Genomic DNA, 287,227 nt, shown 5'->3' with positions numbered 1-287,227 from the left:
TCGCCTCTCATATGATGGGTCTTCAGATATTTAATGATAGTGGACCAGGTCATACATCACAGTAAACTTTTCACAAAAACATTGTGCTGTCACAATTAGAAAACTGCTAACTGATTGTAAAGTTTTGCACCTTGGCATGGGTAACAGCATGGCAATGTACATCACGGAAGCTCCTGTTGAGCTCTAGCATTTCCTAGCTGGTATCAGGATTCACACAGAGCATCAGTCATCATCTTAAACATTGAGAAATTGACTCATTACTCCAGGTGACATTTGACCAAAGCAGAACGGAACAGGTACTGTTACTCCCCCTGGTCTGGACAATAGATTTCTCTTAATCACATCTAAAATAGCTCTGGCTTCTTTTTGTTGCAGCCTGTCACTCTTGGCTTTTTGGATTCAGTCAACTTTTGAGTTCCACGAAACCTTGTCACTCCAGATGCAAAGAGGCATCTGATCAGTGGGTGGGAGAGAGGATGCAGCTGAACAAGATGGAAAAGCCAGCTCCTGTAGTTTCAAATAGCTGTGATGCAGCCCATTCTGGGTGTTACACTGTAATTTAAGGCGCTTGACAACAGAAGCTGTCAGACTGGGACATGTTGCATATTAACCTTGCCTCCGCATAGCAATAACAGCAAGATTGATGCTGTGAATCTATGACTATGGCTGGCAGAGGTTTGTCTAGCTGAAATGGCCTAGATAACACTTCCACAATCTAATCCTCCCCAGAGCAATGGCCCATTTTATAGATGGTGGATATGGGGGTCGTACTATGAGTGTATGTGGAAATCGTACATTTTCCAAACAGCTGAAAAGGTGGGATTGCAGAGGGTTAATTGGAGGTATTCCTGCCAAATTGGGACAGTTGGAGGGGATGCTTTGCAAAGGTGTATTACAGTAGTTTGGATTACTGCGGTTGTATAGGTGAGGGGGGCTCTTGGGATGTCTTTCTGGCCTAAGCTCTGCTGCTTCAAGCCAAGAGATGATAAATTGGTGGTCCTTTAAAAAGAACTAATTACCAGTCCAAGGGGACTGAACAGCAATGTGAGCATTGCCATGAAAAATGGATGGAGCTGTCGTTCCACAACTTACCCCAGGACAGAAGGGGGAAGCAGGAAAAATACAATGATTTGTTTTCTTCAGATCTCCTTTGCTGTTGGAAGCAGCCTAGGAAAAGAAGAAAGAGAAGATGTCAAAAGGCCTGATTATCCCTGAAGACTATTTCGTCCAAAGTAGGGCAGCCAGTTCAGGATCTTCCTGAGACTTGTGATATTTGAGCAGAGTGCAAGATCTTAGGACCAGCTGTCATGGTGTTTCTCCGTGTCCTGTAGATGGTGGTACACATCTTCCAATTTTGCTGGACTCAGTTCAAGGGAAAAGGAAAAGCTAGACACACATTGCCAGCTCTATTCGGACTAGAGCAACTTCCTCTGGTTTCCAAGGCAACTTTCTCCAGGTTGTGTGTGTCTGTGTGTTTACTTAGTTCACGTCTACACTGACCACTTAATAGGGGCCATTCTGCTTTGGACTGGCCTCGGATTGACCATGAAAGTTCCCATATGCTCTGAGCCAAATCTGACGATTGGAATGAGTGGCCCTTGTGGGAAAGCTTGGAGGGAGAGCAGGAGGAGGCAACAGGAGGAGGAAACTGTGGAGCCCCTCAATATGCTACGTGGAATCCCAAGGGCTCTGCAGAGCTCAGTTAAAGAACCACTGAACTAGACCAACTGCAAAGTAAATATAACATCTAACTGCTGCAGCATATCAATTATATTTCACGTGTATTAACAGATGGAAGTTAGAGTGCCTGCTAGTTTGTGAGAACAGCCAAGAACACTTGCTCAGGACAGATAAGGGGATAGGAATACCCTTAGGAAGATGGAGCTGAAAAGAGACAGTGCCAAGCTCAGGTTCTCAGGGAAGACAGTGTTTCAACCATAATGTAATGTTTTGACAAAAGGCCCAATTGCCGTAGAGGCCGGGAAATTGTACTGGTGTTGTTAGCCAATGCAAATTTGCCCACACAATTTTTGAAATGCAGCACTTTTATAAAGTTGAGGGCTTAGTGACAAAACTTTAGTCCTGGCAATGCTTTACTAACTTGTCCAGTAAAGTTATCCTTTTGTTCTAAAGTGGGACCGTGTTTTGAGAAACAGATTAGGCTCTTACCTGACTCAAGAAGGGGTTAGAGTATGACTGCACAACCTGCGGCCCTCGAGCGTTTGGGACTCCAACTCCCAGAAGCTCTTGCCAGCTTTTCCAATGGTAAGGAATTCTAGGAGTAGAAGTTCAAAACACCTGGAAGGTCACAGGTTGGACTGGCCTGGGCTAGAGCATCTACCTCCTTGTTGATCACACAACTGAGTGCCTCATTCTGATCAACCTCCTTCCCTGTGCAGGTGTGGGGACAGTGTGCATGTTGAGGATGGATCAAGCTGAAATGTCAAGAAATGGCTTTTCACAGAATTCTAGAGGTAAAAGAGAACACAAGAGCCATACAGCCAAACCCCAGGACATACAGAAATATATAATTTTTCACATTCTTTTGTAGCAGCTGAGCCCAAACTTTAGAAATGATAGGAACAGAATGCCTACATAGCCTTGAGGGACTGCAGAAATGAATCTGGTGGACCGTACTGGGCTCACTGTTATCTTCAAGGGTCACAGATTCTCAAAAGGCCTGTATCAAGGTGTTCCTAAATGATATCTTCCGGAAATGCATGATCCACTACACTGTATAATACATTGTAATCGCTCTACCTGAAAGTTACACCATTGCTGTTCGTTCCAAACTACAGAATCCCAGCCAACGGAACAACAGACAAGCTGCCTGATTTATTGAGTCTGCATAGAGTGTTCTGTCAAGAGTGTCAGAAATTCCCCTGTGATCTATTACTCACCCAGCGGCACTCAGACACTTTTAACTGATGTAACAGAAACATATCGACAGTGGCACTCCGCCCGTAATTATGTGTTCTATGCCATGGTGACAGAACTGGTCTTGGCGAGCTGATGTGCAAACACACACTAGCACATTGGCATAGAAGAATAAATCTTCATTGATCTTGTTTTCAATGCAAGTTCTGCATAGCAATATGGGCTGTCGTCCCCACCTCAACCTCAACTATCCTTTTGTGCCAACATGTTCAGTCTGGTGGAGCCCAGAAACCTATATTTAAGCAGGGAAGTTACTTATACAGTCATGGCAAGATCCTATAGTGAGGCTGTGTAATCTAAAGGGTACAAAGTTTCTTGGATGAAACCAATTATCTAGATCCATTTCAATTTGGTTTCAGGCCTGGCTATGGAACAGAGACGGCATTTGTCACCTTGGTGGATGATCTACAAGAGAACTAGACAAGGGAAGTGTGTCCCTTTTGGTTCTTCTGGACCTCTCAGCGGCTTTCGATATCATCAACCATGATATCCTGAGCCAGCTTGTTGGGATGGGGCTTGGGGGCACTGCTTTGAGTGGCTCCGGTCCTTCGTGGAGGGCTGAACTCAGATGGCAGTGCTGGGGGATTCCTGTTCGACAACCTGGTCAGTGGCCTGTGGGGTCCTCAGGGTTCAATCCTGCCTCCCATGCTGTTTAATATTTACATGAAACCACTGGGAGAGATTGTTCGGAGTTTTGGTTCAGTGTCAAATTAATTCAGGTGACACCTAGCACTATTACTCCTTTCCACCCAATGCCAAAGATGCCATTCTGGCCTTGAACCGGTGTTTGTCATCAGTGATGGACTGGATGAGGGCTAACAAGTTGAACTTATATCCAGACAAGACAGAGGTACTCCTGGTCAGTTGTAAGGTGGGTCAAGGTGCGGGGTTACAGCCTGTGTTGGTTGGGGTCGCATTCCCCTGAAGACACTTTAGGAGTACTAACTTCCAAAATATGAAGGAAATACTGATACTGAGTGAATGACAGTCAACTACTTTGCCTTAGATTGGCTATTTTCATTGTCCTCTAGCCTTGGCGGGTCAGCCTGGCGCTGTCAGATGTTATAGCAATTGGCAACCTTGAATTTTTAAACATGTTTAAATTTTTTAGTGAACCTTCGGGAGCTCGTTAAACTGAGGTTTATGTTTTTATGGGTGAAATAATTTTCATGTTTTTATGGTTAGATATAATTTATGTAACTGTTTGTGTGATTTTAGGTTTTATTTATGATTGCTTGTTGGATGTCGATTGGTGTTGGGAGTGGGTGGGTTCTTAATTGTATCCTTGTCTGCTTTTGTGGTGAGGCAATGAATGTTCACCTCCCCCCCCCCCCCCTGTGTGTTGTAATCTGCCCTGAGTCCCCTTGGGGAGATAGTGAGGAATATAAATAAAGTTTTATTATTTATTATTATTTACATTGCTTTATTTATACATTTATATAAAAGCACCTGTTATTTTAAGATGCACGCCATTTCTAGGGATGTTTATATGAGGAAAAAGAGTGTCTTTGAAGAAATACAGTATTTTCATTGGCTCAGGACTCCTCCAAAAGGACATGGGATGCCCTTAAGTTTCGCTGACAGTCAACCATCCAGACACAAAAGCAACCTGAAGATCTTTGAGAGGTACACAATCTTAAAGAGGAGAAAATGATGCAGGAGAAAAAAAATAAGCCAGTCATTCTCATTATCATTTGCCCTCTCAGGACAGCGACTGCACAGATGGTTAAGCTGTGTGGCATTGCTATTTGCAAGAGCTGATCTCTCTGCAGGCAAGTCAAGCATGGCATCAACTTCTTCAAAATGGGCCCTTGTGTTGCCTTTTAAATGCCTCTAGCTTGACAAACTCCCAAAGCTGGAAGAGATAACCCAAGGCTTGCAAGTGGGACTATTTAGCCAGAGCCTGAAACAGCTGGCCACTCAAAAAGACTGTCGCTTGGAGCTGGGAAATTGGGCAGACCGAAATGCTGCAGTTACCAGCCGGTCCATGGAGAGGACAGTTCAACTGAGAAGAGCAACTTTCCCCTCCAATCCAATTTTCATTCTTAACTAGAGCTTGGAAAGTTATTTTCAAAAAGCAATTAGTTGCGGTTATTATTCCAAGGTAATAAATGTAATTGAAGATTGCTAACCCTTTTTTGTCTGAACCGGGGGTTGGACTAGATGGCCAATGAGGCTCCTTCCAACTCTGTGATTCTACTTTTTCTTAAGTATTTAATCCCCCCTCCACATATTTCATTTTCCATCAGTAAAACTGATAAAAGCAATCCGCACACATCTGCTTTCTCTAAACTACTGACTTATGGTATAAAATACCATTCCCCTTGCCCCCTTTCTACATGCCTCGGTGTCCACATTTGTGGTGCATAGCTCAGAATGAGCCAGCATTTCAACCGTGTCATCCTCCACCATCACCCTTTATACCAGAGGTCCTCAAACAAAGGCCTGAAGGCCGGATACAACCCTCCAAGGTCATTTACCCAGCCCTCGCTCAGGGTCAACCTAAGTCTGAAACAACTTGAAAACACACAACAACAACAACAACAACAACAACAACAACAACCCTATCTCATCAGCCAAAAGCAGGCCCACACTTCCCATTGAAATACTAATAAGTTTATATTTGTTAAAATTGTTCTTTATTTTAATTATTATATTGTTTTTAAGTGTGTTTTGCACTACAAATAAGATATGTGCTGTGTGCCCTCCAACTGTTTGAGGGACTGTGACCTGGCCCTCTGTTTAAAAAGTCCGAGGACCCCTGCTTTAGACTAACCACACCATGTAACTGAAATTTTACAAATGACTTTAACATTGCAAAAATAACAATAATTTCCTTTAGTGAATGTGGAAAAACCACAAAAATTTTAAAAAGCACTAACCTGAGAGGACACTACCCCTTCTTTCCATAGAGTAAGTGATCAAGGTGAATAATGATAGAAGTATAGATAAATAACACAACTTTGATTAAAAACACCAGGCAAAAAGAAGCTGACTTAGAACACACCCAGTTAAGTAAGACTATAATAGCAGAACAGCTTACATGCCATTGGAAAGACTACAGAGAGGAACGAACACAAAGTTCCATCGCTTCTGCTGAAAAGATTGTGCCATCTTTGTTTCAAGGATAGCACTGCAATAACAGTTATGGGGTCCCACCATAATGACAATTCGGCCATGTAATCAAATCTCGGTGTAAAGGAGCATCTGTCTTCTAGCCATCTTCATCTCAATCTATATGAAAGCCAATCTCTTTATTGTGGTCTCCATCACTGGTCCCACATGTCAGGTGAGGTTCTGCTCTCCTGGAAACTATTGTGCTGTTGTACTTTCCATTCAATAAAGAGGCTCTCAGAGCTAGAGGTGGTATGGCCTTTGAGGGACACTTCTTGGTGCCTGTTTTGGCAATTGTTGGTGGAAGAGGCATGCTTCTGGTGTCTTTTGTCTCCACAGAGTCTGAATATGATCTGGACAAGTTGGAGAAGAAGCTGTTTTGGGCTGTAATGGTGGCTACAGCTCGGAGCATGATTTGGTTTCTGCCTGAGATGGGGTGAAGGGTCAGCACTGACCGGGATTTGAAGTTCTCTTCTGGGGAAATGTCGCCTCTCAGTCTTCCACCTTGGGGAAGCCCATGGTGACTTCTCTTCAGTTGGTCAAGTATGTTCTTCTCATGTTCTTCTAGAGGACTCAGGTTTGAGATCTGGATAAAGTGGTGGTTTTCAAGGTTCTAGAGGTTCTCACAGAGACTGTTCAGCTCCTCCATTACTTCCTTCTTCATGGACTCGATTCTGGCTGTTACTTCTCCCTTCAGTGCTGAGATCTCCACCAGCAATGCCTTTGCCACCTCCATGGGGAGTCCTTCAGAGCACCTGGTGGGATTCTTCCACAGCCCACAGGCTGTTCCAAACCCATCTCCATGTTAGCAATTCTTTTTCCCCTCACTTTCCATGATGGACAACTTTGTCGACCAGCTGACCTTTTGGACCTTAATCCTCTTCCTGGATGGAGAACTGTGCCTGAAAATGACTTTATAACTCTGACAGACCATCTTTATTCAAACTTTCACATTTGGAGGTGTCTGGAAACTTTGTGGAAGGAGGATTTTCCTTCTTGCCTTCCTCAATCTTTTCTTCCCCTCTCCATACATCTGAAAATACAGAGTCCGTCTCCTTCATTGCCTTCTCCACCTTCCTCTTTCTTTTCTGGGCAGCAGATGTGTCATCTTCCCTTTGCAGCCTCTCCATTGCCATGTGAAGGAGGCGCACATGGTTCCAGGACTAGGGGGTCTCTGAAGACATCTTGGACACAGAAGTGATGTATCGGCTCTCTGCTTGTACAGAACATTCAAGCATTTCTGTTGATCTCTGAGTTATCTCAGCAAGCAACAGAACAGAGTCAGGGAATCACCCAGAGAGGCTGAGGAGAGACTAGAGATGTGGAGAGAAATGACTGCTATAGTTTTTTATTTATTATTTATTTACAGCATTTATATTCCGCCTTTCTCACTCCGCAGGGGACTCGGGGCGGATTACACTGTACACATATATGGCAAACATTCAATGACAATTTTAACATACAACATATACAGACATACATAGAGGCAATTTAACTTTTTCTGGCCGCCAGGGGAGCTGTCGCTTTCATTGTCCACCTGTGACACTGATTAAGTACTTCCACATTCCCTGCATGCTTTTTTGCTGGAGTGCTTTGCTGGAGTCTTTTTTATGGCTTCATAAATTAGTTAATTTAGCCTACCCACACTTTAAGGTGGTAGCTATTTTTCCTACTTGACAGATGCAACTGTCTTTCGGGTTGCAAAGGTCGACAACAGGCTACACAATTGGTTGGAAACCCACTCCAACCCGGGCTGGCTTCAAACTCATGACCTTTTGGTCAGAGTGATCTTAATGCAGCTGACACTCAGCCAGCTATGACACAATCCCGGTGCTGCCAGCCTGTAGCCATGATGAGGTCTCCAGAGATGTCCCTTCTGGGGATGAAGATTTTCTAGCCATCTAGTGAAAAGTAAAAGCACAGAAGAAAATGTTGTATGGAATGCTGATAACCTTTAGCCCTGTGAAGCAAGTTCAAAGTAAACATCAAAAACAGAGGAGATAATGGTCAACTTTTCCTTGTACCCCTATGTTCTCACTTTCTTTCCCCATTTCTTCTTACAAGATGCTTAAGCTAGTTTATGAAGATGTTTTTCCACTAGTCTATGCTTACAATGAGTGAGATGACATCTTCTGACAAGATCGACCAGGGCCTAGGCAGATGATGCCATCAGTGTGTGGGCATATCTACAGGGGCAACAAAATCTGGGAGTGGTCCAAAACTCCAGAGCATTCCTGACTTTCCCTAATGTAGGACACAACCATGTTAAACAGATGTGCTTTGCATTGGGGGCAAAATTGCTCTGTGTGTCATGGAAACATGGAACCAATTCTCACCCACTGCAGGGTATCGTGCAAGTATAGATGTACCCTGAGCCTACCTGTGAGGAATAACTTATGTATGCATGTATTGATTTTATATGCTGCCTTTTCCCCAATGTGGGGTCTAAGGGGACTCAAAACTAAAACAAGGATTAAAAACACAATCGAAAATCATGGCCGAGATCCTTCATTGCATTCATAACCAAAAAAGTCCTCAAGCACAGTATTTTCTGCCATAAAAACAGTAATTTATTTTTGCAGAAAATTCAATTTCTGTGCATAAATGCTTTCTGCTACACAGAAAATGCAGTTTTCTGAGCAAAATATCTAAATGTTGCATAGAATAGGGCCTATAATATGACTACTCTTTGAAAACTGTAGTTTTCAACTACTTTCTTGCAGTGGGAAGAAAATGGAGTTGCCAAATCCTTTGAGAATAAAGATTTATGGCATAATTCGTGTAATCTGTGTCTTTGGCACTAGACATGAGCTTGCATGGTGAAGTTGTTAGATAACTGGATGAATATTTCGGTGAGGGCTGGAAATGGTTGCTGGGTTACAGGTCCCATCAGGCATAGCTGGCTTAACCAATGATGGAGGATTATGGGATAAGCTGTCCAAGAACATATGGAAGGTCATACAATTCCCATGCCTGATTTTTGAGAGCCATGTCAATGTTCTTGTTCAACCAAGACTGTGGGGTAGTCAAGTTCATAGAGCCACAGCTAGGCTAGCAATGGATCAGCAAAGAGAAAATACAATTTCTTGCCAAAGGCTTTATTTAAAAAGTGCTGCCGTCTCCATTCTCTTTTATATTACGGATGTATCATTTTATATTACATTGGGATTTTTTGCCTTGCTGGATGAAATTGCAGATGATCGTGGCTCTCTCTTATTTTATGTAGGTCCTCTCCTGGGTGCTCGGCTCATGCACGGAGCAATTATAAGCAAATAGCCTCCTGTACCCTTTGTGCAATGTTATGAGCCACAGTTCAAAATGTATGAAATGATGCAGCAAGAAGAAAGCTCCCAAAGGCCACATTTCAAATATAAATTGGCAAGAAGTTTTGCAAGGAAAGCTCTCCTCCTTAGCCTCCACCTCCCCATCAATGCCTCAGTTGCTATTGATCTGCAGAGGCCATGGGTATGTGGAGGTAAGCCTCCCCTGAGGTCTTACATCAGGGTCATGTGGTGTAAATTTCTACATGTAGAGTTGTTTAGTCATTATGCAATGCAACTCTTAAGTTCAATGGCAGCACCACACAATGAATGGAAGATCCACACTTGCCATTGCATACATGCTGTCACCGGATGCTCTGCTCTGTTTTGATGCGCTTGAATGGAATGCTACCATTTTGTATTGGACCCAAATATTGAACCGTTTCCAAAGGGGGGACTTGTTGTTGTGTGCCAGATCACAGGGTTTTGTTGATTGGATCACAGGGTTTTCTTGGCAAGATTTGCTCAGAGCAGGGTTGCCTTTACCTTACATGTAAGTCAAACACTTACAGCAGTGGTTCCCAACCAGTGGTCCAGAAGAACTAAAATATGGTCCATGAAACACATTTTAAACCTTTATTCAACGTCATTGATTCTAATGCACTGAAAGGCATCCTCTCACTTTTCTCCTCCTCCCTACCGGCTGAGCCAATGGGAACAGCTCACAATCTCTTGTCCCCACACCCTCTCAAGCAGAGCACACTCCCTCGCTCGCCCTGCCTGGGCGGGGGTGTCACCATGGGCAGCAAGATGGCGGCTGCCAGTAAGATTGTTCAGGTAAGACCTTCAGCTTGTGAGCTTTGATGTGACAAAGAGGTGGACCTGGTCTAGGCTTGATACTGACAACAGGCTTGAATGTTGGCTATTCAGCAGAGGGACTTTGAGACTTTACCTGCATCAGAAACTGCTGGTTGAAGATGCTGGGATAGAAATCTTTGGGTATTTGCAGCAAGACCCCAAGGCCCCAGCTCTCCCCTAACCATGCAGCAAGGAGAGGGGAAGCTTCTACTCTGTCATTCCCTGGTTGGCCTTGCTCTTCAGCCTTGCTCTTCAGCTTCATTGCTTTCTTGGTGGGTTATTTATGGTGAGCCCATCTCAACCTGGTTCTAATTAAAATATTTCTCTCTAATGAAATAAGCATGCCCTAATAAGTAGTAAACAACACAGCCTGTCGGGATCACTGGTTTTCATCCAGGGTTGCCAGCTTGAAGAAAGCATGGAGCTCCTGTACCTTTCAGATTCTTGATCTGGAAAATATACCATTTGGAAGAAACTTCATCAGTAGGAACTCTAGACCATCCCTCATTCATCCTCACAAATGCCCTCCAGGTGTTTTGGGCTTCAGCTTTCAGAATTTCTGACCATTGGACAAGGTGGCAAGGGCTTCTAGGAGTTGGAGTCTCAAACATCTGGAAGGCCACAGGTTGCACAGGCTTCCTCTATAGTTTGTGTGGAGGTATTTTGCAATACATTGCTGCCTTTCAGTTCACTCCCAGCTTTTGTCAGGTTTCTTTCAGCATTTGCTGTATTTCTATTGGAGAGATGTTTTATTGTAACAGGGTTTTCTTAGACCACACAGAAGCTTTGCTGATACCAAAACATTTATTGTTCAGACTAAAAAATGTAACTGTAAGGACCAGCGTATATAAAGCTTGTACGCTAATTGTACCCAGGGTCATAAAACACACATATCCTCTGATCCCCAGGCCTTTGCTTCCTTTCCCACAAAACCACGAGCAAATGACCTTTATTGCATGCTAATAAAACTTTCCAGTTCCTGCCCATAGCCCAGTGCTCATCTGTCAATGTCCATTTGTCCTGCATGCCATGCAGACTACACATGGGATGACATAACCAAATAACTTATGGTTATCACCGTTTTTTAAAAAAGTATTCTCCTGGGTCTAAAGTGGTCCAGGAGAGCACTCAAAAACATGGTAAAGGACCTTATCACATTGGGAAATACTCTGTTTGCATTAGTATGCATCTTGTATCTTTATAGGACTGGGTGCATATTGATCCCACCACACCTGATCCTGTGATAGCACCCATTCGGACATGATCAAAGTGTCTCAGAAACAGAATATTTCTCAACGTGATAAGGTCCAAAATGGCATGTTGTAAGCATGGCTGCCATTCTGCATTACAGTTACAAATTTGTGGGGCTGTGGTTAGTACAGCAGGTTAAACTGCCAGCAAAATAAACATTTTTTGGCTGGAAGGTTGGCAGTGGGGTGATAGAGAGGAATATAAATAAATAATTTATTATTATTATTATTATTATTATTATTATTATTATCATCATCATCATCATCTAGGTAAATGCCACTGCTGCCCACCTTAAGAGCCAGTAGCAGAGGAAGTCAGTTCAGCTGAAAGGAGAAAGATGTTTCTAGCTCCTTCCCACCAGCCAGCTAACAGAAACAGGACCCCAGCCAACTTTCCCACTTGATGGCAATAAGGGGCTGGAGATGTCATCTTTTTTGTTCTCTAATTGGCAGCTGTACAGACTTCCTTTGCCTAACGCAGCTGCTGGCTCTTAAGGTGGGCTTATGGGTCGAGCCAGGAGAAGTTACTTTAGCCAGTCTAGACTACTGGCAAATGTTGTTGTTCTTAAATAAAAAACTTCTGAAGTAGGCAATTGCGTACATCCAAAAAACCTAAATGTAAAAAAATAAAATAAAGGAAAACATAGTAAGATATTCCAGCTCTTCACTGATCCATACATCGCTGGCACTGTTGGCGTCGGGAAGGGGAAAAGAGAAATGAATAGAAACAACAAGCAAGAGTAGACTCCAGGGAATATGTAGCGATGATGCTTCTTTTCATATTTATGCATTGGCTTGCTGTTCCAAAATCAAAATATATGTGCCTCATTGAGCAATGCATAAATGCATACTAATAAGGTCAGGTCTCCATTCATCCATCTCTATATCCTGCTATCCCTGTAGTTTATCTTTAACAAGCCCTGGGTTTCAACCTCACAGCTTGGCTCTCTTCCTCCCCATACATCTGACACCAGAGACCTAAGCTTTCTAAATCTGCTCCCTACCGCCCTTCCTCTTTTGCAAATTGCCAGTAAAGAACTCATTAATTTAGGAAAGGGTGGGGTTTTTTGCCTGCTCCTTTTCAATATTTTACAGCCATTAAGTGTAGATTCATGGCACTAAGGGGCGCATTTGGAAGCTATCTATTATGGCATGAAGATCCCTGACAGCCAATTTGTTTGGCTTTTTAAAAAAAAATAGAGAGAGAGATAAGAAAGCAAGCCAAAAGTCAAAAAATGAGGCTGTTTTTTTCCTTTTTTCTTTCTTGAAGTTCAGTGGAGGTTTTGCTAACGCCTGGAAGGTCTAAAGATGATTGATCCTCTAGTTAGATGGCCTTTTGCTTTTGTGGCTACAGAAACTTTTTTCCACCCAGTTTGAGTTGACCCAGTTCTCAAATGCTTTCTGAAAGGCCAACGAAGAGGGAATGGCAGTGGTGGCTGGTGACATATAGTTCAGACTGGTCTAAATGAGAAAGTTCTTGTTCTGATCTAAGTGGTAAGGGGAGCTCTTGAAGTCTCTTTGTTCGAAATTAACAGCCATCTCATGTTTGCTTTCTTCCCAACAAGCAAGAAGAAGAAGAAGAAGAAGAAGAAGAAGAAGAAGAAGAAGAAGAAGAAGAAGAAGAAGAGGAAGAAGGCTTGTGCAGTTCATATGGAGGGCGATCCATTGTTGCTATCCAAATTTCTTTGGGTACTCAGATCCGTTTTGGGGAGCCTCTCGAAAATCAGGTAATAGAAAAATCTGTTTTCAGCTAGGCAGTCGGAAGATCCAGGAAGATCTGGCCAATTGGTGGCAATGGGGAGCTTACAAGGCTATCCTTTCCATTCTTGGGATCATTTCCTTTCTTCCCTTCAAGGGAGCCTGGGTGTGAGGAACAGGGTTAAGGAAACATCCTTCCTGGGAGTCTTTCCCTTCTTCCCTTCAAGGGAGCCTGGGTTTGAGGAACGGGGTTAAGGAAGCACCCTTCCTGGGCCCATTTCCCTCTTTTTCCCTTCAAGGGAGCCTGGGTTTGAGGAACGGGGTTAAGGAAGCACCCTTCCTGGGCCCATTTCCCTCTTTTTCCCTTCAAGGGAGCCTGGGATTGAGGAACGGGGTTAAGGATGAACCCTTGCTGGGTCCCTTTCCTTTCTTCCTTTCAAGGGAGACTGGATTTGAGGAACGGAGTTAAGGAAGCACCTTTCCTGGGACGCTTTCCTTTCTTCCCTTCAAGGGAACCTGGATTTGAGGAACGGGGTTAAGGATGAACCCTTGCTAGGCCCCTTTCCTTTCTTCCTTTCAAGGGAGATTGGATTTGAGGAACGGAGTTAAGGAAGCATCCTTCCTGGGACCCTTTCCTTTCTTTCATTCAAGGGAGCCTGGGTTTGAGGAATGGGGTCAAGGAAACAGCCTTCCTGGGCTTCTTTACTTTCTTCCTTTCAAGGGAGCCTGGGTTTGAGGAATGGGATTAAGGAAGCATGCATTGCGTACTTCTGAATAGAAGGGAAGAAGCCACGTCTGGCAGTCACGCGAGCTGTTTCAGCTGAAAAAAACATGGCGGCTGAGCCCTTACCATTACGGCTAGCCAAACAAGCTGAACAAGCTGGATTGGTTGAAGAGAACTGACCAAATGGAGTCCATGCGCAAGCCTACTTAATATTATTATTAACAGCAAAATGCTTCAGATTCCTCCTTTTCTTGTGAGTCTTCCTTTAAAAAGAGTTGTTCTCATATGTTGGAGTAGCATCTGTGTTGGTAGTAGGGAGGCGGGTGGGGTGCAATTCACCCTTTTTCTTTTGGATGGTTCAGGGTATGCAAACTATGTTTCATGCCCCAAATTATTTCAAATATTGTGTATCAAATAACCTCCAGATGCAAAATATCCATGAATTTTAGACTCAAGTCCCATCTCCAAGGCATCTCATTACATGGTATTCCAAAAACTGAAAAAATCTGAAATCCAAAACACTTTTGGTCCCAAGCATTTTGAATAACGGAAACTCAATTGTACTATGCTTATTGAGACTTGAACATTCATGGATTTTGGTACCCATGGAATGGTGTCCTGGAACTTAACCCCAATGGAACCAAGGGCTCACTGTATGTGGAAAAAGGCGGACCTTTCCAAAATACACTTACCTTTCATCAGATTTAAGTCATTGTGATTTGTCATCAAATGTTGTCATGATTTTGGGACACATAACCAAGGCCTATATCTGCCATGGGTAACTTGGCATGTTGGGGTGAGGTTGACTCAATTGGTTAGAAGCGGAGTGTCTATAGACCAGCCTTCATCCCTTGGACTCTTTTCCCAGTGCAAACATTCACCATGGTAACCCAGCTCAAAGGCAACAAAGGAAGAGAACCCATAGAAGAAGAATAAAAACACCAGGAGAGCCCTGCTGGATTAGGTCAAAGGTTAATATAGTCCAGTATCCTTTTTCCCACAGTAGTTGGCCAGATGTTTCTGGAAAGCTCGCAAGCAAGGTTCAAAGGGGATAGTTCTCCCTACACCAACCAGCACTGAGTAGCTTATTATATCTGCACGTAAAGGTCAGTGTTCTTTGCTCGTTCAGCTCGCTCTTGGCTTATTTCCTGCACAGCATTTCCAAATGGGCATAGGCAATAATTTTTCAAGACAAAAATGGAAAATCTTTAGCTTCCTCCAAAAGTTTTCCAAAAGACCACACATCACTTTATCTGCAAACAGTGTTAGTATGTTGCCCACTTCATTGGTTGCCTTGGGCATCTTTTTATTCACTGTATTTGTGTGTGTGTGTGGGGGGGGGGGGGGGGGGAGGTGGCATTCAGTACAGGTTGAACGCCCTTTATCCAAAATGCTCAGGCGTGCTTTAGATTTTGGATTATTGTGCCTTTTGGAATATCTGGATCTACATATACATCCATCTTGAGATATCTCTGAGGATGAAACACAAAAATCATGGATGTTTTATATACATCTTATATCCATAGCTTGAAGATAGTTGATACACACGATCTATACACATAATAAAAGTGAAAATATGTACGTGTGTATGTGGCTAGAGTGTCCACTTACACAAACCAGCTCTTGCCTCCACAAACAACTATAGCTCCTGCTACTCAGGAGACATCAATGGCCCTCCCTCTAATGACACTGCAGCAAGCACCATGAACATGTACCAGAGCCCTGCCAAAGTCCTCCACAAACACCATACTGCCCACCACCCAAGTCAAGGTTTTCATTTGGGGACAATTTCATCCTAGATTTTATGTGTTTCCTCCACCACAGACATCCCAGTGTTTCTTACGCTCTCCATTGGTGTGGAATTTGCATGACCCCTACCCACTAGGCCTGGGTAACAACGGAAAAATTTGTTTCTAAAATCGATTTGTATTTGGGGGGTTTTTTTGTTTCGATATTTAAAATAATTACAAAATTTTCCTTTAAAAAAGTTCGATATTTACGAAATTTCGTAAATGGTAAAAAATTAACGAATCGATTTCCGAAACAATAACGAATCGATTCATTAATGGCGGACGCGACCGCGAAATACGCTAAAAAACCTCCAAAACCTTCTGAAGCTTCCCTCTCCCTCTGTTGTTGACTGTTGGTGTGATATTATAATTTTTTTTCACTAATTAAACCATAAAACTGGCCCAGACATGCGGAAATAATAACGAAACGACCTCAAAACAATAACGAAACGAATACAATATCGAAATACGAAGCATTTACAAAACGTTTTTGAAAATTCGTTTTTTTAAATAATTGTTCCAGAATGGTTCGTTATCGTTTTGTAATTGAAAAAATTAATGAATTATTAACGAATTACGAATTAACGAAACGAAACCGCCCAGCCCTACTACCCACTGCCTCTCCCTTAACCCTTTCCTATTCTTTTCTATGGTACACAGCAAACAGAGGAATTGATCAGCAACTGGACATCAGCTTGGGGAGAATTCACCATGATTTAAAGGAGTTGTAGGTCCTGGGATGTATAATTTGCCTGCAATATAAGAGCACTCTGAACTCCACCAGTGATGGACCTGGAACTAACTTGGCACACAGAACCCCCATGAACAACAAAAAAAAAATACTGAAGGTCTTTCGAGGGACAGGAGTTATAGTTCACTGACATCTAGAACACACTATGAACTCAAACAATGATGGATCTGGAGCAAGCTTGGCATGCATACCTGATATGCCCAAATTTGAATACTGGTGTGGTTTTGAGGGGAATTGGCCTGAACCTTTTGGAGTTGTGGGTACTGGGATTTTAAAGTTTCACCTGCAATCAATGAACTCCACCAAAGATGGAATTGCAACAAACTTGTCACACAGAGTCCCCAGGACCAGCAAAAAATACTGGAGGTCTTTCGGGGAAATTAATTTTGATTTGGGAGAGTTTTAGTTCACCTACATCCAGAGAGCACTGTGAACCCAAACACCGATGGATTTGGACCAAACTTGGCACACCTACCTGATATGCAGAAATTTGATTACTGGAGAGGTTTGGGGGGGGGGGGTGACCTTCCTTTCTGGAAGTTGTAGTTAACTCGCAAGCAGAGAAACTCTGACCTCCACTCATGATGGACCTGGACCAAACTTGGCACACAGAACCCCCATAACTAGCTCAACCTACTGGAGGGGTTTGAGGGGACTGACTCACCATAGTGGGAGTTGTAGTTTACCCTACATTGAACCCCACCAATGATACATCTAGAGCAAACTTGTCCAACATCACAAACTTTAAATACTGATGGAGTTTTTCGGGGTTAACTTGGCATGATGTGAGTTGTAGTTCACCCACAACCTTATTCGTTTTGTACAATTAAAAATAGACTTTTTCAAATAACCCAGGCAACACTGAGTACCCAAGCTAGTTTTTAATAAATGTGTGCATGAAAGCAAAGGGGTCCCTATCTCAGTTACCCATTTTTGACAAATTTTGCTCTGTATTCAGTAAGATTACATATATGTCCCCTGGTAGCCCACCTTAAGACCCAGCAGCCTGATTGGATGAAGGTGAGTTGCTAACAGGAATGTAAGCAGCATAATATTTCCTTTCTTCCCACCAGAAAATGAAACTCTGCCAATAAGAAGCTAGTTATTGCTTGGTAGCCAAACAAACTTCTCCCATGGCTCTTCAGGTGGGTTTGTGAGGCATGGCTAGGAGACAGTTACTATGTATGTTTCTTAGTTACTTTAGTAACGTACTAAAACAACAAAATCATAATAACCCATTATCATCATTGCAACAGAAAATGATTTTGTCTCCTATATTTCTTTTGAATTTTTCTTCCCCAGGGTTTACATTTCTCTGAAGCCAATCAGATTTATCCTTGTGATGACAAAGCCAATTCAAAGGAAGCACAACATTTTCTGCTTTTGCGTTGATGGAAGAATATTTTTTTGCTTTCCCCCCATAGTGACTTATTCAATTTGCTACTCCGTTTCTTTGAATGATCACTGAGAAATGGTGTTGTGAGTTGTACAAGGTATGTTTTGCCGTTTTGGTTCCATCCTGCCCATGCTGGTTTCTGAGGCACCTGCTCCCCACCCCCCAGCCACTCCACCCTGGCGCTGGGCCATGAATTTTCTCTTGAGGTTAAAGTTGATAATTACCCACCTCCAGATTACCTTAAAGGCCATGTTGACAGATTTTGTAGAAATGAGAATGCGGTAAGAGAAGGGCATTTTCATGCTTGATCTTTCCTTAATTATTTCATTAAGACAAGAATGGCTATTTCTACATTTTACCCAACTTAATTGTTCATGTTGTAAAAGATGTGATTACATAAAGGACCTTATAATGACAGGGAGACCTGGACCGACCTTCAAGAAAACCAGCGCTTGACTGTTCTTTGCACTGTGACTGAGCAGAAACCAAGGATTCCCCACTAAAGGTTCTTGGAGGAGAAGGACACCGATGTCCTCTTGAGGAGAAGGTTGGAACGAATATAACACAAGTACCATTCAATGTTTCTTCAGCCTTGCTGAGTAATACATTATCCAATCCCTGTATTCCATGGGGAATATGTTCCAAGATCCCGCCAAGAAACCTTTTTCTGTTCTTAAGGGTTTCTCCATTCCTCATCACTATGATAGGTTAGTTTACAGAGACCAGAGACCATTTTATCTCTCTCTCCCACTGAAGGCCAAATTTGCTCTTCCATTGTTAAATTGTAATATCGTGAATTGTGATGTTGTGAATTGTGATATCAAACTGCCTCTGTTCTTCAATCTAGTGCAGTGGTTCCCAACCTTTTGTGACCAGGGATCACTTGACCAGGGACCACTCTCCAACATTACAGTGTTTCCTCACTTATTGCGGGTGTTCCGTTTCAGGATCACCCACGATAAGTGAAAATCCATGAAGTAGGGACACTATATTAATTGTAATATTTACACATTATTTTAGCATATGTATAAGAAGCGTGCATGTGCAGTCTGGCCCTCATGCTTCCTTACCTGCCTCTGGAGTCATGCAGGCAGCAGCAGGCCAGGGAGGCAAGTTTTCCCTGCTGTGCCTCAGGCCGCTGCTCTGCCGGGGTCCATGGAGGCCAGGGAGGCAGGCCTTCCCTGCCGCACCTCAGGCCTCCACTCTCCTGGGGGTCCATGGAGGCCAGGGAGGCAGGCTTTCCCTGCTGCTCCTCAGGCCGCCACTCTGCCGGGGTTTGCAGAGGCCAGTGAGGCACGCACAAATGCTCCAAGATGCGGAAGGGCAAGCGGAGCTGGCGAAGGGAGTTCTGGCTCGCACACTAGCCTCCCTTTCAGAGGCCCATTGTAATGTAAATATTTGATATTAATATTTATAAAAAATCCACACAACAGCGAGTCTGTGTAAAGTGAACCACGAAGTAGCGAGGGAACACTGTAGTACCAATCAGTTTTTTATCAACTTTAGATTTGGTTTGATTATTTGGGGCGCTGATTCAGAAAAATAGCATTGGATAGACCACATCAGCTCTAGTTTCTGTACAGAACTATACCATCCAGTAGTTGCCATCTGCTCACCCACAGAAAACCATATTTAATAAGCCTCGGGACTATAAAAGGGTTTCACAAGACCAGTCACTCTCGTTGCAACATGTAGTAACGGTGAGGCTGCAGACCATATTTTAATTCTTGCAGACCACTGGTGGTTCACGGACCACAGGTTGGAAACCACTGATATAGAGCAAGCCTTTGTTAGTTGGTGATGTGTTTCTTGTACAAGCCTTAACGTATTATAGTTTTAGTTCAGTCTAATCTAGTTCAGTGTTAGGTTTAGCTACACATTTGAAATACAGCAATTTAGATCAACTGCGGATAGTGAGATCTGGGCCGCAGATAATGAAACCCGAAGCGCAGGTACCAGTACCGGTAGCAGGCCATCCATGGATCCGTGTGTCTGGTGAATAAAAAAAGTTACAACCTAATATTTATCCATCAATAAATTTTACCAAGTTGAAGAAGAAGCCACTGAGGTATTTTATTCAAGTCAGCTGAAGTGGATGCCAGCTCGCAGTAGTCTGCCAAGTAGCTGAGATGCCATGCAGTACAAAACATGCTCTCTCTTTTCTTCCGTTGATTGTTCTGTAGCGCGTAGATTTCTGGTATTAAAAATAAATAAATTTGAAATGTTAAAGACGAAGAAAAGCATCAGAGGAGAAAGTGCATGGTAAGAGTTGGGCTTAGTAGAAACCATGATGTGGAGGTCACAAAGCTTTCCTTCAAACTAAATTTCCATGCTTCTTTGGGGGAGGCCGAACCACTGGTAGCTAACTTGGTTGAACTCTTGCCTCTATGGATATCCCACAGAGTAGCAGCTGCTCCTATTACCTCCTATCATGGAGCCTGAGAAAGCTGAGAAATAACAAACAGTTCCTTCCAAAGGAGGAGGAAGGGGAAAGAAAAGAACAGAAAAAGAGGAAAAAGCTGAGGAGCAAATTAGTGGAAGGAAAAAAAAACGCCCAAAGGTGGGCCAAAGGCTAAGTAGCAAAGGGACCTTGCGAGCAGACGGGACAATTAAAGAGAAAATTGCTCAAATGTAATTTCGTTGAGATGAGGGCTAAGGTATAACTCCAGGCCTGAGGGCACTTTGAGAAGTTGGCTTATTTGGTATGCAAATGGTTGCCCTTTCAAGAAAAGGCAAGGAACACCCCCCCCCCCCAATCACATTTCAGTTCAAGGATAGAGAAAATATAGGTTGGGCTCAATCCATGGATTTTGGAGGGATTGTCAGTTGCTTGCCAAGGTTTCCTGACCAATGTTGGTTTTGGGAGTGAAGGACAAGATGGAATCTCATAGGGTTGCCAGCATTCATAAAGTCATCCCACCTTGAGCCCTAATCCCAGTTTTGGGGAAAAGTCAGGGTAGAAATCAAAACTGTTACAATTTCCGATCAAAAGAACAATTCAATGTAGATTGTAATCTGAGCTTTCAAGGAGCATTCTCAGGGGTTGAATTTATTTTGGAAGTAGAGTTCAATGCTTGGGAAGGGTCCTATTAAGTCTGGACTAAAAACTGGAGTAGATTGACTATTGTGATGACTTGGAAGCTCCCAGCAGTGTTTCTGCCAAGCATGTAGAAGATTTGCAGGGAATGTCTTGCTCACTCGCACAGTCTCCTTTCTGTGTCCTGTCAAGCTTGGTAGCTAAATATTTGGTAAAGGGAAGAAAAAGCAAGGGTTGGAGTTGAGGTGTTTCAATATCTCATGGCTGTTGCATTTTCTAAGAGATAATTTTCACATTTTCACTGAGGCGAGAGAAGAAATTCCAACCTTTGTTCTAGCAGATGGCTCCGGGGAGTTGATCTTTGGCCTTTTCATATATAACTCAGGTATGATTTATTGGTTTATAAGCAACCAGGACAGGTTGTCCCAGTGGGCTGATAGCTTCTCAGGAAGCTAATGAAGCGTCCATTGACCTCTAGAGACCCCGCTTATGAAGCCAGCAGAATAGATCTTCAATGCATTATGACCCCTGTATCTGTGGAGCAAACGTTTCTGCATTCACCACATTTAGGAAAACTTGCAGATAATAGTAAATCATGATGAAGGAACAATGCTTGGCAGAAGCATACCATAGAATCATGCCAGAGAGCTTACAAAATGCCTAGAGATGACAAGTCTATAGAAGCACACTTGAGGACCCAGGAAATTTATACATATGACACCAACCAAGTTTTTGCTATGTCCTTCAGTGCAACTTGATCATCAACTTCTGGCAGAAGTTTATCATAGAATCACACTTGAGGACCTAGGAAATGTCTAGAGGGGACATCATTCTAGGTATTGCTGTGTCTTCCAGTGTGCTTCAGTGGTCAACTTCAAGTACAAGCATATCATAGAAGCATGCTGGAGGACATATTTGGTCAGATGTGGATCAATACAAGTAGTGGTCCAATTGATACTGGGGAAATACTGTATGTTGACTCCAATGCCTTCATAAGAAGCACCTGAAATGAGATTCCTCCTTTCTTCCAAGTACAAGCATATCATAGAAGCATGCTAGAGGACATATTTGGTCAGATGTGGATCAATGCAAGTAGTGGTCCCATGGATACTGGGGACATACTGTATGTTGACCCCAATGCATTTATAAGATGCACCTGAAATGAGATTCCCCCTTTCTTCCAATATGGACCCAATTTAGGGTTGAGAGTTAGGTTAGTTATGAAACTCACCACGATCCCTCTATTGAGCAAGGCTGTATCTACACTGCCAAAAGGATAGCAGTTTGACATCACATTCACTGCCATGGCTTATTGCTATGGAATTCTAGGATGTGTAGTTTGGTGAGAGGTTTACCCTTCTCTGTTGAATTGCTCAGGTGTCTCAACAAACTACCAATGCATGCATTCTTTAGGACAGAGCCAATGTGGTGAAAGTAGTGTTGAACGGCTATAATTTGGCCATGTGGACAATCTCTTCAGCAGGCTTTGATCCCCAGAGAAACTTTCCCTAAAATGTCACAACATCAATATACACCATTATTATGACAGTTTATTAATTAAGACCATGTCTAGGGGACAATTGAATAAAGCTGTTGAACTGTTGGTAATGAGACCCCCAGGGAGAGACAAGCCTGATCCTATATCTTCAGCAGTGTGACAGCAACTGCAGCGGTCTCTTGCACTAATTGATGTCTCCGTAGAATAAATGAGTTCCCAAATTGAAAAAGTGGAATGAGAGAGAATGAATGCAGACTACCCCAAATCATATTGGGGGGAGGTGGAGGATACGAAACTGGGGAAACCCTTTTCATGTGTGGCACAGCACAAAAATGTTTCAGTGTCATTTTGGTATCACCCTTTCTTGAGGAATCACTTGGTGCAATCTGCACCCCCTGCACCTTTGCATGTCCAGCACCACCCGCACCCTTTGCACCCCTTGTATCCCTGTACTTCCCACTCCCCACTCCCCTGCAGCTCCTGCAACCCCTCATCTCCAGTACCTCCTGCATTCCTTGCACCCTGACTCCCACACATGCACCCTACATCCCTTCACCCTTTAAACCAGGGGTTTTCAAACTTTTTAAACAGAGGGCCAGGTCGCAGTCCCTCAAACTGTTGGAGGGATGGATTATAATTTGGGAAAAAAATATGAATCCCTATGCGCACTGTACATATCTTATTTGTAATTCAAAAAACACTTAAAAACAATACAATAATTAAAATGAAGAACAATTTTAACAAATATAAACTTATTAGTATTTCAATGGGAAGTGTGGGCCTGCTTTTAGCTGATGAGATAGAATTGTTGTTGTTGTTGTGTGCTTTCAGGTCATTTCAGACTTAAGTTGAACCTGAGCGAGGGCCAGGTAAATGACCTTGGAGGGCCATATCCGGCCCCCGGGCCTTAGTTTGGGGACCCCTGCTTTAAACCGCCTGCACCTCCTGCAACCGCACACCTCTGGCACCTCCTGCACCCTCTGGAACCCCACACTTCCTACTCCAGCCAGGCCCATAGCCATGATTTCCTTTTGGGGGGGGGGGGGCTGATTTTTTTTCAGGGGGGGGTTTGGGGGGGCTGAGTTTCGGGGGGGGGGGCTGAGTCTGAGTGAAAGAAGGTCTAGCCTAGCAAACCTTTTGTATCATTACCCCAATACCCCCATGCATATGGGATATATTGAGTATGGTGATCAGATCATGATATGAATAAACATAACAGTTTAAATAATGCACCAGTAAGGCCTTTTCGCGAACCCATGAGAATTTTGCGGGGGGGGGGGGGGGCTGAAGCCCCTCAAGGCCCCCCCCCCCCCCCCAGCTACATGCCTGACTCCAGCCTCTCCAGCACCTCACCCATCCCTAATAACACGCTCACAAACTCCCTGCCCCTTCTGGAGCCTGCACCACTGTTCCAGCACTTCCAGCACGTGGTTATATCCCCTGCAACCCTTGCACCTCCCACACCTCCCGATTCCCATCACACCTCCCGAACTCCTTGCACCCTTTGCTCCCCTACACCTCTAGCACCATCCTCACTCCCCTAGTGATGCCACTCTTTACACTCCTACACAACATAGTCATTCAACATAAGGGTTCTATGGCAAAATGAAGGCAAAGTCTGCCCATTCAAATTTACACTACATAACCCCAATGTCTGATCTCAACCATCTGAGCCTCGTATTTCAGTGCAGTTTTAATAATTGTTAAAATGCCACTTGAGCAGAAAACCTTTATGAAAAGATGGTTTAGAATTCATCCTGCATCGCTGCTTAGGATCTTCCTTGCCTTCGTTAACCCAGACAAGCCTATGAATATATATATATATATCCACCATTTCCCACCCAGGCCCTCTCTGATTCATTATAAAAGGCCCATGGCTAAGAAAAGAAATCAGATATTCCCATAGATTCATCTTCAATTAATTGTGCCTATCCAAAGAAAACAGAGCACTTTGGAGTAGATCGCGCAGCCATGTATTATTCATTGATTAGTCATTCGGAAAATTGTCATTTCAAAACCCCCATCGAGCAAACCTTTTAATCAATAATTAGTGAGGTTTCCTCCTCCTGAAGCGAAACAGAAAGTTAAAAGAGCTGGAATCAAACTTGAGTATGTTCCTGCAATTGCGCCGAGAAACGAGGAGCAAAAGGACCAGACAGAAGACATCCAGGCTTAATTGTTATTCAGCTCCAATGCTCACTTGGCAAATATGGGGACGTTACTTTCTCCTAGATAAGGGATAAACAATTTTGTGGGATTCAGGGTCAATTTCCACCTCCAGACTTCAACCCAAATACCTTCATTTGACTCTGCTGCCCTTCTTAAAATGGTGACCAGAAATGATGTTGCATTACATCCTGTTGCCATTTTGAGAAGGACGGCAGAGGAAAGGCAATGGCATTTGAGGATTAAGTATTGGGATTCCTGCCCACATGTATCCTAGCCTGACCTGTCTATTTTGGATGAGAATTATATTTTCTGATCATTTTATGAGCACCCTCTTCCCCTCCATATCTCATATATAACCCTTTACTGTTCTGCTGGCTCAGCAAATGGAGAGAATATTGTATTTTTTAAAAAGAGTTATTGATTGATTCGATTTGATTTATATGCAACCTTTCACCCAAGAATGGGCTTTCTTTTTTCCTCAAAAGCATCACAGAAGCCGGGAAGCCGAGCAGATGAACGGTGCAGTCCAGTAATGCATTATTCACCTGAGGTTTCCCACTAAATTATCACCCCTGGCTCTGGCGATCAATAATGAGTGGGACACTTGCTTAAAACGAGGTAGTACTCCTTAGGACATGGGGCTGGGATCACCATCATTTCACAATCTTGTTTCATGGATTTGCCCTGAGTTGAAGATCCCCCTGCAATTAATGAAAGCAGAACTGGTTGAGATCCCTACTAGAAAAGGACAAAGAAACAGAGTTCTGTTTAGGGAGGGATGAAATTTAGTTTGAGTGGATTTTGGAGAAGAACAGGCCCAAATGTGCTGATGTCATCACCTACGGTCACCATTTTAAGAAGGACTTTAGAGGACAATTGGTAGAATCATTGAATCATAAGATTGGAAGAGACCACACCCAGTCTAACTCTCAAGGTATTTGCTGTGTGTGATGGTCTCACTCTAGAACTGGCAGAAGCTCCAGGTCTTTCCAAGGGTTCAGCACTGACCCACACTATTGTTATAGCACAGGTTGTATTGATGGGAAATGATGGAGCAGATGGCACACAACACAGACATATACCAGCTCTTTTGCTGATGTGGACCCCCCTCTGCAGTTATGAGAACCGAGCCCCCCTCTAATTCTACCTAGATGTATCCCTTGGCTGATGATCAAATTCAAATCCCCATTCAGGATACACGGGAAGTCTGTGGTTTAGTCCTCCCAGAACCAAGGCCAATGGAAGATGCAGAAGCAAACACACAGAACCAAAGGGTACAGTTGTGACCCAGCTCCCCCCCCCCCACCCCAATCGCTTTGAGAACTGACAAGTCGGTGTCCAACAGAGATTCACTGCCCTCCCCTCAAAGTTGGTTCTCAGCTTTCATATCTTTTCCCAGCCTCAAACTACAAAAGGAATGTGAAAAGTCTCCTACAAGGTCATCAAGACAATTTAATGCCTTTGTGCCATTGTTTGGCCATGATGTTCAGGACTGACGTGATTGTGGCATGGGAGCGAAGTCCATCTGGACAGAGGGTCATAGAATCCTAGAGTTGGAAGAAACCCAAGGACATCCAATCCAACCCCCTTTCTGCCAGGGAGGAAGGCATAATTCAAGCCCACCCAACAAACAGCCTTCTAGTTTTTGTTTAAAGAGCTCCAGAGAAGGAGACTCCACTGGACTCCAAAGCAGCATATTCCACTGTATTGTCGAAGGCTTTCATGGCCGGAATCACTCAGTTCTTGTGGGTTTTTTCGGGCTATATGGCCATGTTCTAGAGGCATTTCTCCTGACGTTTCGCCTGCATCTATGGCAGGCATCCTCAGAGGTCTGCTGGAGCTGGGAAAAAAAGGGGGTTTATATATCTGTGGACTGACCAGGGTGAGACAAAAGGCTTTTGTAAGTTGGGCTAGGTGTGGATCTTTTCAACTGACCACCTTGATTAGCATACAATGGGCTGACTGTGCCTGGAGCAAACTCTTAATGAAAGGTGCTTAGATGTCCCTGCCTGTTTTTCTCTCTGCTGTTTTAATTTTAGAATTTTTTAATACTGGTAGCCAGATTTTGTTCATTTTCATGGTTTCTTCCTTTCTGTTGAAATTGTCCACATGTTTGTGGATTTCAATGGCTTCTCTGTGTAGTCTGACATGGTGGTTGTGAGAGTGGTCCAGCATTTTTGTGTTCTCAAATAAAATGCTGTGTCCAGGTTGGTTCATCAGGTGCTCTGCTATGGCTGATTTCTCTGGTTGGAGTAGTCTGCAGTGCCTTTCATGTTCCTGGATTCTTGTTTGGGCGCTGCGTTTGGTGGTCCCTATGTAGACTTGTCCACAGCTGCATGGTATACGGTAGACTCCTGCAGAGGTGAGAGGATCCCTCTTGTCCTTTGCTGAACGGAGCATTTGTTGGATTTTCTTGGTGGGTTTGTAGATTGTTTGTATGTTGTGTTTCCTCATCAGCTTTCCTATGCGATCAGTGGTTCCCTTGATGTATGGCAGGAACACTTTTCCTCTGGGTGGATCTTCATCTTTACTCTTGTGGCTTGTTCTTGGTCTTTCAGCTCTTCCGATGTCTGAGGTGGAATATCCATTGGCCTGGAGAGCCCAGTTGAGGTGGTTCAGTTCATCTTGGAGGAGGTGGGGTTCACAGATTCTTTTTGCACGGTCTGCCAAGGCTTTAATGGTGCTTCTTTTTTGACTTGGGTGATGGTTGGAGTTTTTATGTAGATATCTATCTGTGTGTGTGGGTTTTCTGTAAACGGTGTGACCCAATTGTTGATCTGGTTTACGGATGACTAGGACATCTAGAAAAGGCAATCTTCCTTCCTTTTCTTTTTCCATAGTGAACTGGATTTTAGGGTGGATGCTGTTAAGATGTTCCAGGAACCTGTTGAGTTCTTCCTCTCCGTGGCTCCAAATGGTGAAAGTGTCATCCACATATCTGAACCATATCGTGGGCTTTTTGGTTGCTGTTTCAAGAGCTTGTTTTTCAAATTGTTCCATGTAGAAGTTAGCTATGACTGGGCTGAGAGGGCTCCCCATAGCTACTCCATCTTTCTGTTCGTAGAATTCATTGTCCCACTGAAAATAGCTGGTGGTGAGGCAATGGTGAAACAGCGCCGTGATGTCTTCTGGGAACCTCTGGTTGATGAGTGCCATGGTGTCTGCAACTGGGACCATGGTAAATAGAGACACCACATCGAAGCTGATCAGTATGTCATTTGTATTTAGCTTGAGATTGCTGATTTTTTCAATGAAGTGGGCTGAGTCCTTGATGTAGTGTGTTGTGAGCCCAATGTGGCTTTGTAACTGTGCAGCAAGAAATTTGGCTAAGTCATATGTGGGGGACCCAATGGCACTCACGATTGGTCTGAGTGGGGTGGAGTCCTTATGGATTTTGGGGAGTCCATAAAGCCTGGGTGGAAGGGCTTCCGATTTACATAGCTGCTGTCGTATGTCGAAGTTGACTGAGGAGTTTTTAATTAGAGTGTTGGTTTTTCTGGTTATTTTGGAAGTTGGGTCTTGCTTAAGTTAAGCATATTCCACTGTTAGACAGCTCTTACCATCAAGCAGTTCTTCCTAATGTTTAGGTGGAATCTTTTCCCTTGCAATTTGAATCCATGGCTCCCTTGGGTCCTGGTTTCTTGAGCAGCAGAAAACAAGCTTGCTCCCTCAATGTGACATCCTTTCCAATATTTAAACACGGCTATCATGTTCACTTTCATTCTTTTTTTTCTCCAAGCTGAACATATTCAGCTCCCTAAACCATTCCTCATTGAACTTGGCTTCCAGACCTTTGACCCTTTTGGTGTCACTTCTCTGGACACCTTCCATCTTGTCCATCTCCTTCTTGAATTGCTTTGTCCAGAACTGGACACAGTCTTGTTCCAGGTGAGGTCTGACCAAACCAGAAGAGAGTGGACTATAATTTCCCTAGATCTAGACACTATACTCCTATTGATATAGTCTGGAACCACATTGGCATTTTAGCTGTTGCAATGCACTGTTCAGCTTGTGGTTTACCAAGGAACTCATCAAATGCAGGGTTTACAGCCATCATACAACGCAAAACTACTTTTGCTGGTCACCTATGGGACTCCATCTGTAAACTATTTCAAAAGTGTTTAGAAATCGAGGATAATAGAGTCAGGGAGCAATCGTCTTAATAGCTCCCAAAGCTGTTGAAGGTGCTTAATTTAATATGTAACCAGATCTGTCAGATTATCCCATGTTAGATTGCTTTAGTGGCATTAAAGAGTGGGTGTTCCAGTGAGCGGTCTCCACATAAGCATCAATGCTCCTTTTCTCCCCAGTAATTCTCTTGCATGACTCTTTTACTGTACATTTAATAATTTAATTTATTCATCAGGAATTGCACAATTTCAATATATTACTACTTTGCTGTAGCTGTATTTCTCCCCTTTTTAGACCTAGGTTTTGGATTTCTGCAGTTCTGCGGTTTCCCTGTTTTAATTTTTTAAAAAAGAAAGAAAGCAGTATGGGTCAGGACTACACATGGCACTGTGATAACTCAGAATACAGAGGAATAGTGTAGAAATGGACAGAAGTACATCATGTGTGATGGGGGTGAATATAGTCCCCATTTTTCTTATTAATGGAACAGAATGAAAGGCTAGGGTAAGAAGACCATTTCCCCAACTTCCCACCCCTCTCATGGGATGAGGTCCTAAGACTCCTAGATACCATTCAGCTGAGCCAAATGGAACCTGATCCTGCTGTCTAAACTGCCTGTGAATACTACAAAATAGACTCCAACTGCCTAACACTGGACAAAGTAAGGTTAGAAACAAAACACCTAGGGAATTCATGGAGCTAGTGCTAGATTTGATGTGAGCCAAAGACCCCAAAACCCATCTGCCTGGCAACAGAAGCTGAACTCATAACAGTTTTGAGTTTTTGTCTGGGGGATCTTCAGAAGGGATTCGGCCCATGGCCCTCAAGCAATTGCTTACCCTGATTGAAAGCAAACTGACCCCGATTCTTTGTCATGCCACAACAGAATATTTTTGGCCTTGCCAGATGAAAGTGGTAGTTTTCGATTCTCTATTGAAACCCAGCCGTGCTGCTTGGGTGCTTTTGCAGTCGTGAACGGGCCGGGAGATGGCAGAAGAGGCCAAGAGATGCCAGCTAGAATGCATTGTCAAAGACATAGCCCTGTTTTCACCTGAAGCATAAAAAGGAAGGCAAAGGGAAAAGGAAAGAAGACTGCACCACTGAGAGATGAACACTTTTTTTTCGCAGAAGGTTTTGGGGCTCTCAACCCGCTTCTTCAGATGCACTTCTCAACTCGGTACTACCTCCAAAGAAGTTGGTAAAACTAGTTAAGGTGCATCTACTTTGTTGACTTCATGCAGTTTCATGTCACTTGAACAGCCATAGCTCAATGAGATGTAATCCCAGGAAATGTAGTTTGACAAGTCTTTCCCCTTCTCTGCCCAAGAGTGTGGATGACTGACCAAACTACAAACCCCAGGATTCCTTAGCAGAACAGTTCAAAGGATATCAAAGTGTATCATGGCTACAGTGTACATGTACTCTTGGAAAAAATAACTTCTGCCATTCAATATTAGGGACTTGATCTTTAAAAGATACTTCCACATTTCTTTCCCTCTCTTTCCCTTTTTAAATCAAAATGTGTAGGAAGTTTTTTGGTCATTTATTTAGACAAAGGAGGAGAAGTAAGGGACCTAAAGACCCTAAAGGCACCAAATCCCATTGGATGTTGAAAGGCACACTAGAGTTGTGTGCGGAATTCGTTTCTCCCATTTCATTCGTTTCTTTTGGGGTTTTTTGGTTTCTTTGGGAGCACAGAACAGGAACATCCCTCCTGGTACGAAAATCCAGTTGACACAAAAGGAGGAAGAAGCAGCTCCCGGCTCCTGGCCTGCTTTTTTGGCATCACACAGTAAGAGGTTTTTGGATGCAGGCACTGGCAGGTGCAGGCGCTCTCTGGGCATGCACACCCACACACCAGCACACATTCTCGTTCCAAGGAGAGTGCATGTGTGGCGTGCAGGAGTGCCCACACCTGCCAGTGCCTGCAGCCAAGGGCCTCTTACTCTAGAGTAAGAGACTCTTGGTTGCAGGCACTAATGGCATGGGTGCTGAGGGTCTGCATGCCACACACACACACTCTTTTCAAGGACAGTGCATGAGTGGCATGCAGGAGCACCCATGCCTGCCAGTGCCTGCAGCCGAGGGCCTCTTACTCTAGAGTAAGAGATGCTTGGTTGCAGGCACTGGCGGCATGGGTGCTGAGGGTCTGCATGCCACACACACACACTCTTTTCAAGGAGAGTGCATGTGTGGTGTGCAGGAGCACCCATGCCTGCCAGTGCCTGCAGCCGAAGACCTCTTACTCTAGAGTAAGAGACGCTTGGTTGCATGCACTGGCGGCATGGGTGCTGAGGGTCTGCATGCCACACACACACACTCTTTTCAAGGAGAGTGCATGTGTGGTGTGCAGGAGCACCCACGCCTGCCAGTGCCTGCCAGTGCCTGCAGCCGAGCACGTCTTACTCTAGAGTAAGAGGCCCTCAGCTGCAGGCACTGGCAGGCACGGGCGCTATTGCATGCCATGCACTCTCCTTGGAAAGAGAATGCATGCATGTGTGTGGTGTGCAGGCCCTGGCAGGCATGGGTGCTTTCTTGGCCTGCACATCGCACACACACTCTCCTTGCATAGAGAGTGTATGTATGGTTTATAGCTGCAGAAAGCACCCATGCCTGCAAGTACCTGCAGCTGAGCGCCTCCTCTAGAGTCGAAACATCAGGTAAAGAGAAGCCCCCTTAAAGCACACGTTGGGAAGGGGAGCCCGGGTAGGAAGCGCTCCCCCATAATAGGCTGATTGAAAACCGATCTTTCAGCACCGAAGAACCAAGACAGAGATCTGTGCTCCTAATTTTGGGACACTCCCAAAAAATGGATCAAGGCCCCCACCAAAAGCTAGGACATGTAACAAGTCAAGGTTTACCCTGAATGCACATTCCTAAGGCACACCACCAACACTTGGCGCATCAACAATAAATACAAGGATCAAAGAGGAGCAGACAGGATTTCTGCCAAATAGGAAAATGAAGGACAACGTTAGAAACATTCTAAATATCATTGAATACCATGAAGTTCACATCCAAAAGGAACTGGCGATCCTATCGGTCGACGCGGAAAAGGCGTTCGACAACCTTAATTGGATATTTTTTAAATCAATCCTCAAAGAAATGGACGCCGGATATAAATTTCTAAATGCAGTAGATGCCATCTATGCAGACCAAAAGGCCACTATAAGGATAAATGGACAGGAATCAGAGAGTCTCAATATAGAAAAAGGCACGAGACAGGGCTGTCCGTTATCGCCCCTTTTCTTCATTTTGGCACTAGAAACATTGCTAAATGAGATTAGAGAAGACACCAGATTGAAAGGAATAAACATTCAGAAGGAATCCTATAAACTCAGAGCGTTCGCCGACGACCTGATTTGTACTATACAAGATCCCCTAGGCAACATCAATCTATGGATCGAGAAGATAGAGGAATTTGGCAGGGTCTCAGGTTTTAAAATCAATAATTCTAAATCCAAGATACTAACCAAAAATATATCAAAGGAGAGGAAGGAGAAACTGAAAAAACTCACAGGATTGCAAATAACAACAAAATTAAAATATCTTGGAATCTACATAACAGCAAAAAACTCGCAACTACTAAAAAATAATTATGAGGTGAAGTGGAGGGAGATTAAGAACAATCTGAAGAACTGGCAGCATATGAAACTCTCCCTATTGGGTAGAATCTCGGTGATCAAGTCGAACGTACTCCCAAAAATGTTACACCTATTTCAAAACCTCCCGATAATTAGGAAGAAGCAGATATTTGCAGATTGGCACAAGGACATCTCGAAATTTATTTGGAACAACAAAAAACCTAGAATCAACTTTACAAACATGACTGACGAAAGGAAACGTGGAGGCCTGGGCTTGCCAAACTTTAAATTATATTTTGAAGCAAGCTGTATGGAGTGGATCACAGATTGGATATTATTAAAAAACAAAAAACTTTTAATATTAGAAGGCCACGATCTTAGAACTGGTTGGCATGCCTATCTGTGGCATAATAAAGCAAAGGTAGAAAAAAACTTCCGAAACCACTTCATCCGGGCGGCCCTCCTGAAAGTATGGGACCAATATAAAAGGAGGATGTACCCTAAAACACCACTCTGGATATCCCCTTTAGAAGCTCATCAAAGGAAGGAATTGGGATGGAGAACTTGGCCATCGTATAAAGATATACTAATAAGAGAGAGAAAGGAGATCAAAATCAAATCACAGGAAGCACTAAAAGAACAGTTTGGTAATGTCACTTGGCTCCAACACTGGCAGTTGAAAGAATACTTCAAGAAAGACAGCCAAACGGGCTTCATGGAAAACCCAACGGCCTGGGACAGACTCCTAGAAAACCCCAAAAAGTATATGACAAAAGCATACAAATTACTACTCGATTGGGCAATGGAGGAAGAGCGAGTAAAAGATTATATGATTAAATGGGCTAGGTCAATTGGAAGATCAATATCGCTAGAAGAGTGGAGCTCAATCTGGAACAGAAAAATGAACTACACATACTCCTATGATATTAAAGAACACTGGGTAAAAATGACACATCGATGGTACTTAACACCTGTTAAATTAGCAAAATTCTCCAAACACATGTGTAACAAATGCTGGAAATGCGGAGTAGAGGAAGGGACCTTCCACCATATGTGGTGGTCCTGTAAAAAGGTAAAAGAGTACTGGAAAATAATTCAGGAGAACTGCCAAAAAATCTTAAAGAAGAATGTCCCCCTGAAACCGGAATATTTTTTATTGGGTCTATCAGATAAGGGGTGGGACAAAGAAACGGAAAAAATGTTCGTGTACCTGATAACAGCAGCCCGCATACTTTTGGCTAAAGTTTGGAGACAAAGAGAAATACCGTTGGAGGAAGAGTGGATAGAAAGGATAATAGATATAATGAATATGGACCACCTGACATATATCCTATCGGCCTCACGTAATGTACCAATAGCAGCAACAAACTGGACCCCGGTCAAGGAATGGCTTAGGGAAAGGAAGATAAAGATATTAGTCCATTAATATGTAATAATATATGACTTAGGACCAATATCCATTAAAACAAGATTTGAACATTAAGGTAGACCTAACCAGGAAAATAGGAATGGAAAAAGTAACTATGTAAGAGATACATGAATGAAAGATAAGGAATGTACAAGAGAAAAGATAAATCAGAAAATATGAAATGTAGATACCTGGGAGAATAAAGCTTGACACAGATATGAATACTCAAACACTATTAAGTATGAATCTGTAGATGCGTAGGATAAAGTTTTAGTAGAAGAAAAAATAAAGAAATAAATAAAGAAATAAGGGAACAGAAAAAGAGGGAGGACACACTCCCCAAAAATACCAGAGTAGAAGGGAGGGGAGGTCGGATGTCAAGGCTAATTAGCCTTTTTTAATGTATTTCTATATATGTAATCTCTGTGTATTAATGTATGTCATACTTAGACCGCATCTCGGCCTACGAGCCCACGAGGACCTTGAGATCATCCGGGGAGGCCCTTCTCTCGGTCCCGCCCGCCTCACAGGCACGTCTGGCGGGGACGAGAGAGCGGGCCTTCTCGGTGGTGGCCCCCCGGCTGTGGAACACCCTCCCTGTTGAAGTTAGACAGGCGCCCTCCTTGATGGCCTTTCGTAGGAGCCTGAAAACTTGGCTCTTCGAGCAGGCCTTCAACTGAGTGTTATCATTGGAACGATACTGGAATGGACTATGACTATGACTATGAAATTGACTATGACCCCAGGATTTGACGAAGCGGATTTTTAGCATAAGTATATGTTATGTAGTGGTAGTTTGTATGTATTGTCGTGATTTATTGTACACTGTCTTTTCTATGTTGTTGTTCACCGCCACGAGTCGCCCTAGGGCTGAGAGTGGCGGTCAATAAGTGCAAGTAATAAATAAATAAATAAATAAAATAAATAAATAAATACTTGTCTTTATGTCGCTTTGTCTTTGTTGTTGAGTATGTTTTTTTGTATTCTCTCTCTCTTTCCTAGTCTTTAATATTGTAATAATAAAATTTAATAAAAAAAACCAATAAATACAAGGCACTGTAGGCTGTATTCTGAGGAAGGAAGAGGGGTACCATTTCTTCTTGCAAAATAGTGAAAGTTAGCACTCATAACGGGTGCCTTCTTGACACTTTGCATGTAGAGCATTCACCACTATGTGGCACTCAAGGGTTCTTCTCATCCTTGAAGAATCAGATCACTGTTTGCCAAGCCTCCTCTGTACAGTTTTCGGTGACCCCTGGCACTGGCATAACAAATGAACAAGTTGCCCTTCTGCTGGACCAAGTCTATCCAAGGAATGCTATGCAAAAAGAAAAACAGAAGCAACTCCAGCTTGGATCTTGTTGCTCCATTCCAGCCAGAGTAGAACCACTGAATTCATGAGTCAATGGGAGCACTCACACTATAAAATTAATGCAGTTTGACCCACTTGAAGTGCCATGTCTCAAAGCTATGTAATCTCAGGAGGTATTTCACCTTCTCTGACAAAAACCCCTTCTACGTTCCCATATAAAATCCAGACGATATTATTTGAACTGGATTACATGGCAGTGTAAACTCATCTAATCCAGTTCAAAGCAGATCATGTGGTTTATTTGCTTCAATAATCTGGATTATATGGCAGTGTAGAAGGGACCAAAGAGGGCAGGTGCCTCCTCAAATTACAGCTCACAGTATACTATAACATTGAGTTATGGCAGTTTAGTAAAGGTAAAGATAAAGGTTTCTCCTTGACATTAAGTCTAGTAGAATCTGACTCTCGAGGGTGGTGCTCATCTTCATTTCTAAGTCGAAGAGCGTTGTCCGTAGACGCTTTTTAGGTCATGCGGCTGGCATGACTGCATGGAGCATTGTTACCTTTCCACTGGAGTGGTACCTATTGATCTACTCACATTTGCATGTTTTTGAACTGCTAGGTTGGCAGAAGCTGGAGCTATCAACAGGAGCTCATCCTGTCTCAAAAATTCAAACCACCGACCTTCTGGTCAGCAAGTTCTGCAGCTTAGCAGTTTAACCCACTGTGCCATCGCGACCCCCATGGCAGCTCAAGTGGTAGTCAAATTGCATTGATTCTACAGTGTAGATGCATCCAATGTGAAGATCTAATCCAGGAGTCCTCAAACTTTTTAAACAGAGGGCCAGGTCACAGTCCCTCAAACTGTTGTTGGGCCGGATTATAGTTTGAAAAATAATATGAATGAATTCCTATGAACACTGCACATATATTATGTGTAGTGCAAAAAACTTTAACACAATACAATAATTAAAATGAAGAACAATTTTAACAAATATAAACTTGTTAGTATTTCAATGTGAAGTGTGGGCCTGCTTTTGGCTGATGAGATAGGGTTGTTGTTGTTGTTGTTGTTGTTGTGTGCTTTCAAGTCATTTCAGACTTAGGTTGACCCTGAGTGAGGGCCGGGTAAATGACCTTGGAGGGCCATATCCAGCCCCCGGGCCTTAGTTTGAGGACCCCTGATCTAATCCATTGTTGGAATGTAGACATCAAGGGCTATAACCTCTTTCACAGAAACCGAAGAAAGGTGAGAGGAGGCGGAGTAGCCTTATATGTCAAAAACTCTTATGCTGCAGAAGAAATGCATGACAGCAATCCGGGAAACCAGCTTGAAAGCATCTGGATAAGAATCAAGGGAACTGGGACTCAAAAAGATCTTGTTGTAGGAGTCTACTACAGACCTCCAAGCCAGGAGGAAGAACTTGATGAAGTCTTCTGCCAACAGTTGACCAAACAGGCACAGAGAAGAGATGTAGTAGTCATGGGCGATTTCAACTATCCCGATATTTGCTGGAAAACAAACTCGGCCAAGAGTACAAAGTCCAACAAATTCCTCGCTTGCCTTGCAGACAATTTCATGGTCCAGAAGGTAGAAGAGGCAACAAGGGGATTGGCTACTCTTGATCTCATCCTAACAAATGTGGAGGTCCTGATCGATGCGGTTGAAGTGGTAGGATCCTTAGGGGCAAGTGACCATCTGCTCCTGCAATTTGAGGTACAAAGGAAGGCCGAAACTAAGACAAGTCAAACCCGCATTTTGGACTTTAGGAGAGCTGATTTCCAAAAAATGAAGGAAACACTGAGCAGCATTCCGTGGACACAGATACTAAAAGACAAGGGAGTTACGGATGGATGGGAGTTTCTCAAGAGTGAAATACTAAAGGTGCAGTTGCAAACCGTGCCAACAAAAAGAAAAAATAGGACAAGTGCAAAGAAGCCAGAATGGATGTCCAAAGAACTTCTAACTGTGCTGAGACACAAAAGAGACATGCACAAGAACTGTAAAAAGGGAGAAATCACCAAAGAAGAATTCAAACAAATAGCCAACACCTGTAGGGAAAAGGTCCACAAGGCTAAAGCACAAAACGACCTCAGGCTTGCCAGGGACATTAAAAACAATAAAAAGGGATTCTTTTCTTATGTCAGTAGAAAAAGGAAAAACAAGGAGGCGATAGGGCCTCTTCGAGGAGAAGATGGGGCAATGCTGACAGGGAATAGGGAAAAGGCAGAACTACTTAATACCTTCTTTGCCTCGGTCTTCTCACAAAAAGAAAGTCATCTTCAACCTCAGCAAGACGGAGTGGATGAGGGATTTGAGGACATCCAACTCCAAATTGAGAAACAAGTCGTACAGGAAAACCTGGCCGCTCTTAATGAGTTCAAGTCCCCAGGGCCAGATCAACTACACCCAAGAGTATTGAAGGAACTAGCGGAAGTCATTTCGGAACCATTAGCAACCATCTTTGAGAGTTCTTGGAGAACAGGAGAAGTTCCAGCAGATTGGAGGAGGGCCAATGTGGTCCCAATCTTCAAGAAGGGAAAAAAGGATGACCCAAACAACTACCGTCCGGTCAGCCTCACGTCGATACCAGGCAAGATTCTAGAAAAGATTATTAAGGAAGTGGTCTGCAAACACTTAGAAATAAATGCGGTCATCGCTAATAGTCAACATGGATTTATCAAAAACAAGTCATGCCAGACTAATCTGATCTCTTTTTTCGATAGAGTTACAAGCTGGGTAGATGCGGGGAATGCCATGGATGTAGCATACCTGGATTTCAGTAAGGCCTTCGACAAGGTCCCCCATGACCTTCTGGCAAGGAAACTAGTCCAATGTGGGCTAGGCAAAACTACGGTGAGGTGGATCTGTAATTGGTTAAATGGACAAACCCAGAGGGTGCTCACTAATGTTTCCTCTTCATCTTGGATAGAAGTGACGAGTGGAGTGCCGCAGGGTTCTGTCCTGGGCCCGGTCCTGTTCAACATCTTTATTAATGACTTAGACGACACCAAATTGGGAGGGATAGCCAATACTCCAGAGGACAGGAGCAGGATTCAAAACTATCTTGACAGATTAGAGAGATGGGCCAAAACTAACAAAATGAAGTTCAACAGTGACAAATGCAAGATACTCCACTTCGGCAGGAAAAACGAAATGCAAAGATATAGAATGGGGGATGTCTGGCTCGAGAGCAGTACGTGTGAAAAAGATCTTGGAGTCCTCGTGAACAACAAGTTAAACATGAGCCAACAATGTGATGTGGCGGCAAAAAAAGCCAATGGAATTTTGGTCTGCATCAATAGGAGCATAGTGTCTAGATCTAGGGAAGTAATGCTACCCCTCTATTCTGTTTTGGTTAGACCACATCTGGAATATTGCGTCCAATTCTGGACACCACAATTCAAGAGAGATATTGACAAGCTGGAATGTGTCCAGAGGAGAGCGACTAAAATCATAAAAGGTCTGGAGAACAAGCCCTATGAGGAGCGGCTTAAGGAGCTGGGCATGTTTAGCCTGAAGAAGAGAAGGCGGAGAGGGGATATGATAGCCATGTATAAATATGTGAGAGGAAGCCACAGGGAGGAGGGAGCAAGCTTGTTTTCTGCTTCCCTGGAGACTAGGACGCGGAACAATGGCTTCAAACTACAAGAGAGGAGATTCCATCTGAACATGAGGAAGAACTTCCTGACTGTGAGAGCCGTTCAGCAGTGGAACTCTCTGCCCCGGAGTGTGGTGGAGGCTCCTTCTTTGGAAGCTTTTAAACAGAGGCTGGATGGCCATCTGTCAGGGGTGATTTGAATGCAATATTCCTGCTTCTTGGCAGGGGGTTGGACTGGATGGCCCATGAGGTCTCTTCCAACTCTTTGATTCTATGATTCTATGAATGGGTCTACTTTTTAGTTGGATTTCGAGTGTTAAACTAAAACTGGAAACAATAGGCCATATTCTGTATAAGAAATCATTATTGGCCCAGCTTCGAAATATCATACACCTGTGTTCCAACTGCTGACCGAATGGCCCCCTCCATGCAGCCAATGCTCCTTTCTGATCTAGGACAGCATTTCAGACACAGTGCTGACATCATGGCTATTTGCGTGGCGGATGCTGAATGTTGTCAACCGCACTGTCTACATCCAGAGGGGAGGTATAATGGAATGGCGTCTCCTGAAGGAGGGCAAGAATAGATGGAGTCTGGAACATGAGCTCTCCATGACAAGTTACTCTTAGAGGTGGGAAAGTTATTTTTTCAGACAACAACTTCCAGAATTCCAGCCTCAACCGTTGTTGAAAGATTTTTGGAGTGACACTCCAAAAAAGGTAATGTGGCATTTCCCCGGGCTCATTGATCGCAAACTCATTTTTTGCATGTTGAACTCTGTTGGTGGCAACTGAAAGAAGCTAAGGACAAAAGGGAGAAATGGGACAAAGAGAAACTGGGGCTTTTTTTTTTAAAGTGAGATGGCAGAGGATGAATGGGGACAATTTCTGCCAAATGGGCACATTTGAGGGCATGATGGCAACTTTTTGGGGAGGTTGGAGACTGATCATGCTTCTTTCCAATGGCGCTGTCTTAAGCAGTCCTGTTGCTCCTTGCTTTAGACATTGCTTCCCCAGGAAGGTTTTTCTCCAGCAAGGGTCTTTTTCAATAAAGTTTCTTGGCAGACTTTATTTGGTCATTATTCATTTCCTTGCATAAGGATGGAAAAAGTGGAACCAGTGGACCACATGAGGTCCTTTATAAATCCCTCAAAAGTTCGCAAAAAAAAAAATCAAGAGGAAGGAGATATCTGACACCTTCTAATGAACCTCAGATGATGGAAGATGCCTTCCATGCATCTGAGAGCTCTGCAATAGCCAATACGTGTGGATTCTTTTATTCACTTCTGACAAAATATGTCCTCTCTAGGCATTTTCTAGGTCATCCAGTGTGACTCTATGATTCTGCTAGGCATTGGTTATAGAGTTGCACTGGAGGACTTAGTGATGCCTAGAGCAGTGTCCTCACTTGGCATTACATGCTGCAAGTCGCTGCAAGTCGCTCCTGGTGTGACAGAATCAGGGAGATTCAAGACAGAACTAAATCATGGGTTTTAAACAGAGGCAAAAATCCTGGGACTTCAGAAGAGGTCCACATACAGACATATTGGTCCCTGGATTTCTGCCTCCATTGTCCAGTCTTGATGCTTTGTTGTGAGATTTAGAGGCTCCCAAGATGGCCACCGCAGGACTTCTGCTGGAAAATTAAAAAAAAAACCAAAACCTCAAGATGTGGATATGCAAATATGCAGAGAATCACTGCAGTGAGTAACTGCAAAAGTTCCATTTTTTGTCCTGGCCAGAGAAACGGTGCCCTCCACATGTTTCAATAAGTTTTTGGCACACAAACAAAGTTATTACCTTCTACTCAAGTGTCACCTTCTTTTTAGGAACCGACCGATCAAGAACAAACATCTAAAACCCAGGAACTAACCCAGATAAAAAAAATCATGTGATTTCCAATTGCATGGACATATAGACATGCAAAGATGCACATATTCAGCTCAAAACTGCGATATTCCTGCACCTGGAAATTTTGCATTTTTTGCCTTTTGTAGCAATTGTTTCCACGTTTACAAGGAACAGCATCTGGCCACCCTCCTGTTTGCTGTGGAAGCTCCTGGGATAAAGGTACTGTCTGGATGGTCCCCAGCCATCTTCAAAGTCAGCTGATGCTCATCTTAGAACAGACAAGCATCTCAAGCTCTGAGGATGACCTGGGAAGGAATCCCACTGGAGTACTGAAGCACACCAAAATACCTGGGAATCACTCTGGACCATGCTCTGACCTACAAGCAAAAAGTGGGTGCTAGAAATAATGTCATACGAAAGCTGACTGGCACAATCTGGGGATCACAATCAGACACAGTGAGGACATCTGCCCTTGTGCTTTGCTACTCTGCTGTTGAATGCACACACCCAGGGTGGAATACATCTCACTACGTTAAAACAGTGGGTGTGGCTCTTAATGAGACATGCCGCATTATCACAGGATGTCTATGTCCAACACCGCTGGAGAAATTATACTGTTTAGCTGGTATTGCACCACCTGATATCCGCCGGGAAGTAGCAGCCAGTAAAGAAAGGACCAAGACATTGACAACTCCGGCCCATCCTCTGTTCGGATATCAGCCAAAGCAAGCCAGCACCTTAAATCAAGAAATAGCTTCCTAAGATCTACAGAGATACTTGCTGGAACACCTCAGCAAGGGAGAGTCCAAAAGTGGTAGGCTAAACCTCGGAACTTCAATCAGTGACTGAGACCAGATGAGAAACTCCCTCCTGGGCACACGGAAGATTGGACGACCTGGAAGGCACTGAACAGGCTGCACTCTGGCACTACGAGATGCAGAGCTAACCTTAAGAAATGGGGCCACAAAGTGGAGTCCACAACATGTGAGTGTGGAGAAGAGCAAACCACAGACCATCTACTACAATGCAGTCTGAGCTCTGTCACATGCACAATGGAGGACTTTTTTCCAGCAGCACCAGAGGCACTCCAAGTGGCCAGCTTCTGGTTAAAGGAAATTTAGCATAATGCCAAGTTTTTAACTTTGTGTTTTTAAATACATTATAACTGTATTCCCAATTCACTTTTGACACAATAATACTAGGCATTTCCTAGATCCTCCAGCATGACTTTATGGTACGTCTTCATTCAATATGGTCTACTATTGCCCTCGGTTTCACGTATCCATGTTTAGTCCTGGAACATATCCCTTTGCGAAAGGGGAGTTGTACTGTAGGGTGAAGACATAAGGCATAGAGATGTTTGATTTAAAAGCTAGCCCAGGGTTAGTTGAAAAAACACACCACAGCAGCCCAAACTCATGATTTGCTCTAGTGCTAAAGCGAGGACCACAGCGGGTGCTTGATGGAGTAAACAACTCCTCAACTGGCAAAATAGGATCTTGAGACAGAAGTTTTTCAGTGACCTATTTTTAGGGTCCATCTGGTGGCTCTGGTCTCTGCCACTTACAGTAAGAAGACTCAAAAACAAAACCCAGGCAGAGGTGAGATTCAGAACTGTGGTTGCAACAGCCCTAGAACAGGATTCAGATCCAAGAATGACACGTCCCTCTTAGCTAGGTTTCGATTCCATTTTACGTTTGTGGGATGATCTGACACGTCGCTTGTGCCTCCGAAAAGTGGGCAGTTGAACAAAGGGGGTGATGGCACCATGGCTATTCATTCTCAGTGCCTGTTTCCATCCAGTTTAGGGCCACAACCATGGCTTTGGGTTGAGGTGGCTTCCTGAAAAATACATGTCTATATTTTGTTGTTGCATGCCCTCAAGTTATTCCCAACTTCTAGTGACCCCAAGGGAAGCCTATCCTGGAGTTTTCTGGGGCTTGCCTGCAGTCATTCAGTGAACCCTGCTCTCCGGTGTCTTAAGATGCATCTACACTGCAGAATAAATGCAGCTTGACACCACTTGATCTCCTATAGTTCAGTGCTATACATTGGGTTTTCAAACTTTTTCAGCTGCGGAGCCCTATTTGAAGCAAAAGTTTCTCATGGAGCCCCAAGAAACGTTTATACTATACTATACTATACTATACTATACTATACTATACTATACTATACTATACACTAGCCTGGGTACCCAGTGGTGCCCAGGTTATTTGAAAAAGCCATTGTTTGTTTTGGGGTATTTGGTAATATCAGTTAGGTATTTTGTAACGCTGTTTATTAGAAGTAAGCCAGTCTTTCCTGTTGTTATTTATGAATGCTCCCATTAGAACATGCATAAGGATATGGGTGAACTACAATTCCCAAAATTGTGGGTCAATCATACCAAAACCCTGCCAGTATTCAAAACTGGCCACATTAGGTCTGTGTGCCAAGTGTAGTCCAGACCCGTCATTGGTGGGGTTAAGAGAACTCTCTGGATAAGGGAGAACTACAACTCCCATGCACCAAGGACAATGACCCCCAGTCCCTGCCTGTATGCACAGTTGTGTTGGCCATGTTGGGTCTGTGTGCCAAGTTTGGTCCAGATCTGACAGTACCTGGGTTCAGGGCTCTCTGGATAAGAGTGAATGATAACTCCTGGATTCCAAGGCAAATCACTTCCAAATCCTGCCAGTATGCACAGTTGGCCATGTTGGTTCTGGGTGGCAAGTTTGCTCCAGATCAGTCTTTTCGAGCTTGAGAATGCTCTCTGGATGCAGGGTAAACTACAACCCCCACAAGGTGCTGTGGAGCCCCTTACTATCACCCTCGGAGCCCCAAAGGCCCCATGGAAGACAGTTTGAGAACCCTTGCTATACATTATTGATGCTTTCAATGCAATCTATAACCACTTAAGTGTTGCTTTAGTACTCTTTTATTTCTGCACTATGATTCCACTTTCAGTTCCATGGTGGCATCCCGTGGAATATTGGGATATGCAGTTCAAGAAAGACTGTTTGGAATTCTCAGGCAGAGAACTCCAGTGCCTTTTCAAACTACAAACCATAGGATGGAACCATGGCAGCTGAAGTGGAATCGTTGTGCTTTATCTGTGTGATGTGGATGGGCCTCTGGTTGTTCCCCTACATTCATATATTTCAGGCACTAATTGAGCAGTTAATTATTTGTTGACACCCTTTAGGAATAAGCAGATACTTGACTTGCCTTCCACTGCTTCTTCTTTCTATTCATTTGCCCGTATTTTCACAGACATTTTCCATTTATTATTTGTAATAATTGGTTCCTTTTTCAATGCAGATTGGTAGTTCTCCTAAACTTCCTGGAGGTAGGATGAAGAAGGGTGATACACTCATAACCATCATTATACAGAGACTAGGGTTTGAGCCCCTGCTCAGCCATGGAAGCCCATTGAGTGACCTTCAGCAAGTCACACTCTCTTAACTTCACTTCTTCTTACCATAGAAAACCCAGTGGTAGTTTCACCTTGAGCTCAAAATAGATTGGAAGCAACCTGAAGGCAAACAACAACACCAAATCGAACATCTTAAAAAAGCGATTGTAAGAAGTCTGAATTAGCACACAATGACTCAAACTCTGTTGTTCACCTCAACTTAGACCAGACCCATTGTATCCATGGGATTTATCGAGGCAATGGCTTATCATTCGGCAATTGATGCAATAGGTCTACTCCAAGGAGGACTAACCAAGAAAAATTAGAGCCAAAATAGCCATTGACAAACATTTGTTATATCTTACTTTATATCTTTAATTGAGAGCTAGGAAAATATTACCATCTCTTCTCCCATTCTCTCATTTCTTTTCATGGCTTTTAACCCTGACAGCATATAAATGCATATAAAACACACCTAATAAATTCTCAAGGGCAAAACTATACATCATGATTGTTTTGAGGCTAAACATAACTTATTTCACTTGGTTGGTCAACAGAGAAGTGTCGCCGTTACGGCCTTTGACTTCCCCAATTCTCAGTAACTGTCAACAATTCTTCGAGATTTGGAGATGAACAAACAATTGTGAGCCAACACAACAACACCGATCTCAACAGAAGACTGAAAGTGATGCTTCATTTATTGGCATTTCAAAAATATTGAACTAGAGCTGGATAACTGATGTTATATATTTGTTCCTTCATGACCTAATGTTTATGGTGACACTGTGTTATTAGGTTTTAGCATATCCCAATATGTTGGAAACAGACCTAGTCATGCTTTGAGGACATTCGTCAAAATCCATGAAAGTTAGATCAATCTAAGTGTGAGTATGGTCCCATCTACAATACTATATGGTCCAGTTTCTGAATCCAGATAATATTTTGAAGTGGATTATATGGCAATGTAGACTCATATAATCCAGTTCAAAGCAAATAATCTGGATTTAGAAACTGGATTATGCAGTAGTGTAGATCCAGCCTATGTTTCAAGCCCAAAACAGTGAAAAGTTCTCTGGTGATATGTCCCCTTGCCCACAGAGACAACCAGGAGTGGTGGAACCTCACCCTGACATATTACTAGTGACAAAAATTGTGTTTTTTTGGCCCTCCAGCATTGTCACCCTTCTACTATAGTGGTAATCCCTGAAGATATGCTTGGTTTGGAGAAGAGATGCTTAAGGTAAATGCCACTTTCGATATTTGGCTACCGAACAGATGCTTCAAAGGCAGGACTTGAGCCAGTACTTGGACTTACTGGTGACCGAGGCCTCTTCCACACAGTTATATAAAATCCACATTGAACTGGATTATATTGCAGTGTGGACTCAGAGAACCCACTTCAAAGCAGATATTGTGATTATCTGCCTTGATATTCTGAGTTATATGGCTGTGTGGAAGGGCCCTAAAATGTTCAACAGAAGAACAGACTGGTTGGAAAGTGATGGACTGTCCTTTATTTGAGGCATCCAAATAGAGATTGGGTGTTCAGCTATGAGGGCAACTCTAGTAGCCCATCTCTTTGTTTAGATCTGCGCATCTCACTCTTTGGCCCTCCAGATGTTTTGGAGTTCAAACAGCAAGAGTCAGGAACTATGGAAATTGGGTCCTAAACATCTGGAGAACCAAAGATTAGGAAGCATTGGAGTAGGTAGTCTGTGAGATCCTTTCCAACTTGATCCTGTTGCACAGGTCTTATGTCATGATGGCTTAACACATTCAAGGGGATGCACCCAACCTTCCCCACCACTCCATAATCCCAAAGTCACATACAGCATGACCCCCACATCCACAAGGGATACATTCCTGGATTTCACGTGGATACATGAAACCATGGATAATAGTGAACCCTATTCAAATGAAGGACTTCTGGCCTCCAGTGTGACCATAGTCACATTGGAGGATCTAGACCAGTGGTTCCCAATGTTTGTTCCTATTTATTTATTTATTTATTTATTTAATATATTTATATCCCGTTCTCTCTCACCTGAAGGGGGACTCAGAGCAGCTTACAACATGGCAATATTAAATGCCACATGTACAATCAAATAAAATACAATACATCATATAAACAGATACCACCAAAACATATAAACACCATAAAACCATTAAAACCGTGTTCCCAAATCCAGATCCATAGGTCGACATTCATGTTGCTACCGTTATGCTAGTTCTATATTGCACTATCCATTGTCTATCCAAATGTCTGATCCCATAAACAGGTTTTCAGTCTTTTCTTGAAAACCAGGAGAGAGGAGGCCAACCTGATATCGCTAGGGAGGGAGTTCCACAGCTGAGGGGCCACCACTGAGATGGCCCTGTCTCTTGTCCCCACCAGTCTTGCTTGTGATGGGGGTGGGGCCGAGAGTAGGGCCTCCCCTGCAGGTCTTAACTGTAGCTGGTTCATAGACAGAGAACCATTCAGATAGGTAAGTTGGACCAGAGCTGTTTAGAGCTTTATAGGCTAACGCCAGCACTACAAATTGTGGCTGGTAGCAAACCAGCAGCCAGTGGAGCTGATGTAACAGGAGAAATGTCCTCTCTCTGTATGCTGCTCCGGTGTGCAGCCTGGCTGCCGTTCATTGGACTACTTGGAGCTTCCAAACAGTCTTCAAAGGCAACCCCATGTAGAGCTTGTTGTAGTAATCTATTTGAGAGCATGAACCATGAGGTCCTACAGGTGTTTTGGACTTTAATTCCCAGAAATCCAAGCCATCTTACCAGCTGTTGGGGATTGTGGGAGCCAAAGTCCAAAACACCTGAAGGATCAAAGGTTGGGAACCACTGATCTAGACAATGCCTAAAGAGGACATATTTTGTCAGATGTGGATAAATGGAACCACATATGCTAGTCCCATAGATACCAGGGAATAATTTTTAAGTCCTGAGGTGGAAAGACCTGGATGAACATTTTAAAGGTGGCAATACACCTCCTGCGCACATTTACTGTAGTGGCTGGCATGCTGTAGGACAGCAAAGGGTAGAGGAAGAATTTTAAAAGATAGCTTCATTTCTATTTATCCTCACACATAGGTCAATGTTCTGTTGGTTAGTCTCAGCTCCAAGAGACACATGGTTCAAATGAATGCAATGGACAACATGTTTCAATGCCATGGTTTAATGGCATGGTTCAATGTCATGGTTCGATGCCATGGATCAATGTCATGGTTCAATGCCATGGTTCAATGCCATGGTTCAATGCTATGAAATCCTGGGAGTTGTAGTTTGCAGACCAGGTGACAGACCCAGTCAAATTACAGCTCCCAGGGTTCCATACCCACTGTTAGGGATTGTGGCAGTTCAAGTTGTATCAAACAGCATACATTCCATAGTGTGAATAACGCACTATTTTTGTTGTATGGTGTGTTATTCTATAACTCAGTGGTTCTCAACCTGGGGTCCCCAGATGTTTTTGGCCTTCAACTCCCAGAAATCCTAACAGCTGGTAAACTGGCTGGGATTTCTGGGAGTTCTAGGCCAAAACACCTGGGGACCCACAAGTTGAGAACCACTGCTATAACTAAACCCAATTGATTCAGTGGATCTCATCAGTATGGCTCGATTGAGTCCATAAAGTGGTATGCTTGTTTTCTTGAAAAGATCAACATGTTTCTTTTTGAATTTTCTTGAAAATATGGTTTTCAATAACTCAATTTCATTCCGAAGTTATAAATACAACATTTCATCACTTCTCAAAGATTTTCTTTCTTTCTTTCTTTCTTTCTTTCTTTCTTTCTTTGCTTTGCTCTTTCTTGCATGGTTTCAGGCAGCTGTGCCTTTCGGCTCCTCAGGTGTCAAGCTTGCATGTTCTAATTTTGATACAGATATGCAAATGTATTTTTCACTGAAAGAGGCATTTGCGCTGAACTTTGTGAAGCTTGAAAGGAAGGTTAGTCATCAATCCAAAACATAAACTATTCAATTTATGGCTTGCATATCCCAATGTATTTATTTATTTTATGATTTTATTTATGAAAGCCTCCAAGCATTATTTATTTATTTATTCATTTATTTATTGTTTAATTATTATTTGGCTATTATTATTTAATTATTTGTTACAGCCTTCCAGTACCAAGAACAGTCAGCACCCCAACATTCACTGGGATTAGGGGAACAGGACCCCACGAACACAGGAAAACCACAAATAAAATAACCATTGGGTTTTTTTTAATATGAGAGAGCATCTCTTTAAGGAGTCTCTAGGTGCTCCAGCACAAGTCCATGGAAAACGTCTGCACTGGAGGCTCTAGAGATTCTGAGAAAGACCATTTTACTCCAATTCACAAACTTATACATGAGTTTATACAGACTTGAGGGCACCAGACTTGAGGGTAGCAGTCTAGCTTTTGGAGGGTCCAGGACAGGCCATGTGGCACATACAGCTCTGTCACCAAACCAACAAGGAGATGTGAAGAGACTGGGGAAGAAGGATAGGGAGAATGCCACCACTCAGCCCCAGCATCAGCCATCTGAAATGTACCTCATGAAGAGCTAATTTTCTGAGAACATCTGAAAGTGGCTCTGGTCATCATTTTCACAGGGGTTGCTTGTAGACATCCTAGAAGCATATCACTACGCAGTGTTGAGATAGATCAGAAAACTGGTTCAATCAGGTGTGGGCAAATGTGACCTTCCAGATGCTTTTAGACTCAAACTCCCCAAATTTTCCACTATTGTCTATTCTGGCTAGGAATGGTGGAAATTGTAGACCAAAGATCTCTCAATTTCACCATTCACCATTGCCAACCCTTGGGTTCGATGGAATTTCTACCCAGATGATAAAAGTGCTGGTAGATAATGTGAGGTTGTTTTCTAGAACATGAACCTAGGCATTCAAATTGCAAGAAGGGGGATTCCACCTAAACTAAGTGAAGACCTTTCTGGCAGGAAAAGCAGTTTGATGGTGGAATAGACTGCCTCAGAGTGTGGTGGACTCTCCCACTTTGGAGGTCTTTCAACAGAAGTTAATGGTCATGTCTTGACCGAACCAGAGTTGTGTATTCCTGCATGACAGAATGGGGTTGGACTGGATGACCCTTGGGTTCCTGGATGACCCTTGGGTTCCTTCCATTATCGTTTCAATTGTCTGTCTCACGAGCTTCTTATTCTTGTTTTGTTGAAGACAAAACAAGAAAGAGACAGTGACGGACCTCCCATTACACTATATAACAAAATTTGAACAATTTTCTGTTCCAGGTTTGGAAGTGTTATTTCCTGCTTAATTGTGTGGTACTTACTTTGAAAGTAGTTTTTATACTCCAGAAACTTCATTTTTGTGGCTGCCACAAACTATGTTGGATTGAATGAGACTCAATGAGATATTCACGTAAGAACTAGAGCAAAATGTGCTGCAGGATGTCCCGCAAAAACAACGTTTTTGCAATTTAATAAACTTTTTGGATTTTTTAATGATAGCACCAATTAGGAAATGACACTGATAATCCAGGAACAAAAAATGTGTTATATAGTGTTATTATTGCTGTGTGCCTCCAGTCGCTTCTGACTTGTGGAGACCCTACAGTGATCCTATTCTGGGGCTTTCTGAGGTTGGAAGTGTGTGGAAATTGACATACAATACATAGGAGATTCATCTTTACGATTATGTGTATTCATATTTTCAGAAAACTAGGTGAAAGAAAAGAATCCATTCCCAACATGCAAGGCTTGCCATTTCAGGCCATAGATAGTTTAGAATTTTTTAAAAAAATTTCTAGCACTGTTTGCTCCGTTTTTGTCTTCTCTCTTTCATGAGTCAGTGGTCCCTTAAGCACAGTTTCACTTCCTTTTTTGGAAGATGTTTGTCCCATCTATTCTACTTTCTGATTGGCCATTCATAAGAGAAAAGGAGTAATTTTAGTCTCTGGGAGTTTCCCCCATCACAAGCCCAACTGCTCTGAAACCCAGGTGGGGTGTCGACGTGGCACTATCTTCCTTCCCTTTGTAGGTGATGCATTGTTTGATACATTATTATGGATTAAGCCCAGTGTTCAGTAGTGCCAAGAACTATACTTTTGAGTGGTGTCATCAAGAAATGGAAATACGACCCCTGTAGCCATGGGGAATATGTTCCCAAACTTCACGTAGATGCACCAAATAACAAATTCTATTGAAATGACAGACATCTGGCTTGATAATCCATAGAGTTGTGCTGGAGGGCCTAGACCAGTGCCCATGTGTTTTGGACTTCAGCTCTGAGAATTCCTGACCATTGGATAAGCTAGCCAGGACTTCTGGGAGTTGGAGTCCCAAATACCTGGAGCACCAAGACATTGACCTAGACATTGCCTACAAAGGACATTTATTTTTGGATGTGGATAAATGAAACTGTAAATGCCAGTCCTGTGGATACGAGGGCTGTACTGTATTAGTAAGCACAGAAGGGTGCAAAGGTCCATCTCAGAGAAGAGGCGGAAGAATCCTAGAAGGCTAAGAGACTCCAGCCTCCAGAAAAAGTCCTCTGAGATAGTCTCATCCACTGTAGAATGCCTCTTACCACCAAAGAATTCTTCCCAATATTTAGGTGGAATCTCATTTCTTGTTATTTGAATCCATTGGAGCATGGTTAAGCTAAGTTTGATAGAAGGAATACAATGACTTAAATCCTATCATTACTCTCAACTAGATTATTAAATCCACGGAGCTACTTGTTGACTCACTAGTCAACAAATGGTTCTATGGGTCTCCTTGAATTGGAACTAACCAATAAAAATTCCATCCATTGGCTTATTTTGCTGTTCCATATATTTTTTATTTGAAGCTAGTCCTTTGTGTTAACTTTTAAAGAAGTGTTATTAGAACGGCTTGGCTCCTCTTGAAGGCCCATTATGTGGCAAATACCTTTCCTCCCCTTAAGATTAACAAGACAAGGGGACTACATGCTATTTTTCTTTTCCTTCCACCTCCAAGACATGATGAACCTATTGATTTATAGTTGGGTATTCTTTTAATGAAGTCTGCTCACAATGTCAAGGATGGTTGCGAATAAAAATCTGAGCCAATTTGAGTTCCCATGGAAACCCTTCCCAATCCTTGGTATTTTGCCATCTCTGGAGTAAGCTTTGATTCCAATGTTTTTTTTTTCTCTAGCAAACAACTGACTTTGTGGGTTTAACTTTTGCAAAACTGATTATTCACGGATTTGATTCTAATCGCTGTAGGAGTGTTGAGGTCCGCCATGTGCCGCTTTCAGTGTAAATTGACCACATATTTGAGCTGGAGGATCTATACATTCCTGGATGTGTTCTATAGATATCTGAATGGATTTTATAATGTTGTTTTAAATGTTTTAATTGTATATTGTTGATTGTTATGGCATCGAATTGCTGTCAATTTGTGAGTCGCCTTGAGTCGCCTTCGGGCTTGAGAAAAGTGGGATAGAAATACAACAAAAAACAATAAACACAATGGAAAATAGCATTTTATTCATGTTTTCCAACTTTCATGGGGGCCCTATGCCCCCAATCCCAGTGAAAATATATACATTTTCATCATCATCATCATCATCATCATTTAATTACTTATTAATCGCCCTCCATCCAAGATGCTCTAGGCAATTTACAAGCTAAATTGTAAAGGATAAAAATACATACATACAGATATTGATAAAATTAACATAGATCAAAAGTTCTAGTAAAAAGCCAGGTCTTAAGTGCTAGGGTAAAAGGCCCTAACTCACGAATGGCTCTCATATAGGGCGGCAAGGAATTCCACAAGGCAGGGGCAGAAATTGAAAAAGCTCTGCATCTGGTCCTTTCCAAGTGCATTTCTCTAGGACCCGGTATATAAAGTAAGCCATGTTGGGATTGTCGTTGCGACCTCCGATGTTGGGAGAATGAGAGACAGTCCCTAAGATACGATGGACCCTGGCCGTAAAGAATTTTAAAGGTCAGAACTAACATCTTATATAGACCACGGTAATCAGTTGGAAGTCAATGCAAATGCCGCAACACTGGTGTTATATGGCATTTCATGGGTGTTCTTGTGAGTAGCCTGGCTGCCGCATTCTGAACAATGTGGAGCTTTCGAGTCGTAGACATTGGAAGGCCAACATACAGGGCATTGCAATAGTCCAGCCTAGACGTGACCGTGGCATGGATGACTGTTGCCAGAGCCTCATCAGATAGGTAGGGTGCCAATTGCCTCGCTTGTCGTAGATGGAAAAAGGCCTGTTTGCTGGCAGCAGCGACCTGAGCTTCTATTGTCAGCTGTGAATCCAAAACAACACCCAAGCTCTTAACGGTAGGCGAAGGAGATAGGGCAGCACCATCGAAGGTGGGTAGCAAATGGGTCAGACCAATTGAGTGGCCATGCCAGAGAAGCTCAGTCTTCGCTGGGTTCACCTTTAGTCTACTAGCACGTAGCCAGTTCAACAGAGCCTCCAGACACAAGGTGAAATTGTCTGGTATTGACATTGCTCCAGGCTCCAAACGCAGAAGGAGTTGGGTGTCGTCCACATATTGATAGCAGTCTAGGCCGAAACTCCGAGCCAAACTAGAAAGGGGTCTAACATAGATGTTGAAGAGAAGGGGGGAGAGAATTGCACCTTGGGGTAGCCCACATAGGAGGGGAGATCTTTCAGAGACTTGATCCATATACTCCACGCATTGGCTCCGGTTTCGGAGAAATGAGTCGAACCAATTGAGGGCCTGACCGCGAACTCCGGACATGGCAAGACAGTGAATCATTAGATCGTAGTCAACGGTGTCAAACGCTGCAGTAAGGTCGAGAAGTACCAGTAACTCTGATCCGCCGCTATCAGACTGGCCACGAAGTTCATCTGTAATGGCAACCAGGACTGTCTCCGTCCCATGGCCAGGGCGAAAACCTGACTGGAAAAGGTCCAGGCCAGCTGTGTCATCCAAAAACTGTTGCAATTGTCCCAGTACAGCCTGCTCTATCATCTTGCCTAAGAATGGAAGGTTAGAGACAGGACGATAATTGGTAAGGGTCATGGGATCCAAGCTAAGCTTCTTTAGCAAGGGATGAACCCTTGCCTCTTTTAGGTTGTCCGGGAAGACCCCTGTTCAAGACCCCCTGTTCAAGAGAGCCATTGATTATATTACTCAACGGATTGAGTAGACCTTCCAGGCAGCTCTTAACCAGCCAAGAGGGGCACGGATCAAGGGAACAGGTGGTTGGTTTTGCAGCAGCCAAGATTCTGGCGACATCTTCCCTGTCAAGCGGAGTAAATCGGTCAAAGATAGGCCCACTAAACAGCAACAAAGTCTTGAGCTCACTCAAGGTATCGACTGTAGGGGGCAGTTCCTGCCGAAGCATGGTGATTTTATCAGTGAAAAACTTCTGAAATGTCACTGCTGTAAGAGCCGTGGTTGCTGGGTTCTGGACTAAGGGAGCGGACTGATCAAAGCATAGAGTCCCCATGCACAACACTGTGGCAGATATTGTTGGGGCTTTGGTGGCCAATTTGCACACTTTGCCTGTCGGGAAGTCTATTTTGAGCTATTGCGCAGCACTGTAGTGAAATGGTTCAGTTGTTTATTGAAAAGGGGGGGGGGGATCTTGTCTGCCTGTTTGCACACTCTACGTTTAAACACTATAAGGAATTAAAACCAATCATGAAGGACAGCAAAACACCAAAATAGAGTAGTAAATTAATACAATTACAAAACAATAATATCAACAAAATGGGCTGGCAACATGGAGAAAGAATTTTCAGCACAGAAAATATGGGGTTTTTTGTGCAAAAAACAAATGTGTGGGGTAAATTCTCAGAAACTCTTTGGAACATTTGAATAACAGGGAAATTTGTCTCCCTGTTTGATTATTCTATCCTATAGGGTTTTCCAACTGTTAGGAACCCGTTTTTCAATGGGAAAGTGCTTTCTGTACAGTAAACGAGGGCCAGCCCCCTTGACTCTAAGTTGGACATATGATATTCTGACTCTCGGGATCCTTCTTTACTGTCATTGCACTATTACGACGACCAAAAGTGCTGCCCAAAATTCATGTCTGCAGCTAGGCAAAGCCCAACAGAAGGATTTCGAAGGAGCTGGAGTATGGGGCACTTATAGATGACCCATTCAGCTCCCTTTTGGCAGCAGGGCACAGTGACAAGCAGCGGTAGGGATGATGGTGGGGTTCTGTCATAATTGCTTCTTGTATTGCACCCACTGTGGGAAGCATCATTGATCAATGTCCCACTGTCCGGCACTTTGGATTTCCTTCTGTTCCGAATCTACCTGGCTTCAAAGTTCATCGCCACCTCTCCTGATATAGGATCACAGCCATGTCTATTTTTGTACAAGAAATATAGTTTGTCTTTTTGGTTGCACACACCATGACCATGTGGCCCAGGAGGGTGCCTTAGCAAGTCAACCCTTGGGACTTGTGAGAACACTCACACAATAATCATTGCAGCCAGGACCAGGTGTTACAAGCATGCCTCCTATTAGGGGTGGATGAACCTGTCGGTTTTGCTTTCATCTAATCCAGGGCTTTTTTGGAAAAACCTCACGTTCCTTCCATCTTGTTTGCCAGTTAAGCGTTGGGTATTGATCTTGACTTGAACTGCGTGAGATACTCCCCTCAAACTCAGCTCTGTTTTTACCTGTGAACCGTGAGTGACAATATCATTGTCATCCACAGTGGAAGTGAGCTGGGAGCTTTGGCTATGTTGTCTTGGTGAATTGAACAAAAACAACAAAGCTTATGATGTTTCCTTTTCAAAATAGCCTGCCATCTGCATCAAGACAGTGATACACTGGGCTAATATTTCTCTGTTCTGCCCCCCTCCCCCACCACACACAGATGCTGGCCACCTACAACAGCCTCCTTTCATGGTCCCCCCTGGATCTTTTTCTTCTTCAGCTTGTTGCCTATGCAACATGGAAGCCTTCTGTATTGCTGCGGTGGCCGCTTACAATGCTCCCTTTCACTTACACCATAGAGCCCCACCGAAAGTAGATCTACATCATGGGATGGGAGCCAGCAGGCTCTGTGACCAAGTGAAGAGGGAGCACTGTACAATTTTGCTCATCTGATGAGGCTGTAGGTGTGCTCTAGGATGGGATCCAATTCACAGCCAACATTAGCAATACTTTCTGATTGAACTGGATATTATACATCAGCCATGGCGACTTGTTGTTGTGTGCCTTCAACTCATTTCCAACTTAGGACCTCATCACCCTAGAGTGGTGGTTCTCAACCTGTGGGTCCTGAGGTGTTTTGGCCTACAACTCCCAGAAATCCCAGCCAGTTTACTAGCTGTTAAGATTTCTGGAAGCTGAAGGCCAAAACATCTGGGGACCCACAGGTTGAGAACCACTTCACTAGAGCATGGATCCACTTTAAATCAGGTTGCTGCCTCCTGCAGAATTCTGGGGCTTGTAGTCTAGGGGAGGGGCCTTTAAAATGCTCAGCCAGAGAGGTCCTGGGCCTCACTAAACTACAAACCCCAGAATTCCACAGGAGGCAGCAATCAGATTTAAAGTGGATCCATGCTCTAGTGTGATGAGACACTTAGGCTGATTCTATCGTGTGGTTTTTTTTAGAACTGATTGTGTGTGATTCACCACCAATGATTCAATAGATCTATATTAGGCAAGAGCAACCATAGAATTTGGAACTTTATATACTTTTCTTTTCAGATAAGTCAGATACATGCAACCCATAATTTAATTATTGATTACATTGTCTGTTCAATTTCTGGAGGATGATCTACTGAAAAATCAGATATAGAGTCTGAGTGCTAGGGGAACCACAAGGGCTATTGGTTCCAACCTATTGCCATGTAGGTATATAGAACTGTAGCAGTCCTGAAAGATGACAATTTGAAGCAAGAACTCCAAAGATGGAGAGACCACCACCTTCTAAGGCATTCTATCGCACCCTTTTAAGGTTAAAAAAGTTCATCCCAGTATTTAGGTGGAATCTCTTCTCTTGATATGATGAGGGGGCTTTCATTTGAATATTCTAATAGAGAGATCCCAAAACGATATAACCATGATGAGGGCATTGTTTTTATTGAGGGTATGTTCATATTTCATGATTATGTCTGTACAATCCCACTTTAAGTCCCATGACAATGCCCTATGGAATCCTAGACTTCATTGTTTTAGGAGGAGGCATCTCAGATTCTCAGCTAGAGAGCTTCAGTGTTTCACGTAGCTAAAAAACCCCCAAAATTCCATAGGACGCAAACATGGCAGTTAAAGTGGAATCATAGCACTATAATTTTGGAGTTTGCAAGAACCCTCAGGGAGGAGTGTTGAGAACACGGATTCCTCCCTGCCAGTTTTTCTCCCCTCCTCTCCTCCCTCTACCCTTAAAATAGGGGGATATAGAGTAAGGAATACACTTTGTTTTATTGAGGACAACAACACTTTTGGTCAAAAAATAAATGCTAATAAAATAAAATCAATGAAATGTAACAACTTTTATTAATGTGCTATCATAAGAAAGACAGATAGACATGGATTTCTTGGGGGTAGAGGCATGCTGACAGGAGAGAAAGTGGAATTGACATAGGAGAAAATGTGAAGCTTTATCAATTAAGCTGACATTAAGTAGTAATCAGAAAAGGTAGCTGGCCCTTTGGTGGTAGATGGACACATGGAAGCCACCAATGGGACATTCATCATTTAGGAACATGCTGATCGGCTGACCACCTTCTCAATGGTCTTGCTTTCATGGGTCACCTTGCAGGTGTAGCTCTCATTAGCTTCCCATTCAGACCGACTGAGAGTCAGGTAGCTGCTGGCAATATACTTGTCACCCTGTTTGACAGGCTTGGTGGTCTCCACACCAGAAGAGATGGTGCGGCCATCACCCAGCCATTCAACCTGGACAACACCCGGGTGAAAGCCATCCATCAGACAGGCCAAGGTGGCTTTGTTCTTGCTCTTGAGCTCTTCCTGGGATGGAGGGAAGAGAGACACCGAAGGAGGGACAGCTGGTTGACCTGGAAGTCAAGAAGGAACATTGGTTATCAGAATTTGCAGGAGATTCAAGGAGTGGTCCAAGTGAAATGGATTTAACTTATCAAACATAATTGAAGTGTTTTAGATTTCATGGAGTCTGCTCTAAGCATGACAAACTCTGGTCCCATCTCATAATAAAAGGATGGCCATAAAAGTATAATGGTAGAGTTCATACAATAATTGGAATCCTATCCTGGTTTCCCACCAGAAGAACATATCCTCTATTGATGATTATAAACTGTTTCAGAATATTAGAATGTCAAAATAGGGTGCCCATGTAAGTTTGCCTTTTGTACCAAGTCATCATCATTCAGGGGATGCTCTGAACTGAAAGAGAACTCCAGTCATCACAGTAGTAGATTAGTAGCAAGTCTGCAATGTGTGTGTGTGGCTAAATACACACTCATCGTGCAAGAATCTTCATATCAGTGGAGTTGAATGACTAACTTCGTTTCCCATAAATGCAGGAAAATGCTCAACTATAGGTTTCTGGTCAGCAAAGGGCAGAAACAGCATTGTTAAGAGATAGTACCCATTTTGAATTTTCTAATTAAGCAAATGCATCATTTGTATCCATCTCAGCATTCAGAAATTATCATGGCTCAAAAGATTCCCTATTCGGTCTCTTCCAAGACATGTATTTTTCATCTACTAGAGTGATATCCTCTCTAAGCTCTTCATGGAAGAACCCTAAATAACCAATGCTGAGATTGGGGGAGATGCTTTTGGAACAAAACTCCTCATGCCAGCTGGGGGATTCTGGCAAGGAAGTCCACTGCATGATCTTGGTTAGGCCATATCTCTTGGCCAGGCCACACGGGAAGGCAATGACAAATTGCTCTGGTGAAGAAACCTCCATACTAGGCTCTCCATAGGGTAGCTGTATGCTAGAAATGACTTGAAGGCACACAACAACAGAAGATAGGGAGATTGTCCCTTGAGAACAAGCAGAATAGAAAACCCGTGATAAGCCCAGCAGCAGAGCACTGTCATCATCCCCAGCAGCAGGCTATGAATACGAAAATATGAAGGACTTGGGAATCATAACCGTTCTTCAAACACTTGGAGGCAGGCATGTAGCGGGGGGGGGGGGGCGCTCGGGGGGTTCTCATGGTGGTTCGCGAAAAGGCCTTACTGGTGCATTATTTAAACTGTTATGTTCATTCATATCATGATCTGATCACCATACTCAATATATCACATATGCATGGGGATATTGTGGTAATGATACAAAAGGTTTGCTAGGCTAGACCCTCTTTCACTCAGACTCAGCCCCCCCTCGAAACTCAGCCCCCCCGAAACCCCCCCTGAAAAAAAATCAGCCCCCCCCCCCCCCCCGAAACGAAATCCTGGCTACGGGCCTGCTTGGAGGTTTTGTAAGGTAGTAAGGCACAAACACTCTTGGACAGTGAAGGTGAAGCCCTGGCAGTGGAGCCCTGGCAATTCAAGTGGTGTCAAATTGCATAGATTACACAATGGAGATGAACCTAGAGTAAGATTGCAATCTAGAATTGATTTATGCTACTGTAACCAAATAGACTGAGGCTTTGTCTAGAACTAAAATAGACAATATAGGAGTACATGTATTACTAGGCAAGCTGGAGTATATTTATTACTGGGCAATACAATAGGATATAAAAAATAAGAGCCCATTTGGTCTTGGTTGCAATTAAAAGATGTGGGGAAAAGCATCAGGTCAAGAAATAGGGGACTTTTCACACCACAATTGCAGCACTATGACCCCACTTTTACTGCCATGGTAACTTCTTATGGAATCCTGGGCTTCTATAGTCAGGGGAAGCACTAGAGCTCTCTATGTATCCCTCCTCCAACTTCAAATCCCAGAATGGAACCGTGGCAAGTCAAATGGGAGCATAGTGCCATTATTGTGTAATGTTCAATTACTTTGTTATGTCAAAGGTCTGGTTTGACCCATTTAGGCACTGAGTTTTGGAGTTTGATAGGACAATGCTCCAACTTGGACACATATAAGACTTTGTTGACTTTCATGTACAATTTTGTTCATTGCCTATTTTAAATACATCTGCTATTTTTCATCATTCAAGTGGATCAAGAGCTCCTTGCTTCAGATTCACACTTTCTCAAATATGTATCAAACAAATGGACACAGTCCAGTTATTCTATCTCAGAGATATGACAACTGGATCATGAACATCTCAATAATCATATATTCATTCAAGTTGGCCACCTGGAAATACTGTGACACAAACTGTTGTTCTTGCAATATTTTGCCTCTATGAATTAAATGGTTAGATAGCATGTTGAACAACATCACATGAACCTCAGTTAGGTCAAGAAAAAGAACAATTAAAATCATGGCATATCAAAGGGGCATGTGATAAAATCAGTTGCAGCCGGTGGCACTTTATATCAAATAATTTGCCTTATTCTTTAAGGTGTCATCATGGGATCCCTGAAGTTGACACAAAGCCAGGAGGAAATAAAAAGGCAAAAAAGATGGAAATGTTACAATATTTTTTACACAGAAAGACAAGAATATGATGAATTTGGTGACTTACCAGTGACGGTCAAATGGGTTCCACCTCCAAAGACGTACCACAGTGACACATTGCAGGACAAAAACCTCCCAACCCTCCTTGGCATAGATAGGTCATGGATACCAACCTGAGATACTTGGAGACCACTAACATTTATCCCATAAGGGAATAGATGGACAGTAGCTCGCAAACACTTGGGTTTAGTTGGGATGAAAAACGTCCCTTTTCCACAGAATCTGGAGTGAACGATGTGTTTTGGAGGAAATCATGGTCTGCTTTGGTTAAATTCTGGATCTGGAAAATGAAGTCCTGTTGGTCATTCATGAACATTTTGATCCTTCAGAAAGTTCTATGAATTTCTCAGATCCTTCAGGAGTTCCATGAACATCTCAGATCCTTCAAGGTGTTCCATGAATATATATGATCCTTCAAGGGGTTCCCTCAACATCTCAGATCCTTCAAGGGGTTCTGTGAACATCTCCGATCCTTGAAGGGGTTCCATGAACATCTCAGATCCTTCAAGTGGTTCCATGGATGATGCTTACTACTTGGGTGGAGGGCACCTGTTAAAAAAGGATGCCTTTTGTTCGTTATTTCTGGAGACACTGAGGAGAACTGTAGACCTGGTGCTCATGTTTTTCACAATCTGGCTAAGGTGGAACGTAGTTTTTGAAAGAGGTTTACATGGCACTCTGCAGATCTTTCTGTGTTCAGATTCATATAACCTCAATGCATTGGATTATTGTGTTGTGTGTAAAAATGAACCCCCTTAGTTAACGGATGGCTTGCCTGAACAGTATATTCAACCTGGATTGAAAATGATTTTGATATTTTGGTGTGAAAACCTACCAATGAATTTTGTTTACAATAGAGCTTGGACAGAGAAATATGGTTTCACTGAAAAAAAATTATATGCTAATCTGTAGAGCATAGAACATTTTACTTTGCTTCATTGTGTTGTGGTTTATCCAAAGGGCAATCAAAAACATTTTCCTTGATATTACATAAGACTTGGACATTTTTGAAGTGGAGTTTGACCCTATCATGGTTCTTGTAGTCCAATAATATGACTGCTTCCTTAGTAGACTCAGTGGAAGTTGACCACAGTGCTCTGATTCCCTCATATGCAGCTCAGGTTGGCCAAAGTAAAAACTTTAGTCCAGGCTATTCGAAGGACTGTGCCTCCTTTTCTGAACTTCTCTGAGCTGTAATATCATCGGGAGAGGTGTTTCTCTCTGTCCCACCACCTTCTCAAGTTTGTTTAGAGGGAACAAGGAAGAAGGCCTTCTTCATAGTCTCCCTCAGACTTTGGAACTCTCTCCCTTGCTTACCTTCCAACAGCAAAGAAAACCTTTCATATTCCCTTAGACCAGACCAGCACAACCTGTGGCCCTCCAGTTGTTAAAACTCCCAACTCCCAGAAGCCCTAGCCAGTTTGTTCAGTGGCTAGGGCTTCTGGGATTTTAAGTCTGAAACACCTGGGGAGCCACAGGTTGTGCAGATGGCCTTAGACTTTTGGAAAATTATTGTGATGGGTTTTGAATGGTGAGATTATTGTTATATCTTGTTAATGAATGAATTAATGATATTAAGTCTATATATTGTACATTGAAAGAAATATTACTGATATCTGTGTAGGGACCACTTTCAGAGTTCAGCAATAGCTGCTATTAATGGCTATGAAGATGTGGATTCACAACTGGCATGTTCATATGGGGATCTATCTTCTCATGAAACTTGGCTGTTAGCAGAATAGGATCCTAGGCTTACATGTGTCCCCTTGGCTGTTTTTGCGACACTTGATCCCCCTATATTGACCAAATTACTGTTTATCATCAACCTCTTACCTCCCAGAAGTAGGAGTTGTCTCTCTAGGAAGTTTCTAGGAGTAGCAATTGGACCAGTGGTTGGAATGTACTGGTTCATTTGTTTGTTTCTTTGTCATCTGAGGGCATTTTATAATAATTGCATGCTCATAACCCTGTATTTGAAGAAGACATCAGGGGTTCATGCTGGGTCATCTAGCAACCATGGATGGCCCTTCCTTCCCTTTTTTTTGTTTCCCTCCCATCAGTCAGGGGTTTGAATTGGAGGGTTAGAAAATATCAGAAAGCCAGTAGTTATTTCTTTGCAATTATGTTTGTGTGTGTATATATATATGAGGGAACAGGTGGTTATAGGGTTCTTTTTCATCATATGTCCAAATGGTCTGAATCTGAGGTCATTATATCCCATTATTTTAGAGAAAAGGAGGCATTCTTTTCTCATTTGTCTCAGGCAACAGCATAACTTGGATCAGCCCAGTCTTGACTGTTGTTGCATTAGACTTCGTTAGCTATTGCTGAAAACAGAATGTTAGACTAAAACAAGCCTCTGGCCTGATCCAAGAGTACTCTCTCGATGGTCTAAGTTTCTTAATAACCTACTTAAAAACAAACAACCAATGACATATATCAAATTTTATTAATGAGCTAAACATACAAAGTTGGTTCCAGGAAGTACAAGCAAGGGGAAGGTGTGGGGTATAGAACTATGGTGGACTAAGACCAGCCTTTATCAATGAAGCTAGAATTAGGTAGGAATTAGAGAATAACTTGGTCCAATGGAGGAAGAAATTCTTCATAGGAGATGGAGATCTAAGGGCCACCACTGAGTAATCCACCATTTAAGAACATGCCGACCGGCTGACCACCTTCTCAATGGTCTTGCTTTCATGGGTCACCTTGCAGGTGTAACTCTCATTGGCTTCCCATTCAGAACGATTGAGAGTCAGGTAACTGCTGGCGATATACTTGTCACCCTGTTTGACAGGCTTGGTGGTCTCCACACCAGTAGAGATGGTGCGGCCATCACCCAGCCACTCAACCTGGACAACACCTGGGTGAAAGCCATCCATCAGACAGGCCAAGGTGGCTTTGTTCTTGCTCTGGAGCTCTTCCTGGGATGGAGGGAAGAGAGACACCGAAGGAGGGACAGCTGGCTGGCCTGGAAGAAATGAAGAAATATTGCTTATCAGACTTTTCAGGAGATTCAAGGTGTGATCCAAGTCAATCAGATTTAATTTATCAAACCTAACTGAAGTGTTTTAGATTTCATGGAATCTGCTCTAAGCATGACTAACTCTGGACCCATCTCATAATGAAAGGTTCTCCATTATTAGAATCCTATCCTGCAATTTCACCAGAAGAACACATCCTCCATTCATGATCATAACCCGTTTCAGAATATTAGAATGTCAAAAAAGGATGTCCAAGTAAGTTTGCCTTTTGTACCAAGTCATCATCATTTAGGGGATGCTCTGAACTGAAAGAAACCTCCATTCATCACAGCAGTAGGTTAGTAGCAAGTCTGTAATGAGTGTGTATCTAAATCAAGACTCATCACACCACAACCTTAATCTTAATTGAGTTGCATTTCTTCTACATTTCCCATATATGGAAGAGAATGATCACTTTTAGTTTTCTGGTCCTCCCAAAATAGTAATATCATTAGTAAGTACTCATTTTGAGTTTTCTAATTAAATAAATGCCTCGTTTCTATCAATCTGAATATTGTGAAATGATCACTGTCCAAAAGGTTCCTCAGGTGGTCTCTTCTAAGACATGTTTTTTACATTTACCAGAGCAAGAAAGTAATTAGTGATATGCATTCATATGACATTAGACTGATATCCTCTCTAATCTATTCACAGAAGAACCATAAATAACCAGTGCTGATATGGGGGGTGAGGGGAGAGATGCTTTTGGAACATAACTCCTCATGGGGGATTCTGGCAAGGAAGTCCACTGCATGATCTTGGTTAGGCAATATCTCTTGGCCACACGGGAAGGCAATGACAAATTTCTCTGGTCAAGAAACCTCCATGCTAGACTCTCCATAGGGTAGGTGTATGCTAGAAATGACTTGAAGGCACACAACAACAGAAGGTAGGGCGATTGTCCCTTGCGAACAAGCAGAATAGAAAACCCATGATAAACCCAGCAGCAGAGCAGTGCCATCATCCCCAGCAGCAGGCTATGAGTACAAAAATGTGAAGAACATAACAATTCTTCAAACACTAAGGAGGTTTTGTAAGGTAGTAAGGCACCAACACTCTTGGACGGAGAAGGTGAAAGACCTTGAAAAACTACACCTCCCAGGGTTCCAGAGCATGGAGCCCTGGAAATTCAAGTGGTGTCAAATTACATAAATTCTGCGATGTAGATGCATCCGGAGTCAGGTTATGGTCTAAAACTGATTTATTTATTTATTTGTTTATTTATTTATTTTGCGTATTTCTACCCTTCCCTTCTTAACCCCCGAGGGGGGACTCAGGGCGGCTTTAAAAAGGCACAATTCAATGCCTACACAATAATACAGATAAACATATATAAACAGCAATTAAAACAGTTATAACAGTTAAAAACAATCAATTATATATCACAGTCAATAAAACCAATCTCATGCTCAACGTTCGCCAGCTCAGAGTCCATAAATTCGTTCCACATTGTCCATTCCTATCAGTCGTCATTGTTCTTTATTTATCTGCCAGATTACCCAAACGCCTGGTCCCAAATCCATGTTTTTAATTTCCTTCTAAAGGAAAGGAGGGATGTCGATGATCTAATTTCCCCGGGGAGTGAATTCCACCAGTGAGGGGCCACCACCGAGAAGGCCCTGCTCCTCGTCCCCGCCAACCTCACTTGTGATATGCTACTGTAACCCAATAGACTGATAGCATTGTCTAGAACTAACATAGACAAGATAGGAGTACATGCATTACTGGACAATCCAATCATTTTTAAAAAGTACTTGCTGTGTCTTGGTTGCAATTAAAAGTTGTGTGGGAAAAGATCAAGTCAAGAAATAGAGGACTTTTCACACTACAAATACAGTACTATGATTCCACTTTTACTGCCATGGTAACTTGTTATGGAATGCTGGGCTTCTATAGTCAGAGGAAGAAATAGAGCTCTCTATGTATCCCCCCTCCAACGTCAAATCCCAGAATGGATCCTTTGCAAGTCAAATGGGATGATAATGCCATAATTGCATAATGTGCAATTACTGCACTTTGTTATCTCACAGGTCTAGTTTGACCCACTTAGGCACTGGGTTTTGGAGTTTACCTCCAGCTTGGACCCATATAAAATTTTGTAACTCTGAAATGTCATTCAGAAGTTGACTTCCATGTACAATTTAGCACCTTTTGCTCTTACCTATTTTTAAAGACATTTGCTATGCTTCCCCATTCAAGTGGATCAAGAGTGCCTTGCTTCAGATTACCAAGTTCCCAGCAATGCATCACATGAATGGACACAGCCCAGTTGTCCTATCTGAGAGATCTGACAACTGAATCATGGATATCTCAACAAGCAATAAATTCAATCAAGTTTTGTACCTGGAAATATTGCAACACAAACTTGCATTCTTGTAATATTTTACCTCTGTCAATAAAATGGTTAGAGAGCCTGTTGAACAACATAGCATGAACCCCAATTAGACCAAGAAAAAGAATCAATAACTTCATTTCATATTCAAGGGACATGTGATAAAATCAGATGCAGCCTGTTGCAATTTATGCCAAATAAATTGTGTTACTCCTTGAGGTGTCATCACAGGATCCCTGAAGTTGACACAAAGCCAGAAGGAGATAACAGGCAAAAAAGATGGAAATTTTACAATATTTTTACACAGAAGGACAAGAATATGATGAATTTGGTGACTTACCAGTGATAGTCAGATGGGTTCCACCTCCAAAGACGTACCACAGTGACACATAGCAGGACAAAAACCTCCCAACCCTCCTCAGCATAGATAGGTCAGCATAGATAGGAACACGGAGACCACCATCATCTATCCCATAAGGGAATAGATGGACAGTAGCTCGCAAACTCTTGGGTTTCGTTGAGATGAAGAACTTCCCTTTGCCACAGAATCTGCAGCAAAGTATCTGTTTTGGAAGAACTCGTTTTATACTTTAGTTAAGCTCTGGATCTGGAAAATGAAGTTCTGTTGGCCATTCATGAACATTTTGATCCTTCAAAGGGTTCTATGAACATCTCAGATCCTTCAGGGGGCTCCATGAATATATCTGACCTTTCAAGGGGTTCCATAGACATCTCAGATCCTTCAAGGTGTTCCACAAATATTTCAGATCCTTCAATGGGTTCCATGAACATCTCAGATCCTTCAAGGGGTTCCATGGTTGATGGTCACTACTTGGGTGGAGGGCACCTGTTAAAAAAGGATGTCTTTTGTCATTACTCCTGGAGCCATTGAGGATAACTGTAGTCCTGGTGCACATGTCTTCCATAATCTAGCTAAGGTGGAATGTAGTTTTTGAAAGAGGTCTTACATGGCACTCTGCAGATTTGTCTATGTTCAGATTCCTATAATCTCAATGCACTGGTATAACTGTGTTGTGTGTAAAATCAACCCCCTTAGTTAATGGATGGCTTCCCTGAATAGAAGCCATCCAATGCGAGCCATATTCAACCTTAATGGGTTAAAAATGATTTTGATATTTTTGCGTGAAAATTTAGCAATGAATTTCGTTAACAATAGAGCTGGAAAGGAGAAATGTGGTTTCACTGATTTAAAAAAACCCATTATATGCTAATCTGGAGAGCATAGAACATATTTACTATGCTTCACTGTATTGTGTATTCTCCAAAGGGCTATAGAAAACATTTTCCTTGATATTACATGGCACCTGGACATTTTTGAAGTGGAGTTTGACCCTACCATGGATTTTGTGATCCAATAATATGACTGCTTCCTTCATAGATTCAGCAGCAGCTGACCGCAGTGCTCTGATTCTCTCATGCTTTCAATCTATGAAGCTCAGGTTGGTCAAAGTAGAACTTGGATCCGGGCTATTTGAAAGATTGTGCCTCCTTTTCTGAACTTGTTTGAGCCCTAATATCACTGGGAAAGGTGTTTCTCTCTGTCCCACCACCTTCACAAGTTTATTTAGAGGGAACAAGGAAGAACTGCTCCCAGAACTCTTTCCCTTGCCCTCCTTCCAACATCAAAGAAAACCTTACATATTCCCTTTGACCAGCCCAACACAACCTGTGGTCCTCCAGTTGTTTGGGACTCAAACTCCCAGAAGCTCTAACCAGTTTGTCCAATAGTCATGAATTCAGGGAGCTGAAATCCAAAACACCTGTAGGGTCATAGATTGTGCAGATCTACCTTAGACTTTTATGAAATTACTGTGATGGATTTTGAAAGGTGACATTATTTTTATATTTTGCCTGTTAATAAATGAATTAAATGATATTAATTTTATTTTTATATATTGAAAAATATTACTTATATCGGTGTAGGTTTGTAAACTATGTAATGATTTCAATAATTTGTAATTCATCGTGAGTCTCAGTAATGGGAAAAGGGTAGGCTATGAATGAATAAAATAATAATAATAATAATAATAATCATCATCATCATCATCATCATCATCATCATCATCCATGCACTGCATGTCTGGTCTCCCAGTGTGATAGTGGAGTGAACCATGTTTAAAGTTCAGTAAATGCTGGTGTCCATGATCATGATCTACCTCCTCCTGAATGCATACTTTGACTGTGGCCAGAGTCAGATCCTAGGATTAAATGTTTTTGAGACACTTTGGCCCATCTACATCCATCAAATTGCCATTTAATGTCTACCATCTACCTCCCACAAATGTGAGCTATCTCTTTAGTAAGCTTCTTGGAGTAGAAATTGGACCTTCAGTTGTGACGTTTTGGTTCATTTGCTTGTTTTTTGTCCTCTGAGGGCATCTTACAATAGTTACATGTTCATAAGCCTGTCTTTCAAGAAGGCGTCAGGGATTTATCCTGGGACATCTATCTACCATGGATGGTCCTTTCCTCCATTTCTTCTTTTCCTCCCATCAATCAGAGGTGAGAATTGCAGGGTTAGAAAAGACCAGGAAGCCAGGAGTTATTTGTCTGCAATTGTCTGTGTGTATGTGTGTGTGTGTCTCAAATGGGGGACCAGATGCTTGTATGGTGTTTTCATCATATGACCAAATAGTTATTATATCACATTATTTTAGAGGGAAGGAGGCATTCTTTTCCCATTTGTTTCAGGCAACAGCATGCCTTGGATCAGCCCAGTCTTGGCTGTTGTTGCATTTGGCTTGGTTAGCTATTGCTGAAAACAGAATGTTAGCCTAAAACAAGCCTCTGATCCGAATCAAGAAAACTCTTCTGATGGCCTAAGTTTCTTATTAACCTACTTAAAAAAAAACAACCAATGACATATATCAATTTTTTATTAATGAGTTATCACAGGAAGGTAAACATACAAAGGTGGTTCCAAGGAGTACAAGTAAGGGGAAGTTGTGGGGTAATCAACTATGTTGCACAGAGACCAGCCTTTATCAATAAAGCTAGAATTAAGTGGGAACTGGAGAATAACTTGGCCCCATGGAGGAAGCATGTGTTCCTGGGAGATAGAGATCTTAGGGCCACCACTGAGACATCCATCATTTAAGAACATGCCGACCGGCTGACCACCTTCTCAATGGTCTTGCTTTCATGGGTCACCTTGCAGGTGTAACTCTCATTGGCTTCCCATTCAGAACGATTGAGAGTCAGGTAACTGCTGGCGATATACTTGTCACCTTGTTTGACAGGCTTGGTGGTCTCCACACCAGTAGAGATGGTGCGGCCATCACCCAGCCACTCAACCTGGACAACACCCGGGTGAAAGCCATCCATCAGACAGGCCAAGGTGGCTTTGTTCTTGCTCTTGAGCTCTTCCTGGGATGGAGGGAAGAGAGACACCGAAGGAGGGACAGCTGGCTGACCTGGAAGTCAAGAAGGAACATTGCTTATCAGATTTTGCAGGAGATTCGAGGTGTGATCCAAGTCAAATGGATTTAATTTATCAAACCTAACTGAAGCGTTATAGCTTTCATGGAGTCTGCTCTAAGCATGACTAACTCTGGACCCATCTCATAATGGACAGGTCTCACTCTCCACAGAAAGGTAATGATAGCATTCATAAAATTATTAAAATTCTAACTTAGGTCCCCACTAGAAGAACATGTCCCCCATTCATGATCATGACCTGTTTCAGAATATAAGGATGTGAAAAAAGGGGTGTCCAAGTAAGTTTGCCTTTTTTACCAAGTCATCGTTATTCAAGGGATGCTCTGAACTGAAGGAAACTTCAAGTCATCACAGCAGTAGATTAGTAGCAAGTCTGTAATGTGTGTCTATCTATATCAAGACTGATCACATCACAACCATAATCCCAATGGAGTTGCATTTATCCGACATTTCCCATAGATGGAAGAGAATGATCACTTTTAGTTTTCTGGTCCTTACATGTAGTAGACCAAACAAGTAACTTGTAACATGGATTCAGATGTCATTAGAGTGATATCCTCTCGAAGCTCTTCATAGAAGAATGATAAATAACCAGTGCTGAGATGTGGGGAGATGCTTTTGGAACATAACACCCGAGGCCGGTTGGGAGATTCTGACAAGGAAGTCCACTGCATGATTTTGATCAAGCCATATCTCTTGGCCACAGAGGAAGGCAATGTCAAATTCTTCCGGTCAAGAAACCCCCACGATAGGCTCTCTGTAGGGTTGCTGTATGCTGGAAATGACTTGAAGGCACACAACAACAGAAGGTATGGAGATTGTCCCTTGCGAACAAGCAGAATAGAAAACTCATGATAAACCCAGCAGCAGAGCACTGCCATCATCCCCAGCAGCAGGCTATGAGTACAAAAATGTGAAGGACTTGGGAAACATAACCATTCTTCAAACACTTGGAGGTTTTGTAAGATAGTAAGGCACCAACACTCTTGGACAGAGAAGGTGAAAGACCTTGAAAATCTACAACTCCCAGGGTTCCATAGCATGGAGCCCTGGCAGTTCAAATGGTGTCAAATTACATAGATTCCACAATGTAGATGCATCCAGAGTAAGATTGCAATCTAGAATTGATTTATGCTACTGCAGCCAAATAGACTGAGACTTTGTCTTGAACTAAAATAGACAAGATAGGAGTACATGTATTACTAGACAAGCTGGAGTATATTTATTACTGGGCAATACAATAGGATATAAAAATAAGAGCCCGTTTTGTCTTGGTTGCAATTAAAAGATGTGGGGAAAAGCATCAGGTCAAGAAATAGGGGACTTTTCACACTACAAATAAAGTACTATGACTCCACTTTTACTGACATGGTAACTTCTTAGGGAATGCTGGGCTTCAATAGTCAGAGGAAGCACCAGAGCACTCTATGTATCCCTTCTCAAACTTCAAATCCCAGTATGGACCTGATGAAAGTCAAATGGGATCATACTGCCATCATTGTTTAATGTGCAATTACTTTGTTATGTCACAGGTCTAGTTTGTCCCTCTTAGGCACTGGGTTTTGGAGTTTGATAGGATAATGCTTCCTCCAACTTGGACCCATATATATTTTATTGACTTTCATGTACAATTTTATTCATTTGCTATGAAACATTTGCTATGTTTCCCAATTCAAGTGGATCAATTGCTCCTTGCTTCAGATTCCCATATTCCCAAGCAATGCATCACATGAACGGACACAGTCCAGTTGTTCTATCTGAGAAATCTGACAACTGAATCACAGACATCTCAATAATCAATACATTCAATCAAGTTGGGTACCTGGAAATATCACAACACAAACTTGCATTCTTGAAATGTTTGCCTCTATCAATAAAATGGTTAGTGAGCATGTTGAACAACATCATATGAACTGCAATTAGACCAAGAAAAAGAGCCAATAATTTCATGGCATATTCAAGGGGTATGTGATAAAATCAGCTGTATCCCATGGCACATTATGCCAAATAAATTGTGTTACTCTTTGAGGTGTCATCACAGGATCCCTGAAGTTGACACAAAGCCAGAAGGAGATAACAGGGCAAAAAAGATAGAAATGTTACAGTATTTTCACACAGACGGACAAGAATATGATGAATTTAGTGACTTACCAGTGACAGACAGATGGGTTCCATCTCCAAAGACGAACCACAGTGACACATAGCAGGACAAAAACCTCCCAACCCTCCTCAGCATAGATATGTGATGGATACCAAAGAGAGGAACATGGAGACCGCCAACATCTATCCCATAAAGTAATAGATTGGGCTTTGTTGGGATGAAGGACTTCCCTTTTCCACAGAATCTGGAGCAAACTATGTGTTTTGGAAGAAATCATGTTACTCTTTGGTTAAGCTCTGGATACAGAAAATGACGTCCTGTTGGCCATTCATGAACATCCTGGATCCTTCAAGGTGTTCCATGAACATCTCAGATCCTTCATGGGTTCCATGAATATACCCAACCCTTCAAGGGATTCCATAATCATCTCAGATCCTTCAAGAGATTCCATGAACATCTTCGATCCTTCAAGGTGTTTGATGAACATCTCAGATACTTCAATGAGTTCCATGAACATCTCAGATCCTTCAAGAGATTCCATTATCATCTCGGCTCCGTTAAGGGGTTCCATGAAGATCCTGGATCCTTCAAGGGGTTCCAGGGGTGATAGCCATTACTTGGGAGGTGGGTACCTTTTCTTCATTATTTCTGGAGACACTGAGGAGAACTGTAGACCTCGTGCTCATGACTTTCACAGTCTAACTAAGGTGGAACGTACTTTTTGAAAGAGGTCTTACATGGCACTCTGCAGATTTGTCTGTGTTCAGATTCATGCACTGATTCATTACGTTGTGTGTAAAAATGAACTCCCTTAGTTAATTAGTGTTTTGCCTGAATGCTTAATATATTCAACCTTAGTGGATTAAAAATGATTTTGTTATTTTGGTGTGGAAACCTAGTAATACATTTAATTTACAATAGAGCATTTTTTTTAAAATTTTGCTTCATTGTGTTGTGTATTCTCAACAGGGCAGTAGAAAATAATCTCCTTAATATTACATGGGACCTAGACATTTTGAAGTGGAGTTTGACCCTATCATGGATTTTGTAGTCCAATAATATCACGGTTTCCTTAGTAGATTCAGCAGCAGCTGACACCAGGGCTCTGATTCCCTCATGTTTTCAATCTATGTAGTAGGAGCTTGGGTCCAGGCTATTTGAAGGAACACACCTCCTTTTATGAACTTGTTTGAGCCCTAATATCATTGGAAGAGATGTTTTTCCCTCTACCCTACCACCGTCTCAAGTTCGTTTGGAGGGAACAAGGGGGGAAAGACCTTCTTGATAGCTGTTCCCAGACTTTGGAACTCCCTCGTTTGCTCTCCTTCCAACAACAAATAAAATCTTCCCTTATTCCTTAGATCAGCCCTATGTAACCTCTGGCTCTCTGGTTGTTTGGGACACCAACTCCCAGAAGTCCTAGCCAGCTTGTCCAATGGCCATGAATTCTGGGAGCTTAAGTCCAAAACACCTGGTGAATCACAGGTGTGCACACCTGCCTTAGACTTTTAGGAAATGACAGTGATTGGTTTTGAATTGTGAGATTATTCTTTATGTCTGTTAATGATTTTTTTTCGTGTCAGGAGCAACTTGAGAAACTGTAAGTCCCTTCTGGTGAAAAAGAATTGTCCGCCTGCAAGGATGTTACCCAGGGGATGCCTGGATGTTTTACCATCCTATGGGAGGCTTCTCTCGTATCCCCACATGAGAAGCTGGAGCTAACAAACAGGAGCTCACCCTGTTCCCAGGATTCAAACCGCTGATTTTCCAGTCAGCAGTCTTGCCAGCACAAGGGTTTAACCTATTGCACCACCGGGGGCTCCATTGTTAATGAAAGAATTAATGAGATTAAGTCTATACATTGTACACTGAGAGAAATATTACTGATATCTGTGTATTGATCATTTTCAGAGTTCAGTAACAGCTGCTATTAATGGTTATGCAGATGTGGATTCACAACTGGCATTTCAATATGAGGATCTACCTTCTCATGAACTTTGGCTGTTGACAGAATGGGATCCTGGGATTACATCTGCCCCCTTGGCTGTTTTGTGACCCCTGACCCCTCTAGATTCAGCAAATTGCTGTTTATTGTCAACCTCCTACCTCCCAGAAGTATGAGTTATCTCTATAGGAAGTTTCTAGGAGTAGTAATTGAACCAACTGTTGGGATGTACTGGTTCATTTGTTTGTTTCTTTGTCCTCTGAGGGCATCTTACATTAATTGCATGCTCATAACACTGTCTTTCAAGAAGATCTCAAGGGTTCATGCCGGATCATCTAGCTACTATAGATAGTCTTTCCCTCCATTTCTTCCTTCCCTCCCATCAATCAGAGATGGGAATTGGAGGGTTATAAAAGATCAGGAAGCTAGTAGTTACTTGTTTGCAAATAGATGTGTGTGTGTCCATAAATGGGGGAGCAGATGCTTGTAGGGTTCTTTATTCATCATATCACCAAATAATTTGAATCTGAGGTTATTATATCCCAATTATTTTAGAGGGAAGGGGGCATTATTTTCTCATTTGTTTCAGGCAACAGCATGCCTTGGATCAGTCTTTACTGTTATTGCATTAGGCTTAGTTAACTATTGCTGAAAACAGAATGTTAGACTAAAACAAGCCTCTGGTCTGGTTCAAGAAAACTCTTCTGATGGTCTAAGTTTCTTATTAACCTACTTAAAAACAAACAACCAATGACATATATCAAATTTTATTAATGAGCTATCACAGGAAGGTAAACATACAAAGGTGGTTCCAAGGAGTACAAGTAAGGGGAAGTTGTGGGGTAATCAACTATGTTGCACAGAGACCAGCCTTTATCAATAAAGCTAGAATTAAGTGGGAACTGGAGAATAACTTGTCCCCATGGAGGAATCATGTGTTCCTGGGAGATAGAGATCTTAGGGCCACCACTGAGACATCCATCATTTAAGAACATGCCGACCGGCTGACCACCTTCTCAATGGTCTTGCTTTCATGGGTCACCTTGCAGGTGTAACTCTCATTGGCTTCCCATTCAGATCGACTGAGAGTCAGGTAGCTGCTGGCAATATACTTGTCACCCTGTTTGACAGGCTTGGTGGTCTCCACACCAGAAGAGATGGTGCGGCCATCACCCAGCCACTCAACCTGGACAACACCCGGGTGAAAGCCATCCATTAGACAGGCCAAGGTGGCCTTGTTCTTGCTCTTGAGTTCTTCCTGGGATGGAGGGAAGAGAGACACCGAAGGAGGGGCAGCTGGCTGACCTGGAAGAAAAGAAAGAACATTGCTTATCAGATTTTGCAGGAGATTCAAGGTGTGATCAAAGCCAAATTGATTTAATTTATCAAACCTAACAGAAGTCTTTTAGATTTCATGGAATCTGTTCTAAGCATGACTAATTCTGAAACCATCTCATAATGAATGGATGTCCATAGAAGTACAGGGTTAGTCAAAATGCATAGGCCAATAAGCCATTCAATTGAATGGCTTATTGGCCTATGCATTTTGACTAACCCTGTATAATGACAGAGTTCATAAAATAATTAGATTTCTATCCTGGGATCCTGCCAGAACGTGTCCTCCATTCAGGATCATGTCTTCCAGTCATCATCATGATCAGAAAATTCTCTCAACTGAAGGAATATATCAATAGATTAGAAGCAGGTTGTTTGGATCTCCAATTTCCAGGAGCACTAACCAGCTTATCCAATGGTCAAGAATTCTGGGAGTTAAAGTCCAAAACACCTGGAGAGGTACAGGTTTTGCAGACCTGATCTAAATCAAATGGTGTGGTGAAAAGCAGGGTTAGGAAATGACACACAGGACATTGTAGGACCCTAGCTCCCATCACACTTAATCATTCAAGGCAATGGTGAAAGATGGTAGGATTTGCTGTTCAACAAGACTTGAACAGACAGACTTTTTCATCCCTGCTGAGTAGGTCAGGGTGAAGCATCTCATTTGGGAACCAGTCAAAATTATGAAGCTGCACAGCATGTTGTTCACACTTTCTGGGTTTATGGTTTCTGCCTAATGTAAAAATAGCAGGTCCATCAGGCAAATAACAGAACAAACTATATTTTATGCTTAGCAAGAGTACATTTTTCTTGATGTAGATAGATAGGTTAGAAGGTAGGTAGGTAGGTAGGTAGATAGATAGGAGGAAAGTATCCCACCAAAATATCATCAAGTTTTAGATATGCATGTACAGATGAAAATGCCTTCAAATCTTGTGCTGTTACAGCAACCACATTAATTTCATAGAGTTTTCTTGAGTCAAGAATATTCAGAGGTGGTTGTGCCAGTTCCTTCCTCTGAAACAGAGTCTACAATGCCTGGGAATCCATTGCTGGTCTCCCATCCAAGTACTCACTAGCATGACCCTGATTAGCCATGCAGGAATACTGATCCTCCATGCAGGAATGCTTTATTATTGATGCTTGGCATAACTAATAATGACAAACTACAGCCTCAACCCCATTGTTACTGTTAATTAAAGCAAACTGACTGAATCAGTGGGATTTTCTTATATCTTTTACTCATTATTTCCAGACTTGATTCAAATGGTCTACTTTAGCTGGAACGAAGCAACAAATTTAGTTCAATATTTCAATGGGTTACACATTTTATGTGTGATGGATAGATTATAGTGTTTTGTCCTCTATTAGGGCCCCAACCCTTGGAATATCAGAACCTTCTTTCATCCGATTGTTTTAGCTATATACATATGACTGTCTTTAACACTGTAATCCTATTGACCTGAACAAAGCCACTACATTGTATTGTGGTTTAGAGCTTGTCCTGGGAGTTGATCAAGAAAGGTCTCCTTCATTGGTGACCCATGGTGAAAGTGAGGATTATTGTGAGGCTGAAGCCCTTCTCCCCACTTTAGCCCATAGGGATCTGGTGGCTTGCTGCCATGAAAATGAAGGGTTGAAGGTAGTTTGAAGGTGGACCAAGTAAACACTGGAACACATCCCCCTGAGTGAATCATTATAGGTACTTTCTCAAATGTATATTTTCTTATAACTGAGAGATATGGCATCAAGAATCCCATTACTGACGCCTTACATATTTCAGGAGGGGAATAATCATTCACGAAGAGGAAGACATTTGGTGGAATGTTATAATATTTAGAGAGAGAGAAACCAATCAATCTGTTAATCAATCAGAAACAGTGAAGGACCAATTTGTATCCAATTTTCACTTATAAGGGAGAGGACACTTAACTATTTCTCCACACTGGTTTTAACTATCCTTTCACATCTTCCCATGCAATTGAAATATTGCCCTGAACCCATTGTTTAATTCTGTGCACAATTCATTTATCTTGTGCACAATTTCCACATTTGTGAGTGTGTGCAGAAGATAGCTTTTATGCACAGAAAATGGTATTTTGTGCAGAAAAATATTTCTTCAGATAGTTGGTGTTGCCTGCATAAAAAGTGTGACTTTTGCATAATATCTCCGAAGACAGCCTTTTCTGTGCCCAAAAAGTGGCTTTCTTTGCTGTTTTCTGGTTTTAAAAAGCCATGTGCGAATTTTGCACTGAGTCAGTCTCAAACTTCAAATAGCTTTTTTAAAAAATCACAACGTTTGAAAACTTTTGCGTAGTGGGGAGAAAATGTTTAAATTATTATTTTTTACTTCCTGTAAGCACAAAATGAGTGAAGTAGACTATATTATTATTATTATTTATTATTATTAAATAATAATAAATAATAAGTAGACTATACTATGTTAGATAGCTGTACTTTTTCTTTATTTTCCAGAAGGGGAAAATGGTTAAGAAAGACATAAACTATTTCACAAATACCATAATTTTTATCAGATTTGGGCTATGAAAGAGACAGAACTAGAGCGTGAAAGTATATTATGACCTTATTGCTCAGGATCAACAGATCTACAAGCAAAACTGTCAGCTTTTTGTGGTTTTAACGGTTTTCATTTTTTTATCATAAATTTTTAACCATAGTTTTGGAAGTTGTTTTGAGTCCCACTTTGGGAGGAAGATGGCATACAAATACAGTAAATAAATGAGAAAAGTCCCTGTCAAAAACAATCTAAGTAGATCCACTGACTAGCTGATGGAAACACCAGATATCAAATTCACTTCACTGTTCTATTTTAACATCTAACCAAATATGCCAAACGTTGAATGTAGCCACAGGACAGATTTTCAAAGAATACTCTTGTAATGAAAAGTTTTGACTCTTAAACCAAGCAGAGGAAATAGGTTTTCTTCAACGGTGGAAAGAGAGAAAGAAGAATGGCATTGGAACACCCTGGTTTGCCGAGGATTTAAACATTCATCCCAATCTAAGGTTGGAATCCACAAGGTCAATATGAAGTCAGAAAGGGAAAAGAGGGTAAAAAGAAGATAAAATGCAATATTTTCACAGGAGAGGAAAGGAATACAGTTATTTTGGTGACTTACCGGTGACGGTCATGTGGGTTCCTCCTCCGAACACCCACCACAGTGACACACAGTTGTACAAAAACCTGCAGATGATGGGCACCAATATTTATTCCATATGGAATTAGAGAGGACAGTTGGACAAGCGCAAAATTCGGACGGTTTCCATTTCCAAACACGCCACTCTGAAGTCTGAACTTTGAAAGAAAAAAAGGGATATACCTATGTGATTATTCTATCGATGAAGGCATGTATCTCAGCTATCCACCATGTAGATTCACTCGCCCTGGTCCATTATTCGATAGAAGAGGCATGGCGAACGTAATCATTTATTAATTTAAAGCTACAGAATTATCAATGTAGCCCTAACAGCTTCTGAAGTCTAGTAGATAGGGAACATCTTCTTCGAAGTGGCCTCCCAGGTGACTTTGTTGGCTTTCTGTGTACCCAGATTGTTTCTTATAAATTAAATTCAAGGCACTGGACCATCTCTTTGCTGTGTCAATATGGACTTCCCTATTAGCTGGTGTGCATCTCAGCTCTTAGAGAAAGCAGTTAGTATTGATATAATTATGAATGCGATGTCTGGCTTTGGAAAGTTGCCATTCAATTTCACTTCAGATAGAACTTAGGGTGAAATATATCCTTCTTTCAAATTGGAAGGAAGACTAAAGTTCAAACAGCTTGATCTGCTTTGACTACACAGAAAGAGGATTTGATATATCCCTGGATATTTTTGTGTTGAGTGATTCTGAATCCAATGAAATTGCATGAGGAACTTCTAAGGAAATAGGAAGTAGACTTATCAGAAGAAGACCATGAAATGCACATATGACCATTTGTCTCTTCCAGGAACATACATTTTGTTACTCCATTGCTGTTGTGCCTTCAAGTTATTCAGACAGATCTAGTATTTTGTTGTTGGCAATGGAGAAGGCAATTTCAATTATATTACTTTCACTTCCCTTCTCACCTAATGGCCTTGGGAATGTGACCTAACCTAATATCTATTGGATATTCCAACAAAAATTCCTTAAACACTCCAAGGATGACTGAGACTCCAAGAATGCTCTTTTTGTCCTCCTCCATGTTTCCCCTTTCAAACATGAAGAAGCCAGGGGTTCAAAAGCTAGTGTGATGCATTTTATCCTTATTTGTTGGCCTAAAAAAGTGCAACCACACAATATACTTTGCCATTACTTATAGTTGTATTTCATAAAGTTCACTGCTGCAATATGGACCATGCTACTAAAAACAAATAGCCAATGGAGTTAGGACCGTGGGATGGTGGATCATACAATCTCTGGTACAAATCACAACCACTGTAGAAATAAGTCAACACATGGAATACTTCTTTTGAGATCAGACACCATTGCATGCTTCTACTTGGGCTAGAGGCAAGGTACCTTTCTCCCATTTTGTGACTTCCATGGTTTATCATTTAATTCCATGATTCCAACATCAATGCTGGAATCTTTCCCTAGCTGCTATTTTATGTCTCCAAAGATACAAACTGGTACTTTTTCTAGAATCTCATAGTCATGTTGACCTTGGAATGTGCACTTTTTGCACTTCTGTATTTTTTTTCTTGATGTAAGGGCTGAGAACAAGCTTCAGTGACGGCCAGGTAGCAGCATTTGTTGTACAACTGTTGTTACCACAAAATGATTTGAATTCATTGTGTGTGCAACTCTTCTCTCCATTTTAGAATGAGTCACAATTGGATTAATTAAAATCACAATTTTTATTTTTTAGAAAAATGATATTATGAACTTAGGTGTGTTCCAGTATCACAGCTCATATTCCATTGTTTGTCTGGAAAAGTTGCAGGACATAAAGGAGAGAAGAAACAGGGATGAACTTGACTCAAATTTTGACTTCAATTCTGAAGTTTATTCCCATCTAAAAATTCCCCAGAGAAGAGTAGAAGATCTACACCATTTGCGATGAATGAATGAGTGCTCAGCAACCACACATATGGCTTCATCCTTTATATGTAGGCTTCAGGCAAAAATGGGGACTGAACTCTTAGAATAAATGAGAAGGACCAGAGTGGTGGGAATGTGGGTTGCTTGTAAAAGTCACCATTTGTTTTGTGGTTCAGATTGAAATGTATAGCTGGGTTTTGTTGACCGCTCTCCAGAGTCTCCATTCCAAATATGTTCATTGAACAGGAGAAGCTCAGCTGAAATAGTGGGAAGTATGACAATAAAATTAGCAGCAAACCTGTGATGACTTCATTCATGTTGACCTTGGAATGTGGAGAATTTGTTGAATCTATTGGCTAGTCTTTTTGGTAGTCTCCAATTAGAGTTGGCCCACTGAATCAAAGTGTTGACTGCCCATTTGACAACCAGTTCAATGTATCTATTCTAGTTGGACATACCGATGGGGTTTATGCCTCTGTTAGTGACTTCCAACCCAATACTCAACTTTCTGCTCATACAGATTTCTGCTTCTCCTTACCACTTTTTTCTTTCGAAAGAGGGTAGGAGAGGCTGTGGTAGAAAGCTGTGCAAATGTCTAGGAGAATAACAAGTACAGGTTTAACCCAAGGGGGAAAAATAGACATTGTGTATTAATGGGCCTTTGTTGCTTTTTATGCTTAGTGTTCAAAAGCTGTTTCGAGACCCATTTCAATAATTACAAAAACTCTTAGCAATGTTTGAAAGCTTCTGAAACCAAACCACTGTGACTCCATGTTCATCTACATCTACTCTGGATAAGTTCCGTGAAATCCTCCCATAGTAAGGAGAACTGTTATTTCTTTGTCTGCATATAGGCAGTAGGGCAACTTCAACTTTCATATTTCTATTGTTTGAAAAAACTCTTTTTATCAGTACAAAGGGAGGGAGGTCTTCTAGGAATGTGTGAAGCTCCACTCAACGTCCTTTGGATTTTTTGGTTGACTATTGTGGGAAATGGGACACTAAACTAGAAATGTACTCTCGCGTGGTCCAGCAGACATCTATTCATGATCACATATTCTTCAATAATTGAGTAAATGAAAATCACAAGTGAAGGATATTACATTTTATTAATGTGCTAAAAGGAGTTCAGATACAAAGGACTTTCCATGAGGTAGAGACATGGAGAAAACTGATGAAGGAAAACAGCATAGGAGAAAAAAGTATTTATCAACCAAACTAGCATTGGGGGAGGAAATGGGATAACTCTATTTTGAGATGGAGATCTGAGGACTACAAGTGAAGCTTTCAAACTACTGAGACATCCACCATTTAAGAACATGCCGATTGACTGACCACCTTCTCAATGGCCTTGCTTTCATGGGTAACCTTGCAGGTGTACTCCTCATTAGCTTCCCATTCAGACCGACTGAGAGTCAAGTAACTGCTGGCCACGTATTTGTCACCCTGTTTGACTGGCGTGCTGGTCTCGACTCCAGCAGAGATGGTGCGGTCATTGGCCTTCCACTCAACCTGGATAACACGTGGGTAAAAGCCATCCATCAGACAGGCCAAGGTGGCTTTGTTCTTGCTCTTGAGCTCCTCCTGGGATGGAGGGAAGACAGACACCGAAGGAGGGACAATTGGTTGACCTGGAAAACAAAGGGAAATGTTGATAAGTGAGTCTCCAACCGAGTAAAAATATGATGACCTGTTAAGTATCATGAAGGAAGCACATTCAGATTGTAAGACAATCCCACCACAAAACTGTTCAAGATAACCTCTAAAGTTAGGATGGAAAACACATCCATACATATGTGGCAAAAATTCTGGGACCATAGACCCTTTTTGAGAGATTTATTTATTTATTTATTTATTTATTTATTTCGATTTCTTCTACCCCGCCCTTCTCACCCCAAAGGGGACTCAGGGCGGCTTACAAAGGCACAATTCGATGCCAGCATCACATAACAGTAGTAAAACAAAATAACATCAATTAACAGTTACACAGTTAAACAGTTAAACAACAATTCCTGCATTACAACCATAAAATCAATAAAGCAATAAAACAATGCAAACAATACAAACCCAATTACTCCTCATAGACGGTCAGCGTTCGCTAACTCATAGTCCAAATTCCAATTCTACATTGTCAGTCCTATCAGTCCTAATCGTCTGATTGTCCTTATCTAGTTGTCAGATTGCCCAAAGGCCTGGTCCCACAACCACATCCTGCATGTTTGGATCATCTCATTGGACACCACTGTTGCACTCTAGCCCAGGAACCCCTTTTCACCCAGCACTACACAGAGTTCAGTAGCAGCTAACTATAGCAGTTTATTTACAAAAAGCATATACAAAAGGGAAAATGGGCATTTCCCAAAAAACAGTAGAAAAGATGCTATGAAATAGCAGCAGTCGAAATATACAAAGATCAATAGTCCAAGATAGCAAGGTTTGTGAAATCCATGGAGTCAAGAGCATAGGCATAAATCCATAAGCACAAAAACGGGAACTTTTCCTAAACTCTTTCAGGAACAAAGGCAAACTTGAGAGTTGAAGATGAACTTGATTTTATGGTAATGTTGTCTGCTCTGTAGAGACCAGGAAACATCACTTAACCTGACCAAGAAGCCATGAGGTTATCCCTTTGACACCAGGGTTTCAAGGACTGCTTCTCATGGAGTCTTTCTAACCTTCTAATTAACGTTTTGATTGCTCTCACCAAGCGAAGGCCTAATCTCATATTATGGGGCAACTCCCCATCTTCTGAAGGCTGAGAAGGCTGATTCTCAAACATCCTCTATCTCTTCTCTCTCGTCTGCAGCTACTGGCCCTTCTCTCTGATCTATGGCCTGCAATTCTGTCTGAGTTTCAGCCTGATCACACACAGACTCAGTGAAAAATCCATCATTCCCCTCATCCTCCGATGCAGAATCCCCAGCATCCTCAGCATCTTGATGATGAGCCCCAACAACCACACATTTTGGTGTCTCAAATGTTAATTTCGTTTCCGGGTATATTTGATCTGCTGATTCAAAAAATGGCACCAGTTTTTCCCCATCAGCTCTAGCTTGTGGAAATACAGAACATATGCCATATAACAGTCACCACCTTCTCACCCATAGAAAATCATTATAACCTTGTCTAAGAAACTAGATCTGATGCGGTCTATCCAATGCCATTTTCTGAATCAGTACCCCAAACAACCACAGAAGCAGGCCTAAACAGCAAGACATGTTTTTTTTGGTTGGGCCGTGTTTTCATTTTGAAATTAAGATCAAGTACTCTACAAAATGTTATTTGTCACTATACTACTTTTACCCATATAACATGGCTTCTGATTTATTTATTTTTTTGATGCAATGCATTAAGATTTTGTCATGCCGAGGAGACTGGACATCCAAGTCAATTGCGGTTCCAAATAGATTAGATGCATTCAATCCATTCCAATGGGGATTTTAGTGTTTATGTATATTTATAGTTTATTTTATGTTCTGGCATTGAATGTTTGATGTATATATGTTGTGCTCTGCACTGAGTTCCCTTTGGGGTGAGAAGGGCGGAATATAAATGTTTTAAATAATAAATAATAATAAATTTTGGACTAAAACCGAATTTAGTCCAATATAAAATAATAGAGATTTTTGGTGGGTGATTACTAGACATAACAATTTAACATTGTCATAATTTATCATATTTGTTTCCTTTCTGTGAAAATATTTGAGTACAGTACAAAGCCCATGCCAAGGGGATTGCTACTTGCAGTTTCACCTACCTGCATCCTGTCTTCGCTAGGAAATTTCTAGGTCCTCAGGATATTATATGGTGTGCTTCAGCTGGAAGTTGTAATAGAGTCATGCTGGGGAATCTAGCAAATTACTCAAAAGGATACCTCAAATCGATTGTTGGATAATGAGTTGACATCACCCAAACACAGAGCTAAATCCTATTGATTTGATGGGTCTACTCTACATTTAATGAGGCATGATTTAAACCATGGTGTTTCCAAGGTGGCATGTTGGATTGTTTTTTGACAGAGGCTTCCAGATATAATGTCACAAGGGAATCAATTGGATTGCTCAATAACTTGATAACAGGGCTCCTAATCTATTTGAAAAATCAAGATCTTCCGAGTTATACTGTCAGCAATATTCCACTGCTACAGTTACAGTAATATTACTTGACCCTATCTCTATGAAGTTGATACATACACACATTCAATCTAACAGTAAAATACTACTTTGAATGAAGCCTAATTGAAATCTAACAAAAAATGGTCTTGTATCCTATCAGTTAGTCCCAGCAATAATACACCCATTAAATTAATTGTTGAATTGTGAATTAACATTTAGGGCCATTCCATGAATTCAAATGACTACTCTAATTGAGAGTAACAATAGGATTCAGTCCACTATTTTTTAAAAATTAAAACTCATACATTTCCAGATAAGTCATGACGTATCCACCATGACTTATCTAAAGACTCCCCTCTGTCTCCGGTTTTAGCAATCCTTTGCCATGAGGCATAGACAAGGCACCCAACTGCAGAGACCCTTTCGCACAAATGCAGAGAACCTTTGAAACTTCTAAGAAGGGTCACGATCTAGACCACTTTGTATTCTGATTATTTAATAGGAGAAAAGGAAGCCTATGCTTCCACCTTCCCCACTGAGATCCATGGGACTCTTAAGTAACCATTGATTCCATGACAAAGTATGGATCCAACCTGAAATAATAACTGTAGAAGATTGTGTTGGCTGATGTGGTCTATCCAATGCAATTTTCTGAATCAGCACCCCAAATGACCAAAATTTGACCAAAAACTGATTTGTAACCTTTGTGATACTAATGTTGGAGAGTGGTTCCTGATCAAAGTGGTCCCTGTTCAAGTGGTGCCTGGTGAAGTGGTCCCTAGTCAAAAAAGGTTGGAAACCACTGCTCTAAAAGCACACCAAGGACTGACCGTGCTCAGCAGTCAGAGAAAAAAGAAATCTGATTAAATATTTGGGACAAAAAAACCCCAGGAGAACAGTTAATAGGGGTGCATCCAAACTAATTGACAAGTCCCAGATTTTGATCCCAATGTATCCAATTTTATACTGGGTTAAAAGAAACCAACTTGGGTCTAGAAAGTCTCTGATCATCCTGGGAGCTGACCAAAAAGATGGGTATAAAATCAGAAAGAACAAAATTAGAGACTTTCTGGAAACAAGTCCAGATCTCCAAAATGACACTGGAAAATTCCGGGACTTTCTGGGTAGGGTATTTTGGGACCGGACCAAGCTGGCTGGAGTCTACAACAATGATACAATGCAATGTGATGAAGTTGGAAAAACAACAGTTCAAAACTTCTTTTGACATTTCAAATGTTTTTTACTTCATAGACTGACTATGACTTTGAAGGCAATTCATTATTGACCAACAAAACATACTCTAACTCCAGCTTCGTTACTCCGTTGTCTTTCTTAAGCTATTAGCTTCAAGGAAAAAAGTTCAGTTTATGGGAAAAGTCATTCTAATCAATCACCCATTATTTGATAACCTCGATTGATTACAGAATCTTTTATTAGGACTTGGGAAATTGATGTTACAGCTTGAAAGCAACCAAATCGATTAGCAAGTTTCCAAAACTCTTACTGAATGAAGACCCAATTGTAGTTTAAGACATTTTTCTTAAACACATTTCCATTACCTCTCCTTTCAGAAATAAACCCCATGAGACTTATCAAAACTCCCTTTCAGATAAGTGTACATTGAATCGCTATTTACTTACTTCAGTTTTTGTTAGCCACTACTTTTTAAGTTCAACCTGTAGCTGGGGAGAATGTCCTATGCAAGAATAAAATATTATTTCCCCCTAAAACAAAATATATGAGATTCCGTGCATGATATACAATGCATACATGATCCTTTGCTTTATGATTCTTTACCTGAATAGTTTTCTCTCAAGGAAAAAAAGGTCAATCGACTCATCAATGATGGTCAAACCACAAATGCCACATTTAGTGCTTAGAAGCCTGGATTGAAAAACCTTTACAAACATTTCTGTAGTGAAATACAAGCATTTTGTGAAAGCAGAAGATTTGCAAACATGAACAGGCACCCAAAACTTTTGTGCTTTGGATTTAAGTTTTAAGTAGCTTTGGATTTAAGTCCAAATTGAAATAAACAGAAACAATTTACAAAAAAACCCACAAACATTTGATTTGTTCAAGCCTGGCTCATGAGGACAAAGCAGAGTATCTCTTAATACAATTCAACATGGCATGCCAAGGATTCCTCACCGGAGACAAAGATGGGTTCTGGCTGGAAAAACAGCAAAGCAACAACAAAAAAAGAAAACCAGTGGGAAATCATTGTAGATGCATTTTAAAGTGACTTACCTAGGATTGTCAAGCTGGTCCCGCCGCCGAAGACATACACACAGTGACTGATGGCCATACAAAAAATATCCCCACCGGAAGTTTGGTTCTGCTTTCTGGACCAGATGTCACTCTGGTTTTGAATCTGATGCCTTGTCATTCAAATGTTAGAAAATGTGAAGAAATCCCCGGCACAATTTGATGGAGAATAATCCACTGGGTTGGATCCACAGCTCACCAGTAAAAGAAAGAGATTCCTCTCCAGTCCCTCGCCATAGGTCTGGGCGTAAGCAGCATGTTCCATCTCAACCATTTCACCATTGCAGTTGCTTGCTGGGAGTTTTTCAGGCTGTATGGCCATGTTCCAGTAGCATAATCTACAAACAATCTACAGACCCACACAAAAAATTCAACCAATACTACTTTCAGCAAAGGAGAAGAGGGATCCTTTAACCACTGCAGGAATCTACTGTATACTGTACAGCTGTGGACAAGTCTACATAGGGACCACCCAATGCAGTAGCATTGCCCAGACACGGATCATAGAATCATAGAATATTGAGTTGTAAGAGGCCTCATGGGCCATCCAGTCCAACCCCTTGCCAAGAAACAGGAAAATCGCATCCAAAGCACTCCCAACAGATGGTCATCCAGCCTCTGCTTAAAAGTCTCCAAAGAAGGAGCCTCCACCACACTCCGAGGTAGAGAGTTCCATTGCTGAACAGCTCTCACAGACAGGAAGTTCTTCCCTAATGTTCAGGTGGAATCTCCTTTCCTGTATTTTGAAGCCATTGTTCTGTGTCCTAGTCTCCGGGGCAGCAGAAAACAAGCTTGCTCCCTCCTCCCTATGATTTCCCCTCACATATTTATGCATGGTCATCATGTCTCAGCCTTCATTTCTGAAGGCTAAACATGCCAAGCTCTTTAAGCCATTCCTCATAGGGCTTGTTCTCCAGACCCTTGATCATTTTGGTTGCCCTCCTCTGGACACATTCCAGCTTGTCAACATCTCCCTTCCATTGCTTTGCCCAGAATTGGACACAATAATCCAGGTGTGGTCTGACCAAGAAAGAACTTGAAAGGCACTGCAGACTAATTCAACCAGAGAAGTCAGCCATAGCAGAGCACCTGATAAACCAACCTGTGTGCCTCATGACAATAAAGAATGGATCCACTTTAAATCCAGTTTCTGCCTCCTGCAGAATTCTGGGGTTTGTAGTTTAGTGAGGCACAGGACCTGCCCTCCCTAAACTACAAGTCCCAGAATTCTACAGGAGGCAGAAATTGGATCCACTCTCTAGTGCAGGCATCCTCAAACTGTAGCCCTCCAGCTGTTTGGGCCTCCAACTCCCAGAAGCCCTAACAAGCTTGTTCAATTGTCAGGAATTCTGGGAGTTGAAGGCTGGTGGGCCGCAGTTTGAGGATGCCTGCTCTAGTGTGATGAGGTCCCTGGACACAAAATATTATTGGAGAACACAGAAATGCTGGACCGCTCAGAAAACCATCATATCAGACTACACAGAGAAGCCATTGAAATCCACAAGCATGTGGACAATTTTAACAGAAAGGATGAACCCATAAAATTGACAAAATCTGGTTACCAGTATTAAAAAAACACCAGAATCAAGATAGTAAATAAAGAACACCACTCAGAAACAGGGGAACTCCAGACAACAAACAATCAAGTGCCAGTTAACACATTCCAAACAGAGGATATTTCCAGGCAAAAAAGGCCGGGCTACCTCTATGGAGATACCTCCATTGATTGACTTTGCAAACTTCATGATTACTCAAATCACTAATTACAACATTCACATTTGTTTTAAACAGTCAAGGTTTCTTCCTCCCACCCTGGACATTCCACAGGTATATCTACACTCCACTTGCCTCACTGCCAACAGAACTCCTGAAGATACCAGCCACAGGTGCAACCAAAATGTCAGGAGAGAATGCTACTGAAACATGTTCATACAGCCCAAAAAATTAACAGCAACTCAGTTATTCCGGCCATGAAAGCCTTCAAACAACCATCACAGTTTTTCTCCTTGTCTATCAATTTTTTTCAAAGATCTGTAAGTCAAGTTTCCAACTTTCCCAGAAGGGTCCGTCTAGATTTATGATGTGAGTCAGGATCAATGTTATATTCCAGGCATCATGATCATGGTGTCTCCCCTGCCAGTATCTGCAAGTACCTCCCTGCTACTTGCAGATAATAATTCAGCTACAACCTACAATGTTACAAAGTTCTGTGCAGCAGCATACAAAATCCGCCAGGGGATGACTAGTCCCAAACGTTAACTGTGTGTCCAGTAATCTTCTTCCCTGAATCTACAATTTGGTGATGGATCTGTGCATTGTATGTTTTTACCCTGTTTCCCCCTCCGCTCCCTCACCCACATTGTGCTTCAGTAGTTATATTTATATTTTAATGTACCAAACATACCAAGTTTGTATGAAAATGTGACTCTATTTCCTGTGCTGGTCAATGAACGAAATAAATGATTTGATTTGATTTGATTTGATATTCCAGGCATGGGCAAACTTGGGCCCTCCAGGTGTTTTGGACTTCAACTCCCACAATTCTTAGCAGCCTGTTTGCCCGTGCCTGGTATAGATCTCTTAGTGGCCAACTTATTTCTCTAACCTAGAACCATGTCCTTGAATGCTCAAACAGGGAAAAAGTTACTTTATTTTGTTCTAATCATTTTACTCTCCCACAAGTCTCACTCTGACTTATTTTATTTTAGTCTCCTCTCTCTCCATTCTAGATTTGCTTAGGCAGTCATGAAAGGTAAGCATGACTTTAATTTTTTTGGGAAAATCAGATCACCAATGAATCTCAGGAGCTGTAGGGGATATTGCAGAGGAAGGAAGTGACAAAACCATCTCTGAGGATTCCTGGCCTAAAGACAAAGCTATGAAATTGATGGGGAAGGCATAAGTTGACAAGCGACTTGAAGTCACACACACATTCTCTCAAAATATAATATCACAAAGGACGACCACCTCACCCACTTTATAGGAAATCTGCTACAAAACAGGGGCAGAGAAGCAGATGGTGAAAATGGAAGAACGGCCTGCCTCAGGGGAGCGTTCTTGCTCTATCAATGTTTAACATTTAAACAATTGACCAGCCACTGGCAGAAGGGACAGAGAGTTTCATTTATGCTGACAATCGTGCCATCACCACTCAAGCAGGGAGCTTTGAGATGGTTGAATAGAAGCTCTCCAAGCCTTTAGGTGCTCTTATTGCCTATTACAGAGAAAACCAGGTGAGTCCTAATCCATCTAAAATGCAGAAGTGTGCTTTTCACCTTAAGAACGGACAGGCATCTCGAGCTCTGAGAATTACCTGGGAAGGAACCCCAGTGGAGCATTGCAGTACAACCAAATGCCTGGGAGTTACTCTGGGCCATGCTCTGACCTACAGGAGGTACTACTTAAGCAAAAAGTGGGTGCTAGAAATAATATCATACAAAAGCTGACTGGCACAACCTGGGTATCACAACCAGACACAGTGAAGACATCTGCCCTTGCGCTTTGCTACTTTGCTGCTGAGTATGCAGGCCCAGTGTGGCATACACTTCACCATGGTAAAACAGTGGATGTTGCTCTTAATGAGACATGCCACATTATCATAGGATGTCTACGCTCAATGCCGCTGGAGAAATTATACTGTTTAGCTGGTATTGCACCACCTGACATCTGCTGGGAAGTAGCAGCCTATAATGAAAGGATCAAGGCATTGACATCTCTGGCCCATCCTCTGTTTGGATATCAGCCAGCAAGGCAAAGCCTTAAATCAAGAAATCCTAAGATCTCCAGAGATACTCGCAGGGACATCTCAGCAAGTGAGAGTCCAAAAGTTGCAGGCTAAAACCCAGAACCTCAATCAGTGGCCGAGACCAGATGAGAAACTCCCTCCTGGGCACACAGAAGACTGGGCAACCTGAAAGGCGCTGAACAGGCTGCACTCTAGCACCATGAGATGCAAAGCTAACCTTAAGAAATGGGGCCACAAAGTGGAGTCCACGACATGCAAGTATGGAGAAGAGCAAACCACAGACCACTAACTACAATGCAGTCTGAGCCCCACCACATGCACAATGGAGGACCAGAGGTACTCCAAGTGGCCAGCTTCTGGTCAAAGGAAATTTATTCAGTGCCAAGCTTTTAACTTTGTGGTTTTTGTAAGCATTATAACAGTATTTTCAATTTGCTTCTGACACGATAAAAAAATAAATTCTCACAAATGTATGCTTTCCCATAGACATTTTGTCTAGATATTCCTGAAGTATGAAGGCTCTCACACCATCCATGAGCCCATTCTGTGGACACATCACTCTTCCCATGTATAATGAATAACATGACTAGGTATGGTTAATGGCTTTGGACTGGATGTTTTTTGAGATCTCTTCCAACTTGATGATTCTTACCTGCCTTATTGTTTCACAATCCTTCTTCTGTAGTGGTTCTGCTCAAAAGAATAGGCACTTCTGTAAAATCCTGCTTCATGAGATATTTCCAAATAGTTCCATTCCAAAGAAAAAATGATGCAAATGCCTCATTGTATCCAAGAAAGAAAAAGCAGAAGATGAATGACGGAAGACTATCGAGCAGCTATATTTCTCCCAGAAACCAGTTCAACGTAACAACTCCTGGCACTTTTCAGAAAGATTTGGAAGGGTTGGGAATGAAGCCAAAATAGCCTTTGGTGCAGAAAGACAATGTTTTCCCAAGCAGACCATTTTTTTCCAACCGTCAGTGGCATAATATCGTATGTACTAGACGTTATTCCAAATCTCCAAAGACCAATGCCGGCAGAGCCAAAATGTTGTAATCCATAGGCAAGAGCACAAGCCTGGGAAACCACAAGATTTCCATATCCATTCTCCCCCAAAATGGTCAGCACCATACCCCGCAATTGATTCCAAAAGATAGGAAACCATGTCTAAAGAAAAAAAAGGGTGGTGTCCTGAGTAGTATCCAGAAATGCCCCACAATACCTATATCTTATTGTAGATTCCATTTGACATGTTATTCCTTACCAGAACATTGCTCATGGTTTCCTTGGAAAGATTTGACTTGACATATTCCATGGACTTAACAGAGTAGTTGATATCCTGTTGCTTTTCTGTGACTCTCCATTCTATATATCCATTATAGTCATTGGATGACTTCCAATCTTGGCACAAGGGCTTTCCCTCCTAAGCATCCAGAAGCTTACAAGTCATCCACCAGAAGGTCCACAGCATAAATCCATAACACTACGTCCGACAAGTACTTTCTCCTGTACTTCAAAAGCAGAGGAGAACTGGTAACACTTCAGCACATATCTGTTCCGTGGGCCCAACTGACATTTTCTGAAATCGGGGGCTGGTTTTGTCATCAGACTTTACACTCTCTGTGCGACGGAACTGAAACACTGCTGTTTTCTACAGTTTGTGCCAAGAATGAATAAAACATCTGTTGAGGCATACCATTTGTGGTTAGGAAAAGATGAGCACACCCTACATATCAATGGGTTCTGCACCCTCAGATCCAACCAACCATGGCTCAAAAATGCCACCACCCTCTAGGGTTATTTATTTTATTGCCTTTTGCCAAATACTGCAAGGATGTGTAGGCATGCCCTCCTATAGCCTCCTGCTATTTCAGGGTTTGTCGGGTTCTTTATTATAATAATAATAATAATAATAATAATAATAATAATTAATAAGAATAATAATAATAATACACTTTATTTATAATCCACTTTATCTCCCCAGAGTGACTCAGAGCGGATTACAGTACACAAATAAGGCAAACATTAAATGCCTTTTCACACAGACAATGACATACAATACATAGATAAGGTAAAGGCCTTTCTCTTTTTCCCTGTCTGGATACAATGCTTAACTTCCAGCCATGGGAAGGTGCTCTTGTTCCATTTTCCATGCCTAGGAACCTGCTGTCCGTAGAATCTCCAATCTTTTTGACACATGTCTGCATGGTGAACACTTTTACCTTCCCGCCAAGGCAGTATCTATTGATCAACCCACATTGCATGCTTTCGAACTGATAGGTTGGCAGAAGCTAGGACTGACAGTTGGGAGCTCACCCTAACTCGTGGTTTTGAACTGTTCACCCTCCAGTCAGCAGCCTTTCCTACAGCTAGCAGTTTAACCACTGTGCTACCGTGGCCTCTTTCTGGCACATGTTTGAATTGTCTGCCATTTTATATAATGGGACTGGAACATCCACTGGTTTCGGTGAATGGCACATAATCACTTTTAAAGGATAGGCCAAATGAAGACTCCTAAAGTTGGGAAACCATTTATGGACTTTTTGAGCAATACAAATTTCCTTTGACATTTGGATGTTGTTCTTACTGGGATTTAAATTCACCTGCAATCAAAGAGCACTTTGAATCCCACAAAAGATGGACCTGGACCTAACTTGGCACACAGAACTGCCATGACCAATAAAAATATAGCGGAGAGCTTTTTTTTTTGGGGGGGGGGGGACTTCACCTTGATTTGGGGGAGTTTTAGTTCACCTATATCCAGAGAGCACCATGATCCCAAACGATGATGCACACATGCCTGATACTCCCAAATTTGAATACTGGAAGGGTTTGGGAGCTATTCACTTTGATTTTTGGAGTTGTAGTTCACCTACAACCAGAGAAACTGTGAACCCCACAGACGATGGAACTGAATCAAACATGGCACATAGAACCACCATGACCAACTGAAAATACAGGAGGGGTTTGGGGGGAACTGACCTTCATTTTTGGAAGTTGTAGAGTTGTTCACCTGGACAACATCCTTGCAGACGGCCAATTCTCTCACACTTTAAGCAACTTGCAGTTTCTCAAGTCGCTCCTGACACACAAAAAAATCAATTGCAAAAGAAGGATATGGAAAGCACCAGGGGAGGGGGACATCTTTCAGCTTTGCCAAGTGTTTGTGACCCCTGAACTCTGTTTTAAAAGAGGTGCTCTCAGATTTAAAAAAAAACAAACCAGGATGAGCTTTGTTGTTGTTTATTCGTTCAGTCGCTTCCAACTCTTCATGACCTCATAGACCAGCCCACGCCAGAGCTTCCTGTCGGCTGTCACCACCCCCAGCTCCTTCAGAGTCAAGCCAGTCACTTCAAGGATGCCATCCATCCATCTTGCCCTTGGTTGGCCCCTCTTCCTTTTTCCTTCCATTTTCCTCAGCATCATTGTCTTCTCTAAGCTTTCCTGTCTTCTCACGATGTGGCCAAAGTACTTCATCTTTGCTTCTAATATCCTTCCCTCCAATGACCAGGCGGGCTTTATTTCCTGAAGTATGGACTGGTTGGATCTTCTCGCGGTTCAAGGCACTCTCAGAACTTTCCTCCAGCACCACAGTTCAAAAGCATCTCTCTTCCTTCGCTCAGCCTTCCCTATGGTCCAGCTCTCACATCCGTAGGTGACTACAGGGAATACTATTGCTTTAACTATGTGGATCTTCGTTGCCAGAGTGATCTCTGCTCTTCACTATTTTATCGAGATTAGACATTGCTCTCCTCCCAAGAAGTAAGCATCTCCTGATTTCCTGGCTGCAGTCTCCGTCTGCAGTAATCTTTGTACCTAGAAATACAAAGTCTGTCACTGCCTCCATGTTTTCTCCCTCTATTTGCCAATTATCAGTCAGTCTGGTTGCCATAATCTTGTTGTTTTTTTTTAATGTTTAGCTGCAACCCAGCTTTTGCGCTTTCTTCTTTCACCTTGATTAGAAGGCTCCTCAGCTCCTCCTCGCTTTCGGCCATCAAAGTGGTGTCATCTGCATATCTAAGGTTGTTAATGTTTCTTCCAGCAATTTTTACCCCAGCCTTGCATTCATCAAGCCCCACACATCACATGATGGATTCTGCATACAAGTTGAATAAGTTGGGTGAGAGTATGCAACCCTGCCGTACGCCTTTCCCAATCTTGAACCAGTCTGTTGTTCCATGGTCAGTTCTGACTGTTGCTACTTGGTCATTATACAGATTCCTCAGGAGAGACATAAGGTGGTTTGGTATGCTCATACCACCAAGCACTTGCCACAATTTATTATGATCCACACAATCAAAGGCTTTAGAATAGTCAATAAAACAGAAATAGATGTTTTTCTGGAACTCCCTTCCTTTCTCCATTATCCAGCCGATATTGGTAATCTGGTCTCTCGCTCCTCTGCCTTTTCTAAACCCAGTTTGAACATCTGGCAACTCTCGCTCCATGTATTGCTGGAGTCTTCCTTGCAGGATCTTGAGCATTACCTTACTGGCATGAGAAATAAGGGCCACTGTACGGAAGTTGGAGCAGTCTTTTGCATTTCCCTTTTTTGGTATGGGGATATAAGTTGATTTTTTCCATTCTGATCGCTATTCTTGTGTTTTCCATATTTGCTGGCATATGGCATGCATCAACTTGACAGCATCATCTTTCAAGATTTTGAACAGTTCAGCTGGGATCCCGTCGTCTCCTGCTGCCTTGTTGTTAGCCATGCTTCTTAATAATAATAATAATAATAATAATAATAATAATCCTTTATTTATACCCCGCGACCATCTCTCGCAGGACTCGGTGCGGCTTACAAGAGGCCGAGCCCAAATACATCATAAAACATAACAACAACAATACAACAATAAATAACTCATACCAAAGCAAAACAATACAATAATGATGAGACGCAATTAAAAACCTATGGCAGGGCCAAATGTAAGAATTAAAATTTTAAAATGCTGGGCATGTCCAGGGAAATAGGTTGGGTATTTTAAATAGGTGGACGTGCAGACAGTACTAACTCTCTCATAACGTACATTTAGGACATATTGCTTGGGAGTCCTTATTCTGGGAAGGCACACTGGAATATCCACGTCTTCAAGTTCTTTCTAAAGGCCCATTCAACCTCACTCCTCAGGATGTCTGGTTCTAATTCACTCATCATACCGCCAAAACTATCCTCAATATTATTATCTTTCCCATAAAAATCTTCTGTATAGTCTCGCCACCTTCTCTTGATCTCTTCAGCTTCTGTTAAGTCCCTGCCATCTTTGTTTGTTATCATGCCAATTTTTGCCTGAAATTTACCTCCAATGTTTCTAATTTCTGGAAGAGGTTACTTGTCTTTCCTATTCTGTTGTCTTCTTCCACTCCCATGCATTGCTTGTTTAAAAATAGTCCCTTATCTCTTCTGGCTAACCTCTGGAATTGTGCATTTAACTGGGCATATCTCCCCCTATCACTCTTTTTGCTTTCCTCCTTTCTTGGGCTACTTCCAGTGTCTCAGCAGACAACCATTTTACCTTTGTGGTTTTCTTTTTCTTTGGGACGTACTTTGTTGCTGCCTCCTGAACAATGTCGCGGATGAGCTTAATGGGTCCATATTACGCCACACCATTATAGCAGTATTATTCCATTACAATGGCTATGGCTGCCTCCTATAGAATCCTGGGATGTAATTCACAGAGGGCTCTTAGGCCTCATTATGAAGGGTCCTGCCTGGCGAGCATTATGCTAAACCACATTTTCCCCCAATCAAAAGCACACTCACCAAGGTTGAAAGCACCAACAGAGGTTTACTCACAATTCAGTCAGAAGAGATATGTGTAAGGCTAGCACCAAAAATACACGAATAATATGAATCCAGTCCAATCCAATCCAATAAGCCTTTATTGGAATATATATAGCAAAGAGGTATAAAATACAGTACAAACCATAGAAAATGGAACTTCACATTTGCTACACATTTGCCTCATTAAACAACCAACTCCAGAATTCCACAGGAGCCAGTTATAGCAGTTAAAGTGGAACCATTGTGCTATAACAGCTTAGTTATGGTTAATGTTAATCATAGACCTAATGTTTTCAAATTCTTCATTAAAACGATGAAAGCATGATGCTTTCTGACAGGAGAATTTGATGGGCATGGCAGACTGGGGGTGAAAACGGGACAAGCCTTTTGAGAATCCCTAAAACTTAGGATGCATCCCCATCTAGTGTCTCTGAGAAGAACTGTCAGCACTTCCAGTTCTATATTTTGGAAAAGTGTGCGATTGGATGCCTTTTTCTTCTCAGGAGAAGCCTGAAGATGGCAGCAGAAGCAAAGAAATAAGGGGGGGAGGGATATGGTGAGTACCATAGCAAGGCCTTCCATAGCAAGCCAAGGTTAGATGGAGAAATGTGAAAGAACCAGCTAGGCACTCGATTCCGAAGCAAGGAATTCTTTGTTTCAAGCCATTTGATGATTTCCAGGAATCAAAACCCATTCTTTGCATGATTTGGGATGCTTTCCAGCCATTTCGTCATCCAGAGTCCACAGCATCTCAACCTGGGGGTCAGGACACCAGGGGAGTCATGGGGGGGGGGGGTTGTCAGAGGGGTCGCCAAAGACCACCAGAAAACACAGTATTTTCTGTTAGTCATGGGGGTTCTGTGTGGGAAGTTTGGCCCAATTCCATTGTTGGTGAGGTTTAGAATGCTCTTTGATTGTAAATCCCAGCAACTACTACTCCCAAATGTCTATTTTCCTCAAACTCCACCAATGTTCACATTTGGACATATTGAGTATTTGTGCCAAGTTTGGTCCAGATCCATCATTGTTTGAGTCCACAGTGCTCTCTTGATGTAGGTAAAGTACAACTCTAAAACTAAAGGTCAATGCCCACCCAACCCTTTCAGTATTTTCTGTTGGTCATGGGAGTTCTGTGTGCCAAGTTTGGTTCAGCTCCATCACTGGCGGAGTTCAGAATGCTCTTTGAATAAATTCCAGCAACTACAATTCCTAAATGACAAAATCAATCCCCCCACCCCGAACCCCACCAGTATTCAGATTTGGGCATATTGGATATTTGTTCCAAATTTGGTACAGTGAATGAAAATACATCCTGCATATCAGATATTTGCATTACAATTCATAACAGTAGCAAAATTACAGTTGTGAAGTAGCAACAAAAATAATTTTATGGTTGAGGGTCACCACAGCCTGAGGAACTGCATTAAGGGGCCGTGGTATTAGGAAGGTTGAGAAACACTGGTCCACAGAGTATAGTTATTGGACACTGAGTTGTGGGTTCTTCAGAGATGCACTACTGCTCATTAATCAGTTTTGTGGGATTGCTTGATTTGCTGGGAGGGTAGAAGCAGCAAACGGGTTACATAGAATCATAGATTGGAAGAGACCTCTAAGGGCCCTCTAAGGGCCATCCGGGCCAATCCCAATCTGCCACGCAGAAGACACAATTACACCCTCCAATGTATCATATTCATAATCTTTCACAGAGAACAATTGGCCAAGCAACATCAAGGTGACAAAAGGTTCTGAATGAAGAGGGCACAAGTAAGAAGTGGCTGCTGCAGTTTGATTTTGCCGGAGCCGTTGGGGAAGTCTACAGAACAGACTGGACAGGTGTATCTGTTCCTATCCAGAGGTGTCCATCCTCCTCAGCAAAGGCCACTTCCTCCTCAGCTTGGGCTTCTCCTGACACGATCCAGCCCTGGCAGAATAAACAAGCAAGATGTGGTCTTTACTGAAGGAGGTTTTGGTCTCACTTCCTCCTCTGCTTGAAACACCGTGAGCTGCGTCGCTGTCCCATACCTGGCAGTAATAATCTGCCTCATCTTCTGCTTGGGCTTGGGTGATGCTTAAGGTGGCCGTGTTGCCAGAGTTGGTGCCAGAGAAACGGTGCGGGGTCTCCGAGGGCCGCTTGCTATCTTCATATAGAATGAGGACAGGGGCCTTGCCAGGTTTCTGTTGGTACCACTGCACATACTTGCCACCGATGCCATCCGCTGAGCAAGTGATTTGGGCATTTTGCCCCAAAGAGACAGATATGGATGGTGGCTGAGAGACCACATATTGACCCAAGGTACCTGAGGAAGGAAGTATTTCAGAATCAGTCGGTTTTCTTGTACCGCCCACCTCAATGTTTCATAACTGAACATGTGTTGCTGAGTGTGGTCAAGATGGCAAAAGGAATGAAAGAAGATGAACAAGATCAGCTAGGAGAGACAGTTTTATCATCCCTGAGCCAATGGGAAAGGGTGAAATCTCACCCTCTCCTCTGTTCTGCTCTGCTTGGGAAAAAGAGAGAAAGTGCGAAGACAAGAGAGAAATGAGGACATGAGAGAAGTGGGACAGTAGAGTGATGATTTGGACTTCCCTGCCAGATTGCAATGGTTGGAGTTCTTCATTGTAAAGCAATAATTTCAAAAATGACCTATTTCACCTTACCTGAGCAGTAAGCGAAGAGGACAAGGAGGCAGATCCAAAGCATGGTGAGAATCTGGGTGGCTGATCCTTCAGAAAGTGGTGAAAAGTTCAGTCTAATTGCCCTCCACATGGCTTTGTTCTTAAAAGGTGTGGGTTTTGTAACCCAGCCCCAGTATTCAAATCATTTCCCTTTCAAACGCAACTGTTGTTCCTTTCTCAGCCCTCTGAATGTGTCTTTCTGGGAGAGTTTTGGACCTGGCATCACATGGTTCCTCCCTCAGGTCCTCTGTCCCCCTTTCAGGCCCTACAACAGGGAGATTTTGGCCAAGGGAGTAATTCTGTCAGTAGATTACTCTCTCAGAAAATCTCCGCCATCAGTCAACAGAAAAGAATTCCTGCCAGTCAAAGAGGACTAAGATCAGTCACAACACCTTAGAACTTTTGTCCTAGAATTGAACTTTGGGTGTTGTACTAAAGAAGGAACATCTCCAAGCTTCAACATTATGTGGTCCCCCAGGCTTACATTTCATGTCGTAGATGCTGTGGGGTCAAGTTACCTGTACAAGTGCTGCCTCCCATGTTCATGTGGTTGTTCAGGTGTGCCTTTGGTGGATGGTGATGCTTTCCAAGGGTATTCTTGGCAAGATTTATTTAGAAGAAATTCACCATGCATTTTGAACTATCGTTGGGAGTGTTGTTCTAGTTCCATTGCAATGAGGGTTCATACTTTACCATTTCCATCACATCTTTCTAATACCTCACTAACACTAGGATCCCACAACAATCTCAGCATTGTGATCATAAGCTTTGGAAAACATTAATGTTTATAGCAGAGATGTGAACTCTTATAACCTCATGTTATGTGACTCAATCTTTTGTGACTTTTTTGGTTTCAGTGTTTCTCTCCCTGGTGCACACAATTCATAGCTTTGCTTCCACCTGGAGGAGAAGCACAATGTTTTTGTTTGACTTCCCTATCATGGGGCAATGCCGTGACACACACTGCTGCCCCATGCTGCACAATAATAGACTGCCTCATCTTCTGCCAAGGCTCCGGAGATTGTTAGGTAGCCAATGTTATCAGAAGCAGCCATGGACCCAGAAAAACGAGAGGGGACCCCGGAGCCCTGGCCCTTGTTGGATTCTTAATAATAATATAGGAGGAACCGGGGTGCATTTCCCATCACCTGCTGGTACCAGTATATAGTTCTGCCTCCAGGGTTTACAGAACAGGACAGTTTGACTGTCTTCCCCAGGGACACGGACTCTGACATTGGCTGGGACACAGTGAGCTGTGCGTCCGAATCTGGAAAGAGAAAATTGAAGACGGGATGAGACTCAATATGCTCCTGATTTTAGGAGTAGTCTGGAGATAAAGAGAAACTCTTCCCACCTGAGCAACAGGCCACTAACAGCAGGCTAACAAGGGGAACCCGGAACAAGGTGAGCAGATGTTGGCCTTAGCGTTAGAGGAGGGAAAGAAGATCTCACACCGGTGGCTGTGCTCAAAGATTTGGGTCTTTATACCTGCCCTGTTTCTGTAGGTGGAGCATTGGTGCTTGGCCCCTGGGTTCATCAGCATTTACCTCATTGGACGATAGGCAGAAGGGTCCATTCTTGGGAGAGTTGCACAAAGGAATCGTTTCAGCTCTGCCTCTGCAATCTATGCACTTGGTGAAGTAGATCATTTCTTTTGGTAGAGAGTGGGGTGCCACAGGTACCACAGTTGGGGTGCATCTACACTGTAAGATTGATGCGGTTTGACACCACTTGAGCTGCCATGATTCAGTGCTATGCAATCTTGCGATGTGTAGTATCATGAGGCACCAGCCTTCTTTTGGCAGAGAAGTTGGAAAACCTTCTCAAACTACAGGTTCCAGGATTCCATAGCGTTGAGCTAGGGCAGTTAAAGTGGTTTCAAACAGCATTCATAGAATCATAGAATCATAGAGTTGGAAGAGACCTCATGAGCCATCCAGTCCAACCCTCTGCCAAGAAGCAGGAACACCGCATTCAAAGCACCCCCGACAGATGGCCATCCAGGCTCCGTCCAAAAGCTTCCAAAGAAGGAGCCTCCACCACACTCCAGGGCAGAGAGTTCCACTGCTGAACGGCTCTCACAGTCAGGAAGTTCTTCCTAATGTTCAGATGGAATCCCCTTTCTTGTAGTTTGAAGCCATTGCTTCGCATCCTAGTCTCCAGGGAAGCAGAAAACAAGCTTGCTCCCTCCTCCTTGTGACTTCCTCTCACATATTTATACATGACTATCATATCTCCTCTCAATCTTCTCTTCTTCAGGCTAAACATGCCCAGTTCTTTAGACTGCTGTGTAGTCGCAGCCTTGGAAAGAATAACCTCAAACCACGCAATAGTAAGGACTTGATTTTTCTTCTGAGGGGGTTTGATGGTGTCCCCATGTACTTTGCAGAAAGACATGACAAAGATGCTTGAAAATAATCCAAAATAACCCAAAAGGTCTTTCTTATACATGTCTTTAGTGAGCAGAACTAGCCAGAAAAAAACAGCTGGAAGTAAAAGTTGGGCCAGTTCCCAGGAGTCTTGAACCACCAATGCACCAGTCTGAAACACCAGTCATTCCACACTTGGAGGAACTTTGGAAAAATATAGCATGTACCTTTTCTCACTTTCAGATACATCTCTGGTAGAAATGCTAATGGCTTGAATTTAGAGTGGTATTTGTGTTTGCTTTATGGACTGTCATTGGAAGTGTTGCTCCTTTGCAATGAGGGCCCACACATCACATCTTGCTAATATCCAGCTAACATTGGTAGCAGTGTGATCATCAGCTATGGAAAACACAGGTATTTGTTACTGAGATATGGAAAAAATAAGGAGGCAAGGAAGCATTTGCAAAGGTTCCACAAGGCCATGGCAAGAGTAGGGAGTAGCACTTGAAACAGGATGCAGGCAAACCAAGAAAGAGTAAAGCCTTGGTTGAGTGAGAAGCCTCAGATTCCTACAGTGTGGACCTCAAGCCATACAGCAATGGGTCTCCTTGGCCCAGGCCTGGTCATAAATGTCCCTTGGAGTCACTGCCAAGCAACTGTGTGGGAGATGGTCCATGCATGAAGAGGAGCTACACCTGATAGGACTTTGTGCTCCACCCGTTTGAGGCAGGACCTCAACTAGACTCTGGGGGACATGTAAAGGTGTCATGAAAAGGAGGTTGTTTAATGCACACACCAGCATGGTGTAGATAAGCCCTGTCTGGTTCATTCTGCCAAGCCCCTCTCAACAATGTCTTTATGATTCACCATCACCCTCTAGTGTTCTTTTATTTTATTGCAATGCACCAGGCAGATCTAGATCAGAGACTTAGTAAACTGAGATTCACCAGGCTCTTCTCTAACTCTTGGACCTTGGCAGTGAAAGACACAATCAAGTCCCAAAAAGGATCCAAAAGCTAGATGTGGTCTTTGTTGAACAAAGTTTTGGTCTCATTTCCCCCCTCTCCTGACTTGTAAATGAGGCCAATTCATACATGAGTAGAATACAGTAGTCAAGTTGACTTCATTGCAGGTTTTGGTCTCACTTCCCCTCTGCTTCAAGTACTGTGTGCTGTTCGGTGCTGTTGTCCCACACCTGGCAGTAATAATCTGCCTTGTCTTCTGCTTGGACCCAGGAAATGCTTAAGGTGGCTGTGTTGTCAGAGTTGGTGCCAGAGAATCGGTCTGAGATCCCCGAGGACCGCTCACTACTCCAATATATAATGAGAACAGGGACCTTGCCAGGTTTCTGTTGGTACCATTGCACTTCCTTGCTACTGATTCTGTTCCCTGAGCAAGTGATTTTGCCATTTTGCCCCAGAGAGACAGATTAAAATGGTGGCTGGGAGACCACCTATTGCCCCAAGGTACCTGAGGAAGGAAGTATTTCAGAATCAGTCAACATTCTCGTACCTCCCACCTCAATCTTTCATAGCTGAACGTGTGTTGCTGAGGGTGGTCAAGATGGCAAAAGGGATGAAAGAAGATGAACAAGATCAGCTAGGAGAGACAGTTGACTTTTTCCTCAGCCAATTGGAAAGGGTGAGAGGTCACCCTCTCCTCGGTTCTGCTCTGCTGGCAAAAAAGAGGGAAAGTTGGAAGAGGAGAGAGAAACGAGGACATGAGAAAAGTGGGACAATAGAGTAATAACTGGGACATCTCTGCCAGTTTGATATGGTTGGAGTTCTTCATCGTAAGGCAATCCTTTTAAAAATGACTTATTTCACTTTGCAGAATGTACCTGAGTAGTAAGCGAAGAGGGTGAGGAGGGAGATCCAAGGCATTGTGAGAGTCTGGGCAGCTGGTCCTTCACAAGGTGGTGAAAAGTCCAGTCTGACCCCCCTCCCCATGCCCTTGTTTGTAACCCAGCCCCAGTATTCAAATGATTTCCCTTTCAAAGGCAACTGTTGTTCCTTCCTCAGCCCCCTGCAGGTGTCAAGGCTACAGCCAGAAAGTGTCTTCCAAGGAGAGTTTAGGACCTGGCATCACACAGTTCCTCCCTCAGGCCCTACAATAGGGAGATTTTAGCCAAAAGAGCAATTCCACCAGTGGATTGCTCTCTCAGTAGATCTCCACCATCAGCCAACAGAAAAGCATTAGTCGAGGAAGATTAGAACTTTTGTTCTAGAATTGAACTTTTGGAGTTGTACTAAGGAAGGAACATCTCCAAGTTTCAACATTGTGTGGACCCCCAGGCTTATTACATTTCATGCTGTAGATGCTGTGAGGTCAGGTTATCTCACCAAGTGACACCTCCCCTGTTCATGTGGTAGTTCGGGTGTGCCTTCAAGTCATCTTTGGTGGACAGTGATGCTGTGCTAGGATTTTCTTGGCAAGTGTTGAAGGCTTTCATGGCCGGAATCACTGAGTTGTAGGTTTTTTTGGCCTATATGGGTATGTTCTAGAGGCATTCTCTCCTCACATTTTGCCTGCATCTATGGCAAGCATCCTCAGAGGTAGTGAGTGTCGACAACTATCTACAGACCCACCAAGAAAATCCAACAAATGCTACGTTCAGCAAAGGACAAGAGGGATCCTCTCACTTCTGCCAGAGTCTACCGTGTACCATGCAGCTGTGGACAAGTCTACATAGGGACTACCAAATGCAGCATTGCCCAAACACGAATCAAGGAACATGAAAGGCACTGCAGACTACTTCAACCAGAGAAGTCAGCCATAGCAGAGCACCTGATGAACCAACCTGGACACAGCATATTATTTGAGAACACAGAAATGCTGGACCACTCTCACAACCACCATGTCAGACTACACAGAGAAGCCATTGAAATCCACAAGCATGTGGACAATTTCAACAGAAAGGAGGAAACAATGAAAATGAACAAAATCTGGCTACCAGTATTAAAAAAAACTCTAAAATTACAACAGCAAAATAACAGAGGGGAAACAGTCAGGGACATCTAATCACCTCTCAACAAAAGATTGCCCTAGGCACTAACAGGCCACACCAAACAACTGCCAGGCCATCAAATGCTAATCAAGGTGGTCAGTTGAAACATTCACACCTAGCTCCAACAGACAAGAGTTCTTTGTCCCACCCTGGTCATTCCTCAGATATATAAACCCATTTTCCTAGTTCCAACAGACCTCACTACCTCTGACGATGCTTGCCATAGATACAGACGAAACGTGAGGAGAGAATGCTTCTAGAACATGGCCATATAGCCTGAACAAAACCTACAACAACCCATAAAATAATATTCCAAGGCACTGAGAGTCCAGACAGGAATCAACCAAGAAGCAAGAACAGAACAGATGCTGCTAGTCAAGTTGAAAGGCTAGGAAAAACCATGAAGACAAGATCAGTTGGACAGGAATTCCGTGAGGCTTGTGCTAGGTTTCCAAACGATGCCTGATTTGACAAGATTTTCTGCTGGCAAACCTTAAATCCCAATAATTGGTTTCGTTTTCCCCTAGTCTTTGACTTTAATTGATGAATTCTTTCGGTAAACATTGGACCTCTTGTCGATTCTGGCTAATCTCCAGCCGCTGACTCTGCTTATCTGACTTCTCATTCACTTTAGCAGGTGTCAGACTGTATCCTCACTACCTCTGAGGATGCTTGCCATAGATGCAGGCGAAACGTCAGGAGCGAAAGCCTCTAGAACATAGCCATATAGCCCGAAAAAACCTACAACAACCCAGTTTGTTGGCAAGATTTATTCAGAGGAGGCTTGCCATGGCCTCCCTCTGAGGCTGAGTGCTGCAGACTTGCTCATGGATATTCTTTGGTCTTCCGGAATCCTAGTCAAACACCCAACCCTGTCCCCATCGTCTCAGGTCTTCCATCACCACATCCCACCAAATCAGTGAGACCAATTGTGTATAATCAAAATGGCATTCCCATGAGTTTGTGCGATTAGTGGTCCTACTGCGTTCATGCCTCTGTATACATTTCTCTTGATACTTTTTGGAAGGGGATACCATGGCTTGAGTCCCATGTACAGGGAAAGAACAGGATTTAAGCGAAGAGATGAAGATAAAGTTGAGGTGGGTGGTATATGTTCAAAAGCCTCGATGTTGTCATTCTTTCCTTGTGTCTGATCATCTGTTTGCACCTTAAGCACTTTGGAAGTATGAGCAAATTGTCCCTCAGGGATAAGAAGGCAGGTTCTTGTCTCATTTCCCCATCAGGGCGCACCACCGTGACACGCATTGTTGTACCACACAGCACAGTAATAATCAGCTTCATCTTCAGCCAGGGTTCCCGCAATGTTTAAATAGCCAGTGTTACTGGAGATATCTTTGGACCCAGAGAAACGAGAGGGAACCCCAGAGCCTTGGTGCTTGCTAGAATCTGAACTGAACCGTAAGAGATACCGTGGAGCACTCCCAGGTTTCTGCTGGTACCAATACACAGAATAACCACCAATGTTGACTTCACTGCTCATGGCGCAAGAGAGTTTCACTGTCACCCCCGGAGACACGGAGGCCGAGGGTGGCTGGGTCAGGGTGGGCTGAGACCGTGCTCCTGGAAAGAAAGCAAGAGAAAAAAGGTGACCCATCTGCTGGACTCACCTTAGTGACAGGTTTCCCATGTGCATGGCCTGCTCTCACCTGTACACCACACAATGAAGAGCAGGCTAACCATGGCACACCAGGACATGGTGAAGTGTGTTTGGTCCCAACTACAAATGAAGAAAACTTCTCAAAACAGGTGGATGGGTGTCTTCCCACACTGTTACTCCTTTATACCCACCCAATCGGCAGAGGTGGAGCATCGGCAAAGTAGCTGAACACTCCACAGCACCAACCAGATTGACTCTTATGGCCTCAAGGTGTCTCACGTGTTTGATGACCCATTCCTCAGCTTGTCATGGATCACACACATTTTGTACCGACATTGTCAGATTTGTACTTCTCACTATGACCAGTAGATTGATAAGAGAGTTTATCTATTTTGTCCTGGCTTACACTTGAGGAAGTAGCAATCCTTATGTTGGGACAGAATGTCCTCTTCATCAACATATTGAAAAAAGGGAGCACCGGGATTGTGGCACAGCTGGCTGAGTGTCAGCTGCATTAAGATCACTCTGACCAAAAGGTCATGAGTTCAAAGCCAGCCAGGGTTGGAGTGGGCTTCCAACCAATTGTGTGTAGCCTGTTGTCGTCCTTTGCAACCTGAAAGACAGTTGCATCTGTCAAGTAGGAAAATTAGGTACCACCTTAAAAAAAAGTGTGGGGAGGCTAAATTAACTGATTTATGAGGCCATAAAGAAGACTCTAGCAAAGCATTCCAGCGGGGAAGCATGTGGGGAATGCGGAAGTGCTTCATCAGCATTGCAGATGGACGATGAAAGCGACAGCTCTTCTGGCGGCCAGAAAAAAGTTAAATAGCCTCTGTCTATGTCTGTATATGTTTGTATGTCAAAAATGGCACTGAATGTTTGCCATAAATGTGTACACTGTAATCTGCCCTGAGTCCCCTGCGGGGTGAGAAGGGCGGAATATAAAAGCTGTAAATAAATAAATAAAATAAATAAAGGCAATTCTGCCACTTCAAAAAGACTGGACAAGATAAACAGTGAAGGATGGGAGCATGCCTTGGCATTGGTGAATCAGTTGTAACAGGGGACTTGGATATGCGTGGGCTGTATATCTGAGCAAGAGGAGATAGGTCCACTTGGCATCAGAATGGTGGTCCTTCCCTCCATTAGAGGCATCAGGAGCTCAGCAAGAGGCAAAGATGTCACCAGGATGAATGACCAAACTGATTAGCCTTGAGCCAGGGCAGTTCAAGTTGTGTCAAACGGCATTCGTTCTACTGTAGCAACACCCTTGGAAAGAAGAACCCCTACCATGCAATATTAAGGACTTGATGGTTTCAAATGGGGATTTTTGGTGTCCCTGTCTACTTTGCAGATTGATGTCTGACACAGCTGTTTAAAATTGATCCAAAAGGCCTTTCTCATACAAGTATCTTCAATGTGCAGGATTAGCCAGGAGAAACAGCTGGAAGTAAAAGCTGGGCCAGTTCCTGGGAGGCTGGAACCACCAATGTGCCCCACTTTGGCACACCAGCCATTTCAGACTGATGTGGAACTTTGGAAAGATATATCCTGTTCCTTTCCTCACACTTTTGATAAAGCCTTGGTTGAGTGAGAAGCCTCAAAATCCTATAATGTGGACCTCATCAGGTCTCCTCTGCCTAGCCCTGGCCACTAAATGACCCTTGGGGACATTGCCAGGCAACTGTGAGGGTGGTGGTCCAAGCAGGGAGGGGACTACACCTGGCGGAACCTTGTGCTCCACCCGTTTGAGGCAGGACCTCAGCCAGACTCCGGAGGACATAAAAAGGTGTCATGAAAATGGGCTGTTTAACATATGCACCAGCATGCTATGGATAGGTCCTGTCCAGTCCATTCCGCCAAGCCCCTCTCAACAATGTCTTTGTGACTCACTATCACCTTCTAGTGTTCTTTTATTTTATTGCAATGCACCAGGCAGATCTAGAGCAGAAACTCAAGTAGAATTCTTGGCAATGAACTCAATGGGATCCATTGACCCAGAAGATTCGGATGGTCTAAAATGCGGCAGCCAGGCTGCTAGCGGGATCATCTATAAGATCCCATATTACACCGATTCTGCAACAACTGCATTGTCTACCAATAGAACATCGGATCTCTTACAAGATCCTGATCCTGTCATTTAGAGCTCAAAATAGCCAAGGACCTTTATATCTTAGGGACCGCCTCATTCCTTTTCCCCATCAGTGGTCACCTCGATCCACCCAGGAAAATCTCCTATACATATCGGGTCCTAGGGAGGCACATTTGGAAGCTACAAGGCGTAGAGCTTTTACAATCTATGCTCCAATTCTGTGGAACTCATTGCCTCCATATATTAGAGCAATGTCGGAGTTGCGACCTTTTGTAAAGGCGCTCAAGACTTGGCTGTTTGGCTGTGCATTTGAGTAATCGGATCAAATTTTGCCATAGTCACTGCTGCATGTTTTTATGTTGAATGTTTTTATGTTGGATGTTTTTATGTTAAATGTTTTTATATTGAATGTTTTATATTGTGTATAAGCTATTTTAAATTGTAAGTCGCTCGGAACACCTTGGTGGAGAGCGACTAATTAAGAAATAAAGTGATGATGATGATGATATTCCCTGTTTCTAGGAAAAAGAGGATCCGGGCTGTGTTGGATTGCCAAGCCATACTGGAATCCATAGCTGAGTGGGAACGATGCCTTGTCCTCTACATCTACAGAGAGATTTTTTCTGTTGGTATGTTTGCCAACTTATGGCTGAAACATCACCAGCTCAGTGTTGGAGGAAAACAGAACAGCCTTTTCCCCTCCTCCAATCTATTTAATGTGTGGCCTAAGAATGGGATGTCTCTTAATTTTCTCACAAAGATAGCTCTGCAATAGCTGGATAAAATCATTTGCTTTCAGGCGGAAGTCCCAGAAATACTGGGCACTGGAATGAGTTAAACAGGAGATTTCAGTGAGGAGATTGTTGCAACAGACTGGCCTTGGTCACACATACTGTATGTCTCTTGACTTACTAAACTGAGATCCACCAGGTTCTTCTCTAACTCTTGGACCTTAGCAGTGGAAGACACAATCAAGTTCCAGAAAGGATCCAAAAGCTAGATGTGGTCTTTGTTGAAGGAGGTCTAGGTCTCACTTCCCCCTCTCCTGACTTGTAAATGAGGCCAACTCATACATGAGTAGAATACAGTAGACAAGTTGGGTTCATTGCAGATTTTGGTCTCACTTCCCCACTGCTTCAAGTACTGTGTGCTGTTCGGTGCTGCTGTCCCACACCTGGCAGTAATAATCTGCCTCGTCTTCTGCTTGGGCCCGAGAAATGCTTAAGGTGGCTGTGTTGCCAGAGTTGGTGCCAGAGAATTGGTCTGAGATCCCCGAGGGCCGCTGGCTATCTTCATATATAATGAGGATAGTGGCCTTGCTAGGTTTCTGTTGGTACTACTGCACATACTTGCTACTGTTGCCATCCCCTGAGCAAGTGATTTGGCCATTTTGCCCCAGACAGACGGATGCGGATGGTGGCTGGGAGACCACATATTGGCCGAAGGAGCCTGAGGAAGGAAGTTTTCAGAATCAGACAGAGTTCTTGTACCTCCCACCTCAATTTTTCATAGCTGAACATGTGTTGCTGAGGGTGGTCAAGATGGCAAATGTTTGCCGTTTGTATGTTGTGCTCCGCAAGTCCCCTTCGGAGTGAGAAGGGCGGAATATAAATGTTTTAATTATATAAAATAAATAAAAGAGATGAAAGAAGATGAACAAGATCAGAAAGGAGAGACGCTTTACTTTTTCCTGAGCTAATTGGAAAGGGTGAGAGGTCACCTTCTCCTCTGTTCTGCTCTGTTGGGGGAAAAGAAGGGAAGAGGGAAGAGGAGGGAGAAACGGGCACATGAAAGAAGTGAAACAATAGAGTAATAATGTGGACTTCCCTGTTTGATTGGAATGGTTGGAGTTCTTAATTGTAAAGCAATAATTTCAAAAATGGCCTGTTTCACCTTGCGGCATGTACCTGAGCAGTAAGCAAACAGGGCGAAAAGGGAGATCCAAAGCATGGTGAGAATCCAGGTGGCTGGTCCTTCAGAAGATGGTGAAAAGTCCAGTCTGATCCCCTTCCCCATGTTTTTGTCTTTAAAATGTGTGGGGATTGTAACCCAGCCCCAATATTCAAATCATTTCCCTTTCAAGGGCAACTGTTGTTCCTTCCTCAGCCCTCTGCAGGTGTCACAGCTGGAGCCAGAAGGTATCTTTCTTGGAGAGTTTTGGACCTTACATCACATGGTTCCTCCCTCAGGCCCTACAACAGAGAGATTTTAACCAAAAGAGCAATTCTGCCAGGGGATTGCTCTCTCAGAAGATCTCCACCATCAGCCAACAGAATGGCATTTCTACCACTCAAAAAGGATTAGGACCAGTCCCAACACCTTAGAACTTTTATCCCATACTTGAACTTCTGGGAGTTGTCCCCAAGCTTCAACATTGTGTGGATCCTTAGGCTTCCTAAATTTCATGCCAGAGATGCTGTGGGCCAGGTTAACTGTAGAAGTCGCTCCTCCCCATGTTCACTTGGTTGTTCGGGTGTGCCTTGAAATCACCTTTGGTGGACAGTGATGTTGTCCTAGGGTTTTCTTGGTAAGGTTTATTCAGAGGGGGACAGAGTGCTGGTGACTTGTCTAAGGACACTCTTTGGACTCCCAGAATCCTAGTAAAAAACACACCAACCCTTTCCCCATAATCTCAGGTTTCCCATCACCACATCCTACCAAATCAGTGAGAACAATTGGATGTCATTCTTTCACTGTGTACTGTATATTATTTTAGGTCTACATAAGACTAGGGCTAAGAAAGCCTGATATGGAATTGAGAAGATGGGTTGAACAACTCGATCAATATACAGCGGAACTGATGTGCATTCATGCCATTGGACACTCATCCAACTTAGGACCTAGAGGGAATACATGCCGTTTGGCATCACTAGGTCCTACAGCATGGTCCTATGATATGCAAAGTGCTTTGTGTATAACCAAAATGGCATTCCTACAAGCTTGTGAAATAAGCAATCCTGTTGTGTTTATGCCTCTGCATACATTTCTCTTGGTACTTTTTTGGAAGGGGATACTATGGCTTGAGTCCATGAACAGGGAAAGAACAGGACATAGAATCATAGAATCATAGAGTTGGAAGAGACCTCGTGGGTCATCCAGTCCAACTCCCTGCCAAGACGCAGGAAAATCACGTTCAAAGCACCCCCAACAGATGGCCATCCAAGCTCTGTTTAAAAGCCTCCATAGAAGGAGACTCCACCACACTTCGGAGTAGAGAGTTCCACTGCTGAACAGCTCTCACAGTCAGAAAGTTCTTCCTAATGTTCAGGTGGAATCTCCTTGTCATAAGTGAGGAGATGAAGATAATGTTGCAGTGCATGGCATATGTTCAAAAGCCTTAATGCTGCCATCCTTTACTTGTATCTGACCATCTGTTTCCATCTTAAGCACATCGGTATCACGAGCAATTTGTCCCCCAGGGGATAAGAAGGCAGGTTCTTGTCTCATTTCCCCATCAGGGTGCACCACCGTGACACGCATTGTTGTGCCACACAGCACAGTAATAATCAGCTTCATCTTCAGCCAGGGTTCCCGCAATGTTTAAATAGCCAGTGTTACTGGAGGTATCTTTGGACCCAGAGAAACGAGAGGGAACCCCAGAGCCTTGGTGCTTGCTAGAATCTGAGTAAAACCATAAGAGGTACCGTGGAGCACTCCCAGGTTTCTGCTGGTACCAATACACATAATAACCACCAATGTTGGCTTCACTGCTCATGACACAGGAGAGTTTCACTGTCTCCCCCAGAGACACGGAGGCCGAGGGTGGCTGGGTCAGGGTGGGCTGAGACAGTGTTCCTGGAAAGAAAGCAAGAGAGAAAAGGTAACACATCTGCTGGACCCACCTTAGTTACAGGTTTCCCATGTGCATGGCCTGCACTCACCTGCACACCACACCATGAAGAGCAGGCTAAGCGTGGCACACCAGGACATGGTGAGGTGTGTTTGGTCCCAACCACAAATGAAGACAACCTTTCACAACAGGTAGATGGGTGTCAGTCCACACTGTTGCTCCTTTATACCCACCCAATCGACAGAGGAGGGGCAATGGCAGAGTAGCTGAACACTCCACAGCACTGACCGGATTGGCTGTTGTGGCCCCAAGGTGTCTCACGTGTTTCATGAAAATCATTTTGTACAGATATTGTTTCATTTGCAATTCTCACTATGGCCAGTGGCTTCGCAAGAGAATTTATCTACCGTATATTCCAGCATACGACTGGGCGTATAAGACGACCCCCAACTTCACCAGTTAAAATATAGAGTTTGGGATATATTCGCCGTATAAGACTACCCCTCTTCTAATGCACACCAAATAAAATTTTTAAAAGTATCAGATTTGATTTCAATATGGTAATTTTCCTATTACTATACCTCCTTCTCTGCCTCTCAGATGTCACACATGCGCACATGCACCGCTTCACTGCAGCCTTCAGGAGCCAGATCTGAGAGGCAGAGAAGGAAGTATGGTAATAGGATACAAGGGCAGGCCAGACAGGTAAAAGAGGTGTGTTTGTCTGGGCCCAGAGCCACTCTATCTCTTTTTTCCATGCCCCGGGCGCACCGGATGCATGTAGCTTGCTCCCCCTTCACTTACACCTTCCTGGTGAGGCGCCCCTTCACCTCACCATTGGGACCACATTAAGTCCACGATTCCTGATGAATGGATTTTCTTCTACCACACTTGTACAGCGTCGCCCTTAATGCTTTTATACAGTCGCTGCATATGGCAGGGATGCGGCCATTGCCATTTTTGAGCTCTCCCCATCATATGCAGCAACCACAGATTCTCCAATCCGAATGGAAGTTTCAGCACCCGCTCTATAAGACGACTCCTGGTGTATAAGACTACTCCTGTGTATAAGATTACTCCCGCATATAAGACTACTCCTGTGTATGAGACTACTCCCGCGTATAAGACGGCCCTGCGTATAAGACAACCCCTGATTTTTGAGAAGATTTTCTTGGGTTAAAAAGTAGTCTTATATGCCAGAATATACGGTATTTTGTCCTGGATTAAAGTTGGGGAATCAGCCATTCTTAAGGTGAGATGGAATGTCCTCTTCACCAACTTATTGAAAAGGGGCAATTCTGCCACTTCAAAAAGGCTGAACAGGGTGTACGGTGCAGGCATGGAATCACGTCTTGGCATTGTTTAATCCATTATAATAGTGGACTTGGATTTGTGTGGCCTGTGAATGTGAGCAAGAGGTCTGTGGAGACAGGCACCCAGTCCACTTGGCATCAGGATGGTTGTCCTTCCATCCATTGAATGCATCAGGAGCTCAGCAAGAGGCAGAGAGGTTGCCAGGTTGAATTACCAAATTGATTATCCTTGAGCCAGGGCAGTTCAAGTGGTATCAAATGGCATTCATTCCACTGTGTAGTTATACTTGGTAGAACTTTGAAAAAAACAAACATATCATGTTCCTTTTCTCACTTTTTCAGATTCTTCTCTGCTGGAGATGCTAATGCCTAGAATTTAGACCGGTATTTGTGCTTGGATTTTTGTCTGTTGCGGGAAGTGTTGTTCTGGTTCCGTTGCAATGAGGGCCCACACTTCACCATTTTCCATTGCATCTTACTAACACCACACTAACACTAGGATCCTACAACAATCTCAGTGTTGTGATCATAAGCTTTGGAAAACATGAATGTTTATAGCAGAGATGGGAACTCTTATAACCCCAAGTTATGTGACCCAATCTTTTTTCTTTTTTTTTTACTTTTTGTGGTTTCAGTGTTTCTCTCCCTCATGCACACAATTCTTTGCTTTGCTTCCACCTGGAGGAGATGGAGAATGTTTTTGTTTGACTTCCCCATCGTGGGGCAATGCCGTGAAACACATTGCTTGGGCTCCATGCTGCACAATAATAGACCGCTTCATCCTCTGCCAAGACTCCGGAGATGGTTAAGTAGCCAATGTTACCAGAGGCATCTTTGGACCCAGAATAACGAGCGGGGACCCCAGAACCCTGGCCCTTGTTGGATTCTGAGTAATAATGTAGGAGGAACCGGGGGGCATTTCCCGGTTTCTGCTGGTACCAGTATATCCTTCTGTCGCTAGAGCTTACAGAACAGGAGAGTTTGACTGTCTTTCCCAGAGAAACTGAGTCCGATGTCGGCTGGGACACAGTGAGCTGTGCATCCGAATCTGGAAAGAGAAAATTGAAGACGGAATGAGATTCAACATGTTCCTGATTTTAGGAGTAGTCTGGAGATAAAGAGAAACTCTTCCCACCTGAGCAACAGGCCACTAGCAGCAGGCTAACAAGGGGAACCCAGAACATGATGAGCAGATGTCAGCCTTAGAGTTAGAGGAGGGAAAAAGACCTCACACCGGTGGCTGTGCTCAAGGATTTGGGTCTTTATACCTGCCCTGTTTCTGTAGGTGGAGCATTGATGCTCGGCCCCTGGGTTCATCAGCATTAACCTCATTGGACGATAGGCAGAAGGGTCCATTCTTGGGAGAGTTGCACAAGGGAATCATTTCAGCTCCGCCTCTGCAGTCTACACACTTGGTGAAGTAGATCATTTCTTTTAGACTTGGTGGAGAGTAGGGTGCCACAGGTGGTCTCCAGGCACGCTTCATTGAGACTTGGGATGCATCTACACTGTCAGATTGACGCTGGTCGACATCACCTGAGATGCCATGGCTCAATGTGCAATATCTTGGGATGTGTAATATTATGAGGCACCAGCCCTCTTTTGGCAGAGATGGTGGAACACCTTGTCAAACTACAGCTTCTGTCAGAGTTAGACTCTCCAGTCTCGGCACAGCAAGCGTGAGGTTTCAAAATAAACAAACCCAAACAGCATTCTTCTCTGTTTCCAAGATAGCTTTTACTAAAAGCGTCTATACACAAAAGACTACATGATGAGACTAAAAGATGGCGACGAACAAAGCATAGCAAGAAGAAGACACAGCAAACGAAAGATCCGCCCTTCCGTGTTATCTATGTTCTTGGCTGGTACACTCCCTAGTTTTCTCAGGGCAAAGGAATTTTGTGTTATCACAGTTTCACTGTCTGGCCTGTAACTTTGTAACAATAACAATTCTACTGCATGTGTAAACTGAACAATAAATGAACATGACTGAATCCATCTTTGAGAAGCAATACTAATACATTGTAATGCTAATACAAACACATTGAAAAACATACATGTGAAATAACTACAACTATTCTGACAGCTTCCAGGATTCCATAGCATTGAGCCAGGGCAATTAAGGTGGTGTCAAACAGCATTCAAACTATTGTGTAGTTGCAGCCTTGGAAGGAATAACCCCTCTCATGCAAGATTAAGGCCTTGTGGGTTTCAAAGGGAGCCCAAGTCTTGAAGGTTTCCAAGGGAGCCCTTGTCTACTGTCTACTTTGCAGATAGACCTCTGACATGGTTGCTTATAAAAAAAATCCAAAAGATCTTTCTCATACATGTTCTCAGTGAGAAGGATGAGCCAAGGAAAACATCAGGAAGTAAAAGTTGGGTTTCCGGGAGGCTGGGACCACCAATGCACCAGTTTGGCATACCAGTCATTCCATACTTGGAAGAACATTGGAAAGATATATCATGTTCCTTTTCTCACACCTTCAGATTCTTCTCTGGTGGAGATGCTAATGACTTGACTTTAGACCGGTATTTGTGTTTGCATTTTGGACTGTTGTTGGGAGTGTTATTCTGATTCCATTGCAATGAGGGCCCATGCTTCACCATTTTCCATCGCACCTTGGAAATAACAAGTGAATGCTAAACGCACAGAACATTGGTAGCATTGTGAATATCATTATCAAACTTGAAATGTAGAAAAATAATAATGAGAGAATGAGGCATCTGCAAAGGTTCCACAAGGCCATGGCTAGAGTAGGGAATATTATTATTATTATTATTATTATTATTATTATTAATATTAATAATAATATTTATTTATACCCCGCCACCATCTCCCCAGTGGGGACTCGGAGCGGCTTACATGGGGCCAATCTCAAATTCCTACTATGTGCACCTGAAGACCCCATTTGGTCTCCTCTGCTCGGCCCTGGCCACTAAATGGCCTTTGGGGACACTGCCAGGCCACCGTGAGGGTGGTGGTCCACGCAGGGAGGGGGGCTACACCTGACCGGACTTTCTGCTCCACCCGTTTGTGGCAGGACCAGCCAGACTCTGGAGGACATGCAAAGGTGTCATGAAATGGGGGCTGTTTAACACACACCAGCATTGTATGAATAAGCCCTGTCCTGCCCATTCCGCCAAACCCCTCTCAACAATGTTTTTGTGATTCACCATCACCTTCTAGTGTTCTTTTATTTTATTGCAATGCACCAGGCAGATCTAGAGCAGAGACTCTAGTAGTGTTCCTGGCAAAGTTCTCCATGGGATCCATTGGCACCTGCCACCTGATATTCCCTGTTCCTAGGAAAAAGAGGATCCTGACTGTGCTGGACTGCCAAGCCATATAGAATCCATAGCTGGGTGGGAGCGATGCCTTTTCCTCTACGTCTACGGAGAGATTTACATGTGTCTGTTAGGACGCTTGCCAAATTATGGCTGAAACATCACCAGCTGAGTTTTGGAGCCAAGCAGAACACCCTTTCCTGCTCCTCCAACCTATTTAGTTTCAAATAATGTGTGGCCTAATTTTCTCATGAAGATTTAGATCTCTGGCTGATAGCTCTACAACAGCTAGATAAAATCATTTGCTTTTAGGCATAAGTCGCAGAAATACTGGGCGCTGGAATGAGGTGAACTGGAGATTTTAGTGACCGGATTGTTGGAACAGAGTGACGTTGGTCACACATACATCTCTTGGCTTGCTAAACTGTGATCCACCAAGTTCTTCTCTAACTCTTAGATCTTGGTGGTGGAAGACATAATCAAGTCCCAGAAAGGATTCAAAAGCTAGATGCGGTCTTTCTTGAAGGAGGTCTTGGTCACTCTTCCCCCTCTCCTGACTTGTAAATGAAGCCACCTCATACATGAGTTGAATACAATAGTCAAGTTGAGTTCATTGCAGGTTTCTGTCTTACTTCCCTCTCTGCTTCAAGTACTGTGTGCTGTTTGCTGCTGCTGTCCCATACCTGACAGTAATAATCTGCCTCGTCTTCTGTTTGGGCCTGGGTTATGCTTAAGGTGGCTGTGTTGCCAGAGTTGGTGCCAGAGAATCGGTCCGAGATCTCTGAGGGCCGTTCGCTATCTTTATATATAATGAGGACAGGGGCCTTGCCAGGTTTCTGTTGGTACCAATGCACATACTTGCTACCGATGCCGTCCCCTAAGCAAGTGAATTGGCCATTTTGCCCCAGAGAGACAGATGCAGATGGTGGCTGGGAGACCACATATTGGCCCAAGGAGCCTGTGGAAGGAAGTATTTCAAAATCAGTCAGAGTTCTCATACCTCCCACCTCAATCTTTCATAGCTGAGAGTGTGCTGCCGAATGTGGTCAAGATGGCAAAAGGGATGAAAGAAGAAGAACAAGGTCAACTATGAGAGACAGTTTAATCTTCCCTGAGCCAATTGGAAAGGATGAGATCTCACCCTCTCCTCTGTTCTGTTCTGCTGGCGATAAAGAAGGAAAGTGGGAAGAGGAGAAAGAAACGAGGACATGAGAGAAGTGGGACAGTAGAGCAATAATTGGGAATTCCCTTCCAGATTGGGATGGTTGCAGTTCTTCATTGTAAAGCAATCATTTTTGAAATGACTTATTTCACATTGCTGAATGTACCTGAGCAGTAAGCAAAGAGGGTGAGGAGGGAGATCCAAAGCATGATGAGAATCTGGGTGGCTGGTCCTTCAGAAGGTGTTGAAAATTCCAGTCTGATCCCCCTCCCCATGGCTTTGTTCTTAAAAGATGTGGGGTTTGTAACCCAGCCCCAGTATTCAAATCATTTCCCTTTCGAAGGCAGTTGTTGTTCCTTCCTCATAGAATCATAGAATCATAGAATCAAAGAGTTGGAAGAGACCTCATGGGCCATCCAGTCCAACCCCCTGCCAAGAAGCAGGAATATTGCATTCAAATCACCCCTGACAGATGGCCATCCAGCCTCTGCTTAAAAGCTTCCAAAGAAGGAGCCTCCACCACACTCCGGGGCAGAGAGTTCCACTGCTGAACGGCTCTCACAGTCAGGAAGTTCTTCCTAATGTTCAGATGGAATCTCCTCTCTTGTAGTTTGAAGCCATTGTTCCGCGTCCTAGTCTCCAAGGAAGCAGAAAACAAGCTTGCTCCCTCCTCCCTGTGGCTTCCTCTCACATATTTATACATGGCTATCATATCTCCTCTCAGCCTTCTCTTCTTCAGGCTAAACATGCCCAGTTCCCTAAGCCGCTCCTCATAGGGCTTGTTCTCCAGACCCTTGATCATTTTAGTCGCTCTCCTCTGGACACATTCCAGCTTGTCAATATCTCTCTTGAATTGTGGTGCCCAGAATTGGACACAATATTCCAGATGTGGTCTAACCAAAGCAGAATAGAGGGGTAGCATGACTTCCCTAGATCTAGACACTATGCTCCTATTGATGCAGGCCAAAATCCCATTGGCTTTTTTTGCCGCCACATCACATTGTTGGCTCATGTTTAACTTGTTGTCCACGAGGACTCCAAGATCTTTTTCACACGTACTGCTCTCGAGCCAGGCGTCACCCATTCTGTATCTTTGCATTTCATTTTTTCTGCCAAAGTGGAGTATCTTGCATTTGTCACTGTTGAACTTCATTTTGTTAGTTTTGGCCCATCTCTCTAATCTGTCAAGATCGTTTTGAATTCTGCTCCTGTCCTCTGGAGTATTGGCTATCCCTCCCAATTTGGTGTCGTCTGCAAACTTGATGATCATGCCTTCTAGCCCTTCATCTAAGTCATTAATAAAGATGTTGAACAGGACCGGGCCCAGTACGGAACCCTGCGGCACTCCGCTCGTCACTTCTTTCCAAGATGAAGAGGAAGCATTAGTGAGTACTCTCTGTGTTCGTCCACTTAACCAATTACAGATCCACCTCACCGTAGTTTTGCCTAGCCCACATTGGACTAGTTTCCTTGCCAGAAGGTCATGGGGGACCTTGTCGAAGGCCTTACTGAAATCCAGGTACGCTACATCCACGGCATTCCCCGCATCTACCCAGCTTGTAGCTCTATCGAAGAAAGAGATCAGATTAGTCTGGCATGACTTGTTTTTGATAAATCCATGTTGACTATTAGCGATGACTGCATTTGTTTCTAAGTGTTTGCAGACCGCTTCCTTAACAATCTTTTCCAGAATCTTGCCCGGTATCGACGTGAGGCTGACCGGACGGTAGTTGTTTGGGTCGTCCTTTTTTCCCTTCTTGAAGATTGGGACCACATTGGCCCTCCTCCAATCTGCTGGAACTTCTCCCGTTCTCCAAGAACTCTCAAAGATGGTTGCCAATGGTTCCGAAATGACTTCCGCTAGTTCCTTCAATACTCTGGGGTGTAGTTGATCTGGCCCTCGGTCCTCTGCAGGTGTCCAAGCTTGGTTAAGGGTGAGCAAGTAGCAATCATTAAGGTACGGCAGAATTTCCACTTCACCAACATACTGAAAGAAGAAGGCTTGTGGGCGAAGGATGAACAAAGGTGTTGCTTTCCTTTTATTTCTCCCTCATGAGACAAATTCTTTCAAGGCACATTTTGGAAAAAAAATGCTGATTGTGTTCTAGCCCTTCAAATAGGCTTCAAAATTAAATTCAACCTCATTTGAGATGGCTCAGCAAGTTCCTCTATACCCAAGAAGAGAAGAACACCATTAGAGTCAATGGGTCTTTGGATGCCACTTGCTGCCCAATGTGACTTGAAGAGTAGGATTGTCTTCCTATCCTATAGGCAACTTGTTGGGCACTGTGTGGACACAATGTTGGACTAGATGGGCCTTTGCTTTGATCCAGTATGGTCCTTCCTATGTTTCTATGTTATACTTCCCAGCAGGTTCAGTGGTCAAGGTAAAAGGCCTCCAACAAAAAAGATAGCAGTCAAACATGGGTTTATTTATTTATTTATTTATTATTTATTTATTATTTGCACTTGTTAACCGCCGCTCTCAGCCCTAGGGCGACTCGTGGCGGTGTACAAAACATAGAAAAAACAACAATTTACAAAGAGTCAAGACCACAACACAACATCTTACTAATACAAACATCTAATTAAGCTAAAAATCCGCTTCGTCTTATTTTGGGGTCATAATCAATCTCATAGTCGTAGTCCATTCCGGTCGTCATTCCGATAACATAGCACTCAATTGAAGGCCTTCTCGAAGAGCCATGTTTTCAGGCCCTTACGGAAGGCCATAAGGGAGGGCGCCTGTCTGATTTCAGCAGGGAGGGAGTTCCATAGCCAGGGGGCCACCACCGAGAAGGCCCGCTCTCTTGTCCCCGCCAGACGTGCCTGTGAGGCAGGCGGGACCGAGAGAAGGGCCTCCCCAGATGATCTCAAGGTCCTCGTGGGCTCGTAGGCCGAGATGCGGTCTGCAAGGTATTTTGGGCCGGAACCGTTTAGGGCTTTGTAGGATAACACCAGCACCTTAAATTGGGCCCGGTAGCAAATCGGCAGCCAGTGGAGCTGGGACAACAAGGGCGTTGTATGCTCCCTGCGTCCCGCTCCAGTTAACAACATGGCTGCCGCGCGCTGGACTAGCTGAAGCTTCCGGGCCGTCTCCAAGTCAGACTTCCCAAGATACGGGCGCAGCTGGCGCACGAGCCTAAGCTGTGCAAATGCTCCCCTGGTCACCGCTGAAACCTGGGGATCCAGGCTCAGCGATGAATCCAGGGTCACACCCAAGCTGCGAACCTGCGCCGTCAAGGGGAGTGCGACCCCATCCAGCACAGGCTGTAACCCTATACCCTGCTCGGCCTTGCGACTGACCAGGAGTACCTCTGTCTTGTCTGGATTTAATTTCAGTTTGTTCGCCCTCATCCAGACCGTTACAGCGGCCAGGCACCGGTTCAGGACTTCGACAGCCTCCTTAGTAGCAGGTGGGAAGGAGTGACAGAGTTGGACGTCATCTGCGTACAGGTGACACCGCACCCCGAAACTCCGGATGATCTCACCCAGCGGCTTCATGTAGATGTTAAACAGCATGGGGGACAGTATGGAGCCCCGAGGAACCCCACAGGTCAAAGGCTGTGGTGTTGAACAGGAGTCCCCCAATAACACCTTCTGGGTACGGCCCTCCAGAAATGACTGGAGCCACTGCAAAGCAGTGCCCCCAAGACCCATCTCCGCAAGGCGTCCCAGAAGAATACCGTGGTCGACGGTATCGAAGGCCGCTGAGAGGTCCAGGAGCACCAACAGGGACACACTCCCCCTGTCTAGCTCCCGGCGGAGATCATCCACTAAGGCGACCAAGACCGTCTCGGTACCATGTCCCGGTCTGAAACCAGACTGTGCCGAATCCAGATAATCCGTGTCTCTCAAGAATACCTGGAGTTGTGAGGCCACCACGCTTTCCATGACTTTGCCCAAGAAGGGAAGATTGGAAACAGGCCGAAAGTTGTCAAATTTGGTGGGGTCCAGTGATGGTTTCTTCAACAGTGGCTTTATAATAGCCTGTTTTAGGCTCGCTGGAATCTTGCCTTCCCGAAGGGAGGCATTAACCACCACCGTTACCCACTCAGCCAATCCCCCTCTGGCTTCTTTCAGAAGCCAGGATGGGCAGGGGTCTAGGATGGACGTGGTGGGCCTCATTCCTCCAAGTATCTTGTCCACATCCTCGGGCTTCACAAACTGAAAAGAATCCATCAAAATAGGACAAGCAGGTGCTTGTGTCACATCCACGGAGACTGCATTTAATGTGGCGTCCAGCTCAGAACGGATCAAAGCGACTTTGTCTGCAAAGAACCGAGCAAATGCTTCACAGCGCGTGGCCGAATTGTCAGGGCTCCCGCCTGAAGTAGGGGGAGTTAAAAGACCTCTGACAATCCGAAACAACTCCGCCGGACGGTTTCTTGCAGACGCAATAGTGGCAACGTACCTTGGCATTGGTGAGTTGATGATATTGGGGCTTATGTGTGGTTTATAGATCTTGGCAAGAAGTCCATTGTGATAAACACAGATACCGCAGTTCACCTGGCAGCAGGATAGCGATCCTGTCCACCCAATGGAGGCATCAGGATCTCAACAAGAGGGCAGAGAAGACACTAGGTTGAATGGACAAACTGGTTGGCTGTACACTGATCAACTACTCTTGTTCCTCATCCTTATTGGATAATTCAGAAGACAAAATCCATGGTGAGGGAGTCTGGTTCATCACATCTCACCAATATCTTTATGATTCATCACCACCCTCTTTTGCTCCATGTCTTAGTCTCTAGAGCAGGAGGAAATATTTATTTATTTATTTATTTATTTATTTATTTATTTCAGTAATTTCTACCTCGCCCTTCTCACCCCCTAGGGGGGACTCAGAGGGTGGCTGGAAATAAGCTTGTGGCCCCCTTTCAAACATGTAACATGGCTCTCATGTCTTCTCTTCGCCTTCTCTTCTCCAAGCTAAATATATCAGCTCTCTGAGCTGCTCTTCATAGGGATTCATGGTTTTCAGACCTTTGACCATTTTGACCCTTTTTCTCTGGGCATCTTCCACCTTGTCCATATCCTTCTTGAATTGTGATGAGCAGAACTAGACATGGTTATTCCAGTTGAGGTCTGACCAAAGCAGAAGAGAGTGGGACTAAGACTTCACTTTATCTTGATACTATGCTCCTATTGATGCAGCCTAGAATTGCATTGGCTTTTAAAAACTGCTACATCACACTGTTGACTCATGCTCAGCTTGCAGTCCACTCAGACTCCCAGATCTCTTTCACACATATTGCTGTGTTTGCACATTTCAATTTTTTTTGCCTAAATATATCAATAATGTTGAATTGTTTTGTTGTTCTCAGAAATGTGTATATACTAATGGCAACTAGTGGCCTCTGGATGTTTTGTACTATGACTCCCATCAGCCCCAGCCAATACTGTCACGGAACATAGAAGTTGTTGTTGCAGACATCTGGAGGAGCCCAGTTGCCTAACCTGGCCATACATGAAGATCTCTTTGAGGAAGAAAAGAGGAGATTCTTGTCTCACTTCTGCATTGGGCTGCACCACCGTGACACTCACTGTTATGCCACACTGCACAATAATAGTCAGCTTCATCTTCTGCCAGAACTCCACCAATGTTTAAATAGCAGGAGTTACTGGATGTATCTTTGGAACCAAAGAAACGAGATGGGATCCCAGAGCCATAGTTCTTGCTAGACTCTGAATAATACTCCAAGAGAAATCGTGGGGCAGTCCCAGGCTTTTGTTGATACCAGCGAACCCAGTAGCTACCAATGCTCAAGCCACTGCGCATGTCACAGGGGATTTTTGCTGTGTTTGCTAGTGACACCGAGACTGAGGCCAGCTGAGATATTACTGGTCGCTGGGCCTTTGAACCTGAAAATAAGAAGAGAGAGATTGTAGCAGCCCTCATACAAATCGACTTAGCAGTCATTTGGCCAAAGAGTAAAGCCCACCTGTGTAGCATATCACCAAAAGGCTAAGAAAGAGAGCCCAAACCATGGTGGAGGAATTCAGGGACCCAACCGTGAAGAAAAGCTGGTCTAGGAACACCAAAATTCACTCCAATGCTTGTTATTTATACTCTCCCTGTTTATGGAGGTGGGACATCTGAGCTCCGCCTACATTTTGAAGTTCTGTAATCCGATTGGTTCTTATGACAATATAGGCAGTTAAAGAAAATTGTGTCTGACAAACATGCACTCACAGATTTAAATGATGTTTCAGTTTACATTGTGTTGGTGTTACTTCAGTTATGGGTGTGTGTGGACCCCACTCAATTGAACAACTTTCGGCCAGTTTCCAATCTCCCCTTTCTGAGCAATGTCCTGGAATGTGTGGTGGCCTTGCAACTCCAACTGTTCTTGGAGGAAACTGATTATCTGGACCCGTCGCAGTCTGGCTTTAGGTTGGAACACAGAACTGAAACAGCCTTAGTCACGTTAGTGGATAGTCTACGCAGAGAACTGGATAGGGGGAGTGTGTCCCTGTTGGTTTTCTTGGACCTCTCAGTGGCCTTCGATACCATAGACCATAGTATCCTTAAGGGATGCCTTGCTGGAATGGGGTTTGGAGGCACTATTTTACAGTGGCTCCGGTCCTTCCTGGTGGGTCACTCTCAGAAAGTGTTGCTTGGGGACATCTGCTCAGCCCCACAGGACAAAGGCTTGTATTGTCCCCCATGTTGTTTAACATCTACATGAAGCTGCTGGGAGAGATCATCCGAAGTTTTGGAGTTGGATGTCATTTATATGCAAATGATGTACAATTATAGTACTCCTCTCCACCTGCTGCTAAGGAGGCTGTTCAGGTCCTGAACCAGTGCTTGGCAGCTGTGATGGTCTGGATGAGGGTGAACAAATTGAAATTAAATCCAGACAAGACGGTACTCCTGGTCAGTTGAAAGGACGAACAGGGTATAGGGTTACAACCTGTGCTGGATGGAGTTACACTCCCCCTGAAGTCACAGGTTCGCAGCTTGAGAGTTCTCCTGGATTCATCACTAAACCTGGGATCCCAGATCTTGGCAGTGGCCAGGGGAGCTTTTGCACAATTAAAACTTGTGAGCCATACCTTGGTAAGTCAGACTTGGCCATGGTAGTCCACACTCTTGTTACATCCCAAATAGACTACTGCGTACAGGGAGCATACAACTCCCCTGCTGCACCAACCCCACTGGCTCCCAGTCTGCTACTGAGCACAATTCAAAGTGCTGGCTTTAGCCTATAAAGACCTAAATGGTTCCAGCCCAGCTTACCTGTTCAAATGTATCTTCCCCCTAAGAACCATCTCGGACATTAAGATCATCTGGAGAGGCCCTGCTCTCGGTCCTCCCTCCTTCGCAGGTGCAACTGGTGGGGACGAGAGACAGGGCCTTCTCAGTGGTGACACCTTGCCTGAGGAACTACCTTCCCAGTGAAATCAGATCAGCCTCCTCGCTCCTGACCTTCAGAAAGAAACTAAAAATGTGGCTGTGGGACCAAGCTTTTGGACAAGAAGTAAATACGGAATAGTGCAATGATGACTGGAATGGCCCCGGGCTTTGATTTTGGATTATGTGGTTTTTAAGAATTGGTTTTATATTGATTTTAGGTGTTTTGTTTTAATATATATGTTTACTTCATTTTATATATGTTTGTGCGGCATTGATTGTTGCCTACTGTAAGCCGCTCTGAGTCCCCTGTGGTGTGAGAAGGGCAGGGTATAAATATAGTAAATAAATAAGTGTGTTTCAGTAACAGTGTGTGCTTCATTTGAAATAGCCGCTTTGGATACACTTTTGAGATAAAAGTGTAATAATAATAATAATAATAATAATAATAATAATAAATCTTAGCAATGACTTAATGTAGTAAGACTTTATCACACCAACCTGCAGTTCCACTACAGTTGCATTATTGTTGATTGTGGGTGCAGAACTGCATTGAACTTCTTCATTATCACCCCTCTCTACATTAATGGAATTGTGCTGATTTGCTAATACACAGCTTCACAGTTGTATTTCCTCCCCTCCTCCCTCATAACTTCACCTTCCTGCACTACTGCAGTTCCTTCATTTTTGTTATTATTTCTATTTTGACGCAATTGCAAACTTCCAGCAAGCAAACAGAAAGGGTAAATATATACTGTAGTGTAAAATCAAAGCAAAACAGTCAGTCTGGGAATAGTGAGGAGGAGGAGGGGAGAGGATAAGAATCCTAACCACTGATGCCATTTGACTGTGGAATGCCAACACAGAAGAGGAAAGGACCCATTGCATCAAGGTAGAGAACAGGAATATTGGGGATTGTGAAGTACTGATACGTTTTACCTGTTAATAGCTAGTAGAGGTGTGCAAAACTTCATTTTTAATTCGTATTTCAAATCAAATTTGTTAAATTCATGCATACGAAATGACATTTGAAACATGTAGGAAAGGTGGGGGGATTTAGAAATTGAAACACTCACCAATCATTTTGTTTAATGTTCTGTAACGTTTGGATATCTCCCAAGGTCAGTTTAATTTTCAGTATAACCAGTAAGCACCATTAAGCAACTCTGGTAAAGCCAAGAGAACATAAAGTGCTTTAAAAACCAATTTGGCCCCATGATCGCCATAAGAAAGGCTGGAGGTGGGACTACAAGGAGACTGAGAATACAGACGTCTTAAATGTAGTTTCTAAAGGTGAGGTGCCCAGTGGCAGAGAATGCAACAGGCTCTGCCATAAACTACATTTTACAGAATGCAATGCTGCTCAGGACCCAAATGAGGGCTGAAGGATCCAAATGGGAGCTGGCTGCTACAACCGTCTTTTAGACTCAGTCTAATATATATCTATATCTATCTATCTATACATACATACATACAATAAAAGTCAAAGTTAGTATGCGGCGGTGCGACCGGGTATGTGCCAGCTTTCTGATTGGCTGCCACTGTGGTGCTATTTGCATATGGTCTCTGATTGGCCAGCTGCAACAGGAGCCCCTAGTGGAGAAAAGGGTTCATGACAGAAAGGGAGACATGAGAGAAGGAAATTTACATATGGTCTCTGATTGGCTGGCCTCAATTCCAAGATTCCGAGATGACAAAGAGAGGAAAGGAAAAGGCCAGAGTGGGCTGAGTCAGAAAATTACCAATACAGACCAAACTTGGCACACAGAGCCCCCATGACCCACTCTACATCACGATGCTGTCTGGAGGAGGACAGACGATGGATGATGGGACTTGCAGTACCATCACTCACATTCTGAGACCGCTGTTAACCGCATCCATTGACTGATCAGGACCAAACTTGGCACATAGACCTCTCATGACCCACTTTACGTCCTGGTGTGGTTTGGCCGGGGATGGACCATGGATTATGGGACTTGCAGTACCTTTGCTCAAATCTTGAGACCACTGCAACCCTCATCCAATTACTGATAAAGACCAAACTTGGCATACTGAGTCTCCATGACACACTCTACATCCTGGTGCAGTTTGGAGGAGGATGCACCATGGACGATGGGTCTTGCAATACCTGCACTCCCTTCTTAAGATCATTACAACTGCCAACAATGATGGATCAGGACCACAATTTACACAGAGAGCCCGCATGTGTACCTACATCCTGGTGTGGTTTGGAAGAATTTGACAATGCATGATGGGACTTGCAGTCACTTCACTCACTTCCTGAGACCACGGAGACCCTCGCCAATGACTGATCAAGACCAAACTTGGCACACAGAGTCCCCATGACCCACTCTACATCCTGGTGCACTTTCGAGGACACAGACTATGGATGATGGGACTTCAAGTACTTCCACTCCCTTCCCAAGACTGCTGCAACCCTCATTAATGTCCGATCAAGACCAAACTTGGCACACAGAGCCCCATGACCTACTACATCCTACTGCAGTTTGGAGGAGGATGGACCATGGATGATGGGACTTGCAGTACCTTCACTCACTTTCTGAAACCACTGCGACCCTCATCCAATAATTGATCAAAACCAAACTTGGCACACAGAGCCCCCATTACCAACTCTATATCCTGCTGCTGTTTGGAGGATATAGTACCTTCAAGTACCTTCACTCACTTCCTGAAAACAATGCAACTGTCATCCAATGACCAATAAAGACCAAACTTGGCATACAGAACCGCCATTACCCACTTTCTCAAATAACCCAGGCAGCGCCAGCTCCCCAAGCTAGTATATAATAAAAGTCAGTGTATGTATGTATATATGTATGTATGCGGACGTAGGTGTATGTGGCAGCCTTCTGGTTGGCTGCCACTGTGGTACAATTTGCATATGGTCTCTGATTGGTCAGCCAAAACATTCCAGCATTCTCAAGTGGCTGAAAGGGGAAAGGAAATTTGCATATGGTTTCTGATTGGCCAGCATCAACAGGAGCCCCTGGTGGCGCAGAGGGTTAAACCCCTGTACTGGGAGGACTGAAGACCCACAGGTTGCAGGTTCGAATCTGAGGAGAGCGCAAGCTTCTCATGTGGGGACATGAGAGAAGCTTCCCACAAGGATGGTAAAAGATCAAAACATCCTGACACCCCCTGGCCAAAGTCCTTGCAGATGGCCAATTCTCTCACACCAGAAACGGCTTGCAGTTTCTCAAGTCGCTTCTGACACACACACACACACACAAAACATTTTAACATTCTCAAGTGGATGAGAAGAGAAAGGAAAAGGCCTGAGGGATTTGCAGTACCTTCACTCACTCTACATCCTACTGCAGTTTGGAGGAGGATGGACCACGGATGATGGGACTTGCAGTACCATCACTCACTTTCTGAGACCGCTGTGACCTTCTTCCAATGACTGATCAAGACCAGACTTTGCACACAGAGCCTCATGACCCACTTTACGCCCTGGTGTGGTTTGGCCGGGGATAGACCATGGATGATGGGACTTGCAGTACCTTCGCTCAATTCCTGAGACCACTGCAACCCTCATCCAATTACTGATAAAGACCAAACTTGGAACACAGAGTTTCCATGACGCACTCTAAATCATGGTGCGGTTTGGAGGAGGATGCACCATGGACGATGGGACTTGCAATACCTGCACTCCCTTCCTGAGACCATTACAACTGCCAACAATGATGGATCAGGACCACAATTCAAACAAAGAGCCCGCATGACCCAGTCTACATCCTGGTGCAGTTTGGAAGAATTTGGAGATGTATGATGGGACTTGCAGTAACTTCACTCACTTCCTGAGACCACTAAGACCCTCACCAATGACTGATCAAGACCAAACTTGACACACAGAGCCCCCATGACCCAATCTACATCCTGGTGTACTTTTGAGGACAGACCATGGATGATGGGACTTCAAGTACCTCCACTCCCTTCTCAAGACTGCTGCAACCCTCATCTAATGACCGATCAAGACCAAACGTGGCACACAGAGAGCCCCCATGGGCAACTCAACATTCTGGTGAGGTTTGGAGGAGAACAGACTATGGATGATGGGACTTGCAGTACCATCACTCACATTCTGAGAGCACTGCGACCCTCATCCAATGACTGATCAAGACCAAACTTGGCACACAGAGCCCCCATGACCCACTCTCCATCCTGGTGGAGTTTGGAGGAGGATGGATCACAAATTATGGGACTCGCAGTACCTTCACTAACTTCCTGAGACCACTGTGAGCCATATAAATAACTGATAAAGACAAACCTTGATAAACAATTCCTTTCTCAAATAACCCGGGAAGTGCCAGGTCCCCAAGCTAGTAATAAATAAAATTATTTAATCAGCAAAGAGGACTAAAGTAAGTAACAGTATAAATCTGTGCTAAATTGAAGTTATGTGGTTTTGTGACAGACATTCAAGGGGATTCTTGTCCTTTTTTGGGGGGGGATAATTGTTTTTGTCTCAACTTTTTAAAAATTCCCTAAAATTAGTAGATGTATGAGTATTTAGAAAGCTGGGGGGAATTATCCCCTGTTATCTTGTATCACTGGATGGAAAATTCAAGGAGCTAGCTCTTATAGTTTTTTTTTAAATGTTGTTTATAAAAACTTTGAAAATTTGCTCTGGAATTTGGTGAGCTAATAGTAGTAAATGTGTTCAACCATTGTAGCAAGTTTAACTTCAATAGCTTTAAAAATGAGGGAGATAGGAGCCCCAGAAGTTTCCCAATAGTAGTAAAGCCCCCCCCCCCCCCAGTTTTGTAAGTACCGTATATACTTGAGTATAATTTATTTATTTATTTGGTAGCTTTGTATACCAGTCTTCTCACCTCCATTCGAGGGACTCGGGCCGGTTTCCAACATCAATATTACAGACCGTCATTAAAACATCATATTTCTAAATCACACTAAAACATTAAAACATTGAAACAATTAAAATAGCAAAAATCACCCAAATGTAAGCTGAGGCACCTAATTTTACCACAAAAAACTGGGAAAACACATCGACTCAAATATAAGCCGAGGGTGGGAAATGCAGCAGCTACTGGTAAATTTCAAAATAAAAATAGATACCAATAATATTACAGTAATTGAGGCATCCGTAGGTGAAATGTTTTTGAATCTTTACATAAAACTGTAATTTAAGATAAGACTTTCCAACTCTGATTAAACCATTATTCTGACCTTCTTCAATGTAAATGTGCTTACGTTTCCTTCCAATAATAATAGAGTAAAATGACGCATTTTAGTTAACACCTTGGGTTATTAAGCCATCGCATTTATATTGTTGTCAATTGTATTGTGTTAAAACACCATCCGTAATTTAACAGCGTAATCCCTGCTCTAACTGTGTGTAACTTCTACCACCCATGCTTCCATCTGCTCCCTGGCAGCTATTGACTTGGCTGCTAATTGTATATGTGGGTAAGGATAAATGGAATAGTGCGAGGGATCTTGAATATAGCTTAACGGGACTGAAGAACACTTGGAAGGATAAGCTATGGCAAAATGCAATTATAACATGGTATCCAAACCATAACGATCCTTGGCTTATTAATATAAGCACCAAAAGCGTCATGGAGGAGGGAGAGGCTTCCGTTAACCGAGGAGCCCCCATAGAAGTCGTGGTGGGGAAGGGGAGATACGGGAAAAGGAGGCCTTTAATTCGGCCTAGGGAACGCGGAACAACTTTAGTAATCCCAAATCGGTCTCCTGATACGGTAAGTAGGTGTAACCAGGATGGCGGTCCCTCGGGATTGAAAGTGGTGCTGTTGAACGCCAGATCTGTCAACGGCAAAACAACTGTCATCCAGGATTTAATCTTGGATGAGCGGGCAGATCTGGCGTGCATCACGGAGACCTGGCTGGACGAAGCTGGAGGTGTAAATCTGACCCAGCTTTGTCCACCCGGGTTCTCTGTGCAGCATCAACCGAGATCCGGAGGGCGGGGAGGCGGGGTTGCAGTAGTCTATAGAGATTCTATTCCTCTGACCAGGACCCCCATCCCGCAGTCAACAAATTTTGAATGCGTCCACCTGAGGGTGGGTGACCGGGACAGATTAGGGATTCTGCTAGTGTACCGTCCACCTCGCTGCACTACAGTCTCCCTACCTGAGCTAGCGGGGGTAGTCTCGGACCTGGCATTGGAGTCCCAGCGGCTGCTTGTGCTGGGGGACTTCAATGTCCATGCTGAGGCTGCCCTAACGGGAGCGGCTCAGGACTTCATGTCTACCATGGCGACCATGGGTCTGTCCCAACAAGTATCTGGCCCCACCCACAGTGCTGGACATACATTGGACTTGGTTTTCTGTCAGGGATGGGAGGAAGGTGGCGGTGTTGAGGAGTTATCCATCTCTCCGTTGCCATGGACCGACCACTTCCTGGTCAGCTTTAGACTTACTGCGCCCCCTAACCTCCGCAGAGGTGGAGGACCTATTAAATTGGTCCGCCCCAGGAGGCTTATGGATCCGGAAGGATTCCTGACGGCTCTTGGGGATTTTCCCGCCACCGCGGTTGGTGATCCTGTTGATGCCCTGGTCGCTCTCTGGAATGGGGAGATGACTAGGGCAATAGACACGATCGCTCCAGAACGTCCCCTCTTAAGTAGCCGATCTAAACCGGCCCCTTGGTTTACTGAGGAGCTGGCGGTGTTGAAGCGAAAGAAGAGGGAACTAGAGAGCGTGTGGCGTTCGGATCCAAGCGAGTCAAACCGAACACGGTTTGTGGCCTTTTTAAGGTCATATGCCGCGGCAATAAGAGCCGCTAAGAAAACTTTCTTCGCGGCCACTATTGCGTCTGCAAAGAACCGTCCGGCTGAACTGTTCCGAGTTGTCAGAGGCCTTTTAAAACCCACCACTCAGGATGGGTGCCCTGATGACTCGGCTGCTCGCTGTGAAGCTTTTGCTCGGTTCTTTGCAGACAAAGTCGCCTTGATCCGCTCTGGACTGGACGCCGCATTAACGGCAGTCTCTGAGGATGTAACACGAGCATCTGCTTGTCCGATTTTGATGGATTCATTTCAATTGGTTCAAACCGAGGATGTGGACAAGGTGCTTGGAGGAATGAGAGCTACCACATGCATCCTAGACCCCTGCCCATCCTGGCTTCTAAAGGAGGCCAGAGGGGGATTGGCTGAGTGGGTTAAGGTGGTGGTTAATGCCTCCCTTCGGGAAGGCATTTTTCCAGCCAGCTTAAAGCAAGCTGTAATAAAACCGCTGTTGAAGAAGCCATCACTGGACCCCACTCAATTGGTAAACTATCGGCCTGTTTCCAATCTTCCCTTTTTGGGCAAAGTCATGGAACGTGTGGTGGCCTCACAACTCCAGGCATTCTTGGTAGACACGGATTATCTAGATCCGGCACAGTCTGGCTTTAGGCCGGGACATGGTACCGAGACAGCCTTGGTCGCCTTAGTGGATGATCTCCGTCGGGAGCTCGACAGGGGGAGTGTGTCCCTGTTGGTGCTACTCGACCTCTCAGCGGCCTTCGATACCGTCGACCACGGTATCCTTCTGGGACGCCTCGCGGGAATGGGTCTCGGAGGTACTGCTCTGCAGTGGCTCCGGTCATTCCTCGAGGGTCGGTCTCAGAAGGTGTCACTGGGGGACTCCTGTTCTACCCCACAACCTTTGTTTTGTGGGGTTCCTCAGGGTTCAATACTGTCCCCCATGTTGTTCAACATCTACATGAAGCCGCTGGGCGAGATCATCCGGAGTTTCGGGGTGCGGTGTCATCTGTACGCAGATGATGTCCAGCTCTGTCACTCCTTCCCACCCGCTACTAAGGAGGCTGTCGAGGTCCTGAACCGGTGCTTGGCCGCTGTGACGGTCTGGATGGGGGCGAACAAATTGAAATTGAATCCAGACAAGACAGAGGTGCTCCTGGTCAGTCGCAAGGCCGAACAGGGTATAGGGTTACAGCCTGTGTTAGACGGGGTCGCACTCCCCCTGAAGACACAGGTTCGCAGTTTGGGTGTGATCCTGGACTCATCGCTGAGCCTGGAGCCCCAGGTTTCGGCGGTGACCAGGGGAGCATTCGCACAGTTAAGACTCGTGCGCCAACTGCGACCGTACCTTGGGAAGTCTGACTTGGCCACGGTAGTCCACGCTCTGGTTACATCCCGTCTTGATTACTGCAACGCTCTCTACGTGGGGTTGCCTTTGAAGACGGCCCGGAAGCTCCAACTAGTCCAACGGGCGGCAGCCATGGTATTAACAGGAGCAGGGCGCAGGGAGCACACAACTCCTCTGCTGTACCAGCTTCACTGGCTACCGATTAGCTACCGAGCCCAATTCAAAGTGCTGGTTTTGACCTTTAAAGCCCTAAACGGTTCTGGCCCTACATACCTATCCGAACGTATCTCGGCCTATCAGCCCACCAGGACCCTTAGATCTTCAGGAGAAGCCCTTCTCTCCATCCCACCTGCTTCACAGGTGCGGCTCGTGGGAACGAGAGATAGGGCCTTTTCTGCGGTGGCCCCCCGGCTTTGGAATGCCCTCCCTACCGAATTAAGATCAGCGACCTCGCTAATGGCATTTAGGAAAAAACTAAAAACCTGGATGTTTGAGCAAGTCTTCAATTGACCCTCGTCGTGTTGTTTTATCTGACCATGGATTAGCAATCAAGACAACGAATTGGATGACGATTTTAACTATGAGATGTCCCGATCTGTATTGGTGGCCCAATACTGCATATGTTTTTTGTATGTATTCTAAATTTTAATTTTTATATGCTTAAGTGAATTGTATTTTTTAACATTGTATATTTTAACATGTTGTAAACCGCAATGAGTCGCCGCGCAGGCTGAGATATTGGCGGTATACAAGCATACCAAATAAAATAAAATAAATAAATAAATAAAATAATAAAAGTAATAATAATAATAATAAATAGTGTAAAATAATAAATGTAAAAATAATAGAGTAAAATAATACATGTAAAATAATAACAATAATAAAGTAAAATAAATGTAATAATAATAATAGAGTAAAATAATAAATGTACTACTACTAATAATAAATAGAGTAAAATAATAAATGTAATAAAATAATAATAGTGTAAAATAATGTACATGTAATAATAATAAATATAGTAAAATAATAAATGTAATAAAATGATACTAATTACAGAGTAAAATAATAAATAACCTTGACTTGAGTATAAGCCTAGGGGAGCTTATTCAGCCTAAAAAAGCGGTTGAAAAACTAGGCTTATACTCGAGTATATACAGTACTTTTTAATGGATCCTACATGCCTAATATCTAGGGATGGGAGATTCATAGGGGAAGAATGCAGACCACTACACGGTCTTGTATGATAGGGACTTTCACAAAAGCTGAAGGTGCAGCTGCAATGCAGTTTTGTCTGCTTTGTGTGATAAAGTCCACAGTGATGAAATTCATATAATGCATAAACCAATCCAATACATTGTAGACATGTTGTGATTTTTAAACACACTGTCCAACATTATCTGCAACTGTGTTGGCCTTCTATATCGCTGAAACTTTGGACAACTCATTTCCATTTAGAGAAAAGTTAAGGAATCTCTGGATTATGGACCTAGGCTGCTAAGCTAGGGACAAAATCATGGCATCAAAGGAACAAAAAGTCAGTTGGAGCAGTGCTGCAACCATTATGTAGACAGACAGTTGACCCGCCACATTTGTAGGGTTGACTAACTATTGCAGATTTGGTTATTCCAAGATTTGATTAAAATATTTTATCTAGGAATCTCAAGGTTCTCCAGAGGAGGAAACGGAGGAGAAAGAAGTAGTCCACAAATGGGTGCCTCATGATGCCTCTTTTCCCAAGCTTTAAGGTGAAGGGGAGGAATCTCCCTAGAGCTTAACAATTATGGGGCATTCAAATCAGGCACAAAGGGTTTAGACTTTCTCAAGATGAGAAGTGAGTTATTGTCTGACTTCCCTGTTTGCCTGTGTCACTGTGAGATAGGAGCGCCAAATGACACAGTAATACTCTGCCTCGTCTTCTGCTAGGGCTCCCGCAATGCTTAAATAGCCAGTGTTGCTGGGTAAGTCTTTGGAGGCAGAGAAGCGAAGGGGGACCCCAGGCCCATGGTCCTTCTCTGTGTCTGATTTATATTGGAGGAGATACCTTGGGCTGCTTCCTGACTTCCGTTGGTACCAGGAGACTATGTAGTCGCTGATACTGGCACCCCTGTCCAAGGAACAAGAGACTTTCACAGTGCCGCCCAATGATACAGAGGCCAACTGAGGCTGAGACAGAACACGCTGAGCATTTGCTCCTGAGGGAGAAAAAGAGTAGAGACATTGTCACATTCAACTCTCATCAGCAGCTTTTCCATGTGTATCGAACCTTTTCTCACCTGAGCCCCACAGCATTAGCAGACTGATGATAGGAGACCAGAACATGATCAAAATAGGATAGGTGGTCCTACCAAGGGAAGGAAAAAATGCCACAACCATCGGATCGCTTCAGGTCTTGCCCTTCATATGGCTCCTGCCACTGTGGTGGGACATCTTTGCTCCACCTCCATGCTCTAATCTGATTGGTCCTGGTGATCATACAAGAATATGGTGAGGTAGGATAAAAAGCAGAGACCCAAGGTGACATAACTCCAAGGGCCAGAGCAGACATGGCTTTAGTTCCAGAAGTCAAACCAAGACGTTACTGATTATGCTTGAGAATGGTGAGCATGGCATTGAGCCAGGGCAGTAAAAGTGGTGTCTAACTGTATTAATTTTACAGTGTAGAACACACTGTCGCTTCCGGCACTTCAGCAGTAGGAGAGCAACCAGCTGACCAGTGCCTCTTTCCCCACTGCCGTGCACTTGGAGGGGGAGGAGGAGGAGCAAGGAAGCACAGAGCCCCTGACTATGCTTCACAGAGCCAAGGGCTCCAAGGAGCACAGTTTGAGAACCGCTGGTCTAAGTGATTTGGTCTTAGGAGATGACTTGAAGGCACACAACAACAAATCAAATCATTTATTTCGGTCATTGACCAGCACAGGAAATAGAGTCACATTTCCATACAAACCTGGCATGTTTGGTACATTAAAAATATAAATATAACTACTAAAAGCACAATATGGGTGAGGGAGCAGAAGGGGAAACAGGGTAAAAACTAGGGCTGGGCGGTTCCGTTTCGTTAATTCGTAATTCGTTAATAATTCGTTAATTTTTTCAATTACAAAACGATAACGAACCATTCTGGAGCAATTATTAAAAAAAACGAATTTTCAAAAACGTTTTGTAAATGCTTCGTATTTCGATATTGTATTCGTTTCGTTATTGTTTTGAGGTCGTTTCGTTATTATTTCCGCATGTCTGGGACAGTTTTATGGTTTAATTAGTGAAAAAAAATTATAATATCACACCAACAGTCAACAACAGAGGGAGAGGGAAGCTTCAGAAGGTTTTGGAGGTTTTTTAGCGTATTTTGCGGTCGCGTCCGCCATTAACGAATCGATTCGTTATTGTTTTGGAAATCGATTCGTTAAATTTTTACCATTTACGAAATTTCGTAAATATCGAACTTTTTAAAAGGAAAATTTTGTAATTATTTTAAATATCGAAACAAAAAAAAACCCCAAATACAAATCGATTTTAGAAACAAATTTTTCCGTTGTTACCCAGGCCTAGTAAAAACATACAATGCCCAGATCCATCACCAAATTGTAGATTCAGGGAAGATTACTGGACACACAGTTGACTTTTGGAACTAGTCATTCCCTGGCGGATTTTGTATGCTGCTGCACAGAACTTTGCGACATTGTATGTTGTAGCTGAATTAGTATCTGCCAGTAGCAGGGAGGTATAAAATTGTCCTGAATGGCCTGGGTGCTTGTCTATCAGAGGTAAGATAAGCCTGGAATGGATATCCCTGCAGAACGGGCACTGAAGGAGCACATGTTCTATTGTTTCTACATGATCCGAGTCACAGGGGCAGAGTCTCTCTGGGAAAGGGATCTTCCGGTAGCGGCCTTCGAGTACAGCTGATGGGAGAGCGTGGCATCGGGCCAGGGTGAAAGCCCTTCGATGAATAGGAACCTCTAAGTTTGTTAAATATGCCATAGGGGAGGCAAGGTATCTGCTGTCTTCACTGATAAGGAAGGTTGGAGCCGAGGCCAGATCTAGTTGGCGCTCTGTGTCTGTGATACGTTGTTTAATAAGTGCTTTGGTTTGATTGTAATCCATAGCTAATAGTAGACCTGGAGAAAATCCCAACGAGGAGATTTTGGATGCTACCGCCTGCTTCCATGTGGATTGGAAGTCATCCTCCATGGTTAGTGGGGCAAGGCCAAGGGGTGCACGGGACAGTCTGAGCCAGAGGTTGAGTATGGCCACCCACACCCTGGCCTCCACTCTCATAAAGCCCATCTCTAGTCGCAGGATGGCATTAGAAACGCATTTAGGGACCTGCAAGGCCGATCTCAGAAACTTGGACTGAACCACCTCTAATGGGGCAAAACTGGGGAAGGGGCCCAGCTGAGCACCATACAAGAGTTGGGCTAATGACTTGGCTTCAAACAGCTTGAGCGCTGCCTGTGTGAAGTGGCCCCCTCTTGTCTTAAGATATTTTAAAATGGCAATTGAGTTCCCCTGCACGGTGTTGGCTACTTGATCCCCATGAGCTCTTCTGCTACCATTAGATTGGAAAACTACACCTATTTGAAGGATGTAACTTGTTCAATTTTATGACCATCTATGCTCCAAGAGTAAGTCTTGGGCCTATTAGCGAAAGCCATGATTTTGGTTTTATTGTAATTAAGTTGGAGCTGATCTGTGATCTGTGTTGCTGATCTGTGTTGCAATGTTGTATTAATGCTCTCAGAGCTCTTTTGAGCCCAATGGGTGTTCTAGAGAGCACAGCAGCATCATCTGCATAAAGCAGGATAGAGATGTGTCTTCCCACCAGCTTTGGGGGATGGAAGTCCATGTTTTGAAGCTGGTCCACTATGGAGTTTATATAGAAATTGAACAGCAAAGGGGCCAGGATGCAGCCTTGCTTGACACCCTTGCATGTTTCAACAGCCTCAGTGAGGTGGCCCTGTGGGTTGCATCTTACTTTGAGTGTGGTCTTTTCATGAAGTTGGCGTATTAGATATAATAGACGGCAATCAATTCTAGAACTCTTCAGTTTTTCCCAAAGTTTAACTCGCGAGATGAAATCAAATGCTGCTTTAAAGTCAATAAAAGCAGCATATAGTGAGGTTATGTTTTGGGAGGAATATTTTCCACAAGGTGTTGCAGCACTAGGCACTGGTCTATGGTGGATCGACCTTCCCTGAATCCAGCTTGCTCCTCAGCTAATATGCTTTCTTGTTCCAACCAATCTTGGAGTTTCCATTGTAGATGTCTAGCATATAGCTTGCTGATAGTTTAAGGAGGCTGATTGGTCGATAGGGCTTGACCCCAAGTTTCATGATCCTTCTGTCTACATCAACTGAATGTACAGCCTGATGTACAATGAAGACGTACTTCTAAAATCTACAATCGCTTCCGTTCCGGCTATTGAGCTCCCTACAGTCAGGCCCGTAGCCAGGATTTTGTTTCGGGGTGGGGGGCTGAGTTTGGTTCAGGGGGGGGGCTGAGTCTGAGTGAAAGAGGGTCTACACTAGCAAACCTTTTGTATTGTTACCCCAATACCCCCATGCATATGGGATATATTGAGCATGGTGATCAGATCATGATATGAATAAACATAACAGTTTAAATAATGTACCAGTAAGGCCTTCTTGCGGCCCACCATGAGAATTTCGGGGGTGGCTGAAGCCCCCCAAGCCCCCCCCCCCCCCCCCCCCCGGCTACATGCCTGCCTACAGTGTAGGAACGGGAAAGAATCTTCAAATCCATAATGAACATTGTAATCTGGGCAAATTTGAAAATTAAAGGAAAATGGGTGTTTTCTTTAAGGTGTTGATAATTTATAGTAAGCAAGTATATAATTTCAGCATAGTGAATTGTGCCTTATAGAGAATGCTCTCAAGTACATGGTTTCAGGTCACAGACACTTTTCGCTGTGATGTTGTGCAAAGTGTTTATATATCCAGTTTCTAGTGGGTAAATCACTTGAATGTCCTTAAAAAATAGAATATTCTGGAAGCTCCCTTGATCCTTTGCTAGGGAGTCACATCTTCATACATTTGGTTGCCCTAGTAAGAATGAACAATTGTATTTAATTTATTTAATTTTTATTCAGAATGATGATGATGACTTTGCCATTTTTCTCCTCACCATGAGAAACTCGTTTAAAGTTTTTTTTGAAGACTCTCCACAGTTCGGATTTATCTGGAACTATTATTTTTGGCACTGACAACGCAGGTTCCGTGGGCTGAAATGAAAAGTGAATGCTGTGCCGAATAAGCCCCAAATAGTGAATAATCTTGACAAGATGTGCTTGTGGCAAGAAGACAAAGGCTAAAATTACTTGTTGCTTCCTTTGAGAAGAAACCTAGTGAAGAATGACATCCCTAGAGAAAATCTATGCATTGAAATGCAGCAATAGGGATGGTGAGTGGAGGGGGAAAAATGAGGGTGGGGCCCATTCAGCCTTCTTTAGAAATCTTCATGCGTTTTCATTTTCAAAACATGAAATGATGTTAGACATAACGGCTCGAGAGCCAGCATGGTGCAGTGGTTTTGAGCATAGGACTACAGCTCTGGAGACCAAGGTTTGGATCATGGAAAGTCACCAAGTCTCTTGGTCTCAGTAAAGCAAAGCCTACTTCTGAACACATCTTACCAAGAAAGCCCTGGGATAGATTTGCCTTAGGGTTGTCATATGTCAGACACGACTTGAAGGCACACAACAACATATGCCACTGCTGCTTTTTCATCTCAGCTAGGTTGTATGACTCTCTAGTATAGACCAAGTGCTCCCCCAAATGGTGGGATTTGCAGTAAACATTATTCTATCTTCTGCGCAGGTGTCCACCTCTTGTTGAATAGCTCGAAGCCGGTTCAGATTCCCTTGAGAAAAAAGAGTACAGTTTATTGTATTACTTCCCCCTCAGAGCACATTACTGAGGCACGTATTACTATTGGCATGGAATGTTCCACAGTAATAATCAGCCTCGTCTTCTGCCAGGACTCCTGTGATGGTTAGATAGCCAGTATTGCTCAATGGGTCTTTGGATCCAGAGAAACGAGAAGGAACCCCAGCTCCTTGGCCCTTGCTGGTATCTGAGAGATACTGTAAAAGGAACCGCAGAGAATGTCCAGGCTTCTGCTGGTACCAAGCCATATGGTATCCGGTGACAACGAACCCACTGCTCCACGCACAGGAGAGTTTGACAGTGGAACCTAGTGACATGGAGGCCAGCGGGGGTTGAGACAGCACAGGCTGAGAATCGGCACCTAGAGAGGAAGCAAGCAAATAAATGGTTACACTGGTGGCACCCTGTGTAGCCTTGCTGGTGTTGACCAGTGTGCCCGCTCCTCCTACCTGTGCACCACATAGTTAAAAGATTTAGAAAGAAAAATTGAAACATGGCAAAGCAATCTGGAATCCTGTACAGTCAAGGAAGCAACTGTGCGATGTTTGGGGTCGCTGCAACTTTATATCAGTCTTAACTGAAGATGCGGAACGTCAGTGCTCCAGCCCCGTTTCAATCCCGTCCAATCTGATTGGTCAGTGTTACTTGAGAGATACTTAAAGGCAAGGCATGCCAGTCCCTTGGTGTGCGACACAACATTCTGGCTTTCCTTTGTGCTCCATTGGTTGTATGTCAACTAATGTATTTTTATTGGAAGGGGCCACCCCATCCTTGTATCACTCAGAATGAAGCCTTGAATGGGAGAGGGGCAACACTTGCATAAATCATATTGATGTATGGTGACCTTAGGGCCACTATACATCAAAGGCTCTAACAGTTTGAATGAAACCTGGGAAGCAAGCAAGGCGGTGGTAAGAGGACACTTCATACAACAGGCATCGCAGAAGAAGAAAGAGAAAACAAGAAAAATAAAAGAAACGATGGATGAAATTGAAAAAGAAGAGAAAAAACTAAAAAGAGACCCAAAAAACAAAGAAACGGCCAAAAAGATAAGGCTATTGCAGAAGAGAAGAGAATACCTAGAACTAGAGGAAAAAGCAAAACAATTGAAGTTCATCAAAGCAGACCATTTCCAAAATGCAAATAAGCCAGGGAGATGGCTAGCACTGAAGTTAACAAGGAAGGAAGAAAAAAGCTATATAACAAAAATAAGAGAGAATGAGAAAGTATACACCCAAGAAACAGAAATAAGAAAACAATTTGAAAAATTTTACAAAAAATTATACCAAGACGAACAAATTAAGAAGGAAGATATTCTAAAATATTTAGGAAAAAGGAAAATCCAAAGGATAACAGAAGAGGGCAGAGAAACCCTAAATAAAGAGATATCAGAAAAAGAGATAACATTGGCGATCAATAATCTGAAGGGGAATAAAGTCCCTGGACCGGACGGGCTAACAGCCATATATTATAAGTCTCTACAGGAAATGTTAATACCAATACTGAAGAGGGTCATGAATGAAATTAGGGAAAACCAGAGAATACTTGGAAACAAGCAGCGATCTGTATGATCCCAAAAGAAAACAAAAATTTAGAAGAAATTAAAAACTATAGACCAATTTCGTTACTAAACATTGATTATAAACTATTTAGTAGCATACTAGCCGAGAGACTAAAAACTGTGTTATCCAAAAGAATAAAAGAAGAATAGGCAGGATTTTTACCTAATCGACACCAAAGAGAAAATGTGAGAACTGTTATCAACCTAATAGAATATTACGAAAAAAAAACATTCAAAAAGAAGTCATGTTCTTGGCTTTAGATGCCGAAAAGGCATTTGATAATATCAATTGGAATTTTTAAAAATTATTAATTAAAGAAATGGATATGGGTTTTTATTTTCAGAATTCAATTGAGGCTATTTATAAGAATCAACAGGCTAAGATTGCGATTAATAGAAATGAAAGTAAACCAATAGAAATAAAGAAAGGAACAAGACAGGGATGCCCCCTCTCCCCGCTAATTTTTATACTAACATTGGAAGTATTATTAGAAACGATTTGAGAAACGGAAGAGCTAAAACGGGCAAAAATTAGAAATAATACATATAAATGTCGAGCATTCGCAGACGACATTATTTGCATCATTGAAGAACCGAATAAGAATTTAGGGAAATGGCTAGAGACAATCAACGAATTTGGCAGTCTAGCGGGCTTCAAACTAAATCTGGAAAAAACTGAGGCAATAACAAAAAATATACCAAAGAAGAACATAGAAAAGATTAAAGAAAAATGGAACATAAAAATAGTACCAAAATTAAAATACTTGGGAATCACCATAACACTGAAGAATGCACAACTTTTACAAAATAACTACATTGGGAAATGGAAGGAAATAAGGAAGGACTTAGAGAAGTGGAAAAACTTGAAGTTGTCGTTACTGGGCAGAATAGCAAGCATCAAGATGAATATTCTACCGAAGATGTTGTTTTTATTTCAGAACCTACCAATTATAAGAAATCAGAAAGGAATTAAAGAGTGGAATAAAGATATTAAAAATTTTATTTGGCAAAATAAAAAACCCAGAATAAATTTCAAGAGTATGACAGATGAAAAAAAAAGAGGGGGGCTAGCCATGCCAGATCTAAGACTATATGCGGAGGCATGTGCATTAACCTGGCTTTTTGATTGGATCAAATTAAAAAATGAAAAATTGTTAGAATTAGAGGGATACGATTTGAGAAGGGGGTGGCACGCCTATATCTGGTACGAAAAGAAAAAAGTAGAGAAAAAATTTAGGAATCATTTTATTAGGGCGGCCATCATAAAACCATGGGAGAAATACAAAAATAGAATATACAATCGGATTCCACTTTGGGTCTCACCTATGGAAGCTTGCCAAAGACAAGAAGTGGGATGGAGGAAATGGCCCAATTATAAAGAAGTTTTTGAAAAGGTAGAAGGGAGATACCAACTGAAAACGCAACAGAAAATAAAATAAGATTATACAAACATGACATGGCTCCAATACAGACAGATACAAGAGTATTACAACAAGGATAAAGAATTAGGATTCATGACGGAAGAGAATACCTGGGATAAAATAATTAAATCACAAAGAAAAACGATTTCAATAACATATAAAAGACTACTTGACTGGAGCACAGAAGAAGAAAGAGTTAAAGACGGGATGGTAAGATGGGCAAGAAATGTCGGGAGATCGATATCACTAATAGAATGGGAAAAAATATGGACCAAGAAACTGAAACATATAAAGGCATATAATTTGACGGAAAATTGGTTGAAAATGTTTTACAGATGGCATATGAAGCCAAAGAAATTAGGAATGTATTACAAAAACCTTAACACAAAATGCTGGAAATGTGGGGAAATAGAAGGATCATATTACCACATGTGGTGGCACTGTAGTAAAGCCAAAATCTATTGGGAAAAAATACAGGAAAAACTACAGAAAATATTGAAGATAAATATTCCACTGAAATCGGAAATTTTCTTGCTAGGTCTTACAGAGGAGAAAGCCGATCAAAATATAGACAAGCTTTTATTCTTAGCCGTGACTGCGGCAAGAATATGTTTTGCCAAAAAATGGAGAAAGAAGGAGACACCGGACGTAGAAGAATGGGAAGCCAATCTTATAGATATAAGAAATATGGACAGATTAAGCTATTTAATACAGAAATGTAAAGGACTTTTGGAAAAAGAAACGGACTGGACATTAATAAATGAGTACTTTGGATGGAATGGATAGAAAGAAAGAAAGAGAGAAATACTGCCAAGAAGGAATATGATGAAAATAAGAAGAGGAACTTTATATGAAAGAAAGAAAGAAAGAAAAGGAATCCTCTTCAACAACACCAGGAAGTCAGACCGAACGAAGAAGAACTCCTCAATCTTCATGCTCGTGATTTTTAAACTTTCACACTCTTTTTTTTTCCTGCCACACTCTTTATCCCTCCTCCCCCCCCCCCACTCTTGCCTCCCCCTATTGTCCCTACCTATGCCTCTATCTATCTTTTAAGTCTTTTTCTCCCCTATCTTTCAAATATGTAACAAGTACAATTTCAATATATATATATATATAAGAACAAACCTACAGAACCTGTATTGTTCATAACTTGGGTACTGCCTGTAATGCATAGTCAAGCTGAGTTCATTGCAGGTCACCATGAGATAATATTGGCGGTGTGCAGCACATATACATACACTATACTCATTTTATAGCAGAAGGTTTGGGTCTCACTTCCCCCTCTGCTTCAAGTACTGTGTGCTGTTTGCTGCTGGTGTCCCATACCTGGCAGTAATAATCTGCCTCGTCTTCTGCTTGGGCCCGGGAGATGCTTAAGGTGGCTGTGTTGCCAGAGTTGGTACCAGAGAATCGTTCCGAGCTCCCCGAGGGTCGATTGCTATCACTGTATATAATAAGAACAGGGGCTTTGCCAGGTTTCTGTTGGTACCAGTGAACACTCTTGCCCCCAATGTTATTCCCCGAACAAGTGATTTGACCATTTTGTTCTATTTGAATTGATATCGATGATGGTTGGGTGAGCACATAGCCAGCTGAGGAGCCTACAAAGAAAAGAAAGCATAACACAATGAAACTCCAGTAGTATTTGGTGAAACGACACCACTCGGAGATTCCTCTCTTGGTCATACCTAGGCAATAATTGAGGAGGGCTACCAGGAGTGAGATCCACACCATCATGGGTAAACCTTAAGAGATTTACGCAGAAAGGAAAATGGGTTCTGCTTCAGATCTCACCCATTCAACAGTGGTCCCTTTTTATATTCATTGATAACCTTCACATTCAAATCATTTGTTTTCACAACACTGTGCAAACCCTACTATGCTCCTCCCACTTAGGAAAATGAAATGGGGAAGTGACCATGTTCACAACGGAGCCAATTTGCATGCATAACAGCTTTTTCTGCATAGAAAATAATATCCCTGAGAAATGGTATTCTTTTCAGTGTAGAAAATGTTGTATCTGGCACACATGGACACACACACAAAACAACATGTGATTTTTGCACAAAATCAGTGTTGCAGACAACAACCTTTTTCCCTGGACACAGGCCCGTAGCCAGGATTTTGATTCGGGGGGTGCTGAGTTTGATTCGGGGGGGGGGGGAGTTTGATTCAAAGGGGGGGGGGGGCTGAGGATCTACCCTAGCAAACCTTTTGTATCGTTATCCCAATAGCCCCATGCATATGGGATATATTGAGCATGGCGATCAGATCATGATATGAATAAACATAACAGTTTAAATAATGTACCAGTAAGGCTTTCTCGCGGACCACCATGAGAATTTGGGGGGGGGGTTGAAGCCCCTCAAGACCCTCCCCCCCCCCCCCCCCCCGCAACATGCCTACCTGGACAGAAAGTGTGGTTTGTGTGCCAAGCAGTGTTAATTGTGTGAAGATAACAGAAAGGTATTTGCTAAAGAGCTAAGGGGGCTTGTTGCTTTTTTGAAGAACACAATCTCCAAATAATTTTTATTAAACATTTACTAGGAGAGTTGGGTGGGGGGACAAGGGAAGGAAACAGAAAAATGTGGGGATAATAGATTAGTTATTAATTATTTGCATATTTACAAACATCTAATACAGTAGTCCTCAAACTTTTTAAACAGAGGGCCAGGTCACAGTCCCTCAAACTGTTGGAGGGCCAGATTATAATTTGAAAAAAATATGAAAGAATTCCTATGCACAGTGCACATATCTTATTTGTAGTGCAAAAAACACTTAAAAACAATACAATAATTACAATAAATGAAGAACAATTTTAAGAAATACATATTTGGGTGGGCCTGCTTTTGGCTGATGAGATAGGATTGTTATTTTTGTGTGCATTTCAGACTTAGGTTGACCCTGAGCGAGGGCCGGGTTAATGACCTTGAAGGGCCGTATCCGGCCCCCGGGCCTTAGTTTGAGGACCCCTGGTCTAATATGTCACGAGCGGAAAACAGAGGGTAAGAGTTGTTGACGTATGGGGAGTTCTTTTACATAATTATCATGTACAGCTGGTTAGAAATGCAATTGGCTAAAGTTAGCTAAAGCTACTGGTTGTGATTATTGATGGTTAAGCACAACTGGTTAAGTTAAATTGATTTGAAACACATTTACAAACACATCCACCCGTCCATCTGGATTTGGTATCCATTGTGCCCTTCTATTTTGTTGTCTGTCAGTCCCAAGGAGAGTGACATGCCTTCTGTAGGAGTCTCCTTCTCCACAGAGCAGCGAAGGAATGGGCTTCTTACCTAAGGAGCTCATCAACTGTATCTTCTGAACATGCTGAAATTTAGCCCTGGCTGTGATAGGACACCCTCACAATAGTAATAAAGGGAGGCCTTTCCTTTGCTCTGACTAAGCTCTGTTGTAGTGAATCTCAAGAGCTCTGCGAAGGAAGAGTGAAGGTTTTTGTCTCACTTCCTCATAGGCTTTCCACACTGTGGAACATGCTGCCACTGCTGTACCACATGAAACAATAATACATGGCCTCATCTTCAGCCTGAAGGTTGGTGATGGTCAAATATCCCATGTTCCCTGATCGGGTGCCTGTAAATCGATCCGGGATCCCTGGTCCTCTGCTGCAGCCATCACAATGTACAAAGCGAGGAGCCCGTCCAGATGTCTGTTGGAGCCAGCGAACATTGTTTGGATTACTGCTGATGGAGCAGGAGAGTTTCACCGTTTGACCCAGGGCCTCCGACGCAGAGGCAGGTTGAGTCAAAGTGGGCTGTGAAGTGACAACTTGACCAAAAGAAGGAAAAAAGAAGTCAAAATGAGTGCGTCATTTTCTTATGCCAAACATCACAAGAGCCTTCTCTTTCCAGGATGACATTGTCTACATCCTTACCTGAGGAGTAACCAAGAAGCACAAGCAAACAGAGAGCCTGGGCCATGATGGGATCCCTAAAGGACTTGGGCTTTCTCAAAAAAGAAGGTATCTGATGAGTTGGATGTTCCTTCTTTTTCTTAAATATTCCAGGAACTGAAGAAGAGCTCCTTATGCAAATGTATTCATTTTTTCATCGAGCAATGGGGTCCCTCCTCCTCTGACCAGATGGGGTGCTCTTGTTAAAGCAATGGACAGAGAAGAACTTTGCATGGAGTTACTATTTATTCAAAAGGAATAAATGGCATTCAATTTTATTATAACAAACAAGTTTATAGAAACATGTCTCAACATCTACTCCTGAGACCATACAATTTTGCTTTCTTCCTACATAGTTGTGGGCTGCGACACCTGAAATGAAAGACAGGGAGTACAAGTCAGTGGAAGGTACATCTATACTGCAAAATTAATGTGGTTTGACACCACTTGAACTGCCATGGCTGAATATAATGGAATTCTGGGCTTTGAAGTTTGGTGAGGCATTGGCACTTTTTGGCAGAGAAGGCTAAACACTGTAAAACTACAGTTCCCAGGATTCCATTGCATTGAGCCATGGTAGATAAAACGGTGTCAAAGTGTGTTAAATCTACAGTGCAGGGGAACCGTTGGTTGTGTGGTGAATAAAGCCACAGCTAAGAAGGGACTCTATAGAAATAATGCATTGCCTGCGATTAATTCCGTTTTTTACAATAACTATGTTGTAACTTTATGATTGTTGCGGATAACTTCATGAAAGAATACTTCACAAAAGAAAACTTAAAGAAAGGACACATCAGAAATTGATAAGCTGCCACTCTCTTGGTGAATACCTCAAAGTAACCCATGATCCTGTGGCCACAACAATCTCTCCTTGGCCACTGAATGGCAGTGGAGATGCCCTCGCGCACACCCCAGTTTTTTCTGAGCACTATGGGGCAATTTCAGCCATTTGCTATGCAAGCAATATGTATGGAAATGCCAGTTGTGTGCCTTCAAGTTGTTTTCAATCTATGGCGACTCTAAGGCAAACCTATCACAGGCTGCGACAGGCACGCCCACTTTCTCTGCCGGGCCTGCATGCCACTCGCACGTTCTTTCCAAGGCATTTAAAGGAGGCAAGCATGTTCTTAAAGCTGTTTCTTACTCTAGAGGAGACATGTGCACACCAGCAGCCACACACTCTTTCCATTCCAAGGTATTTAAAGGAGGCAAGCAAGTTCTAATATTAAAGCTGTTGCTTACTCTAGGGGAGATGCTTGGCTGCAGGTAGGCACATGCTAGCAGACACCCACTCTTCCAAGGCATTTTAAGGAGGCTTCCCACTTCCAGGTAAGGAAGAGCAATGACCTCCTGGAAGAGGAGAGGTAACAGGTAGTAGTTGTCAGGGAATGAGGGTTTTCTTTTGGTTTGCTGGGGGATTAATAAAAAAGATTAAACTTTGATGCCGAAAAGCAGACAAGGAGCCAGGATCAGCTTCCACTTGAATTTGTGATGAGCTGATTTTCGTAGGGGGAGAGACCTTCTGTTAAGTGCTCCTGAAGGTAATGAAAGTAACAAAAGAACTGATGAAACAGAGGAAAATGGTTCAGCGCATAACTCTACCTGACACTGAGCAGGAAGGCAAACAGAGAACAAATAATACCTTTGGCCAAAGGGTCCCCCATGCCCCAGGACTGCTTTCACTTCAACCTACTCACAGCCTTGGGTGAGATACATAAATATTTATTCCAAGAAACATTATTTTATAGAACTCCAAAGTTCTGCGAACAATGACAATTGCATGTCCAGTATCTAATGCATATGTGGTAATCACACACAATTCAAAGTGCTGGTTTTAACCTAAAAAACCCTATATGGCTCCGGCCCAGCGTACCTGTCCGAACGTATCTCCTTCTACGTCCCACCTCGGAGTTTAAGATCTTCTGGGGAGGCCCAGCTCTCGGCCCCACCTTTATCACAAGTGAGACTGGTGGGGACGAGGGACAGGGCCTTCTCGGTGGTGGCCCCTCGGCTGTGGAATGCACTCCCTGGGGAAATTAGGTCATCAACATCCCTCCTCTCGTTCAGAAGGAAGTTAAAAACCTGGATATGGGACCAGGCCTTTGGGTAAGCTGGCAGATGGATAAAAGACAATGACGACCAGAGTAGGAAAGGACAGTGACAATGCTGGATGGATTATGGATTTATGGCGAACATTGACCACAAGATGATTTTATTGCTGCTATTGCATTAATTTGGTTGTTTTAACTAGTTATAACTGTTGTCGTTATATTGTATTTTGTATATTGCATTTTGTGAACTGTTGGGCATCAAATTGTGCCTTTTGTAAGCCGCCCTGAGTCCCCCCTAAGGGGTTGAGAAGGGCGGGGTAGAAGCACTCCAAATAAACAAACAAACAAATAAATAAATAATCCTTTCCTAAGGTCTATGTGTCCAACATAGAATGTAGCCAGAGCTTGCTTGTTGTTGAAGAGGGTGTTCTTACTGGAGCCATAGCATTTGTTTGTTGGTCCTGGCAATGGGACACAATAAATCCTTGGCTATTTTGTTCATGCATAAAAGATTAGAGGAAGAATATAAATCTTCCTCTACAACATTGTCCTCGTATTCAAATGTCCCAAATTAGTATTAAGGAAATATTTTACAGAGAGAAAAAAAACATGCTTTTGATGTTGTTCAATTCCCTCTCCTGTTTTCTATGCTGCATAGAAAATAGTGTTTTCTATGCAAAAATACTTTCATGCACAACCTCCACATATTTTTCTCTACAGAATATTTCTTCCACAGCACTATGGGACATACAAATACCAGGAAGAAAGGAATTTTCACAGGTCTTGTCTCCTTCCTCTCTTGGTCATACTTTCTCCCCTTCTTCTTCTTGTTCCCTACAGGGTTTCCTGTTTCCTGACCTGGGAATGCATAAGTAATAACTATTAATATTCCTTCAACCCCTAAATTATAGTTTGAGTTATAAAATCAAAGCCAGCTTTGTTTAGTAGTCTGATAAACATGCTGAAGAGTGCTGCCCCAGCCATGGATTTTCAGTCAGAGGAAGAGGAAGTGCCAGAAGAGTAGCCATGTATACTGAGTGTTCCCCTGGTTCTCTTCACAGGTGCAGGGCCACAAAGCCTCCCTGAAATCATCCAATTCTACCAAATGAAGGAAGACATGCCAAGAGCCCCCCCAAAAGGCCATAGCTGGGCTAGCAGGCATCATATCAGCTCTGCTTAACATGAACATTAACACCATTAGTGCTTCAGCTTTTATGCTCAAAGAGCATAACAGTTGCAAGTGTATTTCTGTTGTTATTTGCTGCTCAACCTAGTGAGTATCTGCTATCATGCTGTGGAATAGTATGTTTGTGCAAGAAAGTCCTAAAGGTGTAGAAGAAGTAAAGGGTAAGTTGCTTCTTTCTACTCCAACCAAACAATTCATGAGATAATTTTGTGGCACTTCAGCTAAGTAGCCCTTCAGATGAGGATGGGCACTGTTGATCTTCCAGGATTCATGGGCTCCACAGCACATGAATCTGCAACCTGCTTTATGTGACCTGAAAAGGTATCTTCCTAGCCATGGTTAGCAAATGGTAGAAAACAGAAAACCCAGATTATGAAGCCCTGTGAATCAGATGAATGAATCAAGTGAGGTAAGGTGGAGATTCTTCTCTCCAATGAGAAACAGTTGGGTGTATTTGTCTCACTTCCCCATCCAGCTGGGCCACTGTGCAACACGCTCCCACTGCTGTACCACATTCCACAGTAATAATCAGCCTCATCTTCAGCCTGAACATTGGTAATGGTTAAATATCCCATGTTCCCCGTGCGGGAAGCAGTGAATCGATCAGGGATCCCTGGTCCCCTGCTGTAACCATCAGCTTGCACATAGCGAAGGCCTTGGCTGGACGTCTGCTGATACCAAGCGACATTGTAGATGTTACTGCTGACACTGCACGAGAGTTTAGTGGTGTCTCCTAGAGACACAGACACCGAGGCTGGTTGAGTCAAAGTTGGCTGTGAATTAACACCTTTGGAAGAAGAAAAAACAATCAACAGAACTTGAATACAATGCATTGGGTGCTAGGAGAGCTCGATCGTTTTGCTCCATGGTTTTATTTGAAGTGACTTCCTAGTCCTTACCTGAGAGGTAGCCAAGAAATGGAAAGAGATACAGAGGCCAGACCATGGTGCAGTCTCAGAAAGAGTTTGGGCACTGGACACAAAATTGCTCTTGAAGCTTTTCCTCCTCTTCTTTTAAATCCAGAAGGAAGACTCCCCAGTGTAAATTTATTTGCATGAATTCCAATGGTTGCTCCTCTTCCAAGGAGACATAATTGAATGTTCTGCAGGCTGGCTGATAAATCAAGAAGACATTTGCATGAATTTAAAAATCAAAAGAGAAGGGGAAATCTCCTGGCTTGGCCCTAGATTTTAAAAAAGGTGGAGTGGTGTCTAATTTAGAAAATGATGGCTGGAAGCCCCTAGCTGATCCATCTAGAGTAGAGTAGTGTTGACCAAGTGTTGAATGGTGTGAAATCCATTTATTTTCAACAGAATGAGATGACATGACTCATTGGAAAAAAGATAAAGTTAGCCTTCCACATTACTGGGTTTGACTTTTGCAAATTTGGTTAATAGGTTGTCTCTGAAAATCTCTAGGTCCTCCAGTGCAACTCTTTGGTCAACTTCCACTGGAAGATAATCCGGGGGGGGGGGGGGAATCTCCTTCACATGCTCTCTAGTTGACCTATGTATAATTTCTTGTTTGATAAATACACACAGATGACACACAACTCTACTACTCTTTTCCAGCTCATTCCAAGGAATCTCCCTGGATTCTGGACCATTGCCTGGCAGCTGTAATGGACTGGATGGGGGCCAACAAGCTGAGGCTTGATCCAGACAAGACAGAGGTCATCCTGGTCAGTCGTGAGGCCGATCGGGGTATAGGGTGGCAACCTGTGCTCAAAAGGGTTACACTCCCCCTGAGAACACACATCCACAGTCTGAGGGTCCTCTGGATTCAGTGCTGACGCTTGCAGATCAGGTGTCAGCGGTGGCTGGAAGGGCCTTCACACAGTTAAAACTTGTGCGTCATCTGCGACCGTACCTTGAAAAGCCTGACTTGGTCACAGTGGTCCATGCCTTAGTTACATTTAGAATGGACTACTATAATACACTCTATGTGGGGCTGCCTTTAAGGACGGCTTGGAAACGACCATTAGTACAAAGATTGGCTGCCAGATTACTAACTGGGGCTAACTAAAGGGAGCATGCCATGCCCCTATTAAATCAGCTCCACTGGCTGCCCACAGGTTTATGGGCCCAATTCAAAATGCGGGTTATTACCTATAAAGCCCTATATGCTTCGGGTCCAACCTATCTTCAGGACTACATCTCTTTCTATGAACCGGCATAGGCTCTAAGATCTGCTGGGAGGCCCTCCTCTCAGTCCCTCCTCCATCTCAAGCGTGGTTGGTGGGGACAAGAGAGAGGGCCCTCTCGGCGGTGCCCGCGCCCCCTGGCTCTGGAATGCCCTCCCTAGAGAGATTAGGCTAGCCCCCACTCACCAGGTTTTTCGGTCAAATCTGAAAACATGGCTCTTTAAATGGGCCTTTGACCTTGATTAGAATTTTAATGGTTAAACTAAAGAACTTAGTGATTTGTTTGACTCCGGCACTTTGGATTGATACTTGAATAGAGCCTATTTTATATCTGCAAGCACTGCTGCATTTTATGGAATTTTAAGTCTTATTTATAAGGGTTGATGTGATATTTTATGTAAAAATATTGTGTAAATTTATATTGTCATTGTTTTATATGGTTATATATTGTGTATTTTATGTGTGCTGCACTTTGTAGTGCTTTTGTGAGAAAATCAGCTTGACACAAAAATCAGCTTGACACGAAAGCAAGCGGGAGTCGGTCCCAGCTCCTGGCCTGCTTTTTGGCATCACAGTTTAATCTTTTTTATTAATCCCTCAACAAACAAAAAGTAAACCCTCATTCCCTGAAAACTACTATCCTCTTCCAGGAGGTCATAACTCTTCCTTACCTAGAAGTAGGAAGCCTTCTTAAAATGCCTTAGAGAGTTCATGGCTGGCTGGCGTGGTGTAATAGAAAACCGATGTTTCGACACCCCAGAGCAAAAACAGATATCTGCCCTCCTGATTTTGGAAGGCTCCCAAAAAATGGATTGGGGCCCCCACTGAAAGCCGGGACACAAAATGGGTCAAGGTTTATCCTGAATGCACAACCCCATTAAAATTTGATTAATGAGGAAATAACACATCCATGTAAAATTCAGAAAAAGACAAGACAAGGCCGTCCTCTTTCACAACTGGTGATAAAAGGTCAAAGCTACAAGTTGAAAGATATTGCTGATGGTGTAATGATATTTTTAGAAGACCCCTTACAATACTGGTGGGAGCTTGAATTCTATTTTGCAAGAGTGACGTTTTTGTCAAGGTTCCTCATTGGGGTTTCACCCTGTGCCACGAGTTAATGCTAGAAAACCAGGTGTAACAGTAATAAACAGCCTCGTCTTCATCCTGAACATTGTTGATGGTTAAGTAGCCTGTCCTCCCAGACAGAGAAGTTGTGAAACGGTCTGGGATCCCGTCTCCTCTGGTACAGGCATTACAATGCACAAAGCGAGGAGGCTGCTCTGATCTCTGTTGCAGCCAGCTAATAATGCTGACGGTACCACTGGCTGTACAGGAGAGGACCGCCGTTTGCCCCAGAGGTGCAGACTCCGAAGCAGATTGAGTCATTGGCTGCTGCGAAATGACACCTTCTAGAAAAGAAACCAACCAACAACAAAAACAAAAGAAATTGGGTGTATCCGCACTGCAAAATGGTAGCAAATTGATGCCATTTTCACTGCCATAGCTCTTTGCTCTTGAATTCTAGGATTCATCCTTTGGTGAGATGCTGCCTTCTGAGTTACATCTCCCGAGAATTCAGAGTAACCCTTTACCAAACTACAAATCCCAGACTCCCAAAGGGTGAAGCTTGAGTTGCCATTGGGCTGAGAAAGGCAAGATAGAAATATAATAAATAAATAAATAAATAAATAAATAAATAAATAAATAAATGAGCTGTGGAAGTTAAAGAACGATCGGTTGCTTTGGACACAGGATGGCTTTGTTTCAAAAGAGCAGGAATCGTTTGGGGCTTAACCCGCAGGTTTATGTAGACCGAATCTTTTCAAAGCACTTACCTGAAATGCAAGTCAGAAGCACAAGGAAAAAATGAGCTGAGATCATTGTGAGCACTTTTGACAACACTGACTTTCTAAAGCAAACAGACAATTAACAGCCAGCTTCCTGCTGTTTCTTTCTTAAATTCCAGATAGGTTAAGGACGGAGCCTCTCATGTAAATTTATTCCTGCCTATTGGCTTCCTTCAAAGTTAGTTTCATCATGAGAAAATGTGACATTCTAGCCAAACCAGAGAAGATATTTGCATGACGGGGAATTATAAATATATTCAAGAGGGTTCCTAGCTCTGTCCTAAACCAGAGGGTTAGGAAAGCGCAACCAACAGATTGCAGGGGATACCTTGAACTCCACTCAGGGGGTCACAAGAGCCTCCACAAAATGTTTATACAAGTTTAGGCCTCTTTCCATTATAGCACAATTGCGTGTGGATGGGTGACACTCCTCCTGCCCACAGAACCAGAGATAACACGGACACATAGATGGAGTAAAAATGGCCACAACTTAATTTATTGATTACAGGAACACAGGGTTGGCTGCTAGGCATGGGTTCTGGATCAAGATCGATCAGCCCACTGCTGACCGATACCTGAGGAGTCCAAAAGGGGGGCCTTCCGGCACAATACCGGGCCACAAGACATGGCACCCCTGGAAACTGCCAGATGTTCCCTCCCCGGCCAGTAGGGGAGGGGCAGAACCAGATCCAGGGCCCATGCCACCTGCCACAAAAAGGGGAGTGGTGAGCCACCATGCCCCTTGCTGCCAACCCTTGTTGCCTGCAACCAATAAAATGCCTGATTCCTGGACACCCGAGCACGAAGAGCCGAGGTATCTAGCCAATGCTATTGGGGCCCAAAGTTCTGAGCCTGCAGGACATTCAAATCTTGGCCCGTCTCCTGGGCGCCTTCCTGTCGTGCTTCACCTTAGAGGCCCATCGCCTGGTTGACACTCTGCTCCCCTTCACAGCCTCTTTAAGGCTGCTGGGCACAGGGCGCAACCGGCCCCTGGGCAATGCCAGGTGCTGGGTGGGGCTGGCTGCTGATTGGCCAGCTAACCCAGTAGCAGGAAACTTCTCACTGCGCAGGGGCTTCTGGGGAGGAGAAGCCCCTGCTACCAACATGGCCAGAGGGAAGGGCACCCCCCACCGCAACAGGCCTTGCCCGGTAAGTCGGGCAATGAATTTCTCGCTGGCAATTCCACATGCTATGATTTCCTGAGTTCAGGTCCAAATATCTCTCCTTGGACAGCATGCCTCAGGTTTTCACAGGACCAAGTGGCAAAAACACATAGGGCACTGAAGGATGACATATTCAGCCCTTTCCCACAAGCAAGCAGCAGCATGATGGGCAGAATTAGGGACCGAATGCAATACCATGTTGGATCACAGCTCACTGGTGGGAAGGGGCTACTTGTTGTCCTCCAATGTCCCCCTCACCAGTGATGGTCCACACCAGCTCCATAGAACTCCTCCACTTGATGCAGCAGCATGGTTTTTAAGGTGAAATGGAGAAGGCATTTACAAAATTTGATCTCCACCCAAGGCCTTGGGGACCAGATTTCCTGGCTTCACTGCATACCAAAGTTCTGCTGTTGGTCATTGAATTGCTCAGTTACGAGAAAGGCAGACCAAGGTTTCCCCCTAAAGGCAAAAAAGCACAATTGTAGGCATCCCATAAATGAAACTGACTGTGTGTCATTTATTAATCAAAGTACCACAAGCACAGCTGGTAGGGTTTGTACAAATCTCACAGTTCTGCAAACTGGTACTCAGCAACACGGTAATGGTTTTCTGTTGTTCGTTTTCATTGGATTTGCCTCTGTGTCTGCAGAAGGTTTTGATTATCTTATGGACTGAGAATGTGTCCATTTTGACATGTGGGTATACGGATTTATTTATTTACTAGCTGTCCCCTGCCACGCGTTGCTGTGGCCCAGTCTGGTGATCTGGAGAATAAAGGAATGAGAAACTGTTGGTTTCTAATATATGTAATTCCTTTATGCTTGTGAGTAAACAGTATTTCTTGTTGTTTCTTTGTCAGTGTTGATGTGGAGAGTGTCTGGTTTGCCTACTCTGGAATATGCAACATATCATAGTCCTTCTTTAAGGGTCTCTTTCAAATCTATGATACTATATCTGTGTGTGAGAGAGAGAATCGTATCTATCTATCTATATCTATGGCTGGATGGCTCTTTGTCAGGAGGGCTCTGATTACATTTTCTTGCCCTGGTGAAGAGAGTTGGACTGGATGGCCTTAAGTATTTTATGTTGGTCATGGGGGTTCTGTGTGGGAAGTTTGCCCCATTTCTGTCGTTTGTGGGTTTCAGAATGCTCTTTAATTGTAGTGAACTATAAATCCCAGTAACTACAAATCCCAAATGTCAAGGTCTATTTCCTCCAAACTCCATCTGTGTTCATATTTAGGCATACGGAATTTTTGTGTCAAGTTTGGTCCAGATCCATCATTGTTTGAGTCCACAGTGCTCTCTGGATGTAGGTGAACTACAACTCCCAAACTCAAGGTCGATGCCCACCAAACCCTTCCAGTTTTTTCTGTTGGTCATGGGAGCCCTGTGTGCTAAGTTTGGCCCAATTCCATCATTGGTGGAGTTCAGAATGCTCTTTGATTGTAGGTAAACTATAAACCCCAGCAACGACAATTTCCAAATGACAAAATCAATTTTTTTTTTGAGTGGAGGACATAGATTGGACTGTTAGGTGTCTTGTGTCCAAATTTGGTGTCAATTTCCCCACTGATTTTTGAGTTCTGATGGTAGCACGAACAAACATTACATTTTTATTTATATAGATTTACAGAATTTATATTCCTCCCTTCTCACCCCGAAGGGGACTCAGAGTAGATCACAGAACACATGTACGGCAAATATTCAACACCATTATACACTGACAAGACAGACAATTGTACATAGATAGAAGTATATATAGGTTTTCCCATCTTTGGCATCTTGGAGGCTGTGCTTGGTTCCAGCCATGGAGGGAATGCTGTGGCTCCACTTTCCCTGCCAAAGAACTTTGTTTGTAAACTTCCTTCTTGATTGAATTGCCGGCATTTTTCTGGCATTTCCTTATGGTGGCTTAAATACCTCCCCGCTTAAGTGATACCTATTTATCTACTCACACTGCTGTTTTTGAAACTGCTAGGTAGACAGAAGCTGGGCTAAAGGCCAGGAGCCCATCCTGACCCAGGCTTCAAACTGTCAACTTTTCGACTGGAAAGATTTATTGCTGCTGACGGTTAACCTGCTGTGCTAAAGCCCAGAATGTAGGGTACATGTCCCTCAATATGGCTTGCCTCGACGCAGTATGCCCTATTGCTTCATTGCTGGGCTTTGAGATGGTCCATAAAGCTAAGGGATATAATCAAATGGATGGCAAGGGAGATTACTTGTCCTTTTTTGAAATGACAATTTCTCAAGACACCTGCTTGGATCCAGCCCATATTGAACACTCAGAGAATTCATCCTAGTTTTGGAAAGAAGTGCCAGCATCCCTAACTAGGGAGCATTAACATAAACATCAGAGAGCCAGCATGATGTTGTGGTTTGAGCGTTGGACTACACCTATGGAGACCGGGGTTTGAGTCAGCCATGAGAACCCACTGGGTACTTACTTACTTTACTTAGGCGTTCCCTCGTTGGACGAGTAAGATGGTTTTCCTTGATGACTATTCTTGTGGGTTTGTAGGTGGCTGTGGAGCCCTATTCTTGACCCACATCTTCTTCCACAGTGAAGGCATTGGTTTCCAGGTGAAAGGCGGTCCCGGTCAGGGTTGGCTTGACGTGCCTTCCTCCTGGCACGTTTCTCTCTTTCACCCTCGGTGGTCAGGCATCCGGACAACGTGGCCGGTCCAGCGGAGTTGATGGCAGAGGACCATCGCTTCAATGCTGGTGGTCTTTGCTTCTTCCAGCACACTGACGTTTGTCCGCTTGTCTTCCCAAGAGATTTGCAGGATTTTCCAGAGGCAGCGCTGATGGAATCGTTCCAGGAGTTGCATGTGACGTCTGTAGACAGTCCACATTTCGCAGGCATAGAGCAGGGTTGGGAGGACAATAGCTTTATAGACAAGCACCTTGGTATCCCTACGGATGTCTCGGTCCTCAAACACTCTCTGCTTCATTCGGGAAAAAGCTGCACTCGCTGAGCTCAGGCGGTGTTGTATTTCAGTGTCGATGTTGACTTTGGTGGAGAGGTGGCTGCCAAGGTAGCGGAAATGGTCAACATTTTCTAATGTTACACCATTAAGTTGTGTAAGGTCACCCACCCACTGGGTGACCTTGAGTGAATCACACACTCTCAGCCCCAGGAAACCCCCTATTAGAGTTAGAATCAGTCAGAAACAACTTGAAGGCACACAACAGAAGTGTGGTGGAAGCACCTTCTTTGGAGGCTTTTAAACAGAGGTTGGATGGCCATCTCTCGGGGGGGGGGGTTGATGGTGCTTTTCCTGAATGCCAGGGGGTTGGACTAGATAGCCCATGTGGTCTCTTCCAACTCTATGATTCTATGAACAGCAAGAACCTGGGAAACATGCCTTCATACCCTAACTGAGCTTTTGGTGATGTTTCCCCTGCTCTGGGGAGAGACAGCAAAGGTTTTTGTCTCACTTCTCCATCAGATTAAAACACTGTGACAAACATTAGCACTATATGACCAAGCAACACAGTAATAATCGGCCTCATCTTCAGCTTGAACGCTTGTGATGGCTAAATAAGCATCGTTCCCAGAAACAGATGCCGTGAACCGATCTGGGATCCCTGGTCCCCTGCTGCTGCAGCCATTGCAGTGCACAAAGCGGGGGGCCTCTCCGGATTTCTGTTGAACCCAGCTATTATACTGGTACCAGTTGTCACTACTTTTGGAGCAAGAAAGTTTAATTGTTTCTCCCTGGGACACAGACGCAAAGGGAGGTTGAGTCACCGTTCCCTGTGAACGGACACCTGGAGTGACAAAAAGAGACAGAGAGGAAAAATGATAACATGGCATGTAATCATTTTCTTGGCTTTCACAAATGCATCCCATTCCTATGAGAAATGCCCATGGAAGATCACTTTATTTGGTCATCCAGAGACCTCTGTCATTTTAGACCATCCCCTTACCTGCCCAATAGTTGAGCAATGAAAAGCACAGCAGATTGTAGGCCATGGTGAGCTTTCAAAATGGCTTTAGCTCTCAGGAGGAAAATGAGGGCTGTCTGAGACTTTCCCCTCTATTTTAAGTTGCATGGAGGTAAAACATGTTCCCTTCATGCAAATCAGCCTCACTGTCCTTGGTGGTACCACAGTAAACAAATAGAACAGTGTTGATTTGCATACAAGAGATGTTGGACTTTATCACAAGGAGATGCTATCTCACAGCAGTCGCGTGATCATTGATAGTAGATACATACCAGGATGAGCACCTTTGTTATCTCACCTTTTTTCAATGGCATGATTGCACCAATTTTCCAATGTCCTTCCACATAACCTAACCCCCGCTTTTTGCGACTCTGTAATAATTAAAATTTGTTTACAGTAATTTCAGCTTCATCAATGGCTAACCAATGAACAACTAATTTACTGAAAAACATTAAATACACAAAAAAATGGGACCTTCGGAATAATGAGGGGGAATTGGTGCGTGGTTGGGAGAGGATATGAATCCCTCCCCCTGAAATCACTTTAGAGTTTAGTTGTGGGAAGGAGGCAGACTGACATACAGTATCCTGCTTGGCAGCCAGTTTGCCTGTCTCATGAAATCAAGTCCTTATTTTCAAAAAGGGTTGGGCTATTGGGATGAGGGTAATGCGTAGTGGCACAACAAAAAAATTCCAGATGATCAGGTCACATAGGTGACCTGATCATCTTTTAGTTCTGGACACCACGTTTTAAGAAGGACAGGTTGGAGTATGTTCAGGGAAATGCGACTAGGATGATAAGAGGAAAGCAGAACAACACATAGGAGGAAATGTTGAAGGAGCTTGGCATTTTGAGCCTGATGAAGAGAAAAGGAAGGGGTTCTATGACTTCATTCTTTAACTATCTCATTGGACAAAGACTCTGGAGATCAGGGTCCAATTCAGGCATGGGAACACACTGAGCAGCCTTGGGATAGCACCACATTCTCAGCCCCAGGAAATCCTTTGATAGGGTTCCCATCAATCACAAATGGCATGAAGGCACATAACAGCACATCATGGGCTTCATGCCTCCAGGGTGAAACAGCGAAGGTTTTTGTCTCACTTCTCCATCAGATTAAAGCACTGTGACACACGTTAGCACTGTTTGACCAAGCAACACAGTAATAATCGGCCTCGTCTTCAGCTTGAATGTTTGTGATGGTTAAATAGGCGTCATTCCCAGAAACAGATGCCGTGAACCGATCTGGGATCCCTGGTCCCCTGCTGCTGCAGCCATTGCAGTGCACAAAGCGGGGGGCCTCTTTAGATTTCTGTTGAACCCAGCTAGTATGCTGGTACCAGTTGTCACTACTTTTGGAGCAAGAAAGTTTAATTGTTTCTCCCTGGGACACAGACGCAAAGGGAGGTTGAGTCACCGTTCCCTGTGAACGGACACCTGGAGTGACAAAAAGAGAGACAGAGAGGAAAAATGAGAATAACATGGCATTCTTTTTTTTTCTTTTTTCTTTTTTCTTTTTTTTTTTTTTTTTGGCTTTCACAAATGCATCCCATTCCTATGAGAAATGCCCATGGGATTTCTTTTTGCTTGATCAGCCAGAGACCTCTGTCATTTTAGACCTTCATCTCCTTACCTGCCCAATAACCAAGCAATGACAAGCACAGCAGAGCATAGGCCATGGTGAGCTTCCAAAATGGGTTTACTCTCAGGAGGAAAATGAGGGCTGTCTGAGATTTTCCCTTTTATTTTAAGTTGCATGAAAGTAAAACATGTTCCCTTCATGCAAATCAGCCTTGCAGTCTTTGGTGGTACAACAGGAAACAAATAGAACAGTGTTGATTTGCATATAAGTGATTTTGGACTTTATCTCTAGAAGATCCTCTTTCACAGCAGTCGCACAGTGTCCAATAGCGGATACATATCAGGATGAGCAACCTTGCTATCTCACCTTTCTTCAATGGTGAGATTATGCCAATTTTCCAATGAGCATCCTGCAAGAGTACTTCCAAATAACGTCATAGCACAACTTTGCCAGTCTATAATTATTTTATTTGTTTATAGTAATTTCTGTTTCATCAATGGCTAGCCAAAAAACAGCATATATAACTGAAAAGCATTAAATAAATTGGGGTTGAGTGGGAGAGGATGTGAATCCCATCCCCTGACATCATTTTATGGTTTAATTGTGGGAAGGAGGCAGACTGATGTACAGCATCATGATTTGCAGACAATTTGCCTGCCTCGTGCAATAAAGTCCTTATTTTCCAAAAGGGTTGGGATGGGGGTAATACATGATGGCACAACAGCTTACCACTAAAGAATGCCAGATGATCAGGTCACATAGCTGATCAGGCTCCATCTGGAGTCCTGTGCTGAGTTCTGGACACCATGTTTTAAGAAGGACAGGTTGAAGCATGTTCAGGGAAGGGTGACAAGGATGATAAGAGGAAGGAAGACCAAAATATAGGAGGAAAAGTTGAAGGAGCTTGGCATTTTGAGCGTGATGGAGAGAAGATGAAGAAGTGATAAGACTTCACTCTTTAAGTATCTCATAGAACTAAGACTTTGGAGACTAGGGTTCATTTCGGGCATGGGAACACATTGGACAGCCTTGGGATGGTACCACGCTCTCGGTCCCAGGAAACCCTTTGATAGAGTTGCCATGAGTTAGAAATGACATGAAGGCACATAACAGCACAACATAGGATTCATTCCTTTACATATAACTGAGCTCTTGGTGATGTTTCCCTACAGGGTGAAGGATGGAAGGACAGGAGAGGACCGGGCTGGGCTGTGGTGCAGCTAGTTAGTAGCCAGCTGTATTAAATCACTACTGACCGAGAGGTCATGAGTTCAAAGCCAGCCTGGGTCAAAGCAAGCTTCCGACCATTAATAGTCTAGCTTGCTGTTGACCTATACAGCCCAAAAGACAGTTGCATCTGTCAAGTAGGAAATTTAGTTACCGCTTCATGAGGGGAGGCGAATTTAACTAATTTATGACACCATAAAACCTTCCAGCAGCATGCTGAAGAATGAGGAAGTACTCCATCAAAGGACCTGATGTCACAAGTGGATAGTGAAGTGGCAGCTCCCCCTGTGGCCAGAATTGAGAAGGAAAATGTTACAAAAATGGTACAGAACTCCTTCACAACTTTCACATTTGTTACCAGGGATAAAGGATAGGTGCTAGCATGGTTGTGAGCAAAGAAGGGTGTTTAATCACATGATATGGGAATGTGATTGAGTGCAAGAATACTGGAGAATGATTGAAGGAGAAATAAATAAAATGTTAAATCTACAAATAATAATATCTAATAGAAATGTATTACATGCAAGGACAATAGGAGTGAATAATATACAGAAAGAAAAATTGGTTGACAAATTAATAGTGTGTGCTCAAATTGTTTTAGTGAGGGGTTGGAAAGAGAAAACAAAATCGACTCTGACAAATTAGTATAAGTATATAGTTAATATGTTAAATGTGAAAATAACAAATTGCAAATTGAACTTCAATAGAGGAAAAATTGAAAAAGTATTGTCGAAAGCTTTCATGGCCGGAATCACTGAGTTGTTGTAGGTTTTTTCGAGCTATATGGCCATGTCTAGAGGCATTCTCTCCTGACGTTTCGCCTACGTCTATGGCAAGCATCCTCACTACCTCTGAGGATGTTTGCCATAGACATTGTCCGGCCATGAAAGCTTTCGACAATACTTTTTCAATGCAGGCGAAATGTCAGGAGAGAATGCCTCTAGAACATGGTCATATAGCCTGAAAAAAACCTACAACAACCCAATTGAAAAGGTTGCAATAATTAAGAGGACATGGAAACCCATTAGGAATTATTTAGAGAATGTGCTAAGACTGAGATTGATATTTCAAATGTAACTTCTGTAGTTTGCTGTATAAATTGCATGTACAGTACAAGGAGAAGAGAGTGGGAGTGGGATAAAGCAATGAAACAACAATAAAAATACAGTAAATAAATTTTAAAAATCAAAGTGATGTTTCCTTTGCTCTGGGAAGAGACAATGGAGGTTATTGTCTCACTTCTCCATCAGATTGAAGCACAATGATACACGTTCGCACTGTGTGACCAAGTGTGCTGGTACAGCTGTAGCAGGAGCTCCAATTCTGTTTGCTTTGCATTAAATGTTTGTTTGCAATCCCAGGCTTGTGATTTTGCAGCAGGGTTGAAGCCGAGCATGACCCCCCCCCCCCCAACAAGGGATGGTGACTTATAGTTCTGCAAAGGACAAGGGTACCAGACTGCACAATAGGGGTTAAGTCTTGGTCAATTTGCCAAGGCCTTAACAAACAATGAGGACCCCATGAAACTTTGGGAATGGCTAGACCTTGGGGACTCTGCCTCTCTCTCGAGAGAGAGAGCTGTAGTTTTCCAAGGACCATGGGACCGGCTTCCATCCCAGAGCTGCAGGGGTTTGTGTCTTGGCCCAGTGGAACTCCATAGACTCCCTTTGGTGGCTTTTTGAATTCTGCTACATTCCTGGACTTCACTCTCTTCAAGGACTCGGTCTCTACCCATGAACTTTCTTCAAGACAACTTATAAATTCATGCTGTGTCCTGATATCGTCTGCTTTTTATAATTGGTATTATTAATCTCTCTCTGGGGTCCTGGATGGGAAGATAGCTGCATATGATTTCCCTGTGTATAATTTCTATATGGTTTTTATGTTTCCTTGTATTCTTGACCCTTTGCCCCTTCTCCCTCCAAAGAAATATGTAAGCGAACCCTCTGGCCTTCAGAAACAAAAGACTGAAACCTCCCGCCAAAGACACATTTGCATGGATAAAAGAAGGAGATTCTTATCTCTAGCCTCGGAAGATGGCCCACTAGAGTAAAGCATTGTTTGACAAAAGTTTCTGTAAGATAAAGGGAAATCTTCCCCTCTGCTTTTGTTTACTTAGCATTAACCTCAGGCTGCCATCATTGTTCTCCTGTCTCACAGCCAGGAAGGATCTTTGTCTCAGAGAGCACATGGCATTCCTTTGTTTACCCCTTTCCCAGATTCCTTTGTGCTCCCTCATCCCGCCTCCATCTCTCCTGATTGCCTGTCGCCACCAGGTGGCAGAGGTCTCCCCATTGGTTCCTACGGACCACTGGAGCCCATCGCCCAATCATGGCAGGGAACAGGGAAGCCGGGGCGGGGAGTTTGAACTCTGCAACCCTGAATTTGCTATAAATATGACTGTATTGGTGTATTCCCCTCATGCTTAGCTTGGCGAATGATTGCAGCTTTGCATCCGGTTTCAGCTGAATCGCATTAAACTTCGATGGCTTTTCTTCAACTGGTGAGACTTTTCATTGGGAAATCAGGGAAAAATATGGGATGCTTCTCTGTCTCGCCAGGGAAAAAAGAACTCTTTGAGGAGTCTAATTGGTCTCTGCCTCCTGGCAAAGACCCCTAAATTTTAGCTCTAAATCAGAGTGGCTTCCTGTTATAGTTTGCAATCATACGGCAAATCACCTGTCAATTATCGTTAGGGTCCCTGGTCCCACCCCTTTTTGAGTTTTGGAGGGAATAGGAGCCTTTTTGAGTCAGTCCACACAGAGCAGCTTTCCACACAGGACATAAAACGAAGAGCTCCTGTAGAAAGCTTCGTCTTCTACGGCTTGGCCGGGGAGATATACAGCCTACAGCCTACAGCTTGGCTGGGGTTGTACAGCCCTGCAGATCCTCTGCTGAGGGACTTCAACCAGCCATCACAACAACTTGAACTCCTTTTTCCCTGGAAGTCTACAAAGCTCTGCCTGGTAAGGGTCTCTCGCGGAAGCCAGAAGCAGTTGGTACTGGGTGCAGGGGCTCCACGCCAACAGAGACAAGTACAGACTACCCAGATTAGAAGTTAAGGATTTCCCCGTTAGTTAGTATACAGTTAAGAAGATAGTGCCTGTTCCCAGTGGTCACGATTGCAAGAGCCAATAAACTGTTAAGAATGCTTTAAAGTACCTGTTTGTTTTCATCAATAAAGAACTTTGTTGGACTTACTTTAAGCCTCTACAGAACTCTGTTTTGGGGAGGTCCAAGGGCCTTTAATCTGAAGCAGCCCCGGCATCCCGTTGGGCACACAGAATTTATGTCCTGTTCACAGTCATATGCACAGGCCCAGCGTGTGACAGCACACCAAGCAACACAGTAATAATCAGCCTCATCTTCAGCTTGAACGTTTGTGATGGTTAAATAGGCGTCATTCCCAGAAGCAGATGCCGTGAACCAATCTGGGATCCCTGGTCCTCTGCTGCTGCAGCCATTGCAGTGCACAAAGTGAGGGGGCTCTCCAGATTTCTATTGAACCCAGCTACCCACTACTTTTAGAGCAGGAGAGTTTAATTGTTCCTCCCTGGGACACAGACGCAAAGGGAGGTTGAGTCACCGTTCCCTGTGAATGAACACCTGGAGCAACAACAAGAGATACAGAGAGGGAAAATGAGAATAAAATGGCACATAATCTTTTTCTTGGCTTTCACAAATACATTCCATTCCTATTCGAAATGCCCACTCTATTTGGTCATCCAGACCTTCATCACCTTACCTGCCCAATAGCTGAACAACGAAAAGCACAGCAGAGTGTAGGCCATGGTGAGCTTCCAAAATGGCTTCCAAGATGGCTTTAGCTCTCAGGAGGAAAATGAGGGCTGTCTGAGACTTTCCCCTCTATTTTAACTTGCACAGAGGTAAAACATGTTCCCTTCATGCAAATCAGCCTTGCAGTCCTTGGTGGTACAAATTAATTGCCCAACTTACTGGGCAAGGCCTGTTGTGGTGGGGGGCGCCCTCCCACCGGCCATGTCAGTAGCAGGGGGCTTCTCCTTCCCAGAAGCCCCCTGCACGGCGGGAAGTTTTACCGCCTCTTGGTCAGCGGGCCAATCAGCGGCCGGCCCTATCCAACACCTGCCATTGGCCAGGGGCCAGTGGCTCCTTTCGCCCAGCAGCCTCAAATAGACTGCGTAGGGCTGGGCAGGCACGAGGTCTGCTTTGAGTTGTCCTCCCACCCACCCTGCACGATTTATGTTTTGTACAGTGTTGCAGTTGTTGTTCTTTATTTGTTCGTCACAACTTCGGTTGGCATTTGGCATGGGCCCTGGATCTGGTTACTACCCCTTCCCTACTGGCTGGGGAGGGAACATCCGGCAGTTCCCGGGGTGCTGTGTTTTGTTGCCCAGTATTGTGCCGGTGGGCCCCCTCTTGGAATCTTTAGGTATCGGTCAGCAGCGGGTTGATCGATCTTGATCCAGAACCCATGCCTGGCAGGCAACCCTTTGTTCCTGTAATCAATAAATTAAGTTGTGGCCAATTTTTACTCCATCTATGTGTCCGTGTCATCCCTGGTTCTGTGGGCGGGAGGAGTGTCGCCCATCCACACGCAACAGGAAACAAATAGAACAGTGTTGATTTGCATACAAGTGATATTGGACTTTATCACAAGGAGATGCTATTTCACAGCAGTCGCATGATCACTGATAGCAGATAAATTTCAGGATGAGCCACCTTTGTTATCTTACCTTTCTTCGATGGCATGATTGCACCAGTTTTCCAATGTACTCTTCTGCAAAATCCTTCCACATAACTTGATAACTCCACTTTGGAGCTCTGTAATTTTTTTAATAAAATTAAAAAAAATGTTTGGAGTAATTTCTGTTTCATCAATGGCTAACAAAAAAAATGGAAAATATTACTGAAATTCATTAAATAAACACAAAACAAGGGCCTTGGGAATATGGAGGGGGGTTTAAGGTGGGGTTGCAGAGGATGTGAATCCGATCCCTGATATCACTTTATGGTTTAACTGTGAGAAGGAGGCAGACTGACGTATAGCATCATGCTTCTAAGCCATTTTGCCTGCCTGATGCAATAAAGCCCTTATTTTCAAAAAGGGTCAGGCTACCGAGATGAGAGTAATGCATGGTGGCACAACACTCATCACAAAAACATGCCGGATGATCAGATCACATAGCTGATCAGGCTTCATCTGATGTCCTGTGTTCAGTTCTGGACACCATATTTTAAGAAGGGCAGGTTGGAGCATGTTCAAAGACTAGGATGATAAAAGGAAGGGAGAACAAAATATAGGAGGAAAAGTTGAAGGAGCTTGACATTTTCAGCCTGACAAAAAGAAAATGAAGGAATTCTATGACTTCACTCTTTAAATATCCCATTGGACGAAGATCCTGGAGACCAGAGTCCATTTTGGGCATGGGAACACACTGGGCAGCCTTGGGATAGCACCACACTCTCAGACCGAAGAAACCCTTTGATAGGGTTGCCATCAGTCAGAAATGGCATGAAGGTACATAACAGCACATCATGGGGTTCATGCCTCCAGGCCTAACTGAGCTCTTGCTGATGTTTCCCCTGCTCTGGGGAGAAACAGTGACAGTTTTTGTCTCACTTCTCCATCAGATTAAAGCAGTGTGACACACGTTAGCACTGTTCGACCAAGCAATACAGTAATAATTGGCCTCATCTTCAGCTTGAATGTTTGTGATGGTTAAATAGGCATCGTTCCCAGAAACAGATGCCGTGAACCGATCTGGGATCCCTGGTCCCCTGCTGCTGCAGCCATTGCAGTGCACAAAACGGGGGGCCTCTCTGGACTTCTGTTGAACCCAGCTAGTATACTGGTACCAGTTGTCACTACTTTTGGAGCAAGAAAGTTTAATTGTTTCTCCCTGGGACACAGACGCAAAGGGAGGTTGAGTCACCATTCCCTGTGAACGGACACCTGGAGCGACAAAAAGAGAGACAGAGAGGAAAAATGAGAATAAAATGGCATGTAATCATTTTCTTGGCTTTCACAAATGCATCCCATTCCTATGAGAAATGCCCATGGGAACTCATTTTGCTTGGTCACCCAGAGACCGCTGTTATTTTAGACCTTCGTCTCCTTACCTGCCCAACAACCAAACAATGACAAGCACAGCAGAGCATAGGCCATGGTGAACTTCCAAAATGGGTTTACTCTCAGGAGGAAAATGAGGGCTGTCTGAGACTTTCCCTTCTATTTTAGGTTGCATGGAGGTAAAACATGTTCCCTTCATGCAAATCAGCCTTGCAGTTCTTGGTGGTAAAACAGGAAACAAATAGAACAGGGTTGATTTGCATATAAGTGATTTTGGACTTTATCACAAGGAGATGCTATTTCATAGCAGTCGCATGATCATTGATAGTGGTTACATACCAGAATGAGCACCTGTGTTATCTCACCTTTCTTGCAGCATTTTTTCAATGTGCTCTTCTGTAAAAGTCCTTCCACATAACTACATAACTCCATTTTGCAGCTCTGTAATTTTTTAAAATTTATTTGTTTGGAGTAATTTCCATTTCATCAATGGCTAACCAAAAAAAGAGGCAAATATTACTGAAAGACATTAAATAAAAACAAAACTGGGACCTTGGGAATAAGAAGGGGGAATTAGGGTGGGGTTGCAGAGGATGTGAATCCGATCTCCTGACATCACTTTATGATTTAATTGTGGGAAGGAGCCAGACTGGCGTACAGCATTGTGCTTCAAAGCCAGTTTGCATGCCTCGTGTGATAAAGTCCTTATTTTCAAAAAGGGTTGGGCTATTGAGATGAGGGCAATACATGTTGGCACAAAGGCTCACCACAAAATCATGCCTAATGATCAGGTCACATAGCTGATCAGGCCTCATCTGGGGTCCTGTGCTCAGTTCTGGACACCATGTTTTAAGAAGGACAAGTTGGAGCAAGTTCAGGGAAAGGTAACAAGGATAAGAGGAAAAGAGAACAAAATATAGGAGAAAAAGTTCAAGGACCTTGACATTTTGAGCATGTTGAAGGGGTGATAAAACTTCACTCTTTAAGTATCTCATAGGACTATGACTCTGGAGAACAGGGTTCAAATCCCTGCTTGGCCACGGAGGCCCATTGAGTGAGTCTGGTGAAGTCACATATTGTCTGCTATGAAAGTCCTATGATAGGATTGCCATAATATCACCGTAAGTCATAACATTACCTGAAGGCACAGAACGGTGCTGTAGAGAAAGTGGCCACCAACACTTTTCTACCAGTTCAGTATTTGAAACAGGACACTGAAACAACCTAAGACCCACAAGAACAATTTGACAGGAATTCCCCAACACTGCAGAGCAATTTGGATGTGAAAGGAAGGGTCCTAAATTCAGTCCCTGGAATAGGATAAAAAATGACAGCAATCTCCCCACTCTCCCTTGTTAAGGAGACCTTGAGCTTCTTATTAACCAAGGAACTTTATTGGGTGACTCAATTCAGTGGAGACAAAGACTGAAGGTTTTTTATCTCACTTCCCCATGAGAATAGACAACTGTGGAACACGTTGCCAGTGCTGTAATAGCAAACACAATAATAATCAGCCTCATTTTCAGCCTGGACATTTGTGATGGTTAAATAGCCATTGTTCCCTGAGGCAGACACAGTAAAACGATCTGGGATCCCTTCTCCTCTGCTGCAGCCATTGCAGTGAACAAAGTGAGGGACCTCTCCGGATTTCTGTTGAATCCACCAGAAACGGCCATCCCAGCTTCCACTACTCTTCAAACAGGAGAGTTTCACTACTTGTCCAATGGAGATAGACTCGAAGGCAGGCTGGGTCACCATTGGCTGTAAATGGACAGCTTTGACCAAAAAAAGGCAAAGAAATTAAATGGCAATTTAATAATACATAATAATAAATAATAAATTTTATTTATTTCCTGCTTTTCTCCCTTACGGGACCCAAAGCGGCTTACAACATATTCAAATCATGTAAACAACAATCCATATACATCGATAAAAAGTATAAAACTTATTCTCTTTGCATCACGAAATGGTTATATGTTTCCTATAAAGTGGAGATGATTATGTTGTTGGCCTTTAGGACTTTCTAAACCTTTTCTCTTCCTTACCTGGGCAGTAATGGAGAAAGACAAAGAACAACAGGGCCCAGGTCATGGTGAACTCTTCAAAGTAGTCAGGCTTTCTGAAATGCACCAACAGTTGTCCTGGAGCTACCCTCTTTCTTCTTTTTTTAAAACAACCAGATTTGAAGAATGGTGCCTTCATGCAAATTCACCCTGTGGTCATTGGTTCTTCTGGAAAGGTCTTCTTTCACTGGGGAATAAATGACATCACGACAAAATCAAACACCCCATAGACCTTACTGGTATAAAATGCCTCTTTTAAGACCATATGGAATGTCCATACTCTAACATAGTACAAAGAGTTTCTAGGGTTGCGCCAGCAAGTCATCAAACCAAGATTTCTTTCAAATCGTAAATGGATCATAGCATGCTAACTTTAACATTAGGAGATTCATTCCAAATATGGAAGACCTTCTATTCTGAAACCTGAGATATGGAAAGATCAATAGGAAAGCAAATCAAGCCTTTCCTCTTTCTTTCAGCATTTGGATATCTAAACCAGGAGGGGCAGTCAATTGCTCTCTAGCCCAGCTGAACTCACGAGAAGGTAAGAAGGTAACAAGAGCTCTACTGGAATAACCTTAGAAAACTAGATCAAACACAATATCAATATTAAGACCTCTGCAATCCAACCTTTAGTTCCAACATTGGTCAAATAATGGAAAGCTCACCAGCAAGACATTCAAGAGATAGCTGTTGAAGAGACGACAACCCAAAAACCATTGTAGCCCCTATGTGGGTTCCCCAGAATCTGGTCTTGAGAGTCAAGCAAGCTCTTTCCAGGCCTTGTTCTCAGACCTTGAACTTCATGATCAAGGAATCTGTTTGGCAGCCCTTGAGCTTAAGGCAGGTATGAACTAGAAGACCCTGAAATATCAGCTGAGCATCATGGACATTCTCCTCCTTCACATCATCACAGGAAGGAGCTGAGGCTCCTGTGGGTACCATCATATTCTCCTTTCTCCCATCCTGGAAAGGTGCAACAAGGTTTCCCCCTAAAGGACAAAGGCAGGAAAATAGGCAATACATAAACTAGATACTGAGGCAAAGCAACCAAATAGGGAACTACCGTTAGTCCTCCACGTTTACTGGGGTTTGGGGACAGGACCACTGCAATAGTGAAAATCACACAAAAAAACTTGCTATTTGCTAACCTGAGAATCATGGAATGAGGGACAACAATCAATGAATTGTTTGGTTTGGTGGGGGAGGAAAGGGAAGCACAGGTGCCTCATATGTCTTTAAGGATGCATCTGCGTTGAATTCATTTAGTGAATGTGTTTGTTTTATTATGATGTTGACTGATTTTCATTGTGTTTCTGTTTTATTTGGGCTTGTCCCTCTGTAAGCCGCCCGAGTCCCCTAGGGGAGATGGTGGCAGGGTATAAAAATCAAGTTGTTGTTGTTGTTGTTGTTATTATTATTATTATTATTGTGTGACCCCACTTTCACTGCCATGGCTCCATGGTACAAAATTATAGTGAGGCACTCACACTCTTGTGCAAAGAAGGCCTGCAGCTCCCAGAATCCTATAGTATGGACCCATGGTAGTTCACATGAGGTCAAACAGCATTCATTCTACAATATAGAAACCCTTGAGGTCTCTACCGGGTCCTTCCAGCACTTCGTTAGGAATGGAATATTCTGCACTGAATCTCCCAGCCGTATCTCTCTGAATAACCTAAAAGGTTCAAACTTTGTGACTTTCCTCATCCTGGGAGGAGAAGAGAGGGTTTTGGTCTCACTTCCCCATGCAAATGGTTCACTGTGATACGAGTTGTCTGGGTTGTACCAACATACACAGTAATAATCAGCCTCGTCTTCAGCCTGGACATTTGTAATGGTTAAAGTGCCCGTGCTCCCAGAAGCAGTCGCCATGAACCGATCTGGGATCCCTGGTCCCCTGCTGCTGCAGCCATTGCAGTGGACAAAGCGAGGGGCCTCTCCAGATTTCTGTTGAATCCAGTAGACATAGCTGCTCCAGCTTCCACTGCTTTTGGTGCAGGAGAGTGTGACTGTCTGTCCCAGGGACTCAGATGTTGAAGCCAGCTGAAACAACGTTCCCTGAGAGCGGACACCTTTGATAAATGAAAGGAACAAATAGAAGTTCAATTGGCTTATCTACCATTGCCTTGTTGCACTTTAGAGATAATCTAAAACCCTTTACCGCCTTACCAGCATAGTAACTGAGAAGTACCAAGAACAGCAGGGCCAGGGCCATGATGATTTCTCCAAAGGAGGTGCACTTTCTGAAACACCCCTGCAATTCTCTGGCTGCTTCCCCTTCCTTCCTTTTTCAAATCAACCCAAAGTGAGGAAAGAGACCCTCATGCAAATCTGCCCCACGGCCATTGGCTGTGCTGGAGCCTCATGTCTCTCTCAGGAATGCGTAAACAAATGGCAGCAGCAAAGACAGAAGAATCCATTTACCTAATGCTGTTTTATAAAATGGAGATGGCCATTGCCCAGGATGACAGTGGTTCGGGGATCTGATTTGGCTTAAATGAGTCTCAAAGCTACAGGGTGCTTCAACACGGGATAACATGAGGATGCCTTCTTGGTTTAGTAAGAGTCCCACACTGGCCTCTAATGTCAACTGAAAGGCTATTTTTAACAACAGGAGTTCAATATCATGATTAATCAAGTTTAAAGACTTCTCTAGTCTGCTCTTTTGTTCCAACAGTGGCCAAGGACATGTTCCAATGGGAAGCCAACCAGCAAGACATCAAGAAACAGGTAACATGAAGACCACTACAAACCTGTCCTCTCACTTTGCCCAGAATCTGGTCCTGCGGGCCAAGCAAGCTGTTTCTATAGTACCAAGGACTTTGGTCTTCATCTCAGATCATGAAATTAATAGTAAAGCAACTTACATAGCAGCATAATAAAGGAATGAACTACAACAGGCCCGTAGCCAGGATTTCGTTTCGGGGGGGCTAAAAAAAATTTCAGGGGGGGTTTCGGGGGGGGTGAGTTTCGGGGGGGGGCTGAGTCTGAGTGAAAGAGGGTCTAGCCTAGCAAACCTTTTGTATCATTACCCCAATACCGCCATGCATATGGGATATATTGAGTATGGTGATCAGATCATGATATGAATAAACATAACAGTTTAAATAATGCACCAGTAAGGCCTTTTCGCGAACCACCATGAGAATTTCGGGGGGGGGGGGGGCTAAAGCCCCCCGAGCCCCCCCCCCCCCCCCCCCCGGCTACATGCCTGAACTACAAGATTTTGGAAGAGCGGCTGAGTCTCATGGAGGTCCTCCTGCTTCATATCCCCCCAAAGGTCTCCTGTGTTGGCCATCAGGTTCTATTTTGTCCCATCCTGGGAAGGTGGAACAAGTTTGCCCCCTAAAGGCCAAAGCCAGGAGAGCAGGCAACACACAAATGTAAAGTAACCCATTAGTGAACTACAGTCAGTCCTACACATTCGCTGGGGTTAGGGGCACAGGGACACTGCAAAAGTGGAAAACGACAACTGGAAAACTTGCTATTTAATAGCCTGAGAAAATATCACTCTAGTAATATCTAGGTCCCCCAGCATGACTCTATGGTCAATGGTTGCAGGACAATGTTTTTTTCTGATCAAAACTGACCATAGAGTTCTACTGGAGGACCTAGAAATTTCTTGAATGAACATTTTTAACCTAATTCTCAAAGCCGACTGTACTTTAAACCGTGCCATGTTTGACCTTCAGCTTCTCACCAAAAATGTGGCTACCTTTGATTTGGAGAATCATGGAATGAGGGACAAGAATCAAGGCATGGTTTGGATTGGTAAGAAAGGGAAGGGAAGCACAGAGGCCTCAGATGTCCTTAAGGGTGCATCTACACTAGAATTAGTTTGCTGTGATCCCACTTTCACTGCCATTGCTCTATGGTACAAAATGGTAAGAAATGCATTTTGGTGAGGCACCCATACTCTTGGGTACATATATATATTTATATTTGGTACAGAAATATAAATATCTTGGGTACAGAAAATCTATAACTCCCAGAAGCCTATAGCATGGACCCTTGGTAGTTCAAGTGGGGTCAAACAAATGAATTTGACAGTGTAGAAGTTCCTGAAGTCTCTACTGGGTCCCTCCAGCACTTCATTAGGAGTGGGATATTCTGCACTGAATCTCAAAGCTGCCTGTGCTGTACCAACATGCACAGTAATAATCGGCTTCGTCTTCACCCTGGAGATTCGTGATGGTTAAAGAGCCTGTGTTTCCAGATCCGGATGCTGTGAACCGATCCAGGATCCCTGGTCCCCTGCTGCAGCCATTGCAGTGAACAAAGCGAGGGCCCTTTCCAGATCTCTGTTGAATCCAGTAAACAGTGCTGCTCCAGCTCCCACTGCCTTTGGTGCAGGAAAGTGTGATCTTCTGTCCCAGGGACCCAGACTCTGAAGCTGGCTGAGTCAACAATCCCTGAGAATGGACATCTTTGACAAAAGAGAGGAAAAAATGGAAAGAATCTATATCCCAGGGATATAGATACATGGCTTTGCCTGTAGACATGGGCCAGGACTGATCCTTAGCTTCTCCAGTTAGAAGGATCTGAGACAGAGGGAGAGAAGCTTCTCTGCCCATGACTCTGGATAATGAAATACACTCAGCACTGGAGAATTGACCTACCTGGATAAGGAGTATAAATGCCCTCTCATGGAATTGATGAAGCAATTCTCTAAACAACATTGTACTTAAATGTGTGATAATATGAGGACACCTTCTTTGTTTTGTGAGAGTCCCACTCTGGTCTCTAATGTCAACTGGAGTTCCATTTTCCACAATAGGAGTTCAATCACCCATACTGAACGTCTCCTGTTTTGAAGTTTCAGTGATTTAAAGATGGGTGGGAAAGCATGTCAAGCCTTTCCTTTTCTTTCTTTCCATATTGAAATATCTAAACCAGGAGAGACATTCAACTGCTCTCCAGCTCAGCCCAGCCAAACTCATAGGAATGTTAAATGGTGATAAGATTTCTATCAGAAGAAGCCTGGTTGGGTCCTATGAGACACCAGGACGGTTGGTTTCTCTAGTCAAACACTTGGTTCCAACAATGGTCAAGCAGATGTCCCAATGGGAAGCCCACCTGCAAGAACCTCAAGAAACAGGCAACATGAAGGCCACTGCAAACCTCTCCTTTCACTTTTCCCAGAATCTGGTCCTGGGAGCCAAGCAGCTGTGTCTAAGCCACCAAGAACTTTGGTCTTTATCTCAGACCATGAACATCATAGTTAAAGGAATGTGCATAGCAGCTTAATGCAGGAAGAGCTGGAAGAATGGCTGGCTTCCTGCTTCACATTCCCTCAAAGGTCTCCTGTATTGGCCATCAGGTTCTATTTTGTCCCATCCTGGGAAGGTGGAACAAAATTTCCTCCTAAAGGCCAAAGCCAGGAGAACATGCAACACAAATAAATGTAAAGCAACCAAATAGTGAACTACAGTCTGTCCTGCACATTCACTGGGGTTAGGAGCACAGGGACACTGCAAAAGTGGAAAACTACAACTGAAAAACTTTCTTTTTACTAACCTGAGAAAACATCACTCTAAGAATATGTAGGTACTCCATGGTCAATGTCTGCCAGACACAATGTTTTTCTATCCAGAGCTGACCATAGAATTGTACTGGAGGACCTAGAGATTCCTTGAGTGAACATTTTTAACCTAATTTTCAAGACTGACTGTATATTAAACAGTTTAATGCTTGATCTTCGACTTCTCAACAAAACTGCTACTACCTTTGATTTGGAGAATGATAGAATGAAGGACAAGAATCAAGTCATGATTTCGTTTAGTACGGAAGGAAAGGCAAGCACAGGTGCCTCAGATATCCTTACAGGTGAATCTACACTGTATAATTCTTTATGTTTGACCCCATTTTCACTGCAATGGCTCCATTGTATAAAATTATAAGAACTACATTTTGGTGAGGCACTAACACTCTAAGGTAGTGAAGACCTACAACTCCCAGAATCCTATAGCATGAACCCGTGGCAGTTGACCCACAGCAGTTCACCTGGGGTCAAATGCATGGATTCTATGATGCAGAAGCCCCTGAATTCTCTGCCAGGCCCCTCCAGCACTTCCTTGGGAGTGGATTATTCTGCACTGCATCTCCCACCCTTCTCTCCCTGAATCACCTGAAGGGCACCTTACAGCGGACAAGACTGGCTCAAAAAATGAGAGGGTATCTTGACCATCAGTCTGCTTGAATTCAGTAGTGCTCCTGAGACATGCAGATATTCAGTTTATTTGTTTTTAAAAAACAAAAGCTCATTGCTTTCTTCTCATAACAGATTACCACATGTTTAACCAAAGCGCTTCAGACTTTCTGACTTTCCTCTTCCTGGGAGGAAAAGTGACAGTTTTGGTCTCACTTCCCCATGAGAATGAACCACTGTGACTGATACAAGCTGCCTGTGCTATAGTAAGACAAACAGTAGTAATCAGCCTCGTCTTCACCCTGGACATTTGTGATGGATAAAGAGCCTGTGTTTCCAGAAACGGATGCCGTGAACCGATCTGGGATCCCTGCTCCCCTGCTGCTGCAGCCATTGCAGTGAACAGAGCGAGGGGCCTCTCCAGATCTCTGCTGATACCAGGAGATAACGCTGCTCCAGCTTCCACTGCTTTTGATGCAGGAGAGTGTGGCCGTCTGTCCCAGGGACCCAGACACTGAAGCTGACTGAGTCAATGTTCCCTGAGAATGGACACCTTTTACAAAAGAGAGAAAGAAATGGAAATGCAATTGGCTCATCTACCAATGTCTTGTTGCCCTTTAGGGACAGTCTAAAACCCTTTTTTGCCTTACCAGCATAGTAATCGAGAAGCACCAAGGACAGTAGGGCCAGGGCCATGGTGAGCTCTCCAAAAGGGTTGCCACCAACGATTGTCCAGAGGTTTCTCCTTCTTTACTATTTCAAATCAAAACAAGATGAGGAAGGAGGTCCTCATGCAAATCTGTCTCAGACTATTGGCTGCCCTGGAAGTTCATGTCTCTCTGAGAAACGTGTAACTTTTTGGAAGAAGCAAATATGGCAGGATCCATTGACATTATGGATATGGTTTAAAATTATGGCTAAAGCCTTTGCCCAAGGGGACAATGGCTAGGAGGAGGCTATGTCAACACAAAGAAGGCTGCTGGTAGAATATATATCCCAGGAACCAAGTACATGGTTTTGCCTGCAGACATGGGCCAGGACGGATCCTTAGCTTCTCCAGGTAGAAGGGTTGGGTCTGAGGGAGAGGGGGAGAAACTTCTCTGCCCATAACTCTGGACAATGAAATACAGCCAGCACTGGAGAATTGCCCTACTTGGACCAGGAGGATCTAAAAGGCTTGACATCAAATGGATGCAGTGAATTTCTAAACAACTTGGTGCTTTAAAGTGTGATAATATGAGGACGCCTTTGTTTTGTGAGAGTCCCACTCTGGTCTCTAATGTCAACTGGAGTTCCATTTTCCACAATAGGAGTTCAATCACACGTTCTGAAAGTCTTCTGTTTTGAAATCCGAGTGATTTAAAGATCGTTGGGAAAGGAAATCAAGCCTTTCCTTTTCTTTCCTTCCACATTCAAATATCTAAATCTGGAGAGACATTCAATTGCTCTCCAGCCCAGCTCAGTTGAACTCATAGGAATGTAAAAAGTTGACAATATTTCTATTAGAAGAGGTCTGGAAGGGTCCTATAAGACACCAGGATGATTGGTTTCGTTAGTCAAACCCTTGGTTCCAACAACGGTCAAGCAGATGTCCCAATGGGAAGCCCACCAGCAAGACATTCAGGAGACAGCTGTCCAAGAGGTGACAACATAAAAACCCTTGTAGCCCCTACTCAAGTCCCCCAGAATTTATTTATTATTAATTAATTATTTATGACGTTTATATGCCGCCCTTCTCACCCTGAAGGGGACTCAGAGCAGTTTACAAGTAATATACAATACAATAAATAAAATAAATGCAATATCCTCCTGGACACTTCTCTTTACTTTGGTCTCGGTGTTGGTTGCTCTGTTCCTGATCCAAACAAATTGTTTCTAGGCCATCAAAATCTCCGACCATGAACTTCATTGCAAAGGAATTTGCTTGGCAGCCCTTGAGCTTAAGGCAGAAATGAACTGGAAGGCCCTGGAAGAAGAGTAAAGCGCTATGGACATGTTCCTGCTTCACATCACCCTGAAGCAGCCAAGTCTCCTGTGATGGCCATTAGGCTCCGCTTTGTCTCATTCTGGGAAGGTGGGGCAAGGTTTCCCTCTAAAGGCCAAAGCCAGGAGATCAGGCAACGCATAAACTAGATATACTTTTAATGTTACAAAATATTGAACTACAGTCAATCTTCCACCTTTGCTGGGGTTAAGGGCTCTATGGCTGATGTCCGTTGGACACTATATTTTGCTTCTCAAAGTTGCACTGAAGGACCTAGACCGAGATGCCTTGAGTGAACATTTTTAACCTAAACCAACAAAATCAAACTAAGAAATGTGCAAGGATGATTGTACTTTAACACACTCCTGCACCTGCAACACACTTCTGTCTTTACATAACTTACCCTCAGCAAGAAATGGCCGGTGTGCATTGTGCATTCACACACACACCCAAATTGTTCTGCTTCCCATGCATATGAGTCCCAGTCCCAAACAGGAAAACTTTGTCCCAAAGTTGAGCATTTGGGTTGATCAAACAGCATCAACATCAGTATATCAGCCTGGGAAGCGACCACTCTGGCTTTACCCATGCAATAAGTGGCAGGCATCAAGAGAAGCCAATTCTATGCCATGTTCCTCCCAAGTAGACCTTTCCTCTTCAGCAGCCCCTGGAAACTCTGCTTATTTACAGGCATTTGTTCAGCGCTTTGGAGGTTCAAACTAGACAATATAACAAATTGAAGTTGAATTCAGACAAGACAAAGGTCCTCCTGGTCAGTCACAAGGCAGAACAGGGTATAGTGTTACAGTTTGTGCTGGATGGGGTTAAACTCCCCCTGAAGACGCAGGTTCGCAGTTTGGGAATTCTCCAGGATTCATCGCCTGGAACCTCAGGTTGCGGAGGTGGCTAGGGGGGAGTTCGCACAATTAAAACTTGTGCACCACTTGCACCCGTACCTTGGGAAGTCAGACTCGGCCATGGTGGTCCATGCTCTTATTTCATCCAGGATAGATTGCAGCAACATGCTCTATGTGGGGTTGCCTTTGAAGACTGTTCGATAGCTTCAAATAGTCCAATGAGAGGCAGCCTTGTTAATAACTGGGGCGGCATACAGGGAGCATACAACTTCCATGTTGCACCAGCTCCACTGGTTGTCAGTTTGCTACCAAGCACAATTCAAAGTGCTGGCTTTAGCCTATAAAGCCCTAAACTGCTGCAGCCCAGTTTCCCTGTCCAAACGCATCTTCCTCTACAAACTACTGCGGAGACTAAGTTCCTCCAGGAAGGCCCTGCTCTTAGTTCTGCCACCAGCACAGGCACGATTGGCGGGGACGAGAGATGGGGCCTTCTCACTGATTGCCCCTTGGCTATGGAACTCCCTCCCTGGTGAGATTAGGTCAGCGCCCCCCCCCCTCCTGTTCTTCAGAAATATGGTACAAACCTGGCTGTGGGACCAAGCCTTTGGGATAGTGCAATAAGGTAATAATAGGAAACCATCCAATATGGCTGGTTTGAGATGGTTTTAACAATTTGATTTTAAAGTGGATACAACTGATTTTGATGTTTGTGTACATGTATAGTTTGCTTTATTCCAGCATTGAATATCTGCCATATATAAGTTATACTTCACCCTGAGTCCACTTTGAGATGAGAAGGATGAAATATAAATGCTTTAAATAAATAAATAAATAAATAAATAAATAAATAAACAAATGTCACATTTTTTAACCTGATGCTATTGTATGTGAGTTGCTTAGCTTGCCGATGGAAACACTGGCTCAGGTTGCTGAGACATGTAACTCTGAGATTCTCCCAAAGAGGGAAGGAGAAAGGGGTCCATTGTAGGAAATGCGGAGTTCTCAGTTGAACAATGACATTTAACTGGACCTTCCCATTGGGTTAACTACTGCCTTTCATCTGGAGAATTAGGGCATGGGGGACAAGGATCAAGCCCAGCATGATTTATTAGTGCAGGAGGAAATAACAAGAGGTCTCAGGTGTCCTTCAGGATGTGTCCACACTGTAGAGCAGGCATCCTCAAACTGCGGCCCTCTAGGTGTTTGGGCCTCCAACTCCCAGAAGCCCTAACATGTTTGTTCAATTCTGGGAGTTGAAGGCCCAAACAGCTTGAGGGCTGCAGTTTGAGGATGCCTGCTGTAGAATTTATGTAGCTTGATCCAACATGAACCGCCATGGCTCCATGGTGTGTAATCCAGGGAGATGGAATTTTCTAGGGCAGAGAAAGGAAATGACTTGCAAGTCCTAGTCATAGCCCTTCAAGTGAAGGAAAACACCACAATTTCCACAGTGTAATGCCCTTGAAGTCTCCAGCAGGTCCCCCCAGCTTTTCAAAAGCAGCGGGGTTTGGTGCACTGAAACTCCCAGCTCTATCAATTTGGATCATTTAAAAGATGCATATCTGTCTACAGGTTACTGGCCCCAAAGATGAAGGGGTTCCTTGGTCAACAAGGTGCTTAATTTTTGGCAACAGTCCTGAAAAAGAGGGGAGGAAGTGCAATCTTCTCAAGCACATGTGAAACATTTTCAGGCTACACAATTCAGAACTTCTGACTTTCCTCTTCATGGGAGGAGAAGCAACGGTTTTGGTCTCACTTCCCCATGAGAATGGACCACTGTGATACGAGCTGCCTGTGCTGTACCAACACAAACAGTAATAATCGGCCTCGTCTTCGGCCTGGGCATTTGTGATGGTTAAAGTGCCCATGTTCCCAGAAGCGGTTGCTGTGAACCGATCTGGGATCCCTGGTCCCCTGCTGCAGCCATTGCAGTGGACAAAGCGAGGGGCCTCTCCAGATTTCTGTTGAACCCAACCAATACCACTATCCCAGCTTCCACTGCCTTTGGTGCAGGAGAGTGTGACCTTCTGTCCCAGGGATCCAGACACTGAAGCCAGCTGAGTCAACATTCCCTGAGAATGTACACCTTTGACAAAAGAGAAGAACAAATGGAAGTACAAGCAGTTCATCTAACATTCCTTTGTTGCCCGTTAGGGATGATCCAAAATCCTTCACTGCCTTACCAGCACAGCAAGTGAGAAGCACCAAGGACAGCAAGGCCAGGGCCATGGTGAGTTTTTCAGTGCAGTTGGACTTTCTGAAACACACCGACAATTGTCTCGGTGCTTCCCTTTTCCTTCCTTTTTCAATTCAACCCAAAGTGAGGAAGGAAACTCTTATGCAAATCTGCCCCAGGGCCATTGGCTATGCTGGCGTCTCATGTCTCTCTCAGTTATGCGTAAATAAATGGCAGCAGCAAAGACAGCAAAATCAATTGACATGATTTTTTTAATATAAAACGGAGATGACTATTGCTCAGGATGAGAATGGCTTGGAGGATCTAAATTGGCTTAGATGAGTCTCAAAGCAACAGGGTGCTTCAGCATAGGATAACATGAGGACATCTTACTGATTTAGTAAGAGTCCTGTCTAGCCTCTAATGTTATCATAGTGTTGTCAGGGACAGACCCCACCACCAGGTCAAAAATATTATATATTAGCTGTCACCTGCCACGCGTTGCTGTGGCCCTGTCTGTGGATAGAAGTTTTGTGTGTGTATGTATGTGTATATATGTGGTTTTGCGCATGCGTTGTAATGGGGGACATGAGAGAAGCCTCCTCGCAGGATTGCAAGACATCCGGGCGTCCCCTGGGCAACGTCTTCGTAGACGGCTGATTCTCTCGATCCAGAAGCAACCAGAGACGACTTGCAGCATGCAAACAAAGAAGCAAAACAACCAACGGTCCTTTTCAGGACCAACCATGACAATAATCTCAATCAACATCGAAGGCATGTCAGCTGCCAAAGAACAACTGCTCTATTAACTGTGCCGAGATAAGAAATGTGACGTGCTGTGTGTCCAAGAAACACACAGGGATGAACGACAGAAACGACCCAAAGTCCCAGGAATGATCCTAGTAGCGGAAAGACCACATGCGCAGTATGGAAGCGCTGTCTTTGTCAAATCAGGCCTCCAAGTCAGCAGTGCCCACAATACTGAAGAAAACAATATCGAGGTTATAACAGTAGAACTTAATAACATCACCATCACCTCTGTGTACAAGCCCCCAAATGAAGAGTTCTGCTTCTCCTCCCCCGAGAACTTTGACAGGCACCAAAGGGCGGTAGTAATTGGTGACTTCAACAGCCATAGCCATGTATGGGGCTATGCCCAAGAGGACAGAAATGGAGAGGCTGTCCTCTCCTGGTCTGAACTGCACAAACTCTCACTCATTCATGATAGTAAGCTCCCACCATCCTACAACAGCGGGAGATGGCACCGAGGGTATAACCCAGACCTCTTATTTGTGAGCGACAGCATTGTACAGCAATGCACTAAATCAGTGGGACCACCAATTCCAAACACACAGCACCGACCAATAATATGCCAACTGTTCCCAACAATAAGGCCTCAGGAAGTTCGATTTAAACGAAGATACAACTTCAGAAAGGCAGATTGGACTAAATTCTCAGACATGTTAGATGACATGATCACATCGGTCGTGCCAATCTCTGAGGAATACGAACATTTTATTGAAATAGTGAAAACCTGCTCACGGGCCTCTATACCGAGAGGCTGCAGAACCAACTACCTTCAGGGCATTACTCCTGAAACAGCTGCCTTGCTGGAAAACTATTACAGGCTCCACAACGAAGACCCATTTAGTGAGCAGACTCTTCAGGCAGCGCAGAGCATTGTGTCCTCCATCTCTGAAGCCAAGAAAGAACAGTGGATCAAGCTGATCACAGAGGTCGACATGGGCAGGAGCAGCCAGAAGGCGTGGAGGTTGCTAAGACGGCTGAGCAATGACCCCTCACAAACTAATACCCATGCCAACATAAAGGCAGATCAGATAGCACACCAACTCTTGAAGAACGGGAAACCCGACCTTGCCACCAAAGTAGGAAAGAAACCAATAGCCAGACAACCAGAGATTGAGAACAACAACCTTCATGAACCCTTTACATCTACTGAATTGGACATGGCTCTCAACAAATGTAAGAATGGCAAAGCAGCTGGCTTGGATGATCTACGGATGGAACAAATCAAGAACTTTGGTCCAAAAGCAAGGCGCTGGCTGCTGGAGCTGATGAACAACTGCACTGCATCCTGTCAGATCCCCAAAATCTGGAGGAAAGCAAGAGTCATCGCCATCTTGAAGCCAGGCAAAGACCGTAATGACCCAAAAAACTACAGACCAATCTCCCTGTTGTGCCACCTCTACAAAGTTCTGGAGAGACTTATTTTGCATAGAATTATGGAAAATATAGACCCCTGTCTGATCCCACAGCAAGCTGGCTTCAGAAAAGGCAAAAGCTGCACATCGCAAGTGCTGAACCTGACTCAGCACATAGAAGATGGCTTTGAAAGGCAGCAGATCACAGGAGCTGTCTTCATAGACTTGTCAGCAGCCTATGATACTGTGAACCACCGCCTCCTCCTGAGAAAAATGTATAATATCACAAAGGACTACCACCTCACCCGCCTCATAGGAAACCTGTTACGAAACAGGAGCTTTTTTGTTGAGTTCAAGGGCCAGAGAAGCAGATGGCGGAAACAGAAGAACGGCCTGCCTCAGGGGAGCGTGCTTGCTCCATCCATGTTCAACATCTACACAAATGACCAGCCACTGCCAGAAGGGACAGAGAGTTTCATCTATGCTGATGATCGTGCCATTACTGCTCAAGCAGGGAGATTTGAGATGGTTGAACAGAAGCTCTCCGAAGCTCTAGGTGCTCTTACTGCCTATTACAGGGAAAACCAACTGATCCCTAATCCATCTAAAACACAGACATGCGCCTTTCACCTTAAGAACAGACAAGCTTCCCGAGCTCTGAGGATTACCTGGGAAGGAATCCCACTGGAGCATTGCAGCACACCCAAATACCTGGGAGTCACTTTGGACCGTGCTCTGACCTACAAGAAGCACTGCCTGAACATCAAACAAAAAGTGGGTGCTAGAAACAACATCATACGAAAGCTGACTGGCACAACCTGGGGATCACAACCAGACACAGTGAAGACATCTGCCCTTGCGCTATGCAACTCTGCTGCTGAGTATGCATGCCCAGTGTGGAACACATCTGACCACACTAAAACAGTAGATGTGGCTCTTAATGAGACATGCCGCATTATCACAGGGTGTCTGCGCCCTACACCACTGGAGAAATTACACTGCTTAGCCAGTATTGCACCACCTGACATCCGCCGGGAAGTAGCAGCCAATAGTGAAAGGACCAAGGCAGAGACATCTCCAGCTCATCCCCTGTTTGGGTATCAGCCAGCACGTCAACGACTTAAATCAAGACATAGTTTTCTTAGATCTACAGAGACACTCGCTGGAACACCCCAGCAAGCGAGAGTCCAAAAGTGGCAGGCCCAAACCCAGCACCTCAATTCATGGGTGATACCAGATGAGAGACTCCCCCCTGGGCACACAGAAGACTGGGCGACTTGGAAGGCGCTGAACAGACTGCGCTCTGGCACCACGAGATGCAGAGCCAATCTTAAGAAATGGGGCTACAGGGTGGAATCCTCGGCATGCGAGTGCGGAGAAGAACAAACCACAGACCACCTGCTGCAATGCACCACATGCACAATGGAGGACCTCCTTGCGGCAACACCAGAGGCACTCCAAGTGGCCAGATACTGGTCAAAGAACATTTAACCAAATACCAAATTTGCAAAATCTGTGTGTGTTTTTTTTTCCTTTTTCTTTTTAATCTGTGTGTTTGTTTTGCTCTGTTAGAATTGTAATACAATGGTTGCTGATGACACGATAAATAAATAAATAATGTGTTGTAATGGGTTTTTTTATTTTTTGGCTATTTAAGTCTCTTCCTCTGTGTTTTTCAGTGTTTTTATGAATGATGGTCACTCATTGGTCTGATAGGTGTATTGTGTCCAAATTTGGTGTCAATTCGTCCAGTGTTTTTTGAGTTATGTTAAACCCACAAACGACATTACATTTTTATTTATATAGATTTGGCACTGCAGCAGGGGCCATTTGTAACAACAGGAGATCAATCCCATGAGAAAACAAGTCTAAAGACAGCTCTAGTCCAACATTTTGTTCCAACAGCAGTCAAGCAGATGTTCCAATGGGAAGCACACCAACAAGACACTCAAGCGACAGGCAACATGAAGTCCTGAACTAAGCATATCTTTGATCTAGTCTCTGTGGAATTAATTTATTTTAAAAGTGGGGGGGGGGGGGGAGAGAGAGAGAATCATGTAATCTTCTCAAACACATATGAAACATCCTCAGGCTATGCCCTTCAGAACTTCTGAGTTTCCTCTTCTGTTTTTCCCAGAAGCAGTTGCTGTGAACCAATTCAGAATCTCTGGTCTCTGATACTGCAGCCATTGAAGTGAACAAAGTGAAGGTCCTCTCCAGATTTCTGCTGAACCCAGCTGACAGTGCTGCTCCAGCTTCCACTGCTTTTTGTACAGGGGGGTGTGACCATGTGTCACAGGGACCCAGGCACTGAAGCCAACTGAGCCAACATTCCCTGAGAATGGACACCTTTGACAAAAGAGAGAAAGAAACGGAAAAGCAATTGTTTCATCCACGATTGCCTTGTTGCCTTTTAGGGATAATCTCAAACCCCTCCCCTCCTTACCACCATAGTAACTAAGGGCCCTTCCACACAGTCATATCATCGATAATATCAAGTCCACAATAACTGCTTTGCACTGGGTTATCTGAGTCTACACTGCCTGTAATCAAGTTCATTGTAGATTTTATACAGCTGTGTGGAAGGGGCCTGAGAAGCACTAAGAAGAATAGGGCCAGGGCCATAGTAAGCTTTCCAAAGGAGCTGAACTTTGTGAAACACCCCTGCAATTATCTGGGTGTTTCCCCCTTCCTTCTTTTTTTCCAATTCAGCCCCCACATTCTTGTGCAGAGAAGGGGAAAGACCTGCAAGCACGAGACTGCTACAACCTTAACTCATAGTCATTCGAGTGAAGGAAAACACCAAGAATTCTTCAGTGTAGATGCCCTTGAAGTTTTCAGCAGGTCAGGGGCGGCTCCTCCATTACGCGAAGTAAGCGGTCGCAGAACACTTTTTTTTTGCCAGGGGCGCAGAGGCCCCTCGACTGCCACTTGAGGAGCGCCGCCTCAGCTCACAACAGCCCTAGTAGTCCGGGGGGAGCCTCGGCTTTCTTGCCTCGCTACCGGGTGATCCTCTTCCCAAAGGGGCCGGGCCCTTGAGCCTCGCCTAGCCCCTCTCGTTCCTGCTCCACCCGGCCACCGGGTGCGTGAGCAGAGCCGGTGCTCAATCGTTCTCTGTGTTCGATCCCTTCCCCATGACCGGCTCCCTTTCCTGATCCCCCGGCGCTCAACCCAGCATGCGCACCAAAAGTCGCCTTTTCTCCTGACTTTCTCTTCAGCCATTGGGACCAAGAGAGAGAGAGAGAGAGAGAGAGAGAGAGCCCGCCCCTCAGCTGGAAGTATCTCCCACCTCCGCTCCCTCCTTTGTTTTTGTGCCTACCTTCAGGAAAGGTGGGCATCTCCACCTCTCTCTCTCTCTCTCTCTCTCTCTCTCTCTTGGTCCCAATGGCTGAGGAGAAAGTCAGGAGAAGAGGTGACTTTTGGTGCACATGCCGGGGTCTTCAGGCACACCTCTGGACCCAAAGCGGGCCAGGCAAGGGAGCAATTGCGGCAAGTGTAGTTACTGGGATGTATAGTTCACCTACAATCAAAGAGCATTCTGAACTCCACCAATGATAGAATTGAACCAAATATGGGACACAGAACTCCCACGACAAACAGAAAATATATATCAATGATTGGTTGGGGGGCGGGCGCCAAAATACTGTTTGCTTACCATTGAAAATTACCTAGGTCCGCCTCTGCAGCAGGTCCCCCCAACTTGTCAAAAGCAGTGAGGTTTTGTGCAATGAAACCCCCAGCTCTGCCGCTCTGGATCATCTAGCTGTCTACTGGTTCCTGGCCCAGGAGGTGAAAGGGTTCCTTGGTTATCAAGGTGCACAATTTTGGCAGCTCTCCTGAACTAGGCAGATATTCAGTCAAGGCTCAGTGGAATTTATTTATTTTTAAAGGTGGGGGGGGGGGTGGAGAATCATGCAATCTTCTCAAACACATATGAAATATCTTCAGAGAATGCTCATTGGAACTGCTGACTTTCCTCTTTTTGGGAGGATAAGCAACAGTTTTTGTCTCACTTCCCCATGAGAATGGACCACTGTGATACGAGCTGCCTGTGCTGTAATAACACAAACAGTAGTAATCGGCCTCATCTTCAGCCTTCAGCCTGGACATTAGTAATGGTTAAAGTGCCCGTGTTCCCAGAAGCAGTCGCCGTGAACCGATCTGGGATCCCTGGTCCCCTGCTGCTGCATCCGCTGCAGTGGACAAAGCGAGGGGCTTCTCCAGATTTTTGTTGAATCCAGTTAACATAGCTGCTCCAGCTTCCACTGCTTTTGGTGCAGGAGAGTGTGACTGTCTGTCCCAGGGACTCAGATGTTGAAGCCAGCTGAGACAATATCCCCTGAGAGTGGACACCTTTGACAAATGAGAGGAACAAATTGAAGTTCAATTGGTTTATCTAATTTTCCCTTGTTGCCCTTCAGGGATTATCTAAAACTCTTCTTTGCCTTACCAGCATAGTAATTGAGAAGCACCAAGAACAGCAGGGTCTGAGCCATGATGAGTTCTCCAAAGGAGTTGTGCTTTCTGAAACAAACCTGTAAGTTTCTGGGGGGTTCCCTTTTCCTTCCTTTTTCAATTCAACCCAAAATGAGAAAAAAGAGATCCTCATGCAAATCTGCCCCAGGACCATTGGCTGTACTGGAGCCTCATGTCTCTCTCAGTAATGCGTAACCAAATGGCGTCAGCAAAGACAGCAGAATCCATTGACATGATTTTTTTTATAAAATGGAGATGGCCATTGCCCAGGATGAGGATGGCTTGGAGGATCTAAATTGGCTTAGATGAGTCTCAAAGCAGCAGGGTGCTTCAACATGTGATAACATGAGAACATCTTCCTGGTTTTGTAAGAGTCCAACTCTGGCCTCTAACATCATCTTTTAAGGCCAGTTTTTAACATCAGGAAGTCAATCCTGTGAAACATCAAGTCTAAAGACATCTCTAATCCACCTTCCACCTTTTTATTCCAACAGTGGTCAAGCAGATGTTCCAATGGGAAGCCCACCAGCAAGACACTCAAGTGACAGGCAACATGAAGGCTACTGCAAAACCCTCCTTTCACTTTGCCCAGAATCTAATCCTCAGAGCCAAGAAAGCTGTCTAGCTCATGAAAGACTTTGATCTTCATCTCAGACCATGAATGTCATAATTAAAAGAACTTGCATGGCAGCTTAATTCAAGAATGAACTACAAGGTTCTAGAAGAGTGGTTAAGTCTCATGGAGGTCTTCCTTCTTCACATCCCCCCGAAGATCTCCTGTGTTGACCATCAAGTTCTCTTTTCTCTCATCTTGGGGAGGTGGAAAAAGGCTTCCCTCTAAAGGCCAAAGCCAGGAGAAATGTAAGGCAACCAAATAGTGAACTACAGTCCTTCCTGCACATTCACTGGGCTTAGGGGCACAGGGCCACTGCAAAAGTGGAAACTACCATGGAAATCTTGCTATTTAGTAACCTGAAAAAACATCACTTTAGAAATACGTAGATCCCCCAGCATGACTCCATGGTCAATTCCTGCCGGACACAATGTTTTTCTGCTTAAAGCTGACCATACAGTTGCACTGGAGGACCTAGGGATTCCTTGAGTGAACTCAAGGCCGGCTGTACTTTAATGCAGTATTGCACCCGTAGCAGCTCCATGCTTGATCTTCAGCTTCTCACCAAAACTGCTACTACCTTTAATTTGGAGAATCATGGAATGAAGGACAAGAATCAAGGCATGGGGTGCATCTAAACTGTAGAATTTGTTTACTGTGATCCCACTTTTACTCCATGGTATGGTACGAAATTATAGGAACTACATTTTGGTGAGGCATCCACACTCTTGGGTAGAGAAGGCCTACAACTTCCAGAATCCTATAGCATAGACCCATGACAGGTTAAGTGGGGTCAAATGCATGAATTCCAAAGTGTAGAAGCTCCTGAAGCCTCTACCAGGTCCCTCCAGCATTTCTTTAGGCATGGAATATTCTGTACTGAATCTCCAAGCCTTCTCTCCCTGATTCACCTGAAGGGCACCTCACAGATGACAAGATACTGCCCCAAAAGGTGAGAGGGTGCCTTGATCATCAGTCTGCTTAGCATTCAACAGTGCTCCTCAGACATGCAGATATTCAGTCTATTTGTAAAAACAAAAGCTCATTGATTCTTCTCAAAAAGATTACTACATTTGCAACCTAAAAGGTTAGAGTCTCTGACTTTCCTCTTCCTGGGAGGAGAAGCAACGGTTTTAGTCTCACTTCCCCATGAGAATGAACCACTGTGATACGAGCTGCCTGTGCTATACCAACACAAACAGTAATAATCGGCCTCATCTCCGGCCTGCAGATTTGTGATGGTTAAAGAGCCTGTGTTTCCAGAAATGGATGCCGTGAACCGATCTGGGATCCCTGGTCCCCTGCTGCTGCAGCCATTGCAGTGGACAAAGCGAGGGCCCTCTCCAGATTTCTGTTGAATCCAGTAGACAGCACTGTTCCAGTTCCCACTGCCTTTGGTGCAGGAGAGTGTGGCCGTCTGTCCCAGGGACCCAGACATTGAAGCCGTCTGAATCAACCCCTGGGAATGAACACCTTTGACAAAAGAGAAGAACACATGGAAAAACAATTGGTTCATCTACCATTGCCTTGTTGCCCTTTAGGGACAGTTTCAAACCTTTCTCTACCTTACCGGCATAGTAATTAAGAAGCACCAATAATAGCAGGGCCAGAGCCATGGTGAGCTCTCCAAAGGGGTTGGGCTTCCAAAAACACACCAACAATTGTCCAGAAGTTTCTCCTTCTTTCCTATTTCAAATCAAACCAAGGAGAGGAGGAAGGTCCTCATGCAAATCTGCCTCAGGGCCATTGGCTGCGCTGGACGTCCATGTCTCTCTGAGGAACGTATAACTTCATGAAGGAAGCAAATACAGCAGGATCCACTGGCATTATGGATATGGTTTTAAAAAGTGGCAATGACCTTTGCCCAAGATGACAATGGCTAGGAGGAGGCTACATCAACACAAAGAAGGCTGCTGGGGGAAAAGGCCTATATCCCAGGGACCAAGTAGGTGGTTTTGCCTGGAGACATGGGCCAGAACTGATCCTTAGCTTCTCCAGTTAGAAGGATCAGGTCTGAGGCAGAGCAAGAGAAGTTTCTCTGCCAAGGACTGGAGAATTGACCTACCTGGACAAAGAGGATATAAATGGCTTGTCATCAAATGGATACAGTGAGGGTACTTTGAAGTGTAATAATATGGGGACACCTTCTTGGTTTTGTGAGAGTCCCACTCTGGTCTCTAATGTCAACTGGAGTTCCATTTTTAGCAATAGGAGTTCAATCACCCCCACTGGAAGTCTCCTATTTTGAAATCTGAGTGATTTAAAGATCAGTGGAAAAGCAAATCAAACTTTTCCTTTTCTTTCTTTCCACATTCAAATATCTAAACCATGAGGGACATTCAATTGCTCTCCAGCCCAGCCGAGCTGAACTCAGAGGAATGTAAAAAGGTGACAAGATTTCTATTAGAAGAAGCCTGGAAGGTTCCTATAAGACACCAAGATGATTGGTTTCTTTAATCAAACCCTTTGTTCCACCAATGGTCAAGCAGATGTCCCAATGGGAAGCCCACCAGCAAGACATTCAGGAGACAGCTGTCCAAGAGGTGACAACATGAAAACCCTTATAGCCCCGACTGAAGTCCCCCAGAATCTGTTCCTTAGCCAAACAAATTGTTTCTAGGCCATCAAGAACTCCAATCATGAACTTCATTGCAAAGGAACATGCTAGGCAGCCCTTGTGCTTCAAGCAGAAATGAACTAGAAGGCCCCCGGAAGAAGACTAAGGTGCCATGGGGTTGCTTCTGGTTCACATCACCCTGAACAAGCTAAATCTCCTGCGATAGCCATCAGGCTCTGTTTTGTCCCATCCTGGGAAAATGGGGCAAGGTTTCCCTCTAAAGGCCAAAGCCAGGAGAGCAGGCAACGCATAAACTAGATATAATTTTAATGTAACAAAATATCAAACTACAGTCAGTCTCCCACCTTTGCTGGGGTTAAGGCCTCTTTGGCTGATGTCCACTGGACATCTATATTTTTCTTGACCTTAACAGTTGCACTAAAGAAACTAGAGATTCCTTGAGTGAACATTTTTTTAATCCTAAGCCAAGAAAATCACACACCCAAATTGTTCTGCTTCCCGTGTGTATGGGTCCTAATTCCAAGCAGGAAAAGCTTTGTCCCAAAATTGAGCATCTGAATTAGTCAAACAGCATCAACATCAGCACATCAATCTGGGAAGCGACCACTCTGGCTTTACCCATGCAATAAGTGGCAGGCATTAAGAGAAAGTAATCCTATGCCATGTTCCTCTCAAGTAGACCTTTCCACCTGAGCAACCCCTGGAAACGCAGCTTACTAGCAGCCATTCTTTCAGCACCTCGGAGGTTCAAAGTAGACAATATCATTGTCACATTCTTGAACATGATGGAAGACCTCAGTCTGCTATTGAGTGTGAGTTGACTCACTTATGAATGGAAACCCTTACTGAGACATGTAACTTTCATGGAGAGAAGGAGAAAGGGGTCCATTGTAGGAAATTGACAGTTCTTGGTTAAACAATTACATTTATCTGGAGCTTCCCATTGGGTTTGCTACTGCCTTTCATCTGGAGAATTAGGGCATGGGGGACAAAGATCAAGGTACAGCATGATTTATAAGTGAAGTAGGGGATAACAGAGGCCACGGGTGTCCTTCAGGGTGCATCTATACTGTAGAAGTTATATAGTTTGACCCCCCACATTAACTGCCATGGCTCCATGCTGTGGAATCCTGGGAGATAGCATTTTCCTGGGCAGAGAATGGGAAGGACCTGCAAGTCCCAGGATGCCACAGCATCAAGCCATAGGCCTTCAAGAAAAGGAAAACACCATGAATTCTATAGTGTAGATGCCCTTGAAGTCTCCAGCAGGTCCCCCCAGCTTTTCCAAAGCAGTGGGGTTTTGTGCACCGAAACTCCCAGCTCTGTCGCTCTGGATCATTTAAAAGGTGCCTAACTGCCGACAGGTTACTAGCCTCAGAGTAGAAGGGGTTCCTTGATCAAAAAGATACTTAATTTTTGGCAACAGTCCTGGAGTAGAGGGGAGGGGTGCAATCTTCTCAAGCAAATGTGAAACATCTTCAGGTCATGCTCTTCAGAACTTCTGACTTTCTTCTTCTTGGGAGGAGAACCAACGGTTTTGGTCTCACTTCCCCATGAAAATGGACCACTGTGATACGAGCTGCCTGTGCTGAACCAACACAAACAGTAATAATCGGCCTCATCTTCGGCCTGAACATTTGTGATGGTTAAAGAGCCTGTGTTCCCAGAAGCAGTTGCTGTGAACCGATCTGGGATCCCTGGTCCCCTGTTGTAGCCATTGCCATGCACATACCGAGGGACCCCTCCGGATTTCTGTTGAAACCAGTGCACATGGTTGCTCCAGTCGCCCCCACTTTTGGTGCAGGAGAGTGTGACCATCTGTCCTGGGGACCCAGACACTGAATCTGGCTGAGTCAACATTCCCTGAGAATGGACACCTTTGACAAGAGAGAGGAACAAATGGAAAAGCAATTGGTTCATCTACTGTTCCCTTGTTGCCCGTTAGGGAGGATCTAAAGCCCTTCTTTTCCTTACCAGCATAGAAATTGAGAAGTACCAAGAACAGCAGAGCCAGGGCCATGATGAGTTCTCCCAAGGAGTTGAGCTTTCTGAAATACCCCTACAATTGTCTGGGTGCTTCCCTTTTTCTTCCTTTTTCAATTCAACCCAAAGTGAGGAAGGAAACTGTTATGCAAATCTGCCCCAGAGCCTCATATCTCGCCCAGGAACATGTATCCAAATGGTGGGATAAAAGACAACAGAATCCATTGACATGATAGATATTGTTTTATAAAATGGAGATGGCCATTGCATAGGATGAAAATGGCTCGGAGATCTGTAATAGCTTAGATGAGTCTCAAAGCAACAGGGTGCTTCAACATGGGATAACATGAGGACGTCTTACTGGTTTAGTAAGAGTCCTGTCTGGCCTCTAATGTTATCATAGTGTTGTCAGGGGCAGACCCCCTCCCCCAGGTTGAAAATATTATATACTAGCCATCCCCTGCCATGCGTTGATGTGGCCCTGTCTGTGTATGAGTTTTTTGTGTGTATGTATGTGTATATGTGCATGAGTTGTAATTTTTATTTTTTTGGTTTTTTAATTCTCTTCCTCTGTGTTTTTCAGTGTTTTTATGAGTGATGGTCACTCATTGGTCTGATAGGTGTATTGCATCCAAATTTGGTGTCAATTCATCCAGTGGTTTTTGAGTTATGTTAATCCCACAAACGGACATTACATTTTTATTTATATAGATTTGGCACTGCAGCAGGGGCCATTTTTAACAACAGGAGATCAATCCCATGAGACATCAAGTCTAAAGACATCTCTAGTCCAACCTTTTGTTCCAACAGCGGTCAAGCAGATGTTCCAATGGGAAGTGCACCAACAAGACACTCAAGTGACAGGCAACATGAAGACCTGAACTAGGCAGATCTTCAGTCTAGGCTCAGTGGACTTAAATTGTTTGTTTTTTTTTGGGGGGGGGGGCGTGGAAAGAGAATTGTGCAATTTTCTCAAACACATATGAAACAACCTCAAGCTACGCCCTTCAGAACTTCTGACTTTTTTGTGTTCCCAGAAGCAGTCGCTGTGAACTCATCCAGAATCTCTGGTCCCTGCTACTGCAGCCATTGAAGTGAACAAAGCAAAGGTCCTCTCCAGATTTCTCTTGAACCCAGCCGACAGTGCTGCTCCAGTTTCCATTGCTTTTTCTACAGGAGAGTGTGACCGTCTGTCCCAGGGACCCAGATGCTGAAGCCAGCTGAGTCAACATTCCCTGAGAATGGACACATTTGACAAAAGAGAGAAAGAAACAGAGAAGCAATTGTTTCATCTACCATTGCCTTGTTGCTCTTTGGGGATAATCTAAAACACTTTCCCTTTTTACCAGCATAGTAACTGACGGCCCCTCCACATAGCCATATAACCCAGAATATCAAATCATATAATCCACAATATGTTGGAAATAGCAACCTTCTACAAGCCTCCTATACTAGTTATTTGTTATCTATATAATTGAGAATGTTTACTATAGTGTGTGTGTATGTATAGGTATGGAGTTTTCCCTTAACTCTATGTTGCTTGAAGTTGTGGGAAGGAGAACAGACCATGTGACCAGATCTGGGACTATTCAGGCTAAGACTCCATTTTAGAAATCAGTATGAAGTCAGTACAGTTGAGTCAGTACTATTGAGTGAGTATAGTAGTGAGTATGCATTAGAAGTTAGTTGAGTGTAGAATGCCTCAGAAGAGAGTGTTAGTTTGTATGCAACAGAGAAGAGGCTGAAACAGAATGCTTAAAGAACAGACTGTTTAAAGTATTGTCGAAGGCTTTCATAGCCGGAATCACTGAGTTGTTGTAGGTTTTTTTCGAGCTATATGGCCATGTTCTAGAGGCATTCTCTCCTGACATTTCGCCTGCATCTATGGCAAGCATCCTCAGAGGTAGTGAGGTCTGTTGGAACTAGGAAAGTGGGTTTATATATCTGTGGAATGACCAGGGTGGGGCAAAGGACTCTTGTCTGCTGGAGCTAGGTGTGGATGTTTCAACTGGCCACCTTGATTAGCATTTGATGGCCTGACAGTGCCTGGGGCAATCTTTTGTTGAGAGGTGATTAGATGTCCCAGATTGTTTACACTCTGTTGTTTTGCTGTTGTAATTTTAGAGTTTTTTAATACTGGTAGCCAGATTTTGTTCATTTTCATGGTTTCCTCCTTTCTGTTGAAATTGTCCACATGCTTGTGGATTTCAATGGCTTCTCTATGCAGTCTGACATGGTGGTCAGACTACACAGAGAAGCCATTGACTACACAGAGAAAACACCATGTCAGACTACACAGAGAAGCCACAGATATATAAACCCTTTTCCCTAGTTCCAACAGACCTCACTACCTCTGAGGATGCTTGCCATAGATGCAAGCGAAACGTCAGAAGAGAATACCTCTAGAACATGGCCATATAGCCCGAAAAAACCTACAACAACCCAGACTGTTTAAACTTTGAACCAATAAGCAATGTACCTGTATGCCGAATACATGAAGTTTTGTAAGTAAATCAACTAGGTTAACTTTTAATGGAGACTACTTATTGTTTGTTCTCTTGAGAGCATGATTTAAAAGCACTATATGCTGAAGATCAGCTATATATTTTATGCATTGGAATATCTTTGTTCCTAACAGTTCAAAGAGAAAACCAGGGATATCAGTCTAACAGCTGAGAAACCTATATTGCCTTGCATGAATACTATATTTAACACTAAGGAGAAGATGGACTCAAGTGAGTTTTTAACTCTTCTCAGGAAGATCATACTATACAAAAAAAAAAGTTATGATTATTCCAAATAGTGTGAATTCCAATTGATCTCCAGAAAGAATCACACTTCCAAATGGCTATGGAGATTCTGGTTTTCTAAAAGGTCATGCCTTTCCAAAACAATATCTGCTTTGAACTGTGTTATCTGAGTCCACACTGCCATGTAATCCAATTCAACGTGGGTTTTATACAGCTGTGTGGAAGGGGCCTGAGAAACACCAAGAATAATAGGGCTAGGGGCATAGTAAGTTTTCTAAAGGAGTTGCGCTTTGTGAAACATCAATACAAGTGTCTGGGTGTTTCCCCCTTCCTTCTGTTTTTCTATTCAACCCCCGCAATCTTAGGCAGAAAAGAGGAAGAACCTGCAAGTCCCAGGTTGCCACAGCATCAAATCATAGCCATTCAAGTGCAGGAAAACACAATGAGTTCTACAGTGTAGATGCCCCTAAAGTCTCCAGGGGGTCCTCCTTAGCTTTGGAAAACGGGTGGGGTTTTGTGAACTGAAACTCCCATCTCTGTTGCTCTGGATCATTTAAACTGCCTACAGGTTCCTGGCCCCAGAGGTGAAAGAGTTCCTTGGTCAACAAGGTGCTCAATTTTTGGCAACTCTCCTGAAGTAGGTAGATATTCAGTCAAGGCTCAGTGGAATTTATTTATTTTAAAAAGGGGGATGGAGAATTGTGCAATCTTCTCATACACGTGTGAAACATCTTCAGACAATGCTCATCAGAACTTCTGACTTTCTTCTTTTTGGGAGGATAGGCAACCGTTTTTTGTCTCACTTCCCCATGAGAATGAACCACTGTGATACGAGCTGCCTGTGCTGTAATAACACAAACAGTAGTAATCAGCCTCATCTTCAGCCTGGACATTTGTAATGGTTAAAGAACCTGTGTTTCCAGAACCAGATGCTGTGAACCGATCTGGGATTCCTTCTCCCCTGCTAGTGCAACCACTGCAGTGAACAAAGCGAGGGGTCCCTCCAGATTTCTGTTGAATCCACCAGAAACGGCTGTCCCAGCTTCCACTACTCTTCGAACAGGAAAGTGTCAACATTTGTCCAATGGAGACAGACGCAGAGGCAGGCTGGGTCACCGTTGGCTGTGAATGGACCCCTTTGACCAAAAAACGGAAAAGAAATTAAATGGCAATTGATTCTCTTTGCATCACAAAATGATTATAATTATTCTATAAAAGCAGAGATGTTTCCATTGTTGGCCTTTAAAACTTTCAAAAACCTTTCTTTTCCTTACCTGTGCAGCAATGGAGAAGGACAAAAAACAGCAGGGCTAGGGCCATGGTGAACTCTTCAAAGGAGTTGGGCTTTCAGAAATGCTCCAGTGATTGTCCAGGAGCTTCACCCTTTTTTCCTTTTTCAATTCAACCCAAGGTAAGGCAGGAGACCCTCATGCAAATCTGACCCAGGCCCATTGGCTGCGCTGGAGCCTCATGTCTCTCTCGGGAATACATAACCAAATGGCAGAAGCAAAGACAGCAGGATGCATTGACATGATATCATTTTATAAACTGAAGATGGCCATTGTCCAGGATGACGATGACGGGGAAGCTAAATTGGCTTAGGTGACTGTCAAAGTAATAGAGTGTTTTAAGGTAGATCATATCAAGACTTCTTTATGGCCTTGTAAGTGTCCTACTCTGGCTCTAACATGAACTGGAAGGACATTTTTAACAATAAGACATTGATCACCCATAGTGATTCTAGCCTGAAGCTTGAGAAATGGAAAGGATAGTAAAGAAAGAAATCAGGCTTTTCTTCTTTCTTTCTACATTTGAGGATCTAGACCGGGAGGGAGATTCAATTCCCCTCCATTCCAACCCAGCTGAACTCACAAGATCTTTATTCCAACAGTCCTGGCATACAAGATGCTATTTAAACCCTCTCCAGTCCAGCATCGTGTCCTACACATGGTCAAGCAGACTGTCCAATGCAAACCCCACCAGCAAGACCTGTAACCTCCCAGTCGGGTTCCTGGAATCTGGTCCTGAGAGTCAAACAAGCTCTTTCTAGGCCACCAAGAACTTTGGACTTGATCTCAAACCATGAACTTCATAGTAAAGGAACTGGCTTGGCACTTCTTGAGCTTAATGCGGAAATGAACTTGAAGGTTCTGGAACAGTGCCTGAGTGTCATGGAGGTCCTCCTCCTTCATATCCTGCCCATCAAGTTCTCTTTTGTCCCATCCTGGGAAGGTGGAACAAGGTTTCCTCCTAAAGGCCAAAGCAAGTACAGCAGGAAGGCATACCGTCCATATACCAATAAGACGCATTGCCAACCAAAACTCTAAATGTCCTTATTCAGTGAAGGCATATGTAAGCATGTTTATTTTCACAGGTAGGCATTGCAATATTTTCATAACTGCTTTCTTCTATTTCTGTTCAGAAATTGTCAATATATTAATTTGTTAACTGAATGTGCACATTTGATTTGGTTTGAGCATTGAACTTGCTTGGCCATGTGAACCTCTGGGTGATCTTAGGCAAGTCACAGTCTCTCGGCCTCAGAGGAAGGCAAGGGGGAGAAACATACGCTATCACACACACACACCTAAACTGGACATTACTTCCCTCGTGGTCAGGGTTGGCAAAACAATACCTGGGTGGCAGGGGCAGTCCCTACACTAGAAACAGAAGGAACTACGCTCAGCTGAATATTATGGGTTGTTTTCCCATCTGTTTGATTCTGCTCAGTTGCTCTCTATGGTTCAGTGGTGTCACAGTTCGGCCTCAGTACCTACAACTACAACAGGTGATCCCAGATGCACAATGTTTTACTATCTTTTCCTGGTGAGGAAACCAAATCAATCGCTGCTGTCAGGGCCGTAGCCAGAAAAGATGGGGGAGTGTTGAACCCCTAACCACCACCACCACCACCACGGCTACAGGCCTGCCCCCCCCCCCAACTTGGTTGCTTCACTACATTGGCTTTTGCTGCAAGTAATGACAGTGTTAATAAATTGTCAATATTTGCTTGAGATAGTGCTTGCAGTTCTGGAGGGACTCTTAATTTTTTGCGTCTCATAGACTTACCATGGGGATTTGGTTAACCAGTTAAAATTCATGAGTAAACCAGGTTTTTTTTTAACCTGAAAAATTTGGGGGGGGGGGGTTGAACCCCAAACACCTACCCACCCACCCACCCCCGGTTACAGGCCTGGCTGCTGTGTACTCTTCCAGCGGTTCTGATTTGGTCATGATGATCCCATCCCACCTTTTGAGTGGCTTTTTGGAAACAGAAATCCAAACTGAGCAAATCAAAAGTTGTCTTCATTCAATTCTCCACTGAAGGGGTTTTCTGCTTCTGCATCACAGGCTGAATATAATGAACCCCTTCAAGGTGCCTCAATGCACCACTCTGGAAAGGAGGAAAGGTTTTGGTCTCACTTCCCCATGAGAATGGGCCACTGTGATACAAGTTGTCAGTGCTGTGCCAACACACACAGTAATAATCGGCCTCATCTTCAACCTGGACATTTGTTATGGTTAAAGTGCCTGTGTCCCCAGATGCAGTCGCTGTGAACCGGTCCGGGATCCCTGGTCCCCTGTTGCTGCAGCCATTGCAATGGACAAAGTGGGGGCGCTCTCCGGACTTCTGTTGAATCCAGCGAAAATAGCTGCTCCAGCCACCGCTGCTCCTAGAACAGGAGAGTTGGATGCTGTTTCCCAGAGAGGTAGACATTGAGGCCGGCTGAATCACTGTTCGCTGTGAATGGGCACCTGGACAGAAAAAATAATGTGGGAAGAAATTAGAATTGGTATATTGTGGGAAGGTTTCACAAAGCACACCATGTAGGTCACTTGGCACTTGTGCCTATGGAAAGTGACTTCTCCATACCTGCCCAGTAATGAAGGAGCCCCACGAAAAGAAGAACCCAAGACATAGTGGCTCTCAGGAGGGGTTGACCTTTGGAACACAGGCAGACAACTCTCCAGGACACTTCCCTCTGATCTTTTTAAATTGCATGGAGAGGAAGATGGTCCCGTCATTCATCCTTCTCATTGGCTGGGGTGGAAGGTCCCACCTCCTGGGGGGAACATGATTTCATAGCCAAAAAAGTGCAACAGAGCCCCATTTGCACATAAGGTAGTTCTTGAGTTGTTGCTGATGAACGTGGTCCAGACAGATAATAGGTAGTTGTAGGCTATGTTGCAACAAAGATGTTCCGTGAGGGAAAGGGGCATAGTCTAAAGAAGCAGAGTATGTGGTTTGGCCTGACAAAATGGACCAGGATTGATCCTTGGCATCTTCATTTAGAACGGCATTTCTCAACCTAGGAGTCAGGACACTTGGGGGGTCACGAAGGGGTGTCGGAGGGGTCACCAAAGACCATCAGAAAACACAGTATTTTCTGTTGGTCATGGGGGTTCTGTGTGGGAAGTTTGGCTCAATTCTATTGGTGGGGTTCAGAATGCTCTTTGGTTGTAGGTGAACTATAAATCCCAGCAACTACAACTCCCAAATGCCAATGTCTATTTCCCCCCAAACTCCACCAGTTGTTCACATTTCAGCATATTGAGTATTTGTGTCAAGTTTTGTTCAGATCCAATATTGTTTGAGTCCACAGTGCTCTCTGGATGTAGGTGAACTACAACTCCCAAACTCAAGGTCAATGCCCACCAAACACTTCCAGTAATTTATGTTGGTCATGGGAGTTCTGTGTGCCATGGCTGGTTCAATTCCATCATCGGTGGATTTCAGAATGCTCTTTGATAGTAGGTGATCTATAAATCCCAGCAACTACAACTCCCAAATGACAAAATCCCCGAACCCCACCAGTATTCAAATTTGGGTGTATCGGATATTTGTGCTAAATTTAGTTCAGTGAATGAAAATACATCCTGCATATCAGTGCACCACTCTGGAGAGGAGGAAAGGTTTTGGTCTCACTTCCCCCTCAGAATGGGCCAGTGTGTGCTGAACTGAGCTCCCGGAGTTATACCAACACAGACAATAATAATCGGCCTCATCTTCAGCTTGGGCATTTGTGATGGTTAAAGTGCCCGTGTTCCCAGAAACAGTCACCGTGAACCGATCCGGGATCCCTGGTCCCCTGTTGCAGTCTTTGCAGTGAACAAAGCGAAGGGCCTCTGCAGATATCTGTTGAATCCAGCGAAAATTGCTTCTCTGATCACAGTTGTTCCTAGTACAGGATAGTTGGATGGTTGCTCCCAGAGAGACAGAAACAGAGGCAGGATTAGTCACTGTTGGCTGTGAATGGGCACCTGGACAGAAAAAAATCATGTGGGGGGAAATTAGAATTGGTATGTTGCAGCCAGGTTTTGGGGAACAGGCCTTGCGGGTCATATGGCGCTTGTGCCTATGGAAAGTGACTTTCCTCCTTACCTGCCCAGTAATGCAAGAGAACCACAAACCAAAGAACCCAAGACATGGTGGCTCCCAGGAGGAGTTAGCCTTTGGGACACAGGCAGACAACTCTCTGGGACACTGCCCTCTTATCTTTTTAATCTGCACAGAGTGGAAGATCGTCCCATCATGTATCTCTCTCTCATTGGCTGCGCTAGAATGTCCTGCCTCCCAGGGAAAGCATGATATCATAGCCAAAAATGTGCAACACAACCCATTTGCATCTAAGATCGTCATTGATTGTTATTATTTTTTAAGGAGATGGCTATTGTCCAGGATGACAACAGATAGTTGCAGGCTATGATGCCACAAAGACATTTGCTGAGGGAAAGGGTCATTAGTTCAGGGGGCAGAGCATGTGGTTTCACTTGAAGACATGGGCCAGGATTGATCTGTGGCGTCTTCACCTAGAGCAGTGCTGTTGAACTTGTAGCCCACCAGGTGTTTTGGAGTTCAGTTTCCAGAAGTCCTGGCCATTGGACAAGTTGTCTGGGGCGTCTGGGAGCTGGAGGCCCAAACATCCAGAGGGCCACAAGTTCAACACCTCTGATTTGGAAGGATCAAGGCTCAGAGGACTTTCTCTGCTCAGGACTCTGGAGAACCAGAGATGTTCAGCCTTGCAGACTGACCAACGTGGACAGTAAAAGGTAAAGTTTTTCCCCTGACATTAAGTCCAGTCGTATCCAACTCTGGGGATTGGTTCTCATCTCCATTTCTAAGCCGAAGAGCCAGCGCTATCCATAGACACCTCCAAGGTCATGTGGCCAGCATCACTACATGGAGTGCTGTTACCTTCCCGCCAGAGCGGTACCTATTGATCTACTCACATTTGCATGTTTTTGAACTGCTAGGTTGGCAGAAGCTGGGGCTAATAGCTGGAGCTCAGGCTGCTCCCTGGATTCGAACTTGCGACCTTTCGGTCAGCAAGTTCAGCACCCCAGTGCTTTAACCCACCGGGGGCTCCTGACAAGGACAAGGATCTCCTAATTTACAACTGACATAAAAGAACCTAGGATGGACCAGTTCCAGAAAATTCTAAAATCAACAAGTTGTTGTGTTTCCAGAGGCTGCACTGGTGCAGCATTATACCAAGACTTCTGCATAGTCTTAGAAGGGTCACATAATGATCTTTAATGTGAATTGGAAGTTTGTTTTTAACGATACAGGCAATGTCACTGGAGATCTGCTGTTTGGAAAGGTAGTTGGAAAGGTGGTCAAACCTTCTTGAAAGATATAGAACCAAAGGGCTTTTCTGCACCTGAATCACAGGCTGAGTGTAATGAACCCCTTTCAAGGAGTCCCAGTGCACCACTTTGGAAAGGAGGGAAGGTTTAGGTCTCACTTCCCCATCAGAATGGGCCACTGTGATACAACTTGTCAGTTTTTGGTCGTGTCAGGAGCAACCGCTCCTGTTGTGAGAGAATTGGCCGTCTGCAAGGACGTTGCCCAGGGGACGCCGGGATGATTTTTTTTAATGTTTTGTCATCCTTGTGGGAGGCTTCTCTCTTGTCCCCGCATGAGGAGCTGGAGCCGATAGAGGGAGCTCATCCGCCTCTCCCGGGATTCGAACCTGCGACCTGTCGGTCTTCAGTCCTGCCAGCACAGGGCTTTAACCCACTGCACCAAGACACACAGTAATAATCAGCCTCATCTTCATCCTGATTTGTGATGGTTAAAGTGCCAGTGTTCCCTGACGCAGTCGCAGTGAAACGATCCGGGATCCTGGTCCCCTGTTGCTGCAGCCATTGCAGTGAACAGCACGAGGTCCCTCTCCGGACTTCTGTTGAACCAAGCGAAAAACGCCATCCCAACTGCCGCTGTTTGTAGAAAAGGAGAGTTGGATGCTATTTCCCAGAGAAACAGAAACTGAGGCTGGCTGATTTATTGTTGGTTGTGAATGGGCACCTGGACAGCAAAAATAAAGGAGGAAAAAAGTAAAATTAGAATGGGTATGCTGTGGCCAGGTTTTGCAAAACACACCTTGTAGGTCACTTGTCACCGATGCCTCTGGAAAGTGACTTCTTCTCCTCCATACCTGCCCAGTAATGAAGGAGCGCCAAGAACAGAAGAACCCAAGACATGGTGGTTCTCAGGAGGAGTTGATCTTTGGGACACAGGCAGAGAACTCTCCAGGACACTCCCCTCTTATCTTTTCATATTGCACTGAGGCAAATGATGGCCCCATTGTGCATCTCTCATTGGATGTACAGTGATGTCCTGCCTCCCAGGGAAAAGCATGACATCATGGCCAAAAACAATGCAACTGAACCCATTTGCATCTAAGGTAGTTGTTGAGTTTGCTTTTTTATTTAAAGGAGATGGCCATTGCCTAGGATGACAATAAATAGTTGTAGGCTCCCTTCTCACAAAGACATTTGCTGAGGGGAAGGACCATTTTCTCAGGGGGCAGAGCATGTGGTTTCACTTTAAGACATGGGCCAGGATTGACGCATGGCATCTTCACCTAGAACCATGCTGTCAAACTTGTGGCCATCCAGGTGTTTGGTTCTTCATCTCCCAGAAGTCTTGGCCATTGGATAAGTTGGCAAGTAGGGCTTCTGGGAGTTAGAGGCCCAAACATCCTGAGGGCTACAAGTTCAACGCCTATAACTTAGAAGGATCAAGGCCCAAAGGACTTTCTCTGCTCAAGACACTGAAGAATCAGAGATGTTCAGCCTGCAGAACTGACCAACTTGGAGAAGGATCACCTAATTTACAACTGGCATAAAACAGCTTAGGATGGATGAGTTCCAGAAAATTCTAAAAATCAACAGTTTTGTGTTTCAACAGGGTGCCCTGGTGGAGCATCATAGCAACCTTTCTGCATAATCTTAAAGGGGTTTTTAATGTGTATTGGAGGACTGTTTTTAACAATATAGGTAACATCACTGGAGGTCTGCTATTTGGTCTGCTGCACAATGTTTTACTATCATTGCCTGGATACGGTAGTACAACAAGGTAGTAGGTGGTGAAACCTTCTTGGAGGAGATGGAAGTGAAGGGCTTTTCTGCCCCTGAATCACAGGATGAGCGTAATGAACTCCTTCAAGAAGTCTCGGTTCACCACTCTGGAGAGGAGGGGAGGTTTTGGCCTCACTTCCCCATGAGAATAGGCCACTGTGATACAACTTGTCAGTGCTGTGCCAACACACACAGTAATAATCGGCCTCATCTTCAGCTTGGATGTTTGTGATGGTTAAGGTGCTTGTGTCTCCAGAAGCAGTCGCAGTGAACCGATCCGAGATCCCTGGTCCCCTGCTACTGCCACAGCTATTACAATGAACAAAGTGAGGGCGCTCTCCGGATTTCTGTTGAATCCACCCAAAATAGCTGGTCCAGCCACCACTGCTCCTAGAACAGGAGAGTTGGATGCTGTTTCCAAGAGAGACAGAAGCAGAGGCTGGCTGAGTCACTGTTGGCTGTGAATGGGCACCTGGACAAGAAAAAAATAACATGGGAAAAAAGGAAAATTAGAATTTGTCAGTTTTGGGCAGGTTTTTTGAAAAATACTTTGCAGGTCACTTGGCACTTGTCCCTATGAAAAGTGAGTTCTTTTCCTCTTTACCTGCCCAGTAATGTAGGAGCGTCCAGAAGAGAAGACCCCAAGACATGGTGGCTGTCAGGAGAAGTTGGCCTTCGGGATGCAGGCAGACAACTCTCCTTTCTTTTTAAATTGCACAGAGTGGAAGATGGCCTCATCATGCTTTTTGCTCATTGGCTGCTCTGGAATGCCCTGCCTCCCAGGGGAAAGTGTGACATCATAGCCCCCAAAAAGTTCAGCAGAACCGATTTGCATATAAGTTAGTTGTTGAGGTTATTTCAAAAACATAGATATGGCCCTTGTCTAGGATAATAGTAGGTAGTTGTAGGAGATGTTGCAAGAGAGACATTGCTTAGGGAAAGGGTCCATAGCTCAGGAGGCAGACTATGTGGTTTCACTTGAAGAAATGGGCCAGGATTGAACTTTGACATCTCCAGATAGAAGGATCAGATCCTAGGAGAGGAGAAAGAACCTTCTCTGACTAAGATTCTGGAGAACCAGAGATGCCAACTCTACAGAATGGAGCTGGGTGGACAAGTAGGATCTAGATGGCCTAGTGTAAAATGGCTTCTGGGGATTCCAGAAGCAACACTGTGCTTCAACATGGCATCATACCAATACTTTGTCTCAGTCTTATAAGAGCCCACTCTAATGTGTCTAATGTGGACTAGAGGGCTGTTCTAAACAATACAGACAACATCACTATTAAGACAGAGAGCAAAAGCATAACTCACCAGGGAAAACATGTGAAGCCTTTAAGAATCCCATAAAAGGATAGGCATTGTAATAGTCTCCATTGAAACCTACCTTGACTTACAGGTAAGCACATAACAAGAGCCATGACTTAATCAGACCCATGTCCTGCATTGACCCCCAAGATACCGATGGGAAGTCAAAGCAGAAGGGCAACACCACCCTCTCAATAGGTATCAGATACACAGAGTTAGCCAAGCTGTGCCCAGGTTACAACAAAGTCATTTGTAACGGATTAGCCTATCTTACAGGGTTGGTGTACAGGCAATAAACAGGCCTGGCTTGGAAAAGCTAAGGAGAGCAAGTGGGAGGAGCGATTCTTCATAGCTGGCAGAGAAGTCTGATTGGCTGAGGAATTTGGAGGGAGTTGCTTAGCAACTGGAGATGGGCGGAGCCAGACGGCAAGTAAGAGCTAATGCAGTCAGAGTTCAGTTCAGTTGCGAGTTTGGAATTTGAAGAGTTAGTTAGGAGTTTTGAAGGGGAAGGAATGAAGGGTTTGGGGAACTGTTATTTAGTAAGATACTTCTTTGAGGAAAATAGTTAAAGCCTTCAGGGAGGAGTAAGAAATATAGTAGGCCTCTGTAGTGTTAGAGTGTGGGGAAAGGATTCAAAAGGTTCAAAATATCCTGTTTGTATTCCTGTGTGTGGAACATTGCTTTTAAGAAACTCAAGTTATAGAACCATTCTCTGTACAAGTAAAGCCTGATAGATTATTGAAACCACTACACATCTTTATTGTTCAAGAACCAAATAAACAACATATTCTTGTTTTATTTCACCTGAAGAGTTCGTGTGTCTTCCTGAGCATTCTAATGAAGGAGGTGGCCTATGAATCAACAAATGGTGGCAGCAAAAGAAACCTTAATAATAAATTGGTGGCAGCAAGGAAATATATAATATACAGGTGTGGCATCACACTGTCCTGCCTTGTGTGTGCGTGTGTATGCCCTTTGTCCTTCATGGCATTTGCTGGCCTATCTGTTGCTTCCTGCATCATTGTAAGGATCAGAGTCTCATCTGAGCAAAGGAAATGTGCTGGTCAGGATTGGTTCTCCATGCAGAAGTGAGAAGGAGGTCCTCACATAAAAATCCACTGCCACCAATGTCCTGCTGTTGCACTTCTTACAGGTGCAGATGGTGTAATGAGGCATCGGCTTCAGTCATGCGAGTCCATCTCCAATCTTGGACAAGGTGGCCAACATCTCCCCCTGATGATTAAAATCAGAACTAAACTCAAATGTTCAGCATGCTGACAGATTTGTGTGCTCTTTTTATAATATCACTAGCCATCCCCTGCCACGTGTTGCTGTGGCCTAGTCTGTGTATATGTGTATTGTGTGTATATATTTGTGTATATATTTGTTTATATGTGTTATATATGTGTGTTTGTGTGTATATATATGTGTGTATATGTATGTGTATATATGTGTGTATACGTGTGTATATATTTGTGTATTTCTGTGTTTATGTGTGTATATATATTGTGTATATATGTGTGCTTGTGTATATGCATATATGTGTATATGTATATGTGTAGATGTATATGTATGTGTGTGTATATTTGTATAGTTGTGTTTGTATATATATATATATGCGTGTGTGTGTATGTATGTATGTATGTGTGCATGTGTATATGTATATGAATGTATGTGTATATGTATATATGGTTTATTTTGGGGGGTTTTAAAGTCCATTCTGCTGGGGTTTTCTAAAAAATATTTTTTATTGAGTTTTCCGTGACAAAAGTTTAAAAAAGAACCACAAAGTAAGGGAAAGAAAAGGAAAAGTGCGTGAGTGGGTAAGGGGTATGCGGAAAAGGAAGGGAGGACAGAGGGGGAAAAGTGTAAAAAGGATGGGCAAAAGTGATAATAATTTAAAGGGGAAAAAAAGTTGATTGAAGATCTTCGTGACTCCCTGAGTATCTTGGTTGAGGTGTTCTCCTTTTCTTTGTCTTCTGGTCTACCTTCTTTTCTTCCAAAAAAAAAAAAGTAGAAATAGGAATATCTTCTCTTCTTCCTTCTTCCTAGGGTTATTTTCCTTTGTTTAAATTTTTTGTCTTATGTTTTGTGTCATTTATATAGTCATTAATTTTCCCCCAATTTGTCTCTTGTATCGAGTTGTTCTTAGATCTTGATAATAGAAATGTAAGCCGATCCATATTTCTAATGTCTAGCACTTTTTGTATCCAGTCCTCCATCTCTGGTATTTCCTCCTTCTTCCATAATTTTGCATAGCATATCCTCACCGCTGTTGCTAGCAGAAATAATAGTTTGTCCGTATTCTTTTCCGTTTTTGATGTCGTCATGCCCAGCAAAAATAGTTCCGGTTTTAAATGAATATTTGTACCTAACATCTTCTGAGTTATCTCGTGTATTTTTTTCCAATAGGAATTTGCTTTTTCGCATGTCCACCACATGTGGAACAGTGTGCCTTCTTTCTTTCTGCATTTCCAACAATTTGTGTTGACATTACTGTAACATTTGCCTAATTTGTGCGGTGTCACATACCATCTATGTGCCATTTTTAACCAATTTTCCTTTAGGTCCATTGCGTATGTATACTTTAATTTCTTCGTCCAAATTTCCTCCCACTCCTCTATTCTTATATTTCTTCCAATATTTTCTTTCCATCTCTTCATATATTCCTTTTCTTCCTTTGGATCTTTGTTCCATTCTCTTAATTTTTTGTAAATCTTTGTTATTATTTTTTTGTCAGTTTGCATCATAGCATCCCAAAATGTCTTTTGTTCTTCGAAGCCTAATTTTTCATCTTTTCTGAAGCATTCTCTAATCTGTCCGAATTGGAACCATGAGATTTTCCTGTCTACTTCCTTCATCTCATGCTGGGTTTTTAGGATTATTTTGCCATTTTCTTTTTTCACCAAAACTTTGTACCTCGGCCAATTCGTCCAGCCTAGCTCCCTTCTTTGTACCGCTTCCAATGGTGATATCCATAATGGGGTTTTTCCGCAAATTTTCTTCTTATATTTTTCCCAGATTTTATATATTGCTGAGCGTATAAAATGATTTCCGAACATTTTTTCTTTTTTAACTCCCTCATACCATAAATAATGGTGCCATCCGGCTCTTAGATCTATCCCTTCCAGATTCAATAATTTTTCATTTTCTAATTTTGACCATTCCCTTGCCCACATTAGTGCGCATGCTTCGAGATATGTCTTGAAATCCGGAACACCCATGCCACCTTTTCTTTTGTCTTCGATCATATTCTTAAAATTTATTCTTGGTTTTTTCTTTTGCCAAATAAAGTCCATCATATCTTTATTTCAATCTTTCAACGTTTTTAAATTTCTTATTATTGGTAGATTTTGGAAGAGAAAAATTATTTTTGGCAGTATTTTCATCTTTACTGACGCAATTCTTCCCAATAGACTTAAATTTGTGCTTTTCCAATTTTCTAGGTCCTTTTTTATTTTCTTCCATGTGTCTATATAATTATTTTGTAGCAGGTTTAAATTTTTTGTTGTTAATATAATCCCTAGATATTTTAATTTTTTCACAATTTTTATCTTCCATACTTTCTCTATCTTTTTCTGCTCTTTGTTTAGTATATTCTTTGCTAGTGCCTTCGTCTTTTCTATATTTATTTTGAATCCTGATACTTTTCCGAATTCTCCTATTGTTGTTAACCATTTTCCTAAATTCTCCGTGGGGTCTTCTATAATGCAAATTAGATCATCCGCAAAGGCTTTGATTTTGTATTCTCTTCCTTGTATTTTCGTGCCCTTCAATTCTTTCTCCTCTCTTATTCTGTCCATTAAGACTTCCAAGGATAGGATAAATAACAAAGGTGACAATAGGCACCCCTGTCTTGTTCCCCTTTGAATTTCTAGACTTTCTGTTTCATATCCGTTTATCAGTATTTTCGCTTCTTGTTTTTCATAGATGGCATTTATTATATTTTGGAAGTGGTAGCCAATATCCATTTCTTTCATTAAAAATTTAAGAAAATTCCAGTTTACGTTGTCGAAAGCTTTTTCTGCGTCGACAGCCAATAACATCACTTTCTTTTGGTTTTTAATTTCGTAGTATTCAATTAGATCAACGATGGTTCTCACATTTAGGTTTTGATTCCTTTGTGGTAAAAAGCCTGCTTGGTCTGTTTTTATTGTCTTGCTTAATAGTTTCTTCAATCTTTCTGCTATTATAAAACTAAATATTTTATAATCTAAATTTAGGAGAGAAATGGGCCTATAATTTTTTACATTTTCTGAGTCCGTATTTTCTTTATGAATTACGCATATGGTCGCTTGCTTCCAAGTTTCCAGAATTTTTTGGGTTTGTCTTACTTCGTTCATAATTTTCTTTAAGTAGGGTACTAATTCATTTTGGAAAGTTTTATAATATATAGCTGTGAGTCCATCCGGACCTGGTGCTTTGTTTGACTTCATGTTTCTTATTGCCTCTCTTATTTCTTGGTCTGTTATTTCTTTATTTAACTCTTCTCTTTGTTCGTCTGATATTCTTTTAATTTTTTGTTTGCCCAGGTATTCTGTTACTTCCTCGACATTTATCTTTTCTTCCTGGTACAAGCTCTTATAGAAGTTTCTAAATTGGATTCTTATTTCCTTCTCCTTTGTGAAAACCTTGTCTCCGTCTTTCAGTCTCGTAACATACGATGCTTCCTTTTTCTTCCTTAGCCTTTTTGCTAACCATTTCCCCGGCTTATTTGCGTTTGCAAAGTAGTCTTGCTTCATGAATTTAAGTTGTTTCGCTCTTTCCTCCATTTCTAGGAGTTCTCTTTGTGTAATATTTTGAGATTTTCTGTTGCTGTTTTTTCCTTTGGGTTTCTTTTTAGTCTATCTTCTTCTTTGTCAATTTCTTGTCTAATTTCTTCCCTTTTTTGTGTCATCATTTTCTTCTTTCTTGCTTTTTGTTGGATGAAATATCCTCTCATGACCACTTTGCTAGGCTCCCATACTGAATACATATGTGTTTCCGGTTGGTCATTTATTTCAAAGAATTCTTTCAGGATATCTCTATTTTTCTCTATATCCTCTTCTTTCGCCAATAAGTTTTCATCTAATTTCCACCTCTATCCTCTTTTTGACTCATTTAATGTCACTTCTAACGGGCTGTGGTCGGAGTCTTCTCTTGATAGTATTTTTATCTTTTTAATCTCAATCAATAAAGATTTTGACATCCATACCATGTCTATCCTAGACCATTTTTTGTGTCTATCGGAGAAGAAGGTGTAGTCTCTTACAGTCTCGTTTTTTTCCCTCCATGCATCACATAGATCAAATTCTTCCAGCCATTTAATTATTGGTCTTGGTAGGTTTCCACTAGTTTTCTTGTTTCCTTTCTTTTGTCTGTTTTTTTTTTTGCTCCTATCAATTTCTCCATCTATGACCCCATCGAAATCCCCGAGTATTATCAATTGATCGAATTCTTGTAGTTCTATTTGTGTTTTAACTTTAGATGCGAAATTTGTTTTTGAGTCGTTTGGCGCATATATATTGCAGATCAGGACTTTCTTTCCTTGGTTTTGTATTATCACTCCTAAATATCTGTCTTCTTCGTCCTTGAAAGCCAATGATGATGTAGTTTGTCTGTCTATGTATGTTGCTACCCCTTTTTTCTTCTCTGGTGCCGACGCATAGTATAATTTTCCTAAATTTTTGTTTTCTAGATGTGATGTGTGCCTCTGAGCTATATGTGTTTCCTGTAGTGCCAATACATGATAGTGTTTTTTCTTTAATTTGTTGAAGACTTTATTTCTCTTGTTTGGTGAGTTTAATCCATTTATGTTGTTCGAGTATATTTTCAGTTCTCCGTGCATTTTGTTACTTCTTCTGCTTCCTCCTCCACTCTCCCTTCTTCTTCCTTTTCTTCCACATCTTCCTCCTATCCTTCTTCTTCGTCATCTTCGTCTTCTTCATTTTCCCTCTCTTGACCTTTCTCATCCTTATTTGGTTTATTTCCTGTCCATCCTCTTAGTTTCATCCTGTAGTCCTCTCTGTCGCTTTCTTCTCTGGTTGACGTTTCTGGGTGGTTGTTCTTGCTTTTATTCCCGAATCTTCTTTCTTTGCCTCTTTCTCTGTCGCGCTTGATTTCATTGAAAAATTCTCTAGCTCTTTCCTCATTTGTAATCCAATACCTTTGTTCCTTATATGTAGTCATTAAGCCTTCTTTTTCCCATCTAAATCGTATTTTTTGTTTTTTTAATTTTTCTGTGAGAAATGCATATTTCCTTCTTCTTTTCAAAACTGTCGTCGGGAATTCTTTCAATATTATAACTTTCTCGCCTTTGTAGAAAATCTGTTTTTTCCCATTCAGCCTCATTCTGCTGGGTTTTTTGTGTGTGTTTTAGGGGTGATGGACACTTATTGGATGATTAGGTGTATTGTGTCAAAATTTCATGTGGATTCATCCAGTGGTTTCCGAGTTATGATTCTCCCACAAACAAACATTACATTTATATATAGATAGATATGTACTATTATTTAATATCTAGTTATCATATATTTTTATAATAATTTTTATAATTTATTCTAATATCAGCATCAATGAAAATAGGATTTTAAAACAGATGTTACTCATTGGAATTCTATGAGAGTTGTTTATATTATTCTGTGTTCAGGTCATAAACCAAACAGGGGACATACGGCCAAGACACTTGCAATCAGAATTCTTGAGCAGAAGAGTAATATTCAGAATCATAATGTATTGCATACTATGTATTGTATGAGTCTGTGAAATGTCCCACTATATATGTTCCCTTTCATGGCGAGACGTGATTGTTGGAGAAAATGGCTCTTTGTATGATATACTTTTTTATGGCATGTATTTTATTTTATTTTACTTTTCTAAAGCAGGGGTTTTCAAACTGTGCTCCACGGAGCCCTTGGAGCCCAGGACCTTTCTGGCCGAGCAGTTTAAAGGGCCCTCCCTAAACTGCAAACTCCAGAATTCTGCAGGAGGAAGCAACCGGGTTTAAAGTAGATCCATGCTATAATCTGATGAGTTCCATAGAAGAGATGCAAGAATTGGGGAGCAGGGTTAGCTCACATTCAGTTCACAAATAAATGGCAGAATGAAAGGAAGAGGTTTTGGTCTCACTTCCTTATCTGAATGAACTACTGTGTTACTCACTCCCTGTCCATACAGCACAGTAATACATGGCTTCATCTTCCACCAGGGCCCCTGTGATGGTCAGGGACATCACATTTCCAGACCTCGATCCCGAAAAACGGGCCGGGACCCCCGAGGGCCGGGTGCTGGTGCTATGCATCACCTGCCGAGGTTTACTCCCAGACACATGCTGGGTCCACCAAGGATAGTTGCCATCCCCAATGTTTCCACTATTGTACCTGCAAGACAGGGTGACCGTCCCCCCCTTCGGCCACCGATTCCGGGTCCTTCAAGGTCTGCAGTTGCTGGAAACTGGGCTCTGGAAGATATCAAGGCAAGGAGGGGAGAATGAAATCATTTGAACCACTACAGTGACATGACAGATGTGCCCAATTCTCCATTTTCCAAAAGGACTCCCTCTCATGACATTCCCTCACCAAAGGCAACCAGGATTGAAAAGAGAAGGAGGGCCCAAGCCATTGTGTTGGGAATGAATGAGCTAATCTTCCAGAAGCAAAAGAATCACCGAGTGGCATATTTCTGCTCTCTCTTAAACCCCTCTCAGCACAACAAATTAGCCACTTCATGCAAATGTGGTGTTCTTTAAATACAGCCTCCATGTATGAGAGGCCTACACAACAACCAAGGCAAAACTGGCAGCAGGTGGTCGTTCTCCTGCTTGGCTTCACATCATAGCATCATGGTGAGGCCCTGTGACCTCTGCCTCAGCTTACAGGGAAGGAAATGGACACCACTCTCCATAAAAGTCCATAGCATTGGATGAGACCAAAAGGTTCATCAAATCCAATGACAACCCATACATCAATGTGTAGTCAAAGTGGAAATAAAGGCATCACATAAGATCCCATTAAAATGAAAAGATGGAACACATGATGCCACCAAACTTAAAAGATTTTTGAAAACAAATTTGGAATAAATTATTTAGAAGTGGTTGATCTTTTGGGATTTGAAATGAAAAAGGCTTCTCATGGACAGGTCATGCAACCAGCTCCTCTTTACATCACGTTAATCTTTGAATGGCATTTCTGCAAACTAAAAGAACACACAGCGAAAAGCTGTTCCCATGGCTTTTTATCATTACACTTTCAGTTTTGGGAGGTGAAAAGGAAACATTGTAAAGTAAAGGTGTTGGGTAACTTTATGTAGAAGAAACACTAAGAAATGCTGTGAGTGAATTGTAACGATGTGTAACAGGACCTCAGAAAGAATTTCCCAATGCGCATCTGCACTCCCTAGCCAGGGACCTGATTGATACACAATGGGGTGACGTGCCTTCATCACTTTGTCACTTATTATTATTATTATTATTATTATTATTATTATTATTATTAAACTTTATTTGTACCCCGCTAGCATCTCCCAGAGGATTCAATGCGGCTTACAACAGGCCGAGGCCACAACAATACAACATAACAATACAATCAAGCAAATCAAACAATTAAAACAAATTAAAGCAAAATAAACAACAAGCACAGTACATTAAAACACAATAAAACTGGGCTGGGCCAAAAGGTGGGTACAAGGATTAAAAGTGCTGATTTGACAGGAGGTGTATAGAGGGTTACTAGGGCAAGTGCGATGTGCAATGTGCAGCAATCATTGGTTCTGGTAAAGTGTTTGTGGGACTCGGTAGTGGAGATTTCCTAATCTGGGAAGGCGCATCGTAAAAGCCAGGTTTTTAAGTTCTTTCTGAAGATAGCCAATGAAGGGGCCTGTCTAAGGTCTTTGGGGAGGGTGTTCCAGAGTTGGGGGGCCACTACGGAGAAGGCCCTGTCCCGCGTCCCCACCAAGCGCGCCTGCGACGCTGGTGGGATCATGAGCAGGGCCTCTCCAGATGACCGAAGAGAACGCGTGGGTTTGTAGATGGAAATACGGTCACGCAGGTAGGCTGGTCCCAAACCGTTCAGGGCTTTGTAGGTAAGCATCTGCACCTTAAATTGGGCTCGGAATATAAACGGCAGCCAGTGGAGTTCCTTAAACAGGAGGGTTGACCTCTCTCTGTAAGGGCCCCCCGTTAGCATCCTGGCTGCTGATCGTTGGACCAGTTGGAGCTTCCGAGCCGTCTTCAAGGGCAGCCCCACGTAGAGCGCATTGCAGTAATCCAATCTGGAGGTGACCAAGGCATGGACCACACCGGCCAGATCCGCCTTTGCGAGGTACAGTCGCAGTTGGCGCACAAGTCTCAGTTGTGCAAAAGCCCTCCCAGACGCCGCCGACGCCTGAGCCTCAAGTGAGAGCATAGAATCCAAGAGGACTCCCAAACTGCGGACCTGTGACTTCAGGGGGAGTGTAACCCCGTCCAGCACAGGTTGCCACCCTATACCCCGGTCAGGTTTGCGATCGACCAGAAGGACCTCTGTCTTGTCGGGATTGATCTTCAGCTTGTTCCTCCTCATCCAGATAGACACAGCGGCCAGGCACTCGTCCAGCACCCGAGAGGCCTCCTTGGAGTTAGGTGGAAAGGAGTAGTAGAGCTGTGTGTCATTCGCATAGAGATGGCACCTAGCTCCAAAACTCCGGATGACCTCTCCCAGCGGTTTCATGTAGATGTTAAAAAGCATGGGAGACAGAATAGAGCCTTGCGGGACCCCACAGATCAAAGGCCAGGGGTCCGAGCAGGCGTCTCCCAGCTTCACCATCTGGGATCAACCCTCCAGGAAGGAACGGAACCACGACAGAACCGTGCCCCCAAGACCCATCCCAGAGAGACGACCCAGAAGGATACCATGATCGATGGTATCGAAAGCCGCTGAGATGTCCAAGAGAACCAACAGAGTCACACTCCCCCTGTCCAGCTCTCTACGGAGGTCATCCACCAAGGCGACCAAGACTGTCTCAGTGCCATGACCAGGCCTGAAACCAGACTGTGACTGATCTAGGTAGTTGGTGTCATCTAAAAAGCCCTGGAGCTGGGAGGCCACCACCCGCTCCAGAACCTTACCCAGAAAAGGGAGGTTGGAGATCGGTCTGAAGTTGTTCAGCACCGTGGAGTCAAGGGAAGCCTTTTTAAGGAGTGGGCGAACCACAGCTTGTTTCAGGCCCGATGGAAAAAACCCCTGCTCCAATGATGCATTGATAATCGACCCAAACCAGTCAACCAACCCCTCCCTGGCTGATTTGATTAGCCAAGACGGGCAAGGGTCCAGCGCCGAAGTGGTTGCCCTCACAGCCCCAAGGACCTCCTCCACAGTCTCAGGAGGAACTAGCTTAAAAGAATCCCACAAAATTGGACAAGCAGATGCCTCAATCACCTCCCCTGGCACTGCGATGAAATTGGAGTCGAGCTCAAGGCGTATCTGAGTGACTTTGTCTGCAAAGTGGTGTGCGAAATCACAACACCGAGTTTCCGGGTCGTCAAAAACCTCCTCCACCACAGGTGGCTGAAGGAGTTCCCCAACGACCCGGAACAACTCCAATGATCTATTTGCTGCAGACGCTATACGGGTAGTCGTATAGAACTCCTTGGCTACCCGTATAGCCACGGTATACGCCCTAAGAGAGGCTGTAGCCCGTGCTCGATCAGACACGCCCCGAGATTTCCTCCAAGTGCGCTCTAGCCCCCTCCTCACATGCTTCATCCCAGCCAGCTCTTGCCTGTACCAGCCAGACTTGCCTGTATAGATCCCGTTAGATCTTGAGCCAGCTCAGAAGTCAATCCCATTGATTCAAGACGTCTATGCTCGCTATTTTGGACTAACACACGGGATGCTGGTCTATATCTCTAAGTGAGACTCACATGAAAATAGTGCAACGTGTCCAAATGATATTCAAGATGCTTCCTCCCACACACTCCCTTTATGAAGTCAATGCTTTTGAATACCACAGAGAAACATCTTCCTTCAGGAGATTTTGTCTCAGTTCCCCTTGCAATTGTATCATTGTGCCTTACATGTAGCCACTACCAGAGCCATGGTAAGATGCAACACAGTAATAAGTTGCCTCGTCCTCTGCCAAGACATTGGTAATGGTCAAATAACCTTCTCTGCCTGGTTTGGAACCACTGAACCGGTCTGGGGTCCCACTGCCTCTGTTGTTGCTAGTATCAAGGAGAAACCGGGGAGCCTGGCCCTCTCTCTGCTGATACCAGGAGACAGCATGATACTCATGGTCTCTGCTCACAGTGGTTGTAAGTCTTACTGTGTTTCCAAGAGTCACAGACTGGGAAGGAACCTGAGTCAGTGTGGGCTGCGAGGCAATGCCTGGAAAACAAAGTTTAGCTCAGAATGAATATATTAGCTAAGTGATGCTCAAGAAGATCACACTTCACTTCATTGGAAAGGGGAAGATGATCGAACCCTTCTCCACTCACCTGAGCAGTACATAAGAAGCAGCAAGAGAAGGGAGGCCCAAGCCATCACTGCAAAAAACAAATCAAGATTGCTTGACTTGCAAAGAAAATATCACCCTCGATGGTGTCCTATCCTCCAGTCTTAAACTGCTTCCAAGTTTTGAGATCTTCCCTGATATGCAAAGCAACCATTTGCTCATTGGCTGCTGAAAAGCCTCCCTCTTTGTAACCTCAAAGAGAACCCCATGGCTTTATCTCAACCAGCATCTTCTCAACATCCATTATTCTGTTGGATGCTTAGAGCTGTGGGCATACAGTTCCAAGGGTACTGTTATGCCATTGTTGTGCTGGAATCACCCATGGTGAATGAAATTGCCTTGAATTCACTTCATAACAAAGTTGAAGTTTTGGTAAGATTGGTGAAGTGGAAGCAACAGTTGCTTGCCCCATAAAGGTTTAAACCAGGTCATGAATCTTCTCATGAACTATTGTCCTATGCCTTCAAGTCATTCATGGTTCATGGTGATTCTAACTCACCAAAGCTGTTCAGAAGATTGTGCCATTGCCTTTCTCTAAGACTAAGTGAATTGCCCAAGGGTTTCCTTGGCCAAGCAAGGATTTCAACCTGAGTGGCTCTCACATGACTCACACACATTTTTATTATACTTTATTATCTCTAGCATCATTGCTGTTGAACTCGTGTTCACACAGATTGGGTCCTTTCCCAAAGACCACCAGACATACACCTCAAAGACTCAACACATGAAGCAAGACTTCCATGCCATTGCATCTACATATTATTTGATGTTAATGTTCAGAATCTCGCACACACAATAGATGCAGTTTATTATACTGGGACAAATTGGGGAAGACACACATGAATGGAAAGAACAAAACCTTGTATCTGTCCTTGAACTGCCCAATGAGTGATGGAAGACCTGTGTGTCAGGGCATGTGATTGGCATCACTTGCTGAGTAAAGCACCAGCTTCATAGGGAATTCCAGCTGCTGAGACTATCTGATGGTGGGAAGGGGAAAGGATTCCATTATAGTCAATATGCTGCACTTTTATCTTGGGCTTCTCGCTTCTGAAGAATCGGAGCATGGGGGACAAGAACAAAAACATGGTTTAGTACAGTAAGGAAGGATACAGGGATAGATATCCTTCAGAGTGCATCTACACTGTAGAATTTGTGTGGTTTAACTGCACCTCCATAGTTGGATGAGGCACCTACAACTCCCAGGATGGCATAGCATGGAGCTATGGAGTTCACGTTGGGTCAAATAGTATGACGTCTACATTGTAGATGCCCCCAATTTTTCTGCACCGAATCTCCCAGCCCTGTCACTCTAAAAGGGTGCTTTGATCAACAATCTGCTTGGCATTCAGTGGTGCTGCTGTAACAGGACAATCTACCCTCGATTGATTTTTTTTTATTTTTAAAGAGAGGGGGGGATCATTCTGTCTTCTCAAAATCAGGGGCAATATCTTCATGATAAGCCTTTCAGAGCTTCTGACTTTCCTCTTCTGGGGGACAGGAGGGGAACATGATTTTTGTCTCACTTTCTCATGAGAGTCGACCACAGTGATATGAGCTGCCTGTAGTGTACCACCACACACAGTAATAATCGGCCTCATCTTCCACCTGGACATTCGTGATGGTCAAAAGCCTGTGTTCCCAGAGGCAGATGCCATGAACCGATGTGGGATCCCTGGTCCCCTGTTGCTGCAGCTACTGCAATGAACAAAGCGAGGGGCTTCTCCAGATGACCCAGCTGCCACTTCCTTTGGTGCAGGAGAGTGTGAACATTTGTCCCAGGGACTAGGATGCTGAGGCTGGTTGACTCAATGTACCCTGAGAATGGACACCTTTGACAAAAGAAAGGAACAAATAGAAATGTAATTGGTTCATCTACCATTGCCTTGTTGCCATTTAGGGATGATCTAAAACCTTTCACCGCCTTACCAACATAGACATTGAGAAGCGCCAAGAACAGCAACATCCAAGTCATGGTAAGCTCTCCAACGGGGTTGAATTATCTAAAACACATCAAAGATTGTCCAGGAGCTTCCCCCCTTCTTTTCTTTTTCAACTCAACCTGAGCTGAAGGAGGAGGCCTTCATACAAATCTTGTTGGAAATAGCAACCTTCCAAGCCTCCACTGTGTTAACCTATATTGTATGTACATTTTGGTTTGCCAGTTTGACTGTACCTCTTTAGTGTGGGAGGGGCTTCAGACACAGGAATCCATTTTGTATTCAGTTTGCATCAGACCTCTGTGGAGGTGGATACATGTTTACTTCTGGATTTCAGAGTTATAAGTCTGCTTACCACTTCATTGGAGGTGGATGTGTGTGCTCGTGGACTTGAGTGAGTACAGATATGCTTAAAGACAGGCATGTAGCCGGGGGGGGGGGGGGGCGGCTCCCCGAAATTCTCATGGTGGTTCACGAAAAGGCCTTACTGGTGCATTACTTAAACTGTTATGTTTATTCATATCATGATCTGATCACCATACTCAATATATCCCATATGCATGGGGGTATTGGGGTAATGATACAAAAGGTTTGCTAGGGTAGACCCTGTTTCACTCAGACTCAGCCCCCCCCCCCCCCCCGAAACTCACAGTGGAGGCTTGGAAGGTTGCTATTTCCAACAAGACTAGCTTGGCAGCCCCCCAGCTGAATGTAGAAATAAATTAAAAAGCTCTGGAAGAGCAGCTAAGCCTCATGAATATTCTCCTGCTTCACATCACCCGAAGGTACAGGGGGAGCTGAGTCTCTGAGGTTGGCCATCAGGTTCTCTGGTGGGAAGGTGGAACAAGGTTTCCCTCTAAAGGATAAAGCCAGGAGAGCAGGCGACACATGAACTATAAGTAGTATAAAGCAGCAAAATTGTGAACTACAGTCAGCCCTCCACTTTTGCTGGTGTTCGGGTCACAACATACTTGCAAAAGTGGAAAACTGACAATTAAATTTTGCTATTTTATGCTTTTCATGTAAGCTGCTTTGAGTCTTGTTGTGGAGAGAAAAGGCAGGGTATAAACAACAACAACAACAATTCTTAAACTCAGAGGGCACCGCTCTAGGAACCTCTAGGGGACCCAGCTTGATCTGTGGACAACTTCCACTGAACACAATACTTTTGTGCTCCAAGTGGACCACAGAGTTGCACTGAAGGACATTAGAGATTCCTATAGATGACATTTTCAATCAAATACATTTGAATTTGCCAAGAGGGGAAGGGATCTCTCTGGCTTTACCCATGCAAGAAGGGACAAGTATCAAGAGAAGCAAATCTTATGCCATGTTCATCCCAAGTAGACCTTTCCTACTAAGCAGAGCTTAGATAGTAAGCTTCCTACAAGCCAATCTGCCTGTTATTCAGTGGCACTCCTGCAACAGGTAAAATATCAGCCTAGCCTCGGTGGAGTTTATTATTATTATTTAAATGTTGAGAGAGGGGGATAGAATCTTGCATTCTTCTCAAAAACCTGCACATCTTCAGGATAAGCTCTTAATGGTTTCTGACTTTCCTCTTTTTGAGAGAAGAAGCTACATTTTTGTCTGACTTCCCCGTGAGAATGAACCACTGTGATACACGCTGACTGTGCTGGAATAACAGATACAGTAATAATCGGCCTCATCTTCAGCCTGAACATTTGTGATGGTTAAAGAGCCTGTGTTCCCAGAACCGGTTGCCGTGAACCGATCTGGGATCCCTTCTCCTCTGCTGCAGCCGTTGCAGTGAACAATACGAGGGGCTTCTCCAGATTTCTCTTGAATCCAGTAGACTTCACTGTTCCAGTTGCCACTGCTTTTGGTGCAGGAAAGTGTGATTGTCTGTCCTGGAGACCCAGATGCTAAAGATGGCTGAGTCAACATTCCCTGAGAATGGACACCTTTGACAAAAGAGAGGAACAAATGGAAATGCAATTGATTCATTCGCCTTTGCCTTGTTGCCCTTTAGGGGTGATCTAAAACCCTTCTCTACCTTACCAGCATAGAAATCGAGAAGGACCAAGAACAGCAAGGTCCAAGCCATGGTGAGCTCTCCAGAGAGTTGGGCTATCACAAACACACCAACGATTGTCCAGGAGCTTCCCCCTTCCTTCCTTTTTCAATTCAACATGAGCTGCAGAAGGAAGCCCTCATGCAAATCTGCCCCAGGGCTATTGGCAGTGCTGGAACTACATATCACAGGAACGTGTAAGTCCATGGCAGAATTAAACATCCATTCAAATTATATTTATTTATTTATTTATTTATTTATTTACAGTATTTATATTCCAGCCTTCTCACCGTGCAGGGGACTCAGGGCAGATTACAATGTACACATACATGGCAAACATCCAATGCCAAAGACACACAACAGATATAGACAGACAGTCAGAGGCTATTTAACTTTTCTGGCCACCAGGGGAGCTGTCACTTTCATCGTCCATCTGCGACACTGATGAAGTACTTCCGCATTCCCCACATGCTTTTGCTGGAGTGCTTTGCTGGAGTCTTTTTTTATGGCCTCATAGATTAGTTAAATTAGCCTCCCCACACATAGGTGGTACCTAATTTTCCCACATGACAGATGCAACTCTCTTTTGGGCTGCAAAGGTCGCCAACAAGCTACACAATTGATTGGAAGCTCACTCCAACCCGGGCTGGCTTCGGACTCATGACCTTTTGGTCAGAAGTGATCCTACTGCAGCGGACACTCGGCTAGCTGCACTACAGTCCCGGTAATAGATATTATTATAAAATATGAATGTACATGTAAAGAAACACAACGGTGAAGACAGGTGGCCTTCTTCATTCGGTGCCATGAGAGGGGCCCAGGATCTCTCCAAAAGTGGGAATCTTCAAATAAAAGGTTGCTGCTTCTTCAACTAAGAGAACATCTCTCTGGGAATGTCTAGGTCATCCTCCAGCATGAGAGAAATTTCCTCGCAGGATTGCAAGACATCCGGGCGTCCCCTGGGCAACGTCTTCGTAGACAGCTGATTCTCTCACTTCAGAAGCGACCAGAAGCGACTTGCAGCATGCAAACAAGCAAGCAAAACAACCAACAGACCTTTTCAGGACCAACTATGACAATAATCTTAATCAACATTGAAGGCATGTCAGCTGCTAAGGAACAACTGTTCTATGAACTGTGCTAAGATAAGAAATGTGATGTGCTGTGTGCCCAAGAAACACACAGGGATGAACAACAGAAATGACCCAAAGTTCCAGGAATGATCCTAGTAGCAGAAAGACCACATGCGCAGTATGGAAGCGCTGTCTTTGTAAAACCAGGCCTCCAAGTCAGAAGTGCCAACAACACTGAAGAAAACAATATAGAGGTTTTAACAGTAGAGCTTAATAACATCACAATTACCTCTGTGTACAAGCCCCCAAATGAAGAGTTTTGTTTCTCCTCCCCCGAGAACTTTGATAGGCACCAAATAATTGGTACCTTTAACAGCCATAGCCATGTATGGGGCTATGCTCAAGAGGACAAAAATGGAGAGGCTGTCCTCTCTTGGTCTGAACTGCACAAACTATCACTCATTCATGATAGTAAGCTCCCACCATCCTACAACAGCGGGAGATGACACCGAGGATATAACCTAGACCTCTTATTTGTGAGCGACAGCATTGTACAGCATTGCACTAAATCAGTGGGACCACCAATCCCAAACACACAGCACCGACCAATAGTATGCCAACTGTTCCCAATTATAAGGCCTCAGGAAGTTCGATTTAAACAAAGATTCAATTTCAGAAAGGCAGATTGGACTAAATTCTCAGATATGTTAGATGACATGATCATATTGGTCGCGCCAATCCCTGAGGAATACGAGCACTTTATTGAAATACTGAAAACCTGCTCACAGGCCTCTATACCGAGAGGCTGCAGAACCAACTACCTTCAGGGCATTACTCCTGAAACAGCTGCCTTGTTGGAAAACTATTACAGGCTCCACAACAAAGACCCATTTAGTGAGCAAACCCTTCAGGCAGTGCAGAGCATTGTGTCCTCCATCTCTGAAGCCAAGAAAGAACAGTGGATCAAGCTGATCACAGAGGTCGACATGGGCAGGAGCAGCCAGAAGGCGTGGAGGCTGCTAAGACGGTTGAGCAATGACCCCTCACAAACTAATACCCATGCCAACATAAAGGCAGATCAGATAGCACACCAACTCTTGAAGAATGTGAAACCCAACCTTGCCACCAAAGTAGGAAAGAAACCAATAGCCAGACAACCAGAGATTGAGAACAACAACCTTCATGAACCTTTTACATCTACTGAATTGGTCATGGCTCTCAATAAATGTAAAAATGGCAAAGCAGCTGGCCTGGATGATCTACGGATGGAACAAATCAAGAACTTTGGTCCAAAAGCAAGGGTGCTGGCTGCTGGAACTGATTAACAACTGTACTGCATCCTGTCAGATCCCCAAAATCTGGAGGAAAGCAAGAGTCATCGCCATCTTGAAGCCAGACAAAGACCGTAAAGATCCAAAAAGCTATAGACCAATCTCCCTGTTGTGCCACCTCTACAAAGTTCTGGAGAGACTCATTTTGCATAGAATTATGGAAAAAATAGACCCATGTCTGATCCCACAGCAAGCTGGCTTCAGGAAGGGCAAAAGCTGCACGTCACCAGTGCTGAACCTGACTCAGCACATAGAAGATGGCTTTGAAAGGGAACAGATCACAGGAGCTGTCTTCATAGACCTGTCAGCGGCTTTTGATACTGTAAACCACCACCTCCTCCTGAGAAAAATGTATAGTATCACAAAGGACTACCACCTCACCCGCCTCATAGGAAATCTGCAAAACAGGGGCTATTTTGTTGAGTGCCAGGGCCAGAAAAGCAGATGGCGAAAACAGAAGAACGGCCTGCCTCGGGAGCGTGCTTGCTCCATCCATGTTCAACATTTACACAAATGACCAGCCACTGCCTGAAGGGACAGAGAGTTTCATCTATGCTGATGATCGTACCATCACTGCTCAAGCAGGGAGCTTTGAGATGGTTGAACAGAAGCTCTCTGAAGCTCTAGGTGCTCTTACCACGTATTACAGGGAAAACCAGCTGATCCCTAATCCATATAAAACACAGACATGTGCTTTTCACCTTAAGAACAGACAAGCATCCCGAGCTCTGAGGATTACCTGGGAAGGAATCCCACTGGAGCATTGCAGCACACCCAAATACCTGGGAGTCACTCTGGACCGTGCTTTGACCTACAAGACGCACTGCCTGAATATCAAGCAAAAAGTGGGCGCTAGAAACAATATCATATGAAAGCTGACTGGCACAACCTGGGGATCACAACCAGATACAGTGAAGACATCTGTCCTTGGGCTATGCTACTCTGCTGCTGAGTATGCATGCCCAGTGTGGAACACATCTCACCACGCTAAAACAGTGGATGTGGCTCTTAATGAGACATGCTGCATTATCACAGGGTGTCTGCACCTTACACCACTGGAGAAATTACACTGTTTAGCCGGTATTGCACCACCTGACATTTGCCGGGAAGTAGCAGCCAATAGTGAAAGGACCAAGGCAGTGACATCTCCAGCCCATCCCCTGTTTGGGTTTAACTAGCACGTCAACGACTTAAATCAAGAAATAGTTTTCTAAGACCTACAGAGACACTCGCTGGAACACCTCAGCAAGCGAGAGTCCAAAAGTGGCATGCTAAAATCCAGAACCTCAATCAATGGCTGCTACCAAATGAGAGACTCCCTCCTGGGCACACAGAAAACTGGGCGACTTGGAAGGCACTGTACAGACTACGCTCTGGCACCACGAGATGCAGAGCCAACCTTAGGAAATGGGGCTACAAAGTGGAATCCACGACATGCGTGTGTGGAGAAGAGCAAACTACAGACCACCTGCTGCAATGCAACCTGAGCCCTGCTACATGCACCTTCTTGTGGCAACACCAGAGGCACTCCAAGTGGCCAGCTACTGGTCAAAGGACATTCAATCAACTACCAAGCTTGTAAACTTTGTGTTTTGTTTGTTTGTTAAAAATGCAACACAACTGTTTTGGTTTTTATTTATTTTATTTATTTATTATTCAAACTTATATGCCGCCATTCCCCTAGTGCTCAGAGCGGCTTACAAAAACAAACTGGAATCTGACACAAATTAAAACAACATATCAAAGGTCAAAAGCCTGCCAAAACCAATATGTCCTGGCACGATAAATAAATAAAATCCTCCTGCATGACACTCTGATCAGCCTCCTCAGTGCAATGGAATCCTGGGATCTATAGTTTGCTGAGGCACCCACACTCTTGGGCTGGGAATGCAAATGACCTTGCAGAACTACAACTCTCAGGATCCCACAACCTTGAGCTGTGGCAGTCCAAGCTGTCTCAGCATTCCTTTTACAGTGTAGACAGCACACCCTTAGTCTTAGCTAAAGAAAGTTGTGTACTGGCACTTGCCCTTTGGTGAAGGAGTGGAACAGGAGAAAAGAGCATCCATGCATAGCCCAAGGTTTTCTGCCATATCATCAGGTGCAGATGGTGGAAGTTATCTGGGGTGACTACTGCTGGCAAGCATGCAATATTGAGGAATTCCTTGGGATCCTTCCATGGAATCCAATTGATTTCTGGGTTATATCTTGTCCCAGGAGGCAACCAAAGGGATCCATCAAAAGGGAAAGTGTCATGGGATGGACTGAAAGGCAGAGGCCAATATTCTGTATCAAGCCGCTGAAGAGTAACACTCTGTCTATGCAGCTCCGTGCTCAATCTTGAAGATGCCTTTGTTTTGACAGGGTTCCCCATTTGGTGAGGCCACCGTGTACATCGTATCAGTCCAGGCTAGACAATAATAGTCAGCCTCATCCTCATCCCGAATGTCAGTAATCATTAAGTAGCAAATCTGGTTCTTACTATCTTTCGAGGCAGAGAACTTAGCAGAGACCAATGGCCCTGTGTTGTATGTCAGGAGATATCTTGGGCGTGTTCCGTGTTTCTGCTGAAACCAGACAACTGCGCCAAAGGTCCCACCATCCATCGAACAAGAGAGTTTAGCTATTTTTCCGAGAGACTCTGACACTGAAGGTGGCTGGATTAGCGTAATCGCAGCCGAGGAACCTGGGGAGAAATGGAAAAACTATCGGAAACCTAAGTCTATTGTGGCCAAGATCCCACATCCCTCCATATTAACCGTTCAGAAACCACCATAGTAAGTAACATGGTAACACAGAGCAAGTGGATCAATGCTCAATGGCTAACACACCATGCACATTTAGAAGGCACAATACGAAAAGAATAGTGTGCCTTCTATTCTTCTCTTTAACCTGAAAAAACAACTCTCTAAGAATTTCTAGGTCCACCAGCACAACTTTATAGTCAACCTTCACCAGAAGAACCACAGAATCACACTGGAGGATCTAGAGGCTCGAACAGAGAATGTTTTTAATGAAATCGGCAAAAAGTCTAACCAGCAAATGCAGAAGAGCAACTGTACTTTAACACACTCCCACACATGCAACTCTGCTTATGTCATGATCAGTGAGATACAGCTGGTGTGCTCCGTGCCCCCCAAATTGTCCTATGAATCCTATTTCCAACCAGCAGAAGCTTTGCTACCAAGTTGAGCATCTGAATCGGTCAAATAGCATCAACCACAAGATGTCAAACCGGGAAGCATTTCCTCTGGCTTTACCCATGCAATAAGCAATAGCCATCAAGACGAGTAAATCCAGTGCCATATTTGCAGCTCCCAAACATGAGTCTTAAAGCCAACAGGACCTCTGTGCTTTTTATTTTTTTAAATATATTTTTATTGAGTTTTCTGTGACAAAGTTAAAAACAGAAAATGGGAAAAGAAAAAAGTGTGTGAGAAAAAGATAAAAAGAAAAGAGAGGAAAGAAAAGAGAGAAAGAGTGTAGAAAAAGGAAAATAATAATAATAATAATAATAATAATAAATAAATAAAACGATTGAAGATCTTCATGACTTCCTGAGTATCTTGACGGAGGTGTTCTCCTTTTCTTTGTCTTCTGATCTTCCTTCTTTTATTCCAAAAAAGGGGGAAAAGAGGAATAAGATATCTTCTCTCCTTCCTTCTTCCTAGGGTTATTTTCCTTTGTTTAAATTTTTTGTCTTATGTTTTGTCTTGTTTAGATAGTCATTAATTTTTCCCCAATTTGTCTCTTGTATCGAGTTGTTCTTACTTCTTGATAATAAAAATGTAAGCCGATCCATATTTCTAATGTCAAGCACCTTTTGTAGCCAATCTTCCATCTCTGGTGTTTCCTCCTTCTTCCATAATTTTGCATAACACATCCTCGCCGCTGTTGTCAGCAGAAATAATAGTTTGTCCGTATTTTTTTCCATTTTTGATGTCGTCATACCCAGCAAGAATAATTCCAGTTTTGAATGGATATTTATACCTAACATCTTCTGAGTTATCTCATGTATTTTGTTCCAATAGGATTTTGCTTTTTCGCATGTCCACCACATGTGGAAGAGCGTACCTTCTTTCTTTCTGCATTTCCAACCTCTGTGCTTTTTGAAGCACCTCAAGTGCGGACAAGGCAAATTTACTGTTTCTTCATTGGCCACAGCCAGGTCTACTAATCAATGATGTCTGCTGAACCCGTATTTGAAACCATGACACAGTGCAGTTCAAAATGCACAGGCTAAGCAATCAACACAATCAAAGACCATCCTTCCAAGCAACCTAGACTTCACCCCCTCCATGTGAATATATATAGGATTGTGCAGTGTGCTCTCCCAGAGACATTCCATCAAGAGCTTTTATTTATTTATTTATTTAACTTAGATATCACTACTCCCAATTTGGCTCGGAGCAGTTTACAGAAGCAAATTAAAACAATACAATTAGCTTTAAAGTAACCATAAGCAGCGAGGACGGTTATCATGCCCAGATAATGCTGAGATTTTTTCCATTGAGACCCTTGAGCAGCTGATACAAAGGCTAATGCCAGAATGCATGTTTGGAACCATCAGGTTGTGGTCAGGTTGTAATGTAAACAGTGACACATGTTGACCTTGATTTAGAGTAGAGATACCATCCTTCTATCCACCCCTTTATTCATTTTCCACACAAGGAAGTTGGCAAAGTAGAACAAATTACAAATAAAAACAATATAGTGTGGAAAAACATGCCAAGCGTTGTATTACAGAAAGCTGTTGATGGCCTCTAGAGCCCTGTTCTGCTTGGTTCCAGGCCATTTGAATGACAGAATCTCTGGAGATGCCATTAGCATGTAGGTGAAACATTAGGAGAAAATGCTACTGGAACATGGCCATACAACCCAAAAAACTCACAGCAACCTATTTGAGCAACAGTTCATGTTTGACCTCAACATCCAAAAGGTACCAGATCCCATCTGATCTTGGAAGCTAAGGATGGTCAGCCCTGGTTAGGACTTGCATGAGAGCCTGCTAACAAAAGCCAGATGCTGCAGGCTCTATATAAGAGGAAGGAACTGGGAAAACCATGGCTTGGGATCCCTGGCTTATGAAAATGTTGTAAGATTCATGGGGTGGCAATAAGTTGACAGGTGACTTGAAGAAACACAAACATGAAAATATCCCTATGTGAGCTGGTTTGACCATGGGAAGAGATCCTCCTCTCTATAGGCTGGAGGGCCTTCCTGGTGCTTGCTCCCAAGCTTTGAACCCAATCCAAAGGAAGGCCAACATGGGTCCCTCCTGGCTCTCCTTCAGCCATCTGTAAACCTGCCTTTGCATTCTTCAGTCATTGTTCCAAGTTCCTGCTACTTTCTGCTGTTAGTACAATAGCCTATCTTAAACCGCTGGTGTTCCTTCCTTCAGTTTTCTAGTAATGGAACAAGAAGCTATTTGGCACAATAAAGGAAAACCACCAACCCTCTGGCAGAGCTCTTCCAGAGCTTCCTTACCGCAACCACAGCCCACATGGAGTGATTCTGTGGTTTCCTTTTGGGGGTGGCGCTCTGTCAGTAATTCTCCCAGGGCAGGCATGTAGCTATGAAATTCTCATGATGGTTCGCAAGAAGTCCTTACTGGTACATTATTTCAACAGTTATTTTAATCATATCATGATCTGATCACCATGCTCAATATATTCCATATGCATGGGGGTATTGGGGTAACAGTACAAAAGGTTTGCTAGGATAGACCCTCTTTCACTCAGACTCAGCCCCCCCCCCCCCCCGAATCAAAATCCTGGCTACGGGCCTGTACCAGGGTAAATATCTGCCTGCAGCCAACCCAGAGAAGGAAAGAACTGCAAACAGTTTCTTTTCCAAATGAGCCATAGGCCACTACCATATTATGGTATTTGCTTTCATTCCGGGGAAACTAACAGCAGTTAGAATGAGATCAAACTGCCCCCCCCCCCAACAGTCTGAGGGACTGTGAACCAGCTTGCTGCTTAAAAAGCTTGAGGACTAGGGCTGGGCGGTTTTGTTCGTTAATTTCGTAATTCGTTAATAATTCGTATTTAAAGTGGCTTACGATCCGATATTGAACCATTCAGGAGCAACTAAAAATCGAAACGAATTTTTAAAATTTATTTCGTAATTGTTTCGTAATTGTTTCGTAATTGTTTCGAAATTGTTTCGTTATTATTTCATTATTATTTCCATATGTCTGGTGCAAGTTTTATAGTTGTTGTTTGTTTTATCAGTGATAAAAAAATAAATTATCACACCAACAGTCAACAACAGAGGGAGAGGGAAGCTTCAGAAGTTCCCCCTGTCCCATTTGGAGGGTTTTTTAGAGTATTGCGCAATCGCGTCCGCCATTAACGAATCGATTCGTTATTGTTTCGAAATTGTTTCGTAATTTCTGAAATTTCGTAAATGTCGGACTTTTTTAAATAAAAATTTCGGAATTCTTTTAAAAAACGAAACGCAAAAACCCCCTAAAAACGAATTGAGTTTAGAAACAAAATTTTCCGTGGTTGCCCAGCCCTATTGAGGACCCCTGGTCCAGACCATGGTGAGTTCTCAAATGTGTTGACTCTTCTCACTGTGCTGCCCTCCTTTGGAGACAAGATGTTTCAAGTTCACATTCATAATTATCTAGTCAATCTTTGGCTAGGGATGGGTGGGATAGTGGATTTTTAACAAATTGTGTATATGTGTGCCTTTGTGTTGCCTGTAAACCTCTGGTGATCCTATAAATCTCATGAGGTTTTCTCACTCAAGGAATGCTCAGAGGTAATTCTGCCAGCGCCCTCCTCTGAAATATTGCCTACAGCACACCTGGAATTTGTTGGTGGTATTTATTTCATTAAAAATGATAGAAGCTTTCTCGGAGTTCTAATCCTGCTTGGCGTCTCCGTCTGCTTTTCTATGAGACCTCCTCCATTCAATTCAAAACAAAGGGTAGGACAAGTAGAGTATACCGAACAAAACCACTTTCCCCATCTAAGTCAACAATTGTGGCACCCACTCCCTGTCACCACAGCACAGTGATAAACGGCTTAATCTTCCTCCAGTGATGCTCAGGGACATCACGTTCTGTGATCTAGAACCCAAAAAATTACCGGGACATCCAAGGGTTGGGTGTTGGTGTGCTACATTATCCAATGAGGTTTACTGTTGCATCCTAGCATATCGTCATGTTCAGGAATCCTCCTGGGTTGTTGAAGTATGCAGGACAGCAAAAGCACAAGAAAGTGCTTTTACTATAAATGTTGGAGAAGAACTTCAAATAGTGGATGGAAGGTTCCCAGGGATGAGAACCAGAAGGCATGCTTTCCAGCAAAATATCTGTTCTCCATCATCCTCTAATGCATGGGAAGTGAGACATTTTTGTCTCGGTTTCCCATAAGGACAGATCACTGTGATACCCAGTCTTACTGTAGTCCCATGTAACACAATAATAGTTTGCTTCATCTTCAGCTTGGACTCCCGCAATGACTAAATTCCAGAGGTTGTTGGAGGAATCAGGGGAGATGCTGAATCCCTCAGGGACCCCTGAGCCCCTACCTTGGTCCCTACTGGTATAATAGTGGTAAAGAAACCGGGGGGGGGGGGCACCAGATTGTTGCTGGTACCACCTTGCTCTCTCCCAGCTGATGCTGTAGCCATTGTTCATAGCACAAGAGCACCTGCGAACCCAGAGTTTTAGACAAGGAGGACGGTTGGGTCACAACTAGTTGGGACTCAGAACCTGAAAAAGACAAAGGAGAGCATTATAGCCTCAGCGTGGATGCTTACGACGGAAAAGACAACACAGTCCTGGAACCAAACATTTCAAGCCCTCACCGAAAACACACAGCGTCAGGAACAAAATGACCCAAAGCACCAACATGTTGACAATCCTTCACACTTGTCTGTTTCTCTTATCTGCATTTCCCCAGCTCTTGTTTCTTTATCTCCCTTGGTGGAACCAACTTCTCCCCCTTTTTATGCAAATATTTGCAGTGGTTCGTCCTAGTCCAGCATTGTGCAACGACATTGGACAACAATCCAATGAAGGGGCATGAGAAAAGCCTCCCAGAAGGGTCGTACAACATCAAAAACATCCAGGCGTCCCCTGGGCAACGTCTTTGCAGATGGCCAATTCTCTCACACCAGAAGCCACTTGCAGTTTCTCAAGTTGCTCCTGACACAACAAAAAAAATTGGACAACAGGACTTCAAATGTTTACGGTTTGTTATTTCCCCCTTTGCATTGGCTGGACCCACATGTGTGAATTCTGGAGCTCCTTTTTTGTCAAGGGGTAGGGGGTGGGGGTCATTCTGCACATGCTTTCAAAGATTTGAGGGCAGGGTCAAGTGCCTCTGTTCCCAGAGGAACCATGGCTTATCAGGAACCATTGATTAAGCCTGGATGTTCAGGAGACCTGAGGTGAAAAACAGCTGTTGCATCACATTTTAGAGTGGAAAAGGATTTAATTCCACCATTTGCAGATCACCTCAAAGGTTGATTCATACAACCAGTCCAGACCCTCGTGGGTTCTCAAAGGTGTTGAGTCTCCTCACTGTGCTGCCCTCCTTTGGAGACATGATGTTTCAAGTTCACATTCAAAGTGATCTAGTCAATCTTTCATAAGGGATGGGTGGGATAGAAGGATTTTAAACAATTTTTGTATGTGTGTGCCTTCGCATTGCCTGTCAACTTCTGGCAACCCAATGAATCTGATAAGGTTTTCTCACTCAAGGAATGCTCAGAGGTGATTCCGCCTGCACCTTCTTCTGAAATATCACCTACAGCACACCTGGATTTTGTTGGTGGTATTTACCTCACCAAAAATGATAGATGCTTTCTCGGGGTTCTAATGCTGCTCAGTGTTTCTGTCTGCTTTTGTCTGAGGCCTCCTCCATTTAATTCAAAACAGAGTGTAGAAGAGGTAGGGGATGCTGAACAAAACCAAGGCAGTTATGTTTTGGTCTCACTTCCCCATCTGAGTCAATGACTGTGGCACCCACTCCCTGTCACCACGGCACAGTAATACATGGCTTCGTCTTCCTCCAGGGCCCCTGTGATGGTCAGGGACATCACATTGCCTGACCTAGAACCTGAAAAACGGGCTGGGACATCCGAGGGTCGGGTGCTGGTGTGATGCATCACCAGGCGAGGTTTACTCCCAGGGATCTGCTGGGACCACCATGGGTAGTTGCCGTCCCCAATGTTTCCACTATTGTATCTGCAAGACAGGGTGACCATCCCTCCTTGGGCCACCGATTCTGTGTCCTTTAAGGTCTGCAACTGCTGGACACTTGGACCTGGAATAGAACATGGCAGCCCATCAGATATTGAGAAAATATTCAGTCTTTTAGCATTAACATACCATTTTCGGCTCATTTTGTCACAAATCTCTCCTCACCGACAAAACTGAGGATGGTGAAGAGAAGCAAGAGCTGAAACATTCTGGAAAACCTGTTGAGTTGATCTTCCTCCACCAAAGAGATCTCTGCTGCTCTTCTTAACCAACTTCTCTTAAATCCCCCAAAACATTAGGGCAGGGCCTTCATGCAAATCTGCTCCCCTTTAACTACACTCTTCCAAACAACAGGGGATTATTTGCAAATGCCCACAGGAAGGTTTACATTTATCCGGTGCAGCCATTCCCCAATGCATAATGTCTTTGGACCAATAGAAGTAGTGCTCTTTTTGACCAGCACCTGAGAAGCCATGGAGAAATGTAAGGAATAACTAACTGAGTTCTCAAATGTGTTGAGTTCTGCGGGGAAATGTGAGGACTCTAAGTCCTTCCCACAGATAATTTCTTCCTTCACAAATTCCTCACACAAATGTGGTCCTTATGTGAAAGACCTTCCATGTCTTCCCTTTGATCTGGACTTCCCATGGCGCTCTTCAGGGTGATATCAGCATTGTTTGCCTGATTGCAGGGATGAAGAACTTTCAAAACATTGGGTTAGGAAGTCCGTATTGAACAACTCAAAGATGGTTCAAGTTCAGGAGACAAAAGAATGCAGATTTCTGGACAGATTGCCATTGTCCCAGCCTAGGGACAGAAAAAAAGAGTGGCCATCAGGTCCCATACATGTTATGAAATGTCTTTTGTGTAGATGAGTGACCCATCAAGGTGGGTCTGGCACCCACGTTGCCCATGTCCATTGCGTTTTATGCAGGTTATTGTCCAAAGTGATGGGATAAGCAGATCCAGTCTTGGGAAAGGGGAAATGTCATTTTGGAAAAACAGGACATGACCTCCCAGCATACAGATAATCTTGTCATGTGATTCATATCCAAGTGATTGTACAAAGGGCAGGTGGCCTTGTGAATTGATCCTGTTGTCCTCTGCACAATCGGGGTTATGGGACCAATAGAATGGGATTGGCCCCAACGAGGATGAGTGCTTGAGTCATTTATGATTGAGATGATGTCCAGAAAAACTGCTAGAGGGAGTTTCTGGGTCATGAGGTACTGGTGAAAAGTCAGCAAGGTCTTGCTGTCCAGCTCAGCTGACACTAACATCTTCTAATGGTTCCCTTTAAACCCTCCTGGGGCTTGGGAGAGGTCTCCTCTATGCAAATATAAATGATAGAGAAAGGGAACCGGTGCCACCGAATGACAGAAAGAGAGATGGCAAGCAGTGGGGGCAACCTAGTAAGCCATTCTCATTGCCTACATGGCATTGAACTACAACTTTTGAGATGGTTGGCCTTGGAAACCCCACTGGGTGGTCTTGGGCATACCACATGCTCTTAGCCTCAGAAAAACACCGCAATGGGGTCACCAGAAGTGAAGACCCAGTTAGGTATGGCAGAAATCAGTTCAATGGTCCTCTGAAGAGGCCAGCCACAGATGCAGGCAAAACATCAGGAGAAAATGCTGCTAGAACACGGTCATACAGCCTGGAAACCACACAGCACCCCTCAATAGTCCAACATTTTGTTCTAACTATGATCAAACTGATGTTACAAGAGGAAGCCAACCAGCAAGACAGTTAAGCTATGAGCAACGCGAAAACACCTCCATGAAGAGCAGCTGAATTTCATGGAGTTCCTCCTGCTTCACATCCACCCCACCCCCTCCCCCCAAGGTTGTTGCCATCAGGTTCCCTTTCATCCCATCCTGGGAAGGTGGACCAAGGTTTCCTCCTAAAGGCCAAAGCAAGTATAGCAGGAAGGCATACAATTCAGGTACCAATAAAATGCATTGGCAACCCAAACTCTAAATGTACTATTCAGTATAGTCATATTTACGCATGTTTATTTGATTTCTGTTTAGAAATCATGAATATCTTAATTTATAGCCTGAATGTGCACAATTGATTTGGTTTGAGCACTGGACTCGGACCTTGGAGAACACTCACTTGGACATGGGAATCTCTGGGATGACCTAAGGCAAGTCACACTCTCTCAGCCTCAGAGGAAGGCAAAGGCAAGAAACATATGTTGTCACCTCTCAAAGTGGACGTTGCCTCCCTCATGGTCAGGGTTGGCAAAAAAACACTTGAGTGGCAAAGGCAGTCCTGACACTAGATCACAATATTATGGCTTTTTTTGTATCTTTGTGATACATCATTTTTGGTTATTTCTGCTCAGCCACTTTCTATGCTTCAGTGGGGTCACAGTTTAGCCTCAATAGCTACAACTTCCACACAGGTGACCCCAGATGGCGTCGTCTGCACAATGTTTTACTATGATTGCCTGATGAGGAAACCAATACAATTCTAGACAAATTGAGGATGTTGGCCTGACCAGGTAGTAGAAGAGGTGGTGAAACCTTCTTGGAGGAGATGGAAGTGAAGGGCTTTTCTGCTCCTGAATCACAGGCTGAACATAATGGACCCTTCAAGGAGCCTCAGTGCACCGCTCTGGGAAGAGGGAAGGTTTTGGTCTCACTTCCTCTAGAGAATGGGCCACTGTGTGCTGATACAAGCTCACAGAGCCATACCAAGACACACAGTAATAATCAGCCTCATCTTCAGCCTGGACATTTGTGATGATTAAAGTGCCCGTGTTCCCAGATGCAGTCGCTGTGAACCGATCTGGGATTCCTGGTCCCCTGTTGCAGCCATTGCAGTGAACAAAACGAGGGACCTCTCCAGATATTTGTTGAACCCAGCGAAAAACACCATCCCAGTTGCCACTGCTTGTAGAACAGGAGAATTGGATGCTGTTTCCCAGAGAGACAGAAACAGAGGCTGGCTGAGTCACTGTTGGCTGTGAATGGGCACCTGGACAGGAAAAAAAAATAATGTGGGGAAAAAGAAAAATTAGAATATGTCCATTTTGAGCAGGTTTTGTGAAAAATACTTTGCAGGTCACTTGGCACTTGTGCCTATGGAAAGTGACTTCTTTTCCTCCTTACCTGCCCAGTAATGAAGGAGCATCAAGAAGAGAAGACCCCAAGACATGGTGGCTGTCAGGAGGAGTTGCCTTTGGGACGCAGGCAGACAACTCTCTGGGACACTTCTTTGTTTCTTTTTAAATTGCACAGAGCGGAAGATGGTCCCATCATGCATTTTGCTCATTGGCTGCTCTGGGATGCCCTGCCTCCCAGGGGAAAGCATGACATCATAGCCCAAAAAGGTTCAGCAGAACCCATTTGCATATAAGGTAGTTGTTGAGGTTATTTCAAAAACATAGATATGGCCCTTGTCTAGGATGACAGTAGATAGTTGTAGGAGATGTTGCTGAGGGAAAGGGTTCATAGCTCAGGAGGCAGACTATGTGGTTTCACCTGAAGAAATGGGCCAGGATTGAACTTTGGCATCTCCAGATAGAAGAAGGATGAGATCTTTAGAGAGGAGAAAGAACCTTCTCTGTCTAAGACTCTGGAGAACCAGAAATGCCAACCCTACAGAAATGGCCTAGGTGGACAAGTAGGATCTAGATGGCCTAGTGTAAAATGGCTTCTGGGCATTCCAGAAACAACACTGTGCTTCAACATGGCATCATACCCATAATTCGTCTCAGTCTTGTAGGAGACCACTCTGCTGTCTGACGTGGACTAGAGGGCTGTTCTAAACAATATGGACAACATCACTATTTAGAACAACTTACCAGGAAAAACATGGAAGACTTTCTTCTGTCTGATAAAATATAAGAATCCCCTAAAAGGAAAGGCATTGTAATACTCTCCATTGAAGCCCACCTAGACCTACAGTTGAGTACATAACAAGAGCCTTGACTAAATCAGACTCAAGTCCTGCATTGGCCCCCAAGATACCTATGGGAAGACAAGGCAGAAGGGCAACACTAGCCTCTCAATAGGTATCAGATACAGAGTTAGCCAAGCTCTGTCCAGATTATAACAAACTCGTTGTTTAGGGGTCAGAGTCTCATCTGAGCAAAGCAAAGGTGCTTGTCAGGATTGGATCTCTGTGCAGAAGTGAGAAGGAGGTCCTTGCACAAAAAATCAGCCATCACCAACGCTCTGCTGCTTCACATCTCCTTAAAGGTGCAGGTGGCATCATGAGGCATTGGCTTCAGTCATGTGAGTCCATCTTCTCCAATTTGGGCCAAGCTTGCCAACATCTCCCCCTAACAGTTATTCTCAGAACTAAGCCCAAGGTTCAGCATGCAGACAGATTTGTGTGCTCTTTTTATAATATCATGTATAATATTACATAATATCTATTTATGATATCTTTTTATAATATTTTATAACAAATTTATTCTAATACCAGCATCAATGAAAATAGAATTTTAAAACAGATGTTATTCATTGTAACTCTATGAGAGTTGTTTATATTATTCTGTGTTCGTGTCATAAACCAAACAGCCAGGACACTTACAATCAGAATTCCTGAGCATAAAAGTAATATTAAGAATCATAATGTATTGTACACTATGTATTGTACGAGGCTCTGAAACATCCCATTATACATGTTCCCTTTCCTGGTGAGACGTGATTGTTGGAGAAAAACTGCTTTTTGTATTATGTGCTTCTTTATAGTGTGTGTTTTTTTTTTCTAAACCAGTGGTTCTAAACTGTGCTCCACGGAGCCCTTGAGGCCCAGGACCTTTCTGGCTAAGCTGTTTAAAGGGCCCTCCTTAAACTTTAAAAACTCCAGAATTCTGCAGGAGGCAGCAACCAGATTTAAAGTGGATCCATGCTCTAATGTGATGAGGTCCATAGAAGAGATGCAAGGATTGGGGAGGGCGTTTCGCTCAGATTCAACTCACAAATAAAGAGCAGAATGAAAGGAAGAGGTTTTGGTCTCACTTCCCTATCTGAATGAACGACTGTGTCACTCACTCCCTGTCCATACAACACAGTAATACACGGCTTCGTCTTCTGCCAGGGCACCTGTGATGGTCAGGGACATTATGTTCCCCGACCTTGACCCTGAAAAACGGTCCGGGACCCCCGAGGGTCGGGTGCTGGTGCTATGCATCACCATCCGAGGTTTACTCCCAGACACATGCTGGGTCCACCAAGGATAGTTGCCATCTCCAATGGTTCCACTATTGTATCTGCAGGACAGGGTGACTGTCCCCCCTTGGGCCACCGATTCCGGGTCCTTCAAGGTCTGCAGTTGCTGGAAACTAGGATCTGGAAGATATCAAAGCAACGAGAGAAGCAATGAAATCATTTGGACCACCACAGTGACATTGCAAATGTGCCCAATTCTCTATTTTCCCAAAGAATTCCCTCCCATCCCATGTCATTCCCTCACCAAAGGCGACCAGGATTGAAAAGAGAAGGAGGGCCCAGGCCATTGTGTTGAGAATGAATAAGCAGATCTTCCAGAAGCAAAAGAATCACAGAGTGGCATACTTCTGCTCTCTCTTAAACCCCTCTCAGCATACCAAATTAGCTGCTTCATGCAAATGTGGTGTTCTTTAAATACAGCCTCCATGCATGAGAGGCCTACACAACAACCAATGCAAAACTTGCAGCAGGTGGTCGTTCTCCCGCTTGGCTTCACATCATAGCATCATAGTGAGACCCTGTGACCTCTGCCTCAGCTTACAGGGAAGGAAATGGACACCACTCTCCATAAAAGTCCATAGCATTGAATGAGACCAAAAGGTTCATCGAATCCAATGACAACCCATACATCAATGTGTAGTCAAAGTGGAAATAAAGGCATCACATAAGATCCCATTAAAATGAAAAGATGGAACACATGATCCCACCCAATTTAAAAGATTTTTGAAAACAAATTTGGAACAAATTATTTAGAAGTGGTTGATCTTTTGGGATTTGAAATGAAAAAGGCTTCTCATGGACAGGTCACCCAACCAGCTCCTCTTTGCATCACATTAATCTTTGCATGCCATTTCTGCAAACTAAAAGAACCAGGTAAGCAAATTCAACACACAGTGAAAAGCTGTTCCCATGGCTTTTTATCATTACACTTTCAGTATTGGGAGGTGAAAAGGAAATATTGGAGAGTAAAGGTGTTGGGTAACTTTATGTAGCAGAAGCAGTAAAAAATGCTGTGAGTGAATTGTGACGATGTGTAACAAGACCTCGGAAAAATTTCCCAATGCACATCTGCACTCCCTAGCCAGTGACCTGATTGATACACAATGGGGGTGATGTGCCTTCATCACTTTGTCAATTTCTCTGTATAGACCCTGTTAGATCTTGAGCCAGCTCAGAAGTCAATCCCATTGATTCAAGATGTCTATGCTCGCTATCCGGGACTAACACACGGGATGCAGGTCTATATCTCTAAGTGAGACTCACATGAAAATAGTGCAACGTGTCCAACTTATATTCAAGATGCCAGGTCCTCCTCCCACACACACCCTTTTTGAAGTCAATACTTTTGAATACCATAGAGAAACATCTTCCTTCAGGAGATTTTGTCTCACTTCCCCTTGCAATTGTATCATTGTGCCTTACGTAAAGCTACTACCAGAGCCATGGTTCGCAGCACAGTAATAAGTTGCCTCGTCCTCTGCCAAGACATTGGTAATGGTCAAATAACGTTCGCTGCCTGATTTGGAACCACTGAACCGTTCTGGGATCCCACTGCCTCGGTTGTTGCTAGTATCAAGGACAAGCCGGGGAGCCTGGCCCTCTCTTTGCTGATACCAGGAGACAACATAGTTCGCATGGCCGCTGCTCAAAGTGGTTGTAAGTCTTACTGTGTTTCCAAGAGTCACAGACTGGAAAGGAACCTGAGTCAGTGTGGGCTGTGAGGCAATGCCTGGAAAACAAAGTATAGAGTGAGGAACATGGCTCAGAATGAATATATTGGCTAAGTGTTGCTCAAGAAGATCATCCTTCACTTGGAAAGGGGATGATGATTGAACCCTTCTCCACTCACCTGAGCAGTATGTAATAAGCAGCAGGAGAAGGGAGGCCCAAGCCATGACTGCGAAAAACAAATCAAGATTGCTTGGCTTGTGAAGAAAATGTCACCTTTGATGGTGGCCTCTCCTCCAGTCTTAAGCTGCTTCCAAGTTGTGAGATCTTCCCTGATATGCAAAGCAACCATTTGCTCATTGGCTGCTGAAGAGCCTCCCTCTTCGTAACCCAAAAGGGGAGATTCCTCAAAGAGAACCCCATGGCTTTATCTCAAACAGTATCTTCTCAACATCCCATAATTCTGTTAGATGCTCAGATCTGTGGACATACAATTCCTCCAAGGTCTCATCTGCAGTGGCAGTGTAGGCCCTTATAATCTAGTTCAAAGCAGATAATCTGAATTCGGAAACCGGATTATAAATTCTTCCTACTATTTGTAAGCAGAACAAAATTTGAAAAGGGAGCATTTTGGTGAATTTCTCCAAGATTAGCAGTTTCTTGATAGTGATTGCCCACCAAGGGTACCGTTATGCCATTGTTCTGCTGGAATCACCCAAGTGAAATGAAATTGCCCTGAATTCACTTCATAACAAAGGTGAAGTTTTGTTGACTGGTGAAGTGGAAGCAACAGTTGCTTGCTCCATAAAGTTTTCAACCAGGTCATGAATCATCTCATGAACTATTGTCCTCTACCTTCAAGTCACTCATGGCTTATGGTGATTGTAACTCACCAAAGTTGTTGAGAGGACTGTGCCATTGCCTTCATCTAAAGCTAAGTGAATTGCCCAAGGGTGTCCTTGACCAATCAGGGATTTCAACCTGAGTAGTTCTCGTGTGACTCATACACGTCTTTATTATACACATGTCTAGCATCATTGCTATTGAACTCTTGTTCACACGGATTAGGTCCTTTTCCAAAGACCACCAGGCATGCACTGCGAAGCCACAACACACCAAGCAAGACTTCCATGCCATTGTTTCTACATGTGATTTGGTGTTAATGTTCAGGATCTCTCTCTCTCTCACACACACACACACACACACACACACAATAGATGCAGATGCATTGATTATACTGGGACAAATTGGGGATGACACACATGAATGGAAAGAACAAAACCTTGTTATCTGTCCTTGAACTGACCGATATGTGATGGAAGAACTGGGTGTCAGGGCATGTGATTGGCATCAGTTTCTGAGTGAAGCACCAGCTTCACAGGCAACTTCAGTTGCTGAGACTATCCGATGGTGAGAAAGGGAAAGGAGTCTATTATAGTCAGTTTGCTGCACTTTTATCTTGAGCTTCTCGCTTCTGGAGAATCGGAGCACGGAGGACAAGAACAAAGACATGGCTTATGTTTAGAGCAGAAAGGAAGAATCCAGGCCTCAATATCCTTCAGAGTGTAACTATACTGTAGAATTTGTATGGTTTAGCTGCACTTCCACAGTTGGATGAGGCACCCAACTCCCAGGATGCCATAGCATGGAACTAGGGAGTTCAGTTGGGGTCAAATAGCATGATGTCTACAGTGTAAATGCTCCCAATTTTTCTGAACCCAATCTCCCAGCCCTGTCGCTCTGAGTCACTTAAATGGTACTGCACAACCAGCAAGTTACTCGCCCGACAAGGGAAAGGGTGTCTTAATCAACAATCTGCTTGGCATTCAGTGATGCTGTTGAAACAGGACAATTATCAGTCTACCCTCTATGGATTTTTTATATTTAAAGAGAGAGAGAAGAGAGAGAGAGAAGAAATCATCCTTTCTTTTTGAAAACAAGGGCAATATCTTCATGCTAAGCCTTTCAGAGCTTCTGACGTTCCTCTTCTTGGGGTGGGGGAGAAGCTGCAGTTTTAGTCTTACTTCCCCATGAGAATGCACTACCGTGATACGAGCTGTCTGTGCTGTACCACCACGCACAGTAATAATCAGCTTCATCTCCAACCTGAACATTTGTGATGGTTAAAGAGCCAGTGTCTCCAGAAGCAGTGGCCGCGAACCGATCCGGGATCCCTGGTCCCCTGCTGCTGCCACAGATACTACAATGAACAAAGCGAGGGCCTTCTCCAGATTTCTGCTGATACCAACTGACATAGCTGACCCAACTTCCACTGCCTTTGGTGCAGGAGAGTGTGACCGTCTGTCCCGGAGACCCAGACACTGAAGCCGGCTGAGTCAATATTCCCTGAGAATGGACTCCTTTGACAAAAGAGAGGAACAAATGGAAATGCAATTGGTTCATTTGCCTTTGACTTGTTGCCCTTTAGGGATGATCAAAAACCCTTCACTGCCTTACCAACATAGAAATCGAAAAGCACCAAGAACAGCAGGGACCAAGTCATGGTGAGCTCTCCAACAGGGTTGAGTTATCTGAAACACACCAAAACTTGTCCAGGAGTTTCCCCTTCCTTCCTTTTTCAATTCAACCTGAGCTGAAGAAGGAGGCCCTCATGCAAATCTGGCCCAGGGCCATTGGCTGTGCTGGAACTTCATATCTCATGAATGTGTAACCCCATAACAAAAGCAAACACAGCAGCATCCATTGACATCATAGATGTTATAAAATATGGAGATGTCCATTGCCCAGGATGACAATGAACAGGGGGAGGCTACATAACCAGAAAAACGGCTGCTGTGGAAAAGGACCCATAGCCCTGGGGCAAATGAGGTGGTTTTGCATGAAGATCTGGGTCAAGATTACTCCTTAGCATTCCAGTTAGAAGGATCAGATCTAAAAGCGGAGAAGAACCTTCTCTGTTTGAGACTCTGGCAAACCGGAGAGGCTTAGCCTTGCATGACTAACCTAAGTGGACATGTAGAATCTAGATCGCCTGGTATAAAATGGCTTCAGGGGATTCTAGAAACAACAGGATGCTTGAACATGGCATCAAACCAAGACTTCTTCTCATTCTTGTAAGAGCCCCATTCTGACATATCATATCATGTGAACAGATGGGTCAGAACAACAGAATGTCTCAAACCTGAGAATTAGAAAGATCAGTGAGAAAGGAAATTAAGACATTCCTTTTTCTTTCCACATTTGAGATCCAAACCAGGAGGGATGCTCAATTTGCCCTTGACCCCAACCCAGCTGAATGTGAAATGGTCAAAAGAGTTCCATTAGAACACCCCAGAAATATAAGATTCAATAAGATACCAAGACTAAATGCTCCCTAGTCCAACATTTGGTTCCCACAGTGGTAAAGTTGACATTCCAATGGGAAGCCTACCAGCAAGATGTTCAAGAGACAGATATCCAAGAGGTGACACCATGAAAACCATTCCAGCTCCTGGGTTTCCCAGAATCTTGTTCTGAGGGTCAAGTAATTATAGGCTCCCAACTTTTGTCTTGATCTCAGACCATGAACTTTGTAGTAAAGGGACTAGCTTGGCAGCCCCCCAGCTGAATGTAGAAATAAATTAAAACGCTCTGGTAGAGCAGCTAAGCCTCATGAATATTCTCCTGCTTCACATCATCCGAAGGTACAGGGTGAGCTGAGTCTCTGAGGTTGGCCATCAGGTTCTCTGGTGGGAAGGTGGAACAAGGTTTCCCTCTAAAGGACAAAGCCAGGAGAGCAGACGACACATGAACTATCAGTAGTATAAAGCAGCAAAATTGTGAACTAAGGTCAGCCCTCCACTTTTGCTGGTGTTCGGGTCACAACATACTTGCAAAAGTGGAAAACTGAAAATCATTTTTTTTTAATTTTATGCTTTTAATGTAAGTTGCTTTGAGTCTCGTTGTGGAGAGACAAAGCAGGGTAAAAAGTAATAATGATAACAATAATAATAATTCTTGAACTGAGAGAACACCTCTTTAGGGATCTCTAGCCTCAGTGGAAGTTGTTCGTTTCTTTTTTTAAAAAAAAAAGTGTAGCGAAAAGGATAGAATCGTGCATTCTTCTCAAAAACCTGTACATCTTCAGGATAAGCTCTTAATGGTTTCTGGCTTTCCTCTTTTTGGGAGAAGAAGACACATTTTTGTCAGACTTCCCCATGAGAATGGACTGCTGTGATACATGCTACCTGTTCTGTACCAACATATGCAATAATAATCGGCCTCATCTTCAGCCTGAACATTTGTGATGGTTAAAGAACCTGTATTCCCAGAATCGGTTGCCGTAAACCGATCCGGGATCCCTGCTCCCCTGCTGCAGCCATTGCAGTGAACAATGCAAGGAGCTTCTCCGGATTTCTCTTGAATCCAGTAGACTTCACTGTTCCAGTTGCCACTGCTTTTGGTGCAGGAGAGTGTGATTGTCTGTCCTGGGGACCCAGATGCTAAAGATGGCTGGGTCAACATTCCCTGAGAATGGACACCTTTGACAAAAGAGAGGAACAAATAGGAATGCAGTTGATTCATTCGCCTTTGCCTTGTTGCCCTTTAAGAGTGATCTAAAACCCTTCTCTACCTTACCAGCATAGAAACTGAAAAGCGCCAAGAACAGCAGGGTCCAAGCCATGATGAGCTCTCCAGAGGGTTGGGCTATCACAAATACACCAATGATTGTGCAGGAGCTTCCCCCTTCCTTTTCAATTCAACCTGAGCTGAAGAGGAAGTCCTTCATGCAAATCCGCCCCAGAGCTATTGGTTGTGCTGTAACTACATATCTCAGGAATGTGTAAGCTCATGACAGAACTAAATATAGGAGCAGCAATTCACATGATATATATTATTATAAAATATGAAGATGGTCATTGCCCATGATGACAATGCCTAGGAGATGTTGCATCACCACAAAGAAGGCTGCTAGGTGAAAGGGTCCATAGCCAAAGGTCAGAGGAGGTGATTTTGCCCCAAGGTATAGACCTGGATTGATCCTTGGGATCTCCACTTATAAGGATCAAGTCTCAGAGACGGGGTAAAAAAGCTTCTCTGCCTGAGACTCTGGAGAAACAATTCATTCTTCAAGGGAGTGCAGAACATTAGCTGAAATGGACCCCTTTCGCATTTCCACCTTGGATTAATCTCAGCAATGTGGCTTGCCCATGAAGCTGGTGTTTTGCTTGGTAAGTGAGGCCCATCACAGTCAATAACAAACAGAGGTCTTCCATCCCAGCTAAGAATGTGACCAACATATCACCTAGTTTGCTCCTCTGGGGTACTGAATGAACAGCACGTAGTAAGTTCAGTTTCTAGTGTTTGCTTAGGAGGAAATATCTGAACGGGAATGAACATGGCAGAGGATTTGCTTCTCTTGCCACTTATTGAAAGCCAGAACAATCGCTGCCTCGACTAAATTTTTGATGTTGATGTTATTTGACCCATTCAAATGCTCAATTTGGAAGCACAGCTTTCCCTGGTTGGAACCAGGAGTCATAGGCACAAGTGATTCTGTGGGAGTTGTATCCAGCCAGTGGTGCTATAAGGAGGCATGGATATGATGCCATGTTAATGAAGTCGAACATGACACCCCCCCCCCATAAAAGATAGTAACTTATAGTTTTGCTAAGGACAAGGACACCAGACTGGATAATAAGGGTTAAGCCTTGGTCAATTTGCCAAGACACTAACAACAGCAAGGACCCTTCCAATGTTAGATAGTGTGTACATTGAATCAAGGTTTTATGCCCTAAGTTTCATATATAGCAGAAGGTAGCACATTTATTACTGAGAAACCACCTCCCTTTACACTTATGTGCTCTTTTGAACTTCTATGGGACTCTGGTGGGAGGGATAAGGGGATATATTCTCTGTATCATGATTTTTATATTTTCATATTTCCCCCCTGTGTATCTGACCATTTCCTGACCCTTTTTTGCCCCATTCCCCTTTTTGGAAAAAATGTATAAAAATATAAGGAAGTCGCCCTGACCCTGGAAAGGAAGAAATTAGCAGTTGAAAGAACCCTTATCAAAAGACACTCCTTGCATGGACTATAACAAAGATTCGTGACCCCTGGCCTCGGAGGTTTTGGCCACCAGAGGAAATAGCCGCTTGGCAATTTTGATTAAATTACAAAGGGACAGAGGGGAGCCTTCGGAAAGCTGTACCTCACCCTGAACTGTCAACCATTCAATCTCTCTACCAAAAAGCATCCACTCAAAGTTGCCCCTATTGTTCCTCTGTCTTAGCATAGAAGAAAATCCGGATTATGGTGGTATCACCAACATCAATGTTTATTAGGACCACTCCAAGAACAATAGAAGGCTAGCTCGAAGGCCTTTTTAGGACTCGCCACCCCCCTGGACATTTCCTGAACTTCCATAATCCACTCAAGAATGCATTGTATTCCATCGTCCCGCCTCCCTCCCTCCTGATTCGCTGAAGCGCCTAGACAGCAGAAGCCCTCTGATTGGCCCAGGCATGCAGCAGAAGCCTTGTGATTGGCCCAGGCGCTCGAGAGGCAGCCAAGCCTCCGCCCAGCTGTTGAAGTGCCAGCCAATCACCTTCAAGTCGGGCGGAGAGCGGGCAGCGGGAGATTCAAATTGGACAACTCTGTTTTTCTATAAAAATGGCTTTTATTTGTACTAATGCATGCTTAGCTTGGTGAAATATTGCTGCTCTGCATCCTTTTCAGCTGAATAGCTAATAAATCATCTCGGTGGTGCTTCCTTCAACCTTGGTGAGATTCTTTTTGGGAACCTAAGGAAAAATAATTATTTTAAAATTGGGCTTCCCTTTGCTCACTACTGTAGCGATCCCTCTTTGGTGGGGCCGCAGGGTCTCTCCTTCAAGGCCAAACCCTTTTAAATTCCTCCATGATTTCAGTAATGCACTCTGTTGTTTCATCCTAGCCATTTTATACCAGGCTATCTAGATCAGACCTCACTACCTCTGAGGATGCTTGGCATAGATGCAGGTGAAATGTCAGGAGAGAATGCCTCTAGAACATAGCCATACAGCCTGAAAAAACCTACAGCAACCCTATCTAGATCCTGTTTGTCCACCTTGGTTGGTCCTGCAGGGCTGGATATCTATGGATCTTGAGCTTCCCATTGTTGCAGCTACTACCGTTGATCTAGTGAAACAGGAGTTGAGGGACAAAAAACAGGTGTGGCTTAGGGTTAGCACAGAGGCCTCAGATTCCTTATGGGGTACATTTTTGCTCCAGAAACTGTGTAGTCTGACCCACTTGAACTGCCATGACTCCATATTATGGAATCCTGGTAGTTGTTGTTTGATGAGGCAAACAACTCTTGTCTAGAGAAAGCAAAGAACCTGCAACTCCAAGGATTCCACACTCTGGAGCCATGGCATTTCAAGTGGAGTCTAATGTTATTAATCCTACAGTGTAGATGCCCTCAAAGTCTCCAACGTGTTCCTCCTGCTCTTCAATAGGCATTAGGTTTGCTGCACTCCCAACCCTGTGGCTCTGAATTACTTAAAAGGCACCTAACAGCCTACAAGTTACTGGTCCAAAAGGTGAAAGGGTGTTTTGATCAGCAATCAGATTGACTTTTGGTGGCACTCCTGAAACAGGAAGTTATTCAGCCTCAATTAAGTATTTCTTTTTAAAAGTGTAGAAAGACGAGATAGAATCATGCACTCTATTCAAAAACTGGCACAACATCTTCAGCTCTTCAGCTCTCCAGAATCTCTGACTTTCTTCCTCTTGGGAGGAGAACTGACAGTTTTTGTTTCACTTCCCCATGAGAATGGACCACCGTGATACGAGCTGCCTGTGCTGTACCACCACCCACAGTAATAATCGGCTTCATCTCCGGCCTGAATATTTGCGATGGTTAAAGAGCCTGTGTTTCCAGAAGCAGTTGCCGTGAACCGATCCGAGATCTTGTCACCTCTGCTGCAGCCATTGCAGTGGATAAAGCGAGGGCCCTCTCCAGATTTCTGCTGATACCAACTGGCATAGCTGCCCCAGCTTCCACTGTCTTTGGTGCAGGAGAGTGTGACTGTCTGTCCCGAGGACACAGAAACAGAAGATGACTGAGTCAATGTTCCCTGAGAATGGACACCTTTGACAAAAGAGAGGAACAAATTGAAATGTGGTTGGTTCATCTGCCTTTGCCTTGTTACCCTTTAGGGATGGTCTAAAATCCTTCTCTGCCTTACCAGCATAGTAATTGAGAAGCACCATGAACAGCAAGACCTGGGCCATGATGAACTCTCCAAAGAAGTTGTGCTTTCAGAAATGCACGAAGGCTTGTCCAGGAGCTTCCTCCTTCCTTCCTTTTTCAATTCAACCTGAGCAGAAGGAGGAAGACCTCATGCAAATCTGCCCCAGAGCCATTGGCTGTACTGGAACTTCATATCTTGGGAACATGCAACCTCATGAAAGGAGCAAATGCAGCAGCATCCATTGATATTGTAGATATTGTTATAAAATATGAAGATGACAACTGCCTGTGATGACAATAGCTAGAAGAGCTTACATCACCACAAAGAAGGTTGCTGCGTGAAAGGGTCCATAGCCGAAGGTCAGTGGAAATAATTTTGCCTGAATATATGGGCCAGGATTGATCCTTGGGATCTTCAGTTAGAAGGATCAGGACTCAGAGGAAGGGAAAGAACCTTCTCTGACTGAGAACCATAGATTCCCTGCAGGACTGACCAAGGTGGACAAGCAGGATCTAGATGGCCTTTTATAGAATGGCTGGGATGAAACAACAGAGTACATCAACATGGTATCATATCCATGTCTGCTTATGGCTGGATACAACTCACGTGTGTTCTCCCTGCAGAATCACTCATGCCTATAAGTCCCGGTTCCAAACGGAGAAAGCTTTGCTTCTAAGTTGAGCAATTGAATTGGTCAAACAACATCAACATCAATAAATCAATCCAGGAAATGATTGTTTTGACTTTCCTCTTGCAATAAGTGACAAGAGAAGCAAATCCTCTGTCATGTTCTTCCCAAGAAGTTGTTTACTCCTGAGCAGACCCTAGAAACTGAACTTACTAGGAGCCATTCATTCAGCACCACTGAGGAGCAAACTAGGTGATATGTTGGTCACATTCTTGGCCTTGATAGAAGACCACTGTTTGTTATTTACTGTGATGGGCCTCACTTACAAAGCAAAACACCAGCTTTATGGACAAGCCATGTTGCTGAGACTAACCTTTTTGAAAATGTGAATCTCCATGACCACCTGGAAACCACTTTTTTGGAAAACCACTAGTCAAGGAATCATAGAATCATAGAATCATAGAATCAAAGAGTTGGAAGAGACCTCATGGGCCATCCAGTCCAACCCCCTGCCAAGAAGCAGGAATATTGCATTCAAATCACCCCTGACAAATGGCCATCCAGCCTCTGCTTAAAAGCTTCCAAAGAAGGAGCCTCCACCACACTCCGGGGCAGAGAGTTCCACTGCTGAACGGCTCTCACAGTCAGGAAGTTCTTCCTAATGTTCAGATGGAATCTCCTCTCTTGTAGTTTGAAGCCATTGTTCCGTGTCCTAGTCTCCAAGGAAGCAGAAAACAAGCTTGCTCCCTCCTCCCTGTGGCTTCCTCTCACATATTTATACATGGCTATCATATCTCCTCTCAGCCTTCTCTTCTTCAGGCTAAACATGCCCAGTTCCCTAAGCCGCTCCTCGTAGGGCTTGTTCTCCAGACCCTTGATCATTTTAGTCGCCCTCCTCTGGACACATTCCAGCTTGTCAATATCTCTCTTGAATTGTGGTGCCCAGAATTGGACACAGTATTCCAGATGTGGTCTAACCAAAGCAGAATAGAGGGGTAGCATTACTTCCTTAGATCTAGACACTATGCTCCTATTGATGCAGGCCAAAATCCCATTGGCTTTTTTTGCTGCCACATCACATTGTTGGCTCATGTTTAACTTGTTGTCCACGAGGACTCCAAGATCTTTTTCACACGTACTGCTCTCGAGCCAGGCGTCCCCCATTCTGTATCTTTGCATTTCATTTTTTCTGCCAAAGTGGAGTATCTTGCATTTGTCACTGTTGAACTTCATTTTGTTAGTTTTGGCCCATCTCTCTAATCTGTCAAGATCGTTTTGAATTCTGCTCCTGTCCTCTGGACTATTGGCTATCCCTCCCAATTTGGTGTCATCTGCAAACTTGATGATCATGCCTTCTAGCCCTTCATCTAAGTCATTAATAAAGATGTTGAACAGGACCGGGCCCAGGACGGAACCCTGCGGCACTCCACTTGTCACTTCTTTCCAAGATGAAGAGGAAGCATTAGTGAGCACTCTCTGTGTTCGTCCACTTAACCAATTACAGATCCACCTCACCGTAGTTTTGCCTAGCCCACATTGGACTAGTTTCCTTGCCAGAAGGTCATGGGGGACCTTGTCGAAGGCCTTACTGAAATCCAGGTATGCTACATCCACGGCATTCCCCGCATCTACCCAGCTTGTAGCTCTATCGAAGAAAGAGATCAGATTAGTCTGGCATGACTTGTTTTTGATAAATCCATGTTGACTATTAGCGATGACTGCATTTGTTTCTAAGTGTTTGCAGACCGCTTCCTTAACAATCTTTTCCAGAATCTTGCCCGGTATCGACATGAGGCTGACCTGACGGTAGTTGTTTGGGTCGTCCTTTTTTCCCTTCTTGAAGATTGGGACCACATTGGCCCTCCTCCAATCTGCTGGAACTTCTCCCGTTCTCCAAGAACTCTCAAAGATGGTTGCCAATGGTTCCGAAATGACTTCCGCTAGTTCCTTCAGTACTCTTGGGTGTAGTTGATCTGGCCCTGGGGACTTGAACTCATTAAGAGCGGCCAGGTATTCCTGGACGACTTCTTTCCCAATTTGGGGTTGGATGTCCTCCCATCCCTCATCCACTCCATCTTGCTGAGGTTGAAGACTCTCTTTTTGTGAGAAGACCGAGGCAAAGAAGGCATTAAGTAGTTCTGCCTTTTCCCTGTCCCCTGTCAGCATTGCCCCATCTTCTCCTCGAAGAGGTCCTATCGCCTCCTTGTTTTTCCTTTTTCTACTGCCATAAGAATAGATGCCCTTTTTATTGTTTTTAATGTCCCTGGCAAGTCTGAGCTCGTTTTTTGCTTTAGCTTTGCAGACCTTTTCCCTACAGGTGTTGGCTATTTGTTTGAATTCTTCTTTGGTGATTTCTCCCTTTTTCCACTTCTTGTGCATGTCTCTTTTGTGTCTTAGCACAGTTAGAAGTTCTTTGGACATCCATTCTGGCTTCTTTGCACTTGTCCTATTTTTTCTCTTTGTTGGCACGGTTTGCAATTGCGCCTTGAGTATTTCACTCTTGAGAAATTCCCATCCATCCGTAGCTCCCTTGTCTTTTAGTATCTGTGTCCACGGAATGCTGCTCAGCGTTTCCTTCATTTTTTGGAAATCAGCTCTCCTAAAGTCCAAAATGCAGGTTTGACTTGTCTTAGTTTCGGCCTTCCTTTGTACCTCAAATTGCAGGAGCACATGGTCACTTGCCCCTAAGGATCCTACCACTTCGACCGCATCGATCAGGTCCTCCGCATTTGTTAGGATGAGATCAAGAGTAGCCAATCCCCTTGTTGCCTCTTCTACCTTCTGGACCATGAAATTGTCTGCAAGGCAAGCGAGGAATTTGTTGGACCTTGTACTCTTGGCCGAGTTTGTTTTCCAGCAAATATCGGGATAGTTGAAATCGCCCATGACTACTACATCTCTTTTCTGTGCCTGTTTGGTCAACTGTTGGCAGAAGACTTCATCAAGATCTTCCTCCTGGCTTGGGGGTCTGGCTTGGGGGGCATGACCTTGTTAGAAGTCGCAACCCTTTGAAAAAAGTTGTTCACAAGCATTTGTGCAAGGCAACTAGGGCTCTCAGCTGTTAAACTGATAACCTAGGTATGTCTTGGAACTGTAAGGGACAAAGACATGCCAATGCACAAAAAATAATTAGCAGAGTATTAGAAATGTTCTTTCAAGTTGCCCAAAAACATCTGTTATCAAACTCAAAAGATCCCCCCCCCCCCCGGCTAAAACTATTGATTTGAGCAACATTGATCTGCAGCAGAGCATTCTGTAGGTTCACACGAACTTAACCATCACTCCAAAGAATTGCTGCCAGCAACCCCTAGTCTGGAGGAGCCCAGCAGCAGCCACCAGCACCTAACAGAGGCCCCAGAGTTTCTTATGGGGTGCATTTACACTCCAGAATCCATGTAGTGTGATCCACTTGAACTGCCATGACTCCATACTATGGAATCTTTGTCCATAGTTGATGTTTGATGAGGCAAAAAACTATTGGGCAGAGAAGGCGAACCACCTACAACACCCAGGATTGCAGAGCCGGAAGCCATGGTATTTCAAGTGGGGTCTAATGGTATGAATTCTGCAGGGTTGATACCCTCAAAGTCTTTAACTGGATCCTCCGGCTCTTCAATAGGTATAAGGTTTTCTTCACTCCCAGCCCTGTGGCTCTGAATTATTTAAAATGCACCTAACAGCCTACAAGTGACTGGCCCAAAAGGTAAAAGGGTGCCATGATCAGCAATCGACTTTTGGTGGTACTCCTGAAACAGGAAGGTATTCAGTAGGCTTGGGTGATCAATGAAATAAATGTTTCTAAACTCGTTTCAGATATAGGGGATGCTGGTGGTTCGGATCTAAAGTCAATTCCGATTTTCAATGGAAAAAAAGTTCAAAAAGTTTTCAAAACATCCGAGACTTCTGAATCCTTTGTTAATGGTTTGACAGTATTATTTCCTGTTTCACTGGGTGGTCTTTACTTTGAAAGTAGTTGTTTTACTCCAGAAAAAGGGGGGGGTGGCAAAGGGAGGAAATTCATCCACTCTGGTTTAAAATGGTTTAAAACAGTTTAAAACGGTTAAAAACGGCTTCTCTGTAATAACCCAGTTATCCCAGGCCGTTTTAAAATGCTGCTCCTGCTAATCACTGGGAGAAGGAGATAGGAGAGAGAGAAGGGGGGAATTCTCTATTCCATTTTAAAATGCTGCTCCTGCTAATCACAGGGAGAAGGAGATAGGAGAGAGAGAAGGGGGGGAATTCTCTATTCCATTTTAAAATGCTGCTTAATAATAATAATGATAATAATAATAATAACAACAACAACAACAACAAACCCCCTTCTGCCTTCATGCAGGGAATGCACAATCAAAGCACCCCTGACAGATGGCCATCCATTCTTAATAATAATAATAATAATAATAATAATAATAATAATAATAGTTTTAACCTCGGAGAAGGAGATAGGAGAGAAAGAGAGAGAGAGGAGGGGGAATTCTCTATTCCGTTTTAAAATGCTGTCCCAGACTCCAGATGGTCACCCAGCCTCAATAATAATAATAATAATAATAATAACAACAACAACAACAACAACAACAACAACAAACCCCCTTCTGCCTTCATGCAGGGAATGCATAATCAAAGCACCCCTTGTCGTCGAGGGCATCCCAGGCCCCTGCCTTTAAGCTGGTGTAGCCAGAAGCAGGGAGTTCCACAGTTCCTGGGTGCAGAGATTGGGCCAAACTGATGAAATGTGCCCCAACAGCAAGCTCAACCAGGGACTCAACACAGCCCTACGCTCTCTCTTTTCACTTTCCTACCCAGCCCCAACTTTTTAACAAATCCCTAAATAAAGATTAATGAAATTGCAACTTTTAACTCTCTAGCTTGATACTTTGTGTCTTTCCTTGCCTGGACTATCCAAATGCATGAAACTAACCTTTTCCAGGCCACGGGAGACTGCAGGCCTGCCCGGAATGCCTTCCTGGCGTTCCAGGGAGGCCGAATCTGTGCTTCTCCAAACCGTGGATACTGAATCTCCCCTTTGGGGCCCCAGTACCCGCGAGATGGCGGATCACCTCCATTTTGATGGCATATTTTTCCTAGCTTAATTCTAACACTATCTGCTATCTCGCTTTTTGCATTTCAGGCTTCAACGCCTGGGGAATAATCATTTATGTTTTAAGAATAGTTTACAAGAAACAGCTGATTGTCAAAAAGCTGGCTCCGTTGCTTCCGCGCTGCTGCGCTTCGCCATTCCATTGCCTCTGCCAAGCCCCTGACCTGGAGACTCAGTGCGGCTACCCCATGAGGCTTTCAGGGAAGAGCCTGGCCTTGGGGTCCCAGTCCTTGGAAATAGTTGTAGTTTCCCAAGGACCAAAGGCAAACTCGATCTTGGACGCTGCAGGGATCCATTCCTTGGCTCAGTGGAAATCATCAAGCTCCCTTTGTGACTGTTGGACTTTCTTCAATTTCCTTTTTGCTCAAAAGAACTCATTTTTGCATCTGAACTTCCCCCAGTATGAACTATGGACACATGTTTTAATAAAATTATTATTTTAATCAATTTCTCTGGCGGGCAGGGGGTGGGAAGAGATGTTTGATATGAATTTCTTTGGATTCCTATATTCCCCATGTATTTTTCCTAAATTCTTGCCATGGCACCCAACCCATCGCCCCTTTTCTCCCTTCTTGGGGGAAACTCATCAGGAAGCGGCCAGCTGCTGTAAAGGACAATTAGCAATTACAAAGGACTTTTATCATGATAACTCATGCATGGAAAACATAGAATTGGAAACCTCAAATTGAACTTCGGAGCCGGTCCATTCAATGAAAAGGTTTCGCTTGGCACCTTTTGAACGCATCACCCTGGGGGGCAGAAGACCCTCAAAGGGTCTTTTCCCCCGAAACTGTTCCTCCTTTCAAAACTTGCTATGACATACATTCACCTCAGTATCTTCATTGTGTCCCAACTAATGGCGACAGGAAGACCCGGATAAGGCAATCAACGTTTATCATAGACCCATCCAAAGACTGGGCTCGGACTCAAGATCCCCAAGGCATGAAATCCTATAATCCACTCATCAGCCCATTGTTTCATCCTCGTCCCGCTTCCCTTCTCCTGATTCGCCAGGGCGCTGAGGTGGTAGGAGCTTTCCCATTGGTTCCTGCGCAGCAGAGGAGCTCTGTGATTGGCTCTGACACAGAGCGGGCGGCCGCGCCTCCTCCCAGCTGGAATCACGTCAGCCAATCACCTGCGAGCCAGGCGGAGGGTGGGAATTTTGAAACTTCTAAGCCTGTAAACCCTATAAAAATGTCTCTAATCTTTGTACTGGCATGCTTTGTAGGCGAATGATTGCTACATTGCATCCTTTTCAGCTGAATCGCTAATAAAAACACCTCGGTGCCACTTCTTCAACTTTGGTGAGATTATTTTGATTTATTTCATTTCAATAAAATTGCTGAAATCAGGCTTCTCTATCTCGCCAAAGTAGTGATCCCTCTTTGGTGGGGTCCCAGGGTCCCTCCTCCTGGGGACGACCCTCCTAAAGTTCCTATCGGCTTCACCCTGACAGATGGCCATCCATTCTTAATAATAATAATAATAGTAATAACAATAGTAATAATAATAATAACAACAACAAACCCCCTTCAGCCTTCATGCAAGGAATGCACAATCAAAGCACCCCTGACAGATGGCCATCCATTCTTAATAATAATAATAATAATAATAATAATAGTTTTAACCTCAGAGAAGGAGATAGGAGAGAGAGAGAGAGAGAAAGAGAGAGGAGGGGGGAATTCTCTGTTCTGTTTTAAAATGTTTGCCCAGACTCCAGATGGTCACCCAGCCTCAATAATAATAACAACAACAACAACAAACCCCCTTCTGCCTTCATGCAGGGAATGCACAATCAAAGCACCCCTGACAGATGACTATCCATTCTTAATAATAATAATAATAATAATAATAATAATAATAATAATAATAATAGTTTTAACCTCCTGGCCCAGGACGTTTAGGCAGGCAGGAAGGCAGGCAGGTCTCTGTGACTGCTGCACCCGCTGTGTCTTCCTTGCTCAGTGCAGGCCAGAGTGAGGAAAGAGGCCAAAGGCTGCCTTCGGGAGCAGCGAGCCCCAGAAGAACCATGTGGAAGGAGGCGGGAAGCAGCAGAGGGCACACTCGCCAACTGCTTCACTCAGCTAGAGGCTTCCCAACGCTGGGAGAGAGATGCCCCGTGTTGGCAAGCCGCAGGGGAAAGGTGACCGGCAGGAGGAGAGAGGAAATTCATCCGCTTAAGCTGAGGCCAGGGACCAGAAGTGGGGTAAACGCCAACTCACTTACTGATTCGTAAGAGAAATGGCAGAAAAAGCTTCGGAAAGGCAAAGGGACTTCAGGTTTGCTTAAAAACGTCGAAATCGATTAAAAAAGCGAATCTTTCAGAAGATTCCGAGGATTCCGACGGTACCTACCCATGCCTAGTATTCAGCCTACCCTCAATGAAATTTATTTATTTTTAAAAGTGGATTTATTTATCATATCAGGAGCGAACCAAGGATACAGTTGTAATGTATCTTTAAAAACACAAAGTTTAGAAACTTTGCATTATATTAAATGTCCTTTGACCAGTAGCTGGTCACTTGGAGTGCCTCTGCTGTTGCTGTAAGAAGGTCCTCCGTTGTGCATGTGGCAGGGCTCAGACTGCATTGCAATAGGTGGTCTATGGTTTGCTCTTTTCCACACTCGCATGTCGTGGACTCTACTTTGTGGCCCCATTTCTTAAGGTTGGCTCTGCATCTCGTGGTGCCGGAGAGCAGTCTGTTCAGTGCCTTCCAAGTTGCTCAGTCATCTGTGTGCCCAGAGGGGAGTCTCTCATTTGGTATCAGCCATGGCTTGAGGGTCTGGGTTTTAGCCTGCCACTTTTGGACTCTCGCTTACTGAGGTGTTAAAAGTGGAGAAAGAGAGATGGAATCATTGGTTCTGTTCAAAAACTGGCACAACATCTTCAGCTCTTCAGAGTCTCTGGCTTTGTTCTTGGGAGGAGAAGTGACAGTTTTAGTCTCACTTCCCCATGAGAATGGACCAAAGGGGTATGTGTTGCCGTACCAACACCCACAGTAGTAATCGGCCTCGTCTTCACCCTGGACATTTGTGATGGATAAAGAGCCTGTGTTTCCAGAAACAGATGCCGTGAACCGATCCGGAATCCCTGCTCCCCTGCTGCAGCCATTGCAGTGAACAAAGTGAGGGCCCTCTCCAGATTTCTGCTGATACCAGGAGATAATGCTGCTCCAGATTCCACTGCCTTTGGTGCAGGAGAGTGTGACCGTCTGTCCCAGGGAGCCAGACACTGAAGCTGGCTGAGTCAATGTTCCCTGAGAATGGACACCTTTGACAAAAGAGAGGAACAAATGGAAATGCAATTCATCCTGCTTTGCCTTTTTGCCTTTATGGGGTGATCTAAAACCCTTCTCTACCTTACCAGCAAGGAAATTGAGAAGCACCAAGAACAGCAGGGTCCAAGCCATGATGAGCCCTTCAAAAGAGTTGGGCTTTCAGAAATGCACAAAGGATTGTCCAGGAGCTTCCTCCTTTCTTCCTTTTTCAGTTCAACCTGAGCTGAAGGAGGAGGACCTCATGCAAATCTGTCCCAGAGCTATTGGCTATGCTAGAACTTCATATCTCAGGAACATGTAACCTCATGACAGAAGCAAATGCATCAGCATCCACTGACATAGATATTATAAAATACGAAGATGGCCATTGCTCAGGATGACAATGGCTAGGAAAGCTTAGATCACCACAAAGAAGGTTGCTGTGCGAAAGGGTCCATAGCCCAAGGGCAGAGGAAATTATTCTGCCTGAAGATATGGGCCAGGATTGATCCTTGGAATTTCCAGTTAGAAGGATCAGGACTAAGAGGAAGGGAATAACCTTCTCTGCCCAAGACTCTGGGAACCATATATGTCCAGCCCTGCAGGACTGACCAAGGTGGACAAACAGGATCTAGTGTTGTGACTGATAGGAGAGATAATACCAAGAGTGATCCTTTGTTGAGGCAGAAAAGTACGGTTTTATTTTCAGCTGAGACCCTGGCATGGAATCTCCTCCAAGAGCAAACCAGAATGAGGATAAAGGCGTTGACTTACCCTTTTATACATCTTCAAATGCAGGCAAACAAAGAAACATACTCCTACATGCATTAACATCATCACTACATCACTTTAGCATCATAGAAATATCAAATAATATCTTTCTACATGCATGAGGCATGTCTCAACATTCAGCTTACAGCAAGCTAGATACAGTAGGATTCAGCTTACACAGATCCATCAAGGGGCCTATTTTGACCTGTCAGGAGGGAGGGGGAGAGAACCACTTCTTACTTTTTACTTCTATCTGATGGTGCCAAGCCATTCTTTTCTCCCCCCTGAAATGTTCACTCCCCTCTTGCCTGTGCCTTGGACACAGATACTTCAGCATCCTTTTTGTCCTGTCAGCTTAGCTTCCTAATACAGAGAGAACCTGATTTTTCTTACAGTTCAGTGCTTCTAATGTACATACAATATATGTAAAAAAAATCTGTATTTCCACATCACTAGATGGTCTGGTATAGAACGGCTGGGATGAAACAACAGAGTACATCAACATGGCATCAAATACATGTCTACTTATGGCACCATTGGCTGGATACAACTCACATGTGCTCTCTCACAGAATCACCCATACCCATGAGTCCCAGTTCCAACCAGAAAAAGCTTTGCTTCCAAGTTGAGTTGGTCAAACAACATCAACAGCAATAAATCAGTCCAGGAAGTGATGATTCTGACTTTCCTCCTGCAATAAATGGCAAGAGAAGCAAATCCTCTGTCATGTTCTTCCCATTCAGACATTTCCTCCTGAGCAGACACTGGAAACTGAACTTACTAGAAGCCATTCATTCAACACCCCTGGGAAACAAACTAGGTGATACATTGGTCACATTCTTAGCTGGAATGGAAGACTTCTGTTTGTTATTGACTGTGATAGGCCTCACTTACCAAGCGAAACACCAGCTTCATGGGCAAGCCATGTTGCTGAGACTAACCTATGGTGGGAATGGGAAAGAGATCCATTTCAGGGAATGTTCTGCACTCCCTTGAAGGATGAATTGTATCTTGAGCTTCCCGTTGTCGTAGCTACTACCTTAGATTTGGAGAAACAGGAGTTGAGAAACAAGAAACAGATGTGGCTTAGTTTGGTAGTGAAGGAAATGAAGCACAGAGCCCTCAGATTTCCTTATGGGGTGCATTTATGCTCCAAAAACTGAGTAGTCTGACCCACTTGAACTGCCATGACTCCATACTATGGAATTTTGGGAGTTGTCATTTGATCAGGCAAACAACTTTTGTGTAGAAAAAGCAAAGAACCTACAACTCCAACAATTCCACAGCCTGGAGGCATGCTATTTCAGGTGGAGTCTAATGGTATGAATTCTGCAGGATATATGCCCTCAAAGTCTCCAATGTGGCGCAGCTAGTTAGTAGCCAGCTGCATTAAATCACTACTGGCCGAAAGGTCATGAATTCGAAGGGTCAGGGTAAGCTCCCAACCATTAATAGTCTAGCTTGCTGTTGACCTATGCAGCCCAAAAGGCAGTTGCATCTGTCAAGTAGGAAATTTAGGTACCGCTTTACGCAGGGAGGCTAATTTTACAATGCCACTAAATAAAAACCTTCCAGCAACGTGCAGAAAAATGAGGAAGTACTCCATCAAAGGACTCGGTGTCACAAGTGCATGGTGAAATGGCAGCTCCCCCTGTGGTCAGAATCGAGCATACCCTTATGAAGTCGGAAAAAGCTGGAATGTTAAATTGCCTCTGTGTCTGTCTATATATGTTGTATGTCTAAATGGCATTGAATGTTTGCCATGTATATGTGCATTGTAATCTGCCCTGAGTTCTCTGTGGGGTGAGAAGGGCGGAATATAAATACTGTAAATAAATAAATTAATGCGTTCCTCCTGCTCTTTAATAGGCATAGGGTTTGCTGCACTCCCAGCCCTGTGGCTCTGAATTACTTGAAAGGCATCTAACAGCCTACAAGTGACTGCCTTAAAAGGTAAAAGGGTGCATTGATCAGTAACTGGCTTGATATTCAGTGGCACTCCTAAACAGGAAGTTTTTCAGCCTCAAAGCAGTTTATTTTTAAAAGTGGAGAAAGAGAGATATAATCATGGATTCTATTCAAAAACTGGCACAACATCTTCAGCTCTGCACCTCTCCAGAGTCTCTGACTTTCTTCTTCTTGGGAAGAGAAGTGACAGTTTTAGTCTCATTTCCCCATGAGAATGGACCACCGTGATACAAGCTGCCTGTGTAGTACCAACACAAACAGTAATAATTGGCCTCATCTCGAGCCTGAACATTTGTGATGGTTAAAGAGCCAGTGCTTCCAGAACCAGATGCTGTGAACCGATCTGGGATTTCTGGTCCCCTGCTGCTGCAGCCACTGCAGTAAACAAAGTGAGGGGCCTCTCCAGATTTCTGCTGATACCAGTAGACAGTGCCACTCCAGCTTCCACTGCCCTTGGTGCAGGAGAGTGTGACTATCTGTCCCAGGGACCCAGACACTGAAGCCGTCTGAGTCAACGTTCCCTGAGATTGGACACCTTTGAGAAAAGAGAGAAACCAATAGAAATGCAATTGATGTATCTGCCTTTGCCTTGTTGCCCTTTCAAGATAATCTAAAACCCTTCTCCACCTTACCAGCATAGTAACTGAGAAGCACCAAGAATAGCAGGGTCCAAACCATGGTGAGCTCTCCAATGGAGTTGGGCTTTCAGAAACACACCAGAGATTGTCCAGGAGCTTCCCCCTTCCTTCCTTTTTCAATTCAACCTGAGCCGAAAGAGGAGGATCTCATGCAAATCTGCCCCAGGGCCATTGGCTGTGCAGGAAACTCATCTCTTTCTCAGGAACATGTCTCCTCATGGCAGAAGCAAATACACCAGGATCCATTGACATTATTGTGTTTTAGAAAATGGAGATGAACCATTGCTAGACTGACAATGAGTAGGGGGAGACAACATGACAACATGACAACAAAGTGAATGAGCAAATCAAGTATTTCCCCTTCCTGTCCATATTTGGTGATCTAAACTGTGAGGGGCATTAAAGAGCTCTATTAGAATGACTCTGCAATGCAAGATCCTATAAGACACAGAGATGAAAGGACTCTCCACTCCAAAGATTTAATCCATTGGTTTCTCAAGCAGATGTTCCAATGGGAAGCCCACCAGGATTGTTGTAACCTTTCCTGAGCTTCTCCAGAATCTGATCTTGAGAGGCAGGAAAGCTGGTTCTCAGCCACCAAGAGAAGCAAATGTTCCTCCCATGTCGACCTTTCCTCCTGAGCAGCCCTGGAGACTGCTTACCTGCAGCCATTCCATCAGTACCTTAAAGGATCAAACTGATCAATATGTTTGCCACTTCTTGTCTGTGATGGAAGATCTCTGTTTTTCAGGGCATGGCATTGGTCTCACTTCCCGAGAGAGAGACAATCTTCATCAATAAGTTAGGTTACTGAGATCCGTTGCTGAGACTAACCCATGGTGAGAAGGGGAGAGGGGCCCATTGTGCAAAAAGTTCTGCACTCCCTTGAATTTTTATCTGGAGCTTCTCACTGGGTTTCCTGGGTTTCCTATGTCCTTTAATCCAGAGAGTCAGGAAACAAGGGACCAGAATCAAGAAATGGCATGGTTTACTAGGGAAGGAGAGGGAAGCACAGAAGCCACAGATATTCCCAAGGGAGTATTTATGCTGTAGAAGCCATGTAGCTTGACCCACTTGAACTGCCATGACCCCATACAATGGAATTCTAGCAGTTGTCATTTGAAGAGGCACCCAAACTCTTGGGAAGAAAAGGGGGAGAACCTACAACCCCCAGGATTCAACAGCCTGGAGCCATGGATCTAGATGGCCAGGTACAAAATGGTTTCTTAGGTGTTCTAGAATCAACAGCGTGCTTCAAGGTGGCATCATACCAAGAGTTCTTAGTCTTGTTAGAATCCCACTCTGGCTTCGAATTGAATTTTTGAACAAAAGGAGGTTGATCTACCACACAAAAGATATGGCCCATAGTCTGGTCCTCAACACACAGAGAGCCAACTTTGACAATAGGAGGTCCATGTCAAATTTGGAAAGTCTTCTATTCTGAAATGTGAGTTATTGAAAAATAAGTGGGAAAGTAAATAAAACAGTTCCTCTTTCTTTCCACATTTGGTGATCAAAACCAGGGGGGTCATTCAATTGCTGTCCATCTCTGCCCAGCTGAACTCACAGGAATTGAAGGAGGTACCGACATTAGAACAACCTTGGAAGGGTCCTATAAGGCACCAAGACTAAAGCCTCACTAGTGCAATGTTTTGTTCCAACAGTGGTCAAATAGATGTCCTAATGGGAAGCCCACTAGTAAGCTCCAGGAAGAGCAGCTAAGCATCATGGACATTCTTTTGCTTCATGTAACCCTGAAGGGACTGAGGGCCTATCCAGACAGTACCTTTAACCCAGGAGCTTCCACAGCAAATAGGAGGGTGGCCAGACACTGTTCCCTGCAAACATGGAAGCAATTGCTACAAAAGGCAAAAAATGTGAGATTTCCAGGTGTTGGAATATCACAGTATTGAGCTGTATAGCCGCATCTTCGAATGTCTGTATGTCCATGCAATTGGAAATCACAGGATTTTTTTATCTAGGTTTGTTCCTGGGTTTTAGATGTTTGTACCTGATTTGTTGGTTTCTAAAAAGAAAGTGACACTCGAGCAAAAGGCAAAAACTTTGTTTGTGTGCCAGAATCCTCACGAAATGTGTGGAGGACACAGTTTCTCTGGCCAAGACAAAGAACAGAGCTTTTGCAATGATCCGCATATCCGGACATCTGCATATCCACATATCCACATCTTGGTTTGTTTGTTTGTTTTTTAAATAAAAAAACCTGCCAAGATTTCCAGTGAAAGTCCCATGGTAGCCATCTTGGGAGCCTCTAAATATCCCGGCAAAGCATCAAGTTTGGATAACAGAAGCAGAAATTCCAGGACCAACAGGCCTGTATGTGGACCTCTTCTGAAGTCTCAGGAATTTTTGCCCCTGATTAAAACCTGTGATTTAGTGCTGTCTGAAAACACCCTGAGTCTCCAGAGTTGGCCATCAGGTTCTCTTTAGTCCCATCCTGGGAAGATGAAACAAGGTTTCCCTCTAAAGGCCAAAGAGGAGAGAAGGCAACAACTAAATTAAATGTAAATGTAAAGCAACAAAATAGTAAACGAAGTTGGCCCTCCACATTCAGTGACATTGGAAGGGTCCAGGACCCCTACAAAATTGAGAAACAGCTTCTAAGGACTCACTCAACTTCTGGGGACCGCTTGGTGCTGCCAGATTCTATCTTGACTGGCCTCCATTTCGACATCCTTGGGTCAGCACAGAGATACCGACATTTGTTTCTCCATCCGGGGCCTTTGATTCACCTTGGCCCTCTCTTTAGTGAACACTGCCACCCCAGTTTGACGTCTCATTCCTCACTCTATTGAACATCTGCTTTATTAAAACTATGTTTTAATCTGTTTTATTGCATTTATGTTTTAATTGTTTTACAATTTGATATATTAGAATTCGATATGTTATATTTATTATTCTTGTATAATGCAGCATTGAATTTTGCCATAATCTGAGTCCCCTTCAGGGTTGAGAAGAGCGGGGTATAAATATAGTTAAATAAATAAATAAATAAAAGGTTGCTACTTCTTCAGCTAAGAGAACATCTCTCTGGGAATCTCTAGGTTCTCCAGCATGACACTCTAGTCAACCTCCTCAGTGCAATGGAATCCTGGGATCTATAGCTTACTTGGGCTGGGAATGCAGATGACCTTGCAGAGCTACAACGCTCAGGATCCCACAGCCTTGAGCCATGGCAGTTCTAGCCATTTCAGCATTCCTTTGACAGACGCACCCTTAGTCTCAGCTAGAGAAAGTTGTGTACTGGCACTTGCCCTTTGGTGCAGGAGTGGAACGGAAGCAAAGAGCATCCATGCATAGCACAAGGTTTCCTGCCATATCATCAGGTGCAGATGGTGGAGGTCGCCTGGGGTGACTACTGCTGCCAAGCGTGCAATATCAATAAATTCCTTGGAATCCTTACATGGAATCCAACTGATTGCTGGGTCACATATTGTCCCAGGAGGATCCCAAAGGAATCCATTGAAAGGTAAAGTGTAGTGGGATGGACTGAAAGGCAGAAGCCAAGATTCTGTATCAAGCTGTTGGAGATATACTCTGTCTATGCAGTTTCGTGCTCAACCTTGAAAATGTCTTTGTTTTGACAGGGTTCTCCATTTGGTGAGGCCACCGTGTGTACGTTGGTGCCTCTTTAGTACCAGTCCAGACTTGACAATAATAGTCAGCCTCGTCCTCATCCCGAATGCCAGTAATTATTAAGTAGCAAATCTGGTTCTTGCTATCTTTGATGGCAGAGAACTTAGCAGAGACCTGTGGTCCCGTATTGTACGTCAGGAGGTATCTTGGACGTGTTCTGTGTTTCTGCTGATACCAGAAAACAGCACCAAAGGTCCCGCTATCCAGAGAACAAGAGAGATTCGCTGTTTTTCCGAGAGACTCCAACACCAAAGGTGGCTGGATTAGAGTAATCGCAGATGAGGAACCTAGGGAGAAATGGAAAACCTATCTGAAATCCAACTCCATTGTGCCCAAGATCCCACATCGCTTTATGCTAGACATTGTGAAACCACCATAATAAGTAACACGATAACACAGAGTGGGTGGATCAGTGGTCAATAGCTAACACCCTACGAGCATTTAAAAAGCACAATATGGAAAGAGTAGTGTGCCTTCTACTCTTCTTTTTAAGTCCTCCAGAGCAACTTTATAGTCACACTGGGGGACCTAGAGGTTTGTAGAGAGAATGTTTTCAATAAAATCCACAAAAGTCTAACCAGCAAATGCAGAAGAGCAATTGTACTTTAATACACCACCTCATATGCAACTCTGCTTATCTCACTACAGCTGGTGTGCATTGTGCCCCCCAAATTGTCCTATAAGTCCTATTTCCAACCAAGCAGAAGAATCTGAATCGTTCAAAAGGCATCAACCACTAGATATCAAACCGGGAAGCATTTCCTCTGGCTTTACCCATGCAATACGCAATAGCCATCAGGACAAGCAAATCCAATGCCATCTTTGCAACTCCCAAACATGAGTCTTAAAGCCAACAGGACCTCTCTGCCTTTTAAAGCACCTCAATCCAACTGAGGCAAATTTGCTGTTTCCTCATTGGCCACAGCCACGTCTGCTGAAACTGAATTTGAAACCATGACACACTTCAGTCCAAAATGCACAGGCTAAGCAGTCAACCCAAGTAAACACCATCCTTCCAAGCAACCTAGACTTCACCCCCTCCGTATCAATATAGATGGGATTGTGCAGTGCACTCTCCCTGTGACGTTCCACCAAGAGTTTCGAGGGTTATCATCCCCAGATAATGTTGAGATGTTTTCCATTGAGACCCTTGAGACCTGACACAATGGTAAGTGCCAGAATGCACTGTTTGGAACCATCAGGTTCAGCTCAGGTTGTAATATAGAGAGTGACCCATGTAATATTTGTAATTTGTAATATAGGTTGTAATATAGAGAGTGACCCATGTTGACCTCAGTTTAGAGTAGAGACACCATCCTTCTATCCACCCCTTTATTCATTTTCCATACAAGGCAGCTGGCAAAGTAGAACAAATTACAAATAAAAACAATATAGGGTGAAAAAACATGCCAAGCGCTGTATTACAGAAAGCTGTTGATGACCTCTAGAGCCCTGTTCTGCTTGGTTCCAGGCTATTTAAATGACAGAATCTCTGGAGATGCCAGAGAGATTCTATCAACTATCAATTCGTCAACTATTGGCTAGTTCCCTATTTGGGCAAAGTCCTGGAACATGTGGTGGTCTCGCAACTCCAGGGATTCTTGGAAGACACGGATTATCTAAATCCAGCGTAGTCTGGCTTTATGTCGGGACATGGTATTGAGACAGCCTTGGTTGCCTTAGTGAATGATCTATGCTGGGAGCTAGACAGGGAAATTGTGTCCCTGTTGGTTCTGCTGGACCTCTCATCGGCCTTCGATACCGTAGACCATGGTATCCTTTTGGGACACCTCGCAGGAATGGGCCTTGGGGGAACTGCTCTGCAGTGGCTACAGTTCTTCCTGGAGGGTCACTCCTAGAAGGTGTTGTTAGGGGACACCTGCTCGGCCCCACGGCCATTGTATTGTGGGGTCGCGCAGGGCTCAGTACTGTCCCCTATGTTGTTTAACATCTACATGAAGCCGTTGGGGGAGATCATCTGGAGTTTCGGGGTTTGGTGCCATCTGTACGTAGATGATGTCTAGCTCTGTCACTCCTTTCCACCTGCTACTAAGGAGGCTGTTCAAGTCCTGAACCGGTGTTTGGCAGCTGTAATGGACTGGATGAAAGTGAACTAATTGAAATTGAATCCAGACAAGACAGAGGTATTCCTGGTCAGTCGCAAGGCTGAACAGGGTATAGGGTTACAACCAGTGCTTGATGGGGTTACACTCCCCCTGAAGGCGCAGGTTCACAGCTTGGGAGTTATCCTGGACTCATTGCTGAGCCTGGAACCCCAGGTCTCGGCGGTGGCCAGGGGGAGCTTTTGCACAGATAAAACTTGTGCGCCAGCTGCACCCATATCTTGGGAGGTCTGACTTGGCCACGGTGGTCCACGCTCTGGTTACATCCCAAATAAATTACCGCAATGCACTCTACATGGGGTTGCCTCTGAAGACTGCCCGGAAGCTTCAGCTAGTCCAACATTTGGCAGCCAGGTTACTCACGGGAGCAGGGTACAGGGAGCGGACAACTCCCTTGTTACACCACTCCACTCACTGCCTAATAGCTTCCAAGCACAATTCAAAGTTCTGGTTTTAACCTATAAATCCCTGAACGGTTCTGGCCCAGTTTACCTGTCCAAATGGGTCTCCCCTATGAACCATCAAGGACTTTAAGATCATCTGGGGATGCCCCGCTCTTGTCCCCCCACCATTGCAGTCGTATTTGGCAGTGACAAGAGACAGGGCCTTCTCCGTGGTAATCCCTCAGGTGTGGAACTCCCTCCCTAAGAAGGTTAGATCGGCCCCTTCCCTCTTGACCTTCCGAAAGAAGCTTAAACCCTGGCCGTGGGAGCAAGCATTTACAGATTAGACTGTTTTTGCTGGGAATGATGATATTTTATTGGACTGCAGTTTTGGATGGATTTGGATGACATTTTTAACCTGGCGAACCTTTTAAATATATATTTATATTTATATTGATTTTTATGTATGGATTGCATTTTATTGTGTGTTTCATTGTTTTGGCATGGAATTGTTGCCTGTTGGTAGCTGCCCTGAGTCCCTCTTCGGAGGTCGAGAAAGGATGGGGTACAAATGTTCCAAATAAATAAATAAATAAATAAATAAATAAATAAATAAATAAATGCCATTAGCCACAGATGCAGGCAAAACATTAAGAGAAAATGCTACTGGAACATGGCCATACAGTCCAAAATACTCACAGCAACCTATTTGAACAATAGTTTGTGTTTGACCTCAACATCTTGTAACTTACACAACGAGATTCATTCACAAAAATACACACAGCAAGAGACACATGGAGAGATCACAAGCAGAGCGAAAGAGTGAGTATTTCATTCTCCTTTTATAGCTACCTGCTGACTTGTCATCAGTGAGGGACAAATGAATGATGCAACCTCTGGTCATACATCTCACATGATCGTGACTCATTCATCTCTGCAATCCCCTCAGGTATTTCATCATACCCTCTCAGTCATTCCCCAGGTATCGATCACATGACCATCAGAACTGTATTTTGCGCACAGATTAAATGCTCAGGCATTTCTATCTAAATTAGATGCACGCCCAAATTAAGTATCCTTTGACACCCCTCTATCTCTTGTGAAATATGGCACAGCAGACTAACCTACAGAGTAACATCTTCAACCTGGCCTCCTCATAGATCATGTCAAGACCATGGACCATGTCACACTACACACAGCTATAGCACTTTGCAACAACTTAGATGGCCATTGCTTCTCTTTCCGGGCAGAGAAAAGACCATGGAGAACGTTGTCTGGGGATTTCTACATCCTCCAGCAGGACTCCGTGGGCAATTGACCCTAGGAGCTGATCACAGAATCATATTGGAGAGCTTAGAGAATGTCCTTAGGAGCTCATGTACAAAACGAGCAGGGCCAAAGAGTGCCTTCAACCTTGGACTGGGCTGCCAATTTGTTCAGTTTTCCACCATCATTAAGCAGAAGGACATCTGCTCCATGGAGGTTAATGTCTCACTTCCCCTAAGGTTGTATCACAGTGCACTGGCTATTGCTGTCATAAGACGAGCAGTAATAGTCGGCCTCATCCTCTGCTTGGAGGTTAGAGATACTCAAGGTGGCAGAATTGGCAGAACTATCATAGGAACCAGTGAAGCGGTCAGGGATCCCGGTAGGCCTGTTGCTGAAGTTGTATATCACAAGTTTTGGGGCATTGCCCGGCTTCTGTTGATACCAGGACACATAGTAGTTTGAGATGCTTCCACCTGTCCTGATACAGGAGATCTGTACTGTTTTTCCAGTATCAGCAGCTGTTGAAGATGGTTGGGTTAAGACAAATTGGGCACTGGCACCTGAAAAAATGCAGAAGACATAGAGAGGTCAGTTCAATGCATCCGAACAAAAAGGAAAAAAGAAAAGTCAGGAGACATGACAGTTACTGAAGGAGTTATGTACCAGTGTAGGACACAGAGAGGAACAGGAGGAATGGAGCCCAGGCCATGGTTGGGAAGTAGGGAGAAAAGTAACTTCCTGGGACTGGGCTTTCTCTATATATAGCCTCCTTCTGCGCTCTCAGCTGGGGAGAGAGAGAGGAAGCAAATGCTTGCAAATGTGTTTCCTGTGTATTGATTGGTCCTTGTCTTGCCTTCATTGCCCACCACAAAGATAGCACTGGGCCTTGGCTTTGGGATCATTCCATCTCCAGCAGACTTAGGGTGTATCTACACTATAGAATTAATGCAGCTTGACTCCCATGGGAACCACCATGGCTCAATGCTATGGAATCGTGAGAGTTATAGTTTTACATGTTCTTGAGCCTTCTCTGCCAAAGAGTGGGAGAGCCTCACTGAACTACAAATTGCAAGATTCCATAGCATTGAACCATGATGGTTAAAGTGGTGCCAATTGCATTAAATCTACAGTGTCGATTCACCCATAATGTCAGCCGTGTGGCTCGGAGGCTCACACTACTCCATTGCAGCACCATGCTTCCACTTCAACAGCCATGGCAACAACCGATGGAGCCTTAGGGTTTGCCATCACTGTCTTTCTGCTGTCAAATCCTCCATCAACCTTCTTTTGGGAGATGTAGAACAGAATGCATGAACCCACAGGCACAGTAACATATGAAAGAATCCATGGGCTGATCACAGGACGGCAATGTCGGAGCGGGGAAAAGACTCGACACATTGCTCAAACCAGCATCATTTAGGAATCCAAAACAGCCTCTGCCTACCATAGTCTCTTTTTGCTAAAATAAACTTGAATCGAGCTGTAGTATAGACCTCCATTTCAATTAAGGACTTTATTGCACAAACTTGATATTCCACTCAAGTCAATTATTGTTGAGAGCATACTTGTGTCCTCAGAGTATCGTGCCTGGCCTGGCTTCATTTGCACAATGCCTCTGATTTGACCGTTTGTTAGGTTCTGCACACTCTCATAACCTCGCCTTCCTGTGCTATTGTTGTTTCTTTTTATTTTTATTTTGTGTAATTGTGTAGCATGTACTTTGTTCACAATGTGGTGTCTCAGACTGCATGCTTTAGTATACAGTTGGTCTTGTCTTGGAGAATCTATTGGGTTGGATTACAGTGTAACCACCTCAACCCATGGGATCATATTCTCCCAAATTTCACAGGTGAAAATCAGGACACACGGAGCTGAGTACCATCAGAATGTGGTTGAAGGCTGTGTCCAGACAAGAAAAAGAAAAGAGCCATGGATAAGAGAGAACACACCCCAAAACTATTCTAAGCCAAGACATGTTAGAAAAAATCGGATGGCTTTGGGTGTTGTCTCATTTCCCCTGTTGCCTTTCCAACTGAATGATTCCAACTGTCTGGAGTAAACTTTTTTGCTCCACAACACGGTGAAGAAGAAGAAGGTAGCTTTTTGCCTCATTCCCCCCTCGAAGTTACCACTGTGGTAGGCACTGGCCTTGCCATCCCATGTGTTACAGTAGTAATTGTCCTCATCTTCAGGTTGAACTCCGGTAATGACCAGTTTCCAGAGATTGTTGGAGGCATCAGGAGAGACGCTGAATCTTTCTGGGACCCCTGAGCCTCTGCCCTGGGAACTACTGCTATAATAATGGTAAAGAAACCTAGGAACGCCACCAGATGTCTGCTGGTACCAGCAAACCCTGTGGTCACTGATGCTGTATCCAGAGGACATGGCACAAGTGAGATGCACATTCTCACCCAAGGAAAAGGATGCTGAGGGCAGTTGAGTCAACACCAGCTGTGAGGAGGAACCTGCAAGGAGACAGAAGCCACAAAATAGGAGGAAATATGGAGCTGGGCCCAAGGTATGGCAACTCTCCAAGGCCGTCAGTGACCTCCATTACCTGAAGACCAAGTGAGGAACATGAGGAGGGCCAAAGCCTGAGACATGGAGAGGGATCCAGCCATGCTCTCCATCCTTAGGCAAAGGGATCTACCAAACTGGGACTCTGTGGTTGGCTCTTTAAAGGGGAAGAACCCCCTCCCCCTTCACCATTGGCATATAGTCAGGGTCCTCCGCTCCTCCCCTTGTGAGAGACAACTCCAGTATAAAGCCAAGTAGAATCTAAGACATCTTTTGTCTCAGACAAAAAGGTAAGTGTGGTGTTGGCAAAGAGGCTGGTACCACCAAAACCTTTCAATAGGAAAGAAGCAATACTAGCTTGGACCAAGCTAATATCGCATCCTGACAATCTCCAAGATTCCTACATGCATTGATGCAGAAATCAGCTTCATTGGACATCAGACAATGAATGTAGGTTTTAGTTGCTTGAGCAACCCCACTTCCAAAACTTTGATGGTAGTTGTTTTGCATCCAAAATAAAGATTATGTTGGTATACATCAGACAGACACCCATAGGATCCCAGTGGAGATACTGTCTTCATATGAAAGTCCCTTCCTCTCAAGACCAATTCTGCCTCACTCCACAAATACAGTTCAAACAACACAGGGTGCACCCACACTATTTATTTATTTTTATTTATTTATCGTATGAGGAGCGAATCAAACAGTTGTATTGTATTTTTTTAAAAAGCATACAAAGTTTGCAAACTTGGCATTGTATTAAATGTCCTTTGACCAGTAGCTGGCCACTTGGAGTGCCTCTGGTGTTGCTATAAGAAGGTCCTCCATTGTGCATGTGGTGGGGCTCAGGTTGCATTGTAGTAGGTGGTCTGTGGTTTGCTCTTCTCCACACTCGCATGTCGTGGACTCCACTTTGAAGCCACATTTCTTAAGGTTGGCTCTGCATCTCGTGGTGCCGGAGCGCAGTCTGTTCAGCGCATTCCAAATCTCCCAAGTTTTCTGTGTGCGCAGGGGGAGCGTCTCTCACTCGGTATCAGCCATGGCTTGAGGTTCCGGGTTTTAGCCCGCAACTTTTGGACTCTCGCTTGCTGAGGTGTTCCAGCGAGTGTCTCTGAAGATCTGGGGAAACTATTTCTTGATTTAAGTCGTTGGCGTGCTGGCTGATATCTGAACAGGGGATGGGCTAGAGGTGTCACTTCCTTGGTCCTTTCACTATTGGTTGCTACTTCCCAGAAGATGTCAGGTGGTGCAATACTGGCTAAACCGTTAATTTTTCCTGTAGTGTAGGGCACAGACAACCCGTGATAAAGTGGCATGTCTCATTGAGAGGCTCATCTACTGTTTTAGCATGGTGAGATGTGTTCCACACTGGGCATGCATACCCAACAGCAGAGTAGCAAATTGCAAGGGCAGATGTCTTCACTGTATCTGGTTATGATCCCCAGGTTGTGCCAGTCAGCTTTCGTATGGTATTGTTTCTAGCGCCCACTTTTTGCTTGATATTCAAGCAGTGCTTCTTATAGGTCAGAGAATGGTCCAGAAGGGACCAGAAGATTAACACTGTTACTTGAATGCCATTTTGAGACCACTTGAACCACGGCTTCAGCCTATGCACTCCTGGGGGATGTTGTTTCATATTATCTTTCTCCTTCTCTGCCCAAAAGAGATAGGGACTCATCAAGCTACAACTTCCATGATTCTATAGCATTGGACCAGGGCAGTTCAATTGGTATTAAACTGCATTCACTCTACATTGCAGATGCACCTCCCATGAATTTCAACAGAGCCTAGAAATGTCCCTTGTCCCTTTTCAATGAACCAGCCTCTGGTGCCCCCTTGTGACAGTGGAAGGATGGAGAATATGGACATTGGCACCCAGTCTCAACTCTATCATCTCTAGACTAAGTACAAATAGGAAACTCTGAAAATAGCCATGCCCATTGTTCAACACAGTACAAATTGGACATGTGGGCATGAAGCCACTGTCTTATCCAGTGGCACCAAAAATGGACTTAGATCTGGGCATGGCATCGTACCAAGTGGACATGTCCCTCAAAACAAGCTCATCAATCAACCGGTCCCTCTTTTGGGGGACTTTGATCTCTGCCTATAGGAGTTTTAGTTTGCACTGGATGGATGTATCAGCAAGGGCTAATAGTTGGTGTTCCTGGCCATGCATGAGGATGGGGGCACCATAAATTCCTCGAAGAGGAAGGGATCCTAGGGACATTTAGCCCAACCCTGTGCCAGTTCGGGAATTGGTCCCCAAAAAGTAGGCAACCACCCTCTGTTTGGAAAGTCCCAAAGAAGAAGAGCCCACCATTTTCCAAAGTAGTTGATTCCACTGTCAAACAGATCTTCCTCCCATGACGTTCTTCCTGATCAGAAGTCAGAGCCCTAGCACAATCTCATCCTGCCATGCAGCATAACATACTTATGAAAGACAGCCATAAGATAACTCCAGAGAGAACGAGCCTTCCACCCTCCAAGGCATTCTGTTTCATGCTTGAACTGCTCTTACAGATGAACATTCTTCATAAGACTCACAAGGAAGGTCTTTTCACAAGGAAGTTGACTAACCACAGATTCCAACCAGGTGGGGGGGGAGGTCTCGGAGGAGGGGGGCACCATCCAGGTTGTGTGGGGGAGGAGATTTGCTGGTCACCAACGTCCCAGGAAGAAGTGCAACAAAGTTCTTGCGACCCTGGAGAAGGTAGGAAGTGGTAGGCTCCATGACAGACCCCTTGGCCTTAAGGTCTTGCTGATTAATGCCAGATCCATCAATGGAAAGACCGCGGCCATTCAGGACTTGATCCTGGATGAGAGGGCAGATCTGGCTTGCATCACCGAGACCTGGCTGGACGAGTTGGGGGGAGTAAATCTAACTCAGCTGTGTCCACCGGGTTTTGGAGTGCATTAGCAGGCCAGGCCGGGGGGGCGGGGAGGTGGGGTCGCAGTAGTCTATCAGCAATCCATCGCCGTGGTCAGATGCTCAGTTCCACAATCACCTGGGTTTGAGTGTGTCCACCTGAAGGTGGGAAACCATGAGAGCTTGGGGTTTCTGCTGGTGTACTGCTCACCCCGCGACCCAGCAGTTTCCCTGCCTGAGCTAGCAGAAGTGGTCTCCGGCCTTGGCCTCCCAGCGTCTGGTGGTGTTGGGAGATTTTAACATCCATGCTGAAACCCTTTTGACTGGAGCAGCTCAGGACTTCATGGCCGCCATGACGACCATGGGGCTCTCACAAGTTATATCTGGACCCAATCATCAGGCAGGACATACACTCGACCTAGTTTTTGTGGCGGACAACGAAATGATCAGAGTGGAAGAGCAAAACATCCTTCCTTTGTCATGGTCTGATCACTATCTGATCAGTTTTAGACTATCTGCGACCCTTAACCTCCGCAGGGGTGGAGGACAAATTAAGATGGTCCACCCCAGGAGACTGATGGATCCGGACGGTTTCCTGAGGAATCTTGGGGTTTTTCCTGCCATGGAGCCTGGCGATTCTGTCAACGCCTTGGTCGATCTCTATAACAGGGAGATGTCCAGGGCGATAGATACGATCACTCCCGAACGCCCCATCTCGTTGCGTCGAGACAGGCCATCTCCCTGGTTCACCGAGGAGCTGACCATGTTGAAACACATGAGAAGGGGGCTAGAGCACAAATGGAGGAAATCTCAAGACGTGTCTGATCAAGCACGGGCTAAAGCCTCTCTTAAGGCGTATTCCGTGGCTATACAGGTAGCCAGGGAATCTTTCACAGCCACCCGTATAGCGTCTGCAGCAAACAGATCATTGGAGTTGTTTCGGGTTGTCGGGGAACTTCTTCACCCACCGGTGGTGGAGGAGACCTTCGATGACCCAGCAACTCGGTGTCGCGAGTTCGCACACCATTTTGAAGACAAAGTTGCTCAGATACGTCTTGAGCTGGACTCCAATTTCATCACAGTTCCAGGGGAGGTGATTGAGGCATCTGCTTGTCCAACTTTGTGGGATTCTTTTAGGCTTGTTCTTCCTGAGACCGTGGAGGAGGTACTTGGCACTGTGAGGGCGACCACGTTGGCTCTAGACCCTTGCCCGTCTTGGCTAATTAAATCGGCCAGGGAGGGGTTGGTAGATTGGTTTGTGTTGATCATTAATGCATCGTTGGAGCAGGGGGGTTTTCCATCTCAATTGAAGCAAGCGGTGGTTCGGCCACTTCTTAAAAAGCCTTCCCTTGACTCCATGGTGCTGAACAACTTCAGACCAGTTTCCAACCTCCCTTTCTTGGGCAAGGTCCTGGAGCAGGTGGTCTCCTCCCAGCTCCAGGGTTTTCTGGATGACATCAACTACCTAGATCAGTCACAGTCTGGTTTCAGGCCTGGCCATGGCACCGAGACGGCCTTGGTCGCCTTGGTGGATGACCTCCGTAGAGAGCTGGATGGGGGGAGTGTGACTCTGTTGGTTCTCTTGGACATCTCAGCAGTTTTCGATACCATCGATCATGGTATCCTTCTGGGACGACAGTCTGGGATGGGTCTCGGGGGCACGGTTCTGTCGTGGCTTCGGTCCTTCCTGGAGGGTCGATCCCAGATGGTGAAGCTGGGAGACGCCTGCTCGGACCCCTGGCCTTTGACCCGTGGGGTCCCGAAAGGCTCTATTCTGTCTCCCATGCTTTTTAACATCTACATGAAACCGCTGGGAGAGGTCATCCGGAGTTTTGGAGTTAGGTGCCATCTCTATGCAGATGACACACAACTCTACTACTCATTTCCACCTAATTCCAAGGAGGCCCCTCGAGTGCTGGACGAGTGCCTGGCCGCTGTGGCTATCTGGATGAGGGAGAACAAGCTGAAGATCAATCCCGACAAGACAGAGGTCCTCCTGGTCAATCGTAAACCGGATCGGGGTATAGGGTGGCAACCTGTGCTGGACAGAGTTACACTCCCCCTGAAGTCACAGGTCCGCAGCTTGAGAGTCCTCTTGGATTCATCACTTACGCTTGAGGTTCAGGCGTCAGCAGTGTCCGGGAGGGCTTTTGCACAACTAAGACTTGTGCGCCAGCTGCGACCGTACCTCGCAAAGGCTGATCTGGCCGGGGTGGTCCATGCCTTAGTCACCTCTAGGTTGGATTACTGTAATGTGCTCTACGTGGGGCTGCCCTTGAAAACGGCTCGGCAATTCCAACTGGTTCAACGGGCGGCGGCCAGGATGTTAACTGGCGCCCCTTACAGAGAGAGGTCAACCCTCCTGTTTAAGGAGCTCCATTGGCTGCCGTTTACCTACTGAGCCCAATTCAAGGTGCAGGTGCTTACCTACAAAGCCCTAAACGGTTTGGGACCTGCCTACCTGCGTGACCGCATCTCCGTATATGAACCCACGCGTTCCCTCTGTTCATCCGGAGAGGCCCTGCTCACGATTCCACCTGCGTCGCAGGCACGCTTGGTGGGGACGAGGGACAGGGCCTTCTCTGTGGTTGCCCTCCGACTTTGGAACACCCTCCCCAAAGACATTAGACTAGCACCTACGTTGGCAGTCTTTAGGAAGAACTTGAAGACCTGGCTATTCCGATGTGCCTTTCCTGAATAGGATAATCTCCAGCACTACGTCCCAGAAGCACTTTATTAGAGCTTAAGATTCTCTGCACATTGCACTTGCCCAGAATTCCAACATATCACCTCTTACACCCAGCATTTTTTAACCTGTACCCTTCATTGGCCCGGCCCTGGTTTTATTGCGTAATAGTGTTATGTTTTGTTGTTGATATTACTTATGTTTTTAATTTGCTTGCATTGTATTGTTCTTGTTTGTTGTTGTTGCTGAGGCCTTTGTAAGCCGCATCGAGTCCTTCGGGAGATGCTAGCGGGGTACAAATAACGTTTAATAATAAAAATAATAATAATTTTCTTGTCACTTGAATCCATTGGTTCTTGTCTCATTCTTTGGAGCAAGAGAGAACAAGTTGGCTTCTTTTTTAACATGGCATCCCTTCAAGCATTTGAAGCTTTCATCTTTCTAATCAGAAATAGTGGAAGTACCTGGGTAACTAAGCTTGGTTTCGACATCTTTTCCTTCTTGGTTGCCACCCACACGTTCCAGGACCAGGATTCCAAGTGACACTAAAACAAGACTATATTATTTCATTTGCCGTGGAACTAGAGTTCTGTTGTACTTTATCTTCTGATGCATGAGAAGTGAGACGTTTTTGTCTCAGTTCCCCATTGAGACAGATCATTGTGATGCCCGCCCTTAATGTAGTCCCATGTAGCACAATAGTACTCCGCCTCATCTTCAGCTTGGACTCCCGCAATGACTAAATTCCAGAGGTTGTTGGAGGCATCAGGGGAGACGCTGAATCTCTCTGGGACCCCTGAGCCCCTACCTTGGTCACTACTGGTATAATAGTGGTAAAGAAACCGAGGGATGCCTCCGGATTTCTGCTGGTACCACCTTGCTCTCTCCTGGCTGATGCTGTATCCACTGTTCATAGCACAAGGGATCCTGACCTCCGAACCCAGAGGTTTAGACATGGAGGACGGTTGGGTCACAACTAGTTGAGTCTCAGAACCTGAAAGAAGGCAAAGGAGAGCGTTACAACCTCAGTGTGGATGCTTAGGATAGGTAAAGACAATGCACCAAGCAACCAATCGGGGGCCCTCACCAAAAACACACAGTGCCAGGAACAAAATGACCGGAAGCAACAACATAGTGACAATCCTTCGCACTGTCTGTTTCTCCTGTGTGCATTTCCCCAGCTCTCCTTCCTTTATCTCCCTTGGCAGAACCAAATTCTACCCCTTTTATGCAAATGTCAGTGCTGGACTAGCTCTTCCTAATCCAGCATCGTGTGATGTCATTGGACGACCAGACTTCAAATACTCAGAGTTTGTTGTTTCCCATTTGCATTGGGATTTGTAATTGTTTTAAAACATACTCCTGTGGTGGACTGAAGACTGCCAAAGAACTATTGAGCTTCTACTTTATTTTTTCCCATTGCTGTGGTGCATAGCTAGCTAGCTAGTTAATGCTATATTTATATATATATATATATATATATATATATATATATATATATATATATTCCAACCTGGTTAGAAGTCTATATAATATAGTTTAGCAGGTCTCTTTCTCTCCGCATGTGCCTCTTCCAATCACTCTTATAAAAGGTCATGCAAGGTACAGGCAGCCCAATTTATTTCTGTTACACCATCCATTCACCATTCAATAAGTAGGTCTACGTATTTTAGACTGATGTCGCACTCTTTCTGACAGCTACCCGAGAAATGTAAGGAATCAGTCCAGATCATGGTGAGTTCTCAAACATGTTGACTCTCCAAACAGCACAGCCCTTTTTACACAGAATACGTTTCAAGTTCAAATTCAAAATGATCTAGTCAATCTTTGGCTAGGGATGGGTGGGATGGAAGGATTTTTAACAAATTGTGTATATGTGTGCCTTCATGTTGCCTGTCAACTTATGGCGACCCAATGAATCTCATGGGGTTTTCTCACTCAATGAATACTCAGAGGTGATTCTGCCAGTGCCTTCCTTGCACAGCTGGATTCTGCCAATGCCTGCCAATGCACAGCTGGATTGTCTTGGTGGTATTTACCACACCAAAAATGACAGACACTTTCTCAGGGTTCTAATGCTGCTCAGTGTTTCCATCTGCTTTTGTCTGAGGCTTCCTCCATTCAATTTAAAACAGAGTGTAGGACAGGTAGGGGATGCTGAACAAGGCAGTCTCACTTCCCCATCTGAGTCAACGTCTGTGGCACCCACTCTCTGTCACCACGGCACAGTAATACACACCTTCATCTTCCTCCAGGGCCCCTGTGATAGTCAGGGACATCACATTGCCTGACCTATAAGCTAAAAAACGGACTGGGACATCCAAGGGACAGGTGCTGGTGTGATGCATCACCAGGCGAGGTGTACTCCCAGGGATCTGCTGGATCCAAAATTGGTAGTTGCCATCCCCAATGTTTCCACTATTCTGTCTGCAAGACAGGGTGACCGTCCTTTCTTGGGCCACCGATTCTGGGTCCTTCAACTGCTGGATACTTGGACCTGAAAGAGAACATAGCAGCCTATGGGTTATTAAGAAAATATTCAGTCTTGCAGCATCAACATACCACTTTCAGCTCATTTTGTCACAAATTCTCCTCACCAACAAAATTGAGGATGGTGAAGAGAAGCAAGAGCTCAGCCATTACGGAAAATCTGTTGAGTTGGTGTTTCTCCATCAAAAGGACTTTATTGGGGTTCTAATGATGCTCTATGTCACTATTCCTTTTCTCCAAAGCTCCCTCCATTCCATTCAATATCAAGAGTAAGACAGGTAGAGAGCTTCTCTTGATGCTCAGGAAAAGCAAAGGGAGTTAGGTTTTGGTCTTACTTCCCCCTCTGAGTCAACATCTGTGTCACTCACTCCCTGTCCACACAACACAGTAATACACTGTTTCATCTTCCACCAGGGCCCCCGTGATGGTCAGGGACATTACCTTGCCCAACCTAGAACCCGAAAAACGGCCCGGGATGTCAGCGGGTCGAGTACTGGTGCTATGCATCACCAAGCGAGGTTTACTCCCAGGTATTTGCTGAATCCACGATGGGTGGTTGCTGTCCCCAATGTTTCCACTGTTGTATCTGCAAGAAAGAGTGACAGTCCCTCCTTGGACCACCGATTCCTGGTCTTTCAAGGTCTGCAACTGCTGAATGCTTGGACCTGGAAGAGAACATAGTGGCTGGTCAGTTATTAAGAAGATGTTCAATCTTGCAGCATCAACGTACCATGTTTCTTTGCTTTTGGCAGTTTATATCACAAATTTTCCTCACCGACAAAACTGAGGATGATGAAGAGAAGCAAGAGCTCAACCATTTTGGAAAATCTGCTGAGTTGATCTTCCTCCACCAAAGGGATCTCAGCTACTCTTCCTCCCAACTTCTCCTAAATCCCCAGTGACAGGAGGGCAGGGCCTACATGCAAATCTACGCCCCTTTAACTATAATCTCCAAAACACATGTGGATTATTCCAAAATACTCGCAGGGAGGTATACATTTCTCCAGTGCAGACATTCTTCAATGCATAATGTGCTTTATACCAATAGAGGTAGTGCTCTTTTTGACCACCACCTCAGCAACCATTGAAAAATGTAAGGAATAAATGAGTCCAGACCATGGTGAGTTCTCAAAAGAGTTGAGTTCTGGGAAGAAATGTGAGGACTCTAAGTGCTCCCCACACTCCCCACATAAATGTGGTCCTTACATGAAAGACCTTCCCTATCTTACCTTCGGCCTTTCAGCACATAGATGATGGCTTTGAAAGGCAGCAGATCACAGGAGCTGTCTTCATAGACCTGTCAGCGGCTTATGATACCGTAAACCACCGCCTCCTCCTGAGAAAAATGTATAATATCACCAAGTACTACCATCTCACCTGCCTCATAGGAAACCTGCTACAAAACAGGAACTTAGAATCATAGAATCAAAGAGTTGGAAGAGACCTCATGGGCCATCCAGTCCAACCCCCTGCCAAGAAGCAGGAATATTGCATTCAAATCACCCCTGACAGATGGCCATCCAGCCTCTGCTTAAAAGCTTCCAAAGAAGGAGCCTCCACCACACTCCGGGGCAGAGAGTTCCACTGCTGAACGGCTCTCACAGTCAGGAAGTTCTTCCTCATGTTCAGATGGAATCTCCTCTCTTGTAGTTTGAAGCCATTGTTCCGCGTCCTAGTCTCCAAAGAAGCAGAAAACAAGCTTGCTCCCTCCTCCCTGTGGCTTCCTCTCACATATTTAAACATGGCTATTATATCTCCTCTCAGCCTTCTCTTCTTCAGGCTAAACATGCCCTGCTCCTTAAGCCGCTCCTCATAGGGCTTGTTCTCCAGACCCTTGATCATTTTAGTCGCCCTCCTCTGGACACATTCCAGCTTGTCAATATCTCTCTTGAATTGCGGTGCCCAGAATTGGACACAATATTCCAGGTGTGGTCTAACCAAAGCAGAATAGAGGGGTAGCATTACTTCCCTAGATCTACACACTATGCTCCTATTAATGCAGGCCAAAATCTCATTGGCTTTTTTTGCCGCCACATCACATTGTTGGCTCATGTTTAACTTGTTGTCCACGAGAACTCCAAGATCTTTTTCACATGTACTGCTCTCGAGCCAGGCATCCCCCATTCATTTTGTTAATTTTGGCCCATCTCTCTAATCTGCCAAGATCGTTTTGAATCCTGCTCCTGTCCTCTGGAGTATTGGCTATCCCTCCCAATTTGGTGTCGTCTGCAAACTTGATGATCCTGCCTTCTAACCCTTCATCTAAGTCATTAATAAAGATGTTGAACAGGACCGGGCCCAGGACGGAACCCTGCGGCACTCCGCTTGTCACTTCTTTCCAAGATGAAGAGGAAGCATTGATGAGCACTCTCTGGGTTCGTCCATTTAACCAATTACAGATCCACCTCACCGTAGTTTTGCCTAGCCCACATTGGACTAGTTTCCTTGCCAGAAGGTCATGGGGGACCTTGTCGAAGCCCTTACTGAAATCCAGGTACGCTACATCCACGGCATTCCCCTCATCTACCCAGCTTGTAACTCTATCGAAGAAAGAGATCAGATTAGTCTGACATGACTTGTTTTGATAAATCCATGTTGACTATTAGCGATGACCGCATTTGTTTCTAAGTGTTTGCAGACCACTTCCTTAACAATCTTTTCCAGAATCTTGCCTGGTATCGACGTGAGGCTGACTGGACGGTAGTTGTTTAGGTCATCCTTTTTTCCCTTCTTGAAGATTGGGACCACATTGGCCCTCCTCCAATCTGCTTGAACTTCTCCCGTTCTCTAAGAACTCTCAAAGATGGTTGCCAATGGTTCCGAAATGACTTCCGCTAGTTCCTTCAATACTCTTGGGTGTAGTTGATCTGGCCCTGGGGACTTGAACTCATTAAAAGCAGCCAGGTATTCCTGGACGACTTGTTTCCCAATTTGGGGTTGGATGTCCTCTAATCCCTCACCCACTCCGTCTTGCTGAGGTTGTAGATGACTTTTTTTTGTGAGAAGACTGAGGCAAAGAAGGTATTAAGTAGTTCTGCCTTTTCCCTATCCCCTGTCAGCATTGCCCCATCTTCTCCTTGAAGAGGCCCTATCGCCTCCTTGTTTTTCCTTTTTTTACGGATATAAGAAAAGAATCCCTTTTTATTGTTTTTAATGTCCCTGGCAAGCCTGAGCTCGTTTTGTGCTTTAGCCTTGCGGACCTTTTCCCTACAGGTGTTGGCTATTTGTTTGAATTCTTCTTTGGTGATTTCTCCCTTTTTCCACTTCTTGTGCATGTCTCTTTTGTGTCTCAGCACAGTTAGAAGTTCTTTGGACATCCATTCTGGCTTCTTTGCACTTGTCCTATTTTTTCTCTTTGTTGGCACGGTTTGCAATTGCGCCTTGTGTATTTCACTCTTGAGAAACTCCCATCCATCCGTAACTCCCTTGTCTTTTAGTATCTGTGTCCACGGAATGCTGCTCAGTGTTTCCTTCATTTTTTGGAAATCAGCTCTCCTAAAGTCCAAAATGCGGGTTTGACTTGTTTTAGTTTCAGCCTTCCTTTGTACCTCAAATTGCAGGAGCACATGGTCACTTGCCCCTAAGGATCCTACCACTTCAACCGCATCGATCAGGTCCTCCGCATTTGTTAGGATGAGATCAAGAGTAGCCAATCCCCTTGTTGCCTCTTCTACCTTCTGGACCATGACATTGTCTGCAAGGCAAGCGAGGAATTTGTTGGACTTTGTACTCTTGGCCGAGTTTGTTTTCCAGCAAGTATCGGGATAGTTGAAATCGCCTATGACTACTACATCTCTTCTCTGTGCCTGTTTGGTCAACTGTTGGCAGAAGACTTCATCAAGTTCTTCCTCCTGGCTTGGAGGTCTGTGGTAGACGCCTACAACAAGATCTGTAGTAGACGCCTACAACAAGACTTCTTTGTTGAGTTCCAGGGCCAGAGAAGCAGATGGTGGAAACAGAAGAACGACCTGCCTCAGGGAAGCGTGCTTGCCCCATCCTTGTTCAACATCTACACAAATGACCAGAAGACTGCCAGAAGAGACAGAGAGTTTCATCTATGCTGATGATCATGCTGTCACTGCTCAAGCAGGGAGCTTTGAGATGGTTGAACAGAAGCTCTCCGAAGCTCTAGGTGCTCTTACTGCCTATTACAGGGGGGAACCAGCTGATCCCTTATCCATCTAAAACACAGACATGTGCCTTTCACCTTAAGAACAGACAAGCATCCTGAGCTCTGAGGATTACCTGGGAAGGAATCCCACTGGAGCATTGCAGCGCATCCAAATACCTGGGAGTCACTCTGGACCGTGCTCTGACCTACAAGAAGCACTGTCTGAACATCAAACAAAAAGTGGGTGCTAGAAACAATATAATACGAAAGCTGATGGCACAACCTGGGGATCACAACCAGATACAGTGAAGACATCTGCCCTTGCGCTATGCTACTCTGCTGCTGAGTATGCATGCCCGATGTGGAACACATCTCACCACGCTAAAACAATGGATGTGGCTCTTAATGAGACATGCTGCATTATCACAGGGTGTCTGTGCCCTACACCACTGGAGAAATTACACTGTCTAGCCGGTATTGCACCACCTGACATCCATCGGGAAGTAGCAGCCAATAGTGAAAGGACCAGTGATATCTCCAGCCCACCCTTTGTTTGGGTATCAGCTAGCACGTCAACGACTTAAATCAAGAAATAGTTTCCTAAGACCTATAGAGACACTCGCTGGAACACCTCAGCAAGCGAGAGTCCAAAGGTGGCTGGCTCAAACCCAGAACCTCAATCAATGGCTGATACCAAATGAGAGACTCCCTTCTGGGCACACAGAAAACTGGGCGACTTGGAAGGCGCTGAACAGACTGTGCTCTGGCACCACGAGATGCAGAGCCAATCTTAAGAAATGGGGCTGCAAAGTGGAATCCACGACATGCGAGTGTGGAGAAGAGCAAACTACAGACCACCTGCTACAATGCAATCTGAGCCCTGCTACATGCACAACGGAGGACCTCCTTGCGGCAACACCAGAGGCACTCCAAGTGGCCAGCTACTGGTCAAAGGACATTTAATCAACTACCAAGCTTGCAAATTCTGTGTTTTGTCTGTTTGCTTGTTTTTGTTAAAAATGTAATACAAATGTCTGGTTGCTGATGACATGATAAATATAATCTTCGGCCTGGACTTCCCATCCAGGTGTTCAGTGTGTAATTGGCTTTGTTTGTCTGATGGCGGAGATGGGCAACAATGAAGATGTTACAAGACATTGGGCTGGGAAGTCCACATTGAACACCTGAAAGACATTTTAAAGGCAAATTTGTAATGATCCATTCAATTTTTAACAAATGATTATGTTGGATTGACAGATGTTTAACAAACTGTGTATGTGTGTGCCTGCAAGTTGCCTCATGACTTGTGGCAAACCCATGAATTCCATGAAGTAATCTCAGGCAAGGAATCCCCAGAGGTGGTTCTGCATCTGAAACAGAGCCTATAACCCATCTGATATTTGTTGGTGGTCTCCCATCCAGGTCTTAGCCAGGGCTGACCCTGTTTAAGATGTAATCTAGTGCCTTGAGCATATTTATCACCCTAAAATGACTTTCTTGAGGTTGTAATGGTGTTCTGTGTCACTATTTCTTTTCTCAGAGGATTCCTTACTTCCATTCCTATATTGACAGGTAGATAGCTTGACAGGAATAAGATGGGTAGATGCTCTTTATGCTCAGGAAAAGCAAAGAGAGTTAGGTTTTGGTCTCACTTCCCTATCTGAGTCAACAATTGTGGTACCTACTCTCTGTCCACAGAGACCAGTAATACACGGCTTCGTCTTCCGCTAGGGCCCCTGTGATTGTCAGGGACATCATGTTGCCCGATCTAGAACCCGAAAAACATCCCAGGGCCGGGTGCTGGTATAATACATCATCCAGCGAGGTTTCCTCCCAGGGATCTGCTGGACCCACCATGGATAGTAGTTTTCAGCAATGTTTCCACTGTTGTATCTGCAAGACAGGGTGATCGTCCCTCCTTGAGCCACTGATTCTGGGTCCTTCAAGGACTGCAACTGCTGGATGCTCAAACCTTGAAGAGAACAAGGTGGCACATCAGATATCAAGAAAATATTCAGTCTTGCAACCAGAGGCGACCCTAGGTAATTTTCAACGGTATTTTGCCCCCCGCCCCAACCAATCACTGATATATATTTTCTGTTCGTCGTGGGAGTCCTTTGTGCCATATTTGGTTCAATTCCATCATTGGTGGAGTTCGGAATGCTCTTTGATTGTACGTGAACTATACATCCCAGTAACTACAACTCGCATATGTCGAGGTCTATTTCCTCCCAAGAGCGCCTCAAGAGTGCCCCTGGGCAAAATCAACTATACTGCAAATGCTTACTTTGCGTAATGGGTTGAGCCGCCCCTGCTTGCAACATCAACATACCATGTGTCTTTGATTTCTGCTCATTTTATCACAAATTCTCCTCACCTACAAAACTGAGGATGGTGAAGAAAAACAAGAGTTCAGCCATTCTGGAAAACCTGTTGGGTTGATCTTCTTCCACCAAAGGGATCTCAACTGCTCTTCCTAACCAACTTCTCTTAAATCCCCAGAGATATTAGGGCAGGGCCTTTATGCAAATCTACTCCCCTTTAATGATAATCTCCCAAACACCAGGGGATTACTCCCAAGTGGCCACAGGAAGAGTTACATTTCTCCAATGCAGCCATCCCACAATGCATAATATGCCTTGGACCAGTAGAAGTAGCAGTCTTTTAAACCATCACCTGAGCAGCCATTGAGAAATGTAAGGAATAGCAGAGTCCTGATTTTGTTTGTCTGATTGCGTGAATGAGCAACCCTGAAGAACTTCAGGAACTCCACTCTGAACAGCTTAAAGACAGTTCAAGTTCAAATTCAAAATGATCCATTTAATCTTTGCAAAAGGGTTGGCTTGGCTAGATAAATAGATGTTTAACAAACTGCATATGTGTGCCTTCAAGTTGTCTTTTGACTTGTGGCAACCCAATGAATCCCATGAAGTTCTTTCAGTCAAGGAATACCCCAAGGTGGTTCTGCCCCTGAAACAGAACCTTCAGCACATCTGATATGTGTTGGTAGTCTCCCATCCAAAGGCTAATCAGGGCTGACCATTTTTAAGATTGGATTGAGTGCCTTGGACATATTTATCACCCTAAAATGGCTTTCTTTGCGTTCTAATGAAACTCTATGTCTTTATATCCTTTTCTCCTAGGTTTCCTCCATTCCATTCAATGTAGAGGCTAAGACAGGTAGAGGGCTACTCTCGATGCTCAGTTTTGATCTCACTTCCCCATCTGAGTCAACAACTGTGGCCCCCACTTCCTGTCCACACAGCACAGTAATACACAGCTTCATCTTCTGCCAGGGCCCCCTTGATGGTCAGGCACATCACATTGCCTGACCTAAAACCTGAAAAATGGTCCGGGATGTCTGCGGGTCGGTGCTGGTATGACACGTCATCCGGCAAGGTTTAGTCCAAGGAATCTGCTGAACCCATGATGGGTAAATGCCATCCCCAATGTTTCCATTATTGTATCTACAAGACAGTGTGACCATCCCTCCTTGGGCCACTGATTCTGGGTCCTTCAAGGTCTGCAACTGCTGGATGCTTGAACCTAAAAGAGACCAAGGTGGCTGATGGGTCATTACGAAAATATTCTGTCTTGCAGCATCCACGTACCACGTGTCTTTGCTTTTAGCTCTTTTGTATCACAAATCTTCTTCACCAACAAAACTGAAGATGATGACAAGAAGCAAAAGCTCAGCCATTCTGGAAAACCTGTTGGGTTGATCTCACGTAAGTTCTCCTATAAGGGAACCTGCTTCTCCTGGGCTTGCCATGGAATCAAACTAGTAGCAGAACACCCTTGTAGGAGAACTTACATTATTCATGCTCCTGTTTTTGATGCTTTTACTACACTCAGTAATTGATGTCCTATACTATGTTTCCTAGCCACTCATATGTATTTCCTGTAGGTCCACTTCGTCGTTGATACTAATAATTTGATGCACTAGAAGAACTTTCCACATTGGAAAATTGCCTATTCTATGACTTCTGCACTTTCACAAGCTACTACCTGAGGAAGACTCTACACAGTCAAACCTGGTCGGTTTAAAATGGAACTTATAAACTTTCATTCATATGATTGGATTTACAACCAGTGATTTACACAGTCCTCCATGTGGAACATGAACTTTGTATGATATTGGACACACAAAGAATGTTTAAGAATGTTGCCATCTATGAGTATGTTGTTTGTAATACATTGATCATATTCCTTTGGATTCTGCTTTAGGAATCATCTGTCTTTCCTATGTAAGGAAGATTTTGGTTATGAGACTTGTATTTTGATTCATTGTTAAGTATACTTTGAACTTTGACAAGCTTTGTTTGTACATTGACTCTTCTGTGGCCATAGCATATACATGAAAAACACTCTTATGATTTACATAATTGGATTATATTTCTGTTTATAGTGGCCTCTTGCCCGTGTACTTCGGGAATCCTTTCTGTTATTATCCACTATGACATTCATCATCTCCCTGCTCCCTAAAGCACATCATAGTTCTTTCCCTAATCCTTTATTTCTGCTTCCTTCCCCAACTGCTGCAGAGGAAGAAGCTTAAGTTCCCCCCATAGCAAATTCAGCAAGCACGGGCAACAGCTACTCTCACTAGTTGAGCAAAGGAAAAACATCTCAACATCAGTGGGGGAACCCACTTTTGGATGCCCTTCGTAGCTTCCGTCACTTCCTCCTCCTGATTCCGTTTCGCAACCTACCAGATTTTACTGGCTCTGTGATTGAGATCTTGCTAGATAATGTGAATATTCCAGTAAGTACTGTTTTTGTAATGGCGCCATTGTGCAGTTCTAGGTGGTCTCTCTTCCAAGTACTTGCTGGGCCTGACCCTGCTTAACTTCCAAGATCACAAAGGATTTAGTATCTTTGGGATACTGGAACACCTAAGTAACCACACATAGCAGCAGGAGAGTTGTGCTGGAAGATGTCTGGAATGGGCTAGTGCTGTTTGGAAACATGGATTCCCCTTCCACAATTCTCCCCAAGAGATTCATGTTGTGATCCAGTTGTGATCCAGCCATGCAAGCTTATGGCCTCATAGATTGGCACCTGTGAAGCCAAATTGATGGTTTGGATGCATGCCAGGTGCCTTTCCCTTTTCAACTTCCTTCTGGCTTGTGCTTTTAATCTCCGAGAGGCTTTTTGTGCCAGTTTCACCTGCGACTGCATCGCAGTGGTACTTGTTGTTATGCCACACTGTGCAGTAATAATCTCCCTCATCTTCCCCTTGCGCTCGGACAATGGTCAGGGTGGCAGTGTTGCCCGAAGTTTCTCCTGAGAAGCGCTCAGAAACTCCAGGGTCTCTTTCCTTGGATCTGTAGATAAGTAAGCGAGGGGCTCGCCCTGGTTTCTGTTGATACCAGGCTGGGCTGACACTACTGATGAAGTCCACCCCAGGCAGCATGCAGGATATGGTCGCCGTTGCCCCCAGGGCCACTGAGGCCAGGCTGCTTTGGGTCAGAGCAGAACTGAAGCCTGGAAGGAGGAGGAGGGGACAACAAAGAGTCATCACACTGATATGTGAGGTTGCCAAGTCCAATGGGAGACAACGCTCAGATGCCTTTCTCAGAAATTGTAAAAAAGGATTTAAGGAGCCATTTCCTTTTCAAAGGGGCTCTACATTATCATCGGAATGGCACAGGATTCCTCCCCACTTGGGTCTAAAATGGTACTGGATACCCAAGACAGGGCAGAATTGTGTTGCATTCAACTGGAGGAGACTCCAATAGCAAATGTGGAATCAATCCCACTACTGACGGGTCGATCCAGTTAGGACCAACTGATAGAATCCAGCCCAACATTCATTGCAAACTAATGGATGCTAGAGATTTGTGGAAAGAACTACTGCAAATAACCATCTGCTTAAACAAGGAGATGTCCTCGCTGAATTCTGCCCAATTTCTCACCAAAGTAATGAGCGAAGAGAAGAAGGGTCAGAAAGAGCCTTGCCATGGTTGAGGGTTGAGTCTGCCTCAGCTGACCCTAAGATCTTCCTAAGGCTCCCTTTAAACCCTCCTGGGGCTTGGGAGAGGTCTCCTTTATGCAAATATAAATGATAGAGAAAGGGAACAGGTGCCACCGAGTGACAGAAAGAGAGATGGCAGGCAGTGGGGGCAACATAGTAAGCCATTCTCATTTGCCTACATTGCATTGAACTACGACTCACGATATAGGTGGCCATGGAAACCCACTGGGTGGCCTTGGGCATACCACATGCTCTTATCCTCAGAAAAACAACGCAATGGAGTCACCGGAAGCCAGAAGTGAAGTTCCAGTTAGGTTCTGCGGAAATCAGTTCAATGACCTTTGAGATTGATGTTGTTTTCTCTCAACAGCGACAGTATCTGATTTCTCTATACAGTGCAATTAAACGTATGCTGTATTCTAGGCCCCCATCAACATCTAACTGACATGACCAGAAATTATGGAAATTTGTAGTATCTTTCATGAGTCTCAGGCTGGTCACTGCTCTCCAGGTTTCTTGACTCCACAATAGACAATCTTTGGGAGAGGCCCTTCTCGCTGTTCGGTGACCTTCTCAAGGGTGACAGGGCCTTCTTAGTGGCAGCTTCCAGACTTTAGAGAGCTCCTTTTCTAGAGAGACCAAGAGGGCTCACTCCTTGCTTTCCTTCGCTAGAAAGCATCTCTATTCCATCAGACTCTTAGGAGTATACTACAATGAGCTTTTAATAATGTGTTCTTCTCTTAGTTGTATTATTATTATTATTATTACTACTACTACTATTGTTGTTGTATTTTAATGAACTGTAACAACCAGATTGGAAATAATCAATTTATAACTACATACCAAAAAAGGGAAATGCTAAAGAATACTCAAACTTTTTACAGCGGCACTTATTTCTCATGACAGTAAGGTAATGATCTAGATCCTGCAAGGTAGACTCCAGCAACATGGAGTGAGGGTTGCCAGATGTACAAGCTGGTT

At 43.9% G+C, this 287,227-nt stretch overlaps 4 protein-coding genes and 2 gene segments (V, D, J or C); all 6 read right to left on the bottom strand.

Moving 5' to 3' along the window:
- Positions 1-56,195: 56,195 nt before the first annotated feature.
- Positions 56,196-59,383, bottom strand: LOC132781503 (Ig lambda-1 chain C region-like). The segment is given in 2 exon segments: positions 56,196-56,739; positions 59,299-59,383. Coding segments are annotated over 2 exon segments (405 nt in total).
- Positions 59,384-61,724: 2,341 nt separating this feature from the next.
- On the bottom strand, positions 61,725-286,277 carry LOC132781523 (immunoglobulin lambda-1 light chain-like). Of its 4 annotated transcripts, none has more exons than XM_067473143.1 (4): positions 286,188-286,277; positions 285,462-285,756; positions 64,987-65,024; positions 61,725-62,262 (listed from the first exon to the last, which is right to left on the bottom strand). In XM_067473143.1, the coding sequence occupies exons 1-4, from the start codon at positions 286,231-286,233 to the stop codon at positions 61,943-61,945; spliced, it is 699 nt and encodes a 232-aa protein (XP_067329244.1). In that variant the 5' UTR covers positions 286,234-286,277; the 3' UTR covers positions 61,725-61,942. The 4 variants fall into 4 exon arrangements, with proteins under 4 accessions (XP_067329244.1, XP_067329243.1, XP_067329241.1 ...); XM_067473142.1 differs by lacking the exons at positions 285,462-285,756; positions 286,188-286,277 and adding exons at positions 245,400-245,704; positions 245,802-245,887 and having other exon boundaries at positions 64,987-65,020; XM_067473140.1 differs by lacking the exons at positions 285,462-285,756; positions 286,188-286,277 and adding exons at positions 239,680-239,986; positions 240,084-240,179.
- On the bottom strand, positions 67,546-191,354 carry LOC132781637 (immunoglobulin lambda-1 light chain-like). Of its 7 annotated transcripts, none has more exons than XM_067473136.1 (4): positions 191,268-191,354; positions 190,870-191,170; positions 76,630-76,667; positions 67,546-68,080 (listed from the first exon to the last, which is right to left on the bottom strand). In XM_067473136.1, exons 1-4 carry the CDS (start codon positions 191,311-191,313, stop codon positions 67,761-67,763), a joined length of 705 nt encoding a protein of 234 aa, XP_067329237.1. In that variant the 5' UTR covers positions 191,314-191,354; the 3' UTR covers positions 67,546-67,760. The 7 variants fall into 7 exon arrangements, with proteins under 7 accessions (XP_067329237.1, XP_067329239.1, XP_067329234.1 ...); XM_067473138.1 differs by lacking the exons at positions 190,870-191,170; positions 191,268-191,354 and adding exons at positions 148,753-149,047; positions 149,160-149,327; XM_067473133.1 differs by lacking the exons at positions 190,870-191,170; positions 191,268-191,354 and adding exons at positions 112,053-112,362; positions 112,450-112,536.
- Positions 115,199-142,844, bottom strand: LOC132781509 (uncharacterized). Its single transcript, XM_067473400.1, has 4 exons — positions 142,799-142,844; positions 142,386-142,711; positions 115,928-116,045; positions 115,199-115,557 (listed from the first exon to the last, which is right to left on the bottom strand). Exons 1-4 carry the CDS (start codon positions 142,842-142,844, stop codon positions 115,199-115,201), a joined length of 849 nt encoding a protein of 282 aa, XP_067329501.1.
- On the bottom strand, positions 158,484-159,063 carry LOC132781513 (immunoglobulin lambda variable 2-8-like). The segment is given in 2 exon segments: positions 158,484-158,809; positions 159,006-159,063. Coding segments are annotated over 2 exon segments (372 nt in total).
- VPREB1 (V-set pre-B cell surrogate light chain 1) lies at positions 235,774-237,907 on the bottom strand. Its single transcript, XM_067473399.1, has 3 exons — positions 237,808-237,907; positions 237,487-237,687; positions 235,774-235,871 (listed from the first exon to the last, which is right to left on the bottom strand). Exons 1-3 carry the CDS (start codon positions 237,851-237,853, stop codon positions 235,774-235,776), a joined length of 345 nt encoding a protein of 114 aa, XP_067329500.1. The 5' UTR covers positions 237,854-237,907.
- Positions 286,278-287,227: the final 950 nt, after the last annotated feature.

The sequence above is a fragment of the Anolis sagrei genome, chromosome X (assembly GCF_037176765.1).
Source record: "Anolis sagrei isolate rAnoSag1 chromosome X, rAnoSag1.mat, whole genome shotgun sequence".
Lineage (NCBI taxonomy): Eukaryota > Metazoa > Chordata > Lepidosauria > Squamata > Dactyloidae > Anolis > Anolis sagrei.
This window is presented reverse-complemented; position numbering and strand designations above follow the sequence as displayed.

What these genes read in the sequence shown, in the direction of transcription:
- VPREB1 (XM_067473399.1), bottom strand. Translation starts at nt 237,853, where the DNA reads ATGGCTTGGGCCTCCCTTCTCCTGCTGCTTATTACATACTGCTCAG. An exon ending in GCTTATTACATACTGCTCAG is followed by an intron (nt 237,688 to 237,807) that starts GTGAGTGGAGAA and finishes TTTGTTTTCCAG; the next exon opens with GCATTGCCTCACAGCCCACA. An exon ending in GATCCCAGAACGGTTCAGTG is followed by an intron (nt 235,872 to 237,486) that starts GTTCCAAATCAG and finishes ACCGTTTTTCAG; the next exon opens with GGTCAAGGTCGGGGAACATA.
- LOC132781523 (XM_067473140.1), bottom strand. Translation starts at nt 240,129, where the DNA reads ATGACTTGGTCCCTGCTGTTCTTGGTGCTTTTCGATTTCTATGTTG. An exon ending in TGGTACAGCACAGACAGCTC is followed by an intron (nt 65,025 to 239,679) that starts GTATCACGGTAG and finishes TGTGTCACTGTG; the next exon opens with GTACGTCTTTGGAGGTGGAA. An exon ending in AACCCATCTGACTATCACTG is followed by an intron (nt 62,263 to 64,986) that starts GTAAGTCACCAA and finishes CATTTCTTCCAG; the next exon opens with GCCAGCCAGCTGTCCCTCCT.
- LOC132781509 (XM_067473400.1), bottom strand. Translation starts at nt 142,844, where the DNA reads ATGGTGTGGATCTCACTCCTGGTAGCCCTCCTCAATTATTGCCTAG. An exon ending in CCTCCTCAATTATTGCCTAG is followed by an intron (nt 142,712 to 142,798) that starts GTATGACCAAGA and finishes TTTTCTTTGTAG; the next exon opens with GCTCCTCAGCTGGCTATGTG. An exon ending in TACTTGAAGCAGAGGGGGAA is followed by an intron (nt 116,046 to 142,385) that starts GTGAGACCCAAA and finishes ACATCTTTTAAG; the next exon opens with AACAAAGCCATGGGGAGGGG.
- LOC132781637 (XM_067473133.1), bottom strand. Translation starts at nt 112,498, where the DNA reads ATGTTCTGGGTTCCCCTTGTTAGCCTGCTGCTAGTGGCCTGTTGCTCA. An exon ending in GCTAGTGGCCTGTTGCTCAG is followed by an intron (nt 112,363 to 112,449) that starts GTGGGAAGAGTT and finishes TTCTCTTTCCAG; the next exon opens with ATTCGGATGCACAGCTCACT. An exon ending in GCATGGAGCCCAAGCAATGT is followed by an intron (nt 76,668 to 112,052) that starts GTTTCACGGCAT and finishes TGTGTCACTGTG; the next exon opens with GTGGGTGTTCGGAGGAGGAA.